The sequence below is a fragment of the Hyla sarda genome, chromosome 9 (genome assembly GCF_029499605.1).
Source record: "Hyla sarda isolate aHylSar1 chromosome 9, aHylSar1.hap1, whole genome shotgun sequence".
Classification (NCBI taxonomy): domain Eukaryota; kingdom Metazoa; phylum Chordata; class Amphibia; order Anura; family Hylidae; genus Hyla; species Hyla sarda.
This window is the reverse complement of record NC_079197.1, coordinates 68,077,021-68,365,378: the sequence shown is the minus strand read 5'-3', so window position 1 is coordinate 68,365,378 and position 288,358 is coordinate 68,077,021. Positions and strand designations below refer to the sequence as shown.

The following is a 288,358-nucleotide window of genomic DNA, read 5'->3' as shown; positions in this document are numbered from 1 at the left end:
GCAGGCCGCGCGGGCTGCCTGTCAGTGCTGAGAATGCTCCAGTCTCAGCATCATTCAGTCTGCAGCCATTACACTGTGCAGGGGCTGGGAAGAGATAAGCTCCTCCCCCTCTCACCCCTCTGTGTTTCCAGCAGGCCGGGCTCAGCTTACTGCCCTCCACCACAGGCCCGGACACCCACCCAATTCCTCCAGACTCCCCCTGCTCACCCTGATGCTGCCCTTCATGGTAAGTAACTTTGGGGGAGGAGGAGGAAGGGGGGGGGGTCAGGCTTGGGAAACAGGTAAAGGGGAACTCTTATCAGTGTTTCCCAGCAGAGGCCTCTAACTATAGTAAAACTACAACTCCCAGCATGTATTTGGCTTTGTGAGCATACTGGGAGTTGTAGTTTTACAACAGCTGGAGGCACCCTGGTTGGGGAACACTGATCTATCTGTCTTTCTATCTCCTATCTATCTCTCATATCTATGTATCTATCTATCTATGTATGTATCTATCTATATATCTATCTAGAAACAGTGTAGGGTCCGTCCCAATGAGGCCACCTTATCGCGGTGGGACGGTCCAAGCTATTTGACTGCCGGCAGAGACAAATTTGCGAGCTAAGTGCCTCACTATCTCATAGTTTCACATTTGCATCTATTACACCATAGCTGTATAGCTCTCCATGTTTTAACTGCATATTCATGTTTCATCTATATCTTTGTGCTGGCAGTGTGCTGCTGCATTCTTCTGTTGCTGTATATCTAGCCTAGTAGCGTGCACCTGCAGGCCAGGTCCATATAATAGTTTGGTATCAACTAAAGTGCTGGCTGACTTATTCTTTGTCTGTATTGCACATATGGGGAGTGGCTACCTCCATGTTGGCCTTGCACCCCACCCACCTCTATCAGGTGTGTATAGAAGCAGTCTTGGATGTTCCAGATCCTGCCATGCTTACTGAACTGTTCACACAGAGGCATATTCACAGTGTAGGGTCCATCCCAATGAGGCCACCTTATCGCGGTAGGACAGTCCAAGCTATTTGACCGCCGGCGGAGACAAATTTGCGAGCTAAGTGCCTCACTATCTCATAGTTTCACATTTGCATCTATTACACCATAGCTGTATAGCTCTCCATGTTTTATCTGCATGTTCATGTTTCACCTATATCCTTGTGCTGGCAGTGTGCTGCTGCATTCTTCTGTTGCTATATATCTATCAATCTATCTCATATCTATCTATCTATCTCTTATATATCTATCTCCTATCTATCTATCTATCTATCTATCTCCTATCTATCTATCTATCTCCTATCTATCTATCTATCTATCTATCTATCTATCTCCTATCTATCTATCTATCTATCTATCTCATATCTATCGCATTTCTATCTATATATCTATATCATATCTATTCCACTGCTGCCAGCATCTAGTTTTAATTTACTTACAGCCTATTTAGACGCCGAGACAGGGCATAAGTTATAGATTGTGGGGGATCCGAGCGCTAGGACCCCCTACAATCTCCCAAACAGGGCCCCTGCAGTCTGCTGGAAGGGGGTGCTGAACCCTGCATGGAGCTTCCTGCAAGGGACATTGGAACATTGGTCACTTCCGGAAGACTGACAGGGCCCCGTTATGTGCCCCTCACTTATAATGCCCCCCTGTCATGTGCCCCTCACATATAATGCCACCCTGTCATGTGCCCCTCACTTATAATGCCCCCCCTGTCATGTGCCCCTCACTTATAATGCCCCACTGTCATGTGCCCCTCACTTACAATGCCCCCGTCATATGCCCCTCACTTATAATGCCCCCCTGTCATGCGCCCCTCACTTATAATGCCCCCCTGTCATGCGCCCCTCACTTATAATGCTCCTGTCATGTGCCCCTCACTTATAATGCCCCCGTGTCATGCGCCCCTCACTTATAATGCCCCCCTGTCATGCGCCCCTGACTTATAATGCCCCCCTGTCATGTGCCCCTCACTTATAATGCCCCCCTGTCATGTGCCCCTCACTTATAATGCCCCCTGTCATGTGCCCCTCACTTATAATGCTCCCTGTCATGTGCCCCTCACTTATAATGCTCCCCTGTCATATGCCCCTCACTTATAATGCCCCCTGTCATGTGCCCCTTACTTAAAATGCCCCCTGAGGGTGCAGGACAGGGGGCATTATATATGAGGGGAACATGAAGGGGGCATTATAAGTTATGGGCACATAACAGGGGGAATTAAATGTGAGGGGCACATGACAGGAGGCATTAAATGTGAGGGGCACATGACAGGGGGCATTAAATGTGAGGGGCACATGACAGGGGGCATTAAATGTGAGGGGCACATGACAGGGGGGCATTATAAGTGAGGGGCACATAACAGGCCCTCATTAATAATGCCCCCCTGTCTTGGGCCCCTCACTTATAATGCCCCCCTGTCTTGGGCCCCTCACTTATAATGCCCCCCTGTCTTGGGCCGCTAACATATAATGTACTTCAACTTATAATGCCCCCTGTTATGTGCCCCTTACTTATAACACCAGAGAAGAAAAAGAAATACGCAATATAATGCACACACACAGTTGCTATAATCCAAAAAATATTGGCCCTCATTTACTTAGAAAATGGGGTTGTAAGTCTATCTTGCTTTCTTACCCGACTGCTTTTTTCCTCTGGTATTTATTATTATGTCGCATCCTGTTTGTCGCACGTGGGTTTTGTTGGTTTTGGTTTCCAACTCCTCTGAGTTGTCGGGAAAAAATCCACAACAATTCAACAAATTCGGATTGGAAACCTTTATAAATAAAGCTCAGAAATGTCGGGTTACGCCCCTTTTTCGGATTTGGGAGAATCCACATCGGGTCCGTCGGGAAAATTTTTTGCATCCTGTCGCAGACTGGCGCACGATGTCTGCGACATGTCGCAGACAAAGATGCGCCAAAAAAACCCGACAAAACAAGTCGGGTTTAGAATTGTAAATGAGGGCCATTATCTTAATTGCACATAAGTATTACAAAACGCAGACAATACAATTAAAACCAATTTAAAAAGGCCCAAATGGCCACTGCACAAACAAGGGGGGGACCCCCTAAAAAAAGGGGGAACCCCACCCAAGGCACCTGCCTCCACAAATAAATAGGTTGTGAGCCTATCATGTAACAAGAATGTTAAATCAATACAACCCCACGCGTTCCGTTGTCCGTCAGCAACTTCCTCAGGGGTGTTGTCCCCTGAGGAAGTTGCTGACGGGCAACGGAACGCGTGGGGTCTCTAGGGGGGCACCTGCCGTACTACTCCTCCATCTACTGTCCTCCACTGCTAGTCCCCTGTGCTATTTATGAAGGATATTCAGGTTGTATACATATTATCAGTGTTGTGGGGATAGGACTGTATCCTCAGTGTTGTGGGGATAGGACTATATTGATTTAACATTCTTGTTACATCATAGGCTCACAACCTATTTATTTGTGGAGGCAGGTGCCCTGGGTGGGGTTCCCCCTTTTTTTAGGGAGTCCCCCCCTTGTTTGTGCAGTGGCCATTTGGGCCTTTTTTAATTGGTTTTAATTGTATTGTCTGCGTTTTGTAATACTTATGTGCAATAAAGATAATATTTTTGGGATTATAGCAACTGTGGGTGTGCATTTTATTGCATATTTCTTTTTCTTCTCTGGTGTAGCAATTGTTGCTTGGTACGCTTAATAGCACCCCTTCCTATATGACGCTGAGCCCGCCTGTCTCTTATATACATACCCCTTACTTATAATGCACCCTGAAGGGGCAGGACAGGGGGCATTATATGTGAGGGGAACATTACAGGGGATTTATATTTGAGGGGCACATGATAGGGGGCATTATAAGTGAGGAACCCCCTGTTATGTTCCCCTCACTTATAATGCCCCCTGAGGGAGCAGGATTGGGGGGCATTATATGTGAGGGGAACATTGCAGGGGCATTATATGTGAGGGGCACAGCACAGGTGGCATTATATGGTAGGGGCACAGGACAGAGGACATTATTATTATGAGGGGGAACAGGACAGGTCATAGTTATATGTGGGGGCACAAGATGGGGCATTACCACTATATATGAGGGGCACAGAGTATAAGGAATTTCTGGGGTAGTACGGTTTTCATTAGCCATAATACATCACGGTATTGTATTCAGAGGGATATTTAGAGCGTACAGTGTGTGGTAGTATTATATTCAGAGGGTACAGTGTGTGGCAGTATTATATTCTGAGGATATAGTGTGTGGCAGTATTATATTCTGAGGATATAGTGTGTGGCAGTATTATATTCTGAGGGTACAGTGTGTGGCATTATTATATTCTGAGGGTACAGTGTGTGACAGTATTATATTCTGAGGTTACAGTGTGTGGCAGTATTATATTCAATGGGTACAGTGTGTGGCAGTATTATTCAGTGGGTACATTGTGTGGCAGTATTATATTCATTGGGTACAGTGTGTGGGCAGTATTATGTTCAGTGGGTACAGTGTGTGGCAGTATTATATTTAGTGGGTACAGTGTGTGGCAGTATTATATTCAGTGGGTACAGTGTGTGGCAGTATTATATTCAGTGGGTACAATGTGTGGCAGTATTATATTCAGTGGGTACAGTGTGTGGCAGCATTATATTCAGTGGGTACAGTGTGTGGCAGTATTATATTCAGAGGGTACAGTGTGTGGCAGTATTATATTCAGTGGGTACAGTGTGTGGCAGTATTATATTCAGTGGGTACAATGTGTGGCAGTATTATATTCAGTTGGTACAGTGTGTGGCAGTATTATATTCAGAGGGTACAGTGTGTGGCAGTATTATATTCTGAGGGTACAGTGTGTGGCAGTATTATATTCTGAGGTTACAGTGTGTGGCAGTATTATATTCTGAGGGTACAGTGTGTGACAGTATTATATTCTGAGGTTACAGTGTGTGGCAGTATTATATTCTGAGGGTACAGTGTGTAGCAGTATTATTCAGTGGGTACAGTGTGGCAGTGTTATATTCAGCTGGTACAATGTGTGGCAGTATTATATTCAGTGGGTACAGTGTGTGGCAGTATTATATTCAGTGGGTACAGTGTGTGGCAGTATTATATTCAAAGGGTACAGTGTGTGGCAGTATTATATTCAGTGGGTACAATGTATGGCAGTATTATATTCAGTTGGTACAGTGTGTGGCAGTATTGTATTCAAAAGGTAAAGTGAGTTGCAGTATATTCGGAGGGTACAGTGTGTCAGAATTATATTCAAAGTGTTTGGCAGTATTATAATAATACTTATTTCATATAGAGGATCAGAATCCGCTGACACAGTGAAGAGCCATCTGGACGTCAAGTTATGCAGCGAGAACATTAAGCTGGACCCGGTGGTATGTACCATCTGAATTAGATAAGGAAAGACTATAGAGAAGACGTCACCTGTAGTCACTGATATCATTGTGTATTGTCCTGACTGTCCCATCAGAGTTGTAGTCACTTGTAAGTTTTGCAGTAATGATGGGTGAAAGAACAACTCCCAGCATCCCCTCACCACTACTTAGGTCATACTGGGAGCTGTAGTTTTAAATGGCAAAAACTTCTTTAGCGCTTTCCCATTCTGTGGCAATTGGTATATTTGATTATTATACTGGATACATTTAATAATATTGTAAGTTCTTTAAGCAACACCTTATTTTCTGTCCGCCAACGCAAAATTCTCTAATAGTGCCCCTCCCGAGACTAGACTCTGGATCCGCCCCTGCCTCTGTCACCCATGTACACTCCTCTACACCCCTCTGTCACCCATGTACACTCCTCTACACCCTCTATCACCCATGTACACCCCTCTGTCACCCATGCACACTCCTCTACACCCCTCTTTCATCCATGTACACTCCTCTACACTCCTCTGTCACCCATGTACACTCCTCTACACCCCTCTGTCACCCATGTACAGTCCTCTATACCCCTCTGTCACCCATGTACACTCTTCTACACCCCTCTGTCACCCATGTACACTTCTCTACACTCCCTTTCATCCATGTACACTCCTCTATACCCCTCTGTCACCCATGTGCACTCCACTACACCCCTCTGTCACCCATGTACACTCTTCTACACCCTCTATCACCCATATACACTCCTCTACACCCCTCTGTCACCCATGTACACTCCTCTACACCCTCTATCACCCATGTACACCCCTCTGTCACCCATGCACACTCCTCTACACCCCTCTTTCATCCATGTACACTCTTCTACACCCCTCTGTCACCCATGTACACTCCTCTACACCCCTCTGTCACCCATGTACACTCCTCTACACCCCTCTGTCACCCATGTACACTCCTCTACACCTCTCTGTCACCCATGTACACTCCTCTACACCCCTGTCACCCATGGAAAAAAAAAATTGCAGAGCCTAATAGGTTTGTTTTGCAGGTTTAACAGTGAAGAATTGTGGGTGGAAGAAATTGTCATGATGGCCCGGACCAAATGGAGAAGAGAAGGCAACGAAGCAAATTAGAGAAGACATCATTGGTGAGTTGCTGTATAAAGCAGCACTTTAAACTACATACCCACTGATAAATAGATATACTGTTTGCGTTTTTTATTTTTTTTACCATTTCATCCTTTTTTTTTTTTGCTCATCAATCTCAGTAGGGGAGCCCCGTGTAAAAAAAAAATTTTAAACATTTTTTTTTTTTTTACTTTTTTTTTTTTTTCTTCTTTATCAGATATATTTTTGCCTAAGGCCTCAAAAAGTCTAGAGCCGCCTCTGCTTGTCACCTACCTACAAATCTGGCTTCCTGATCTACCTACCTAGTTAGCTATTTATCTGGCTACCTACCTACCTGCCCTTTTACTGTGCAGGACACCAAGGAGGGCATTATTACAGTTTGTGGGCCTATGGATTGAAAGATTTTGTAGAGGAGGGGAGGGCACTGGCAAAATGCCTGACATGTTTGTCCTGCAGATGTTAAGAGATCCACATGGCGGTCTTATCCGGATGGAGAAGAAAAGGAAAGAGGACGCCGCTGATCAGAAAAGACGTAATTGTGAGTCCCAAAATGTAACTGTAATCACTTATATGGTGTACAAATGCTGTGTACAGCTGTTATCTTCTGCCGTTTGGTCCTGTATAAATTCACTAATATTGTATACAGATCCTTTATAGTATACTGGTCTGTGTATAGTGGTGTGATTCAGTACAGTATGGTGGTATTATCCAGTTATTGTGTGGTGGTATTTATTTTCTCCTTGTATACCAGTATTATTGGTCATGGAAATTTACCTATGTTAAAGTGTTTCTTTCATATATAATATATAATAATTTTAGTTTATTGTGTGTGGAATTTGGCTGGAATAGGGGTGTGGTAGAAGATTGACGAGCTGCAGAGCCTAGCAGGAGCCCTTACCTTTTTTTGGTTTAGGGGCCCCGAGTGTTGTCAGTCTGCCCCTGCCCCCATCCACTGCTGCACCACGACTGCAATGCTTTTCTGCCCGGCGCCTGCATCTGTGGAGTCAGAGCAGCAGGGGTGTTGCGGCGACGCGCAACGAGACGTCACAATGCTGACGTCGCCTTCACGGATCTTTTAAAGGAACGGAAGGATCCATCACCAGCCGTCGGATGGAGGCATCATCTTGAAAATGTAAGTAAATAATTCTATGTGAAGAGAGGCGGATGTAATTAAGGGGGGGGGGGTGATGGGGTGTAATTAAGGGAGGGAGGGGTGTAATTAAGGGGGGAGGGAGGGGGTGTAATTATGGGGGAGGGAGTGTAATTGGGGGGAGTAAGGGATGGAGGAGGTGTAATTAAGGGGGGGTGCAGGATTTGTTCATTTTATTGATGGGGATTTGGATTTGTTTCTATTTGGTGCAGATGGAAAGTGATTTTTTAAAGGGGGTTCAGGGTTTTATTTTATTAAGGGCGGGGGTACAGGGTTTTATTAAGGGGGGTTAAGGGGTTTTATTAAGGGGTTTTATTAAGAGGGTGTGCATGGATTTTACTTTATTAACCCCTTAAGGACTCAGGGTTTTTCAGTTTTTGCACTTTCGTTTTTTCCTCCTTACCTTTTAAAAATCATAACCCTTTCAATTTTCCACCTAAAAATCCATATTATGGCTTATTTTTTGAATCACCAATTCTACTTTGCAGTGACATTAGTCATTTTACCCCAAAACTCACAGCGAACCGGAAAAAAAAATCATTGTGCGACAAAATCGAAGAAAAAACGCCATTTTGTAACTTTTGGGGGCTTCCATTTCTACGCAGTACATATTTCGGTAAAAATGACACCTTATAATTATTCTGTAGGTCCATACGGTAAAATGATACCCTACTTATATAGGTTTGATTTTGTCGTACTTCTGAAAAAAATCATAACTACATGCAGGAAAATTTATACGTGTTAGGATTCGGCAGGCTGGAGGTGGATCCTCTGTGTCAGCGAGGGATTGGCGTGGACCGGTTCTAAGTTGCTACTGGTTTTCACCAGAGCCCGCCGCAAAGCGGGATGGTCTTGCTGCGGCGGTAGCAACCAGGTCGTATCCACCGGCAACGGCTCAACCTCGCTGACTGCTGAGAAGGCGTGGGACAGAAGGACTAGGCAGAAGCAAGGTCAGACGTAGCAGAAGGTCGGGGCAGGCGGCAAGGTTCGAAGTCAATAGCAACGGCAAGAGGTCAGGAACACTGGAAATGGCAAACACAGTGATAGCTTTCTCAAGGCACAATGGCAACAAGATCCGGCAAGGAAGTGCAGAGGAAGTGAGGTTATATGGACAGGGAGCAGGTGGAAGCTAATCAGACTGATTGGGCCAGGCACCAATCATTGGTGCACTGGCCCTTTAAATCTTAAAGAGCCGGCGCGCGCGCGCCGAGACAGCACAGACGGGGAACGAGTCTGGTAAGCGGGCCGGGATGCGAATCGCGAGCGGGCGCGTCCCGCATTGCGGATCGCATCACGGCTAGGGACATTATTGCAGCGCTCCCGGTCAGCGGGTCTGACCGGGGCGCTGTGAACAGGAGAACGCTGCGAGCGCTCCGGGGAGGAGCGGGAACCCGGAGCGCTCGGCGTAACAATACTGTTACGCCGAGCGCTCCGGGTCCCTGCTCCTCCCCGGAGCGCTCGTGGCGTTCCTCTCTCTGCAGTGCCCCGGTCAGACCCGCTGACCGGGAGCGCTGCACTGACATTGCCGGCGGGGATGCGATTCGCATAGTGGGACGCGCCCGTTCGCGAATCGCATGCCAAGTCACTCACCTGTCCCAGTCCCCGGCTGTCACATCCTGGCGCGCGCGGCTCCGCTCCTTAGGGCGCGCGCGCCAACTCTCTAAGATTTAAAGGGCCAGTGATTGGTGCCTGGCCCAATCAGCCTAATTAGCTTCCACCTGCTCCCTGTCCATATTACCTCACTTCCCCTGCACTTCCTGTCCGGATCTTGTTGCCTTGTGCCAGTGAAAGCGTTTAGTGTTGTCCAAATGCTGTGTTCCAGATCTCCTGCTATCCTTATTGACTACGAACCTTGCCGCCTGCCCCGACCTTCTGCTACGTCTGACCTTGCCTCTGCCTAGTCCTTCTGTCCCACGCCTTCTCAGCAGTCAGCGAGGTTGAGCCGTTGCCGGTGGATACGACCTGGTTGCTACCGCCGCAGCAAGACCATCCCGCTTTGCGGTGGGCTCTGGTGAAAACCAGTAGCAACCCTAGAACCGGTCCACCGACACGGTCCACGCCAATCCCTCGCTGACACAGAGGATCCACATCCAGCCTGCCGAATCGTAACAAATACGTTTAAAAATATCATCTTCTGACCCCTATAACTTTTTAATTTTTCCACGTACAGGGCGGTATGAGGACTCATTTTTTGCACCGTGATCTGAAGTTTTTATCGGTATGATGTTTGTTTTGATCTGACTTTTTGATCACTTTTTATTCATTTTTTAATGGTATAAAAAGTGACCAAAAATACGCTTTTTTGGACTTTGGAATTTTTTTGCGCGTACGCCATTGACCGTGCGGTTTAATTAATGATATATGTTTATAGTTCGGACATTTACGCACGTGGCGATACCACATATGTTTTATTTTTATTTTTATTTACACTGTTTTATTTATTTTTTATGGAAAAAGGGGGGTGATTCAAACTTTTATTAGGGAAGGGGTTAAATGACCTTTATTAACACTTTTTTTTAACTCTTTTTTGCAGTGTTATAGGTCCCATAGGGACCTGTAACACTGCACACACTGATCTCTCATGCTGATCACTGGCGTGTATTAACATGCCTGTGATCAGTGTTATCGGTGCTTGACTGCTCCTGCCTGGATCTCAGGCATGGAGCAGTCATTCGTCGATCGGACACCGAGGAGGCAGGTAAGGGCCCTCCCGGTGTCCTGTAAGCTGTTCGGGACGCCGCGATTTCACCGCGGTGGTCCCGAACAACCCGACTGACTAGTCAGGATATTTTCACTTTCACTTTAGAAGCGGCAGTCAGTTTTGACCGCCGCTTCTAAAGGGTTAATACTGCACATTGCCGCGATCGGCGATGTGTGGTATTAGCCGCGGGTCCCGGCCGTTGATGAGCAACGGGACCGACGCGATGTGATGCTTCATATCGCAGGAGCCGGCGCAGGACGTAAATATACGTCCTGCATCGTTAAGGGGTTAAGGGGGTGCAGGGTTTTATTTTATTAAGGGGGTGTGCTGGGTTTATTAAGAGGGTGTTGGGGATTCCAATTAATGAGGGGGTTCAGCTGGTATTTTTTTTATTAAGGGGGTGTGCAGGTTTTTATGTGTAGAGGTGTAGGAACTTTATGTGATGGCAGTGCAGGGTGTTATATGGGGTATGGATTTGATGTGTAGGGTGGGTGCAGGGTTTTTATGTGTGGGGGGTGCTGGAGCTGTGTTTTATGGAATAGGGGTGCAGGGTTTTTGTATAAGGGGAAAGAAAGGGCAAGGGTTTTCTAGAAGGGGAAGACCAGGGATTTGCAGACAGGGGCAGGGCAGGAGTTTTCTAGAAGTTTTTCACCAGCCCCTTTGTAGAAAAAACCCTTGTCCTGAGCCCCCTTCTGCAAAAAAAAAAAAAAAACCCTGTCTTGCCCCCCTTCTGCAAAACTCCTGCATTTGTGCTATAAATATTATTGAAAACATTGAAAAAAGTTTTCTTACTTTCTTGGGTTGGGGGGAGGGGGGCAATCACAGGGTCCGCCCCGGGGGGTGGGGTGCCAAACAAAGGCTCCACCCCAGTTGCCAAATGCTCTAGGTACGCCCATGGGAAAAGTATAGACTTTTCTTAGGCAGCTTCCATGACGAGGTCCGGGGTGAAGCTGTGGATGTTGTATATCTGGACTTTTCTAAGGTATCTGATACTGTGCCACAAAAAGGTTAGTACATAAAATGGGGATGCTGGGACTAGGTAAGGATATAAGTAAATGGGTTAGCAAAAGGCTCAATAATATAAGGAGAAGCACTGAACTATAGCAGCTGCATTTTGCCTGGGAATAAGATTGCTTGAAATGCAACTTAGATAGCAAAGTTCCTGAGCGTGGGGTGTGCATTTGTAAAGGGAGGGGGTTAGAACAATAAATTACTGATAAGGGTTTGTTATAAGTCGCCAAGTATAAAAGAAGCAGCAAAAAACTACTAATAAGACAAATAGATGGGACAGCAAAGAAGGGTGAAGTCATAATTATATGGGACTTTAACTACCCTGATATAGAGTGGGAAGCTAAATCCTATAGGTCCAGCAAAGGAAACAAAGGGAAAGAGAAAAAGATAAAGAGACACACAAGCGGCCCTGGTGAAGTAAGACAAGAACTAGTTGAGTAATACAGGATGAGAACACTCACCCTGTGACGTTGCGCTGAGAGAACAACATCTATTTGAGCGTGTATTATAAATTGAGGTCCTGTGGCTTAGTTCCTCCCGATCCAGGTTGTGTTCTGGTTCAGTAATGGTAGACACAAGAAGAAAAAACTAAAATGGAACTTTTTTCAAGCACCAGAGCTCTCCTAGTAGTTGGTGCACAAGGCTTGGAAACCAGATTAATAAAATATGGTTTATTGGAAGCACATGTCAACATGTTTCTGGCCCTGAGTGATCCCTTTGTAGGACAAGGTGCTGATACAGAAGTTGTGAGGTACTGACAATATATACACACAGAGGTTCATTACAAACAGGAGTTACATCAATTAGGATTAGGATATTCATGGACAACTGTTAAGTGAGTGACATAACCACCCTGAAGTTGAGAGACAGATGGTTGTCACTGCACTTATTTAAAAAATATAAGAATTTTAGTGCTGGAGGTGTTAGTATACATATATAATAAGAGTGGTTGACATAGAATTTAAAAATATTAGACTTCCATAGAGGAGAACGTATTTAGTAGAGAAGCGCAAGTGCTGGTGAGTTCAAGTGTAGTGAGTGCTATATAATAAGAAGGTTGTTCAAAAGGGGCGAGGGAAAGGGCTGGTATTTAGCATAAGAAGAAAGTGTAATACTTGTAAATAACTTTGTTGTGTGACTTCAGGTGGTGTGCTTCTAACAGACACCGGGCGTTGACAGCGGTGGACACAAACGCTACAGTCAGCGCTGAAATCAGTGTTCACAATGGGAGCGCTACAGAACAGTGATGGAGATACCTTTTTTAATAAAATTTCGTAGGGTACCATTAGAAAAATAAAAACAGAAATAAAAACAAAAATTGTAACTAACGAAATGTATCTTTTTTATAACAAAATTTTTGTTAATTTTTAAAACAGGGATCAATTTATGTGGGCGGATGGGGACCTAAAAATGTAGCCGACAATAAAAAAAAATGTAGTGTGTGTGTTTTTCACTTTTTCCTTTATTTTTTAATTTTTTTTAGGTAGTACTACTACTCCCAGCATGGAACACATTGTTCCATGATGGGAGTAGTAGTACCTGTACTAATAGACAGATCGCCCGTTGCGATCCTCCTGTATATTGTATAGATGCGGCCGGCAGCTCTTCTCTGGTCCCCTGCACTGCTGTATATATACACCTATTCATATTTCTCGCAGAGAGCTGTGATTGGCCAGATGGTTCCAGCCAATCACAACCCTCTGTGGGAAATATGAATAGGTGTATATATATGTCAGTGCAGGGGACCATAGAAGAGCGGCCCGCCGCATCTATACATTATACAGGAGGATCACAGCGGGTGTCAGGAGTGACATCCACTGTGATCTTTCCTTAACTGCAAGTACTACTATTCCCAACATGGAGCACACTCTGCTCCATGCTGGGAGCTGTATTACCTGCATTAATAGACAGATCGCAGTGGGTGTCAGAAATTACATGCGCTGCGATCTGTCCATTAATGCAGATACTACAGATCCCAGCATTGAGCAGAGTCACAGTGGGTATCACTCCTGACATCCACTGTGATCGTCCTTTCTAATGCAGAGATACGGAGCAGCTTTTTCCTGCGCTTCGCATCTCTACACTATACTCCGGACAGTGATATGAATAGAACATCTATCATTCATTTCCCTCTGAGAGTGGTGACTGGCTGCAACCATCTGGCCAATCACCACTCTGGGCGGAAAATATGTTCTATTCAAATCACTGTCCGGCGGAGTATAGTGCAGAGATGTAAGTGCTGTATAGAGCCTCTCTGCATCTCTGCTATATTATGGACGATTGCACCCGAGGTGATATGTCTATTAGTACAGGTACCGTCTGTTCCATGCTGGGAGTAGTAATACTACCTTAAAAATGTAAAAATAGAGAAAAAAAGTGAAAAAACATATACACTTTATCCTGTTGTGGACCACGGGCGTATGGATACATCCTTGCGTCCTGGTGCTTAAGGACCAAGGGCGTGCCTGTACGCCTGTGGGAATTTCGATCCCCACCGCTAGCTGGATGGGGATCGGAATGGGATGCCTGCTGAAATCATTCAGCAGGCATCCCTTGCAAATGCCTGAGGGGGTCCTGAGATCAATTCAGATCGGCGATTTGCGGCTATTCCAGGCTGATCGGGTCTCTGATGACCCAATAGCCCGGAAAATAGGGATGATTGGAGCTGTCAGAGACGGCCACGATCATCCTAAAGGATAGGAGTGAGGTGGCAGGGTGCCACCTCCTCCTATCCCCTGCGAATGGCCAATCAGGACTCATGGCTAGTGTTGCGCGCGAATATTCGCAATTCGAATTTTAATCGCGAATATTGTGAATATAGCACTATATATTCATAATTACGAATATTAGAGTTTTTTCCACATATGCGAAAATGTATGCGCATTTGCACATATTGAGCCCTCCCTTCTTTAATGGTATAGGGAACTATGACTAGTGCATTACCTCTGTGATTTTTTGCCCATTGTGGTCTATGGGGATCTCACGGCATGTAAAACGGTAAGATAAGCAGGACCGTCTTGGCAGCACAGTGGAAGGGGAGACCATCACTAGTTCGAGTCCCGGGGTGGGACAGAGTGTTAGGGTGCATTCACACCACATTTTGTACATACGGGTGCCGGATCCGGCAGGGGGAGGGGCAAACCGGGCACTCCCGTACCCCGGCCGGATCAGCCCGTGACTCCATTTACTTTTAATGATCCGACCGGAATCAATCGATGACTCCGGTCAGCTCAGTTTTGACCCGTACGCGGTTTTGGACCGGGCCTAAAACCGTAGTATACAGTGTTGTGGTTTAACTTTACTTTCCTGGAAAAGCTGCTGAGTTGCCCATAGCAACCAATCAGATTGCTTCTTTCATTTTTGAATAGGCCTCTGAAAAATGAAAGAAGCAATCTGATTGGTTGCCATGGGCAACTCAGCAGCTTTTCCAGGAAAGTAAAGTTTAACCACAACACTGCAACACTGTAACACTCTGTCCCACCCCGGGACTCAAACCAGTGGTGGTCTTCCATTCCACTATATTGCCAAGACAATCCTGCTTATCTTACTGTTTTACATGCCGTGAGATCCCCATAGACCACAATGGTTTCAATGGGCAAAAAAATCACAGAGTTAATGCACTAGTCATAGTTCCCTATACCATTAAAGAAGGGAGGGCTCAATATTCGCGAATATGCGCATATGTTTTCGCATATGCGCAAAAAAAAATTAGCGAATATACCGAATATGCGAATTTCGTGAATATATGACGAATATTCGTCCATATATTTGCGAAATATCGCAAATTCGAATATGGCCTATGCTGCTCATCAATACTCATGGCCAATCGCAGGGGTGGGGGGGGGGATGTTAATCCCCCCCCCCTGTCGATGCGGCAGGGACCGCCGGTTACCTGGGTTACGGCGACCGAGGACCAGGGACCGGCGGCTGTAGGAGGCGCAGACAAGTGGAGGCAGCGGCAACGCTTTACTAGTTACAGCAGTAAAGATTGCCGTAAAGTGAACTTCACTGCTGTATCTAGGAGTTTCAAAACTACAACTCCCAGCATGCCCAGACAGCCTTTGGCTGTCTGGGCATGCTGGGAGTTGTAGTTTTGCACCATCTGGAGGGCCACAGTTTGGAGACCACTGTCCTTCCAGATGTTGCAAAACTACAACTCTCAGCATGCCCAGACTGTCCAGGCATGCTGGGAGTTGTAGTTCTGTAGCATCTGGCCCTTCAGATGTTGCAGAACTACAACTTCCAGCATGCTTGGACAGTCTCAGCATGCTGGGAGTTGTATTTTTGCAACATCTGGAAGGACAGTGGTGTCCAAACTGTAGGCTCCAGGTCAATTCAAAGCATGCTAAGACTGTCCAGGCATGCTGGGAGTTGTAGTTTGGCAACATCTTGCACTACACAGTGGTCTCCAAACTGTTCTCCTCCAGTTGTTGCATAACTACAACTCCCAACATGTCCTTCGGCTGTCTGGGCATGCTGGAAGTTGTATTATTACAAAAACTGCAATTATCCAAACCCTTAATATATATGTACCCCTAAAACTTGACTTTTATTGTAACATGTTAAAATTAGTGTTGCTCGCGAATATTCGCAATTCGAATATTATTCGCGAATATCGCATATTCGCGAATTTCGCGAATATAGCGCTATATATTCGTAATTACGAATTTTCTTTTTTTTTTTTAATTTATTTTTTTTTTTTCTTCACAGTACACATCACAGTGATCACCCCTCTCTGCTTCCAGCTTGTGTGGTGTAAAGAAGGCTCTAATACTACTGTATAAGACTGGCGTGCGAAAGTTCGCATATGCGAAAATTAGTATATGCTAATTTTCGTATACGCGAATTTTCGAGTATGCGAATTTCCTATATGCTAATTTTCACACATGTTTATTTTCGCATACGCGAAATTTCGCATATGCGAAAATAAAACGAGAATATAACGAATATGCGAATATTCGCGAATATATGACGAATAATCGTCCATATATTCGCGAATATTCGCGAATTCGAATATGGCCTATGCCGCTCAACACTAGTTAAAATCACTTTACCAACAAAGAAATTATTAAAACTGATGTCCTACTGTCCAGGCAGAAACACACACTGTATAGTGGGGAATTATCTCCCTCTGAGATGTATATGGTCCTGCAGTGACCACACAATTACTGGCCAGTTAGGTATCACTTAAAATGCAACTCTATTGCCAGCCTCTACATGTTTCGCCACTCCCACAGCGTTTTCAAGAGGCAATTGTGGCAATAGAGTCTTGTACAACAGTTTTTCCAAAACGGAGCCTCCAGCTGTTGCAAAATAACAACTCCCAGTATTGCCGAACAGCCATTGACTGTCCAGGCATTTTGGGAGTTTTGCAACAGCTGGAGGCACCGTGTTTGGGGAAAACTGATGTACAGTATTTTTGGTGGAGGAGGCAAGTGTAACGCTTGCATCCGAGTACACCCTTATGAAAATCCGTAATTTAGGCCTCAAATGCACATGGAGCTCTCTCTCTCTTCAGAGCCCTGTCGTATTTCAAGGCAACAGTTTAGGGTCACACATGGGGTATCTCCGTACTCGGGAGAAATTGCGCTAAAAATTTTGGGGGGCTTTTTCACCTTTTACCCCTTATGAAAAGATAAAGTTGGGGTCTACACCGGCATGTTAGTGTAAAAAAAATTTTTTTTTACTCTAACATGCTGGTGTTGCCCCATTCTTTTCATTTTCATAAGAGGTAAAAGGAAATAAAGACCCCCAAAATTTGTAACACACTTTCTCCCAAGTACCTAAATACCCCATATGTGGGTGTAAAATGCTCTGCGGGCGCACAACAAGGCTCAGGAGTGAGAGCGCACCATGTACATTTGAGGCCTAAACTGGTGATTTTCACAGGGGTGGCTGCTGGTTACAGCGGTTCAGACATAAACACAAAATAAATACCCACATGTGACCCCATTTTGGAAACTACACCCCTCAAGGAACTTAACAAGGGGTATTGTGAGCCTTAACACCCCACTAGCGTTTGACAGTTTTTTGAAACATTGGTTTGGGAAAATGAAGAATGTAATTTTTCCTTTGCACAGCCCACTGTTACAAAGATCTGTCAAATGCCAGTGAGGTGCTAAGGCTCACTGTACCCCTTGTTACATTCCTTGAGGGGTGTAGTTTCCCAAATAGTGTGCCATGTGGGGTGTTTTTCACTGTTCTGGCACCATGGGGGCTTCCTAAATGAGACATGCCCCCCAAAAACCATTTCACCGAAAATTCGCTTTCCAAAAGCCCAATGTCGCTCCTTCCCTTCTGAGTCCTCTAATGCATCCACAGATCACTTTACATCCACATATGAGGTATTTCCTTCCTCAAGAGAAATGGGATTTCAAATTTTGGGGGACATTTTCACAAATTACTCCTTGTGAAAATGAAAAATTTGGGGTAACATCAGCATTTTAGCAAAAAAAAAAAAAATTTTCATTTTCACATCAAACTTCAACGCAAAGCCGTCAAACACCTTTTGGGTGTTAATGCTCACTGTACCCCTTGTTATGTTTCTTGAGGGGTGTAGTTTCCTAAATAGTATGCCATGTGGGGTGTTTTTTGCTGTGATGGCACCATGGGGGCTTCCTAAATGAAACATGTCCCGCAAAAACCATTTCAGCAAATTTCGCTCTCCAAAATCCCATTGTCGCTCCTTCCCTTCTGAGCCCTCTACTGCGCCCGCAGATCACTTTACATCCACATATAATATATTTCCTTACTCGAGAGAAATGGTGTTTAAAATTTTGGGGGACATTTTTCACCTATGATCCCTTGTGAAAATGAAAAATTTGGGGTAACATCAGCATTTTAATGAAAAAAATGAAAATTTTCATTTTCACATTCAACTTTATTGAAAATGCGTCAAACACCTGTGAGGTGTTAATGCTCACTGTACCCCTTGTTACATTCCTTGAAGGGTGTAGTTTCCCAAATTGAATGCCATGTGGGGTGTTTTTCGCTGTACTGGCACCATAGGGGCTTCCTAAATGAGACATGCCCCCCAAAAACCATTTCAGCAAATTTCGCTCTCCAAAACTCATTGTCGCTCCTTCCCTTCTGAGCCCTCTACTTCTCCCACAGATCACTTTACATCCACACATGAGTTATTTCCTTACTCACGAGAAATTGGGTTACATATTTGGGGGCTTTTTCTCCTTTTACCCCTTGTAAAAAATAAAAAATATGGGTCTTCAAGAACATGTTAACCCCTTCATGACCCCCCAAAGTATTCAAAATGACATTCAGCAAGTTTTTTAACCCTTTAGGTGTTTCACAGGAATAGCAGCAAAGTGAAGGAGAAAATTCAAAATCTTCATTTTTTACACTCGCATTTTCTTGTAGACCCAATTTTTGAATTTTTGCAAGGGGTAAAAGGAGAGAAATCACCCTAAAATTTGTAACCCAATTTCTCTCGAGTAAGGAAATACCTCATATGCGTATGTAAAGTGTTCGGTGGGCGCATTAGAGGGCTCAGAAGGGAAGGAGCGACAATGGGATTTTGGAGAGTGAGTTTTTCTGAAAGGGTTTTTGGGGGGCATGTTCCATTTAGGAAGCCCCTATGGTGCCAGAACAGTGGACCCCCCACATGTGACCCCATTTTGGAAACTATACCCCTCATGGAATTTAATAAGGGGTGCAGTGAGCATTTACACCCCACTGGCGTTTGACAGATATTTGAAACAGTGGACTGTGCAAATCAAAAATTTTATTTTTCATTTTCACAGACCACTGTTCCAAAAAACTGTCATACACCAGTGCGGTGTAAATGCTCACTGCACCCCTTATTACATTCCGTGAGGGGTGAAGTTTCCAAAATGGGGTCACATATGGATATTTATTGTTTTGCGTTTGTCAGAACTGCTGTAACAATCAGCCACCCCTGTGCAAATCGCCTCAAATGTACATGGTGCACTCTCCCTTCTGGGCCTTGTTGTGCGCCCCCAGAGCACTTTGCGCCCACATATGGGGTATCTCCGTACTCGGGAGAAATTGCATTACAAATTTAGAGGGTCTTTTTTTCCTTTTACCTCTTGTGAAAATGAAAAATATAGGGCAACACCAAATTTATTTTTTTACACTAACATTCTGGTGTAGACCCCCAACTTCACCTTTTCATAAGGGGTTAAAGAAGAAAAAGCCCCCCAAAATTTGTAAGGCAATTTCTCCCGAGTAAGGCGATACCCCATATGTGTCCCAAAACTGTTGCCCTGAAATACGACAGGGCTCCAAAGTGAGAGAGCGCCATGCGCATTTGAGGCCTGAATTAGGGATTTGCATAGGGGTGGACATAGGGGTATTCTATGCCAATGATTCCCAAACAGGGTGCCTCCAGCTGTTGCAAAACTCCCAGCATCAATGGCTGTCCGGCAATACTGGGAGTTATTATTTTGCAATAGCTGGAGGCTCCGTTTTGGAAACAGTAGCGTACCAGACGTTTTTCATTTTTTTGGGGAGGGGGGCTGTGTAGGGATATGTGTATATGTAGTGTTTTTTACTTTTTATTTTAGGTTAGTGTTAGTGTAGTGTAGTGTTTTTAGGGTACAGTCACATGGGCAGAGGTTCACAGCAAGTTTGCCGCTGGAAGTTTGAGCTGCAGCGCAAAATTTGCGCCATCTCAAACTTGCAGCACTCACTGTAAACCTCCGCCCATGTGAGTGTACCCTGTACATTCACATTGGGGGAGGGCAAACATCCAGCTGTTGCAAACTCCGAGCATGCCCTTTGGCTGTCCGTGCATGCTGGGAGTTGTAGTTTTGCAACAGCTGGAGGAACACTGGTTTGGAAACACTAAGTTAAGTAAAAAAAACTTTCAAGTGTTTTGCAACCAAACTTAGTGTTTCCAAACCAGTGTGCCTCCAGCTGTTGCAAAACTACAACTCCCAGCATGCATGGTCTGTCAGTGCATGCTGGGAGTTATAGTTTTGCAACAATTGCAACAGCTGGAGGCACTGAGGTAGGAAACGGACAATGTTTCCCAACTACTGTGCCTCCAGTTGTTGCAAAACTACAACTCCCAGCATGCCCAGACTGCCCAGGCATGCTGGAAGTTGTAGTTTGGCAATATCTGAAGGATCAGATGTTGCCGAACTACAACTTCCAGCATGCTTGGGCAGTCTGGGCATGCTGGGAGTTGTAGTTTTGCAACATCTGGAGGTCCACAGTTTGGAGACCACTGTATAATGGTCTCCAATCTGTGCTCTTCCAGATGTTAGAGAACTACAACTCCCAGCATGCCTGGACAGACTGAGCATGCTGAGATTTGTAGTTTTGCAACATCTGGAACAGCACAGATTGGAGACCATTATACAGTGGTCTCCAAACTGAGGACCTCCAGATGTTGCAAAACTACAACTCCCAGCATGCCCAGAAAGCCAAAGGCTGTCTGGGCATGCTGGGAGTTGCAGTTTTGAAACTCCCAGAGGCAGCAGTGAGATCGCTTTACGGCGATCTCACTGCTGCCAAAGAAGATGCACTGCTGCCGGAAACTCACCGCCGGGACGCAGCGCCGCCAGGACCGCATGGAGGACGCCGCTCGCACCGGGACCGCTCGGGACACCGCTCGGACGGGTAAGTGACGCCGGGGGACAGGTCAGGGACACTTAGCAGAGCGGTAAGTGTCCCGATCCCCGTGATCCGAACTCACACACCGCGCTGCTAAGTATTCTGATAGCGAAACGCTGCTATCAGCTAGTCAGATTTGACCAGCTGATAGCAGCGATCGCTGGGGGGGGGGGGGGGGGGGATGAAACCCCCCGTGGTCGCATGGTAAGATGGCTGGCTATCAGTGATAGCCACCATCTTACCGGGCGCTGCGGGATGCCGCGAGTAGCGGCAAAAATGTTCATGACGTACCTGTATGTCATGGGTCGGGAACACCTTGCCACCCATGACATACAGGGGTTAAAGGGGTCCGGTGGAAAACTTTTTTTTTTTAAATCAACTGGTGCCAGAAAGTTAAACAGATTTGTAAATGACTTCTATTAAAAATCTTAATCCTTTTAGTACTTTTTAGCAGCTGTATGCTACAGGGGAAATTCTTTACTTTTTGAATTTCTTTTTTGTGTTGTCCACAGTGCTCTATGCTGACACCTCTGTCCGTGTCAGGAACTGTCATAGATTTGCTATGGGATTTGCTATGGGGATTTTCTCCTGCTCTGGACAGTAACTGATACGGGCATCAGGTGTAAGCAGAGAGCACTGTGGACAACACAAAAAAGAAATTAAGATTTTTTAATAGAAAAAATTTACAAATCTGTTTAACTTTCTGACACCAGTTCATTTAAAAAAAAAAATCCCACCGGAGTACCCCTTTAAATCTATGTTTGTTAACCCAACTTCTTGGTTTTTGTGTGGTCCGGCCTATATATTGAAGCACGCACTGACACTGGACTAGATATATAATGTATTCAGACTCGCAATTGAGATGAAACTTAATTGTAAAGGTTTCCTCTGTAGCCCTGGAGTTGAAAGATTTAAAGTTGTGTCTGATTTAATTACAGCAGAGACATCTATTTTTCTTACAGCGGAAACTGACACTTTTTTCATTCTTACGGGTTGCTGGTGTAAGTTGTTTCACTTAGCTAGGAGTCAGTATATTTTTTAGAGATGGAGCCCTGCGAAAAGTGAGTGAAGGATTTGTAGGTATGGTTTCTTTCAAAAAGTTGTCACTGGTAAAAATGTGCCAGTGATCTTTTAATATCTTTTTAACACTTGAAGCGAGGAACTATAGGTGGTTATGAAGTTAGTATCCCACTGTGTTTGGTTCTCAGATTTTTGTTTGTGCTTAATGCATTCCAATTGTGTGAGATTTTTGTTTTTTTCGTACGCATCTGTGATAATTTTTTACGGATATTTTTTTGCAATAAATAGTTTAAGGATCCCTGCTTGGATGGCCTTTAGTTTTAATTCACAAAAGATGTTGTGCTAGACACACTCCCTTTCTTTCCTTGGTGTTGATTAGTAGCATGTACCCTATTCCTGGCTCCCCCATCAGGGTTCAGATGTTTTGGACCATTTTTTGGACTGTGTGGGATGATACGCCAATTTATTTATGGGAGGGTTTGAACAGCAACATATATGAGAAAATACCACCCTCATGGAACACATAAAATATTACCGTTGATATATCGACGATCTGTTTTTTATATGGCATGGCCCCTCATCATCGGTAAATTTACTTCTCAGTTCTTCAAATAACAATGAGTGGGGCATAACTTTCACCATTAACAGCATTGAGTTTCTGGACCTCATCATTTCATTACAACAAAGACATCTAGTTTTCTTATAGCGAAAACTGACACTTTTTTCATTCATACGGATTTCTGGTGTATGTTGTTTCACTTGGCTAGGAGCCAGTATATTTTTAAAAGATGAAGCCCTGCGAAAAGTGAGTAAAGGATTCGCAGGTAAGGTTTCTTTCAAAAAGTTGTCACTGGCACATTCCAACCAGGGACAACTTTTTAACAGTCAAACCAAGACGCCTTTTATTGAGGAAAAAGATGGCATACAATATGGCTAAGCATCAAAGTGATAACAATAATGTCAATCCCCGTGGGGAAACACATAACAATAGAACATAATATTCAGTCAATATCACATACACCTTTACATTGAGAAGGGATAGGGTACACGATAATAGATAACAGGAACTCATGGTTATTGAGTGTCTAGAAAGATAAAAAAAGAGAGATGCACAATGTGGGTACCACTAGTGAGGCAATGGACGGCTACTCAATAAAGAGAAAAGCAATAAGAAATAGGGGGGCAATCGGGGGATGATAGCCAGGGATCCCAGATCGTCATAAACCTCTCAACCGAGTCCTCACGGATCGCTGAGAGCTTCTCATTAAGCATAATAACATTAATACGGGCTCTAACCGAAGGCAAATCTAAGGTAAGTTGTTTCCATTGTGATGCAATGTATATGCGTGCTGCCAGCAAAATAAGTTGTACCAAACGGTATATACGATTGGGCATTCTATTAGGTCCATGACCCAGGAGACAGAATACAGGAGTGGCAGGCACTGAGCATGGAAGTATATCAGTCAAAAGTGTTAACAGTTGTCGCCAAAATTAGGCCACCACCGGGCAGCTCCATTAGTTGTGGTGCATTGTACCCCTAGCTCCACAGGCCCTAAAGCAATAGGGAGATACTGTAGGATATATAGAATGTAACCTTGTCGGAACCATATAGGTCCTATGTAATACTTTAATAGAGGTTTCCGCTAAAGAAACCTGCCAACTGCCCCTGCTCACGGAATCATAACAGGCGTGCCACTGAGAAAGCGAGAGAGTGGAATGGAGATTCGCCTCCCAATCGGCCGTAAATCTAAGCTTCCTATCCCTAGGGGTAGGGGAGTTGATCTGTGCATAAATGGAGGATAGGAGGCCAGGAAGGCCTGGAGTGTATAGCGAGCGAGCCTCAAAGGGGGTTGAAGTGACCACAAATAGTCTAGGGCATAGGGATGCAAAAAAGGATAGAATTTGTAGGGCTCTAAAATGTTCTCGAGGTGGAACTGAGTACCTAGTAGTTAGGGTAGATAAGTGCATAAGGCGTTTTTGGATCAAGAACTTAGATAGACACTTCAAACCGGCATCTACCCACCACTGAAAGGCAGAAGGTTGAAGACCAGGTTCAAAGAGGGGGTTAGCTGGGAAAGGAAGGAGAGGTGAGAGTGGAGATTGAAGAGAAAATTTGAAGCGGACAGCTCGCCAAAGAGATAAAGCGTGGAGTGCTATCCAGGCAGAAGAGGGTAACAATGAAGCAAGAGGACAGGAAGACCAAAGTAGAGCAGAATAAGAATAAGGAGAAAGGAGATGAGTCTCAAAACTTACCCACCGGGGTGCACCCTGAGGGATCTGAACCAACTCTAATTGGGCAATTCTGGCAGCATAATAATATCGTATAAATGCGGGACAGATAGGCCCCCGACTCGCTTATGCATTATAGTCCGATTAATGCTATGACGGGGCCCCCCCAAACAAAACTAAAAGCATCACGTTGCAAAAGGCGTAAATCACAAAGCGGGACTGGTATGGGCAAGGTGCGAAAATAATATATATAATAGACGAGGTAAGATGACCATTTTGATAATATTCACCTGGCCAAGCCAGGAAATGTGTGGCAAATCCCATTTGCAGAGATCAGTGCGGATGGATCTATACAGGGGAGGATAACTAGCCCGATACAGTAGGGGTAGCGACTGGGTAAGTTTAACTCCCAAATAGGGAAGACCAGAGCTAGACTCTTTGAGACTAAAATTCTGAAGAATTAGTTGTTGTGTAGATGCAGTGGCATTACAAAATAAAACTTCCGATTTGGTAATATTAACCCGTAGCCCCGACTGCTCACCGAAATTGGCTAAAAGCTGAAAAAGATTAGGTAGGGATACTAAAGAATTAGTTAGGGTTAACAAAAGTCATCCGCGAAAAGATTAGACTTATATACGGAAGACCCCACCGCAACGCCTGCTATATGATGGTGGATCGTTGCTGCCAATGGCTCCATCACCAAAGCAAACAATGCAGGCGACAGGGGGCATCCTTGCCTCGTGCCCCGTCGAACAGATATAGGCTTAGGTGCAATTTCAAATAAGCAGTTGGGCTTGAGTACAAAAGGCTTAGTACATGGACAAAAGGTCCAGTTATCCCAAATTTAGATAAAACGGCAAATAAATAGGGCCAAGTAACACTCTCGAAAGCCTTTTCTATATCTAAGGCCAAGGCAATCATGGGAGTAGTGGACATATTAGATCTATGGATCAGGTTCAATATAGTGTGGACATTATCTGGGGCCTGTTGTCCGGGGACGAATACGACCTGGTCGGGGTGCAACTGAGTTGGAAGAACGCGGTTAAGACGAGTAGCTAGAATTGAGGTGAGAAGTTTAGAGTCAACATTAAGAAGAGATATAGACCTATAGTTAGCGGGGAATAGAAGATCTTTACGAGATTTAGGAAGAACAGTGATAAGGGCATCAAGAAAATCAGGGCATAGGGAAGAGAAGTTAAAGAGAGAGTTAAGAAAAGTAGTCAAAGAGGGAATGAGGAGGGAAGAGGAGCATTTGTAGTATGGTGCCGAAAGGCCGTCCGGGCCTGGTGACTTGCCCAATTTAAGACGGTCGATGGCGCTAGAAACCTCATCCTCGGTTATCGGTGCATCCTGAGGGGAGAGAGAAGATAGAGATACAGTGGAGAGAAAGTCTCTGAAGACAACTTCGCTAGTGGGGGAAGTAGGGGGGGGTATGTAGAGAAGAATAATAGGTATGGAATGCATCATAGATACGGTCCGGGTGGGAGGTGCGAAGACCAGTACGCTGCTGGACGCTGTGAACTCGGTTAAAGGAGGTAGTCTGTTTAAGCATGGACGCTAAGAGGCGATCAGGTTTGTTTGCAAATTTATAGTACGTCGCCCCCGTCCAATGGAGGGCTTTCTCAACCTAAACAGAGAGCAGAGCGTCCAGCTGGACCCTGGCGTCACTAAGAGCTTTATACAAATATAGGGAGGGTGCCTGTTGATGAGCCATAGTCAGTCTGGCTAAGTGAGTCTCCAATGCTTTTTGGACAGCGGTCCTATCCCGTTTTATACCCGAAGCCAAGGAAACAATCCAGCCACGGATATAAGCCTTATGCGCGAGCCAGACCCATTGTGATTCCGTAGTGGGGTCGTTATTAGAGGCAAAGCACCCCGCTAAATCGCTCTCTAATTGTGTCCTTACCCTGGGCATAGTCAATAGTGCCTCGTTTAGACACCAACGAAAGGGTGTAAAGGTCTTGGGGCCAAAATCAAATACCGCTAAGACAAGGTCAAGATCTGACCAGGATATTGGAACATGGGAAAATACAACAGGGAGGATAGCGAATGTGTAGTAGTCAGCACCCAGTCAATCCTCGTATAATGCTGATGAACTGGAGAATAAGAGGTATAACCCCTAGAAATGCCATTATGTTCCCGCCATGTATCCGCTAAGGCATAATCAGTAAATAATGACTGGATCAGACGATGCTGTGTCCCTGTTCTACGAAATGATACAGTGTTAGATCTATCTAGTTTACCGTTAACCACGAAGTTGAACTCTCCGGCCCAGAGTAAAGTATCGTAGGAGAGGGAACCCAACCTAGAACACATAGGATTATCAGTAGGAGCATACGTGTTTACAATGCACAGACATTTATCCATGTAGTCACCCAAAACAATTAAAAACCTACCCTCATGATCGATATGAGTCGAGGTCACATTAAATAAGAAAGAGTTGGGAAGCAGTATTAGTACACCTCTACTTTTGGTGGTAAAAGAGGACATATAAAATCTAGAGTATGCCCTATGAAAAAAGTTAGGTTTACTCTCTAGCGTAAAATGAGACTCCTGTATACACAAAATATCTGGTTGGTGATGAAAATAGTCTCTGAATGCTTTCCCCCATTTGCCAGGCGAGTTAAACCCCCTAACATTATGAGAGACGATCTTACACATGGTAGTGGGAAAGGAAAGCTATTGCTGTGACAAAAAGGGGGGGGAGCATTTCCAGAAGGGGGACATGACATAAAAGATGAGCAGTTTTCGTGAGACCAGTAAAAGAAAAGCGGTATTAAACAGACACTGACTGAATAAGCATACAAGAACAATACAAAAACAAACACTACAAATGGAACAAAAACAAAAAAACAAACCAAAAATCGGGAAAGATGGTATACTAAAAGCATACCATCGTGCTTCCACATGTCCACAGTTGGGTATCAGGACCCCGTAATCCGCTCCGTGTCCAGCCTAGTAATGGTGGTCTACAACCCAAAACCAAAAAGAAAAAGAAAGAAAAATTTCAGCAGGTACGGAAGACAAGTAGGGTCAAAGAACGAGGAAGATAATGGCGGTTGTACAGCGGTGAGAAAAAGGATAGAAAGTCAGCAGAGAAGGCAAAAAAGAGAGGGCAACAGAGGGGGACATAAAGAAATTCAGGAAATGAGGAAAGAACCCAGAGAGAAGAAAGAAGATGAAAAGAATGGGAGGAGTGAGAAATTGAGAGAAAGAAAGGGGAGACAAAGAAGCTGAGAAGATGGGGACAAAGGTAATGTGGAAAGAAAGAGGAATAAGCGGGAAGAGAAAAGAGAATAAGGAGAGAGAAAATGGATAGAGAGGTACAAGAAAGAGGAGGTATACCCCAGAGGGGTGAGAGGAATAAAAAAGACCAGTGTCAGCACCAGCAGGGTTAACAGGTGCTGACAAGGTGTTGTTGCAAGGTTGCCGGGTTACGCCATGCTGTCTGAGTGGCTAGCTACTGATTGACCACATGTGCATCTCCCTATATTACCAGGCATCAGACACTGGGAAGATGCCTGTGAAACTGGTCATTACCTGAGTAGAAAGCATTTCCTTATTCCCTTGTATACCCGGCAACTTGACTTCTGGCTTCCTATCTGACTTCTCTTTTGTTATAGCGATTCGGCACCTCTTCCCACTCCTGGCTAGACTCGGTTTGACTGACATTGACTTTATGTGTGTATGTTTAGTTTGTCTTTGTTAGTTGCTTGTTTCCCTGACAACGGACAGGATTGTATTTTATTGTGTTGACATTTGACTCCCCTCACTTATTTAGGAAGGGATTGTCAACCAGTTTCCGGCCTATCATTTAGGATAGGCGGACAAGTAGGCAGGGACAGGGGCGCGGGTGAGCGCCCCTGTCACTTCAAGGAGGTAAAGCTTTGTTTCGAGATAGTCGGGTAGCCCGGCTCTGTCGAGGCACAGGTGTCCAGGTGCGTTCCGGGCAGAGGTGGCTGGGAAATCATCACAATGTTTTCTTGCAGAAGGGCCTTCTTAGCATCCTTCAGATTGCGGACCACGTGGGAGCGTTCATTAATCTGGAACATTAACAAAAACGGGAAGCCCCATCGATACTTGACTTGTGCTTGCTGTAGGGCTAATGTAGCCGGGCGGAGCTCTCGCCTCCGGGCAAAGGTTGTGGGAGCAAGGTCCAAGTAGAGATGGACCGAGGGGGGCACCCCAGGCAGAGAAGGTAAGTTCCTGGCTGCCCCCAGTAAAAGATCATGTACCTCCGGGTAGTGTAGCTTTAATACAATGTCCCAAGGAAGATCAGGGTTCCGGGGTACCCCAAGGCCCGGTGAATGCTATCAAATCGCAGCAGTTCTGGTTTCAGTTGTGGAGTCAGCTCGCTGAAGAAGTCGGTGACAGTCTTGGTAAGGTCGGTGAAAGACTCCGACAGGCCCCAGACTCTTAAGTTCGCTCTACGAGACCTATTCTCCAAATCTTCAAGCTTCAGCTCTAGAGAGCTCAGCTGTATAGCATGGCTGTCGATATCACGTCTGTCTTCCTCCACCGCATCAGTTAGCTCATCCAGCTTGGCCTCAGTATCCGAGACTCGTTGAGCCAGCTCTTGAATTTGGGAGGTAAAATCCGAAACGGCCTTAGCCAAGGCTGTTTGAAACAGAGACTTGATGTTGTGGAACATGGCCACTGGCGACAAGTCAGCAGAGTACTGTGCGTCTTCCCCCCCGAGAGGCCTGCAGGCGAGGAGGAGCGGGACGTCTCCATCTTGGATATGGTCCCCACACGGAACAGCTCCAGAATGGAATGCGATAATGACTGCGTAGCCCGGTTCAAGCCCCGCCTGTGGGTTCGGGACATGTTCAGGTATAGATCTGGCTGCTCCAGGTATGGAGCCAGGAATGGTGCTTGAGTGGGAAAAATAGACACGAGCAGCGCGGAGCTCACAGCAGAGACTCTCTTTTAGCCAATCACATTCAGCCTATTGTATCACACATCCATACTACACCAATGGATGTGTGATGCAATAGGCTGAATGTGATTGGCTAAAATAGAGTATAAAAGAGGGGAGTGGACCCAGAGATAGCCACGCCCCCTGAGGAAGCTCCCGTGTTTGAGCGAAACATATGTTGGGGTTGGTGCACGAACTGGAAAGACTTACTTGCTTACTCTCCATAGACTCCGGGATATCTATCTACCAGATGTTTATATGCTAGCTAGTTTTCATGCACTAGGCACTTTATATATCTTATAACTATACATCCATTGGATTTACTAGCTGCTCTATAATTATTCATTATACTTCCTGTTAAGAGTCTTTATTTTTGATATATACTTACCTATCGTGCACTACCAACTGTGATCGTATGTATGTGCCCTTTTACTCTATATCATTTGTTTTTATCATTATATTTGTATTTAATAAAAATTTTGTACATTATTCTAGTAGTAGTGTTTAATTTGGGGGTATATTAATCATGGAACGCTACACCTATGGGTGTTGGTTGGTGAGGTGAGATTTGGTGTAATATATTCCCTGAGGGGTGTAGTTTCCAAAATAGTATGCCATGTGTTTGTTAGGATTCGGCTAGCTGGATGTGGATCCTCTGTGTCAGCGAGGGATTGGCGTGGACCGTGTCGGTGGACCGGTTCTAGGGTTGCTACTGGTTTTCACCAGAGCCCGCCGCAAAGCAGGATGGTCTTGCTGGGCGGTAGCAACCAGGTCGTATCCACCGGCAACGGCTCAACCTCGCTGACTGCTGAGAAGGCGTGGGACAGAAGGACTAGGCAGAGGCAAGGTCAGACGTAGCAGAAGGTCGGGGCAGGCGGCAAGGTTCGTAGTCAATGAGGATAGCAGGACATCTGGAACACAGGCTTTGGACAACACTAAACGCTTTCACTGGCACAAGGCAACAAGATCCGGCAAGGAAGTGCAGGGGAAGTGAGGTAATATGGACAGGGAGCAGGTGGAAGCTAATTAGACTGATTGGGCCAGGCACAAATCACTGGTGCACTGGCCCTTTAAATCTTAGAGAGCTGGCGCGCGAGCCCTCCGGGGAGGAGCAGGGACCCGGAGCTCTCGGCGTAAGAGTGTTTTTTTTTTTTTTTTCTTTTTGCTGTCCTGGCACCATAGGGGCTTTCTAAATGGGACATGCCCCCCCAAAAACCATTTCAGCAAAATTTGCTTTCCAAAAGCCAAATGTGACTCGTTCTCTTCAGAGTATTGTAGTGCGCCAGCAAAGCACTTGACGTCCACACATCGGGTATTTCCATACTCAGAAGAGATGGGGTTACAAATTTTGGGGGGCATTTTCTCCTAACCCCTTGTAAAAATGTAAAATTTGGGGGAAAACTAGTATTTTAGTGAAAAATAAATCATTTACACATCCAACTTTAACGAAAAGTTGTCAATCACCTGTGGGGTGTTAAGGCTCACTGTACCCCTTGTTACGTTCCTTGAGGGGTATAGTTTCCAAAATAGTATGCCATGTGGGTTTTTTATGCTGTCATGGCACCATAGGGGCTTCCTAAATGTGACATGCCCCCTCAAAAACCATTTCAGAAAAACTCACTCTCCAAAATCCCACTGTTGCTCCTTCCCTTCTAAGCCCTCTAGTGCACCCACAGAGCCCTGGACATACACATATGAGGTATTTCCTTACTCAAGAGAAATTGGGTTACACATTTTAGGCTGGGTTCACACTACGTTTTCTCCCATACGGGAGCACATACGGCAGGGGGGAGCTGAAACCTCGCACTCCCTTATGCTTTCGTATGTGCTCCCGTATGTCATTCATTTCAATGAGACTGCCGGAGGGAAACGTTCGGTCCGGTCGGCTCATTTTTGCGCTGTATGCGCTTTTTCCCTGGACCTGAAACCACAGTTTTAGGACCAGTTGTAAAAGTGCATACAGCGCAAAAATGAGCCGACCGGACCGAACGTTTCACTCCGGCTGACTCATTGAAATGAATGATATACGGGAGCGCATACGAAGGCATATGGGAGCGCGAGGTTTCAGCTCACCCTGCCGTATGCGCTCCCGTATAAGAGAAAACGTAGTGTGAACCCAGCCTTAGAAAGATTTTTCTCCTTTTACCCCTTGTAAAAATTCAAAAACTGGATCTACAAGAACATGCCAGTGTAAAAAACTTAAGATTTTGAATTTTCTCCTTCAATTTGCTGCTATTCCTGTGAAACACTTAAAGGGTTAACAAACCTTTTGAATGTCATTTTGAATACTTTGAGGGGTGCAGTTTTTTTTTATAATGGGGTCAATTATGGGGTATTTCTAATATGAAGGCCCTTCAAAACTGAACTGGTCCCTGAAAAATATAATTTGAAGCCCTCTGATGTCTTCCAAAAGTAAAAACATGTCAACTTTATGATGGCAACATAAAGTAGACATATTGTATATGTGAATCAATAAATATATCATTTATTTGGAATATCCATTTTCCTTACAAGCAGAGAGCTTCAAACTTGCTTCAAATTTACCAATTTTTTGCATTTTAACCCCTTAAGGACCCAGCCATTTTACACCTTAGGACCCGGCCATTTTTTGCACATCTGACCACTGTCACTTTAAACATTAATAACTCTGGAATGCTTTTAGTTATCATTCTGATTCCGAGAAAGTTTTTTCGTGACATATTCTACTTTAACTTAGTGGTAACATTTTGTGGTAACTTGCATCCTTTCTTGGTGAAAAATCCCAAAATTTGATGAAAAATTTGAAAATGTTGCATTTTTCCAACTTTGAAGCTCTCTGCTTGTAATGAAAATGGATATTCCAAATATTATTTTATTTTATTCACATATACAATATGTCTACTTTATATTTGCATCATAAAATTGACGAGTTTTTACTTTTGGAAGACATCAGAGGGCTTCAAAGTTCAGCAGCAATTTTCAAATTTTTCACAAAATTTCCAAAATCACAATTTTTCAGGGACCAGTTCAGGTTTGAAGTGGATTTGAAGGGTCTTCATCTTAGAAATACCCCACAAATGACCCCATTATAAAAACTGCACCCCCCAAAATATTCAAAATGACATTCAGTCAGCATTTTAACCCTTTAGGTGTTTCACAAGAATAGCAGCAAAGTGGAGAAAATTCACAATTTCCATTTTTTACACTCACATGTTCTTGTAGACCCAATTTTTGAATTTTTACAAGGGGTAAAAGGAGAAAATGTATACTTGTAGCCCAATTTCTCTCGACTAAGCACATACCTCATATGTCTATGTAAAGTGTTCGGCGGGCACAGTAGAGGGCTCAGAAGGGAAGGAGCGACAAAGGGATTGTGGAGCGTACGTTTTTCTGAAATGGTTTTTGGGGGGCATGTTGCATTTCGGAAGCCCCTATGGTGCCAGAACAGGAAAAAAAAAACCACATGGCATACCATTTTGGAAACTAGACCCCTTGAGGAACGTAACAAGGAATAAAGTGAGCCTTAATACCCCACAGGTGTTTCACGACTTTTGCATATGTAAAAAAAAATTTAAAAAATTTAAATAAAATGTGTGCTTCCCCCCAAATTTCAAATTTTTGCAAGGGTTAATAGCAGAAAATAGCCCCCCAAATTTGTAACCCCATCTCTTCTGAGTATGGAGGTACCCCATAAGTTGACATGAAGTGCACTATGGGCGAACTACAATGCTCAGAAGAGAAGGAGTCATATTTGGCTTTTTGAGAGCAAATTTTGCTCGGGGGCATGTCGCATTTAGGAAGCCCCTATGGTGCCAGGACAACAAAAAATACCCACATGCCATACCATTTTGGAAACTAGACCCCTTGAGGAACGTAACAAGGAATAAAGTGAGCCTTAATACCCCACAGGGGTTTCACGAATTTTGCATACGTAAAAAAAAAAAAATTCACTAAAATGTGTTTCCCCCCCAAATTTCACATTTTTGCAAGGGTTAATAGCAGAAAATACCCCCCAAAACTTGTAACCCCATCTCTTCCGAGTATGGAGGTACCCCATAAGTTGACCTGAAGCGCACTACGGGCGAACTACAATGCTCAGAAGAGAAGGAGTCATATTTGGCTTTTTGAGAGCAAATTTTGCTCGGGGGGCTTGTCGCATTTAGGAAGCCCTAATGGTGCCAGAACAGCAAAATAACCCCCACATGGCATACCATTTTGGAAACTAGACCCCTTGAGGAACGTAACAAGGGGTACAGTGAGCATTTACCCCCCACTGGTGTCTGTCAGATCTTTGGAACAGTGGGCTGTACAAAATTTTTAATTTGCGCAGCCCACTGTTCCAAAGATCCGTCAGACACCTGTGGGGGGTAAATTCTCACTGCACCCCTCATTACATTCCGTGAGGGGTGTAGTTTCCGAAATGGGGTCACATGTGGTTTTTTTTTTGTTTTTTTGCGTCTGTCAAAACCGCTGTAACAATCAGCCACCCCTGTGCAAATCACCTCAAATGTACATGGTGCACTCTCCCTTCTGAGCCTTGTTGTGCGCCCCCAGAGCACTTTGCGCCCACATATGGGGTATCTCCGTAGTCGGGAGAAGTTGCATTACAAATTGTGGGGGGATTTTTTCCCTTTTACCTCTTGTCAAAATGAAAAGTATAGGGCAACACCAGCATGTTAGTGTAAAAAATTTATTTTTTTACACTAACATGCTGGTGTAGACCCCAATTTCACCTTTTCATAAGGGGTGAAAGGAGAAAAAGCCCCCCAAAATTTGTAAGTCAATTTCTCCCGAGTACGGTGATACCCCATATGTGACCCTAAACTGTTGCCTTGAAATACGACAGGGCTCCGAAGTGAGAGCGCCATGCACATTTGAGGCCTGAATTAGGGATTTGCATTGGGGTGGACATAGGGGTATTCTACGCCAGTGATTCCCAAACAGGGTGCCTCCAGCTGTTGCAAAACTCCCAGCATGCTTGGACAGTCAACGGCTGTCCGGCAATACTGGGAGTTGTTGTTTTGCAACAGCTGGAGGCTCCATTTTGAAAACAGTGGCGTACCAGACGTTTTTCATTTTTATTGGGGAGGGGAGGGGGGCTGTGTAGGGGTATGTGTATATGTAGTGTTTTTTACTTTTTATTTTATTTTGTGTTAGTGTAGTGTAGTGTTTTTAGGGTACAGTCACACGGGCAGGGGGGGTTACAGCGATTTTCCCGCTGCGAGTTTGGGCTGCCGCGCAAAATTTGCTGCATCACAAACTTGCAGCCTGATACTCACTGTAAGCCCCCTGCCCATGTGAATACCCTGTACATTCACAAGGGGGGGACCTCCAGCTGTTGCAAAACTTTCACTCCCAGCATGCACAGTCTATCAGTGCATGCTGGTAGTTATAGTTTTGCAACAGCTGGAGGCACACGGGTTGGGAAACACTGAGTTAGGAAACAGACAATGTTTCCCAACCAGTGTTGCAAAACCACAACTCCCAAACATTCTAAGGCATGCTGGGAGTAGTAGTTCGGCAACATCTTTAGAGACAGATGTTGCCGAACTACAACTCCCAGCATGCTTGGAGTTGTAGTTTGCAACATCTGGAGGACTACAGTTTGCAGACCACTAATACAGTGGTTCCCAATCTGTGCCCTTCCAGATGTTGCAAAACTACAACTCCCAGTATGCCAAAACTGTCCAGGCATGCTGGGAGTTGTAGTTCTGCAACATCTGAAGGGCCAGATGTTACAGAACTACAACTCCCAGCATGCCTGGACAGTAAGGGCATGCTGAGAATGTGTAGTTTTGCAACATCTGGAAGGGCACAGTGGTCTCCAAACTGTGGACCTCCAGATGTTGCAAAACTGCAACTCCCAGCATGCCCAGACGCCAAGGGCTGTCTGGGCATGCTGGGAGTTGTAGTATATAGGGTCCCAATACAGCAATGCATGTCGCTTTACGGCGACGTGCATTGCTGTAAAGGGCCCGACCGCGGCTGAAGATCTACTCACCTGTCGCCGCCGCCGCCATCTTCCTCGCCGGGATCCGGGTCTTCAGGGACGAGGTAAGTACCGGGACCGGGTCCCAGCACTCCCCCGTCCCCCCCGCGTCCTCCGGTCTTCCTCCCGTCCTCTCCGGCTTCAAGGGGCCGGGCAGGACGGGAGGAAGTAACCGCCCCCCCTCCTGCGATTGGTCGGCTAACTAACCGAAGAATCGCAGGGGATCGGAGGAGGTGGCAGGCTTGACACCTCGCTCCTATAAGTTAGCATGGTCCTGGCTGTCTGTGAAAGCCGGGATCATGCGAAATTACCGGGCGGTCGGGTCCCAGAGACCCGATCAGCCCGGTATCGCCGCAGATCGCAAGGGCGATTTCCCTTGCGATTTGCGGCGATTGCCGACATGGGGGGCATACATGGCCCCCCTCGGCGTTTGCCCTGGATCCCTGCTGAAGGATTGCAGCAGGGATCCGCTTCCGATCTCCGCCGGGTGAGCAGCGGAGACCAGGAAAAGACATGACGTATGCATACGTCATGGGTCCTTAAGACCCAGGGTGTGATGACGTATGTATACGTCATGGGTCCTGAAGAGGTTAAAAAAAATGCAAAAAGGGCCGGGTCCTACAGTGAAAATTTGCTGGGTCCTTAAGAGGTTAAAAACAGCTATTTCTGGCCTACTGAGAGCCTCAATAAGGGTGTAGAGCACTTTGCCTTGTCTTAACACGCATAGAGAGTGTGCTGTGTTAGTGAAATATTAGTGTTATTCAGTATGACAAAGATTACAGGCATTGCTATTAGAATCACTGCTGCAGAGTGTCAAAGCGGCAGCAGGGAGACCATATGGTGTAAAAATTTAAGAAAATAAAGAGATTTTTTATGTCATTTTTATTTTATTTTAATTTTTATTTATTTATTTATTTATTGTAATGGTGAGCATCGAGCTGGCGGTCCTCCGCCAGGCGAGATACCACCTGTTCCAGACCCTGTCTCTCAGCGCTCCCCTGACTATGAAAGTGCAAATGTTTCATTTAATCAGTTATGGTTTATTATTATCGTTCCAAGCTGCTTCATTGGATTCTTGTGATAATTCCACAGGTAATATGATGTCGATGACCATTGATTTCTTTTAATTTGAATTTAAGATTTATATTAGATTCCCAAGTTTAATGTCCCAGTGTTTACTTTGAACTAATACAGTATGACCACAAAACCCAAACTAACAAGGAGTCACATGGCGCCACAATAACAGAGCCTAGAGGTGGCAGCAGCATGAGGAGACCATAATCTGTCAGAATGACACAGCCTGGAATTGGCAGCAGCACAACAAGACCATGTAGTGGCAGAACGACCCAGACTGGAGGTGGCAACAGCCTCATAAGACCATGGGGCCTTACAATAGAGAAGATTAAAGATATTTTAGAAAATTTAAATTGAAGATTTTTCGTAGCTAGTGCTACCATAACATTTTTAGGTAATGTACCAGGCCCTGCTGCATCAGTAAACCATATAGTGGCTGAATGGCACAGCCTGGAGCTTGCGAAAGCATGAGTAGACAACAGGGCTTCACAATCCCTAAGATTAAAAGATGAATTTCAAAATTTTAATTGAAGCTTTTTCGTAGCTAGTGCTACCATAACATTTTTATGTAATGTACCGTGCCCTGCTGCATCAGTAAACCATATAGTGGCTGAATGGCACAGCCTGGAGCTGGCGGCAGCATGAGTAGACAATAGGGCTTCACAATACCTAAGATTAAAAGATGAATTTCAAATTTTAAAATCAAAGATTTATCGTAGCTAATGCTACCATTAAATATTTTTACGCAATGGTCCAGGCCTCGAGGTGGCTGAAGCATGAGGAGACCATATAGTGGCTGAATGCCACACCCTGGAGGTGGCTGAAGCATGAGGAGACCATATAGTGGCTGAATGGCACAGCCTAGAGTTGGCTGAAGCATGAGGAGATCATATAGTGACTGAATGGCACAGCCTGGAGGTGGCAGCAGCAGAATCAGAAGTCCTGAAAGTGACCCGGTGACAGAGTGGTGCGGTGGGTGGCAATACCAGTACCTGGTGATGAAGGTGGGTGAAAAAGGTCTGATGGTGAGCATAGCCTTAAATCTGTTTGTCACTCTCCATATTTGTGAAGTGTTGGTGTGACTCCATGGTCAATCTACTCTGATGCATCAGGCATTGGTGGGTGGAAATACTGGCTGATCCATGCCTGATTCATCTTCACAAAAGGTCAGCCTCTCCACATTTTTTGTGGATAGAAAAATTCTTCTTGGGGTGACTATGGCCCCCGCCGCACTAAACACCTGCTCTGATGGCAACACTACTGGCCGGGCAGGACAGCTTTTCCAGGGCAAACTCTGCTAGTTGTGGCCACAAATCAAGTTTGGCTGCCAAGAAGTCCAGCAAATCTTCAAGGTGTGTTGGCATGGTCATGTCAATGTATGCCACCATCTACTGGTTCAGGTCCTGCTCCATGTCTACCTGCTGATGATGAGTTGCTTCACTATGCGGGTGAAGAAAGGTACTCATCAGCGACTGTAGACTCGGGCTGCTGCTGATGGAGCTGGTACTGCTCCTGCCACCCCTCCCAGCAGCCATGGCAGTGGAAGGTGCCCCCGAGTCAGACCTGATGGCATTTCTCTGTTCGTATTGTCGGTCCAACACATGGAGGGTGGAATTCAAATGTGTGGCAACATCACAAATCAGACTATGTTGGGAGATACTGTTCTGATGCTGCAGCTCAAGGAGGGTGTGTTTTGCGGTGTACGAGTGGCTGAAGTACATACAAAGTTTCCTTCCCATTGTTAGGATGTCTTGCAAATGGAGGAAACACTTCAGGAACTGCTTCACAACTAGATTGAACATGTGTGCCATGCAGGGCAAATGGCTCAGCCTTCCCTGTTGCATCGCAGACAAGATGTTCTTCCCGTTGTCAGTCACCATGGTTCCCATGGTGCGATTTCTTTATGAATGACTTAGCAGTTGCTTCCCTGTGTGACTCCGTTCGCCAAGGTAAACCATGTGAAGAACAGCGTGATACCGCCGTGCCCTGCAAACATGGTATGCTGAAGGGGCACTGAGATTTGTCTGGGCAGTGGAGGCTGAGGACACTGTGGTGGATGAGGAGGCGGAGTCGCACACTGTCAAAGGATCAACGGCCTGAGAGCGTGGAGGAGGAAGCGGCGTGACCTGTCCAAGTTGGTGTTGTGGCTGTGCAGGAACCACATTCACCCAGTGATGTCGTGCTAATTACACCCCAAAAATTAATCACTATGTTTAATATGCTTCATGGCATAAGAGCATGATGTCAGCCATTTTGCGTATAATCAAAGTAGGCCAATTTCTGACATTTCATCTTTACTGCATCTCTAAATGCCAGTTGGGGAGTAGAGATGTCTACTTAGTTTATTTATGGTGTTTAGACAAGAGACTGATAAGGGGTCTAGTTACATTCTCTAGACGACACTACTAAAATTCACTGAAAGTAAAGGGGGGGGGTGAATGGAGAGAAGAAGGGGTGAGATAATAAGCTGTGAAATAACTATGTCTCATCCGAAGGAACATTAGTTCTAGTATCTATTATCTTATATATGATTCACTTAGGAAACATTGCTCCATGTCTATAATCCTAGACCTGGAGAAATATTCCTAAGACTAACAATCAATTGCCAAGACTGGACAAACAGGGAGATTCACATGTGTTAAAGAGACCTACATCAAACTCTTATCTCTTCAATAAATTTAAATGTCTAATTGGAGACTCTATGTCTATGAGAATCCAGGGTTTGATTACTTATAGATGTCAAAAGTAATCCCTGTTTGATAATCTAGTGCTCCATATTTCAAGTGTGGAATTTGGGTTTAAGACCAATTATTGACAGTTAACCCTTAATGGTAATGATGCTAATTGCTTATGCAATAGCACCCCCTAGTGTATGGGGAGGTGACATTACAACACAGGAAAGGCATTATGGGTGATGTGTTCAATGCATTCTGGGTAGTATAGTGATGTCATAGTCATTACCATATGTACACGCCCAACCTATATTCATTGGGGGATTCCAATTTAGGAGGGTGTGTCTAACTAATTAAAAAGTCTGGTAAACCAGATGTTAGAGAGCTGATACTGAAGTCTGAACTGCTCTAACTGAACTGAAAACTGGAGACTCTGATCTCAACTGTAGGCTGAAGAGGACAGACAAAGAGGTCTAAAAGAGGTCCACAAGATGGAGTACCACGAAAGCCATGTGAGATCCCTGCAAGCCAGACTGATCAAACGGTACCTACCCAATGGCTGTCCCTGACGATGAGATGGACCGTTCAGTGTTCCTCAGAGCAGAAGTAAGGTTCTTACAAAGTTTTGGTAAGAGACACAAAAATGGTATTCCATTTAATTAAGACTAATTGGGATAATGTGGATGGTATTATACCATTTAGATTGGCGAATAAATTAATTAAGTAAAATAATAAATTATCTCCATATTGAGATAATAGTTTTAGGATATTGTGAGACTTCATTCTACCTGCAGAAGAATCAAGACTCATAATCTATCAAAGCATTAAATAATTGCTTATACATATTGATAAATTCCTCCTCGCCAAGCTAAGTGTTATAAATATATTTCCCACACAGGAAACTTGTTTCAAGTTCTTCCTCCTAAAATATAGAGCAAGATCATACATCTCTGCTAATTGTCTTAAAGGGGTACTCTGGTGGTTAATTTTTTTGACTATATGGCATCTTCTTTGTAAGTTTTGTTTTTGTGCAATATACATGTGTTATATGTTTTGGCAGCATGTGTGTGTTTTGCTTACCTGTAGTTGGGCAGGAAGTTCTGTAGTTCAGTGTGTTTTCTTTTACTGTTGTCCACAGTTCTGAGTCTGTTGTGGACAAGAGGTCACAGTTTTTATTTTTTTTTCTCTGTCTGCATGCGAAAAATAAGCCACGCCCCCTCATCTCATCCAGCTGAGTACACAGCTTCTCACCTCCCCTCCCCCTGCTCTGTCTTCTGAGGATGCAGGTCTGCACAAGAGAAGGACCTCACAGAGAAGATAAGTGTTATCTGAAGGGGAGGATGAGAAGGTGCACGGGCTGGGGATGTATGGACTGCAGGGGAATAAATCTCATACTGGGAATGATCTCTATATGTGAAGGGGGAGGGGGGGGACTCGTGAATGACACATGCCGGGAGTTGAAGTCCCTGTTGTGTGTGTGTATGCTAGTGTTTACAAACCAGTGTGCCTCCAGCTGTTGCAAAACTACAACTCCCAGCATGCCCTGACAGACTTTGGGCATGCTGGGAGTTGTAGATTTGCCACAGCTGGAGGCACACTGGTTGAGAAACATTGTTCTAGCCTATTCAGCATACACATCATGTTCCACCAGTGTTTCCCAACCAGTGTGCCTCCAGCTGTGGCAAAACTACAACTCCTAGCATGCCCAAACGCTGTCGGGGCATGCTGGGATTTGTAGTTTTGAAATACCCTGAGGCACCCTGGTTGGGAAACACTGGTGTATGCCCTACAGAGATGTGGTGAACTACAACCCCCAGGACACTACAGAGGCAGCATGCTGGTGTTATACCACAGACTGAAGACTCCTGAATGACACATGCTGGGAGTTGTAGTCCCTTTTGTGTTTGTATGTCAGTGTATCCCAACCAGGGCTAATTATATTAGTGTGCTGTGTATAAGGGGGGCCGACCTGGGAAATAGTAGGATGGGTAAAGGGCGGAACAAACAAACAAAAAAAAAAAAGGAGCCGCGCCAAACCAGCAAGGCATGTGGCATGCTGGGATTTGTAGTTTTCAGCACAGCAAGAAACAGGAAATAGAAGCAAAGATAGTAAAACAAAGTGGGGGATAAAAAGACAACAAGGAACGGAAATAGAGCAGGCTAAACAACAAGAATAGAAATGAAACAAAACAAATAGGGTAAGTCAAAAACGGAAAAACACGTTGACCACTGGAGTACCCCTTTAGGTCTTACCAAAGCCACATATAGAAAATAGTCCAGAATGGGGGGAAGTATATCATATTTGTTCCTTATTTATATCCTTAGATTTCCCCATTCATGGAATCATGTGATTTGTAGTTGGTTAGAAGGGGCGGAGTGAATTTAGCATTCCATATTGATGTCTAATGATTAGATATTGCCCATTTTAATATCATGAGGTTCTTCTGGATAGAGTGATATGTAACCTTTTTCTTATATGATATTTCTAACCTGGTAGCTTTTGTTTATTGTAACAAGTTACTTACTACTCACATGTATTGTTCTACTATATGTAGTCAATTAACAATCTTATACTGTTTACTAATATCTAATTGATATTCATTTGCATATATCATTGTGCTAATTACTCATTTATGTTTATAATCTTATAACCAATAAATCTGCATACTTTATAATACCTGTGTATTATTGTGTATTGCAATACAACTTCCTTAAGCGTTAATATCATCCCGTCATAAAAATAACTTGTTGGTATCTGAGGAAATAGTCGGACTCAGATGTGAATTGTATTGATTAGCTTTGTCTACAATTCACCAGGTCATAATTTTGATATTTTTTATAATTTTAGTAATTTTTAATTTGTCATAATTAATAGTTACAGCTCCAGACGTCGGCGCTGCCATGAACTTTGGTACACACAGACAGGTTCAAGGACTGGCCCACCTTCTCTTCCAAAAAATTGTGCAGGGCTGGTACTGCCTTCTTCGCAAAGAAATGACGGCTTGGCACTCTCCACCTCGGCTCTGCACAAGCCATCAGTTCTCTGAAAGGTGCAGAGTCCACCACTTGAAAAGAGAGTGACGGCAGCACCAGCAACTTGGACAGGAGCACATTCAGCTTCTGCGCCGTTGGATGAGTGGGCGCATACTGTTGTCTCTTGGACATGGCTTCGCTGATGAATTGTTGGCAGAATAACTGACTAAAAGTAGGAGGAGCAGGAGCATCTGGAGCGACAGAAGGAGGGTATGACACACCCTTCGGCTGAGGTGGTAGAGCCTTGGCTGGCTGAAAGCGGTGCGGTGCGGAGCGGTGTGTCACTGGGTGATGCAGCAGGCTAGACCACTACATCGGAGCCACGGTTCTTCCAGGCCGCTTTATGGTGGCACAGCATATGTTGACGCAGGGCCGTGGTGCCAACATTGGGACCCTGGCCATGCTTCACCTTCTGCTGACATATCCTGCATGTGGCTATGTTAACCTCCTCCGGATACTTGATGAAAAACTGCCACACTGCCAAGTAGCTGATTTTCCCACTAACAGTCTGCACTAATTGACTGCTACTGCTGCCGTCTCCAGGAACCCCTGTTCCACTACCTCCCGGGAAGGTAGGCTGCTGCGAAGCAGGTGGTCTCCCCCGGGCACGTTTGGCTCCAGAATTTCCACTTCTGCCAACATGCTGGCTGCCAACCATGCTACCACCTTGCTGGCTCAGCTGCTGCCTCACGGGTCACCTGCAATCCTCTTCTCCACATGATGACGAAGCCCCTTTTGCTCCCGGTTCCCAAGTGCGATTGGCTTCACAATCATCAACAAGTGTCTGCACGTCACTGATGTTCTCCTCAGGTTCCTCAAAAGTGTTTGCTTCAGGACCTTGAACGATGGCAACACCGCATCCCACGTCAGTGGAGGAAGCGGCGGATGTCTCCTCCACTTCTTGGCTGGGCATTAGCTGCTGACTGTCCTCTATTAGATTGGCCTCACTGAATAGTGGAGTTGAACCCACAGCATAAGATACTTCCTTAGGGGAGGGAACAGCATAGGACAAAGGCAATGGGAGGGCAGGGACTGCTCCCAGGCCATGCTAACTAAAGGTTGTGTCTGAGGAACCCGCCAACTGTTGACTGGGGGTATAAGATTTCACTTGTGATGAAGTGGATGACCATGTTAACCAATCTATGACGGCAGATGGGTTTCTGGTCGAGACACAATCGCCAGGGCCAGATTAAGACTGCCTGGAAGACGGAGCACTTCATTATGATGGACCCCCCCAGATAGTCCCCCTTCCCTTCCACTGAGACTTGTTGTGGGCCTGTCAAGTAAGGAACAGACTGAGACCAAAAAAAGGCCTGGGCATATTAGACTATGTCACCTTTTATTTTTGGTGGGTGTCACAGGAGTCAGGCCCCCGTTAAAATAAAATGGGCTGTATGGTCTAAAATCACTTCAGTTCAGGTCACTCTTTCCAGCTGTTGCAAAGCTACAACACCCATTATGTCTGGAGAGCTTCAGGCATTATAGGAGTTGTAGTTTTGTAACAGCTGGAGCCTCAAATTGGGGTAGAGATTCATCCATTATTACTGCAAAACTTAGAAGTGACGAGAAATCTAATGGGACAGTCCGGAGAATACACAGACATAAAATGACTCACAGGAGACGTCTTCTCTTTTCTTTTCTTCTTCATCTGGTCCAGACGCCATGTCTTCTTCCAGCTCCATCTTCCTCTGTAAAGTTTGACACTTGGACATCATTGATTCCTCACTCTGCCAACAGATCCTCATCCTCTGTATAAAGACAACAATCATTACAACCCTTCAAGAGACTGTGCTTCCTAAATATAATACTGCCAAACCCTGTGTACCCTGTATATTATACTGCCAAACATCATGCCCTCTAAAAATAATACTACCACACACTGTGTCTTCCGTAGTGTGCACAGAGCAGCAGCATCATCCCATTGAAAACAAGCAAAATTCTGCTGGCAGAAGTTCGTAGTGTGGACGAGCCCTAATTCTCCCAGACCCCTAAGTCCTCCTCCAGACTCCTGCTCCCAGAGACCCCGAAGGCTAGGTTTCCCCCTTTTTTTACCTGCAAAAACACAGAAAAACTGCTACTGCTTTTTCCTGTGTTATGGTAATTTTTGGCATTTTTTCTTGTGCTTTTGCCTTCTCTGGAAACTTAGCCTTAGTCCTCCCCTGGTCCTTAAAGGGGTACTCCACCCCTAGACATCTTATCCTCTATTCAAAGGATAGGGGATAAGATGTCTAGGGGTGGAGCACCCCATTAAGTCCCCCCCTTCAACACTCCTGGTCCTTCTCCACTATTCCACTTTTCAGCACCCCCTACCCCCCCCCCCCTCAGTCCCCTTCACACTCCTCTGCCCTCTTTACCAAACCCACACTTACCTTACCTCATCCCCCACCCCACCCCCCCCCACCCCCAAACAACCTCACTTCAGCCCCCCATGCCCTCTTGGTCCTTCTCCACTACACTTTTCTCCACCAACCCCACCCCCAGTTCCCCCACATTAGATTGTAGTTCCCCCACAGTAGGTTGTAGTTAGGTTGTAGTCCCCCCACATTACGTTGGCAGTGTCCCCCGCAGACATACAGCCTCTAGTCATATACAGTGTATGGCTGGAGAACTGTATGTCTGTGTACTGCCCCACTTCAGTGCTCCGACCACCGCTCCTCTGGTCCGGGGTCACAATCTACTCATATGGCCTACAGGCCATATCAGTAGGTCCCGGGACCGGAGGAGCGGTGGTCGGAGCACTAAAGATGACTTGTAGGTAACTTACCATGCATGCATCCTCGCTGCTCCGCTCCTATGGGCGCACGCACGGGAAGTCAGTGATGTCCCTGCGTGCACTACCTCCCTGCGTTTTTAAAGTTATTGCGGGGTCACAGAAAGGTAACCGGGACATCCTTGTGCCCCGAAAAGATCTTTCAGGACACAGGGATGTTCTGCTGAATGTGGGGGGGGGGGAGGGGGAATTACAGTATATATCTGCATATAACAAGCACTGGCATATAACACACACCCTCATTTTCACAGGAAAATTTGAGGGGGAAAAAATAAATGTAAAATAAATGACTATAGCTCTGAACTATATGCCTCATCATCCCCCCAACTTTGAATCCCCTTGATCCTCAGTCCCCCCCCCTCCTCCCCCTTTTATCAGCCTCTGTGCCATATTTACCCCCCGTCTCCTTTCCCATGTTTTCCCCTGCTCATCATTCTCCCCCCCTGCTCATCATTACCCCCCTGCTCATCATTATCCCCCTGCTCATCATTAGCCCCCCCTGCTCATCATTCTCCCCCCCTGCTCCCCCCCTTCTCATCATTCTCCCCCCTGCTCATCATTACCCCCCCTGCTCATCATTACCGCCCCTGCTCATCATTCCCCCCCCTGCTCATCATTACCCCCCTGCTCATCATTCTCCCCCCTTGCTCATCATTCCCCCCTGCTCATCATTGCCCCCCCCTGCTCATCATTACCACCCCTGCTCATCATTAACCCCCCTGCTCATCATTACACCCCCTGCTCATCATTAACCCCCCCTGCTCATCGTTTAACCCCCCCTGCTCATCATTAACCCCCTTGCTCATCATAAACCCCCCCCCCTGCTCATCATTCCCCCCTCCCAATCATTCCCCCGATCATTGCTCCCCCCTCTTCCTCCTTTTTCTATTTTTCATATTTCCTTACCCGTCCGCGCTCGGCAGGCTCAGGTGATGCGTCGGGTCTTGTGGGCTGTGAGAGTGACGTCTCCCGCGGCTCCTCTGCACAGCGTCAGCGACGTCACTCGTCATTTCCTGCAGCGCTGGGGTGTAGCTTTAAAGTAGCTGCGGCCTGGCTATCGGGGGGGGCCCCAATCCGCTACTGAGCAGCCCACAGGGATGTCCCGTATGTGACGGGGCCCCCTGCGGGCACGGGGCCCGGAGCAGGTGCTCCATGAGCGCCAATGATGATCCGGCCCTGACAACCGCTAGCCAATACTGGGAGCTCAGGCCTCTCGCTGCGACTCCTGCTGCCACTCCCCCTAGTCTGATATGACCTCTGCCTGCGCCGGATGAATTTAGTCCTCTGCCACTCCTCTGAGCACGTCCTGGAACTTCTCCTTTCCCATGATTTCTCCTGCTCATCATTCTCCCCCCCCTGCTCATCATTACCCCCCCTGCTCATCATTACCCCCCCTGCTCATTTTTACCACCCCCCTGCTCATCATTACCCCTCTGCTCATCATTACCCCCCCTGCTCATCATTACCCCCCCTGCTCATCATTACCCCCCCTGCTCATCATTACCACCCCTGCTCATCATTACCCCCCATGCTCATCATTACCCCCCTGCTCATTATTACTCCCCCTGCCCATCATTACCCCCCCCTGCTCATCATTCTCCCCCCTGCTGATCATTACTCCCCCTGCTCATCATTACCCCCCCTGCTCATCATTATCCCCCTGCTCATCATTACCCCCCTGCTCATCATTCTCCCCCCCTGCTCATCATTCCCCCCCTGCTCATCATCCCCCCCTGCTCATCATTCCCCCCCCTGCTCATCATTACCCCCCGTGCTCATCATTACTCCCCCTGCTCATCATTAACTCCCCCTGCTCATCATTAACCCCCGCTGCTCATCATTACCCCCCCCTGCTCATCATTAACCCCTCTGCTCACCTTAATCCCCCCCCCCGCCAATCATTCCCCCATCATCGCTCCCCCCTCAGTAGCGGAACGGTGCCCCCCGATAGCCCGGCCGCGGCCACTTTAAAACAGTGAACAGCGGCGACTCCTGTGGGCCCGCCCCGGACTCCTCCTCCTTTTTCTATTTTTCATATTTCCTTACCTGGCCGCGCTCAGCAGGCTCAGGTGATGCGTCGGGTCTTGTGGGCTGTGAGAGTGACGTCTCCTGTGGCTCCTCTGCACAGCGTCAGCGACGTCACTCGTCGTTTCCTGCAGCGCTGGGGTGTAATGAAGAAAACTGTGCCCTGCAGGAAATGATGAGTGACGCCCCTGACGCTGTGCAGAGGAGCTGCAGGAGACGTCATTCGTCACAGCCCACATGACCCGACGCATCACCTGAGCCTGCCGAGCGTGGCCAGGTAAGGAAATATGAAATATAGAAAAAGCAGGAGGAGTCCGGGGCGGGCCCACAGGAGCCGCCACTGGTCACTGTTTTAAAGTGGCCGCGGCCGGGCTATCAGGGGGCCCCGATCCGCTACTGAGCAGCCCGCAGGGATGTCCCGAATGTGACGGGGCCCCCTGCGGACACGGGGCCCGGAGCAGGTGCTCCATGAGTGCCAATGATGATCCGGCCCTGACAACCGCTAGCCAATACCGGGAGCTCAGGCCTCTCGCTGCGACTCCTGCTGCCACTCCCCCTAGTCTGATATGACCTCTGCCTGCGCCCGATGAATTTATTCCTCTGCCACTCCTCTGAGCACGTCCTGGAACTTCTCTGCCTGACATACTTAGTTTGTATATGAGGGGAGTACAATACGCTTCACTACGCTTAAAACAGTATTTGTCTAGAACAGCAGCAGGTGAGTACTTTTGCCTGGACTTTCACAGTATGTTGGCCCTTGACAGATTACAATGTTTTACACTACTTAGATGTAGGTATGTGGTATGCACTTATGAGGGCAGAAAAATGTGCTACAGTACACTTTAAAAAAAAACGTATTGGAGTATAACACCAGCAGGTGATTACTTTTGCCTGGACTTTCACAGTATGTAGGCCCTTGACAGATTAACAGGCAAAAAATAGTACACTATTTTGATGTAGGTATGTGGTATGCACTTATGGGGGCAGAAAAATGCACTACAGTACACTTAAAAAAAAAATTATTTTTGCACAACACCAGCAGTACACAGTTGCTGTGTACTAAACCCAAAATTGCACTCTCTCAAAGACTATTGGGAAAGATCTGCTGGGTATTATACTGTCTACAGACTAGTATAACCAGTAGACCATTTGTTGAGGGGAAAAAAGACATAGAATTGTGCTGAAAAATAATTCCTCCATACTCTTAAGATTCATCAAGATGAGCCAGCTTGTTGAAATGTATGAGGCAACACACAGCTCTCTGCCCTTCTCTGTAATACAATGCTGTAGAAAGTGACTGGGAGGTTAATGGCTGCAGTAAAAAATCTTTTCTGTGCAAAAACGCACTGCTCTCCATCCACCCGAACACTGATGTGATAAGGAGCTGAAATGCTGCTGGAAAAAGCTTTTCTGTGTGACACACACAAACACACAGGACGTCCGTCCTATCTCTCTCTGCAGTGAAAGGATGAAGTGACAATCCGGAATATGGCTACCGATTATATAGGGCTGTGACATCACAGGGGTGACTGGCTGCTGATTGGCTGCATCCTGCATGTGATTCAGGTTTACTACTCTACTAAATTCATGGTCTCACTCACTCTTGTCCGGTATTCTATTTTGGTGCGGCATAGTTCAGTAGTAACTGAGTTGTAGTCACTCTGATTTTTGTGGAGAATAATACTGGTGAGCCTGATGGCATGTTCATGATGTGCCTGTTCCCACTCCTGCATAAATTTGGGATCTTCAGTGAACTGCGATGGAAATTTATACATTCATAATCCTCTAGGAGCTCTGGCACTGCTTTCATATGCCTGCAATGAGTTAAAGGACCAAAAGAGATGGCATTCCTTGTCTGCCAAGTTGGTGATCCTTTATTTTAGGGCTCTGACGCCCAATATGGTCAATGGATCTTGAGTGTTGCAAGACAGGAAAAATTCCCCTGCCTCTGTCCTGCCCGCTTGTAATGTGGGTTCAGAAGTGGAAGGAGCTTGGTGGGTATCCATATCCATGATTTTGGGAAAAATGCACTGTACTTTTCTAGTGTGTGCTCTGGTGCAGAAGAATACAAGTACAAACCGTTCCAGTGAGATGCAAGAGCTCCAGATGAAGGAGGAGGTCGCTGGTATCTTTGATGTATGTTGGCGTAACCTGCAGCAGCAGTTTTAATAACCATTCGAGATATTGGGATAATAATTCGGTCGCACTATGGGACGTCCGGGGGGTCGGCTCTGCGACTTGTGAATTTTAGGCAAAAAGTACCACTTGGCAAATTTAGGTGAAGTAGGCAAACGTTTTTATGCCATTCGTCGTGTTATTAAACCTTGTTCACTTTTTGTTCTTAGAAATGTACGTAAGGCATTCAATGTTTTACTTGTTGGATTGGATGGGAGTGGCTCGTAAGTGGATCTATCTCCCAGTAATCTTTTTGTTTCTTCTGCATAATATGTAATTGTCATAATGACAGTGCCGCTGCATTTGTCAGCTCTAGCAATTTTTTAATCGGACCTGGAAGATAGCCACTTGAGAGCACGCTCCTTGCTAGGGGTGAGGTTACTTTTGGGTTGGGGGTACAGTGTAGCTTTTACTTCTTGACGGACAGCTCAACTGAATAAATCCAGGGAACTGCTGGCAGTGATATGAGGGGAATACCTAGAAGGATTGCCACCTTTAAATGGGGGAACCTCTACTTCGAATTTGTTCGAGCTAGTGGGTTCAGCTTCCGACATCTGGCACAAAAAATCCAGGCAAATACGCTCCTCTGTATTAAATGTGCTAACTGGGGAGAAACCCAAAGGACCTATGATGGCAGGTATTTCACCTTCTTTTAAAGCATCACATGTAGTAGATTTTTCTTGTTTGCCAAATATCTTATAACGGTATATTTTTCTGATCATTTTTTGCATGTCAATTTCAAACTGTGTAAAGTCAAAAGGTTCGCACAGTCCAAAATTGAGGCCTTTGCACAGTAAAGATATACACTCTTTAGATAAGACAACATCAGTGGTGTTTACAACAGTTTTGATTTCGGCTGGCGTAGTTAGTCCTTCCACGAGACTCCCTTTTCACTGCGGTGCTTCCTTCTCTTCCTTCCTCTGCCCCTCTGGGTTTTACGCCTAAAGGGATCAAACCGGAGGTGTTGGTGGAAACAACAGCAGACTGACGATTAGTGGCTTCGTCGGATTGAGTTGTATCTGAGTCCGTTGTCCAGAAATCAAATGACGGCCTTCTAGTATTATTAGATCTTCTCCTGTTGATGGGACCCTGTCTATTTCTTCTTAGCACTGATTTTTTAGAATTCCATGTAAAGACTTGACTTGAATCATAATCGGTTTTGTCCCTTACAAATTTTTCTTGTTTCTTTTCTTTGATTTCGGCTTGGGTGAGGGTGAGTTTTTTTTCCAATTCTTTCAGAAAAGTGGATAAAATGGTCTCACTCACTCTTGTCCGGTATTCTGTTTTGGTGCGGCATAGTTCAGCAGTAACTAAGTTGTATTTACTCTGATTTTTGTGGAGAATAATACTGGTGAGCCTGATGGCATGTTCGTGATGTGCCTGTTCCCACTCCTGCATAAATTCGTGATCTTCAGTGAACTGCGATGAAAATTTACACATTCGTAATCCTCTAGGAGCTCTGGCACTGCTTTCATATGCCTGCAATGAGCTAATTGACCAAAAAGAGACAGCATTACTTGTCTGCCAAGTTGGTGATCCTTTAGTCTAGGGCTCTGACGCCCAATATGGTCAATGGATCTTGAGTGTTGCAAGACAGGAAAAATTCCCCTGCCTCTGTCCTGCCCGCTTGCAATGTGCGTTCAGAAGTGGAAGGAGCTTGGTGGGTTCCATATCCATGATTTTGGAAAAAAATGCACTGTACTTTTCTAGTGTGTGCTCTGGTGCAGAAGAATACAAGTACAAACAGTTCCAGTGAGATGCCAGAGCATCGGCACATACACTACTATAAGTATACAAGGCAGTCCCAGTGTGTCGATCCACTTCAGGCACCTGTCCTGACAGCGGTGGTGCACATAGTCAAAAAGATGTACTGCATATTAAGCAACATGAAAGAAAGAACAGCGGACAGCACTCACCATTCAGGAGTATTTATTTTCTTGTACAGTGCATAAGTCGGGTTGCAGCGGGCAGGGGTCAGAGGCAGGGGTCTCGGGATAGTACTGTTTCATGCACGGAAGGCGCTTCCACAAGTCGATACACCGGCGTGGAATCACGCACCTGAATTAAGTACATGGGTCACGTTGGAAGTGTTATCATAGCAACCCTCAACCAAATAACAAAATCATGTTACAAGGTAAAAGGAATATGGGGATCAAAGCGGAGCAACTTAACAGTGAGTATCATTAAATGTAATTCAACATTCATAAAAAATGAAGCAGTTCAAAATGGTCACTTAGACCCAAAGGTCCATTGGCATTCAGTTTTATAATCCAGCGGGCTTTCAGAAGAAGGTTAATGCGATCTCCGCACTGCACAGGTTGGTTAACCCTTTCCAGACCCGCAAATTTCAGGTAGGTTGGGTCACCCCTCATGTGCATCGCGGACATGTGCAATTAACCTAGCTGCTCCAGAACCAGTTTTTATGGACCGAAAATGCTCACGGATCCGAACATACAGCGGCCGTATAGCTTTGTCCACGTAGTATTTTCCACATGGGCAGAACAGCGAATATACTACATGTGATGTTTCGACAGGTGATGAGGTTATTAACTACATGGGTATAACCTTCTAGTTTTATTTGTCTGTTGGAACAATTATATGAACAGAACGAACAACTACAGCACTGATAGTTACAGTTACATAGTTAGTACGGTCGAAAAAAGACATATGTCCATCAAGTTCAACCAGGGAATTAAGGGGTAGGGGTGTGGCGCGATATTGGGGAAGGGATGGGATTTTATATTTCTTCATAAGCATTAATGTTATTTTGTTCCCTCTTGGGGTGTTTTTAGTGAGCCAGTTAGAGTTTGTAAATTCCACTTCTGTTTTCTTTCTTGCCATATTGTATTTTAATTTGTCACCCAAGGTCCTATTTTTTCTGTATGTGATAAGAGGTTTTGAAGCGGCTACTTATTGTTAGTCAGTGTCCGCCTCCAATATATACCAATGTTTGTGAATAGCCTTAGCAACTATATGATTTAGGTTTGAGTTGCCAAGGGTAAACCTTTTTTCTTTTGTAAGGTGCCAGGTTTTTTTTCTTAACAAGTCACTTCTATCTACAGTATTTCTTTGACGCGGGAAAAGCTTTTCTCAATGACTGGTGAAGAATATTGATGTTCTAACAAACGTAGTTTTAATTCTAGCGCTTGTTTATCAAAAGATTCCGGGTCACTGTTTATTCTTTTAAGACGAATAAATTGCGAATAGGGGATACTGTTTTTTGTAAATAGGACCTTGGGTGACAAACTAAAATACAATATGGCAAGAAAGAAAACAGAGGTGGAATTTACAAACTCTGACTGGCTCACTAAACACACCCCAAGAGGGAACTATCGGTGCGGTAGTTGTTCGTTCTGTTCTTATAATTGTCCCAGCAGACAAATAAAACTAGGAGGTTATACCCATGTAGTTAATAACCTCATCACCTGTCAAACATCACATGTAGTATATTCGTTGTTCTGCCCATGTGGAAAATACTACGTGGGCAAAACTATATGCCCACTGTATGTTCAGATCCGTGAGCATTTTCGATCCATAAAAACTGGTTCTGGAGCACCTAGGTTAATTGCACATGTCCACGATGCACATGAGGGGTGACCCGACCTGCCTGAGATTTGCGGGTCTGGAAAGGGTTAACCAACCTGTTCAGGGCAGAGATCGCAATAAGCTTCTGGTGAAAAACCAAGCCCGCTGGATTATAAAACTGGATGCCGTTGGACCTTTGGGTCTAAATGACTGTTTTGAACTGCTTCCTTTTTTATGAATGTTTAATTACGTTTAATGATACTCACTGTTACGTTGCTCCACTTTGATCCCTGTATTCCTTTTACCTTGTCACATAATTTTGTTATTTGTTTGAGGGTTGCTATGACAACACTTCCAACGTGACCCACGTACTTAATCCAGGTGCGTGCGTCCACGCCGGTTTATCGACTTGTGGAAGCACCTTCTGTGTGCGAAACAGTACTGTGCCGAGACCCCTGCCCGCTGCAACCCGAATTATGCACCGTACAAAAAAATAAATACTCCTGAATGGTGAGTGCTGGCTGCTGTTCTTTCTTTCATTTTGCTTAACAGCTTAAAGTTATTTACAAGTATTACACTTTCTTGTTCTGCTAAATACCAGCCCATTCCCCAGCCCCTTTTGAACAACGTTATTATATAGCGCTCACTACACTTGAACTCATCGGCACTTGCGCTTCTCTACTAAATTCATGAGTTACGTTCTCCTCTATGGAAGTCTTTTAGCCCATATAATATTTTTTTATTCTATGTCAACCACTCTTATTATATATGTATACTAACATCTCCAGCACTAAAATTCTTATGTTTTTTTAAATATGTGCAGTGACAAACATCTGTCTCTCAACTTAAGGGTGGTTATCTCACTCACTTAACTGTTTTCCATGAATATCCTAATCCTAATTGATGTAACTCCTGTTTCCCTGTCGTCCTAACCAGCAGCACAAGTGGGGTGTTTCTGCCCCTGTGAAGCTGGCAGGACGGTGGAATTTTTAATTCCGCCCAAGCAATTAACATAATTGAACCCCCCATATAAGGCCTCCTCCCCAGGCCATAGTGCTTTTTTTCTGTCCTGTGCTGGACAGCAGGACGGGGCAGGCTCATTAAGCCTGCCTGGATTTATATATTTTTTGTTACATATGTTCTGCAGCGTGGCTGCTTATGTTTGGGCTTTTTAGCCCTTTCCTTTACAGGTCTGACCTGTGCTTATCTCCTCGCAGCGTTCGCTGCGCTTCTCCAGAGCGATGCTCTGTGTCAGTGCATTCCCCGTGCGGATATGCGCTGTTTGGGAGCTCCGTACCTGGTCAGTGATTCAGGTCGGAGCTTGGCTCTGAGATCGCTGTACCAGCTCCCCCCTTTTTTTGGCGCTAGCGGTGTCGCGTGCGCGGCCGGACGCCGGGACCGGACGCCGGGACCGGAAGTGCGTCACTTTCCACTTTTGGCCTGGCGTATTCTCTGGTATTCTCTGATATTCAGAGTTTTTCACTCCGAATATCTACAGGACCCTTTCTTTATTATATCTAAGCCTGTGGTAGGCTTATATTGGCTGTTATTATTAGATTTTTGTATAAGAGTGCTTGTGACCTGGGAACTAGTTTCCCTTCCTGTATCTCATTTCCGGGGGTGGAGCCTATTCAAAGTTGGCGCCATCCCCTTCCCTATATAAGGCAGCTCTTGCCTGGTTAGGGTCTCTGCTGTGCTCAGCTAGACCTGTGACTGCAAGACTGGTGTATTTTATTCAGCTTGTTTTTTCTCAACTAGGCTTCCTTGCATAGGTGCCGCCTATTTTTTCCTATCTTAGGGTGGGATTTAAAAAAATAATAATAATAATAATTTTTTTCCTTAACGGTTTTTCTCTCTCTATCTTTATAGAGGATGTCTACTCCACCCTCCAGTGACCAATACTCCGGACGTAAGGCGTCCTCTAAAAAACGTCACCTTACATGTGCCGACTGCGGCACTCCTCTTCCGGACACCTATGAATATAGTAAGTGTCCTGGATGTCGTCCTCCGGCAGATCCTGCGGAACCTACCATCCAGGACATGTTCATATGGATGAAAGAGTTCATGGGGAACTCAATAAATGAGATTAAAAGCTCCTTCTCTGCCAAGAGACCTAGGACATCTCCTAGTCCCTCCTCCATAGCAGAGTATACGGCTATGTCCGTGGGAGACTATTCAGAACAAACAGTGGAAGAAGTCATCTCTCCCTCCATCTTTCCCGTTGAGAAAACTCAGCGTTTACTAAGATCCATCCGGTCAAGGGACCAGGATGCGGATCAAGGGGAAGCCTCAACATCCACTCCTAAAGAACCGCTGGTTTTTAAAGTGGATGACTCCTTAAAAAAGTTAATGACCACTGAGTGGAAACATCCGGACAAACCCCCTGTCCTTACTCGGAGGTTTAAGCTCATGTACCCCCTGGCCAAGGCAGAGTCAGAAGCCTGGGTCCCATCCCCCAAGGTGGATATGGCTTTTACCAGGATAAACAAGCGCGTCCTTGTTCCCGCGGACGACGGTAGCAACCTCCAAGACCCCCTCGACAGGAAAGTGGACTCCCTGCTCAGGAGGAATTACTCTGCTGCCTTAGCCTCTGCTACGGTGGCCATTGCCTCTAATGAGGTGGCCAATTTCATCAAGGATCGTATCCTAAGGATCCAGTCCGACATCGATGGTAATGTCCCCAGAGAAGACATTCTGGACTTGTTCAGCACCTTGCTACTGGGTGCTGACTTTCTTTGCGAGGCCACTCAGCAGCATCTAAAATTGGCCGCAAAGTCTATGGGACTATCCTCTGCAAGCAGACTCCCTTCTGGTTACGCCCTTGGGTGGCAGATACCACCCCCAAGATAAACCTTTGTGCCATGCCTCTTGAACCCAATAGACTCTTCGGGTCCGAGCTGGACCGAATTATGGAGGGTTTTGCAGATAAAAAAGGCAAGTCCCTTCCTGTGCAGACCTTTCGTGACCACGGAAGAGGCCGAGGGGGCAGATCTCAGGGCTCCTCTGGGACCCAGAGGCGCCAAAGTCAAAGATCTAAGCGTGGTGGCGGACGCGGTCGGGCGGACCGCAAGTCTGAGCTATGACTCTCACCCAGATCCCACCAACGTCTCCCCTCTCCCTTCCCCTCCAGAGGTCCTGACAGAAGCTCTGTCTCCAGTTTTTTCTCCAGTAGGAGGCCGTTTGAGTTTATTTCTCTCCACTTGGATGAAGGAAATCCAAGACCCTTGGGTTCTAGAAGTAGTCCGGTCGGGCTACAAAATAGAATTTGTCCCCCCCCCCCCCCCACCAAGGAAATTTTTGTTAACAAAAAGACTCCCTCAACCAGAACAATCCATTCTGGAGGAGTCGGTACTATTGTACCTAGAGAAACGGGCCCTAGAGGAGGTTCCTCCAAACCAGAAAGGCCTGGGAGTATACTCCCCTATATTTTTGGTACCAAAGCCCTCGGGCACTTGGCGAATGATCATAGATCTTCGCTTTCTGAACTGTTTCATAAAGAAAAGAAAGTTCAGAATGGAGACTATTCAGTCAGTCACCAGCATTCTGAATCCTCTAGATCTGAGGGTCACCATCGACCTCAAGGACGCCTACCTGCACGTCCCCTTACATCCTGCTCACAGGAAATTTTTGAGGATTGCTGTCACCATAAAGGGTATGGTAAAGCATTATCAGTTTGCCGTGCTGCCCTTCGGGATCTCTTCTGCTCCCCACACCTTTACAAAGGTTGTGGCTCCGGTTGTGGCTGCCTTAAGATTAAAAGGCCTGGAAATCATCCCTTACCTAGACGACTGGCTTCTAAAAGCCGCATCTCTAGACGTAGTGCAGTCTCATCTTCAACTGGCTCTGGATTTTCTCCAGCATTTAGGCTGGATCATAAATTGGGACAAATCAGAGATCGTCCCCTCTACCTCCAGAAGGTTTCTGAGGTTCATAATCGACTCCTCTCACATGAAAGTCGTAAGAGCCGCCGAGTTCTTAATGATTCCCCAAAGGGTCTCCATCAGAACTCTGATGAAAATGCTAGGCCACATGTCAGCGTCTGCAGAGGCAGTACTTTGGGCCCTATGGCATCTCCGTCCACTTCAAGATCAGCTCTTGAGTGTCTGGAATCGCAACCCCAAATGGTTGGACAAAAGATGTTCCCTGTCTGTCGAAGTCCGTGCATCCCTCAGATGGTGGACAACTCTGTCAGATGGGAAGTCCTTGATTCAACCTCATTTGATCATTCTGACCACGGACGCCTCCTTTGTAGGCTGGGGAGCCCATCTGGACAAAACTCCGGCACAAGGTACCTGGACTTCTTAAGAGAGACTCCTCTCTTCCAACATGAGAGAGTTGAGAGCAGTACGTCTAGCTCTCTATCACTTCGCTCCCCTAGTTCTAGGGCAAGCGATAAAAGTCCATTCAGACAACACGACTGTAGTGTCTTACCTAAACAAACAGGGAGGCACAAGGTCCAAAGCTCTCCTCGAGGAGACCGGACTAATTCTCTCTTGGGCAGAGACCAATCTATCCCACCTCTCAGCAGTTCACATCAAGGGGGATCTCAATATAGTTGCAGACCGTCTGAGCCGCGGTCTTCCAGTCCAAGGGGAATGGTCCCTGAACGAGGATATCTTCCACAAGATAACCTGGAGGTGGGGTATGCCAGAGATAGATCTCATGGCAACTCGTCTGAATGCCAATGTGGCAGTAGACGCTCTGTCCATTCCATGGAGGGTCAGGCTGGCCTACATTTTCCCTCCACTTTCCATGATACCAAGGGTATTGATGAAAGTCAGGCAAGACCAAACCTCAGTAATCGCCATCATACCATTCTGGCCAAAGAGGTCCTGGTTCACCCAGCTCATGAGGATGAGTCAAGGGTGTTATTGGAGGCTTCCCCACGTGCAGAACCTTGTGTCTCACAACACAGGCTCCGGCCTAGATCTGAGGAGACTCAATCTGACAGCCTGGAGATTGACAGGACCCTACTAGGTAGTGGTCTCTCTTCGGAGGTCTTGAGAACCCTTGCTCACTCAAGAGCAGCATCTGCTAATAGAGCTTACTCCAGGATAAATCAGATTTTCCTACAATGGTGTGCTAAGAAAGAGGTAGTTGCCTCAGATCCTCCTCTTTCTGCTTTGCTTCAGTTCCTGCTGGATGGCCTTGACAAGAGTCTTAGCCCATCCACTCTAAAAGTGCAGGTTGCTGCACTCTCTGCCTCTCTAGGCAGATCTTTATCTCAAGATCTCCTAATCAAGAGGTTCCTCAAAGGAGCCGAAAGACTTAAGCCTACAGTCCTTAGGCCTATTCCTCAATGGGATTTGTCTGTCGTTCTCAAGGGATTGAGTTCTCCCCCCTTTTGAGCCTTTGGACCAAGTGGACTTTAGATACTTGTCCCTTAAAGTCACCTTTTTGTTGGCTATAACCTCAGCCAAGAGAATTGGCGAGCTTCAGGCCCTAGCGGCTTTTGAGCCTTATACTCTCTTTTTACAAGACAGAGTCTTGTTGAGATATCTACCGACCTTTGTTCCCAAGGTACCAACCTTTTCTAATATTAACCAAGTTATCTCCTTACCAGTTCGGTGCTCAGACCCTTCCTCTTCTGAGGAAGCTGCTAACCATTCCTTGGACATTTCAAGAAGTCTCAAGATATACATCTCAAGAACTGGTGAATTCAGAAGATCCGAAAACCTTTTAATTTCTTTGTCCGGACGGAACAAAGGTCTAAAGGCCTCCAAACCCTCTCTCAGTAGATGGGTCAAAGAGGCAATCAGGGAGGCATTTATAGCTCAGGAGCTAACTCCTCCTTCTTTTGTTACTGCCCACTCTACCCGGGCAGTTGCTACCTCCTTTGCTGAAAGAAGGTCTGTTCCACTAGAACAAATTTGTGCTGCTGCCTCCTGGAGCACACACAACACATTTATCAAACATTACCGGGTTAATGCCAAACGTATGGGAGAGCTGGCCTTTGGGCGTTCCATCCTAAGTGCCGCTCCTCCTTAGTCCCTCCCTATTTTTGATTGTTACTTGCTAAGTCCCCACTTGTGCTGCTGGTTAGGATGACAGGGAAGCGTTAATTTCTAATGCAAATTTGTTTTCCCTTAGTCCTAACAGCAGCACACAAATTTCCCGCCCTTGTAGTTTGTATAATTTTGCTTGTTATTAAAGCACTATGGCCTGGGGAGGAGGCCTTTTATGGGGGGTTCAATTATGTTAATTGCTTGGGCGGAATTAAAAATTCCACCGTCCTGCCAGCTTCACAGGGGCAGAAACACCCCACTTGTGCTGCTGTTAGGACTAAGGGAAAACAAATTTGCGTTAGAAATTAACGCTTGTAATGAACCTCTGTGTGTATATATTGTCAATACCTCACAACTTCTGTATCAGCACCTTGTCCTGACGAAGGGCCCACTCCGGGCCAGAAACATGTTGATATGTGCTTTCAATAAACCATATTTTATTAATCTGGTTTCCAAGCCTTGTGAACCAACTACTAGGAGAGGTCTGATGCTTAAAAAACAGTACACAATTTACATATAGAATAAAGGCAATATGCGAACCTGATCATAAGATTCCCAACAAATACTACTTGAAAAATAAGGTGGGGAACTGCCTAAAACTATTATTTATTGATATACATTAAAATTCACCAAAAGAAAATAAATGTGTTTCCCAAATGATAATAGAATCAATTTGCCACGTCTCACATATAATGACGTGATATGAGGTATCCACAGATTCTGGGGAACTCTGAAAGCAAAAATGCTATTGCGCAATATATATCAATTATGTAGAATGTTCTCCATGTGATAATTAGCACGTGGGGAAACCAGACCCGGAGACCTGCCATTGCAGGCTCAGCAGGAACGTGTATCATCATGGCGACATGTACACCTATCCATACAGTATTTAGGGGTGAGCGCTCCGGGCCGATGACTGTGAACTGTATGGTACTAGGGTGTTTTTATTATTAATAATTTTTGTTCATATGCTGGAACGTATTATGTCATGATAATGTGGCATATCATTGTGATTATGGTTATTGGTATACCCTATTCATGACATCTAGTCTGTTTATACATATTTTCTTGGATCCCCTGAGGACGTCCCCTGGGTGCAGGTACCGCACAGGTGGACAGAAACGCGCGTTGGGATATATTGATATTAGTGCAGTGTGAACATCGCCATACTGCTGGGTATACTTTTTGTACCAAATAAGAGGCACCATGTGATACTAATTATCACACGGAGAACATTCTACATAATTGATATATATAGCGCAATAGCATTTTTGCTGTGGGAGTTCCTCATATCACGTCATTATATGTGAGACGTGGCAACTTGATTCTATTACCATTTGGAAAACACATTTATTTTCTTTTGGTGAATTTTAATGTATATCAATAAATAATAGTTTTAGGCACTTCTCCACCTTATTTTTCAAGCTTAAAAAACTGTTCCATTTTCGTTTTTTCTCCTTGTGTCAGCAAAGGAAACAGGTTTTTGACAATAATAGACAACAATGGGGGAGATTTATCAAAACCTGTACAGAGGAAAATTTGCACAGTTACCCATAGCAACCAATCAGATTGTTTCTCTTATTTTGCAGAGGCCTTGTTATAAATGAAAGAAGCGCTCTGATTGGTTGCTATGGGTAACTGGGCAAATTTTCCTCTACATAGGCTTTGATAAATCTCCCCCAATTACCTTTTCCAACTAGTGCAGGCCCCAACAAGAGGGGAGTCACTTCTAGACCTTATCCTAACCAATAACCAATAGGCCAGAAATAAGTAGAGGTAGGGGGTCATCTTGGTAATAGTGATCACAGAATAATATGTTTCTCTCCTACCTACATGCCTAACTCTTAACCACCCTATAGTACTACTCTTCCTCCCATCCACATCCTATCACCCCAGGTCCTCCCTCCTGATCACACATCTTTCTCTGCTGCTAAAGCAGTGATTCCTCTGAAATGGTTACAGCGGTGGTTCTTAACCTTGTTGGAGATACTTAACTCCACCAGTTTCATATGCCCATTCACCGAACCCCTCTTAATTGGACAAATAAAATATAATTTTTTCAAATTCAAAACATAGGAGGTATATATTTAAGTATATATTTATACATAGGTGCACCAAATGAACAACACCATTAAAGGGGTTATCCAGGAAAAAACTTTTTCAACTGGCTAAAGAAAGTTAAACAGATTTGTAAATTACTTCTATTAAAAAATCTTAACCCTTTCAGTACTTATGAGCTTCTGAAGTTAAGGTTGTTCTTTTCTGTCTAAGTGCTCTCTGATGACACGTGTCTCAGGAACCGCCCAGTTTTGTAGAGGTTTGCTATGGGGATTTACTTCTTAACTGGGCGGTTCCCGAGACACATGTCATCAGAGATCACTTAGACAGAAAAGAACAACCTTAACTTCAGAAGCTCATAAGTACTGAAAGGATTAATATTTTTTAATAGAAGTAATTTACAAATCTGTTTAACTTTCTGGAGCCAGTTGATATATAAAAAAAAAGTTTTTTTTCCTGGATAACCCCTTTAAGAACAAAGAACAAACCCATGAAAACATGATTTTCACACAAAAACAAAAACATAATGAATATTTACTGCAAATCAGTGTGACTTCTGCTGTTGTCTTTCAGAGACCAGTTCAGAAATGCGTGGCTTTACCTTGGCAAGTGCCACTCTCATGTCATTTTCGCAACAAAGTCTATTCCTTTTCTCTGTTTTTATGTCCAGCATCCTGGAAAAAGATTGCTCGGTATGAAAATCTCCAGAGCTTTCTTAGCAATAATAGGGTATGTTACCATTTGTTGACACCTAAACGTTAGGCGCAGGCAGTGTTCACCCACACATTAGGCCCTAATGCAGGGGTCCTCAAACTTTTTAAACAGGGGGCCAGTTCACGGTACCTCAGACCGTTGGAGGGCCGGACTATAGTTTAAAAAAAAAAAAAAATATGAACAAATTCCTATGCACACTTATATCTTATTAGTGGACTACCCCTTTAAGAAAGCAGCACAGCTCCCCCACATTAGGTAGGCAGCACAGTTACCCCCACATTAGGTTGGCAGCATAGTTCCCCCCACATTAGGTTGGCAGTATAGATCCCCCACATTAGGTTGTAGTTCCCCCACATTAGGGTTAGCAGTATAGTTCCCCCACATTAAGCTGGCAGTATGTTCCCCCACATGAGGTGCAATATTTCCCCCACATTAGGTGCAATATAATCCCCCACATTAGGCTGGCAGTATGTTCCCCCACATTAGGTGTAATATAGTCCCCCACATTAGGCCGGCAGTATGTTCCCCCACCTTAGGTGCAATATAGTCCTCCCACATTAGGTGCAATATAGTCAGCACATTAAGCTGGCAGTATGTTCCCCCACATTAGGTGCAATATAGTCCCTCACATTAGGTGCAATATAGTCCCCCACATTAAGCTGGCAGTATGTTCCCCCACATTAGGTGCAATATAGTCCCCCACATTAGGCCGGCAGTATGTTCCCCCACATTAGGTGCAATATAGTCCCCCCACATTAGGTGCAATATAGTCCCCCACATTAAGGTGGCAGTATGTTCCCCCACATTAGGTGCAATATAGTCCCCCACATTAGGTGCAATATAGTCCCCCCACATTAGGTGCAATATAGTCAGCACATTAAGCTGGCAGTATGTTCCCCCACATTAGGTGCAATATAGTCCCCCCACATTAGGTGCAATATAGTCCCCCACATTAAGGTGGCAGTATGTTCCCCCACATTAGGTGCAATATAGTCCCCCACATTAGGTGCAATATAGTCCCCCACATTAGGTGCAATATAGTCCCTCACATTAAGCTGGCAGTATGTTCCCCCACATTAGGCCGGCAGTATGTTCCCACACATTAAGTGCCATATAGTCCCCCACATTAGATGCAATATAGTCCCCCACATTAGGCTGGCAGTATGTTCCCCCACATTAGGTTGGCAGTATAGTCCCCCACATTAGGCCGGCAGTATGTTCCCCCACATTAGGTGCAATATTGTCCCCCACATTACGTTGGCAGTATAGTCCCCCACATTTGGTGCAATATAGTCCCCCACATCACGTTGGCAGTATAGTTCCCCCCACATTTGGTGCAGTATATTCCCCCACAGACATACAGCCTCCAGCCATACAGTATGGCTGGAGGCTGTATGCCTGTGTACTGCCCCACTTCAGTGTTCCGATCACCTGCTATGGCCGGACCCGAGGATCGTTGGTCGGAACACCGAAGCTGACACGCCGCTGGTAAACACTTACTTCTTGCTTCTTCTTCGCGCTCCGTTGTCATGGGCACACGCATGGGACGTGATGTCCCTGCGTGCGCTAGTTCCCGGCGATCTCCACGTTTTTAAAGTAAACGCGGGGCCGCAGGGACTTAACAGAGGCATCCCTGTGTTCCAAAAACATCTTTCGGAACACAGGGATGTCCTGAGGCAAAAACACCCGGCGGGTCTTGAGCCCTGTGTTGGCCCCTTATGGTAATAATGTGGGTGTAATGGTGGAGGATAAGAAAAAAAGGCAAATCTACTAAATGCCTTTTTCTCGACTGTATTTACACAGGAAAATCTAATGACAGATAACAGGGGAAGGGACAAAGTAAATCATTAAGCAAATCTCACATTGTTTAACACAACAAGAAGTGCAATGCCACCATAGTATCATTAAAACACACAAATCACCGGCCCAGATGTCATCTATCCAAGGTTTTTGCAGGAGTTAAGTACAGTGCTAGACAGAAGCTTATTCTTTATATGTAAATATTCTATAATGACAAGGATTGTTCCAAAGGACTGGTGCTTAGCAAATAAGGTACCAATATTCAAAAAGGGGTCAAACTGGGATCCTGGAAACTATAGGGCTGTAAGTTTAGCATCTGTTGTGGGTAAGGTTTTTGAGAGTTTTCTAAAGGATGCAATTCTGGAATATGTTAAAGAAAATAAACCACTAACACAGCGTCAATATGAATTTATGCAGGATCAGTCTTTTTACATTTATCTTCTCAGCTTCTGTGAGGAGGTCTAGGGTGAAGCTGTTGATGCTGTATATCTCAACTATAGTAAGCTCAGTGCCAGGCAGCTGCTGCCAAGGCTAATAAAGTCATGGGATGCATCAAGAAAGACAAAGAGGCTTGTGACAAGGACATAGTTTTGCCTCTGCATAAATCACTAGTCAGACAGCACATAAAGTATCATGTTGAATTTTGGACCCCTGTATATAAGGACATCGCTGAACTAAAGAGGGTGCAGAGGAGGGCAACAAAGAATGGTATGGGAGGATTGCAGTACCAAGACAGGTTATCTTGAGGTTATTTGGTTTGGAGAAAAGACATCTTAGGGGCATTTTGATCACAATGTACAAATATATGAAGAGTAAGTACAGAGATCTTTCAAGTGATAATTTTATACCTAGGCCGGTAACCATGACAAGGGGGCATTCTGTAGTTCTAAAAGAAAGAAGGTTCCACCACAGACAGATATTCTTTACTGTAAGAGCAGTGAGACTTTAAAAGTCTTTGCAACATAATGTTGTGATGTCTGGCCCAATAAACAAGTTCAAGGGGGCCTGGATGGTTTTCTAGAAAAATATAGTTGTGCAATTTATGGATATAAAATTTATGTGGATAGAACATTGATTCAGGGATTTATTCTAATTGTCATATTGGAGTCGGGAAGGAATTTTTCCTGTCATGGGGCAATTGGCATCAGCCTTAGGGTGGGGCTTTTTCTGGATCAACACAGTAGATGTTTTAGGTTGATCTTGATGGACTTTTGTCTTTTTTCAACCTTACAAATTATGTAACTATAATTTATCATTAATGGCAAAGCAGTTTTGTTGTTTATATTAGGCGCATATTTTTCATAATGGCATTTTTGTGCAACACCTTTGCACCTTTCCACATGGCATAGTTGTTAGTGGATTTGTAGAAAGTGGCGTTGTAGTACGATTTTCCACTTTAGCTTTGCAATGGTAAAGGATTCATGAAATGTGGTTATTAAAGGGGTACTCCGGCAAAAAAAAGCTTAATGTTTTAAACAGCTTAAATGTTAAAGGGGTACTAAGGCAAAAAAATATCTTATCCCCTATACGAAGTATAGGGATTAAGATGTCTGATCGCGGGAGATCCCGCCGCTGGGGACCCCTGCGATCTCCGGCGTGGCACCCCTGTCATCCGCGCACGGAGCAAACTCCGCTCTGTTCTGGATGACTGGCGACTACAGCCGACATGCCCCCTCCATTCTAGCTGTCATGCCCCCTCCCATAGACATGAATGGAGGGGTGGAGGGGGCGTGGCGGGATGTCACGAACACGGAAGCTCTAAGCTTCCATGTTACGGACACTGCTGGGCCAGAGATTGCAGGGGTCCCCAGAGGCGTGACCCCCTGTGATCAGACATCTTATCCCCTATGCTTTGAATATTAGGTTATAGTTATAGGTCTTCAACATAGGGGGATTTTAAACGTACTAATTTGGTTAAAAAGTTTGCGATTTTTTTTAAGCGCAACAGTAATAGAAAAGTATGTTATCATGGGTATCATTTTAATCGTATTGACCCAAAGAATAGAGAACACATGTCATTTTTACCGTAAATTGTACGGCGTGAAAACAAAACCTTCCAAAATTAGCAAAATTGCAGTTTTCTTTTTAATTTCACCACACAAATAGTATTTTTTTGGTTGCTCCATACATCTAATGGTAAAGTGAGTGATGGCATTACAACGGACAACTGGTCGCGCAAAAAACAAGCCCTCATACTAGTCTGTGGATGAAAATATAATGAGTTATGATTTTTTGAAGGCGAGGAGGAAAAAATGAAAACATAAAAATTAAAGTGTCTGCGTTCTTAAGGCCCAAATGGGCTGCATCCTTAAGGGGTTAACTTTGTCCCAGCCTGTGCTTCAGCTTTGACAAAGATGATTCTGCAATGAGACAGGATTATGTTCTGGGTGGTATGGGGACCTCTAGTGGTCTTTTTTATAAGCCATGATTTTTATAAAAAGGAGATATAATTTTTATGATGTATATACAACATCTGACAGTTTCCAAAACTGACAGTTTTTAGGCTCTCAGATATTAGTGGCATGTCAATAAAATAGAATAGGCTACCAATATCAGATCAGTTTGGGTCCAAATCCCAGTACCACCCACTCATAAACTCCCTTTAGTTTTTTTCCATGTAGAGCCAACTTCTGTTGAAATTGTGCCTGCTACTGCATCTCATTTCCCTTTACAGCTGATCGTGGTGGAGCGAGGAGCTTCAATATAAACTAGACATAAACTGGAACATTAATAAAGAGTCCAAGCACTTCTACACAGAGTAGTATTTACCATGAACTGAAAAGTCATGTGACCTGCACGTTGGCACACAACGTCCCAACATGAACAAACAGAACTGCCTTGTCATATGAGAGCCAGGAACAATCCACAAACACTGGAAGTATGTAGACTGAAAGTATAGCTTTGTAGCAGAAGATTCCCATGCTGGGCTGCAAAGAGTTATGTATATTACAAGCTGAGTCTGCAGCTGGCCTGTGGCTATATTAGGAAATATATGTGAAGTGTCTGGGAAATAAGTCCTCAGAGAGTAAGTAGCAGTCAGTCAGTTAAAGGCAATAGTGAAACATAAACAGGCATATAACACACATATTATATACACATAATATTCACACAAATGAATAAAACCTAATTAATGTACAACCTAGTTCCGGGGCGGTATGACTGAAAATGCATATCATGGTATTTTTGTAAGTTATGGTGGTTCCACGGTATTTAATGGTATTTCCCCCCCCCCCCCCCCCACGCTGGGGAACTAATCATATGTTACCCACAGGCACTACTCCCCCAGTCCTCCTGTTAGCCACCGGCACTTTAAATGAATGAGTTGCGTGCCGTGGGGCTGGAAGTGATTAATAAAGGACATCTGTACCGACGAGTTTTACATATTCCTGTGCCCGGGAAGCAAAAGTAAACAAATTAAACTTTTACTCACCTTCCTACATTTCCCCGTTGCTCCAGTATCAGCCTCACTGCGATCTTCTTGCTGCTTCCTGTAACGTCACAGAGCTGTCAGTGTATGACCAACAGCAGCGATGTCCCGCCTTGGCCAGTGATAGGCTGAGCTCACTGTCATGTAAGGTGCCGGCCGGGGCGGGACATCGCTGCAATAGGTTATACGCTGACGGCTCTGTAACGTTACCGTCCCCAGGAAGCAGCATGAAGATCTTAGCGGAGAACAGTGAGGCCGATACCGGAGCAACGGGGGTACGTAGGAAGGTGGGTCAAAGTTTATTTTTGCAGCCCGGGCACAGGAATATGTAAAATTCATCCGTACAGATGTCCTTTATTAATCATTTCCAGTGCCGCGGCATGCAGGAGGATGGGGGGAGCAGCGCCCATTGGTCACATATGATTAGTTCCCTGATGTAGGGGACAGCGCAGCGCTGTGGATGATAATTAATTGGGGTGGGGGTTAGAGAAGCAAAGCAGCACCCGCGGGTCACTTATGATTAGTTCCCCGATGTGGGGGACAGCTCAGCACTGGGGATGATAATTCATTGGGGGGGGGGGGGGGGTTGGAGAAGCAGAGCAGCACCCGCAGGTCACTTATGATTAGTTCCCCGATGTGGGGACACCCGCAGCGGCTGATAATTCATTCATTTGAAAGGGGGAGGGGCCCAACCGGTATTGTGGTATCGGGAAGAATTCATATCATACAGAAAAAACAAAACGGTATTTGGTAGGAACTGGTATATCGCCCAGCACTAGTATAACCTTTGCACTATAAAAGGGAAGTAGAGTGATATAAAATGGACCCAAAAGGTTGTTACAAACAGTTGCAAAGGCTCAAGGGTAGACACAGGATTTACCTAATAAAATTTAAGTCAAATAGAAAATATTATTACTTCGATGAAGTTTGTTCAATGTGCAAAATAAAAGTATTGTGGTGTAAAGAGCAAAAACATTTGTAGTTTATGGCTTGCTGATATATATATGTTATAAGCTAGATGGTGAATTTTTTACATTACCATGAACACTCACACTGCTCAGAAATGGATGAAAATTAGTCACATCAGAGGTATCACATGAAAAGTGGTCTACCAGCCCTAGCCTAAATTCGCATATTACCAGACTTTTCAGAAGGACTGGTTACTTAAAAGAGATCTTTCAAGTCACTTAATTTCTAGGGTTAGTTCTACAATGTATATTACCCATAATAATACTCTATGGGGGAGATTTATTATTGCATTTACAACTTTTTTTGCTTACTCTGGGTGCACAAGATGTCGCATGTGTGCCTAAGCACTTTTTTTTGTGACTTTTGTGGGTAGGCAAACATAAAAAAAAGTAGCAAAACCTTCCAAAAAGTCAGACCTGGCTTACAAAACTGCCATTAGAGAGTACTTTTAAGTACTTTTTTGTGCAGAAAAGTCACAGAGGAGAAAAAGAATCGGTGTCCTGAAGTCATTCATTTTTTTTTTTGCTTATGTGCGCCTAATTTATCAACCCCCTTTGATAGTATGATAAATATATGTCACACATAAGCAAAGGCAAAGCAAAAAGAAAAAAAATTTCTTCAAAACTCACTTTCCAAAGACAACAGTCATGAATCTTCCCTTATATCCTCACAAAGTTGGAAGCATAACATTGTCCAAAATGTCTTCGTATGCTAAAGTATTAAGATTTTCCTTCACTGGAAGTAAAAATCTTGAAAACAACCCTATAAACATTTAGCATTAAAGGGGTTGTCTTGTGAAAATGATCTTATCCACTATCCACAGGATAGGGTATAAGTGGGTGATCACATGGGGCCTGACCGCGGGGACCCCCTGCGATCTCTGGAATGGGATCCCAGCTCTTAGAGAGAAATGCATACTGTAGATGGCGCTGCTGTACTCGGGTGTGTGGGTCTGTCCTGCTATCATAGTTACATAGTTAGTATGGTTGAAAAAAGACATACGTCCATCAAGTTCAACCAGGGAATTGAAGGGAAGGGTGTAAGGGGATAAGGGGAAGGGATGTTGTTTTATAATTCTGCATAAGCATTAATGTTATTTTGTTCCAGGAATGTATCTAACCCTGTTTTAAAGCTATTAATTGTTCCTGCTGTGACCAGTTTCTGAGGTAGACTGTTCCATAAATTCACAGTTCTTATGGTAAAGAAGGTGTGTCGCCCCTTTAGACTAAACCTTTTCTTCTCCAGACGGAGGGAGTGCCCCCTCGTCCTTTGGGGGGGGGGGGGGTTTAACCTGGAACAGTTTTTCTCCATATTTTTTGTATGGGCCATTTATATACTTATATACGTTTATCATATCCCCCCTTAAATGTCTGTTCTCAAGACTAAACAACTGTAACTCCTTTAATCGTTCCTCGTAGCTAAAATGTTCCATGCCCCATATTAGTTTAGTTGCACGTCTCTGCACCCTTTCCAGCTCCGCAGTATCCCTTTTATGGACAGGCGACCAAAACTGAACAGCATATTCCAGGTGTGGCCGTACCAATGCTTTATAAAGGGGGAGTATTATGTCCCTGTCCCTTGAGTCCATGCCTCTTTTTATACATGACAATATCCTGCTGGCTTTGGAAGCAGCAGCCTGACATTGCATGCTATTCTGAAGTCTTATCTACAAGTACACCCAGATCTTTCTCTACCAGTGACTCTGCCAGTTTTATCCCCCCTAAGACATATGACTCATGCATGTTATTTGTACCCAGATGCATAACTTTACATTTATCCACATTGAACCTCATTTGCCAAGTGGATGCCCAGACACTTAGTCTATCCAAGTCATCTTGTAACTTATGCACATCCTCTATAGACTGTACTGTGCTACAAAGCTTGGTGTCATCTGCAAAGATAGAAACAGAGCTGTTAATACCATCCTCTATATCATTGATAAATGAATTAAACAACAGCGGGCCCAGTACAGAACCTTGGGGTACACCACTAATAACCATGGACCAATCAGAGTACGAATTATTGACCACCACTCTCTGGGTACGATCCATGAGCCAGTGTTCAATCCAGTTAGAAACTAAAGTTTCCAAGCCCTTAACTTACCTGTCAGATGACTATGAGGGACAGTATCAAATGCTTTAGTAAAATCCAGAAACACTATATCCACAGCCATTCCTCTGTCAAGGCTTCTACTCACATCTTCATAAAAGCAAATTAGGTTGGTTTGACAACTTCTATCCTTAGTAAACCCATGCTGGTTATCACTTATAATACTATTATCCCCTATGTATTCCTGTATGTAATCCCTTATAAATCCTTCTAACAATTTACCCACAATGCACGTTAAACTTACTGGTCTATAATTGCCTGGCGAAGACCTAGAGCCCTTCTTGAAGATTGGTACCACTTTCGCCTTGCGCCAGTCCCTTGGCACAATACCAGACACCAGAGAATCTCTAAATATCATGAACAAGGGTACAGATATCACTGAACTTACCTCTCTAAGAACTCTTGGGTGTAGTCAGTCCTGTCCTGGAGATTTGCTTACATTTACTTTACTTAACTTACCTTGTACCATCTCTACATTAAGCCAGTTCAGTACATTACATGATGTGTTACCAGCACTGACCTGTCCAATGTCAGCTCCTCCTTCTTCCATAGTATATACAGAACTAAAGAACCCATTCAGTAGCTCCGCCTTCTTTTGATCGCCCGTGACAACCTCCCCATTATCATTATTAAGGGGTCCTACATGCTCTGTCCTTGGTTTTTTTGTATTTATATATCTAAAAAAATATTTAGGATTAGTTTTGCTTTCTTTGGCCAGTCTTCTCTCATTTTGAATTTTTGCCATTTTTATTACATTTTTACAAATTTTATTAAGTTCTTTGTACTGTTTAAATGTTATAGCTGACCCATCAGATTTGTATTTTTTAAAAGCCATTTTTTTGTTGTTTATTGCTCTTTTAACATCATTTGTCAGCCATGTAGGATTTAGTTTTAATCGTTTATATTTGTTCCCCTTTGGTATATATTTAGCTGTATAGTTATTTAGAGTTGATTTAAAGATGTCCCATTTACCTTCTGTATCAGTATTTGAGAAAACCTCCCCCCAGGCTATGTCGTGTAGTGCAGATCTCAGCCCAGGGAAATTTGCCTTTTTAAAGTTATATGTTTTTGCCTTCCCCGTCTGTCTTTGTTTTCTACATTTTAAATCAAAAGTAACTATATTGTGGTCGCTATTACCAAGGTTTCCCCGCACAGTTACATTACCAACCAGGTCTGCGTTGTTGGAAATGATCAGATCCAACAAGACATCACTTCTTGTTGGGTCCTCCACAAACTGGCCCATAAAATTATCCTGCAATAAATTTAGGAATTTTCTCCCCTTTGTAGTTTTAGCCAGGCCCCGACCCCAATCTATATCTGGATAGTTAAAATCTCCCATTATTACCACTGTACCTGCCGGGCAGCCCTCTCTATTTGTTTGTGCAGCTGACCTTCCATCTCCTCAGTGATGTTAGGGGGTCTATAGATTACACCAAATACTATTTTTTCAGTATTTCCCTCCTTTTGTAATTCTACCCACAATGATTCCACATCCTCAAAATCATCACACACTATGGCATCGTTCACACTGACTTTCATACCACTTCTAACATACAGACAGACTCCACCACCTTATCTGTTCACTCTGTCCTTGCGAAACAATGTAAACCCCTGTAGATTAACAGCCCAGTCATGCGAGGAGTCCAGCCATGTTTCAGTGACCCCAACTATAATCAATATGTTCCTCCAGTATCAAGGCCTCCAGCTCCCGCATTTTATTTGCTAGGCTTCTGGCATTTGTGAACATACACTTTACATTTCCATTAAGTTTTACACATATAGTCTCACTAATGGGATTTTCTGAGTTATTGGGGTTAATGTTATTATTTGAGTTATAAGGGCTAATTGTAATATTTAAGTTATTGGGGCTAATGGGATTTTTTGAGTTATTGGGTTTAACGTTATTATTTAAGTTATTGGGGCTAATGGGATTTTTGCGTTATTGGGTCTAACGTTATTATTTTAAGTTATTGGGGCTAATGGGATTTTTTGAGTTAATGGGGCTTATTGTAGTTATTGAGTTATTGGGGCTAATGGAATTTTTTTTTAACCTCCCCGCACAGGACTCCTCTCCACCCACCATTATGTCCTAACCCCTCTCTAACCTATCCATCCCACTGTCTGCTTTCTTTGCTTTATTATCCTCCCCCCACTCACCTAGTTTAAATACTCTGCCACCCCTTCCAGGATTCTCTCCCCCAGCACAGCGGACCCCCTTCCATTCAGGTGCAAATTATCCGTAGAATAGAGTTTGTACCCCAATGAAAAGTCAGCCCAGTGCTCTAAAAACCCAAACCCTTCCCCCTTACACCACGACTTAAACCATGCATTTAACTCCCTAAGCTCCCACTGTCTTTCCTGTGATGCGCATGGCACAGGAAGTATTCCAGAGAACACAACCTTAGAGGTCCTTCCCTTCAGCTTGGCACCTAGTTCCTTGTAATTATTCTTCAAGGACCTCCACCTACCATGTATTCTGTCGTTGGTTCCCACATGGACCACGACAGCTGGGTCATCCCCAGCCCCCCCTAGTAAATTGTCCATCCTTTCCACCACATGCCGAACCCTGGCACCAGGGAGACAGCAAACCATTCGGTTGAGGTGGTCTTGGTGACAAATTATTCTATCCGTCTTCCTGATTATAGAATCCCCTACCACAACTAACTGTCTTGGCCTACCTGCGTTACCATCCCCCACACTACTAGTTGAGCTGTTCCCCTGACTGTTAGGGAGACCAGTATCCACTAGGGTTGCCATCTCTAATACTGAGGCCCTCGCATCATCGCCCAACTTGGCAATTTTACTTGGGAGATCAGAAGCAGAAGTGGCCTTCCTTTTCCTTGCCCCCTTTCCAGTCCCTCTAACTACATTAACCCAGCTCCCTACTTGGGCCTCCTGGCTAGTTTCTCCAACCTCCATTTCTACCCCATTAACTGCTTTCTCTGTAAGCAGTATGCTCCTTTCAAGATTGTCAATCGGCCTCAATGTTGCATTTAGCTCCTCTAGATCTCTAATACGAGCTTCCAGGTGGGCAACATGCTCACATTTGTCACATTTGTCACATTCACCCTGAAGCTGCTGCTCCAGAGATGTATACATGTGGCACAATGTGCACTGAAGAAAACCTCCAATCCTGCTGTCCATGTCTTGGTGACAATTAGCTGTTATTAACTATTAAGAAAAACTACTTTTATCAAGGGAGTGTAATACTTACAGTTACAGTGGGTCCTGCTTACAACTCCTGCTTTTTAAACTTCTGCGTATAAAACTTCTCAGATGTATCAGATACTTATATCCTATCCTATGGATAGGGAAAAAGATATTTTTAACAAAAAAAAAACCTTTAAACCACTACCACCAAACCTTACAATTGGCACAATGCAGTTAGGCAGGTTAAATTCTGGCATTTGCCAACCACAGACTTTCATCAGACTGCCAGATAGAGAATTGTGATTCATCACTCCACATAAGACATTTCCACTGCTCCAGAGTACAGTGGCTTAACATCCATTCCCGCGCGCTCCGGGACTGAGCCGACGGAGGACAGGACGGGTAAGGAGACTGGGATGCGAACCACGAGCGGGCGCGTCCCGCTACGCGAGTCGCATCCCCGCTGGTGACATTAATGCAGCGCTCCCGCTCAGCGGGTCTGACCGGGGCGCTGCGACAAGGTGAACGCCGCGAGTAACAGTACCCCCCCCCCCCTTTGGGTCTCCCCCTCTTTTTGGAACCCAAAAACTTGTGAATGAGCTCCTTGTCGAGGATGTTACCCTCGGGTTCCCAAGACCTCTCTTCAGGTCCACAATTCTCCCAATCTACGAGAATTTTTTTTTTACCTCTGACTGTTTTGGACGCGAGAATTTCTTTAACAGCGAAGACATTGGAGGAGCCAGAGACAGAAGCTGGAGCGACAACCTTGGGAGAGAAGCGGTTAAGGACAAGAGGTTTGAGAAGAGAAACATGAAAAGAGTTAGGAATGCGGAGAGAAGGGGGAAGAAGAAGTTTGTAGGAGACAGGATTGATTTGACTCTTGATTTTAAAAGGTCCAAGATAACGTGGTCCCAGCTTATAGCTGGGGACATGGAAGCGGAAATACTTGGCAGAGAGCCACACTTTGTTCCCAGGAGCGAAGAAAGGAGGAGTTCTTCTCTTTTTATCGGCATGCTTCTTCATACGAGACGAGGCCCGTAGGAGCGACTCTAGAGTCTCCTTCCAGATGATAGAGAAGTCCCGGGTAACTTCTTCAACGGCAGGCAATCCAGAAGAAGTGGGAATGGGGAGGGGGGGCAGAGGGTGACAGCCGTACACCACAAAGAACGTGGATTTGGTGGAGGATTCAGAGTTTTTGAAATTGTACGAGAATTCGGCCCAGGGTAGAAGGTCGACCCAATCGTCTTGGCGGGAGGAAACAAAATGTCGCACATAGTCACCAAGGATCTGGTTAACTCTCTCTATTTGCCCATTGGATTGGGGATGATAGGAGGACGAGAAATTTAATTTGATTTTTAATTGATTACAGAGAGCTCTCCAAAATTTCGATACAAATTGAACACCTCTATCCGAGACGATATGCGTGGGAAGCCCGTAAAGGAGAAAAATGTGCATAAAAAATTGCTTCGCCAACTGTGGCGCCGAAGGAAGACCTGGAAGCGGAATGAAATGTGCCATCTTGGAGAAACGATCAACGACCACCCAGATGACTGAGTTGCCATGGGATAAAGGCAGATCCGTAATAAAATCCATGGCAATTTGAGACCATTGTAGCTCAGGAACAGGTAAAGGATGGAGGAGTCCAGCAGGCCTCTGGCGAGGAGTCTTGTCCCGGGCACAAACTGTACAGGCCTGAATGAAATCAGCGACATCAGCCTCCATGGTAGGCCACCAATATAAATGAGAAATGAGTTGGATGGACTTCTTGACGCCAGCGTGGCCAGCGAGGTGCGAGGAGTGTCCCCACTTGAGGATCTTGAGGCGCTGGCGTGGAGGGACAAAGGTCTTTCCAGGAGGAGTTTGTCTAATAGAAGTTGGAGCAGAGGAGACCAGACACTCAGGAGGTACAATGTGTTGCAGAGGGGCTTCAGATTCGGTAGCATCAGAGGAACGTGAAAGGGCGTCAGCCCTGACGTTTTTGTCAGCAGGACGAAAATGAATCTCGAAGTTAAAGCGGGCAAAAAACAACGACCACCTAGCCTGGCGAGGGTTCAGACGCTGGGCAGACTGGAGATACGAGAGATTCTTGTGATATGTGTAGATGACAATGGGGTGTTTGGAACCTTCCAGTAGATGCCTCCATTCTTCGAGAGCTAGTTTGATGGCCAGAAGTTCATGATCACCAATGGAGTAATTTTTTTCCGCCGGAGAGAAGGTTTTAGAAAAGAAACCACAAGTAATATGTCCGGTAGAGTTTTTTTGAAGCAGTACGGCTCCGGCTCCGACTGAAGAGGCGTCCACTTCCAGCAAGAAGGGTTTCGATGGATCAGGTCTGGACAGTACTGGAGCAGAAGCGAAGGCAGTTTTGAGGCAATTGAAGGCCTCATCCGCTTGGGGAGGCCAGGACTTAGGGTTGGCATTCTTCCTGGTTAGGGCCCCAAATCGGAGCCACAATGGTGGAAAAATGAGGAATAAACTGTCGGTAGTAATTGGCAAATCCTAAGAAGCGTTGGATAGCTCGGAGTCCAGAAGGGCGTGGCCAATCTAAAACGGCTGACCGTTTGTCTGGGTCCATTTGAAGTCCCTGGCCAGAGACTAGGTAACCTAGGAAGGGAAGAGATTGTCATTCAAAGAGACATTTCTCCATCTTGGCATATAGTTGATTTTCGCGGAGTCTCTGGAGCACTAGGCGGACATGACGACGGTGTTCCTCAAGACTAGAGGAAAAAATCAAGATGTCGTCCATGTAAACCACAACACAGGTATATAACAAGTCCCGAAATATTTCATTAACGAAGTCCTGGAAGACTGCAGGGGCGTTGCAGAGCCCAAAGGGCATAACGAGATATTCAAAATATCTGTCTCTGGTATTAAATGCGGTTTTCCACTCATCCCCTTTCCTGATGCGAATGAGATTATATGCGCCTCTTAAGTCCAATTTAGTGAAGAGGTTGGTGCCACAAAGGCGGTCAAAGAGTTCCGAGATAAGAGGCAGGGGATAGCGGTTTTTGATAGTGATTTTATTTAAACCGCTGTAGTCAATACACGGCCGTAGGGTACCGTCTTTTTTTTAAACAAAGAAGAACCCCGCTCCGGCAGGGGATGAATGAATGAATCCCCTCTTTAAATTTTCCTGGATGTAGTCCGACATGGCTTGAGTCTCAGGAGCGGACAGAGGATAGATCCTGCCCCGGGGTGGAGTAGTACCAGGAAGGAGGTCAATAGGGCAGTCATAAGGCCTATGAGGTGGCAAGGTCTCTGCTTGTTTTTTACAGAAAACATCGGCATGGTCCTGGTAGGCCTTGGGAAGACCTGGTATAGGTGGAGCCACAGGGGTTTGATTGACGGGAGCAGACGTGAGGCATTTTTTGAGACAAGAAGAATCCCAGCTCTTGATCTCCCCGGTGGTTCAGTCAAGGGTAGGAGAATGACGTTGGAGCCATGGCAAGCCGAGGAGAATTTAAGAAGTGCAGTTGGGTAGAACAAGAAATTCAATTTTTTCGTGATGCAGTCCAATGCACATTAACAGGGGTTCTGTGCGGTAACGCGCAGTGCAGTCCAGTTTTTCTCCATTAACTGAAGAGATGTAGAGTGGTCTGGCGAGACTGGTCACTGGGATGTTGAACCTATTAAAGAAAGAGGCCAAAATAAAATTTCCTGCAGAACCGGAATCCAAGAAGGCCACAGCTGAGAAGGAGGAGTTAGCAGGAGAAATCCACACAGGCACAGTAAGACGTGGAGAAGCAGAGTTCACACCTAGAGCTGTCTCACCTTTGTGCGGAATCGGAGTGCGTCTTTCCTGACGAGGAGGACGGATAGGACAATCCTTTAGGAAGTGTTCAGTACTAGCACAGTACAGGCATAGATTCTCGTTACGGCGGCGGGTCAGGCGGGACCGGTCCACTTGCATAGCCTCCATGGCAGAAGGCACAGGAACAGATTGCAGTGGACTTGAAAAGAGAGGAGCCGGGGAGAGAAATCGCCTGGTGCGAACAAAGTCCTTATCTTGACGGAGCTCCTGGCATCTTTCAGAAAAACGCATGTCAATGCGGGTGGCCAAATGGATAAGTTCATGCAGGTTAGCAGTAATTTCTCATGCGGTCAGTACATCCTTGATGTTGCTGGATAGGCCTTTCTTGAAGGTCGCGCAGAGGGCCTCATTGTTCCAGGATAATTCAGAAGCGAGAGTACGAAATTGGATGGCGTATTCGCCCACAGAAGAATTTCCTTGGACAAGGTTCAACAAAGCAGTCTTGGCAGAAGAGGCTCAGACTGGTTCCTCGAAGACACTATGAACCTCAGCGAAGAAGGACTGGACAGTGGCAGTGACAGGATCATTGCGGTCCCAGAGCGGTGTGGCCCATGACAAGGCCTTTCCAGACAGGAGACTAACCACGAAAGCCACCATAGACCGTTCTGTGGGAAATTGGTCCGACATCCTCTCCAAGTGTAGGGAACATTGAGACAGGAAACCACGGCATTGTTTAGAGTCCCCATCAAATTTGTCCAGCAGGGACAAGCCGAGGCTGGAAGTGGCCACTCGCTGCGGAAGAGGTGCAGGAGCTGGCGGAGGAGATGGTTGCTGAAGCTGAGGCAGGAGTTGTTGCAGCATGACAGTCAGTTGGGACAGCTGATGTCCTTGTTGCGCTATCTGTTGAGATTGCTGGGCGACCACCGTGGTAAGGTCAGCGACAACTGGCAGTGGGACCTCAGCGGGATCTACTGTCAGGATCCGGATACTGTGAGGATACTGGTGGTGGATCCTCTGTGTCAGTGGGGTGATGACGTGGGCCGTACCAGGGGAACGGAGTCTAAGGGGTTACTGGTTTTTACCAGAGCCCGCCGCAAAGCGGGATGGACTTGCAGCGGCAGGTAACCCCCAGGTCGTTCCACCCAATAGCGACTCAACCCCAACTGACGGCTGAGATAGGCGCGGTACATGGGATTAGGTAAGAGCAAGGTCGGACTTAGCAGAAGGTCAGGGCAGGCAGCAAGGATCGTAGTCCGGGGCAACGGCAGAGGGTCTGGAACACTGGCTCGGGACATACAAGGAACGCTTTCACTGGCACAAGGGCAACAAGATCCGGCAATGCTGGGAAGGGGAAGTGAGTTTATATAGAGAGGGTACATGTGTAATCACTAATTGGACCAGGCGCCAATCAGAGGCGCACTGGCCCTTTAAATCGCAGAGAGCCGACGCGCGCGCGCCCTAGGGAGTGGGGCCGCGCGCGCCGGGACTGAGCCGAAGGAGGACAGGACGGGTAAGGAGACTGGGATGCGAACCGCGAGCGGGCGCATCCCGCTATGCAGGTCGCATCCCCGTCGGTGACATTAATGCAGCGCTCCCGGTCAGCGGGCGCTGCGACAAGGTGAACGCCGCGAGCGCTCCAGGGAGGAGCGGGGACCCGGAGCGCTCGGCGTAACAGCTGAGTTCCTGTGTTACATAGTAACACATTTCATAAGATTGCAAAAAGACCAGAGTCCATCAAGTTAAATCAATATTCCTATTGTGTTCCTACAGTGTTGATTCTGAGGAAGGCAAAAAAAAACCTTAGGACATGTTACCCTTATACCAAGCTTTGTAGCATGATACAGTCTATAGAGGATGTGCATAAGGTACAAGATGACTTGGATAGACTAAGTGTCCGGGCATCCATTTGGCAAATGAGGTTCAATGTGGATAAATTTAAAGTTATGCATCTGGGTACTAAATACCTGCATGCATTGAATGTCTTGTGGGGGGGGGGGGGTTAAACTGAGAGAGTTACTTGTAGAGAAGGATCTGGGTGTACTTTTTGACCATAGATCACAGAATAGCAAGCAATAACAGGCAGCTTCTTCTAGGGCTAGCAGGATATTGTCATGTATCAAAAGAGGCATGGATTGAAGGGACAGGGACATAATACTAACCCTTTATAAAGCATTGGTACAGTCTTATCTGGAATATGCTGTTCAGTTTTGAGAATCAGTTCAGAACAGGGACGTTGTGAAGCTGGAAAGGGTGCAGAGACACACAAATAAACTACTAATGGGCATGGAAAGCTTAGCTATGAGGAAAGAGTAAACAAATTACATTTGTCTAGTCTTGAGAAGAGACGTTTAAGGGGAGATACGATCAACGTATATAAGTATATAAATGGCCCATACAAAAAATATGGGGAAAAACTGTTCTAGGTTAAACCCCCTCAAAGGACAAGGGGGCACTCCCTCCGTCTGAAGAAAAGGTTTAGTCTCAAGAGGCAACAAGCCTTATATACCGTAAGAACTGTGAATTTATGAAACAGTCTACCTCAGAAAATGGTCACAGCAGGAACAGCTGAAAGCTTCAAAACAGGGTTAGATACATTCCTAGAACAAAATGCTGGAACATTGAGAAATAGTGGGGGCGTGGCTAGCGCCGGACATGAGCGGCCGCACCGACCTGTAGTTCCTGCTCCAGCGCCCGTGCTTCTCAGCATCCTGACTTGATCCTGGCCCAGAACACAGCCCGGACCCGCTCTCAAGCATCAAACTGGATCCGTCCCACAATAAGGGCAGCGCGGCTGCCGAAAAGCTTAAAGAATTTGCCCAGGACGGGCCTCAAGATGGCGCCTGGACAGCGCAGACCTCGGCCAGAAACCAGGTGTGGTCCTCCCCTCGCAGCCCTGCAGCTACTGAGGTAGGGGAGTCGGCTCGGGAGCTCACACTGCGGGAGGTCTCGGCACAGTTGCTGGCAGCTATTACATCTTGCCAGACCTCCCTTACAGGCAAGATTGAGGAGGTGAAAATTGATGTGGGGCTCATGAGGCAGGACATGCAGGCCCTGAGGGAGAGAGTCACTCATACTGAGGGGCGGATATCTGCTGTGGAGGACACTTTGGCCCCTATCCCTGCCTCCATGACTGATCTAACATCCCAGTTGGAGCTGTGCAGGCAGAAGGCAGATGATTTAGAGAATAGACTGCCCAGAAACAATATACATATTATCAGCATGCCTGAGAGGTCTGAGGGCTCCACCCCTGGGGCATTTGTGGAGCAATGGCTGAAGGACTCTTTTGCTGATGCGACATTCTCTATTGCCTTTACTGTTGAGAGGGCACACTGTGTCCCTGCTAAACCGCCACCTCCTGGGGCACCACCATGGCCTCTGCTGGCCCGTATCCTGAACTGTAATGACCGTGACCTGGTTCTACGGATGGCAAGGAGAACCCCTGACCTTGCCTATGATAATGCCAAGATTTCCATATTTCCCGACTTCTCTGCTGACCTGCAGAGACGGAGAGCTACTTTTGTGGAAGTGAAGAGGCGACTGCACCCCGACTGAGTATTTCTGCCCCTGTGTATTTGTTACGCCGAGCGCTCCGGGTCCCCGCTCCTCCCCGGAGCGCTCGCTACACTTCCCTCACTGCAGCGCCCCGGTCGGTTCCACGGACCCGGGGCGCTGCGTTACCACCTCCGGCCGGGATGCGATTCGCGATGCGGGTAGCGCCCGCTCGCGATGCGCACCCCGGCTCCCGTACCTTACTCGCTCCCCGTCAGTTCTGTCCCGGCGCGCGCGGCCCCGCTCCCTAGGGCGCGCGCGCGCCGGGTCTTTGCGATTTAAAGGGCCACTGCACCGCTGATTGGTGCAGTGGTTCCAATTAGTGTTTACACCTGTGCACTTCCCTATATCACCTCACTTCCCCTTCACTCCCTCGCCGGATCTTGTTGCCCTAGTGCCAGTGAAAGCGTTCCTTGTGTGTTCCTTGCCTGTGATTCCAGACCTTCTGCCGTTGCCCCTGACTACGATCCTTGCTGCCTGCCCCGACCTTCTGCTACGTCCGACCTTGCTTCTGTCTACTCCCTTGTACCGCGCCTATCTTCAGCAGCCAGAGAGGTTGAGCCGTTGCTAGGGGATACGACCTGGTCACTACCGCCGCAGCAAGACCATCCCGCTTTGCGGCGGGCTCTGGTGAAAACCAGTAGTGACTTAGAACCGATCCTCTAGCACGGTCCACGCCAATCCCTCTCTGGCACAGAGGATCCACTACCTGCCAGCCGGCATCGTGACAGTAGATCCGGCCATGGATCCCGCTGAAGTTCCTCTGCCAGTTGTCGCTGACCTCACCACGGTGGTCGCCCAGCAGTCACAACAGATTGCGCAACAAGGCCAACAGCTGTCTCAACTGACTGTTATGCTACAACAGTTACTACCACAGCTCCAGCAATCATCTCCTCCGCCAGCTCCTGTACCTCCTCCGCAGCGAGTGGCCGCTTCTGGAATACGACTATCCTTGCCGGATAAATTTGATGGGGACTCTAAGTTTTGCCGTGGCTTTCTTTCCCAATGTTCATTACACTTGGAGATGATGTCGGACCAGTTCCCCACTGAAAGGTCTAAGGTGGCTTTCGTAGTCAGCCTGCTGTCTGGAAAAGCCCTGGCTTGGGCCACACCGCTCTGGGACCGCAATGACCCCGTCACTGCCTCTGTACACTCCTTCTTCTCGGAAATTCGAAGTGTCTTTGAGGAACCTGCCCGAGCCTCTTCTGCTGAGACTGCCCTGTTGAACCTGGTCCAGGGTAATTCTTCCGTTGGCGAGTATGCCGTACAGTTCCGTACCCTTGCTTCAGAATTATCCTGGAATAATGAGGCACTCTGCGCGACCTTTAAAAAAGGCCTATCCAGCAACATTAAAGATGTTCTGGCCGCACGAGAAATCCCTGCTAACCTACATGAACTCATCCATCTTGCCACTCGCATTGACATGCGTTTTTCCGAACGGCGTCAGGAGCTCCGCCAGGATATGGACTCTGTTCGCACGAGGCGTTTCTTCTCCCCGGCTCCTCTCTCCTCTGGTCCCCTGCAATCTGTTCCTGTGCCTCCCGCCGTGGAGGCTATGCAGGTCGACCGGTCTCGCCTGACACCCCAAGAGAGGACACGACGCCGCATGGAGAATCTCTGCCTGTACTGTGCTAGTACCGAACACTTCCTGAAGGATTGTCCTATCCGTCCTCCCCGCCTGGAAAGACGTCCGCTGACTCCGCACAAAGGTGAGACAGTCCTTGATGTCTACTCTGCTTCTCCACGTCTTACTGTGCCTGTGCGGATGTCTGCCTCTGCCTTCTCCTTCTCTGCTGTGGCCTTCTTGGACTCTGGATCTGCAGGAAATTTCATCTTAGCCTCTCTCGTCAACAGGTTCAACATCCCGGTGACCAGTCTCGCCAGACCCCTCTACATCAATTGTGTAAACAATGAAAGATTGGACTGTACTATACGTTTCCGCACGGAGCCCCTTCTAATGTGCATCGGATCTCATCACGAGAGGATTGAACTGTTGGTCCTCCCCAATTGCACTTCTGAAATCCTTCTTGGACTTCCCTGGCTTCAACTCCATTCCCCAATCCTGGATTGGTCCACTGGGGAGATCAAGAGTTGGGGGCCCTCTTGTTCCAAGGACTGCTTAAAACCGGTTCCCAGTAAACCTTGCCGTGTCCCTGTGCTTCCTCATGTAACCGGTCTCCCTAAGGCCTATATGGACTTTGCGGACGTTTTTTGCAAAAAACAAGCTGAGACTCTACCTCCTCACAGGCCTTATGATTGTCCCATTGACCTCCTCCCGGGCACTACTCCACCCCGGGGCAGAATCTATCCTCTGTCCGTCCCAGAGACTCTTGCCATGTCTGAATACGTCCAAGAAAATTTAAAAAAGGGCTTTATCCGTAAATCCTCCTCTCCTGCCGGAGCCGGATTTTTCTTTGTGTCCAAAAAAGATGGCTCTCTACGTCCTTGCATTGACTACCGCGGTCTTAATAAAATCACGGTTAAGAACCGCTACCCCCTACCCCTCATCTCTGAACTCTTTGATCGTCTCCAAGGTGCCCATATTTTTACCAAACTGGACTTAAGAGGTGCTTATAATCTCATCCGCATCAGAGAGGGGGATGAATGGAAAACGGCATTTAACACCAGAGATGGACACTTTGAGTATCTGGTCATGCCCTTTGGTCTATGCAACGCCCCTGCCGTCTTCCAAGACTTTGTTAATGAAATTTTTCGTGATCTACTATACTCCTGTGTTGTTGTATATCTGGACGATATCCTGATTTTTTCTGCCAATCTTGAAGAACACCGCCAGCATGTCCGTATGGTTCTTCAGAGACTTCGTGATAATCAACTCTATGCCAAAATAGAGAAATGTCTGTTTGAATGCCAATCTCTTCCTTTTCTAGGATACTTGGTCTCTGGCCAGGGACTACAAATGGACCCAGATAAACTCTCTGCCGTCTTAGATTGGCCACGCCCCTCCGGACTCCGTGCCATCCAACGTTTTTTGGGGTTCGCCAATTATTACAGGCAATTTATTCCACATTTTTCTACCATTGTGGCTCCTATTGTGGCTTTAACAAAAAAAAATGCCGATCCCAAGTCTTGGCCTCCTCAAGCGGAAGACGCCTTTAAACGACTCAAGTCTGCCTTTTCTTCGGCTCCCGTGCTCTCCAGACCTGACCCATCTAAACCCTTCCTATTGGAGGTTGATGCCTCCTCAGTGGGAGCTGGAGCTGTCCTTCTACAAAAAAACTCTTCCGGGCATGCTGTTACTTGTGGTTTTTTTTCCAGGACCTTCTCTCCGGCGGAGAGGAACTACTCCATCGGGGATCGAGAGCTTCTAGCCATTAAATTAGCACTTGAGGAATGGAGGCATCTGCTGGAGGGATCAAGATTTCCAGTTATTATTTACACCGATCACAAGAACCTCTCCTACCTCCAGTCTGCCCAACGGCTGAATCCTCGTCAGGCCAGGTGGTCTCTGTTCTTTGCCCGATTTAATTTTGAAATTCACTTTCGGCCTGCTGATAAAAACATTAGGGCCGATGCTCTCTCTCGTTCCTCAGATGCCTCTGAAATTGAACTCTCTCCTCAACACATCATTCCTCCTGACTGCCTGATTTCCACTTCTCCAGCCTCCATCAGGCAAACTCCTCCAGGAAAGACCTTTGTTTCTCCACGCCAACGCCTTGGGATCCTCAAATGGGGTCACTCCTCCCATCTCGCAGGTCATGCGGGCATCAAGAAATCTGTGCAACTCATCTCTCGCTTCTATTGGTGGCCGACTCTAGAGACTGATGTGGTGGACTTTGTGCGAGCCTGCACTATCTGTGCCCGGGATAAGACTCCTCGCCAGAAGCCCGCTGGTTTTCTTCATCCTCTACCTGTCCCCGAACAACCTTGGTCTCTGATTGGTATGGATTTTATTACTGACTTACCCCCATCCCATGGCAACACTGTTATTTGGGTGGTCGTTGATCGATTCTCCAAAATGGCACATTTCATCCCTCTTCCTGGTCTTCCTTCAGCGCCTCAGTTGGCTAAACAATTTTTTGTACACATTTTTCGTCTTCACGGGTTGCCTACACAGATCGTCTCGGATAGAGGCGTCCAATTTGTGTCTAAATTCTGGAGGGCTCTCTGTAAACAACTCAAGATTAAATTAAATTTTTCTTCTGCATACCATCCTCAATCCAATGGACAAGTAGAGAGAATTAACCAGATCTTGGGTGACTATTTACGACATTTTGTTTCCTCCCGCCAGGATGACTGGGCAGATCTTCTACCTTGGGCCGAATTCTCGTATAATTTCAGAATCTCTGAATCTTCCTCCAAATCTCCGTTTTTCGTGGTGTACGGCCGTCACCCTCTTCCCCCCCTCCCTACCCCCTTGCCCTCTGGTCTGCCCGCTGTGGATGAAATTTCTCGTGATCTTTCCACCATATGGAAAGAGACCCAAAATTCTCTCTTACAGGCTTCTTCTCGCATGAAGAGATTCGCAGATAAGAAAAGAAGAGCTCCTCCCATTTTTTCCCCTGGAGACAAGGTATGGCTCTCCGCTAAATATGTCCGTTTCCGTGTCCCGAGCTATAAGTTGGGACCACGCTATCTTGGTCCTTTTAAAGTTTTGTGTCAAATTAATCCTGTCTCTTACAAACTTCTTCTTCCTCCTTCTCTTCGTATCCCTAATGCCTTTCACGTCTCTCTTCTTAAACCTCTCATCCTCAACCGTTTTTCTCCTAAATCTGTTCCTCCCACTCCTGTTTCCGGCTCCTCGGACATCTTCTCTGTCAAAGAGATTTTGGCCTCTAAAAAGGTCAGGGGAAGAACTTTTTTTTTAGTGGATTGGGAGGGTTGTGGTCCAGAAGAGAGGTCCTGGGAACCTGAGGACAATATCCTGGACAAAAGTCTGATCCTCAGGTTCTCAGGCCCCAAGAAGAGGGGGAGACCCAAGGGGGGGGGTACTGTTACGCCGAGCGCTCCGGGTCCCCGCTCCTCCCCGGAGCGCTCGCTACACTTCCCTCACTGCAGCGCCCCGGTCGGTTCCACGGACCCGGGGCGCTGCGTTACCACCTCCGGCCGGGATGCGATTCGCGATGCGGGTAGCGCCCGCTCGCGATGCGCACCCCGGCTCCCGTACCTTACTCGCTCCCCGTCAGTTCTGTCCCGGCGCGCGCGGCCCCGCTCCCTAGGGCGCGCGCGCGCCGGGTCTTTGCGATTTAAAGGGCCACTGCACCGCTGATTGGTGCAGTGGTTCCAATTAGTGTTTACACCTGTGCACTTCCCTATATCACCTCACTTCCCCTTCACTCCCTCGCCGGATCTTGTTGCCCTAGTGCCAGTGAAAGCGTTCCTTGTGTGTTCCTTGCCTGTGATTCCAGACCTTCTGCCGTTGCCCCTGACTACGATCCTTGCTGCCTGCCCCGACCTTCTGCTACGTCCGACCTTGCTTCTGTCTACTCCCTTGTACCGCGCCTATCTTCAGCAGCCAGAGAGGTTGAGCCGTTGCTAGGGGATACGACCTGGTCACTACCGCCGCAGCAAGACCATCCCGCTTTGCGGCGGGCTCTGGTGAAAACCAGTAGTGACTTAGAACCGATCCTCTAGCACGGTCCACGCCAATCCCTCTCTGGCACAGAGGATCCACTACCTGCCAGCCGGCATCGTGACAGTATTACTTGTTTTCTCCTAGTCATGGCTGATATTCGGTTTCTGTCCTGGAATATTAGGGGGATGGGTTCAGTTAAAAAGAGGGTGTTGGTCTTTTCTCATATCCATAGACATAATCCACAAATAGTGTGCCTTCAAGAGACCCATTTGATTCCTGATAATTTGAGGATGTTTGGTAAATCGTGGATTCAATGGGCTGCTCATTCCTGCCACTCTACTTATTCTAGGGGTGTATCCTTATTGGTCCACAGGTCGTTGCGGTGGGAGGTGTATCAGTTGCGGGTAGATTCTTTGGGTCGCTATGTGTTTGTTCATGCTTTCATTAATAATGCTCCTTTTGTTTTACTAGGTATCTATAATCCCCCTCCGGCCACATTGAAGGTGCTACATCAGGCGGTCACCTTTGCTGCGGGATTTCCTCATGCTTGGGTGTTATGCTTGGGTGATTATAACTTGACTCCGGACCCCGCGATGGATCACCTTCATGTGTCACCCCCTCTGTCTCCGCCACCCTCCCCTACTCCTTTGACCTCCTTCCTGTCTGAGGTGGGTTGGCTTGATATTTTCAGATGTAAATTTCCCCGTCTCATGCAATTTTCCTGTTTTTCCGTTGGGAGTAATTCCCTTTCGCGCATTGATTTAGCATGTTGTAATCCCCTTTTTTATGCCTTGGTAGCACATGTCTCTCTTGAGACCCGTGCTATCTCCGACCATTCTCCTTTGCTGGTGGAGATATTGCTGTCCCAGGAGACCAATGTTTGGAGATGGAAGGTGCATCCCTTTTGGCTGCAACTTATTAGTCCTCATGATCGGATACCCGACCAGCTCCAAACATTCTTACTGCTTAATCAACCTGCAGGTACTGCTGCCTTATTGTGGGAGACACTTCAGGCCTACCTTCGGGGCTGTTTGAAATCCTCCATTTCCTTTATCAAAAGAGAGGCGACGCTTAGGGAGACGGAGTTGGCCCGCACCTGTTCTGACCTGGAGGCCGCGTATATTGCTGACCCCACAGAGGCTAACAATCATGCCTGGCTCACCACTGGTCGTCAGTATATGCTTCATCTTAATGAAAAAATTAACCACAAATTATTCTTTTCCAAACAATTCTATTTTGAACATGGCAATCAGTCCAGTAAATTATTGGCGCACTTGGTTAAACAGAACCAGGCTGCTCCTCCAATCCTTATAATTGCTTCTGCATCTGGACAGGTGTTGGTGGATAACGCGCTGATTGCTCAGCGTTTTTCCCACTTTTACTCCTCACTCTATGCTTCTCAGGTGCGGTACTCCCCTGAGGAGTTAACCGCCAATCTGGACTCCATCCAGTTCCCGATGCTGTCCTCTGACTCCGTCTCTCTGTTGGACTCTCCTATTACTGTGGAGGAAATATCTGATGCTTTGGGGGATATGCAGTGTGGGAAGGCTCCTGGCCCAGATGGCCTGCCTGTGGAGGTTTACTCTGGATATGCTACCCTGCTTCTAGATCCTTTGAAACGCATGTATAATGCCGCTTTTGAGACAGGTTATCTTCCGGATTCTCTATAGGACGCTAATATAGTTGTCCTTCTGAAACCCGACAAGGACCCTCTTGAATGTGGCTCTTATAGACCCATTTCTTTAGTTAATGAAGACTATAAGATTCTCACTAAAATACTTGCAAATAGGTTGAATAAGGTTATCTTATCTATTATTCACGGGGACCAAACTGGCTTTATAGAATCAACGAAAAACACTAAGACTTAACTTTTAATATATATCAAACTAAAAGGGAAACCAAAGTAGGTCCCAAACCATCAATCACAAAAATAAACAAAATTGTCCAGTAATTCGTCCCTGTATTTGCAATGCCTACCCCCAATCAGGGTCAAAAACAAAAACAAAAAACTTGATTCAAATGTATCTATACGACTGGTCCAAATAATAATGAAGATACAATACCAGATATATCAAATTTAGATACAGTCATCTGACTAAAGGTGGGTGTAAGGTCAAGGTTAGAGGGGGAAAGGAGCTAAGGGGGTATGTTAGGCCAAGATGTAGCAATAGGCCGCTAACCTAGCATCTCCCTATAATACCCTCTCACTAAGACCTAACCCTAGGCGGAGTTTGCGCCCTGATAAGGGCGGCCCCGCTCCCGAACCTAAACCTCTCCTGATCCTATTTACCCTAAATAGCTAAAGGGATGGGGTACCCTAAATAGCTAAAGGGATGGGGAGAGAGAACCCTTCTAATAAATAAACAAACACTAGTGTCAGACAAGCTGCTAGTGACCAAGGTCACTAGCAGCTTGTCACCATCCTGTACTGCTCTCCATCTGGCCATCCAAGGATTGTCTTGTTTTCTGCATCTAGCCCCCAGACTGTCCCCTGACGAGCAGGGGGTTGTGAAACGCGTTGGGACATGTATACATCAGTCCAACATGGGACTTTTTCTGGACATCCTTTGTTGAGACCGATCCTTTAGCTTTGATAAGTATATTTCTTTACAAAGATATTGAGTTCAGTCACCATCTTTTTGGAGCCATTTTTGTTTGACATATAGTCAGTTATTTTGACAACCTAACTGAATGTTACTGTTACGCCGAGCGCTCCGGGTCCCTGCTCCTCCCCGGAGCGCTCGCGGCATTCACCTTCTTGCAGCGCCCCGGTCAGACCCGCTGACCGGGAGCGCTGCATTAATGTTACCGGCGGGATTGCGACCCGCGTAGCGGGATGCACCCGCTCGCGGCTCGCATCCCGGTCTCCTCACCCGTCCTGCTCCCCGACGGCTCAGTCCCGGCGCGCGGCCCCGCTCCCTAGGGCGCTCGCGCCGGATCTCTGCGATTTAAAGGGCCAGTGCGCCACTGATTGGCGCCTGGCCCAATTAGTGCCCACACCTGTGCCCTCTCCATATAACCTCACTTCCCCTTCCCAGCATTGCCGGATCTTGTTGCCTTGTGCCAGTGAAAGCGTTTCCTTACATGTCCCAAGCCAGTGTTCCAGACCCTCTGCCGTTGCCCCTGACTACGATCCTTGCTGCCTGCCCTGACCTTCTGCTACGTCCAACCTTGCTCTTGCCTAATCCCTTGTACCGTGCCTGTCTCAGCCGTCAGTTGGGGTTGAGTCGCTATCGGGTGGAACGACCTGGGGGTTACCTGCCGCTGCAAGTCCATCCCGCTTTGCAGCGGGCTCTGGTGAAAACCAGTAACCCCTTAGACTCCGTTCCCCTGGTACAGCCCACGTCATCACCCCACTGACACAGAGGATCCGCCACCAGTATCCGGATCCTGACAGTTACAGTGTGTCTATATGTGTCAATATAGCCATCTGACACTAGTGTCAATATTATTATTCATCTTTTCTGCTACTTTATAATATATACAGTATTGCATAATGGCATTGTCATCTTGTTCTATTGAGTCATGTGCATACATTTGGGTGGTTCATATACAGCAATGTTCCAAGTCATAGGTGTTGATATCATCATTTGACACTATCTCTATTTTACATTAAGCTGTTATCAGTATAATTGGTACTACTGGATAATTATCTATATATACCGACTGGTGTACTTTTTGTTATATTTATAAACCAACAAGTGGCTCCATTTATGCAATAGGGTTATCTTTTGATATACCCACTCATTCTAACCTCTCTTACTTATACTTGGTGATAATAGTGGCCCTATAAAAAAAATTTTCTACAGGGTCACTCACCAAACTAATCCATTCCTTTATTTATTAGGAGGTTTCTCTCTCCCATCCCTTTAGCTATTTAGGGTACCCCAGTGAGGTAGAGAGCCCCCTTCCTTTATACCTCCTATTATAGGGTAAATAGGATCAGAAGAGGTTTAGGTTCTGGAGCAGGGCCGCCCTTATCAGGGCGCAAACTCCGCCTAGGGTTAGGTCTTAGTGAGAGGGTATTATCTTGGCCTAACATACCCCCTTAGCTCCTTTCTCCCTCTAACCTTGACCTTACACCCACCTTTAGTCAGGTGACTGTATCTAAATTTGATATATCTGGTATTGCATCTTCATTATCAACTGGACCAGTCGTATAGATACATTTGAATCAAGTTTTTTTTGTCTGTTTTTGACCCTGGTTGGAGGTAGGAATTGCAAATACAGGGACGAATTACTGGACAATTTTGTTTATTTTTGTGATTGATGGTTTGGGACCTACTTTGGTTTCCCTTTTAGTTTAATATATTAAAAGTTAAGTCTTAGTGTTTTTCGGTGATTCTATTTTGTTAGACATACTAAAATAAATTTTCAGTACGGTGATTTCAAACTGGCTTTATGCCTGGATAATCTACCTGGGAGAATAATCGGAGGGTACAGGTCGCAGTTCAAATTGGGGGGGCGCTGGGGATGAGGACTGGGCCTTGGCTTCGCTCGATGCGGCTAAGGCCTTTGATTATGTAGAATTGGCCTACCTTAGGGAAGTCCTAGTTCATTATGGTTTTGGCCCTCAATTAATTAAATGGATGTCTATTTTATATTCATCTCCCCGAGCTTGGGTGCTTGTTAATGGCCTCTCCTTTGACCAGTTCCTCTTGGGTAGGGGAACCCGTCAGGGGTGTTCTCTGTCGCCGCTTCTTTTTGCGGTGGCGGTGGAGCCCCTGGCCCTTCTCCTTCGCCAGGACCCTTTGTATTTTGGTATTACTATAGATGTATTTTGGTATTACTATAGATGGGAGAGAGGATCGCCTTGTTCTGTGTCACGATCACACCCTATCGGTCCAGCCAAGACGCTAGAGAGAGTGTGATGGTGCAAGGGTTAAAGCCGCCAGACCTCTGGGTATCCACTACTAGTCCCAGCAAGTCACCAAATTAACTCTTAAATAAACGTGTTTCACCTGAGCTGCCTTCAGAAAGGTGAGCTCATATATTTAGAGATCAAAGACCAGAGCTGATTAATTAAACATTTAATCTGATAAAAGGTATGACAGTGCTATGCATAAAAATAAACAAATGACATACTGTTATAAGAATATATATATAAGAGTTTAGCAAGACAAGTTCAGAAAGCAAAAATGAAGTTCTTACAGCATGATGATATTAGCAGACCATGAGAGAGAGAGTGAGGTTCCAGCTGTTCTTAGGATGGTCTTGTCAGCTTGTTCCACAGCATTGAACTCACAGAGTCTAGCTTTTTTAAATATTATATATCTGCCTTTTTTTGGAGGGAGACTCCATTCCCCCCTCCCCTCTGATCCCACCAGGGGGTCTTCTCTCTTCCTGGCCCTCTTATCTGGTTGATTATATGATGGGACCAAGGTGCATGACTTCAAAGGAGATGTAAACACACAGCCAGACCCCCCCCCCCAATAAAACGCAATACACAAAAGGACACACCGTCTGAATGACCTCTCACCCATGTCCTGGACAATCCATCACACACAGTTATAATTATAATACACATATAGGATTTTAATAATCAGGCCTTGGGCCTCACAGTCTGTATGCCGATTATATGGTCTTATTTATGTACCGTTTTGGGGACTTTTCAGGCCCTCGTATTAACTGGACGAAGTCCACCTATATGCCCCTCCGGCAACGACCTGGCCCCTCCACTCTCTGTGGCCTAGCTGTAGTTTCCCACTTTAAATAATTGATATATCAACGAGAAAAAACAATAGGAGGTGCGCCCCTAGTGAGGACAGTTTAAATAAAATGAAGGAGATAACGCAAAGATGGGTTCTTACACCTAGGGCACAACACCTACAGTAGCGTCTATGTGCAGGAAATCGAGTGAAACCGCTGCCACGAGGAACTTACCGGTGTGACGTCCGTCCGCTGTTATCCACTTTAAATAATTGGGTATAGTCATCAATAGGGACCCTCTCTTGGATCTTTCGGTTAACGTATTACCCCTTTTGTCTTATGTTAAAACTAAGTTCCATGTCTGGGGGGCTCTGCCCTTAGCGGTCCCTGGTAGGATTAACCTGGTAAAGATGATTGTCCTTCCCAAACTCCTTTATATACTTGAACACTCTTCCAATCCAGTCCCCGTGAGCTTCTTTAAATCCCTTGACTCTCTCCTCCCGACCTTTATCTGGCGGCCTGGCCGATCCAAATTGAAACTCTCTACCCTGCAGTGCCCTAAGGACTTGGGGTGGGGGCTGCCCTGCCTGACTTTAAGGGGTATTATCTAGCTGGTCAATTGCATTAACCTCCGACATTGGGTCCTCCCTGACACCCCACCTAATGCAGAACTCCACCTTGCCTCCTTTTTAGGGCTTACCTCTATGCGTGGCTTAGAAGGCGCTCCCCCCCATACAAGGAAACTTCTCCCTCTCCACAAACTAGCATTGCAGGTGTGGCATCAGTCACACCTGTATACCTCTTTACTGGCATTAAAGATGACCTTTCCCTCTGGCGCAATCCCCATTTCCCTCACCCGACGGATGCCTTAGACCCCCCCCCCCCCTTCTGGACGGCACATGGGGTTACCTGTATCAGTAGGATATTTTGAAATCGTTTGCGCAGCTCCAAGCTGACTATGGTGTCCCCCAGAAAGCATTTTATCGGTATTTACAGCTCCAACACGCTCTTTTGGCCCAATTCCCCTCCCCGAGATTGCCCATCTCCACATATCCTTTAATTGGGGTCCTCCAGTCCCAGGAACTGCGGGGTTTAATTTCCTTACTCTACAGTCACCTCAATAGAGCTAAAATTGCACATACCACTGACTTGGCGGAGGCTTATTGGAAGGCATGCAACCCTGCGCTTACCGCGGAGGATTGGTCGAAGATGCTGTCCTCTCACTTGACGGTCTCTCCGTGGCTAACAATAAACTAATTCAGTTATACATTACTCATCATTGCTACCTCACTCTGGTACGTCTTTATAGAATGGGGCGGGTGCCTTCCGTCACAGGTGTCATTCTCCTAGGGCTGATTTTTGGCATATGATATGGCAATGTCCTTCCCTTCAAACATATTGGCAAAGTATTGTAGATTTCTTGGCCTCTCTTATCTCCATCCCGATCCCACTAGATCCTCTGATTTGCCTATTTGGTCTGCTCTCTGAAGAATCCTGGCAGCATCACATGAGAATATTTCTACATGAGTCGTTATTTTTGGCTAGGAAAACGGTAGCCCTGCGCTGGATGGACCCCCGTCCGCCCTCTCTCTCACAGTGGCGGAAGTTAGTTAATGCCATTTTCCCCTATGAACAGTTAGTTTTTAAACATAGAAAATGCCCTGATAAATGTCAATGTGTGGGGTACTTGGTGTGGCTCTCCCCTCACCAGATACACGCCTTCAGCCTTTACTTCCTTAATGTCCTCTGGGCTCTCCCTTCTAATCCCTGCTGATCTTTCTTCTTTGCTGTGGTGTTCTTGTCTCCCTCTCTTTCTTCTCCTTTATCCCCATCGGCTTTGTATTTTTTCCTTTGTTTTTCTTTTCATTGCTTCCCTTTCCACTCTATTGTGGGGTAGCAGCTGATTTGTCCTCCGTTCCCACCCTGTGTTTTCCCGAATCGGATTTATAGTGTGGGGCTTCGCCCATGCAGTACTATGGTATGAGGATGTGCATTCCATTCTTTTCCTTTTAAGGTTGGGTTCTCCCTGATTGAACTGCTATACATGACTGGTATTGTGAGACACTTGTTTTTATATGTATCTGTATTCTCGATACTGTTATCCTGTCGTGCAAATGTCCACTCTGTGAGGCTGTTGTGTATGCTTTCATTCAATCTTCAATAAAACAAGTTTAAAAAACAAAATACTGTAACATTAATGCTTATGCAGAATCCCTTCCCCTTCATTAACCCATACCCCTTCCCTTCACCTCCTTGGTTGCACTTGATGGACGTATGTCTTTTTTTCTACCGTACTAACTACTACTAACGTACTATGGAACTATATTCACATGGTAAAATGTCTGCAAGGAAAATTTCCAATGTGGACATTCTATAGACTGCGGAGTGCTGGCAGAACATGATGGCACTAGGATCACTCAGAAACGTTTTATATGATGCTACTGTTGAAAATGTAAGACCTTTTGTAATATTGCGGTTTACAAAATAGATGATAGAAGCATAAAAATTTGATGAACGTCGTCAGGATTAGGTTACATAGTTACATAGTTAGTACGGTCGAAAAAAGACATATGTCCATCAAGTTCAACCAGGGAATTAAGGGGTAGGGGTGTGGCGCGATATTGGGGAAGGGATGAGATTTTATATTTCTTCATAAGCATTAATCTTATTTTGTTCCAGGAATGTATCTAATCCTGTTTTAAAGCTGTTAATTGTTCCTGCTGTGACCAGTTCCTGAGGTAGACCGTTCCATAAATTCACAGTCCTCACGGTAAAGAAGGTGTGTTGCCCCTTGAGACTAAACTTTTTCTTCTCCAGACGGAGGGAGTGCCCCCTCGTCCTTTGGGGGGGTTTAACCTGGAACAGTTTTTCTCCATATTTTTTGTATGGGCCATTAATATACTTATATACGTTTATCATATCCCCCCCTTAAACGTCTCTTCTCAAGACTAAACAATTGTAACTCCTTTAATCGCTCCTCATAGCTAAGATGTTCCATGCCCCATATTAGTTTAGTCGCGCGTCTCTGCACCCTTTCCAACTCCGCAGTGTCCCTTTTATGGACAGGTGCCCAAAACTGAACAGCATATTCCAGGTAAGGCCGTACCAATGCTTTATAAAGGGGGAGTATTATGTCCCTGTCCCTTGAGTCCATGCCTCTTTTGATACATGACAATATCCTGCCGGCTTTGGAAGCAGCAGCCTGACATTGCATGCTATTCTGTAGTCTGTGATCTACAAGTACACCCAGATCCTTCTCTACCAGCGACTCTGACAGTTTAATCCCCCCTAAGACATACGATGCATGCAGGTTATTAGTACCCAGATGCATAACTTTACATTTATCCACATTAAACCTCATTTGCCAAGTGAATGCCCAGACACTTAGTCTATCCAAGTCATCTTGTAACTTATGCACATCCTCTATAGACTGTACCGTGCTACAAAGCTTGGTGTCATCTGCAAAGATAGAAACAGAGCTGTTAATACCATCCTCTATATCATTGATAAATAAATTAAACAACAGCGGTCCCAGTACTGAACCTTGGGGTACACCACTAATAACCGGGGACCAATCAGAGTACGAATCATTGACCACCACTCTCTGGGTACGATCCATGAGCCAGTGTTCAATCCAGTTACAAACTAAAATTTCCAAACCCAAAGACCTTAACTTACCTGTCAGACGTCTATGAGGGACAGTATCAAACGCTTTAGCAAAATCCAGAAACACTATATCCACAGCCATTCCTCTGTCAAGGCTTCTACTCACCTCTTCATAAAAGCAAATTAGATAGGTTTGACAACTTCTATCCTTAGTAAACCCATGCTGGCTATCACTTATAATACAATTATCCCCTATGTATTCCTGTATGTAATCCCTTATAAGTCCTTCAAACAATTTACCCACAATGCACGTTAAACTTACCGGTCTATAGTTTCCTGGTGAAGACCTAGAGCCCTTTTTGAAGATTGGCACCACATTCGCCTTGCGCCAGTCCCTTGGCACAATACCAGACACCAGAGAATCTCTAAATATAATGAACAGGGGTACAGATATTACTGAACTTACCTCTCTAAGAACTCTTGGGTGTAGTCCATCCGGTCCTAGGGATTTGCTTACATTTATATCACTTAACTTACCTTGTACCATCTCTACATTAAGCCAGTTCAATACATTATATGATGTGTTACCAGCACTGACCTGGCCAATGTCAGCTCCTTCTTCCATAGTGTATACAGAACTAAAGAACCCATTCAGTAGCTCCGCCTTCTCTTGATCGCCTGTGACAACCTCCCCATTATCATTATTAAGGGGTCCTACATGCTCTGTCCTTGTTTTTTTTGCATTTATATATCTAAAAAAATATTTAGGATTAGTTTTGCTTTCTTTGGCCACCTGTCTCATTTTTAATTTTTGCTGTTTTTATTACATTTTTACAGATTTTATTAAGCTCCTTGTACTGTTTAAATGTTATAGCTGACTCATCAGATTTGTATTTTTTGAAGGCTATTTTTTTGTTGTTTATTGCTCTTTTAACATCATGTGTCAGCCATGTAGGATTTAGTTTTAATCGTTTATATTTGTTCCCCTTTGGTATATATTTAGCTGTATAGCTATTTAGAGTTGATTTAAAGATGTCCCATTTACCTTCTGTATCAGTATTTGACAACACCTCCCCCCAGTCTATGTCCTGTAGTGCAGCCCTCAGCCCAGTACTGAGTAACATACATTTTTAAGAAATTAGGTACGCTTTAAGGTACACAACACGTCCAGGCCCCTTTTAAACTGAGTTCACAATGATCACTTCTTCTGACAGAGAGTTCCATAGTCTCACTACTCTTACAGTAAAGAATCCCTGTCCATGATGGTGTAGAAACCTTTTTTTGTCTAGCTGTAGAGGATGCATAATAGCACCATATATTAAGAATCTATGTAATATCATATATATATATATATATATATATATATATATATATATATATATATATGATAAGTACCATAGATAGTAATCTTAAAGGAATATTTTATCAGACAATGTGCCAGTGTGTGAGGGGTAAGATAAGGAGATATCTTATATAGTATGGGTCCCAGGTAAAGATGGGAATTGAGTGAAAATTAACAGTTTGGACATAGCGTAAGGGTCACATATAAAATATGATCCAAATTTAAATCATATGGGGAGGATGTCAGCCAATGGAATCTCTAACAGGGTAGTGACTCAGATAAGTTGGTGCCTCGGGTACTATTACACCATAAATACCCTATTATGAAGCCCTAAACCCTACACGGCAGGGACACCCTAATAAGGGCGGTACCGTCTTGCAGGAACCTCCAATTGGGATCCTAGAAATCCCTATCTATGAGGGTATTCTAAATCATGGGCTGACTAAAGCCCTCCCCTGACTAGGTGGTATATACCCTCAGGCTGACTTCCCCCAATTTGATTAAAAAGCCCTAATAGTTGTAAGGTTTAACTAAATGGCAAAAAGGTGAGTTTTTCATTGAGACCAATGGGGGCCACGGTCTGCAATTCAGAAATCTATCTACTTTCTTTTTGTAATAAAATACGATTGTAATCCCTCCCTCCCCCCCCCCCCCCCCCACCCGTGGAGATCTTGATATCTTCTCAAAACCCATATGAAGGAAATCTGTGAGTCCCGGGCATGTGGACTGTGTATACGATTGGCCAGTGGTCTATCCCGATGATTTCTTATGTCCCCTAGGTGTTCTAGGACCCGAGTACGGAATTGACGGGTAGTCTTCCCTATGTAGCTCAAGCCCCATGTGCGCATGGCCAAATAAATGATCCCCATCATGCTACAGTTGATAAATTCCCTGATTGTATAATTTTTACCTGAGACATAATTCTGAAAAGTACTTCCCCTTCTCACATTGGCACAGGCCTTACAATGGCCACATGGATGAGAACCTGTAACTGAGCTACGAAGCCCAGTGTGTTGTGGAGTTGTTAGGTAACTGTGTACTAATGCATCACCCAAATTGCATCACCCTGTGTGTATGACGAATCGTAGGTACCAATAATCCTAATGGAGTTAGATGTAATCTCCCACTGTCTAGGTAACAACAGTTGTTCCCTCCTCTGTGACTTGGCGTGTTGATATGCCTTTCTGAGTGTATACTAAGGGTACCCTCTATTTAGGAATCAAGCTCTCAGATCCCTGGACTGTGTATCAAAATCTCTGATGTTTGAACAGAGATATTGCCCCTTGGGTATCCCCCTTTTTAAGGGGGTCCGGGTGGCAACTTTCCCATCTCAGGTGGCTGTTCGTCGCGGTCTTTTTTCGATAAACATAATTACTAAGGCCGCCCTTACCGTCCTTGGAGATATAGACGTCCAGGAACGCTATACCCTCTTGATAAATTTCAGAGGTTAAAAAAAAAAAGAGCAGATAGTATGGTCATTGAGGAGTTTGAGATAGTCATTAAAATCAGCTTCTGTTCATGTCCAAAGGATGAAAATGTCATCTATATACCTTGACCACATAACTGCCTGTTCTGAGAGAAATTCCCTCTCATCTGTAAAAGTGGTGGTCGCCTCCCATCAGGCCAGAAACAAGTTGGCATAGGTGGGGGCACAGGGGCTGCCCATAGCGGTGCCCCTGAGCTGGTGGAAGAACCGCCCATTGAACAGGAAGTAGTTATGGGTCAAGGCATATTGAAGAAGCTATAGAACAAACTGTGTGTGGGATTGTAGGTGTAAGCCTCTAGATGACAAATAATAGGCAACAGCATTTATCCCCGCAGTATGTGGAATAGAGGAATAAAGTGCCTCCACATCTATTGAGGCAAGCAGGGTGTCTGGTTCGATAGTAACCCCCTCTAATTTCTGTAGCAAATCTACAGTGTCACGGGTAAAAGATGGTAAAGCAGAGACAAACGTTCTGAGAATTTTATCAATATATATGTCGATATTTTGGCCCAAGCCTTCGATGCCATCCACTATAGGGCGGCCTTTAAGTGATCTATCGCTTTATGCACTTTCAGGGGGGCATAGAAGGTAGGGATAACAGGGTTCTTAGGAAAGAGGAAATCAAACTCATTTTGTGCAATAAGCGAGCTAGATTTCGCCCCAACCAAAATATCGATTAACTCAGATTTGAATCTTACTGTAGGGTCAGCAGACAGTACTTCGTAGGTGTCATGGTCGTCCAAAAGGCGATTACACAGAGACATAGTCCCTTCTATTCAGAAGGACTATGTTCTCGCCCTTATCTGAGGGCTTGATCACTAGGTCCTCATTGCTTTCCAAGTTCTTAATGGCTCATTTCTCCAATCTAGTAAGGTTGAGTGAAATTCCCTTCTCAGGGTGGGAACATGCTTGAGGTCCCTAGCGACCAGGTCCTCAAAGACCTCTATGCCAGAGACTTCTCCTGTAGGTGGAAGAGATGTGCTATGCAATTTGTAGTCTGTAAAGGGACAAATTCCCCACGGTTGCTCATTCTCCCCCAAAAGATCTGCCAGGTCTTGTATTGCTTGTAATTCGGTTACCGTCACCCCTTGGTTTAGTGCTTCTCTCCTCTCTCTCTGCTCGAAGAATTTGTGCCAACAAAGTTTTCTTGTAAAAAGACAAAAGATCTTTTGTCCAAATAAAGGGGTCAAATTGTACAGTAGGCACAAATGACAAACCTTTTGCAAGTACCTGATTTTGAACTTCATCAAGCTGGTGAGAGGCGAGATTAATAATATGTATATTGTCACCTGTGTTTATTTCGGGTATCTCACTGGTTCTTGTTGGCGGAATTGGTAACCATCCCATTGTCCCTCTCCTAAAAAAAAAGGTTGAAAGGAGGAGGGTACATATGAAGTACCTCTGCCACATGATTGCTGGTATGGATCTGGTCTATTATTAGGAAGAGAAGGTTGCTGATATGAATTAGGTCTACTGTTTGAGGGGGATCTATTTTGTCTACCCCATGGTCTATAGGGGCCTCTTGATCTGTACCCTATTGAATTCTCTGGGCCCCTCTCAGTCCAGGGATTAGTTCTCTCTGTATCTGACATATCTGTGTCAGAAGTGGAGGCCTCCGTGTCCTGTTCCCTAGATTGTCGGTTTCTAGACAAAACAGAATAGGCCTGATTCTTCCTAAACTCCAGGAGATCTCTCACGAATTGACTAGGTTTCTGTTCCTTTAGCAAAAATTGTAAACGTTCTGTGTTCTGTAAAGAGATCTCTTTAGGGACGAATTCGGGATCTGTTTTGAATCGAAGGACCAACTCCTTCTGTTCCTTTAATTTTGTCTCTGCTACTACCAAATTTTGTTTCTCTTCATCCAATAGAATTTTAAGAACAGGGAACAGTCACTGGCTGTCTCCTCCAAACGCTTGAGAACCGCAGATGTCTGCAAGCGTTTGGCAGGTAAAACAGGCACTCGTAACAATCTGGTGCTTCAGATAATTTTCAAAGCATTGCACTTCCCAGAAGGAGCTTATGAATTGCTTGTGACAGTTTGTCAATTCTCTAAAGGCCGATCTTAGTGAAGGAGTGGGTCTAGGTTGTGAAAATGCCTTTTCTGAAAGAATCTCTTGAGCCTCGCTCAGCCAATCATTAACGTTAAGGGCCCCAGTAGCAAACCCTGCCATACAAAATAAATTGTCAAATACAAGATTACATATAAAATATAGGTTATATGCCAACCAAATTAGGGGAATTGCTCCCAGCTATTCGAATCAGACTTAGAAAGGGAAGTGGCTAAAACTGGATTTTTATTGATATGCATTAAAATTACACCCAAATAGGCTTGGTAGACTTGGTCTGGACTTGGTAATATAGTTTTGGGTGAACGTCACCCTATATTTGTAGGGAATATACAGAGTATATAATTTGTACTATATGAATAGGCAGTGGCATGTGATTTAGTGATATTATTTTGCATGACTAATAAATACGATATAGCATCTGGCCATTGTTAGTATGATGCAACAGGAATCCAATATTGATTAGTATTTTTTGGCGTGCACCTTCTATCCCCTTTTTCTTGGGAATACACATTTCCATTGGGTTATTTTAATGCATATCAATAAAAATCCAGTTTTAGGCACTTTCCTTTCTAAGTCTGATTCGAATAGCTGGGAACAATTCTAATTCGGTTGGCATATAACCTATATTTTATATGTAATCTTGTGTTTTATATTTTAATATCTTTTATATTTTTTTGGAATAAAATGTTATAAAAAGCAGCTATTATGGACTTTTTCTTTTCCATTCACGCCGTTCACCGTACGGTATTATTAGCATTTTATTTTTATAGTTCGGATAGTTATGCACGCGGTAATACCAAATATGTATGAAATATATATATATATATATATAATATATTTATATATATATTTTACACTTTTTGGGGGTGAAATAGGGAAAATGGGCCAATTTACGTTTTTATTGGGGGAGGGGGCTTTTCAAATTTTTTTAACTTAAACTTTTTTTACTTTTATTTTTACACTTTAATAGTCCCCATAGGGGACTATTTATAGCAATCATTCGATTGCTAATACTGATCAGTATTATCGGTAATATTCTGCTCTGGTCTGCTCGATCGCAGACCAGAGCAGAAGACCCATGGAAGGCAGCGGAGGCAGGTGAGGGGACCTCTGTCTGCCATTCTGGATGATCGGATCGCCGTGGCGATCATCCATTTTAGTGACCGCAATGCTGCAGATCTGTATTGTTCACGGCATCTGAGGGATTAATGGCGGCCATCTGCGCGATTGCGGATGTCGGCCATTAACGGCGGGTCCCTGGCTGCTTTCAGCAGCCAGGTCCTGCCGTGCATGACTCGAGCATCACTTCGATGCTCGCGGTTATGTATAGGACGTAAATGTACGTCCTGGTGCATTAAGTACCAGCTCACCAGGACGTACATTTATGTCCGGCGTCGTTAAAGGAGATATCCAGTGGTGAAAAACGTATCCTCTATCCTAAGGATAGGGGATGTTTCAGATCGCGGGGGTCCGACCGCTTGGGCCCCCCGCAATCTCCTGTACGGGGCCCTCGACAGCCCGCGGGAAGGGGGCGTGTTGACCGCCGCACGAATCGGTGGCTGACACACCCCTCAATACAACTCTATGGCAGAGCCGGAGCGCTGCCTTCGGCAATCTCTGGCTCTGCCGTAGAGTTGTATTGAGGGGGCGTGTCGGCCACTGCTTTGTCTGTCCAGCGTGCCGGGGCCCCATACAGGAGATCGCGGGGGGCCCCAGCGGTCGGACCCCCCGCGATCTGAAACTTATCCCCTATCCTTGGGATAGGGGATACGTTTTTCACCACGGGACTACCCCTTTAAGGCTGCAAAAATTGAATAAGCTAATTTTTTAATCAGTTGTTATCAAAACCTGTGTAGAGGAAAAGTTGCTGAGTTGCCCATAGCAACCAATCAGATTGCTTCTTAAATTTTTCAGAGGCCTTTTAAAAAAAAATAAAATGAAAGAAGCAATCTGGTTGCTATGGGCAACTCAGCAACTTTTCCTCTGGACAGTTCTGGATAAATCTCCCCCATGGACATTTTTACACAATGGGGGAGATCAAAAACTTGTGCAGATGAAAAGTTGACAAGGTGCCCATAACAAATTAGATCGCTTATTTTATTTTTCTGAGGCCATGTTAAAAATGAAAGAAGCGCTGTGATCGGTTGCTATAGGCATATGGTCAACTTTTCCTCTGCAAGTAAATAGCTCGGTCTCTACCACCCACTGTATTGTAAACTTTCAGCAATTGAATATAATAACAATAAGGGACGTGCTTTTCCTGTTGGGAATGGAGGGCGTATGGATACATACTCGCGTCCCGTCACTTAAGGACTCGCCGGGCGGGGATAGGACTTGGATGACTGCTGAAATCATTCAGCAGGCATCCTGTGCCAATGCCCAGCCCCCCCCCCCCCCCCATGTCAGTGATCGACGCAAATCACCGGTGAATTCACACCGGCAATTTGCTGCTATTCTGGGTCATACGGCTCTACGGTGACCCGGTAAATAAGGGAGATCGGGGTTGTCCAAGACACCCACAATCCCCCTGAAGGGATAGGAGTGAGGTGGCAGGCGTGCCACCCCTCCTATCCCTGCTATTGGTCATCTAGAAGTGACAACCAATAGCAGATCGGGGGGGGGTTAACTTCGGACCGAGGCCGAAGATCCACTTACCCATCGGCGGCGCCGGAGGTGACGTTCGGTGGCAGAAGAAGAGGATGGCGATGCGGCTCCCTAGATCCTACGGAAGCCGGTGAGTTGCCTAGCAACATCTGGAGGGCTACAGTTTGAGACAACTATAAAGTGGTCTCTAAACTGTGGCCCTCTAGATCTTGCAAAACTACAACTCCCAGCATGCCCACACAGCTGTCTCAGCATGCTGGGAGTTGTAGTTGCATACCTCCAGCTGTTGCATAACTACATCTCCCAGCATGCCCTTTGGCGATCAGTACATGCTGGGAGTTGTAGTTTTGTAACAGCAGGAGGCACACTGGTTGGAAAATACTGAGTTAGGTAACAGAACCTAACTGAAGGTTTTCCAACCAGTGTGCCTCCAGCTGTTGCAAAAGTACAAATCCCAGCATGCACGATCTGTCAGTACATGCTGGGAGTTGTAGTTTTGAAACAGCTGGAGGTCCCCCCCATGTAAATGTACAGGGTACATTCACACGGGCGGGTTTACAGAGGGTTTCCCCTTCAAGATTGAGCTGCGGCAAGTCCTAGCGGGAAACTCACCGTAAACCGCTGCCAGTGCGAATGTACCATAAAAACACTACACTGACGCATAATAAAGGGTGAAACACTATATATAAACCCCCTTACACTGTCTCCCCCCCCAATTAAAATGAAAATGTATCGGTACGGCAGGGTTTCCAAAATGGAGCCTCCAGCTGTGGCAAAGCAACAACTCCCAGCATTTCCGGACAGCCACTGACTGTCCAAGCATGTTGGGAGTTTAGCAACAACTGAAGGCAACCTGTTTGGGAATCACTGGCGTAGAATACCCCTATGTCCACCCCTATGCAATCCCTAATTTAGTTCTCAAATGCACATGGCGCTCTCTCACTTCGGAGCCCTGTCATATTTCAAGGAAACCGTTTAGGGCCACATATGGGGTATTTCCGTGAGAAATTGCACTACAAATTTGGGAGGGCTTTTTCTCGTTTTACCCCTTATGAAAAATTGGGGTCTACAACATGCTGGTGTTGCCCCAAACACCAAATTAAGGCAAATTAAAAAAAGACCCCCAAAATTTGTAACACAATTTTTCCAGAGTACGGAAATGCCCCATATGTGGGCATAAAATGCTCTGCAGGCGCACAACAAGCTCAGGAGTGAGAGCGCACTATGTACAGTTGAGGTCTAAATTGGTGATATGCACAGGGGGGGCTGATTTTACAGCGATTCTGACAAAAACGCAAAAAAATTAATACCTCCGTGAGACCCCATTTTGGAAACTACACGGAACTTAAAAAGGGGTATAGTGCACCTTAACACAGGTGCACATTGTGTTCTGAAGGAGCGCCATTGGGATTTTGGAGAGAAAATTTGTCTGGAATTGAAGGCCACGTGTGTTTACAAAGCCCCCATAGTGCCAAAAAAATGGACCCCCCCCCACATGTGACCCCATTTTGGAAACTACACCCCTCATGTAATGTAATAAGGCATACAGTGAGAATTTACGCCCCACAGGTGTGACAGATTATTGGAACAGTGGTCCGTGAAAATGAAAAATTTAATTTTTCATTTGCACAGCCCACTGTTCCAAAGATCTGTCAAACACCACTTATTACATTCTGTGAGGGGTGTAGTTTCCAAAATGGGGTCATACTCAGAAGAAATGTGGTTACAAATTTTTGGGGGGCATTTTCTCCTATTACCCCTTGTAAAAATGTAAAATTTGGGGGAAAAAATGCATTTTAGTGAGAATTTTTTTTTCATTTACACATCCGACTTTAACAAAAAGTCATCAAACACCTGTGAGGTGTTATGGCTTGCTGTACCCCTTGTTACGTGCCTTGAGAGGTGTAGTTTCCAGAATAGTATGCCATGTGGGATTTTTTTTTTTTTTTTTTTTTTTTGCTGTTCTGGCACCATAGGGGATTCCTAAATGTGACATGGCTCTCAAAAACCATTTCAGAAAAACTCACTCTCCAAAATCCCATTGTTGCTCCTTCCCTTCTGAGCCCTCTACTGCGCTCGCCAAGCACTTCACATTACACATGAGGTATTTCCTTACTCAAGAGAAATTGTGTTAAAAATTTGTGGGGGGGGGGGGGGGGGGGCTTTTTCTCCTATTACACCTTGTAAAAATTCAAAAACAGTCTACAAGAACATACGAGTGTAAAAAATGAAGATTTTGAATTTTCTCCTTCACTTTGCTGCTATTCCTGTGAAACACCTAAAGGGTTAACAAACTTTCTGAATGTCATTTTGAATACTTTGAGGGGTGCAGTTTCTATAATGGGGTAATTTATGGGGTATTTCTAATATGGAGGCCCTACAAATCCACTTCAAAACTGAACTGGTCTCTGAAAAATTCCGATTTTGAAAAGTTTGTGAAAAATTAGAAAATTGCTGCTGAACTTTGAAGCTCTCTGATGGCTTTCAAAATTAAAAACATGTCAACTTTATGATGCAAACATAAAGTAGATATATTGTATAAGTGAATCAATATAACATTAATTTGGAATGTCTATTTTCCTTACAAGCAGAGAGCTTCAAAGTCAGAAAAATGCAAAATTTTAAATTTTCTCATAACATTTTGGAAGTTTTCACCAAGATATGATGCAAGTATTGACAAAAATTTACCACCAAGATAAAGTAGAATGTGTCACGAAAAAACAATCTCGGAATCAGAATAAAAAGTAAAAGCATGCCAGAGTTATTAATGCTTAAAGTGACAATGGTCGGGGGCGTGGTCTGGCTGCCTAGCTGAATGCACGTCTGCGCACTGAGCTCCGGCTCCTGCACCGCCAAAAAGCGACTTACACAGCACCCAGCATTTCGATTTCAGCACCCTCGGGTGTCCGAAGCTTCCCACAATGCCCACAAGGAAGAAGAGGGCCACAAGTCAGGCCAAATTAGCAAAATTTCACTTCACAAGAAGACCGGAGGATTCCCAAGATGGCCGCCGGAGATGCGGGGTGCGCGCACTGCCTGACAATGCACGTGACTCACCTGCTCCGAACCTCCGCAGATCTTCATCGATGCCTGCGCTGCTGTCGAACACAGAGGAGCCTCGTTTCCCCACCGACAACCGGAGCTCCAGTCGCTCCCCGGCACGTCGCGGCGGTGAGTGAAACTCTGCAACCCCTTGCTGCTGATGCGCGCTCTGCGGCCTCCTCTCCCTCACACAGCCCTCTTAAGCAGCGGCAGCGACTGGAAGCGCATGAATCCTCTCCCCTGTCCCTCACATCCCTGGCCTGCACTGTGACAGAATTTCCAGGGGAAGCCATCCTTAAAGCTCTGCCCGTCTCCAATGTCCCTCTTACTGATGCAGCTATGAAGGACATGTTGCTCCTCCAGAACCGCTCTATGCTCCAATCTATGCAGGCGCTGATTAACCCCTTACATACTGAGGTGGCAGAGTTAGGGGACAGAGTTCACCATATGGAGGAAAAGTTTGGGGACTTTGCTGAATCACACAACACCTTGATTGATGCCCATAATACCATGGAAGATGAGGTCACCTATTTGAAAGCCAAAATGGCCGACCTAGAGGACAGAGGCAGGCGCAACAATATAAAGCTCCGGGGGGTGCCAGAGTCTGTCCTGCCTCAAGATATTACCACATATGTACAAGCGCTAATTAAAGCGGCCTTACCTGATTGCACTACTTGGAAGTAGATCGGGCACATAGGGTGCCTCGCCCCAGACACCTCGCAGAGACCATCCCGAGGGACATATTGGCCAGAGTGCATTTTTTTTTTAGAGTGAAGGTGGCACTTATGTCTTTCGCTAGGAAAAATGGAGGACTTCCAGCACCTTACCATGGAGTACAATTGTACGCGGACCTCTCCGCAGTGACTTTGCAACTTCGGCGAGACTTAACCCCTATTACCACAGCCTTACGCCAAGCAAAGATCCCCTATAAGTGAGGCTTCCCCGTGCGCCTTGTGATCCATTTTAAAAATGAACTGCATATCATCCGGTCTGTTGAGGAGGGACGGAAGATACTGCAACAATGGAAAGTGTCTATCCCCACTCAAGCTACGCGATCTCCACCGAAGGTACACGAGGATTGGACCACTGTGCGTTGATGCTGGACTGCCACCTCATGTGCGGAGCCACCAGTGGCTCGGCTGTCTTATGGTGTGACCAGTTATAGACTGCAGTAGGGACTTTTACCCCAGAACCACGGATAGACCTAGGTCTATGTTGACCCAGTTTCATATCTCTTTTGTGCATTCCATTTGCATTTGTTTTTGTTGTGTATGTCTGTTCATCTGTTTGTTTGTCGGTGTTTGTCCTGACTATGCTAAAGTGTGCATTGCTGTTTACCCTGGGAGACTGTAGCCCTCGCTGGGAGGCGCTCGGTCTCAGAGTCATGATGATCTCTTTATCTTGATATTCATACTGTATTTACTATTATATAATGGTGTTATTATTTGCTAGTTTGAACGCTAATGGCCTTAACAGTCCGATGCGGAGGGCACACCTTTGGAAAGAAGCAAAAACTTTGCAATGTGATATTTTATGTGTCCAGGAGATGCATCTATTAGAGAGTGATGCTTTTAGATTGTCTCACAAATTGTTTCCTCATATTTACCAGTCACACTACACGTCTAAATCGCGTGGAGTTGCCGTAGCAATCAAGAACACAGTAGCCTTTACTTTGACTGACGCTCATTTAGATCCCATGGGAAGGTACGTCATCTTGATATGTTCTATCAACAACACTGTATACACTGTGGTGTCCCTATATGCCCCGAACACTGCACAGCTGCCATTTCTTAGGAAACTCCTACGCAAAATACAAGAAGTACGCAAGGGACAGCTGATCATTAGTGGGGATTACAATCTCACAGTGGATCCTTTGATAGATACCACCTCCCTCCCTATGAGACAGGTACACACATTGGCTGACACTTTGTGGAGGGAGGAGTTATACGATACATGGCGCGTACATCACGAAGGAGAGCGAGACTACACCTTTTACTCAGGGGTTCATAATGTTTATTCCCGACTGGACCTGTTCTTAGTGGACAGATCTCTACTCGCACAAATATTTAACACCACCATAGAGACCATTAAGTGGTCTGACCACGCCGCAATTACCCTATCCATACATGAACAATCTAACCCAAAACCGACATATATTTGGCGCAGCAACCCCTTTTTGTTGTCACACCCTCAACACAAATCGGCCATAGAGACTGATCTCATAGAATTCTCTAATTTCAACGCCACGCAACATATTGATCCTAGCTTGCTTTGGAACGCCCACAAAGCGAGCATCAGGGGCTCTTTTATAAAACAAGGGGCGATCTGTAAAAAACTTAGAGAAAAGAATATAACGGATGTCCTCCACCAGATACATATAGTGGAATCACAAAATAAAACAACTCCCTCAGAGACGCTAGCCCGCTCCCTCAGGGAACTTAGATCACAACTTAGAGGCCTACTTTTGACCTCCTATGAAAAAGCTCTACGGAAAACTAGAGCCACGTATTATTCTCAAAATAATAAGGCTGGCAAATTGCTGGCAGCCCGTCTAAAGTCACAACATATTAAAAGCAGAATCCCCCATCTGATCCACCCTGTCACCGACTCTAAAGTATACTCCCCCACAGCTATAGCTAATGGATTCAAAGACCATTACCCACATCTCTACAATCTTAGGGACACCATACCCACACCTCCAATGCTACAAGATAGCATTTCCTCTTTTCTAACTAAATTGACTTTACCTAAGCTACTACCGTCTCATTTGGAGACTTTAAACACACCTATCACTTTAGAAGAAGTAGAAAACACGATCGAATCACTCCCGAAAGACAAAGCACCTGGCCCTGATGGCTTTGCTAACCACTATTACAAACAGTTCAGACAGATCCTGGCCCTCCACTTAAAGAACTTCTTTCAATCTGTGCTGGAGTCTGGCTCCTTCCCGGACGAAAACTCACAGGCACTAATTATCACCCTCCCGAAACCTTGAAAGTCTCCAGATAAACCCCAGAACTTTAGGCCCATTTCGCTATTGAACCAAGATCTAAAAAATTTTGCAAAAATAATAGCCTCTAGAATAGCACAACTACTCCCTTACCTTATTGATGTGGACCAGGCAGGATTTGTTCCTAATAGACAAACTTTCTTTAATACTAGCAGGATGCTGGGGATGTTTCACCACGTTGCCCAAAAAAAGATGCCGGTGTTGGCTCTGGCGCTGGATGCAGAGAAGGCGTTTGACCGGTTTCGCTGGTCATTCGCCTTCTCTGTACTGGATCGCATGGGATTTGGGGGCCCCATAGTAACTGCTATTAAAGCCCTGTATAAAAACCCTACAGCCCGGACTTATGTAAATGGTGCCATGTCAGAGGATTTTGCTCTCACAAATGGCACACGGCAAGGATGCCCGCTGTCCCCTCTGATTTTTATACTGGCTATGGAACCTTTAGCACAGGCAATCAGAGAAGACAGCCGCATCACGGGGGTGGTAATCGGAGATACATCTCATCTCATATCCCTTTATGCAGACAATGTTTTTTTTAGCCCTGACGAACCCTGACACATCATTACCTGCCTTAATGGACCTTATAGACTTATATGGGACTCTATCATACTACCACCTAAACTCTGCAAAAACACAAGCTTTGCCACTGAATATGACTCCACAACAAACTCACCGCTTAAAATCTCTTTTCTCTTTTGACTGGCAGGAGGAGGGCATAAAATACTTGGGCACCACATTGGCAGGCACTCACACATCTTTATATAAGTTAAACTATGAAACACTACTCATGACCATCCAGGAGGACTGTCAGCGACTGTCAAAACATGAAATCTCATGGACTGGCAGAGTAGCGACATTTAAAATGTTTGTTCTGTCTATAATCTTATATTTTTTACACGAGCACATTCACTCCTTTCCAGCTTTGTTTGGGGGGGCAGAAACCCAAGGATTGCTCGCCATATTCTAGTCAGAGATAGGGGCACAGGAGGTCTGGCACTGCCGGATCTTAAACTATACTATATAGCCACCCTGGTATCCATGTTAAGATACTGGCAACAGACTGATCTTACACTGCCATGGGTCCATTTGGAACAAACATTAGCATGCCCATTTACGCTCAGGAACTTGCTATATCTACCCTTTTTGAACACTCCACCTAGCAGTGGCATGGGCCCTACGATTACGGCAGCCCTTAAGGCTTGGCAGTGCTTCCACACTATATCTGACTCAGATTCCCTATTCGACGTTCTAGACTTGCCCTTCACAGTAGTGCAAGCATTACTACCTCACACTGATCTAGCTGGATGGTTGAGCAATGGCATCACTACAGTAGGAGATATTTTTACCTCTGGCACCCTATCAACATACCATGACATAAGCAAGACTTACGCCCTGCCAGCCAGGGAATTTTACAAATACTTGCAAATTCGCCACTTATTGCAAACTCTCATGCCCTCGGGAATTAAAAGGAATAAATTGGCTATGGTGTACTTATCCGGCAAACAGAAGGGATTGAAAATCTTGTATAATTTGTTAAACCATGCTGCCCGATTTACTAAATCACACCCGCTTAGAAGCTGGGAAAAAGAACTCAAATTGACATTTACGCAGGAGGAGTGGCAGGGTTCTTTTAAGATGATCAGATTACACCTACACTGTTCACAACACTTAGAATCTGCAACCAAATCGATACTTAGGTGGTATTACACCCCTGACAGTCTGGCTAACATATATCCTTCGGCATCTCCGGAATGTTGGAGGAAATGCAGATGCAAGGGTACGTTACTACATGTTTTATGGACCTGCCCTAAAATACAGACTTATTGGCACACTTGCAAACAAATATGGACCAGGATCTTACCCTGGTCTATTGACTGGACGCCGCAGTTAGTATTGTTGCTGATTGGAATAGCTGACTGGCCGATGAAGGGTAGGGCACGGACATGCAAGATATGTGTGATAGCAAAGACAATTTTGCTTCGCAGATGGAAGTTAGAGGAAATACCTAACTCAGAAGAACTACCTACAGCTATTAATCTCACATGTGAGTTAGAAAAAATTATTTCCCTAGGTAACGGCACATACCAAGAGTTTAGATCTAAATGGTACTACTTGATGAACTCCGCCTATACGATAGGCCTTGACACCTTTAACCCCTTAAGGACGCAGGACGTAAATGTACGTCCTGGTGAGGTGGTACTTAACGCACCAGGACGTACATTTACGTCCTATGCATAACCGCGGGCATCGGAGCGATGCCCGTGTCATGCGCGGCTGATCCCGGCTGCTGATCGCAGCCAGGGACCCGCCGGCAATGGCCGACGCCCGCGATCTCGCGGGCGTCCGCCATTAACCCCTCAGGTGCCGGGATCAATACAGATCCCGGCATCTGCGGCAGTTCGCGATTTGAATGAATGATCGGATCGCCCGCAGCGCTGCTGCGGGGATCCGATCATTCATAGCGCCGCACGGAGGTCCCCTCACCTTCCTCCGTGCAGCTCCTGGCGTCTCCTGCTCTGGTCTGAGATCGAGCAGACCAGAGCAGGAGATGACCGATAATACTGATCTGTTCTATGTCCTATACATAGAACAGATCAGTATTAGCAATCATGGTATTGCTATGAATAGTCCCCTATGGGGACTATTCAAGTGTAAAAAAAAAATGTAAAAAAATGTAAAAGTAAAAAAAAAGTGAAAAATCCCCTCCCCCAATAAAAAAGTAAAACGTCCGTTTTTTCCTATTTTACCCCCAAAAAGCGTAAATTTTTTTTTTATAGACATATTTGGTATCGCCTCGTGCGTAAATGTCCGAACTATTAAAATAAAATGTTAATGATCCCGTACGGTGAACGGCGTGAACGAAAAAAAAAAAAAAGTCCAAAATTCCTACTTTTGTAATGCATTTTATTTAAAAAAAATTATAAAAAATTAATTAAAAGTTTTTCATATGCAAATGTCGTATCAAAAAAAAGTACAGATCATGGCGCAAAAAATGAGCCCCCATACCGCCGCTTTTACGGAAAAATAAAAAAGTTAGAGGTCATCAAAATAAAGGGATTATAAACGTACTAATTTGGTTAAAAAGTTTGTGATTTTTTTTTAAGCGCAACAATAATAGAAAAGTATGTAATAATGGGTATCATTTTAATCGTATTGACCCTCAGAATAAAGAACACATGTCATTTTTACCATAAATTGTACGGCGTGAAAACGAAACCTTCCAAAATTAGCAAAATTGCGTTTTTCTTTTTAATTTCCTCACAAAAATAGTGTTTTTTGGTTGCGCCATACATTTTATGATATAATGAGTGATGTCATTACAAAGGACAACTGGTCGCACAAAAAACAAGCCCTCATACTAGTCTGTGGATGAAAATATAAAAGAGTTATGATTTTTAGAAGGAGAGGAGGAAAAATCAACTGGTGGCAGAAAGTTAAACATATTTGTAAATTACTTCTATTAAACAATCTTAATCCTTCCAGTACTTTTTAGCTGCTGAATGCTACAGAGGAAATTCCTTTCTTTTTGGAACACTGATTACATCACGAGCACAGTGCTCTCTGCTGACATCTCTGTCCATTTTAGCAACCATGCATAGCAGATGTATGCTAAGGGCAGTATGGTGGCTCAGTGGTTAGCACTGCTGCCTTGCAGCGCTGGGGACTTTTAAAAGAAAAAAGGTTTTCACCGGAGTACCCCTTTAAACAGCTTTACACATGTATGTTACAGCAATGTACTGAAACATGATTTTGTGTTCACTACTATAGTCAGTTGAGATGTTAATCCACAGACCGACTTCTGTTTTTGTTTTTTTTATGTTATTGTTATTTCCTATGCTCTAACTCTACATGCCGGGTATGCCTGGCTTACTTGTAAACTGAAAACCTTTAATAAAAACGATTTGTTAAAAAAAAAAAAAAAAAAAAGTGACAAAGGTCAGAATTGCAAAAAATGCTGCCGTCCTTAGGGTTATAATGGGCTCCGTCCCCAAGGGGTTAAAATATAATTTTTAATAAACCATACTAAAATCCACAAAAACAGTTGTGAATGTAGTATATCACAGCAGGGCCCATGTTGGGACTACCTGCCTCAGGGATCAAACCAGAAATATTGCAACACATGGGGAAGATTTATCAAAACCTGTGCAGAGGAAAAGTTGCCCAGTTGCCCATAGCAACCAATCAGATAGCTTTTTTTCATTTTTAACAAGGCCTCTGCAAAAAGAAAGAAGGGATCTGATTGGTTGCAATGGGCAACTCAGCAACTTTTCGTCTGGACAGGTTTTGATAAATCTCCCCCCATACTGTTAAAGGGGTACTCCGCCCCATGACATCTTATCCTTTGGATAGGGGATAAGATGTCAGATCGCCGGGGTCCTGCTGCTGGGGACCCCCGGGATTTCCGCTGTGGCACCCCGCTATCATTACTGCACAGAGCACGCTCGCTCTGGGCGTAATGACCAGCGATACAGGGGCCGGAGCATCGCAACGTCACGGCCCCGCGATATCACGGTCCGCCCCCTTAATGCAAGTCTATGGGAGGGGGCTTGATGGCCGCCACGCCCCCTCCCATAGACTTGTATTGAGGGGGCGGCCGTGACGTCACAAGGGAGCGGAGCGGTGACGTCACGATGCTCCGGCCCCTGTATTGCCCGTAATTACGCACGGAGCGAGTTAGCTCTGTGCAGTAATGATAGCGGGGTGCTACAGCGGAGCTCCCGGGGGTCGACAGCAGCGGGACCCCGGCGATCTGACATTTGGATAGGGGATAATATGCTAGGGGCGAAGTACCCCTTTAAGTTGATACAGTATCAACTTGCAACTGATCTCTACACTTATTCCAGTAATGATAGCCTCCTCAGGGGAAACAAAGGAATATGCGGCGATAATAATAATAATTTCAAATGTAGGCCAGAGCAGTATAAGTTATTGTACACCTCCCATACATTTAGTTCATAGGATTACCAGGCAGGTACATATTACCCGATCCTAATCAACCAGGACCCATTGTTAATGCCGGGCACCGCCGATCGGACCCTTTAGACGCTGTGATCGGTAACATTGCAGATCAGCTGAGTGGATGACCGTGTAATAAAAAGTTGATAACAGTGAATTAACCCCTTCCCCAAAAAAAGTTTAAATCACTCCCCTTTTCCCATTTTTTAACAAAAAAAAGTAATAAAAAAAAAAATCATATGTGGTACCGCCGCATGTGTAAATGTCCGCACTATTAAAATATAAGGTTAGTTAAACCACGCGGTCGATGTCGTTAACATAAAAAAATACCAATGCCCAAAATTGTGCATTTTTGATCACTTATATATTAAAAAATAAATAATGGATCAAAAAGTCCCATCAAAACAAAAATTTTCCGATAAAAACTACAGACTACGGGGGAAAAATAATTTGCCCTCCTAGCATTGATCAGTGTCTGCAATCAGAAGATTGCATCTTATAGTCCCCTATGGGGGCTATAAATGTGTGTGTGTGTTAAAAAACAAACAAACAAAAAAAAAAAGTTAATAAATGTGATTTAACCCTTTCCCTAATAAGTTTGAATCACCCCACTTTTCCCATAAAAAATATGTAAACAAAAATATAAACATGTGGTATCGCCACGTACATAAATGTCTGAACTATTAAAATAGAATGCTAATTAAACCACACGGTCAATGGCGTATTCGTAAAAAAATTCCAAAGTACAAAATTGCTTATTTTTGGTCACTTTGTATACCCTAAAGAATGAATAAAAAAAAAGAGATCAAAAAGTCCCATCAAAAATGGTACCGATAAAAACTTCAGATCACGGCGCAAAAATGAGATCTCATACCGCCCCGTATATGGAAAAATAATAAAGTTATAGGGGTCAGAAGATGACAATTTTGGTGCATGTAGTTATAATTTTAAGATAAAAACTATATAAATTAGGTATCCTTGTAACTGTATGGACCTACAGAAAAAATATATGGTGTCAGTTTTACCGAAAAGTGCACTGCGTGGAAATGGAAGACCCCAAGTTACAAAATGGTGTTTGTTTTTTTCAATTTTGTCCCACATATAATTTTTTTTTTCTTGCTTTTGCTGTAGATTTTTTGGTAAAATGACTGATGTCATTACAAAGTAAAATTGGTAGCGCATAAAACAAGCCCTCATATGGGTCTGTAGGTAAAAAACTGAAAGCATTAGGATTTTTAAAATGTGGAGGAAGAAGAAAAAAAAAAAAAAAAAAAAAAACCTGACCCCTCGTTGGACTCCTGTTCACCCACACTATAACCAGTCTACAGTGATCCCTCAACTTACAATGGCCTCAACATAAAATAGTTTCAACATACATTGTTTTTTTCTGGACCATTGTACCTTGAAACCAGACTCAACATACAACGATGGGGACAGTCCAGATCTGTGAGACATGTCACAACTGGAGGAACTGACCAATCAGAATGGGCATTTTACTGGTAAATCACCTGTATTACTGAAGTGTATGCAGTGACTGGTGTCTGGTAGCGCCCCCTACAGTACAGGGAGGAACTACAAGTTCTGTACTACTCCTTACCTGTGCCAGGGTTAGCTGCTCCTTTGGACACCAAGTAAGGGTGGTCCGGGCATGCTGGGAGTTGTAGTTTTGCAACAGCTGGAGGCACCCTGGTTGGGAAACACTGCCCAGCAGATCTTTCTTACTTTTTTTATGTAAGGATTTTGTTTATCTGTATTAGTTATCTCTTATTTTTCTTTAATCTTCACCTTTTTCTATTTTTGGATGACATTTTGGGGCTTCAGAACCAATTACCAGGTTTCCATAGAGTTATGGTCTCAACATACAATGGTCTCAACATACAATGGTCATCCTGGAACCAATTAATAATTTGTAGCAAGAAAAAAAACTTTAGTATATACACATGTCGCTAGGCTACAGTTTGGTCAGAGCACATGACAGAAAGCAGCGCCTTGACATGTAAACATCAGTCCAGGCAGAGAACAGGGAGGGACCTAGGACCCAGTGGAGGGGGAGACACACCTGCTGCTACAGATCAGGCTAAACAAGGAAAGTAGACAACTGGTAACCGAAAGCGAGCCGAGTCCGTGTCGTACCGCAGGCGGCTTCAGGAGAGACCGATCACCGGGGAAACAGCGCGGCAGGTACGTGCAGGAACCGGGGAGGTCGGGCGGCGCGGGCTCATGTCTCACAGCATTCCATTGTCTTCTCCAGGCTCGGGTGTGGAGCGTTCTGTGCCCCGTGGGTGTCATGTGCCCGGCGGAGTCGCGGAGGTTGCTTAAGATTTTCTCGTTGAGGCACCGGGGACTCCCTGTGTTCACCGACTGAATTAGTGAAGAGTGCGGCTGGGGAGGAGGGGGCGAGGAGGTCCGGCCAGCATGGAGACTCTCGCCGAGGCTCCGCACTCTCCCAAACCTGCACAAGAAAATGGAGGCTACGTGTCGGTGCGGTCCCGCACTCACCCGCCATTCAGCATCCTGACATCCACCTTTCTTTTCTGTGCCGAGACGGTGGCCGCCTGTGTGATGATCGCGGAGTATAAACGCACAGAAGACGCGGTGTGGATGTCGCTGACCATCGTCTTCATGCTGATCCCGTCCATCATGGTCCAGCTCACCCTGACCTTCGTCCACAGGGACCTGGGCAGAGACCGACCTCTGGTACTTCTCATGCACCTGCTGCAACTGGGGCCCATTATAAGGTACGTGTCTCCCTGGTGCTGTACACGGTGGGCACTGTGGGAGGAGTGGCTGGGGGCACGAGCTGAGCTGCCAGGACCTGCCCTGCCCTGCCCAGCGCACACTGCCAACTCACCGCAACTAGCTGAGCTGTACTTCAGTAATGAGGCACAAACCACACGTGCACGTCAATTGATACAAACGCAGACTTGGGCTCATTCTACCTCCACTTTCTGGAACCACTCTTGTCTTCAGCTTACTGCATGTGTGTATCTGGCCTGATAGAAGTCCAGTGCTCACAGAATGTATATGGTCACTAGAGATGAGCAAACTTACAGTAAATTCGATTCGTCATAAACTTCTCTGCTCGGCAGTTGATGATTTTTCCTGCATAAATTAGTTCAGCTTTCAGGTGCTCCCGTGGGCTGGAAAAGGTGGATACAGTCCTAGGAGACTCTTTCCCATCTCTTCCAGCCCACCGGAACTCCTGAAAGCTGAACTAATTCATGCAGGATAAGTCATCAACAGCCGAGAAGTTTGTGACGAATCGAATTTACTGTAAGTTCGCTCATCTCTAATGGTTACACTGGGCTTGTAATACACTCCCATGATCTTTAGTTGCTGTATGTGCCATTCTTCACACTGGGAACTGCAGGGTAGGTGGTTTCAGGATGGACTTCAGATGCTTGTTCTGTTTAGGATAAATAACACTACTATTAAAACTAAACATCTTGTCCCCTATCCAAATGAGAGAGGATAAGGGTGCATGCACACCACATTTTCACTGTACGGGTTCCGGTTCCGGCTGGGGGAGGGGAAAACGGTGCACTCCCGTACCCCAGCCGGATCGGCGCTGAAATCCATTGACTTTAATGAGCCAACCGGAGTCCCCATTTATAGTAGTATACTACGTTTTGAGGTCCGGTCAAAAATGGGCCGACCGGAGTAAAAAAGGGACTCCGGTCGGCTCATTAAAATCAATGAATTTCAGCACCGATTCTGGGGTACGGGAGCACACTGTTTTCCCCTCCCCCAGCCGGATCCGGCACCCGTACAGTGAAAACGTGGTGTGCATGCACCCTAAGATGACTGATTGCAGGGGGTCTGGCCACTGGGCCACTTGGCACCCCAGTCATCCAGTGCAAAGAGAGATCTCCTTTTTGGGTCAGTGAAAAAGTTGTTTGCATTTGTGAAAAAAATTTGTAGGACATACATTTGGTACATTGTTTATGAAAAAGAGGAAATGCGCCCCATATTTTACCTCTCTGTTTGTCCAGTGTTTGGCAGTACCCACACTTAGGCCATATTTGGATGCCAGGCCATCTGGTAGGACCTAGGAGAGAAGCGACCTTTTCCTTTGAGGACATCATTATATACATTTTAGACCCTCACTTTATGCTTGCAAAGGATTTTGAGCTGGTAGAACAATACTGCACCCCCACTCTGACCCCATTTTGGAATCTACACCCCCAAAAGTATTAACCTAGGGTGGTAGTAAGTACAATGGGGGAGATTTATCAATACCTGTCCAGAGGGAAAGTTGCTGAGTTCCCCATAGCAACCAATCCGATCGCTTCTTTCATTTTGTTGCTATGAGTAACTTTTCCTCTAGACAGGTTTTGATAAATCTCCCCCAATGAGTCTTTATTGTGCGGCTCATACAAAGTCAGTGTATAAAATTATTTCCCCCCCACAAATGCATCATTTGTTGCACATAATGTTTGTACATTGCTCTTGCTTCAAAGCCGCTTAACCTCTTAAGGACCAAGCCAATTTTGGCCTTAACCCCCTAAGGAAATGCACCGTGAATGTACGGTGCTGCTAAGAAGTACTTTTACGGCGCAGTTCTTTTACTTTTACGGCGCAGTTCTCCCGGTGATTGGAACGGGATGACTGCTATCATCTATCAGCAGCCATCCCGGCATATCGTCCAGGGGGTCCTGAGAATACCCCCCCCCCCCCCACCATGACGGCGATCACGGCAAATTGCCGGTCAATTCAGACCGACTATTTGTTGCTATTCTGGGTCAATCAGGTGACCCGTTGACCGGGGAAAAAAAAAGGGGGAAAAAAAGCCCCACTCACCCTTACACAGCAGAAGTGATGTGGCACGGGTGCCGCCTCACGATCACATGATTAATCGGTCGGAACAACCTACCAATCACGAACCTGCTGGGGACGGCTTTCAGAGCGGACATCGGCGCCGGCGGGGGTCTCCTACCTTGCCCTGGTCCGGCGGGAGTCCCCTCGAGTGCGGTGGCTGCGACAGGAGCGGCATGATACAGCCGCGACAGTGGTCCCCGCGGCAGGATACAGCAGGAGGTGAGGCCTGTTCACCTCCTACTGTTGCTTAGCAACAACTCGCAGCATGCAAAGCAAAAGGGCATGCTGTGAGCTGTAGTTTTGCAACAGCTGGAGTTCCAACTACAACTCCCAGCATGCCCTTTGGTAGTCTGTGTATGCTGGGGGTTGTAGTTATGCAACAGCTGGAGGCACATTTTGTCTAGGAAAAAGTGTGCATTCAGCTGTTGCATAACAACTCCCAGCATCCACAGACTGCCCAAGGGCATGCTGGGAGTTGTAGCAGTGTGCCTCCATCTGTTGCAAAACTACAACTCTCAGCATGCATTGACAGTCGAAGGGCATGCTGATTGTTGTAGTTTTGCAACAGAACAGCTGGAGACACATTGGTTGTGAAACACTGAGCGTTTTGTTACTTTGTGCTTCGCAACCAGTGTGCCTCCATCTGTTGCAAAACTACAACTCCCAGCATGTACAGTCTCTCAGTGCAAGCGGGGAGTTGTATTTTTGCAACAGCTGGAGACACACTGGTTGCGAAACACCGAGTTAAGTAAGAAACGCTCAGTGTTTTGCAACCAATGTGCCTCCAGCTGTGCATAACTAACTACAACTCCCAGCATGTATGGTCTGTCAGTGCATGCTGGGAGTTGTAGTTTTGCAACAGCTGGATGTTTGCCTCCCCAATGTACAGGGTACATTCACACGGGTGGGTTTACAGCAAGTTTTCTGCTGCAAGTTTGAGATGTGGCAAATTTTCAGCCGCAGCTCAAACTCGCTGTAAACCCAACCGTGTGAATGTACCCTAAAAAACACTACACTACACCTACACAAAATAAAATGTAAAACACTACATATACACATACTCCTACACAGTCCCCCCCCCCCCAAATAAAAAAAATAAATAATAAAAAGTATTGTACGGCAGTGTTTCCGAAACAGAGCCTCCAGCTGTTGAAAAACAACAACTCCCAGTATTGCCGGACAGCCACTGACCGTCCAGGCATGCTGGCAGTTTTGCAACAGCTGGAGACACCCTGTTTGGGAAACACTGCCGTGGGGTATTTTTATGGCGGATTCAAATCCCCAATTTAGGCCTCAAATGCGCATGGCGCTCTCTCGCTTTGGAGCCCTGTCGTATTTCAAGGAAACAGTTTAGGGCCACATATGGGGTATCTCCGTACACCGGAGAAATTGCGTTACACATTTTGGGGGGGGGGGGGGTGCTTTTTCTCCTGTTACCCCTTATGAAAAGGGAAAAGTTTTTTATTTTATTATTATTATTTTTTTTTTTACTAACCTGCTGGTAACATACATAGTTCATAAGGGTATGTTCACACTGAGGAATTGGAGAGGAATTTCCACGAGTAATTCTGCTCGCTTTTTCCTCTCCAATTAATTCAGCAGTGAAAATCCCCATAGAGCTGTGCAGAATTTCTGCCCCTCAGTTCACACTGAGGAATTTCCTCAAGCAGAATTCTGACGAGGAAGTTTGTTCCGCTTGAAGAAAGAACATTTTCTTTCAGGCGGAATCAGTCGTTCTCCCATAGAGATCAATGTTTAATTTTTTTTTTTTTTTCAGTCAGAATCATTTCTGCTTGGAATTGGCACGGAATTTCCGCATGAAAAAAAGAGGAGTGTGTGTGTGTGTGTGTATATATATATATATATATATAGATATATAGATATAGATATATATATATAGATATATATACATACACACACTCCTCCTCCGCATGAAATTTTCATTCCGCGCGAAATCTCTGAGTTCTTGTGGAAAAGTAACAATATTTTCTGCTTGATTTCCTCCCCAATTTCTCAGTGTGAACATACCCTAAGGTTGAAAAAAGACCAGAGTCTTTTTGTCCCATAATTTTACCTCTTGTGAAAATAAAAAGGGGGGAAAAAAGACCCCCCCCCCCCCTCCCAAAAAATTTGTAACCCAATTTCTCCTGAGTACGGAAATAACCCATATGTGGGCGTAAAATGCTCTGCGGGCGCACAACAAGGCTCAGGAGTGAGAGCGCACCATGTACATTTGAGGCCTAAATTGGTGATTTGCACAGGGGTGGCTGATTTTACAGCGGTTCTGACATAAATGCAAGAATATAAATACCCACATGTGACTCCATTTTGGAAACTACACCCCTCACAGAATGTAACAACCCCCACAGGTGTTAGACGAATTTTCGTTAAAGTTGGATGGGAAAATGAAGAATTTTTTTTTTTTTTTTTTTACTGAAATGCTGGTGTTACCCTAAATTTTTCATTTTCACAAGGGAAAATAGGAAAAAAAAGCCCCCCAAAATGTGTTACCCCATTTCTTCTTAGTAAAAACATACCCCATATGTGGATGTAAAGTGCTCTGCGGGCAAAATACAATGCTTAGAAGAGAAGGAGCGCCATTGGGCTTTTTGGAGACAGAATTTGTTTGGAATGGAAGTATGTTGGAAACTACACCCCTCATGTAATGTAATTAGGGGTGCAGTGAGCATTTACGCCCCACAGGTGTCTGACAGATTTTTGGAGCAGTGTCCATGAAAATGAAAAATGTACAGCCCACTCTTCCAAAGATCTGTCAAACGCCAGTGGGGTGTAAATGCTCACTGCACCCCTTATTAAATTCTGTGAGATGTGAAGTTTCCAAAATGGGGTCACATGTGGGGGGGGGGGGGTTAACTGTTCTGGCACCAGGGGGGGCTTTGTAAATGCACATGGCCCCCGACTTCCATTCCAAACAAATTCTTTCTCCAAAAGCCCAATGGTGCTCCTTCTCTTCTGAGCATTGTAGTGCACCAGCAGAGCACCTGACGTCCACACATGGGGTATTTCCATACTCAGGAGAAAATGTCCCCCAAAATTTGTAACCCCATTTCTTCTATTAACCCTTGTAAAAATGTAAAATTTGGGGGGAAAAAACTGCATTTTAGTGAATAAATGTATAAAAAAATTTTTTTTTTCATTTACACCCGAATTTAACAAAAAGGTGTCAAACACCTGTGGGGTGTTAAGGCTCACTGTACACCTTGTTATGTTCCTTGAGTGGTGTAGTTTCCAAAATAGTAGGCCAGGTTTTTTTTTTTTTTTAATATAGCTGTTCTGGCATCATAGAGGCTTCCTAAATGCGACATGCCCCCCAAAAACCATTTCAGCAAAATCTGCTTTCCAAAAGCCAAATGTGACTCTTTCTCTTCCAAAATTTGAAAACCCCATTACCCTTTTGTAAAAACGGTACACTTGGGGGGAAAAAAACTGCACTTTAGTGAAAACATTTTTCATTTACACATCTGACTTTAACAAAAAGTCATCAAACACCTGTGGGGTGTTAAGGCTCATGGACCCCTTCTTACGTGGCTTGAGGGGTGTAGTTTCCAAAATGTGACATGCCCCTCAAAAACCATTTCAGAAAAACTCACTCTCCAAAATCCCATTGTTGCTCCTTCCCTTCTGAGCCCTCTACTGCGCCCGCCGAGCACTTGACATCCACATATGAGGTATTTCCTATCTCAAGAGAAATTGGGTTACAAATTTTGGGGGGGCTTTTTCTCCTATTACCCCTTGCAAAAATTCTAAAACTGGGTCTACAAGAACATGCCAGTGTAAAAAAAAATGAAGATTTTGAATTTTCTCCTTCACTTTGCTGCTATTCCTGTGAAACACCTAAAGGGTTAACACACTTACTGAATGTAATTTTGAATACTTTGAGGGGTGCAGGTTTTATAATGGGGTCATTTATGGGGTATTTCTAATATGAAGGCTCTTCAAATCAACTTCAAACCTGAACTGGTCCCTGAAAGATTCCGATTTAGAAAAATTGTAAAATTGCTCTGATGTCTTCCAAAAGTAAAAACATGTCAACCTTATGATGCAAACATAAAGTAGACATATTGTATATGTGAATCAATAAATCATTTATTTGGAATGTCTGTTTTCCTTACCAGCAGAGAGCTTCAAAGTTAGAAAAATGCAAAACTTTAAAAAATTTTTCATCAAATTTTGAAAGTTTTCACCAAGAAATGGTGCAAGTATGGTCAAAATTTACCACTAACATAAAGTACAATATGTCACGAAATCAGAATGAAAATAAAACATCCCAGAGTTATTAAAGGACAACTGCAGCGGTATGACACTTATCCCCTATCCACAGGATAGGGGATAAATGTTTGATTGCGGGGGGTCCGACCGCTGGGACCCTCCGCGATCTCCCTGACGGGGCGCCGCCATTAGTGCTCAGGGGTGTGGAAATAAAAAAAAAAAACTACTTGTCCAAGGGATTAAAGCGGAACACAATCTACTTGTACCTCAAGAAAATCCACTTGTCCTGGTAGATAAAATAATTTCAACCAAAATAGTACGATTTCCCCCCCTCCCCCCCCCCCCACTAGACCACCAGGGATGGTTATAAGATTCCTTTAGACACTACTGTCAACTTTGACAGGGGTGATCTAAGGCTAGGTTCAGACTACGGAACTTCCGCCTGCAATTTTGCTTTGAAATTGCAGGCGGAAATTCTGCTTTCTAAAATGTATAGTGTAGTGAATGATTTTCCTTTCACAAATTCACACTTCGGAATTTGTGAACGGACAATCTGCTTGGAAATTTCCGCCTGAAGAAAGGCGGTGCTCTTTCTTCAGGCGGAAATCCGCGCGGAACACATTGCAGTCTATTAGAGACTGCAGTGTCCGCGCGGTCCTAGTGCCGACTGATTCAGCCGGCGCTGGCCACACTCGGAATCTCGGGGCGGAAACTTTCTGCCTGGAGATTCCGTAGTCTGAACCTAGCCTAAGGGTTTAATAGCCGGCCATGGTGATCGCAGCATGCCAGGCTATTAGCAACGGGAGAGCGGTAGCTCCTTTTACGCCCGAGGCAAGCCCAGAAAAGTCTAGATGTAACTTTTTGAGCACCTTATAAAAAAATTCTCATATGAAGTGACCAAAAATGAGCAATTCTGGACTATTTTTTACATTTACACCGTTCACCGTACGGTTTAATTAACATTATATTTTAATAGCCTGGACATTTCCACATGCAGCAATACCACATGTTTATTTTTGTACATTTTGTGTCAGAAAATGCTGGAAGTTGCATTTAATTACTAGATTAACTACAACTCCCAGCATTCCCTGATACAGTCTATGGTTCTGTGGGTGTTGCACTGTATAGTAGTACAGTTAAGGTTATTGTGTAACATGCTGGGAGTTGTAGTTTTGGTTTGTGTCAGCTGCAGAGCCATAGGCTGTGTCAGGGTATACTGGGAATTGCAGTTAGTAACTACAACTCCCAGCATGCCCTGATGCAGCCTATGGCTCTGCAGCTGACCCGAACCAAAACTACAACTCCCAGCATGTTTCACTTTATAGTTCTACAGTTCAGGTTATGGTGCAGCAAGCTGGAAGTTGTAGTTTTGGTTCGGGCGTGTTTGTGTGCAACCGTGGGGCTCTTAGTCAGCGGGCGAGTATGAAGGGGGCGGGATTCTGGTGGTGCAATTTAGTGTGGGTGGCCAGAAGCCACTAAAAATGTAATTAGATGGCACAACTGGTGGTGACCCCCCCCTTGGGCACTGCCCTAATGCCGCCCCTATACACAACATACATACACATGTCATATATATACACCAGCCACTGTCCCCATATCACACATACACACACACACCCCCACCACTCCCCCCCCCCCCCCCCCCACATCATACATTACATACACACATCACAGATACATCATACACACATACTCGCACCATACATATAGACACATCATACATACACCCGCCGCTGCCCCCCAATCATACATTACATACACATCACACATAGACATCATACACACATCATATATTGCATTCACATCACACATACACTCACACCATACATATACAACCACCCTTCCTGCCGCCGCCGCCCGTATTCTCGGTCTCCACACCTGAGCTTGCCATGAGTGGAAATCAGAGCTGTAGTCACATTGGCTGGTGTGAGGTGAGATTTCTGTCCTCCCCCTCTCTCCCCCCCCCCCCCCCCCCTGCTCTGTGTTTTCCCCGTGCAAACTAGCAACCTCCCTGTGGTGGATTAGGTCCTGTGGAGACAGAACAGGGGGAGGGATAGAGCTGTGTGCGGGGGGGATGGAGCTGTGTATAGAGCCCCCCATACACTCTGAGCGCCGGTGTGAGGTGCAGACTTTCATCCGCTCCTGCGACTCACACCGGCATTAAAGAAAAATAAAGGGGAAGTCGGTCTGTCCCTGCTTGCCCGATACAGGGCTAAATCTATGACAAATTCATCTGCCCGGCGCCCAAAACTACTTGTCCCGGGCGTCGGGCGATAGGATTTCCACAACCCTGGCGCTCATGGTGAGCGCTAAGGCGCGTAGTGTCGACCTAGAGGTCGACGGTGATGCCCCGTCTCCTCCCCGTCCCCATACAGTTCTATAGGGGAGACAGGGAGGCACGAACGCTGCCTCCCCGCCTCTCCCATAGAGATGTATGGAGGAGGCGTGCCGGCTGCAATGTCATGCTGCAGCCGGCATGCCACCTGCACGGGACAGCCGCGGCCCCCTACAGGAGATCGCAGGGGGTCCCAGCGGTCGGACCCCCCACGATCAAACACTTATCCCCTATCCTGAGGATAGGGGATATGTGTTAATCACGCTGCAGATGTCCTTTTAATGCTTACAGTGACAGTGGTCTGAATTGCAAAAAATGATCCCGTCCTTAGGGTTATAATGGGCTCAGTCCCCAAGGGGTTAAGGACCAAGCCAATTTCATTTTTGCATTTTCGTTTTTTTTTTTTTTTTTCTCCTCAACTTCTAAGAGCTATACCTCTTTATTCTTTCATCCACATGCGTATATGAAGGCTTGTTTTCTGTGTGACCAATTGTACGGTACTTTGTAATGACTCCTTTTAAACTTTTCCCTAAAATGTATAAGGCAACCAAAAAAATATATATTTTGTGTAGAACTTGAAAAGAAAAACATAGGGGCAGATATATCAAAACCTGTACAGGGGGAAAGTTGCCCATAGCAACCAATCAAATCGCTTCTTTAATTTTGCACAGGCCCTTTTAGAAATGAAAGAAGTGATCTGATTGGTTGCTATGGGCAACTTGGCAAATTTACCTCTGCACAGGTTTTTATAAATCTCCCCCTCAATATTTTGCTAACTTTGGAGCGTTTTCTTTTCACGCCATGCACTTTATGGTAAAACTGACATGTTTCTTTAATCTGTGGGTTAATATGATTAAAATGATACCCATGTTTATACGCTCTTGTAGTATTTTACTATTTTGAAAAAAACTAAAACTTTATTTTAACAAAATTTGTATGTTTAAAATTGCCCTACGGAATCATTAAAGGGTACCTCTCATCAAAAAAACTTTTGATATATTATAGATTAATGTATGCAGAATAACTTTACATTTGCATGGTATTAAAAAATATGCTTCTTTCTATTTAATTTTCCACTTTGAAGAAATGACCACTAGGGGTCTCCCTACCAGTCCTGGCAGCAAGCATTTCAGACTCATGCTGGATTCCGAAACGCTATGAGCTGCCAGTCTGCTTTGTTCACAAAGGAGAACACTCAGAGCTGCCAGACTGCTTTGTTCACAGCCTGTTTGGCTGTGAACAAAGCAGGCTGGCAGCTCTGAGTGTTTAGGACTCCAGCATCAGTCAGAAATGCTTGCTGACAGGACTGATCGGGAAAAATACAATAGAAAGAAGCATATTTTTCATTTACATGCTATTGGAAAGTTATTCAACATTCATTAATCTAAAATATATCAAAAGTTAATTTGATGAGAGGTACCCTTTAACCACATAAAGACCCAGGGCGTACAGGTACACCTTTGGTCCCTGGTAATTAAAGACCCAGGGCGTACCTGCACGCACGCGGCGGGGACCGGACCGGGGTGTCTTCTGATATCGATCAGCAGGCACCCCGCGCAAATGTCGGCAATCGGCGCAAATCGCAACTGAATTCACAGCTGTGATTTGCGCCGATTCCGGGTCATATGGGTCTATGGTGACCCGGAATATAAGGGGGATCGCGGTTGTCCATGACACCCACGATCCCCCTGAAGGGATAGGAGTGAGGGGACAGGGGTGCCACCCCTCCTATCCCTGTTATTGGTCGTCAGAAGTGATGACCAATAGCAGATCGGGGGCGGGGGGGGGGTTAACTTTCGTTTTCCCCGTTCTGCCCACCCACAATAGGCGGAGCAGAACGGGGAAACCGGAGGGGACCGGGCGTTGAAGATCCACTTACCCATAGGTGACGGCTGCGGGCTGTGATCGGGACGGGGATCGGCGGAAGAAAAGCATAGCGATGCGACTCCATGAATCCTACGGAAGCCGGTGAGTTGCCTAGCAACATCCGGAGGGCTACAGTCTGAGACCACTATACAGTGCTCTCTATACTGTAGCCCTCCAGATGTTGCAACACTATAACTCCCAGCATGCCCTGGGCATGCTGGGATTAGCAGTTTTGCAACAGCTGGAGGGCTACAGTTTGAAGATCACTGTGCGGTGATACAACTGTGGCCCTTGAGATCTTGCAAAACTACAACTCCTAGCATGCCCACACAGCAAATAGCTGTCTGGGCATGCTGGGAGTTGTAGTTTTGCAACATCTGGAGGGCTACAGTATAGAGACCACTGTATAGTGGTCTCAGACTGTAGCCCTTCAGATGTTGCAAAACTGCAAATCCCAGCATGCCCAAACAGCAAACAGCTGTCTCGGCATGCTGGGAGTTGTAGTTGAGTACCTCCAGCTGTTGCATAACTACATCTCCCAGCATGCCCTTAGGCGATCAGTACATGCTGGGAGTTGTAGTTCTGCAACAGCTGGAGGCACACTGGTTGGAAAATACTGAGTTAGATAACAGTGTGCCTCCAGCTGTTGCAAAAGTACAACTCCCAGCATGCACGGTCTTTCAGTAATGCTGGAAGTCGTAGTTTTGAAACCGCTGGAGGTTTGCCCCCCCCCCCCCCCCCTCACACGGGCGGGTTTACAGTAAGTTTTCTGCTTAAACTTTGGGCTGCGGCAAATTTTTCGCCGCAGCGCAAACTACTAGCGGGAAACTTGCCGCAAACGCCCACCACTGTGAATGTACCCTAAAAATACTACAATAACACATAATAAAGGGTAAAACACTACATATACACCCCCTTACGCTGTTCCCCCCCCCCCCCCCAATAAAAATGAAAAACGTATCGTACTGCAGTGTTTCCAAAACAGAGCCTCCAGCTGTTGCAAAACAACTCCCCCCCCCCCCCCCCCCCAGCATTTCTGGACAACTACTGACTGTCCATGCATGCTGGGAGTTTAGCAACAGCTGGAGGCACCCTGTTAGGGGTATTCTACGCCAGTGATTCCCAATGGCCACCCCTATGCAATCCGTAATTCAGTCCTCAAATGCGCATGGCGCTCTCACTTCAGAGCCCTGTCGTATTTCAAGGAAACAGTTTAGGGCCACATATGGGGTATTTCCGTACTCGGGAGAAATTGCACTACAAATTTTGGGGATGCTTTTTCTCCTTTTACCCCTTATGAAAAGGAAAAGTTGGGGGCTACACCAGCCTGTTAGTGTAAAAGATAAATAAATAAATAAAAAATGTTTACACTAACATGCTGGTGTTGCCCCATACTTTTTATTTTCACAAGCAGTAAAAGGAAAAGTAGACCCCCAAAATTTGTAACGCAATTTCTCCTGAGTACGGAAATACCCCATATGTGGGCGTAAAATGCTCTGCGGGCGCACAACAAGGTTCAGGAGTGAGAGCGCACTATGTACATTTGAGGCCTAAATTTCAAAAAGCTCAATGGCGCGCCTCCTCTTCTGAGCATTGCAGTGCGCCAGCAGAGCACTTGACGTCCACACATGGGGTATTTTCATACTCAGAAGAAATGGGGTTACAAATTTTGGGGGTCATTTTCTCCGATTACCCCTTGTAAAAATATAAAATTTGGGGGAAAAAAACATTTTAGTGGAAATTATTATTTTTTTTTCATTTACACATCCAATTTTTACAAAAAGTCGTCAAACACCTGTGGGGTGTTAAGGCTCACTGTACCCCTTGTTACGTTCCTTGAGGGGTGTAGTTTCCAAAATAGTATGCCATGTGTTTTTTTTTTTTTTTTTTTTTGCTGTTATGGCACCACAGGGGCTTCCTAAATGCGACATGCCCCCAAAAAACTTTTCAGCTAAATTTGCTTTCCAAAAGCTAAATGTGACTCCTTCTTTTCTGAGCTTTGTAGTTCGCCCGCAGAGCACTTTACGTCCTAACATGGGGTATTTATATATTCAGAAGAGATGGGGTTACAAATTTTGGGAGGCATTTTCTCCCATTACCCTTTGTAAAAATGATAAATTTGGGGAAAAAACTGCACTTTAGTGAAAACATTTTTGTTTTTTCATTTACACATCCTACTTTAACGAAAAGTCGTCAAACACCTGTTAAGGCTCACTGGACTCCTTGTTACGTGCCGTGAGGGGTGTAGTTTCCAAAATGGTATGCCATGTGTGGGTTTTCTGCTTAAGCATTTTGCGCTGCCGGATAGCCCTTAACCCCTTAAGGACGCAGGACGTAAATGTACGTCCTGGTGCGGTGGTACTTAACGCACCAGGACGTACATTTACGTCCTGTGCCTAACCGCGGGCATCGGAGCGATGCCCGTGTCATGCGCGGCTGATCCCGGCTGCTGATCGCAGCCAGGGACCCGCCGGCAATGGGCGGGCGTCCGCCATTAACCCCTCAGGTGCCGGGATCAATACAGATCCCGGCATCTGCGGCAGTGCGCGATTTGAATGAATGATCGGATCGCCCAAAGCGCTGCTGCGGGGATCCGATCATTCAGAACGCCGCACGGAGGTCCCCTCACCTTCCTCCTTCCGGCTCCTGGCGTCTCCTGCTCTGGTCTGAGATTGAGCAGACCAGAGCAGAAGATCGCCGATAACACTGATCTGTTCTATGTCCTATACATAGAACAGATCAGTATTAGCAATCATGGTATTGCTATGAATAGTCCCCTATGGGGACTATTCAAGTCTAAAAAAAAAAAAAAAAAAAAAAGGGAAAAATCCCCTCCCCCAATAAAAAAGTAAAACGTCCGATTTTTCCTATTTTACCCCCAAAAAGCGTACATTTTTTTTATAGACATATTTGGTATCGCCGCGTGCGTAAATGTCCGAACTATTAAAATAAAATGTTAATGATCCCGTACGGTGAACGGCCTGAACGAAAAAAAAAAAAAAGTCCAAAATTCCTACTTTTTAAATACATTTTATTAAAAAAAAAATTATAAAAAATTTATTAAAAGTTTTTAATATGCAAATGTGGTATAAAAAAAAAAAAAGTACAGATCATGGAGCAAAAAATTAGCCCCCATACCGCCGCTTATACGGAAAAATAAAAAAGTTAGAGGTCATCAAAATAAAGGGATTATAAACGTACTAATTTGGTTAAAAAGTTTGTGATTTTTTTTTTAAGCGCAACAATAATAGAAAAGTATGTAATAATGGGTATAATTTTAATCGTATTGACCCCCAGAATAAAGAACACACATAATTTTTACCATAAATTGTACGGCGTGAAAACGAAACCTTCCAAAATTAGCAAAATTGCGTTTTTCGTTTTAATTTCCCCACAAAAATAGTGTTTTTTGGTTGCGCCATACATTTTATGATATAATGAGTGATGTCATTACAAAGGACAACTGGTCGCGCAAAAAACAAGCCCTCATACTAGTCTGTGGATGAAAATATAAAAGAGCTATGATTTTTAGAAGGCGAGGAGGGAAAAATGAAAACGTAAAAATTTAATTGTCTGAGTCCTTAATGCCAAAATGGGCTGAGTCCTTAAGGGGTTAATGCGATGTCCCCGACATAAAAAAGCATTGTATGTTGATGCTGACATCGACATGCGATGGCCTCTGAGAGGCCATCGTATGTCGATTTGATCATATGTCGGGGCCATCGTAGGTCGAAAACTGCTAAATTTAGAAAAATGCTAAATTTTCAGTTTTTTTTTTTTTTTTTAACAAATTTTTGAATTTTTCACCAAGAAATTATTCAAGTATCTTCGAAAATTTACCACTAACATACAGTAGAATATAAGTAGAGGTAGAAAAAAATGGGTGGGCACTGCTAGAGAACCACTATGCAGGTGCAGCAATCAGTGTTCGGTTGTATGGCTGGTATATGGTGCTGGACAATCACAGAGACAGTCTTTCATATATAGTAGAACGAAGATAGAAAAATGTCCGCACTCACCATATCAAATGATTCGCTTTATTGGATTATTCAGATTTCCATAAAAAAAGCATGAGACAGAAACACCTGAGTGCACGGAGGGGGAGCAGCTCCGGGCAAGGAGACTAGGAGCGGCTGTCTTGAACAACAGCACCGTTTCGCGTTATTCACGCATTTTCCGGTTCCTGGTTCTCTGGGATACCTCACAGGTATATATTGGAGAGGGGGAGGGGAATAGTGCACCCGTCACCAATATACTAAAATCTTCTAAAAGTAAAGATAATCTACTTAAGGTAAAATCAGAGATGATAGCATTATATCTTGTGTACAAAAAATACCTATAGTTTAAAGATATTAATTAATCTTATAAAAATGAACTCAAGTAATTTCGGTCGTTTAAACCCATTGGCCCTAGAGCTTTTAATTTGATTATCCACCTAGCTTCACTTTGAATGAGTTTTAGGTGTCTGTCTACACCCTGCGGTTGTATAGGAATGTGTTCTATGCCCGCAAATTTCATGCATTCTGATTTGCCTTCGTGTGCCTCTTCTATATGTGTAATTAGACGTGTTGCTCCTATTTTAGATTTAAGTGAACAGATATGTTCCCTGAATCTTGTATTTAAATTTCTTTTAGTCTGACCTATGTAATAGTGTCCACAGGGACACACTATACAGTAGACTATAAATTGTGATTTACAAGAAATGAACTGATTCACATTAATAATGTGCCCTCCTAGCTGAAAAGACTTCTTTTTTAACATAAATGTACAGAATTTGCAATGTCCACATGGAAAATTTCCATTAGATGCTTGTTTATTTAGCCAGTTTGACTTGTTTGTAGTAGTTTCCTTAATGTTTTTTTGATTGCATCTAATATTGTTTTATTTTTGCGAAAGGTAACAATCCGACTCAGGCAAGTCAAAAGATTTTATTGAATTCATAGCAGAATCCTTGAAATTTATATTGAGTAACAATACATATACGTTCAATGGAGAATGGTACAGACAGATACATGGAACCCCTATGGGGTCACCTGTATCATGTACACTAGCAAACATATATTTAGCAAACTTTGAGCAGACGTACGTCCACACTCTCAGAAACCCCTTCACTAAGTTTGTGAGGGGTTTTCTGAGATATGTGGACGATATTTTGATCATATGGGATGGCGATAGACAACAGTTCGAAGAATTTGTACAATATCTAAATCAGAATGATATGAATATGCTGTTTACCCACGAGTATGGGGGAAAAACTCTATTTTTAGATGTTACCCTTAATATTGAAAACAACACACTAAAAACAGAAGGATATAGGAAAATCACAGCTAGAAATTCTTTGCTAGACTATCAGAGTTCACATCCTCATTATGTTAAAAATAATATTCCATATTCCCAAATTATTAGACTAAAAAGAATAAATAATAGTTCTACAACATATTACCAACAAGCAGAAGAATTAAAAGAAAGACTAATAGAAAGAAATTATCCTGAAACTATAATTAATAAAGCATTTTTGAAAGCAGAAACAGGAAATAGAAAGGAATTATTGATTCCAAATAAATTAAAAAAGAAAAAATATGGTGATCCTAATTCAAAAATTTTTTATTTTTTCTTTTGAAAATAGTCCCATGAATATTGCAATTAAAAAATCAATATGGTCAAACTGGTATATGCTAGAACAAGATCCACTTGTAGCAGAAATAGCAAAAAATAAACCAATTGTTACCTTTTGCAAAAATAAAACAATATTAGATGCAATAAAAAAAAACATAAAGGAAACTACAAACAAGTCAAACTAGCTAAATAAACCAGCACCTAATGGAAATTTTCCATGTGGACATTGCAAATTCTGTACATTTATGTTAAAAAAGAAGTCTTTTCAGCTAGGAGGGCACATTATTAATGTGAATCAGTTCATTTCTTGTAAATCACAATTTATAGTCTACTGTATAGTGTGTCCCTGTGGACACTACTACATAGGTCAGACTAAAATAAATTTAAATACAAGATTCAGGGAACATATCTATTCACTTAAATCTAAAATAGGAGCAACACGTCTAATTACACATAAAGAAGAGGCACACGAAGGCAAATCAGAATGCATGAAATTTGCGGGCATAGAACACATTCCTATACAACCGCAGGGTGTAGACAGACACCTAAAACTCATTCAAAGTGAAGCTAGGTGGATAATCAAATTAAAAGCTCTAGGGCCAATGGGTTTAAATTACCAAAATGACTTAAGTTCATTTTTATAAAATTAATTCATATCTTTAAACTATAGGTATTTTTTGTACACAAGATATAATGCTGTCATCTCTGTTTTTACCTTAACCCCTTAAGGACAATGGACGTACTCCTACGCCCCCGTTTCCGAGTCCTTAAGGACCGAGGACGTAGGAGTACGTCCTGTCCATTCCCGGCCCCCCGCCGCTAGCCGGAGGGGAGCCGGTGCCCGATGCCTGCTGAAATCGTTCAGCAGGCATCGCGGCATATCGCCCAGGGGGGTCATTATGCCCCCCCATGTCTGCGATGGCCGCAGATCGCTGGACAATTCAGTCAAACGATCTGCGGCGATTCCGGGTCAATCGGGTCTCCAGTGACCCGGAATTACTGGCTGATCGGGGCCGTCAGAAACGGCCCCGAACAGCCAGAGCCTGCAGGGGTGAGGTGGCACTGGTGCCACCTCACGATCGCCCTGATTCGTCGGCCGGATTACCGGCCGACCAATCAGGGCGCCTGCTGCGGGTGTCACTCCCGCTCCGCCCCTCTTCCAGAGGACGTGAGCGGGTGTGGGAAGTGCACCCCTGGTGCTGGGGACCCCGATCCCCGGCGTTAATGTTGGGATCGGTGCCCCAGGAGTGACGGCGGCCGCGGCGGCGGGACTGACCTGTGTGGCGATCAAGCAGCAGCAGGAGGTGAGTGACAGCCTCCTGCTGTTGCTTAGCAACAGCTCCCAGCATACAAAAAGGGCATGCTGGGAGCTGTAGTTATGCAACAGGAGGAGGCAGACCACCACAACTCCCAGCATGCACTTATGGGCATGCTGGGACTTATGGTTTTGCAACAGCTGGAGGCACATTCTTTCTATGGAAAAGTGTACCTTCACCTGTTGTGTAACTACAACTCCCAGCTTGCACAAACAGCTAAAGTGCATGCTGGGAGTTGTAGTGGTGCATCTGCTGGTTGCATAACTACAACTCCCAGCATGCCCGTTGGCTGTCGGTGACTGCTGAGAGTTGTAGTTTTGCAACAGCTGAAGGCACACTGAGTTAAGTAGAAAACCAGTATGCCTCCCGCTGTTGCATAACTACAACACCCAGCATGCCCTTCCGCTGTCCGTACATGCTGGGAGTTTGTTACCAAACTCGGTGTTTCACAACCAGTGTGCCTCCAGCTGTTGCAAAACTGCAACTCCCAGCATGCACTGATAGACCGTACATGCTGGGAGTTGTAGTTTTGCAACAGCTGGATGTTCCCCCCCCCCCCCCCCAATGTGAATGTACAGGGTACACTCACATGGGCGGAGGATTACAGTAAGTATCCGGCTGCAAGTTTGAGCTGCAGCAAATTTTCTGCTGCAGCTCAAGCTGCCAGCGAGGAACTACTGTGAACCCCCCGCCCGTGTGACTGTACCCTAAAAACACTACACTAACACACAATAAAATAAAAAGTAAAAAAACACTACATATACACATACCCCTACACAGCCCCCCTCCCCAATAAAAATGAAAAACGTCTGGTATGCCACCGTTTCCAAAACGGAGCCTCCAGCTGTTGCAAAACAACTACTCCCAGTATTACCAGACAGCCACTGACTGTCCAGGCATGCTGGGAATTTTACAACAGCTGGAGGCACCCTATTTGTGAATCACTGGCGTAGAATACCCCTATGTCCACCCCTATGCAAGTCCCTAATTCAGGCCTCAAATGCGCATGGCGCTCTCACTTTGGAGCCCTGTCGTATTTCAAGGCAACAGTTTAGGGCCACATATGGGGTATCGCCGTACTCAGCAGAAAATACCCCCATAATTTGTAACACAATTTCTCCCATTACCCTTTTTAAAAATCAAACATTTTTGGGAAACCAACATTTTAGGTAAAAAATTATTTTTTATTTTACATATGCAAAAGTTGTGAATCACCTGTGGGGTATTAAGGTTCACATTACCCCTTGTTACGTTCCCCGAGGGGTCTAGTTTCCAAAATGGTATGCCATGTGTTTTTTTTTTTTTTTTTTTTTTTTTGCTGTTCTGGCACCATAGGGGCTTCCTAAATGCGGCATGCCCCCAGAGCAAAATTTGCTTTCAAAAAGCCAAATGTGACTCCTTCTCTTCTGAGACATGTAGTGCGCCAGCAGAGCACTTTTCACCCCCATATGGGGTGTTTTCTGAATCGGGAGAAATTGGGCTTCAAATTTTGGGGGGTATTTTCTGCTATTACCCTTTTTAAAAATGTAAAATTTTTGGGAAACCAAGCATTTTAGGTAAAACATTTTTTTTTTTTTCTTTACATATGCAAAAGTCGTGAATCACCTGTGGGGTATTAAGGTTCACTTTACCCCTTGTTACGTTCCCCGAGGGGTCTAGTTTCCAAAATGGTATGCCATGTCGTTTTTTTTTTTTTTTGCTGTCCTGGCACCATAGGGGCTTCCTAAAGGTGACATGCCCCCCAAAAACCATTTGTCGCTCCTTCCCTTCTGAGCCCTCTACTGCGCCCGCCGAACAATTAACATAGACATATGAGGTATGTGCTTACTCGAGAGAAATTGGGTTTCAAATAAAAGTAAAAATTTTCTCTTTTTACCCCTTGCAAAAATTCAAAAATTGGGTCTACAAGAACATGCGAGTGTAAAAAATGAAGATTGTGAATTTTCTCCTTCACTTTTCTGCTATTCCTGTGAAACACCTAAAGGGTTAATACACTTATTGAATGTCATTTTGAATACTTTGGGGGGTGTAGTTTTTATAATTGGGTCATTTATGGGGTATTTCTAATATGAAGACCCTTCAAATCCACTTCAAACCTGAACTGGTCCATGAAAAATAGCGAGTTTGAAAATTTAGTGAAAAATTTCCAAATTGCTGCTGAACTTTGAAGCCCTCTGGTGTCTTCCAAAAGTAAAAACTCATACATTTTATGATGCAAACATAAAGTAGACATATTGTATATGTGAACCCAAAAATGTTTTATTTTGAATATCCATTTTCCTTACAAGCAGAGAGCTTCAAAGTTAGAAAAATGCAAAATTTTCATTTTTTTCATCAAATTTTGGGATTTTTCACCAAGAAAGGATGCAAGTTACCATAAAATTTACCACCATGTTAAAGTAGAATATGTCACGAAAAAACAATCTCGGAATCAGAATGATAACTAAAAGCATTCCAGTGTTATTAATGTTTAAAGTGACAGTGGTCAGAATTGCCAACAACGCTCTGGTCCTTAAGGTGTAAAATGGCCTGGTCCTTAAGGGGTTAAGTAGATTATCTTCACTTTTATAAGATTTTAGTATATTGGTGACGGGTGCACTATTCCCCTCCCCCTCTCCAATATATACCTGTGAGGTATCCCAGAGAACCAGGAACCGGAAGATGCGTGAATAACGCGAAACGGTGCTGTTGTTCCCGACAGCCGCTCCTAGTGTCCTTGCCCGGAGCTGCTCCCCCTCCGTGCACTCAGGTGTTTCTGTCTCATGCTTTTTTATGGAAATCTGAAGAATCCAATGAAGCGAATCATTTGATATGGCATGGTGAGTGCGGACATTTTTCTATCTTCGTTCTACTATAAAGTAGAATACCGTATATACTCGAGTATAAGCCGACCCGAGTATAAGCCGAGACCCCTAATTTCAACCCAAAATCCCAGGAAAAGTTATTGACTCGAGTATAAGCCTAGGGTGGGAAATACCTCATCCCCCACTGTCATCATCCAGACCCGTCATTAACATCCTCATCATCATCCCCTTGTCATCATCCCACACATCCCCCCTTCATCATCCTCTTATCATCCCACACATCCCCCCTTCATCATCCCCTTATCATCCCACACATCCCCCCTTCATCATCCCCTTATCATCCCACACATCCCCCCCTTCATCATCCCCTTGTCATCATCCCACACATCCCCCCTTCATCATCCCCTTATCATCCCGCACATCCCCCCTTCATCATCCCCTTATCATCCCACACATCCCCCCCTTCATCATCCCCTTGTCATCATCCCACACATCCCCCCTTCATCATCCCCTTATCATCCCACACCCCCCCCTTCATCATCCCCACACCCCCCCTTCATCATCCTCTTCTCATCATTCGCCCTCAGTGGTCTTCAACCTGCGGACCTCCAGAGGTTTCAAAACTACAACTCCCAGCAAGCCCGGGCAGCCATCGGCTGTCCGGGCTTGCTGGAAGTTGTAGTTTTGAAACCTCCGGAGGTCCGCAGGTTGAAGACCACTGCGGCCTTCAACATCATCCAGCCCCCTCTCACCCCCTTTAGTTCTGAGTACTCACCTCCGCTCGGCGCTGGTCCGGTCCTGCAGGGCTGTCCGGTGAGGAGGTGGTCCGGTGAGGAGGTGGTCCGGGCTGCTATCTTCACCGGGGGCGCCTCTTCTCCGCGCTTCCGGCCCGGAATAGAGGCGTTGCCTTGACAATGACGCAGAATTACGTTGGCAATGAACGCACCTCTGTGTCGTTGTCACGGCAACGTGACTATTCTGAGGCCGGGCCCGAAGCGCATAGAAGAGGCCTCCCCGGTGAAGATAGCAGCCCGGAACACTATCCCACCGGACCACCTCCTCACCGGACAGTCCTGCAGGACCGGACCAGAGCCGAGCGGAGGTGAGTACTCAGAACTAAAGGGGGTGAGAGGGGGCTGGATGATGTTGAAGGCCGCAGTGGTCTTCAACCTGCGGACCTCCGGAGGTTTCAAAACTACAACTCCCAGCAAGCCCGGACAGCCGATGGCTGCCCGGGCTTGCTGGGAGTTGTAGTTTTGAAACCTCTGGAGGTCCGCAGGTTGAAGACCACTGCGGGTGGGGGAGTTCACTCGAGTATAAGCCGAGGGGGGTGTTTTCAGCACGAAAAATCGTGCTGAAAAACTCGGCCTATACTCGAGTATATACGGTATGTCAAGAAAAAACAATCTCTGAATCAGAATGAAAGATAAAAGCATCCCAGAGTTATTAAAGGGGTACTTCGATGAAAAACTTTAATTTTTTTTTTAAATCAACTGGTGCCAGAAAGTTACAGATTTGTAAATTACTTCTATTAAAAAATCTTAATCCTTCCTGTACTTATTAGCTGCTGAATACTACAGTGGAAATTATTTTCCATTTGAAACACAGAGCTGTCTGCTGACATCATGAGCACAGTGCTCTCTGCTGACATCTCTGTCCATTTTAGGAACTGTCCAGAGTAAAAGGAAATCCCCATAGCAAACATATGCTGTTCTGGACAGTTCCTAAAATGGACAGAGATGTCAGCAGAGAGCACTGTGTTTCAAAAAGAAAAGAATTTCCGCTCTAGTATTCAGCAGCTAATAAGTACAGGAAGGATTAAGATTTTTTTAATAGAAGTAATTTACAAATCTGTTTAACTTTCTGGCACCAGTTGATTTAAAAAAAAAAAAAGTTTTTCACCGGAGTACCCCTTTAACCCTTTTATGGACCAGGCCATTTTACACCTTAGGACCAGAGTGTTTTTTGAACATCTGACCACTGTCACTTTAAACATTAATAACTCTGGAATGGTTTTAGTTATCATTCTGATTCCGAGATTGTTTTTTTCGTGGCATATTCTACTTTAACATAGTGGTAAAATTTTGTGGTAACTTGCATCCTTTCTTGGTGAAAAATCCCCAAATTTGATGAAAAAATTGAAAATGTTGCATTTTTCTTACTTTGAAGCTCTCTGCTTGTAAGGAAAATGCATATTCCAAATAAATTTTTTTTTTATTCATATATACAATATGTCTACTTTATGTTTGCATCATAAAAGTGACGAGTTTTTACTTTTGGAAGACACCAGAGGGCTTCAAAGTTCAGCAGCAATTTTCCAATTTTTCACAAAATTTGCACTCACAATTTTTTAGGGACCAGTTCAGGTTTGAAGTGGATTTGAATGGTCTTCATATTAGAAATACCCCATTATAAAAACTGCACCCCCCCCCCCCAAAGTATTAAAAATGACATTGTCAGCGTTTTAACCCTTTAGGTGTTTCACAGGAATAGCAGCAAAGTGAAGGAGAAAATTCACAATCTTCATTTTTTACACGTGCATGTTCTTGTAGACACAATTTTTGAATTTTTGCAAGGGGTAAAAGGAGAAAATTTATACTTGTATTTGTTGCCCAATTTCTCTCGAGTAAGCACATACCTCATATGTCTATGTAAAGTGTTCGGTGGGTGCAGTAGAGGGCTCAGAAGGGAAGGAGCGACAAGGGGATTTTGGAGAGTACGTTTTTCTGAAATGGTTTTTGGGTGGCATGTTGCATTTAGGAAGCCCCTATGGTGCCAGAACAGCAAAGAACCCCCACATGGCATACCATTTTGGAAACTAGACCCCTTGAGGAACGTAACAAGGAATTATGTGAGCCTTAATACGTGGTGTTTCACGACTTTTGCATATGTAAAAAATAAATAAATAAATAAAAATGTTTCACTAAAATGTGTGTTTCCCCCCCCCCCCCCAAATTTCACATTTTTGCAAGGGTTAATAGCAGAAAATACCCCCCAAAATTTGTAACCCCATCTCTTCTGAGTATGGAGTTACCCCATAAGTTGACCTTGAAGTGCCCTACGGGCGAACTACAATGCTCAGAAGAGAAGGAGTCATATTTGGCTTTTTGAGAGCAAATTTTGCTCGGGGGGCATGTCGCATTTAGGAAGCCCCTATGGTGCCAGGAAAGCAAAAAAAAAAAAAAAACACATGGCATACTATTTTGGAAACTAGACCCCCTTAAGGAATTTAACAAGGGGTACAGTTTGCATTTACCCCCCACTGGTGTCTGTCAGATCTTTGGAACAGTGGGCTGTACCAAATTTTTGATTTGCGCAGCCCACTGTTCCAAAGATCTGTCAGACACCAGTGGGGTGTAAATTCTCACTGCACCTCTCATTACATTCCGTGAGGGGTGTAGTTTCCAAAATGGCGTCACATGGGTTTTTTTTTTTTGCGTTTGTCAAAACCGCTGTAACAATCAGCCACCCCTGTGCAAATCACCTCAAATGTACATGGTGCACTCTCCCTTCTTGGCCTTGTTGTGCGCCCCCAGAGCACTTTGCGCCCACATATGGGGTATCTCCGTAGTCGGGAGAAATTGCATTACAAATTTGAGGGGGCTTTTTTTCCCCTTTTACCTCTTGTCAAAATGAAAAATATAGGGCAAATGTAGCGTTTTACCCTTTATTATGTGTTAGTGTTGTGTAGTTTAGTGTTTTTAGGGTACATTCGCACTGGCGGAGGTTTACAGTGAGTTTCCCGCTGGGAGTTTGTGCTGCGGCGAAAAATTTGCCGCAGCTCAAACTTCAAGCAGGAAACTTACTGTAAATCCACCAGTGTGAATGTACCCTGTACTTCCAGCTGTTACAAAACTACAACTCCCTGCAGGTACTGACAGACCGTGCAGTGATCTCTAAACTGTGGCCATCTAGAGCTTGCAAAACTACAACTCCTAGCATGCTCACACAACAGTTTGCTGTCTGGGCATGCTGGTATGTAGTTTTGCAACATCTGGAGGGCCACAGTTTGGAGATCACTGTGCAGTAGTCTCTAAACTGTAGCCCTCCAGATGTTGCAAAACTGCAAATCCCAGCATGCCAAAACAGCAAACAGCTGTCTCGGCATGCTGGGATTTGTAGTTGCCTACCTCCAGCTGTTGCATAACTACATCTCCCAGCATGCACTTCGGCGATCAGTACATGCTGGGAGTTATAGTTTTAATTTAGCCAAACAACAAAAACGGCAAAGCAATACGTGCCGTATGTAGGTCCCAGGGGTTCCAAATATAGCCAAAAACAAAGAGACCCACAATACTAATATTATTTCAAAAAGTATAACAATCTTTATTAGACAATAAAAAACAATTTTAAAAAATAGTAAAAGGCAGAGGATGACCTTACGCAGGAGACAACAAGTGCCAGTGCAACTGGTATGGGTAATGTAGGCATTCAGTCAAGAGCATACATAGTGTAAGGCTGGCAAAGCTGCATGCTTATAATATCGTAACAATAGACATAATATCTAACATACATTGATGTAACATAGGAAGCAGCAATGCAGTATAGCAAACATAAATAGGGACTCAAGATGGGTAATACCTTAAAGGGGTACTCCGGTGGAAACTATTTATTTTAAATCAACTGGAGCCAGAAAGTTAAACAGATTTGTAAATTACTTCTATTAAAAAAATCTTAATCCTTGCAGGATTTTTCAACTGCTGTATGCTACAGAGGTAGTTCTTTGCTTTTTGAATTTCTTTTGTCTGACCACAGTGCTTTCTGCTGAGTCTTCTGGACAGTTCCTGACACAGAAAGAAGTGTCAGCAGAGAGCACTCTGGTAAGAAGGAATAGAAATTCAAAAAGAAAAGAACTTTCTCTGTAGTATATAGCAGCTGATAAGTACTGGAAGGATTAAGATTTTTAAATAGAAGTAATTTACAAATTTGTTAAACTTTTTGGCACCACTGTAGAAAAAAATAAATAATAGTTTTCCTCCGGAGTACCCACTTAACGACCACAGGTGTACGGGTACGCCCTGGTACTTAACCATGGGTGTACCTGTACCGGACCAGGAGGCCTGCTGAAATCATTCAGCAGGCACCCTGTGCAAACCCCTAGGGGGGTCCTGAGACCACCACATGTTGGTGATCGTCGTAAATCGACGATCAATTCAGATTGGAAATGTGCGGCGATTCCGGCTCAATCGTGGCCCTGGTGACCGGAAAAAGGGTGATAGAAGCAGTCCCTAACAGCACTGGAGTGGGGGCCCCGATCCCCGACATCAGGGCCCCTGAAGCGGAGACAGCAGCGGCAGGGGGATCCTGCAGAGCAGCAGCAGGAGGTAAGCCTGCTCTGCTGTTGCTTAGCAACAACTCCAAGCATGCACAAAATTGTATTTTAATTTTTTTGCATATTTGTATATATGTATATTTAATTTTTGCTATAAAAAAGTGTGCCTCCAGCAATTGCATAACTACAACCCCCAGCATGCACAAACTACCAAAGGGCATGCTGTGAGTTGCAGTAGTGTGCCTCCAGCTGTGGCATAACTAAAAGTCCCAGCATGCCCTTTAGCTGTAAGTGCATGCTGAGAGTTATAGTTTTGCAACAGCTGGAGGAACACTGGTTGGAAAATACTGAGTTAGGTAACCGAACCTAACTGAAGGTTTTCCAACTAGTGTGCCTCCAGCTGTTGCAAAACTATAACTCTATATAGCCAAAAACAAAGAGACCCACAACACTAATATTTCAAAAAGTATAACAATCTTTATTAGACAATAAAAAACAATTTTAAAAAATAGTAAAAGGCAGAGGATGACCTTACGCAGGAGACAACAAGTGCCAGTGCAACTGGTATGGGTAATGTAGGCATTCAGTCAAGAGCATACATAGTGTAAGGCTGGCAAAGCTGCATGCTTATAATATCGTAACAATAGACATAATATCTAACATACATTGATGTAACATAGGAAGCAGCAATGCAGTATAGCAAACATAAATAGGGACCCAAGATGGGTAATACCTAAAAGGACTACCTGTCATATACCCAAAGGCCAGGAGCACCAAGCACCAACACCCCAACGCACGTTTCGCATATGGGCTTCGTCAGGGGGCGTGTCCTGATTCCCAAAAGAGGCAAGTATATAAGGGCTAGCATGCCCAATCAGCATCCGCAGGTAATGGTGATGAACACTCGTCAAGGCCAATGAGATCCAGCCAATCGATAAGGGTCAGACCGGATAGGGTAAGTACAAACCACCCAATTGCCTGTAAGCCGGAAAGAAGGGACATCCCTCCTCATAAGCCGGAAGTCCGGCGTTAGAGAATGACGGCGCCTGTATTTCCGGCATCCCGTGGTGCCGTACGGAGCGTTATCCCTAATAAGCAAGCCACATAAGTATGGCGCCCGTCACTGCGGGCATGGCTACACAAAGATGGCCGTGCGATTAGTCACGCGCATGCGCCCAGAGGGGCGCACGCGCATAACGTGGGGGAGCCCATGCCATCGCGTACGCGTCGGGTATCGGCGCACGCGCGATAGGGATGGGCTCCACAAAGATGGCGCCGGTACGGTGAGCGGAGACAATAGTGCAATGAATGGCGACACTGGGAGGGGACGCTCAAAAGACCAGACAACCCATACAGAATAGCAGCATACGTCATGATATAGGGGGGAAGGTTTGAAAGGTTTAACATATAAATGAATACAAACAAATGAGTAAGAAATAGGGGAGATGAAGAGAAACCACCGCACGTGAGAAAGTGTGTGAAAATAGGAGAATAAGCAAAATACAATAAAGATACCTACCACCAGAGAATAAAATGAAGACCTATAAAAAATAAAAATAAATAAATAAACAAAACACAATTAGTCATATAAAAAAGGGAGTGAATATTAATAATTAAAAAAAAAATAAAAAAAAAAAATTAAAAAATAGAAAAATAAATAATATGGGTGAAGGTGAATTTAATGGACTACATGAAAGGGTGTGATAAAACGCACATGTACAGGTATATTAAAATGTGAATAAGACGCATCTTTCACACTTATATCACCTTCTAGTAGTGTGCTATCATGGTTGTCACACAGGGTTTTCATCCCCATTAGTTTGGATCACATTTACCATTTCATCCCTTGTTTGCTCCACATGTCACTTTTTTACATGCTTATTCACATTTTAATATACCTGTACATGTGCGTTTTATCACACCCTTTCATGTAGTCCATTAAATTCACCTTCACCCATATTATTTATTTTTCTATTTTTTAATTTTTATTTTTTTAAATTTTTTTGAATTATTAATATTCACTCCCTTTTTTATATGACTAATTGTGTTTTGTTTATTTATTTATTTTTATTTTTTATAGGTCTTCATTTTATTCTCTGGTGGTAGGTATCTTTATTTTATTTTGCTTATTCTCCTATTTTCACACACTTTCTCACGTGCGGTGGTTTCTCTTCATCTCCCCTATTTCTTACTCATTTGTTTGTATTCATTTATATGTTAAACCTTTCAAACCTTCCCCCCTATATCATGACGTATGCTGCTATTCTGTATGGGTTGTCTGGTCTTTTGAGCGTCCCCTCCCAGTGTCGCCATTCATTGCACTATTGTCTCCGCTCACCGTACCGGCGCCATCTTTGTGGAGCCCATCCCTATCGCGCGTGCGCCGATACCCGACGCGTGCGCGATGGCATGGGCTCCCCCACGTTGTGCGCGTGCGCCCCTCTGGGCGCATGCGCGTGACTAATCGCACGGCCATCTTTGTGTAGCCATGCCCGCAGTGACGGGCGCCATACTTATGTGGCTTGCTTATTAGGGATAACGCTCCGTACGTCACCACGGGATGCCGGAAATATAGGCGCCGTCATTCTCTAACGCCGGACTTCCGGCTTATGAGGAGGGATGTCCCTTCTTTCCGGCTTACAGGCAATTGGGTGGTTTGTACTTACCCTATCCGGTCTGACCCTTATCGATTGGCTGGATCTCATTGGCCTTGACGAGTGTCCATCACCATTACCTGCGGATGCTGATTGGGCATGCTAGCCCTTATATACTTGCCTCTTTTGGGAATCAGGACACGCCCCCTGACGAAGCCCATACGCGAAACGTGCGTTGGGGTGTTGGTGCTTGGTGCTCCTGGCCTTTGGGTATATGACAGGTAGTCCTTTTAGGGGTTATTCTCTATTAACTACTGTTATATTTCCACTTGTATTAGTTTTAATACATTTAGCTCTTTGTGTCTTTGTATAAAATTGTAGTCACATGGAGGGGCTATATGGACTTTTCACACTGTAAAGTGGTGAAAAATGTATATCAAAACAACATATATGGATGGCAAAACCAAAACACTATGGGGGACATTTATCATTGCTATTGGTATTATTTTTTTTATTTATTATTTTGCTTTAATTTTACTTAGGTGCTACATATTTATCATACTAACACAGGGGGTTAATACATTTGGAGCACATAAGCGCAATAAAAAAAAAAAATAAGTCGAACATGAGACTTTTTTTTTTGCGACTTTTTAACCCCTTAACGACGCAGGACATAAATGTACGTCCTGGTAAGCTGGGACTTAAAGGGGTACTCCGCCCCTAGACATCTTATAAGATGTCAGATCGTCACGCCCCTGCCATAGACTTGCATTAGAAGGGTGGGCCGTGATGTCACGAGGGGCGGAGCCATGATGTCACGCTGCTCTGTCCCCCGTATCGCCCGTCATTACGCACAGAGCGAACTCTCTCTGTGCAATAATGATAGTGAAGTGCTGCAGCGGCGATCCCGGGGGTCTCCCACAGTGGGACCGCGGCGATCTGACATCTTATCCCCTAACCTTTAACGCACCAGGACGTACATTTACGTCCTATACATAACCGCGGGCATCAGGACGATGCTCTGGTCATGCGTGTCAGGTCGCGGCTGCTGATAGCAGCCAGGGACCCGCCGGTAATGACCGACATCCCCAATCACTCGGATGTCCACCATTAACCCATCAGATGCCGTTATCAATACAGATCACGGCATCTGCAGCGCTGCGGTCACTAAAATGCTGCAGTGGCGATCCGATCATCCAGAATGGCAGGCGGAGGTTCCCTCCCGGCCTCCGCTGCCTTCCACGGGTCTTCTCCTCTGGTCTATTAGTAATCGAATGATTGCTATAAATAGTCCCCTATGGGGACTTTTAAACTGTAAAAATAAAAGTAATAAAGAAAAATTTTGAACCCCCCCCCAAATAACGTAAATTATCCCATTTTCCCTATTTCACCCCCAAAAAGTGTAAAAAAAAAAAAATAAAAAAATAATATATATATATATATGTGTGTGTGTGTGTAAATATACACATATTTGGTATAGCTGCGTGCGTAAATATCCAAACTATTAAAATATAATGTAAATGATACCGTATGGTGAATGGCGTGAACGTAATAAGTCCAAAATTGCTGATTTTTTTTATAACCTTTTATTCCCAAAAAAATTCATAAAAAAATGTATTAAAAGCTTTATATAAGCAAATATGGTATCAATAAAAAGACAGATGACAGCGCAAAAAATGAGCCCTCATACCGCCGCTTATACGGAAAAATAAAAAGTTATAGGTCCTCAAAATTGCTAAATTGCATTTTTCTTTAATTCCCCCACACAAATAGTATTTTTGGTTGCACCATGCATTTTATGGTAAAGTGAGTGATGGCATTACAACGGACAACTGGTCCCGCAAAAAACAAGCACTCATACTAATTTGTGGATGAAAATATAAAATAGTTATGATTTTTTGAAGGCGAGGAGGAAAAAACGAAAACTTAAAAATTAAATTGTCTGAGTCCTTAAGGCCCAAATGGGCTGAGTCCTTAAGGGGTTAAAGAGTAGCTCCCACCATCTGTATTTTTTTATATTTTTTTCTGTCCCTACCTATTGCTAATCTGTCCCCAACCCCCTGCCTGCCTTTTAAAAATTCTACCTTACAAATGGCTCATCCTCTGCTCGTATGTTTACCTCTGCCAGAAGCAGACTTCCCCAGCAGGTGCGACGTCACTGATGCCTGCTGGGCGCCGACTTCCGCCCTCACCTCATCTATGCTGCACTTCTGTGCGGCCAATAGCACGGCAGGCTGCCCTGGGGTCTCCTCCTCCCTGTTTAGCAGCGTAGTGTTATGCAGGGAGGAGGAGTATAGGAGCATCGCCCACCTGCCGTACTCACCACTGGGACACTGGGCCGAAACAAAGTACGGGTAAATGAAATAAAATCTCACTTACCCGTACAGGACATGTACAGTTCTGGAGCATCAGTGCAGCACTGAGATTCAGCGCAGCACAGCGCTGCGAAGCCAGCCAGCCAATGAGCGCAGCCCCGGCGTTCACAGCGCTCGCTCCCGCCTGTTTGATTGACAGGCAGGAAGCGAGCACAGGCTGACTGAATTAGGACCGATTAGAAGACCCCTAGTGGCTGGTTTTCAAATGTAAAATACGCTATTTTAATAAAAAGAAAAAAATAATAATAATAATATATGTTGTAGTAGATAAGTACTGCAACATATTAAACAAGGAAAAAAAAGAAAAGCTGGTGACTGCACTCATTTAAATTTGCTCACATACGGGAGTTTTGTACTCCAGGTCAGACATGGGGCAGACTTGTGACTTTTTGTAAGGGGGTTGCTTAGGTAAGGCTGTTTGTAACTTTTTTGATTTCCCACAAAAGTTGCTCAAAAAAGTGCTCCAGCGCACCTGACTTTAAACACCCGGAGTAAGCAAAAAAGGCCCTAAATACCTTGATAAATGTTCCCCAATGACTTGGCTGTAATTGCTGTTTTCTTAGCATGACCAATTGGGTGTGTCCTTATCTACTTTTTGTCACTGAATAAGTTGCAAAGAAAAAAGAAAGCTCATGAAGTTTGAACAGTTTCAGAAGAATAAAATATGCTAAAAGTTCAAATTTACCATAGAAAACTATTTCTGATCACAACAGTATGTAGCTGCAGTAAAAAAACACACTGACAACTGATATTTTATACCGTACTTGTTAACATAACATATTACTTGCTGTTTGCTCAGCTGTAATATGTTTACCAATGATGTTTGTTTTTATGGTTTTGCTATAGTAACCATTAGTGGTTTCAGGGCTTTGGGTATGTACTGCATGGTGCTTTCTTAAGATAGGCTTAACCCTTTGAAGGGGTAGTCCAGTGGTGAAAAACTTATCCCCTATCCTAAGGATAGGGGATAAGTTTGAGATCGCGGGGGGGGTCCGACCGCTGGGGCCCCCTACGATCTCTCTGTACAGGGCCCCGGCCCTCCGGCCAGATAGCGGGTGTCGACCCCCGCACTAAGTGGCGGCCGACACGCCCCCTCAATACATCTCAATGGCAGAGCCCGAGATTGCCGAAGGCAGCGCTTCGGCTCTGCCATAGAGTTGTATTGAGGGGGCGTGTCCGCTTCGTGCGGAGGTCGACACTCCCCCTTCCCGCTGGATGTAGGGGCTCCGTACAGGAGATTGCAGAGGGCCCCAGCAGTCGGACCCCCCCACGATCTGCAACTTATCCCCTATCCTTAAGATAGGGGATAAGTTGTCACCACCACTGGACTACTCCTTTAACCCCTTAAGGACTCAGGGTTTTTCCGTTTTTGCACTTTCGTTTTTTCCTCCTTACCTTTTAAAAATCATAACCCTTTCAATTTTCCACCTAAAAATCCATATTATGGCTTATTTTTTGCGTCGCCAATTCTACTTTGCAGTGACATTAGTCATTTTACCCAAAAATGCACGGCGAAACGGAAAAAAAAATCATTGTGCGACAAAATTGAAAAAAAAAACGCCATTTTGTAACTTTTGGGGGCTTTCGTTTCTACGCAGTGCATATTTCGGTAAAAATTACACCTTATCATTATTCTGTAGGTCCATACGGTTAAAATGATACCCTACTTATATAGGTTTGATTTTGTCGCACTTCTGGAAAAAATCATAACTACATGCAGGAAAATTTATACGTTTAAAAATGTCATCTTCTGACCCCTATAACTTTTTTATTTTTCCATGTATGGGGCGGTATGAGGACTCATTTTTTGCGCCGTGATCTGAAGTTTTTATCGGTATGATTTTTGTTTTGATCGGACTTTTTGATCACTTTTTATTCATTTTTTAATGATATAAAAAGTGACCAAAATACGCTTTTTTGGACTTTGGAATTTTTTTGCGCGTACGCCATTGACCGTACGGCTTAATTAATGATATATTTTTATAGTTCGGACATTTACGCACACGGCGATACCACATATGTTTATTTTTTTTTTTTTTACACTGTTTTATTTTTTTTATGGGAAAAGGGGGGTGATTCAAACTTTTATTAGGGAAGGGGTTAAATGACCTTTATTAACACTTTTTTTTTACATTTTTTTTGCAGTGTTATAGGTCCCATAGGGACCTATAACACTGCACACACTGATCTCTAATGCTGATCACTGGCGTGCATTAACACGCCTGTGATCAGCATTATCGGCGCTTGACTGCTCCTGCCTGGATCTCAGGCACGGAGCAGTCATTCGTCGATCGGACACCGGGGAGGCAGGTAAGAGCCCTCCCGGTGTCCGATCAGCTGTTCGGGACGCCGCGATTTCACCGCGGCGGTCCCGAACAGTCCGACTGAGCAGCCGGGTCACTTTCACTTTCACTTTAGAAGCGGCGGTCAGCTTTGACCGCCGCTTCTAAAGGGTTAATACCGCACATCGCCGCGATCAGCGATGTGTGGTATTAGCCGCGGGTCCCGGCCGTTGATTAGCGCCGGGACCGACGCGATATGATGCGGGATCGCGGCGCGATCCCGCTTCATATCGCGGGAGCCGGCGCAGGACGTAAATATACGTCCTGCGTCGTTAAGGGGTTAAGGACCAAGCCCATTTTCACTTTAAGGACCAGAGCATTTTTTTTGCATATCTGACCACTGTCACGTTAAGCTTTAATAACTCTGAGATGCTTTTACTTATGAATTTGATTTCGAGATTGTGTTTTTTTTTCTTTTCTTTTGTGACATATTCTACTTTAACATAGTGGTAAATTTTAATGAATACTTGCATCATTTCTTGGTGAAAAATTCTAAAATTTCATGAAAAATTAGAAAATTTAGCATTTTTCTAACTTTGAAGCTCTCTGCTTATAAGGAAAATGGACATCCCAAGTAAATTACATATTGATTCCAGGGGTGTGGAAATTTTATAAAAAAACTACTTGTCCACGGGACTAAAATGGAGCAAAATCTACTTGTCCCCCATGACGATCCACTTGTCCGGGCCAATTTTCGCTTTTACGCTCTCGTTTTTTCCTCCTCACCCGATAATAGCCGTAACTACCTACTATAATGATACCTTTTAATTTTTCAATAACATATTCTCTGAACCAAAAAAAAAAAAAAAAAAAAAAAAAAATATATATATATATATATATATGGAAGTGAAATTGAAATGGTAAAAGATAATTTTGCAGATTTGGTGGTTTTTCTTTTCTACACCATTTACCTTGTGGTTGAGGTAACATGTTAGTTTTATACTTTAGGCCGCCTGATTACAGCAATACCAGATTTGTATAGTTTACGTCATGTTTTACTAATTCTGAACTTTTTCAAATTTTTTTAATTGCCATTTTTTAACCCCTGTAGCTTTATTTTTTTCCGCATACCAGGCTGTATGAGGGCTCATTTTTTGCGCCATAATCTGTTTTTTGTATCTTTACCATTTTGGTATTGATCTGACTTTTTTTAATCGCTTTTTAACTTTTTTTTCTGGGATATTATAAAATTGCAAATCTGTGGTTTGGTATTTTTTAACATTTACCGTACGGGATACATAATGTTATATTTTAATAGGTTGTACAATTACGCACGAAGCGATACCAAATATGTTTATTTTTATTATGTTTGCATGTTTTTATATAGGAAAAGGGGGTGATTTGACCTTTTAACATGGAAGGGGTTAACGCAGCGGTCTTCAAACTGTGGCCCTCCAGATGTTGCAAAACTACAACTCCCAGCATGCCCGGACAGCCAACGGCTTTCCTGGCATGCTGGGGATTGTAGTTTTGTAACATCTGGAGGGGCACAGTTTGAAGACCACTGGGTTAATGTGTGTCTTTCAAACTTTTATTAAAACTTTATTTTATTTAATTTTTATTTTTTTTACTCTTTATTACACTTATATGAGGAATCATTAGATTCCTCAGACAGATGAATAGATTCTATTGAACTCTATTAATCTGAGTGCTCTGTGTGCTCTGTGATCGACATACGATGCTTTTATATGTTGGGGCCATCGCATTAACTGCTATCAGACAGCGCAAAATGCTTAAGCTGCTGTCAGATACCAGTTTAAGCATCCCGGGAAGGTTCACTTACCTATCCCCGCTGTTCTGGGTCCACTTCGCGATCCTCCGGCATCTTCTGCATCTTCTCCAGGGTCCGGGCCTCGCTTTCCGGCATCGTTATTACGTCGCTGCGCATGGCGTGCTGGCGTAGCAACGTAATAACATCACCAGAAAGCGAGGCCCAGACACCGGAAAAGATGCGGAAGCAGCTGGAGGATCCCGAAGAAGGCAGCGGGACCGCATCAGGAGCCCCTGGGACAGCATCAGGAGCGGGGAGGACGCGGTCCGGAGCGGCAGGGACAGGTGAGTATTAAATGCACTTTTTACATTGCACGAATCCCTCAACGTACGATGGATTCGACAAACGATGGGTCGTTTGGACAAATTACCATCGTATGTTGAGGGACCACTGTACAATATGTCTACTTTGTTTGCATCATAAAGTTGAAATGTTTTTACTTTTGGAAGACATCAGAGGGCTTCCAATTTTTATTTATTTTTTTTATTTTTTTTGTTTTTTTTGGTTTTTTTTTACTAAAGTGCAGTTTTTTCCCCAAATTTTCAATTTTTACGAAGGGTAATGGGAGAAAATGCCCCCAAAATTTGGAACCCCATGTATGGAAATACCCCATGTTAGGACGGCTCCTTACATGACAATGCGCTCAGCCTATCACCAGCCGAGGTGAGACATCGCTGCGGCCGGTGATACGCTGACGGCTCTGTGACATTCACATCCCCAGCGTAAGGACGGTACCGCAACAGCGGGGGAACGTGAGATAAAGTTTATTTTTTTTGTCTTTTGCAGCCCGGGCACAAGGATAGTACAGTACAGTACAGCGCAGTGGCTGATAATTATTTGGGGGGGGGGGAGAGAAGCAGCGCTCGCGGGTCACATATGATTAGTTCCCTGATGTGGGGACAGCACGCTGCGGCTGTTAAATTATTCATTCAAGGGGAGGGGCGAACCGGCATTGGTATGGGAAAAATTCATATCGTGCAGGAAAAAAAATTTGGTATTCGGTATGAACCGGTATATCGCCCAGCATTGTATAGTATTTTAGAAACTACACCACTCAAGGAACGTTATAAGGGGTACAGTGAGCCTTAACACCCCACAGGTGTTTGTGAAAGTCGGATGTGTAAATGAGAAAAACTAATAATTTCACTAAAATGAAAAGAAAATGCCCCCAAAATTTGTAACCCCATTTCTTTTAGTAAGGAAATATCCCATGTGTGGACGTCAAGTGCTCTGCTGGCGGACTACAATGCTCAGAAGAGGAGGAGCGCCATTGAGCTTTTGAAGAGAGAATTTGTTTCGAATGGAAGTCGGGGGCCATGTGCGTTTACAAAGCTCCCGTGGTGCCAGAACAGTGGACCACCCCACATGTGACCCCCATCACGGAATGTAATAAGGGGTGCAGTGAGCATTTACACCCCACTGGCATTTGACAGATCTTTGGAATAGTGGGCTGTGCAAATGAAAAATTACAACCTCCAGCTTTTGCAAAATTGCAACTCCCAGCATGTACTGATCGCCGAAGGGAGATGTAGCTATACCACAGCTGGAGATATGCAACTACAGCTCCCAGCATGGCAAGACAGCTGTTTGCTGTTCGTGCATGCTGGGAGTTGTAGTTTTGCAAGATTTAGAGGGCCACGGTTTAGAAACCACCGCACAGTGATCTCCAAACTGTGGCCCTCCAGATGTTGTAAAACTACAAATCCCAGCATGCCCAGACAGCAAACTGCGCTGTGGGCATGCTGGGAGTTGTAGTTTTGCAAGATCTAGAGGGCCACAGTTTAGAGACCACTGTATAGTGGTCTCCAAACTGTAGCCCTTCAGATGTTCCTAGGCAACAAATCACTGGAAAGAGACTGCTGCCGGTCACACCACAGTTACCCCGCTCTTCCCTGACTACCGTGGGTGGGCAGAATGGGGGAACCAAACTTTAACCCCCCCCCCCCCCCGCGCCCCGATCTGCTATTGGTCGGTTTCTTCTGACTGACCAATAGGTGGGGTGGCACCCCTGCCACCTCACTCCTATCCCTTCAGGGGTATCGGGGGTGTCTTTGACAGCCCCAATCCCCTTATTTTCCGTGTCACCGGAGACCCGTATGACCCGAAATCTCTGCAGATCGCCGGTCTGAATTGACATTGGGGGGGGGGGGGGGGAGGGGTCCCAGGGGTATGCCCATGGGTACCGGAATTCCCACGGGCATACAGGTATGCCCTGGGTCCTCAAGTACCTGGGATGCAGGGCGTACCTGTACGCCCTTGGTCCTTTAAAGTGTACCCGTCATATCCAAAAATAAATAATTTTTTAAAACATATCACTCAGTACCTAATCCTGACCATCTAATTTTTAGGTGTTTAGCACCTTTGTTTATTTTTTTATTACACTTTTAATATTGCTCACTAGTCTGAATTCCTCTCAAAGGGAGGGGGCGTGGCCTCACTGTGCAGGTCTCCGCCCCCTCCCTCAGTATGCTTTCTGCTCACATCTCCCTTAGCATTTGCAAAACTACAACTCCCAGCTTGTCCTCACTGACAGTAGCGGGACACAAGCTGACAGTGGGAGGATTTTTTCTCCAGCTGTGAGCCCTGCACTCACAGCTATCAATCAAGGAAGTGTGTCCATGACGTAGGTGATGACGCATGGACACAGCAGGACTAGTATGTGTCCAAGCACTTGCAAAACCATCGGTATTGCATGCTTTACGATATATCAAAAGTTTTTCTATCTGACTGTGCCCATTTAAGTGGTTAAAGGTGTGTAAAAATCTGTTTTCCCCAAGAAGTAACTCTATTTTAGAATCTACACCCCTCAAGGAATTTATTAACAGGTAGGGTGAGCATTTTAAACCCACAGGTGTTTTCCAGAATGTAACCACTTAAGGACCCACTGCATACCTGTACGTCCTGAGTCTGCTCCCATTCTAGAACGTGGGACCACGGTCAGGACCCGTAGCTAATAGCGCGCGGCACTGATCGTGGTGCCGCACGCTATTAACCCTTTAGACGCGGCGTTCAAAGTTTATCGCCGCGTCTAAAGTGAAACTAAACGAATACCGTTTAGATCAGGGGGCTATTCGGGACCGCCGTGGTGAAATCGCAGTGTCCCGAACAGCTCTAGGACACGTAGAGGGTCCCCTTACCTGCCTCCTGGTGTCCGATCGCCGAATGACTGCTTAGTGCCCGAGATGCGGGCATGAGCAGTCAAGTGGCTGAATCATTGATCAATGGTTTCCTGTGAGAAATCATTGATCAATGTGAAAGATCAGTGTGTGCAGCTGTAACATTGCAAAAAAAAAAAGTTAATAAAGATCATTTAACCCCTTCCCTAATAAAAGTTTGAATCATCCCCCTTTTCCCATTTTAAATAAAAAAAAAAAAACTGTGTAAAAAAAAAATAGACATATGTGGTATCTCCGGGTGTGGAAATGTCCAAAATATAAAAATATATTGTTAATTAAACCGCACAAATTTTTTTTTTACCGTTTTTGCTATAGATTTCTGCGTAAAATGACTGATGTCATTACAAAGATGAATTGGTGGCTCAAAAAATAAGCCTAAGGATTTTTAGGCTGCAAAATTCAAAGAATTATGATTTTTTTAAATCTCAAATACGCAGGAGCTCTCTCACTTTGGAGCCCTGTCGTATTTCAAGGCAACAGTATTTCTGTACTCGGGAGAAATTGCCTAAAAAAATTTTGGGGGGCTTTTTCTCCTTTTACCCTTAAAGTAAAGTTGGGGTCTACTCCAGCATGTTATTGTAAAAAAAGAAATAAAAAAATTTACACTAACTCGCTGGTGTTGCCCCATACTTTGACCCAAAATTTGTAACGCAATTTCTCCTGAGTACGGAAATACCCCATATGTGGATGTAAAGGGCTCAGAAGAGAGGGAAGCGCCATTGTGCTTTTGGAGAGAGAATTTGGCTGTAATTAAAGGCCATGTGCGTTGCCCTAATGTACAATGCCCTAATGGTGCCAGAACGGTGGAACCCCCCCCCCACTTGTGACCCCATTTTGGAAACTACACTCCTCACAGAATGTAATAAGGGGTGAAATGAGCATTTACACCCCAATAGGTGTCTGACAGATTTTTGGAATAGTGGTCCACGAAAATGAAAAAATTTAGGTTTGATTTGCACAGCCCACTGTTCCAAAAGTCTGTCAAATGCCAGTGGGGTGTAAATGCTCACTGCACCCTTTATTATATTCCATGAGGGATGTAGTTTCCGAAATGGGGTCACGTGTGTGTTGGGGGGGTCCTTTGTTCTGGTAGCATGGGGGCTTTAACGCACATGGCCCCCAACTTCCATTGAAAAAAAATTCTCTATCCAATGGCTCAATGGCGCTCCTTCTCTTCTGAGCATTGTAGTTCACCCGCAGAGCACTTTACAGCCACACATGGGGGAATTTCCATACTCAGAAGAAATGGAGTTACAAAATTTGGGGGGCATTTACTCCTATAACCTCTTGCAAAAATGGTAAAGTTGGGGGGGAAATGCATTTTAATGAGAGAAATTATTTTTACACATTCGACTTTAATGAAAAGTCAAACACGTGGGGTGTTAAGGCTCACCGCACCCCTTGTTACGTGCCTTGAGGGGTGTAGTTTCCAAAATAGTATACCATGATTTATTTATTCATTTATTTTTTAATGCTGTTATGGAACCATAGGGGCTTCCTAAATGCTACATGCCCCCTAAAAACCATTACAGCAAAAATTGCCTCTCCAAAATCCCATTGTCGCTCCTTCTCTTCTGAGCCCTCTAGTGCACCCACAGAGCACTTTACATTCACATATGAGGTATGTCTTCGAGAGAAATTGGGTTACACATTTTGGGGGGCTTTTTCTCCTTTTTACCCCTTGATAATTGAGATTTTGAATTTTCTCCTTCACTTTGCTGCTATTCCTGTGAAACACCTAAAGGGTTAACAAACATTCTGAATATCATTTTGCTTGCTTTGAGGAGTGCAGTTTTTATAATGGGGGTATTTTGTAATATGAAGGCCCTTCAAATCCACTTCAAAACTGAACTGGTCCCTGAAAAATTCCGATTTTTTAAAAATTGGAAAATTGCTGCTGAACTTTGAAACCCTCTGATGTCTTCCAAAAGTAAAAACATGTCTACTTTATGATGTCAACATAAAGTAGACATATTTTGTATATGTGAATCTATATATAATTTATTTGGAATGTCTATTTTCCTTATAAGCAGAAAGTTTGAAAGTTAGAAAAATGCAAAATTTTCTAATTTTCACCAAGAAATGATGCAAGTATCGACGAAAAAATTACCACAATGATAAAGTAGAATATGTCATGAAAAAACTATCTCTGAATCAAATTCATAAGTAAAAGCATCCTAGAGTTATTAATGCTTAAAGTGACAGTGGTCAGATGTGCAAAAAATTCTCTGGTCCTTAAGGTTAAAATGGGCTTAGTCCTTAACGACGCAGGACGTAAATGTACATCCTGGTGAGGTGGTACTTAACACACCAGGACGTACATTTATGTCCTATACATAACCGCGAGCATCGGAACGATGTCCGGATCATGCGCCGCAGGTCCTGGCAGCTGATAGCAGCCAGGACCCGCCGTAATGGCCTACATCCGCGATTGCGCGGATGTCCTCCATTAACCCCTCAGATGCCGTGATCAATACAGATAATGGCATCTGCAGCATTGCGGACACTAAAGTGGATGATCGGATCGCCCGCAGCGCTGCCGCGGCGATCTGATCATCCGGAACGGCTGAAGGAGATCCCCTCACCTGCCTCTGCTACCTTCCACGGGTCTTCTGGTCTGCGATCAAGCAGACCAGAGCCGAAGATTGCCGATAACACTGATCAGTGCTATGCCCTATGCATAAGCACTGAACAATCGAATGATTGCAATAAATAGTCCCCTATGGAGACTATTAAAGTGTAAAAATAAAGTAAAAGTAAATGTGAAAATCCCGTCCCCCAATAAAAACGTAAATTGTCTCATTTTCCCTATTTCACCCCCAAAAAGTGTAAAAAATAAATAAATGATTAAAAAATACAATTATAAAAAAAAAAAAAAAAATTATATATATATATATACACATATACATATTTGGTATCGCCGTGTGCGTAAATATCAGAACTATTAAAATATAATGTTAATGATACCGTACGGGGAACTTAAAAAAAAAGTCCAAAATAACTGCTTTTTTTTATAACATTTTATTCCCCAAAAAATTTATAAAAATTGTATTAAGTTTTATATACGCAAATATGGTATCAATAAAAAGCACAGATCATGGCACAAAAAACGAGCCCTCATACCACCAACTATACGGAAAGATGAAAAAGTTATAGGTCTTCAAAATAGGGGGATTTTAAACATACGCAATCTTTTTAACCAAATAAGTACCGTATTTATCGGCGTATAACACGCACTTTTTAGGCTAAAATTTTTAGCCTAAAGTCTGTGTGCGTGTTATATGCCGATACACCCCCAGGAAAGGCAGGGGGAGAGAGGCCGTCGCTGCCCGCTTCTCTCCCCCTGCCTTTCCTGGGGTCTAGAGCGCTGCTGTCGGCCCTTCTCACCCCCTGGCACCGCCGACAGCCAGGGGGAGAGAAGGGGCAGCGGCACCCATTGCCGGCGCCGCTGCCCCGTTGCCTCCCCCCATCCCCGGTGGCATAATTACCTGAGTCGGGTCCGCGCTGCTGCAGGCCTCCGGCGTGCGTCCCCGGCATCGTTGCTATGCACGGCGCGGCGCACTGACGTCAGTGCTCCGCGCCGTGCATAGCAACGACGCAGGGGACGCACGCCGGAGGCCTGCAGCAGCGCGGACCCGACTCAGGTAATTATGCCACCGGGGATGGGGGAGGCAACGGGGCAGCGGCGCCGGCAATGGGTGCCGCTGCCCCTTCTCTCCCCCTGGCTGTCGGCGCCGCTTCTCTCCCCCTGGCTATCGGCACCGGCAATGGGGCGCCGGCACCGATAGTCTGGGGACAGAACGGGCAGCGGCGCCGATAGCCAGGGGGTGAGAAGGGCCGACAGCAGCGCTCTAGACCCCAGGAAAGGCAGGGGGAGAGAAGAGGGCAGCGACGGCCTCTCTCCCCCTGCCTTTCCTGGGGGTATATCGGGGTATACACGCGCACACACGCACCCTCATTTTACCATGGATATTTGGGTAAAAAACTTTTTTTACCCAAATATCCTTGGTAAAATGAGGGTGCGTGTTATAGGCCGGTGCGTTGGTATACCCCGATAAATACGGTATTTTTTATTTTTTTTCCTTATTTGTTTAGTGCAACAGTAATAGAAAAGTATGTTATCATGGTTTATGGGTATCATTTTAATTGTATTGACCCAAAGAATAAAGAACACATTTCATTATTACCGTAAATTGTACGGCGTGAAAATGAAACCTTCCGGAATTAGCTAAATTGCGGTTTTCTTTTTAATTTCCCCACACAAATAGTATTTTTTTGGGTTGTGCCATACATTTTATGGTAAAGTGAGCGATGGCATTACAACTGACAACTGGTCGCGCAAAAAACAAGCCCTCATACTAGTCTGTGGATGAAAATATAAAATAGTTATGCTTTTTTGAAGGCAAGGAGGAAAAAATGAAAACGTAAAAATAAAATTGTCCGAGTCCTTAAGGCCCAAATAGGCTGAGTCCTAAAGGGGTTAAAAGAAAATGCATCCAGTGAAGGGCAGTTACATAGTTAGTACGGTCGAAAAAAGACATATGTCCATCAAGTTCAACCAGGGAATTAAGGGGTAGGGGTGTGGCGCGATATTGGGGAAGGGATGGGATTTTATATTTCTTCATAAGCATTAATGTTATTTTGTTCCATGAATGTATCTAATCCTGTTTTAAAGCTGTTAATTGTTCCTGTGACCAGTTCCTGAGGTAGACCGTTCCATAAATTCACAGTCCTCATGGTAAAGAAGGCGTGTCGCCCCTTGAGACTAAACTTTTTCTTCTCCAGACGGAGGGAGTGCCCCCTCATCCTTTGGGGGGGGTTTAACTTGGAACAGTTTTTCTCCATATTTTTTTTATGGGCCATTAATATACTTATATACGTTTATCATATCCCCCCTTAAACGTCTCTTCTCAAGACTAAACAATTGTAACTCCTTTAATCGCTCCTCATAGCTAAGATGTTCCATGCCCCATATTAGTTTAGTCGCGCGTCTCTGCACCCTTTCAAACTCTGCAGTGTCCCTTTTATGGACAGGTGCCCAAAACTGAACAGCATATTCCAGGTGAGGCCATACCAATTTGAAAAATGTAGGGGGGGGGGGGGGGAAGGGACTTTTATGCAGGTTCACAGATTGTCAGAACAGCTACAGGGCCATGTAATTGAACTTTTGTAGAGACTGGTTGTACAATGGCTCTGGCTTTTTGACCTAATCAATCCCTATATGAGGGACGAATGTGCCAAATAACATACCTTCTCGACAAGGTAGGAACCAAAGTGTTTTGAAAACAACCTGCAGAATATGTTAAGGGGCAGTAATACCGTATTTATCGGCGTATAACACGCACTTTTTAGGCAAAAATTTTTAGCCTAAAGTCTGTGTGCGTGTTATACGCCGATACACCCCCAGGAAAGGCAGGGGGAGAGAGGCCGTCGCTGCCCGCTTCTCTCCCCCTGCCTTTCCTGGGGTCTAGAGCGCTGCTGTCGGCCCTTTTCACCCCCTGGTTATCGGCGCCGCTGCCCGTTCTGTCCCCCTGACTATCGGTGCTCCAGGCCTCCGTCGTGCGTCCCCGGCGTCATTGCTATGCGCTGAACGGCGCGGCGCATGACGTCAGAGCGCCGCGCCGTGCAAAGCAACGACGCTGGGGACGCACGACGGAGGCCTGGAGCAGCGCAGACCCGACTCAGGTAATTATGCCACCGGGGATGGGGGGAGGCAACGGGGCAGCGGCGCCGGCAATGGGTGCCGCTGCCCCTTCTCTACCCCTGGCTGTCGGCGCAGCTTCTCTCCCCCTGGCTATCGGCGCCGGCACCGATAGTCAGGGGGACAGAACGGGCAGCGGCGCCGATAACCAGGGGGTGAAAAGGGCCGACAGCAGCGCTCTAGACCCCAGGAAAGGCAGGGGGAGAGAAGCGGGCAGCGACGGCCTCTCTCCCCCTGCCTTTCCTGGGGGTATATCGGGGTATACACGCGCACACACGCACCCTCATTTTATCATGGATATTTGGGTAAAAAACTGTTTTTTACCCAAATATCCTTGGTAAAATGAGGGTGCGTGTTATAGGCCGGTGCGTGGTATACCCCGATAAATACGGTAATTCCCATCTATTGAGATCATTAACACCCTTTAGGACATAGCCTATTTTGGCCCTAAAGAGTTTCACCAAGTGTGTATATGTGTTTTTTTTTTTTTTTTTTTTGAGGTGAAGTAATTTTTTCACATTTATTAAATATTTTAAAAAAAATGATTTTCTTGTCACAAAATATAAAAAAAAATTTGATAACTTGTCATATCTCCCACTGTTGACCAGCAGAAAGAGCTAACATGAGGAATCTGGTGAAAGCAAGCAAATTGTCTGACTGCTGCAAAATTTGTCCTCGCCCGCCTACCTTCCTCTTCTGTATGTGTGCAAAAGGAGGGGGGAGGTGATTTTGAATTTTTTTCAATTCCACTGTCACCGGTTTGTTGGTGTCTGAAGAGTGGTAAAGAGCAGACTACTAGATGTCTCTTGGCCACTGCCTGCCGCTGCCAGGTGTCTGGTACTATTAAATGTCTCTTGCCTACTGTGTCACACTGCCAGATGTATCATGTATGTCTATAGATACAGTTTAGAGAGGTTTATGTATGTCTCTATATACACACGGTATATAGGCCGACATTTATCATTGTCTTTAGACAGTTTTTTTGTGTCTAGAAAAGGTGCAAAAAAAGCGCAAGCAGGGTTTATTTGCACCTTTTGGTTTACACATTTCTGCAGATTTTGAGTTGCAATCCACTGATTTTTGGCAATACACACAATATGGAAGGATTTTATGAACTGCGCCTTTTTGTGAAAAGGCGCAAAAAAGCGCAAAGGCACTGAAAAGTCTCTAAAACTACACCAGCCCAGGTTTAGCTTAACTTTTTGGTGTATGTGAAGAGTGAAATTTCAGAAAGTGTGACCTGCACAATATTTATCAAATACTCTGTGACCATTTTTTATAAATTTTGTGCTCCTACACATTACCTGTACACAAAAAGTGTTGAAAAATGCTTCACTTACACCTACAATGATAAATGCCGGCCATAGTGTTCTGTATGTATATGTAGATGCAGTAACATAGAAGGTTGAAAAAAGACCAAAGTCCATCAAGTTCAACCTATATCCCTAATGAGTCCCTACTGAGTTGATCCAGAGGAAGGCAAAAAAAACCTCATACTAGAGGTAAAAATTCCTTCCCGACGCCAATATGGCAGTCAGAATAAATCCCTGGATCAACGTTCTATCCCTATAAATCTAAATCCATAACCTGTAATGTTATTACTCTCCAATAATGCATCCAGACCCCTTTTGAACTCTTTCACAGAGTTCCCCATGACCACCTCCTCAGGCAGAGAAGTCCAGTCTCACTGCTCTTACAGTAAAGAACCCCCATCTGCGCTGGTGTAGAAACCTTCTCACCTCTAAACGTAGAGGATGCCCCCTTGTTATAGATACAGTCCTGGGTATAAATAGATCATAGGAGAGATCTCTGTACTGCCCCCTGATATATTTATACATAGTTATTAGGTCTCCCCTAAGCCTTCTTTTTTCAAAACTAAATAACCCTAATTCTGATAATCTTACTATTAACTAAGACTCCTAAATCTTTTTCCATGTAAGTTGTCCCAAGCGTTCTCCCATTTAATACATAATCCCAGCCCGGATTTTTCTTCCCGATGTGCATTACCTTACATTTATTAGGGTTGAACCTCATCTGCCACTTCCCAGGCCAAACCTCCAACCTATCCAGATCAATTTGTAACAGTACATTGTCCTCTATAGTATTTACCGCTTTACAGAGTTTAGTATCATCTGCAAAGATTGCTACTTTACTATTCAACCCGTCTACAAAGGGTATGTAGAGGAATTTAGTATCATGTATGTTATATAACAGCAAAATAGTGAGTGCAGATTTGAAGATAAGGAAGTGATAAACGACAAGAGGAAAGCATTTAGACTACTAAAACAGGAAGTTAGTGGGCAAACATTTAAAGAATGAAAAGGAGAGAAATAAAATCTCTAAAAAAAAAAAATTAAAAAAAAATACATAAAACTAGCAAAAATTGCAGCAGAGAGAATTGCCGTATAAAGAACCTCAAAATATTCAACTTCATAAATAATAAAAAAAAATTAAAACTGAAAATGTTGTCCCCTTAAGGAATAATATGGGGGTAATGGTGGAGGAGGATGGGGAAAAGGCCAATCTACTAAATGACTTCTTCTCTACTGTATTTAAAAAGGAAAATCCAATGTCAGATAAAAGGAGAGGGAGCAAAGTAAATTCTACGGCAAATCTCCCCTTTTTAAATCAAGAAAACGTGCGGTGCTGCCTTAGTAACACAAAGGCGGAGGTCTCTTCACCTGTGTCCCGCTGTCATCCTGGTGTCTTCTGCTTCGGTCTGCAATCGAGCAGACCAGAACAGTAGATAGCCGATAATACTGATCAGTGCTTTGCCTATGCATAGCACTGAACAGTATTAGAAATCAAGCGATTGCTATTATTTATGTCCCCTATGGGGACTATATAAGTGTAATAAAAGTAGAAGAAAAAGTTAATAAAATGTGAATAAGCCCCTCCCCCAATAAAAATGTATTTTATTTATTTATTTATTTTTACGAAAGTGTAAAAAAAAAACAAGCAAACAAAAAAAAAAACTAAATAAGTATGTCTGGTATCGCCGCGTGCGTAAATGTCCGGTTTATTAAAACATTATGTCAATGATCCCGTATGGTGAAAGGCATAAACATTAACTGTCAGAAATTGCTTCATTTTGGTTACATCACATCCCAGAAAATGTTTATAGTGATCAAAAAAGTCACATGTGTATGACTGACTAAGGGCGGTGCACGCCTGATACGTGTCATCATGGTTGTCCTGTCCTGTGTTTCGGATTTTACACAAAGGGATTTTCTGCATTTTCCATGATGGCAATTTCTTCTCCAAAAAAGTCACATATACGCAAAAGGGGTACCAAGAAAAACTACAGATCATGGCGCAAAACATGAGCCCTCATACAGCCCCGTATATGAAAAAAATGAGAAAGCTATGGGGATCATAATAGGGCGACCTAAAACATGTAAAAAAAAATTAAGTTTACTATTAATGTACCAATTTTAAAAAATCTCAAAGCGTATTAACATGTGTATCATTTTAATCATATTGACCCACAGACTATATAGAACATGTCAATTTAACTGTAAAGTGCACTGCGTAAAAACTAAACCTTCAAAAATTAGCAAAATTGCGGATTTTTTTCTTTTTAATTTCCCCACAAAATAAGTTATTTTTGGTTGCACTGTACATTTTATGGTAAAATAAAAGATGTAATTACAAAGTATATAATTGGTCATGCAAAAAATAAGCCCTCATATTGGTCTGTGGATGGCAAAATAAAAAAATTATGAATTTTAGAAGTTGAGGAGCAATAAACAAAAACGCAAAAATGAACCTAGAGTCCTTAACCCCTTAAGGACCGACACTTTTTTTTACCTCTATGACCAGGCTCTTTATTTTTTTATTTGACATGTATCTCTTTAAATGGTAATAACTTTAGAACGCTTTTTCTGAGCAGAGCGATTCTGAGATTTTTTTCGTGACATATTGTACTTTTATTTAACTGGTGCATTTTTGTTGACACATGAAGCATTTTTTGTGAAAAACTTCAAAATATTGTGAAAAACTGGAAAATTTCTCTTTTTTTTTTATGGTGTACACTGTGAGGTAAAAGTGATGTTATATTTATTCTGTGGGTCAGTACGATTATGGCAATACCCATTTTATATAGCTTTCTATGTTTTTTCCTTTTCTGAGCAAAATTCTTTTTCTGCCATTCATTTTCCAACAGCCGTAATTTTTTTTTTTTTTAACGTCCGTCGCCATTTGAGTAAGGGCTTATTTTTTGCGGGATGAGCTGTACTTTTTATTGGTATCATTTTTGTGCTACGTGCTTCCTTTTTGATTTTTTATTCCGCTATTTGTACAAAAATTGGCGAATTTTGCGCTTTTTAAAAATGGTTTTTAAATGTTTTTTTAACTGTATTCACCGTGCGGGATAATTTACATAATGGGTATTGCCACGTTCGTAAAGACGTGTACTATAAAACTATAATGTATATATGTGTTTTTGATATCTTTTTGGTGATAATACTGGGCTTTTATTGGGAAAGGGGCATTTTTTTTTTTAACACTTTAGACTTTTATTGAAGAACTTTTTTTATTTTATTTTTTACACTTTTCACAGGTTATACTGGCTGGATCTCACAGGCTTCCGTAGCAGGCAGAGAGGAGGTCATTATCTGACCTCCTTCTGCCATAGCAACAAACAGTGAACCGCGATTGTATTGCGGCGCCGCCATTGGTGAACAGGGGGAGAGCGCTCCCCCTGTCAACACCATAGATGCCATGATCAGGATTGATCACGGCATCTATGGGGTTAATGCTGCCGGGATCGGCGCCCATCTCCTGCGCCGCCCGCGGCAGTGCCGGAGATTGCTATGACGTATGCATACGTCCAATTGCGTGAACGTGTCGGATGATTGGACGTATGCATACGTCCTATAGCGGGAAGGGGTTAAGGCCCAAATGGGCTAAGTCCTTAAAGGGGTTAAGCAATCAGTGCCAGGCAGCGGCTGCCAAGGCTAACAAAGTCATGGGATGTATCAAGAGAGGCATAGAGGCACGTGACAAGGACATAGTTTTGCTGCTGTATAAATTACTAATCAGACCCCATATGGAGTATTGTGTCCAGTGCACCTGTATATAAAAAGGACATGGCTGGACTGGAGAGGGTGCAGAGGAGGTTGACAAGGATAATTAATGGGATGGGATGGAAGGATTATAGTACCTAGACAGGTTATCAAGCTTGGAGGTATTTAGTTTAGAGAAAATATGTTTTAGTGGCGATCTGATTACAATGTACAAATATATGAATGGACATTTTAGAGATCTTTCTAGTGATCTATTTTTTTTTTGTTTTAACCTAGGCTGGTAACCATGACAAGGGAGCATCCTACATGTAGAGGAAAGAAGGTTTCACCATCATCAGACAGAGATTCTTTACTGTAAGAGCAGTGAAACTATGGAACTCTCTGCCACATGATGTTGTGATGTCTGACTCAATAAAAAAGTTCAAGGGGGCCTGGCTCTTTATCTAGAGAGTAATAACATAAGAGGTTATGGATAGTAGATTTATGGGGATAGAACATTGATCCAGGGATTTATTCTGATCGCCATATTGGGGTCAGGAAGGAATTTTTCTTCTGTCATGGAGAAATTGGCATCTGCCTCATGGACTGTTTTTGCCTTCCTCTGGATCAACACAGTAGGGTTTAAGGTTGAACTCTTCCCTGAGGAAGAGTCTAAACAGCGGCTGTAGGGTAGCGGTGGCGTTCGGAAGTACCTTATCATCGGTGAGGCACTTATTAAACGCCTTAACGACCACGGATGTATATTTACATCTGTGGCCGGCTCCCGATCTGTGAAGGGTGCTCAGAAGCGGAGTGCGCTTTGTATCTGCGGAGTACCAGTTGCTATCGGCAAACAGGACCCGCAGCTAATACCAAACATCGTTGATCGGGCTGATGTCCAGTATTAGCCCTTTACTCAAAGTTGTTTGCGGCGTCTAAAACAGGAGAATACACTGCCGGTTAGCTCAGTGAAGCTGTTCGGGACCACCGCCGTGAAGTCGAGGTGTCCCAAACAGCCGATCGACGTTTGATTGCTCCGAGCCTGAAATCCAGGCTTGAACAATCAAGCACAGAAAACACTGATCAATGCATTCCTTTGGCAATGCATTGAACAGTGCCTGCAATCTGTGTATACTGCATAAAAAAAGTAAAAAAAAAAAAGTTAATAAATGTGACTTAACCCCTTCCCTAATACAAATCAGAATCACCCCTCTTTTGCCATTTAAAAAGTGTGTAAATAAAAAAAAGGCCGATCAAAACAAAAAATGGTACCGATAAAAACTTCAGATCATGGCGCAAAAAATGAGCCCTCATACCGCCCCATTCGTGGAAAAATAAAAAACTTATATGGGTCAGAAGAGGACAATTTTAAACGTATTAATTTTCGTGCATGCAGTTAGATTTTTTTTTCCAGAAGTACGACAAAATCAAACCTATATAAGTAGGATATCATTTTAATTGTATGGACCTACAGAATAAAGAGAAGGTGTCATTTTTACTGAGAAATCTGTGTAGAAACGGAAGCCACCAAAAGTTAAAAAATTTCATTTTTTTTCAATTTTGTCGCACAATGATTTTTTTTCTGTTTCGCGGTAGATTTTTGGGTAAAATGACTGATGTCATTACAAAGTAGAATTGGAGGCGCAAAAAAAGCCATCATATGGATTTTTGGGTGCAAAATTGAAAGGGTTTTGATTTTCAAAATGTAAGGAGGAAAAAACAAAAGTGCAAAAACTGAAAAACGCTTGGCCCTAAAGGGGTTAATAGGTTGACTTTATTGTGTTTTGCTGCATGGAGACTGCTTGCCTCATTGTATGTTGAGAAGGGTTGTGGTGAGCCTTATTTTGCATTCTGCTCTGTATTGTGTTTACTAGAACAGCAAATAGTCCAGCAGTGACTGGTAGTCAGTTGACAATTGCCTGATATATATAGCTGTGCTGCAGAACAAACTGCAGAGGCTGCATTCACTTATCTCCTGGTTTATTTTATTATATGATATGACTTAAGTACATTCAGTGACTCATTCTTTTGGGACGCCCCGCGTTATCTAGATATCCTGTATTGAATCATCTCAACTAAATTTTTATATAATTATTATTAATAAATAGTGTTTCTGTAGAATTATGGGCATTATAATATAAAAATTATTATTTTCTGTGGTATGAATATATGTCTAAGGGGACTTTTGTTTATAGTCATGTAAAAGCAGAATAGTGAGTGCAGCTTTGGAAGTGACTGGAGGATAAGATGTTAAATTACAGCTGACTGGTGAGTGCAGCTTTGAAGGTGACTGGAGGATAGGAAGCCGGTTGGAAGCCACAATGTTCCCAGAGAAGAAGCAAAGCCTGCAAGAAAGCAGGTGTAATAAAGCCTCCAGCAGCACGGAAGGGCTCCTCCAAGGGCCAGATTGTGGAGCAGTGGGGCCACAGAAGACTCAAGGAGTCGATGGCAACATATGGCTCCAGGCTCGCTGCTAAGTTCGGTGAGTATGAATCTCCTGGGAAAAAGCTGAGAGAGTTAAGAGAGGAGTTGAAGTTTGCTAAATACCAGGCAAGCATGACATCCAAGTGGAGGAGACTGTGTACGCTGCAAGGGTTAAGTCCTTGAAGCTTAGAGATGGAGAAGGCTGAGATGAGGAGAATGGCCATTTCGGAGGGGAGCAATTTATTCAGAGAGAAACTTTTCAATTAGGATCGCTTCTTCAGGATGAAATCCCCAGTAAAAGAAGAGGATTGCTCAGCAGATGGTGAGAGTAGTGAGGATGAGGCACAAGATATGGAGGCTGAAGAAGCTGAGGTTTCTGTGCTGGCAAGTGAGGAGGAAGCTGTGGAAGACAAGTTGCAGCCAGTGCAAGGTGTGAACATGTCCCAATCAAGTTTAACTGCGGGATAAGTGGCATTACCACCTTTATTGGGCGAGAGTGCTGGTGAAGAGGAGGAAGGTGGTGGTGGCGCTCTGCTGGTGCAGATTGAGAAGTTGGAGTCCCTGATGCATTTTGATCATTTAAGTTTTGGTGAATCTGCGACAGGAACAATTGATAAAGAAGAAAAGATGCCAGAAGAAACCATCCGAGCGAGTAAGCCTGGTTTATGTTCCTTTTAAGCACCCTGAGCAAAGTCAGTTCAGTGTGCAGACCCCGGTAATCTGCCTGTCCCTCCTGCAAGTGTGGAGCGGAGCCAGAACACCGGGAAGAATACAGTAAAGATGTCAGAGAGCGCTGACCTTGCTTGTCAAAGTAGTGGGGCCAGTCCAGTAAAGACACGGCCAAGGGGCCGGACAATGTTGTGGGCGAGTTGGTATGTCCCCAGTCAGGGGGGATATGGCGCTGCGGGGCACTCCTCTGGGAGGGGGAGTATACGGGCCCCAGGGGCTGGTATGGAGCTTGGGTGGCCGGGCAGAAGTGTCTGGGTATCTGGAACCGGAGCGCCATTCTTGGTGCCTAGTCAGCGGTGTCCAGGCTCTTTTTGTGTTTTTGAGCTCATGGGGGCGGAGTTGTCGGTGGAGGACTGGTACCGCAGGTACATGGACACACACACACACATATATATATATATATATATATATATATATATATATATATATATATGCAAATTACATTAACCTCCCTAGCGGTACGATTCCGTCTGGAAATTTGTACCAAAAGCGGTACAATTTTTTGCATTGAAATTCCACATCTCCCCCCGTCACATTCCCCCTCCCTTGTCACATTTCCCCCCCCCCATATCACATTCCCCCCCCTGTCACATTCCCCCCCCTTGTTGCATTCTCCCCCCCCCCCTGTCACATTCATCCCCCCTGTCACATTCTCCCCCCTTGTTACACTCTCCCCCCGTCACATTCATCCCCCCTGTCACATTCCCCCCTTGTTACATTCTCCCCCCCCCCCCTTGTTACCTTCTCCCCTCTCCATGTTACATTCCACTCCCCCCCTGTCACATCCCCCCTTTGTCACATTCCTCCCCCCTGTCACATCCCCCCCCCTTGTCACATTCTCCCCTCTGTCACATTCCCCCCTATGTCACATTCCCCCCTATGTCACATTCCCCCCCCCTTGTCACATTCCCCCCCCCCCCTTGTTACATTCCCCCCTATGTCACATTCCCCCCCCCTCCTTGTCACATTCCCCCCCCCCTTGTTACATTCTCCCCTGTGTCACATTCCCCCCTTGTCACCTTGTCATCTTCTTGTCCTGCAGCAAATACACTAGGTTTGCCGGCAGATTTCAAACCTAGTGTATTTGCTGCAGAACAAGTCCTTTCCCCTTCAGCCAATCACAGGCTTTACACCACTGCGGCCTGTGATTGGCTGAAAAGGGAAAGGTCCTGTAAGATGAATAGAGCAGTGAACAGAGCGCACGGAGGGGAACGACATCTTCAGGGACCGGGACTAGGTGAGCAAAAGGTTTTTTTATTTTCTTCCTTCTTACTTTTACACTTAGTTCAGGGTTTTCTACCAGGGGGCCTCCAGCTGTTGTGAAACTACTGCTCCCAGCATGCCCGGACAGCCTTTGGCTGTCCGGGCATGCTGAGAGTTGTAGTTTTGCAACATCTGGAGGCCCCCTGGTAGGGAAACACTGACTTTTAGTATATGTCTTTACCTGCTCTGGCCGGCCCCCGCCACGGGAGCCGACCCGAGCAGATAATCACATATTTTCCCGGGGGCTGCATCACTACATCGCAAAAAGCAAAAATCGCGATTTGATTGCTTTTGCGATATACTGTGCAGCCCGCACAGCAACTCTGCAATTCTACCCCGAGCGTGACTCGGGGTTACCGATTCTAGCAGCGAAAATTAACCCCGAGTCACGCTCGGGAATACCGCTAGGCTGGTTAACCGAGAAATGTTACTGGCTGTTAAAGAAATTGAAGCTGGGGTATTGGCTGAGGGCAAAGTAAGCGGCAAAGCAGCCTCTACCCAAATTACTAAAGGGAAGACTGCTACAAGGTCAAGTGTGCCCAATGAAGCCAAGGACATCATAACTGGGAGTGACCTCATAAAGCCAGCCAGATTACAGCCCGGCCAGTCCAATACAGTTGGGCAGAAGGAAACTGGTGCTAAGGTTTGGCCAATGTTAATGCCTCTACTATTGTTTCTGGGGGAATGGGGTTGTCTGGCTGTCCCCCCCCCCCCCCCTCCCCCTTGGCAGCTGCTCTGATAGGGAATTATGCCGCTGCTGGGGCTCCTCGGGGGCCTTCTCTCTTATTCCAGGTTAATTTGCAACGGCTCCTCCTGGAGGTGTTAGAGAGGGGATAGAACATTCCAGGTAGAGGGCTGGGAGGTCTACTTGTCTTTTTGGATAGAAAGACTTGAGGACTTGAGCCATTCCGAGAGCATAGTGGGGAGGTGGTCTGGTCCCTTCCAACAGGTGGGCAGGAGAGTGGCTGGAGGAATGTGGCCCATCTGATGGCAATGGCAATGATGCCTTCCCTTCTATGGCAAAAGTTGTGGAACTTCTTTTCCAGATGGGTTTCAGGGCCAATGACCTCTTTGCTCTAATCCACCCCTTCGGTACCTCTGAGTTCGACATCTGTTTCATGAAGCCAGAAGGGCTCAAGCTCTGCTGGTCTAATCACGCACTGATGAAGGACGAGCCTGTCTGGTGGGATTTCGCTGTGGAGGTGGTATCCCGCCAGAGTTTTGTTAAGAAAGTGACTGTTCTGACTTGTAATGAGTCTTTCCTGCCAAGACATCATGACCTGGCTGAGCATGTATGTGGAGGTGTCAGACATCCCCAAGAAAAAACATGGATGAACATGGCATTTGGTCTGGGGCCTGGACGTTCTCCTTCCGTCTCAATCGTTCAGGCAACACTGTCACGCATATTCCATCAGCCGCCTTCCTCGGCCATGATAGGATCCAAGTCTTTTACCAGGTGGTGATCCCACTCACTTTAGCACAGACTGCACTAAGCGGATGTGCGCATTATGCAGTGCAGAGGGCCAGTTTCTGTGTAACCTGTGTGGTGACCTAAGTCACTAGTTTAGCCGGTGTCCCCTCTCATTCTCCAATGCTGTGACCGACCGCCCGGTATGTGGAGAGCCATGATGTTGCCTCATCTGGGGAGGGGACCAGCAGATAAGGGGATAAGTGATAAGATGTCTTATGGCCGGAGTACCCCTTTTAAGTTATGATAGTATGTGTTTATGTAATTATGTTGTGTGGTGAGCTTTTTGGTGGCATGGCTAAATAACCCTTGCCATTGATTTCTTGTAAATATGTATAAAGGGGGCTACAAAATATGGTTGGGTGGGAGAATGGGGGGGGGGGGGGTGTAAGGGCTTTATTGGGGACCAGAGGCAAGCTGGGTGGAGCCATTTATGAACAATGTTTGACTCCATGATGCCTGGCTCCTGGCATGGGTTATTTGAGTTTGGACTGGACTGGACACTTATACACTCTCATGACCAGAGGGTGGTTGAGGGGCTTTGGGACTAGATAGTGAAAGTTATGTTATTCACTTAACCCCTTAAGGACCGGAGGTTTTTCCGTTTTTGCATTTTCCTTTTTTTTGCTCCTTGCCTTTAAAAAATCATAACTTTCAATTTTGCACCTAAAAAGCCATATGATGGCTTATTTTTTGCGCCACCAATTACTTATTAATGATGTCAGTCATTTTGCCCAAAAATCTACGGTGAAACGGAAAAAAAATCATTGTGCGACAAAATTGAAAGAAAAAAACGCTGTTTTGTAATTTTTGGGGGCTTCCGTTTCTACGTAGTAAATTTTTTGGTAAAAATTACACCTTATCTTTATTCTGTAGGTCCATACGATTAAAATGATACCCTACTTATATAGGTTTGATTTTGTCGGACTTCTGGAAAAAATCATAACTACATGCAGGAAAATTAATACGTTTAAAATTGTCATCTTCTGACCCCTATAACTTTTTTTTATTTTTCCGTGTATGGGGCGGTATGAGGGCTAATTTTTTGCGCCGTGATCTGAAGTTTTTAACGGTACAATTTTTGCATTGATAGGACTTATTGATCTTATTTGGACTTTGGAATTTTTTTGCGCGCACGCCATTGACCGAGCGGTTTAATTAATGATATATTTTTATAATTCGGACATTTTTTTTATTGGAAAAGGGGGGTGATTCAAACTTTTAATAGGGGAGGAGTTAAATGATCTTTATTCAGTTTTTTTTTTCACTTTTTTTTTGCAGTGTTATAGGTCCCATAGGGACCTATAACACTGCACACACTGATCTTCATCATCGATCACTGGTTTCTCATAAGAAACCAGTGATCGACGATTCTGCCGCATGACTGCTCATGCCTGGATCTCAGGCACTGAGCAGTCATTCGGCGATCGGACAGCGAGGAGGCGGGTAGGGGCCCTCCCGCTGTCCTGTAAGCTGTTCGGGATGCTGCGATTAGCCGCGGCTATCCCGAACAGCCCGACTGAGCTAGCCGGCAACTTTCGCTTTTAGCCGCGCGGCTTAGCTCTGAGCGCGCGGCTAAAGGGTTAATAGCGCGCGGCACCGCGATCGGCGCTGCGCGCTATTAGAGGCGGGTCCCGGCTTCACTATGACGCCGGTCCCGCCGTGATATGATGCTGGGTTACTGTGTAACCCCGCGTTATATCAGGAGAGCAGGACCAAGGACGTATCGGTACGTCCTTGGTCCTTAAGGGGTTAAGGACCCATGAGGTATGCATACGTCATCACACCCTGGGTCTTAAGGACCCATGACGTATGCATAAGTCATGGTGTTTTCCTGGTCTCCGCCGCTCACCCCGGCGGAGATCGGAAGCGAATCCCTGCTGAAATCCTTCAGCAGGGATCCAGGGCAAACGCAGAGGGGGGCCATGTGCCGCAAATCGCTAGGGAAATCTGCGATCTGCGGTGATACCGAGCTGATCAGGTCTCTGGGACCCGACCGCCCAGTAATTTTGCATGATTCCGGCAAGCCTGCCACCTCCTCCTATCCCCTGCGATCCGTCGGTTAGCTGACCGACCAATCGCAGGGGGGGGTTACTTCCTCCCGCCCTGCCCGACCCTGGAAGTCCAGAGAGGATGGGAGGAAGACCGGAGGACATGACGGGGGAGTGCTGGGGCCCGGCCCCGGTACTTACCTCGTCCCTGAATACCCGAATCCCCGCGATGAAGGCGGCGGCGACAGGTGAGTGGATCTTCAGCCGCGGTCGGGCCATTTACAGCAATGCACGTCGCCGTAAAGCGACATGCATTGCTGTATTGGGACCCTGTATACTACAACTCCCAGCATGCCCAGACAGCCCTTGGCGTCTGGGCATGCTGGGAGTTGCAGTTTTGCAACATCTGGAGGTCCACAGTTTGGAGACCACTGTGCCCTTCCAGATGTTGCAAAACTACACATCCTCAGCATGCCCTTACTGTCCAGGCATGCTGAGAGTTGTAGTTCTGTAACATCTGGCCCTTCAGATGTTGCAGAACTACAACTCCCAGCATGCCTGGACAGTTTGGGTATACTGGGAGTTGTAGTTTTGCCACATCAGGAAAGGCACAGATTGGGAACCACTGTATTAGTGGTCTGCAAACTGTAGTCCTCCAGATGTTGCAAAACTACAACTCCAAGCATGCTGGCAGTTGTAGTTCGGCAACATCTGGCTCTAAAGATGTTGCCGAACTACTACTTCCAGTATGCCTGAGAATGTTTGGGAGTAGTGGTTTTGCAACAACTGAAGGCACACTGGTTGGGAAACATTGTCTGTTTCCTAACTCAGCGTTTCCCAACCCGTGTGCCTCCAGCTGTTGCAAAACTATAGCTACCAGCATGCACTGATAGACTGTGCATGCTGGGAGTTGTAGTTTTGCAACAGCTGGAGATTCCCCCCCCCCCCTTTGAATGTACAGGGTACATTCACATGGGCAGGGGGCTTACAGGGAGTATCAGGCTGCAAGTTTGCGATGCAGCAAATTTTGCGCGGCAGCTCAAACTCGCAGCGGGAAACTCGCTGTAATCCCCCGCCCGTGTGACTGTACCCTAAAAACACTACACTACACTAACACACAATAAAATAAAAAGTAAAAAACAATACATATACACATACCCCTACACAACGCCCCTACCCTCCCCTCCCCAATAAAAATGAAAAACATCTGGTACGCCACTGTTTTCAAAATGGAGCCTCCAGCTGTTGCAAAACAACAACTCCCAGTATTGCCGGACAGCCGTTGACTGTCCAAACATGCTGGGAGTTTTGCAACAGCTGGAGGCACCCTGTTTGGGAATCACTGGCGTAGAATACCCCTATGTCCACCCCAATGCAAATCCCTAATTCAGGCCTCAAATGCGCATGGCGCTCTCACTTTGGAGCCCTGTCGAATTTCAAGGCAACAGTTTAGAGCCACATATGGGGTATCGCCGTACTTGGGAGAAATTGCCTAACAAATTTTGGGGGGCTTTTTCTCCTTTCACCCCTTATGAAAAGGTGAAGTTGGGGTCTACACCAGCATGTTAGTGTAAAAAAATAAATTTTTTACACTAACATGCTGGTGTTGTCCTATACTTTTCATTTTGACAAGAGGTAAAAGGGGAAAAAAGCCCCCCAACATTTGCAATGCAATTTCTCCCGACTACGGAGATACCCCATATGTGGGCGCAAAGTGTTCTGGGGGCGCATAACAAGGCCCAGAAGGGAGAGTGCACCATGTACATTTGAGGTGATTTGCACAGGGGTGGCTGATTGTTACAGCTGTTTTGACAAACGCAAAAAAAAAAAAAAAAAAAAAAAAAGACGTGTGACCCCATTTTGGAAACTACACCCCTCACGGAATGTAATGAGGGGTGCAGTGAGAATTTACACCCCACTGGTGTCTGACAGATATTTGGAACAGTGGGCTGTGCAAATTAAAAATTTTGTGCAGCCCACTGTTCCAAAGATCTGACAGACACCAGTGGGGGGTAAATGATCACTGTACCCCTTGTTACATTCCTCAAGGGGTCTAGTTTCCAAAATGGTATGCCATGTGGGTATTTTTTGCTGTCCTTGCACCATAGGGGCTTCCTAAATGCGACATGCCCCCCGAGCAAAATTTGCTCTCAAAAAGCCAAATATGACTCCTTCTCTTCTGAGCATTGTAGTTTGCCCATAGTGCACTTCAGGTCAACTTATGGGGTAAATCCATACTCAGAAGAGATGGGGTTACAAATTTTGGGGGGTATTTTCTGCTATTAACCCTTGCAAAAATTTGAAATTTGGGGGGAAACACATTTTTGTGAAATTTAAAAAAAAAATTCTTACATATGCAAAAGTCGTGAAACACCTGTGGGGTATTAAGGCTCACTTTATTCCTTGTTACGTTCCTCAAGGGGTCTAGTTTCCAAAATGGTATGCCATGTGTTTTTTTTTTCCTGTTCTGGCACCATAGGGGCTTCCTAAATGCAACATGCCCCCCAAAAAACCATTTCAGAAAAAAGTACTCTCCAAAATCCCCTTGTCGCTTCTGAGCCCTCTACTGCGCCTGCCAAACAATTTACATAGACATATGAGGTATGTGCTTACTCGAGAGAAATTGGGCTACAAATATAAGTATACATTTTCTCCTTTTACCCCTTGTAAAAATTCAAAAATTGGGTCTACAAGAACATGCGAGTGTAAAAAATGAAGATTGTGAATTTTCTCCTTCACTTTGCTGCTATTCCTGTGAAACACCTAAAGGGTTAAAATGCTGACTGAATGTCATTTTGAATACTTTGGGGGATGCAGTTTTTATAATGGGGTCACTTGTGGGGTATTTCTAAGATGAAGACCCTTCAAATCCACTTCAAACCTGAACTGGTCCCTGAAAAATTGTGATTTTGGAGATTTTGTGAAAAATTGGAAAATTGCTGCTGAACTTTGAAGCCCTCTGATGTCTTCCAAAAGTAAAAACACGTAAATTTTATGATGCAAACATAAAGTAGACATATTGTATATGTGAATAAAAAAAAATTATTTGGAATATCCATTTTCCTTACAAGCAGAGAGCTTCAAAGTTAGAAAAATGCTACATTTTCAAATTTTTCATCAAATTTGGGGATTTTTCACCAAGAAAGGATGCAAGTTACCAAAAATTTTTACCACTATGTTAAAGTAGAATATGTCATGAAAAAACTTTCTGAATCAGAATGATAACTAAAAGCATTCCAGAGTTATTAACCCCTTCAGGACCAAGCCCATTTTGGCCTTAAGGACCAGAGCGTTTTTTGCACATCTGACCACTGTCACTTTAAACATTAATAACTCTGGAATGCTTTTACTTATCAATCTGATTCCGAGATAGTTTTTCCGTGACATATTCTACTTTAACCCCTTAAGGACGCAGGACGTAAATGTACGTCCTGGTGAGGTGGTACTTAACGCACCAGGACGTACATTTACGTCCTAAGCATAACCGCGGGCATCGGAGCGATGCCCGTGTCATGCGCGGCTGATCCCGGCTGCTGATCGCAGCCAGGGACCCGCCGGCAATGGCCGACGCCCGCGATCTCGCGGGCGTCCGCCATTAACCCCTCAGGTGCCGGGATCAATACAGATCCCGGCATCTGCGGGAGTTCGCGATTAAAATGAACGATCGGATCGCCCGCAGCGCTGCTGCGGGGATCCGATCATTCATAACGCCGCACGGAGGTCCCCTCACCTTCCTCCGTGCGGCTCCCGGCGTCTTCTGCTCTGGTCTGTGATCGAGCAGACCAGAGCAGGAGATGACCGATAATACTGATCTGTTCTATGTCCTATACATAGAACAGATCAGTATTAGCAATCATGGTATTGCTATGAATAGTCCCCTATGGGGACTATTCAAGTGTAAAAAAAAAATGTAAAAAAATGTAAAAGTAAAAGTAAAAAAAAAGTGAAAAATCCCCTCCCCCAATAAAAAAGTAAAACGTCCGTTTTTTCCTATTTTACCCCCAAAAAGCGTAAAAAACATTTTTTATAGACATATTTGGTATCGCCGCGTGAGTAAATGTCCGAACTATTAAAATAAAATGTTAATGATCCCGTACGGTGAACGGCGTGAACGAAAAAAAATTAAAAAAGTCCAAAATTCCTACTTTTTTAATACATTTTATTAAAAAAAAAATTATAAAAAATGTATTAAAAGTTTTTTATATACAAATGTGGTATCAAAAAAAAGTACAGATCATGGCGCAAAAAATGAGCCCCCATACCGCCGCTTATACGGAAAAATAAAAAAGTTATAGGTCATCAAAATAAAGGGATTATAAACGTACTAATTTGGTTAAAAAGTTTGTGATTTTTTTTAAGCGCAACAATAATATAAAAGTATATAATAATGGGTATCATTTTAATCGTATTGACCCTCAGAATAAAGAACACACGTCATTTTTACCATAAATTGTGCGGCGTGAAAACAAAACCTTCCAAAATTAGCAAAATTGCGTTTTTCGTTTTAATTTCCCCACAAAAATAGTGTTTTTTGGTTGCGCCATACATTTTATGGTATAATGAGTGATGTCATTACAAAGGACAACTGGTCGCGCAAAAAACAAGCCCTCATACTAGTCTGTGGATGAAAATATAAAAGAGTTATGATTTTTAGAAGGCGAGGAGGAAAAAATGAAAACGTAAAAATGAAATTGTCTGAGTCCTTAAGGCCAAAATGGGCTGAGTCCTTAAGGGGTTAACATGGTGGTAAATTTTTGTGGTAACTTGCATCCTTTCCTTGTGAAAAATCCTAAAATTTGATGAAAAATTTAAAAATTTTGCATTTCACATATACAATATGTCTACTTTATGTTTGCATCATAAAAGTGACGAGTTTTTACTTTTGGAAGACACCAGAGGGCTTCAAAGTTCAGCAGCAATCTTCCAATTTTTCACAAAATTTTCAAACTCACTATTTTTCAGGGACCAGTTCAGATTTGAAGTGGATTTGAAGGGTCTTCATATTAGAAATACCCCACAAAAGACCCCATTATAAAAACTGCACCCCCCAATGTATTCAAAATGACATTCAGTCATCATTTTAACCCTTTAGGTGTTTCACAGGAATAGAAGCAAAGTGAAGGAGAAAATTCACAATCTTCATTTTTTACACTCGCATGTTCTTGTAGACCCAATTTTTGAATTTTTACAAGGGGTAAAAGGAGAAAATGTATACTTATATTTGTAGCTCAATTTCTCTAGAGTAAGCACATACCTCATATGTCTATGTAAAGTGTTCAGCGGGCGCAGTAGAGGGCTCAGAAGGGAAAGAGCGACAAGGGGATTTTGGAGAGTACGTTTTTCTGAAATGGTTTTTGGGGGGTATGTTGCATTTAGGAAGCCCCTATGGTGCCAGAACAGCAAAAAACCCTCACATGGCATACCATTTTGGAAACTAGACCCCTTGAGGAACGTAACAAGGAATAAAGTGAGCCTTAATACCCCACAGGTGTTTCACGACTTTTGCATATGTAAAAAAAAAAAATGTTCCACTAAAATGTGTGTTTCCCCCCAAATTTCAAATTTTTGCAAGGGTTAATAGCAGAAAATACCCCCCAAAATTTGTAACCCCATCTCTTCTGAGTATGGAGGTTAGGGATCGACCGATTATCGGTATGGCCGATATCATCGGCCGATAATCACGATTTTGGGCATTATCGGTATCGGCAATTACCTTGCCGATAATGCCCCGCACCGCCCCCACCGCACCGCGACCGCCCCCCCCCCCCCCGACCCGCCGCACCGCACCCCCGACCCACCGCACCGCGTCGCATCCCCCACCGTGATGCTCGGCGGTATACCGGTATGGATTTTTGCCCATACCGCAATACCGGTCGGGCCCCTCCCCCACCCTCCGAGTCAATAAAAAAATTAAACTTACCCGTAATGGGAGTGGTCCGGGCCATCCATCCTTCCCTCCTGTAGTGTCCGGGGGCGTTCCGGGTGAAGAGTGAACCGGTCCGGGCTGTCCTTCTTCTCCGGCGGTCATCTTCTCCACTCCGGGCAGGCTCCGGCCTAGTACTCTAAATAGACACCGCTATGCCGTGACGTCGGGTGCGTCGCTGTGCACGGGCATCACTGCGCAGCGGCGTCTATGCAGCGTACTAGGCCGGAGCCTTCCCGGAGTGGAGAAGAGCACCCCCGGAGAAGGACAGCCCGGACTGGTTCACTCTTCACCCGGAATGCCCCCGGAAACTACAGGAGGGAAGGATGGATGGCCCGGACCACCCTGACAGGTAAGGAGAGAGAAGCGGGTGGCCTATGGCCCCACAAAAGCCACTACAGATCATTGATTTAAAGCACCCGCTTTAAATCAATGATCTGCAGCGGTGTCGCAGGGGGTTAAATAGCCCATAACTTATACCGGAATATCGGTATAAGTTATCGGCTATCGGCCCTAACCTGCACCGATTATCGGTATCGGCCCTAAAAAAACGATATCGGTCGATCCCTAATGGAGGTACCCCATAAGTTGACCTGAAGTGCACTATGGGCGAACTACAATGCTCAGAAGAGAAGGAGTCATATTTGGCTTTTTGAGAGCAAATTTTGCTCGGGGAGCATGTCGCATTTAGGAAGCCCCTAAGGTGCCAGAACAGCAAAAAAAAAACACATGGCATACCATTTTGGAAATTAGACCCCTTGAGGAACGTAACAAGGGGTACAGTGAGCATTTGCCCCCCACTGGTGTCTGACAGATCTTTGGAACAGTGGGCTGTACAAGTTTTAATTTTCACGGACCACTGTTCCAAAGATCCGTCAGACACCTGTAGGGTGTAAATTCTCACTGCACCCCTCGTTGCATTCAGTGAGGGGTGTCGTTTCCGAAATGGGGTCACATGTGGGGTTTTTTTTTTTTTGCGTTTGTCAAAACCGCTGTAACAATCAGCCACCCCTGTGCAAATCGCCTCAAATGTACATGGTGCACTCTCCCTTCTGGGCCTTGTTGTGCGCCCCCAGAGCACTTTGTGCCCACATATGGGGTATCTCCGTAGTCGGGAGAAATTGCGTTACAAATTTTGGGGGGCTTTTTTCCCTTTTACCTCTTGTGAAAATGTAAAGTATAGGGCAACATCAGCTTGTTAGTGTAAAAAATTAAATTTTTTTACATTAACATGCTGGTGTAGACCCCAACATTTCCTTTTTTTTCATGAAGGGTTAAAGAAGAAAAAGCCCCCCAAACCTTGTAACGCAATTTCTCCCGAGTACGGCGATACCCCATATGTGTCCCTAAACTGTTGCCTTGAAATACGACAGGGCTCCAAAGTGAGAGTGCCATGTGCATTTGAGGCCTAAATTAGGGATTTGCATAGGGGTGGACATAGGGGTATTCTACGCCAGTGATTCCCAAACAGGGTGCCTCCAGCTGTTGCAAAACTCCCAGCATGCGTGGACAGTCGACGGCTGTCCGGCAATACTGGGAGTTGTTGTTTTTCAACAGCTGGAGGCTCTGCTTTGGAAACAGTGGTGTACCGGACATTCTTATTGGGGGAGGGGGGCTGTGTAGGGGTATGTGTATATGTAGTGTTTTTAACTTTTTATTTTGTTTTGTGTTAGTGTAGTGTAGTGTTTTTAGGGTACAGTCACATGGGCGGGGGATTACAGCGATTTTCCCAGCGCAAAATTTACTGCATCTCAAACTTGCAGCGAGAAACCCACTGTAAAAGCCTCGCCCATGTGAATGTACCCTGTACATTCACAGGGGGGGGGGGGTGCACCAGCTGTTGCAAAACCACAACTCCCAGCATGCATGGTCTGTTAGTGCATGCTGGGAGTTATAGTTTTGCAACAGCTGGAGGCACACAGGTTAGGAAACACTGAGTTAGAAACAGACAATGTTTCCCAACCAGTGTGTCTCCAGTTGTTGCAAAACTAAAACTCCCAGCATGCCTGGACAGTCAGTGCATGCTGGGAGTTGTAGTTTTGCAACAGCTGGAAGAGCATTATACAATGGTCTCCAAACTGGGGCCCTCCAGATGTTGCAAAACTACAACTCCCAGCATGCCCAGACAGCCAAAGGCTGTCTAGGCATGCTGGGAGTTGTCGTTTTCAGACTCCTAGAGGCAGCTGTGAAGATCTTCACTGCTGCCTCTTAGGACCATATACTTACCTGCCGGTCCCGTCGCTGCTCGTCCACCTGGCCGGTCCCGCGCTGCTCCTCGGTCCCGCTGCTGGTTCGGGTAAGGCCGCCGGTCCCCGCGTGTTCCCCCACCTATGCCGCGAGCCAGCCATCGTCCCCCGTTCTGCCCGACTTCCAAGGCGGGCAGTGCGGGGGATCTGAACTTTCACCCCAGGTCACTGTGATTGGTCCACAGGGACCAATCACAGTGATCGCTGACCAGGACCATCAATGTATGGTCCTGGGGGGTGAAGCAGAAGTTGTCCCCTGCTGGAAACAGCGGGACTTCTGCTGGTTAACCCGTGCGATGCTGCGCATCGCCGAGTTAACTGAATGTCATTTATAAACGTCGGGATGCGCGAACGCACTGCACAACCCGGCGTTTATATATGACATTCTGCGGGAAGGGGTTAATGTTTCAAGTGACAGTGGTCAGATGTGCAAAAAATGGCTGGGTCCTAAGGTGTAAAATGGCTGGGTCCTTATGGGGTTAACTGTATTCTTGCAAGTTTATGCTTATTTATAATTTGTTTTAGTTAACACCTTAAGGACCCATGACGTACCCGTACGTCATGGAGAATTCTGGCGCGCGCCGGGCGGGGATCGGACAGGGATGACTGCTGAAATCATTCAGCAGGCATCCCGTGCATACGCCCAGGGGGGTCATCAGACCCCCCCCCCCCCATGTCGGCGATCGTGGCAAATCGCAAGTGAATTCACCCTTGCGATTTGCGCGATTCCAGGGTCATTATGTGTCTATGGTGATCCGAAATATAAGGGGGATCGCGGTTGCCTAAGACACCCACGTTCCCCCTGAGGGGATAGGAGTGAGGTGGCAGGAGTGAGAAGCGACGACCAATAGCAGATCGGGGGGCGGGGTTAACTTTCGTTTTCCCCCGTTCTGTCCACCCACAATAGGCGGGGCAGAAGGGGAAACAATAGAGGACCGGGCGCCGAAGATCCACCTGTCCGGAGGCAGAAGGCGACGGTGATCGGCGGGTGACTGTCATGCGGCTGGATGCCTAGCAACATCTGGAGGGTACAGTTTGAGAGCACTACACAGTGGTCTCTAAACTGTAGCCCTCCAGATGTTGCAAGACTACAACTCCCACATGCCCAGACAGCTGTTTGGGCATGCTGGAATATGTAGTTTTGCAACAGCTGGAGGGCTACAGTTTGAGACCACTATACAGGGGTCTCTAAACTGTATCCCTCCAGATCTTGCAAAACTACAACTCCTAGCATGCCCAAACAGCTGTTTGCTGTCTGGGCATGCTGGGATTTGTAGTTTTGCAACACCAGGAGGGCCACAGTTTGGAGATCACTGCGGCCCTCCAGATGTTGCATAACTACATCTCCCAGCATGCCCTTCGGTGATCAGTATATGCTGGGAGTTGTAGTACTTGTAGTTTTGCAACAGCTGGAGGCACACTGGTTGGAAAATACTGAGTTAGGTAACAGAACCTAACTGAAGGTTTTCCAACCAGTGTGCCTCTAGCTGTTGCAAAAGTACAACTCCCAGCATGCACGGTCTTTCAGTACATGCTGGGAGTTGTAGTTTTGAAACAGCTGGAGGTTTGCCCCGACCCCCCCCCCCCCCATGTGAACGTACAGGGTACATTCACACAGGCAGGTTTACAGTAAGTTTCCTGCTTCAAGTTTGGGGTGCAGCAAATTTTTAGCCGCATCGCAAACTCCCAGCGGGAAACTCGCCGTAACACGTGCGAATGTACCCCAAAAACACTACACTAACACGTAATAAAGGGTAAAACACTACATATCCACCTCCTTACACTGTCCCCCCCCCCCCCCCCCCCCCCAATAAAAATGAAAAACGTATTGTATGGCAGTGTTTCCAAAACGGAGCCTCCAGCTGTTGCAAAACAACAACTCCCAGCATTTCCGTACAGCCACTGACTGTCCAGGCATGCTGGGAATTTAGCAACAGCTGGAGGCACCCTGTTTGGGAATCACTGGCATAGAATACTCCTCTACAATCCCTAATTTAGTCCTCAAATGTGCATGGCGCTCTCCCACTTCGTAGCCATGTCGTATTTCAAGGAAACAGTTTAGGGCCACATATGGGGTATTTCCGTACTCGGGAGAAATTGCACTACAAATTTAGTTTTTTTTTTTCTACTTTTTACCCCTTATGAAGAGGAAAAGTTGGGGGCTACACCAGCTTGTTAGTGTAAAAAAAAATAAAAAATGTTACACTAACATGCTGGTGTTGCCCCCATACTTTTTATTTTCACAAGCAGTGAAAGGAAAAAAAGACCCCCAAAATTTGTAACGTAATTTCGCCTAAGTACGGAAATACCCCATATGTGGGTGTAAAATGGTCTGCGGTCACACAACAAGGCTCAGGAATGAGAGCGCTCTATGTACATTTGAGGCCTAAATTGCTGATTTGCACAGGGGTGGCTGATTTTACAGCAGTTCTGACATAAACGCAAAAAAAAATACCCCATTTTGGAAACTACACCCCTCAAGGAACGTAACAAGGGGTATAGTGCGCTTTAACACCCCAGAGGCGTTTAATGAAAATTCTTCAAAGTTGGATGGAAAAATGAAGAGAAAATTTTTTTTTCACTAAAATACTGGTGTTGCCCTAAATTTTTCATTTTCCCAAGTCAAAATAGGAAAAATGCCCCCCAAAATTTGTAACCCCATTTCTTCTGAGTAAAAACATATCCCATATGTGTATGTAAAGTGCTCTGCGAGCGAACTACAATGCTCAGAAGAGAAGGAGCGCCATTGGGCTTTTGAAGGGAAAAATTTGTCCAGAATTGAAGGCTACGTGTGTGTACAAAGCCCCCATAGTGCCAGAACAATAGACCCCCCCCACATGTGACCCCATTTTGGAAACTACACCCCTCACGTAATGTAATAAGGGGTGCAGTGAGCATTTATGCCCCACGGGTGTCTGACAGATTTTTTGAACAGTGCCTTGTGAAAATGAAAAATGTTTTTAATTTGCACACCCCACTGTTCCAAACATCTGTCAAATGCCAGTGGGTGTATATACTCGCTGCACCCCTTATTCAATTCTGTGAGGGGTGTAGTTTCTAAAATAGGGTAACATGTGGGGGGTCCCACTGTTCTGGTAGCACGGGGGACTTTGTAAACGCACATGGCCCCTGACTTCCATTCCAAACAATTTTTTTTTCTCAAAAGCTCAATGGCGCTCCTTCTCTTCTGAGCATTGTAGTGCAACAGCAGAGCACTTGACGTCCACACATGGGGTATTTCCATACTCAGAAGAGATGGGGTTACAAATTTTAGGGGGCATTTTGTCCTATTATCCCTTGTAAAAATGTAAAATTTGAGGGAAAACTAGCATTTTAGTGAAAAAAAAATAAAAAATTTACACATCCAACTTTAACGAAAAGTTGTCAAACACCTGTGAGGTGTTAAGGCTCACTGTACCCCTCGTTACGTTCCTTGAGGGGTGTAGTTTCCAAAATAGCATGCCTTTTTTTTTTTTTTTTTTTTTTTTTTTTTTTTTTGCTGTCCTGGCACCATAGGGGCTTCCTAAATGGGACATGCCCCCTAAAAACCATTTCAGCAAAATTTGATTTGCAAAAGCCAAATGTGACTCCTTCTCTTCTGTGCATTGTAGTGCGCCAGCAGTGCACTTGATGTCCACATATGTGGTGTTTCCATGCTCAGAAGAGATGGGGTTAAAAATTTTGGGGAGCATTTTCTCCTATTATCCCTTGTAAAAATTTAAAATTTGGGGGAAAACTACCATTTTAGTGAAAAAAATTAAATCATTTACACATCCAACTTTAAGAAAAAGTCATGAAACACCTGCGGGGTGTTAAGACCCCTTGTTACGTGCCTTGAGGGGTGTTTGACATGCCCCCCAAAAACTATTTCAGAAAAACTCACTCTCCAAAATCCACTCGCTCCTGCCCTTCTGCGCCCGCCGAACACTTGACATACACATATGAGGTATTTCCTTACTCGAGAGAAATTGGGTTACACATTTTGAGAGGATTTGTCTCCTTTCACCTCTACAAGAACATGCGAGTGTATAAAATTAAGATTTTGAATTTTCTCCTATATTTGCTGTTATTCCTGTGAAACACCTAAAGGGTTAACACACTTACTGAATGTCATTTTGAATACTTTGAGGGGTGCAGTTTTTATAATGTGGTCATTTGTGGGGTATTTCTTATAGGAAGACCCTTCAAATCCACTTCAAACCTGAACTGGTCTATGAAAAATTCCGATTTTGAAAACTTTGTGAAAAATTGGAAAATTGCTGCTATACTTTAAAGCCCTCTGATGTCTTCCAAAAGTAAAACATGTCAACTTTATGGTCCAAACATAAAATAGACATATTGGGGGACATTTACTAATCTAGTCTATTCTGGGTATGCTTATAGACCAGCGTATGTGGTAGTCTCCTGTCTATTGTGCTCCTAATTTATCAAAGGTCTCACAGCCCTTGATAAATTCTGTGCTCAGACTTCAGGGTCTACAGCTTAAACTGCATTTAGACCTGCTCCAACATGGTCTGACATTTCAGTGTATTTTGGGCAGATGCGACTTGTCGCACAAAAGTCGCACTTGATAAATTCAGCACCTATGCATTTTCCAATGCATTTCCGTCTAAAATAGACTTGCATGCATCATGTTCTAAAAATCCTCTACAGCAAAAGTTGCAGAAGAGTCGCACATATTTAGACTGAGACTTTCTGTGAGACAAATTTAGACAGGAAAAACCAGTCTAAATCCTTTGATAAATCTCCCCCATTGTATTTGTGAATCAAAATATAATTTATTTGGAATGTCTATTTTCCTTACAAGCAGAGAGCTTCAAAGTTAGAAAAATGCTAAATTTTCAATTTTTTTTCATCAAATTTTGGAATTTTTCACCAAGAAATTATGCAAGTATCGACAAAATTTTACCACTAACATAAAGTGGAATATGTCACGAAAAAACAATCTCTGAATTAGAATGAAAGGTAAAAGCATCCCAGAGTTATTAATGCTTAAATGGGCACTGTCACCAACTTTATTTTTTGATATGTTGTAGTACTTATGTACTACAACATATCTCTAATATACTTTTATTATTATTTTTTTATTTAAAAGGTTTAATTTACATTTAAAAACTGGCTACTGAAAAAGGACTGATTTTGGAGTGGCAATCAGTCCTTTTTCAGTTAGACTGCACTCGCTCCCTGCCTGTCAGTCAGACAGGCGGGAGCGAGCGCATTGGCTCCCCGGCCACTGGCTGGGAGGCCACTCCTCCCGCACATCACCGCCGTCGCCTCGTTGCCGCCGCTGTCCCGGCACGCCCGCTGCCGGACTCTGCAGTAACTGCAAGTGTAATGAGGGAACGGGGTATGTGGGGCAGGGGGGGGGGGGGAGGAGGGAACGGGCTAGTGCCGTAGTGGGGGGTGGGGAAACGGGCCTGGTCCTTAAAGGGTTAAAGGGCTTCAAAGTTCAGCAGCAAATTTCCAGTTTTTCATGAAAATTTCAAAATCTGAATTTTTCCGTTACCAGTTCAGTTTGAAGTGGATTTCAGAGACCTTTCTGTGAGAAATACCCCATAAATTACCCCATTATCCGTTTTAATGGTCTAACACCTCCATCAAATACTTAGGAGTACAGGTCCCTGCAGACCTCACAAACACATATTCACTAAACTTCCTGCCCATACTGACGGCTATAGAGAGGAATCTCACTAAATGGTCCAGGGGTACCTTTTCATGGTTGGGTAGGGCGAACATTCTCAAGATGAATGTGTTGCCCCGTTTATTGTATCTTTTCCTGGCTATTCCCCTGGCCTTACCCTTAGTCTTTTAAAAAAAATTGGACTCCCTGATCCCATCATTCGTTTGGGCGGGGCGACCATCGAGAATGGCCAAGAAGATTCTGACTAGACGGAAGCAAGCAGGGGGACTCGCAGTTCCTGACTGCAGAGCCTACTACACGGCTGCATCCTTGACACGATTTATGGACCTTTTTCCATGGTCGCTCCTCCAAGCGGTGGGTGGAGGTGGAATTGTCAGGGACAGACTTGGAGATAATATCCTTCCCGTGGTTGCCCCCGAACACGCTATCTGTCCGAGACATTGATGGGCTTCCCTGGGTGTCTCGGGAACTGTTAACAGTCTTCAACAGGTTCCTCCGCAACACATCTCTTTTTACCACAGATGGACCTCTAGTCCCATTGTTGAATAATCCCAGATTCCCCCCTGGAATGTCCTGTTCATCTTTCTTGGGCCTTTCACATCCGCCCTTGCAGAGACTACTAGAGGGTACCTTGCTTCGTCCTTACGAAGAGTTAGTTCCGCCATGTCTCCGCACCGCGACCAGGTACCTCCAGTATTTGCAGGTCAAACATTTTGTAGAGACTGAGGGTAGACAGTTGAGGTTGAACAGACCCCTACTCCCCTTTGAGAGGTTATGCACTCCCCCCTCGCCGCTTGGTATCCCAATTATACGGCCTCCTTTTGGAAGAGTCAGCTAGTGTTCTACCAGTCATACACCGGGGCCTGGGAGAGGGAACTGCATGCCTCTATTGCCCCTACAGACTGGTCCACTGCGTTCACACTATGCCACAAATTGTCCATCTCATGTAGATCACAGGTCACCAATTTTAAGATCCTCTCTCAATTGTATAGAGTACCGGTAGCCCTGCATAAGATGTTTCCCACAGCTTTGGACTTGTGCTGGCGTTGTGGGACGGACAGAGGTACCATGACCCATATTTGGTGGTCTTGCCCACGCCTAGCTTCCTTCTGGGAAGTGGTGGTGTCACGTATTGAGACGATCACAGGAGTTGTCTTCTCGAATGACCCAAAGGTGCTCCTTTTATCTATTATTCCAGTGACCCGTAAAAACCCCTCTAGACTTTTAGCTAACCTTCTACTGACGGCGGCACGCGCGATCATTCCCAGGAAATGGAAAACCACACACCCCCCTACACTCACGGACTGGTACACTGAGATACTTTTCATATGCCGTATGGAGGAGCTCATGGCGTACTCCTCGGGGCGTTATGATACATTTATCACCATATGGCAACCTTGGATGACCTTTGTAGAGTCTCCCCTACATAGGTCGGACCTACTCCCTTGCCCTCTCCCTCACACCCTCCACTTTCCTCGACGCCTGACTGACCCTTTCCTCACCCCTGACGAGTGACTATCGACTATCCGGTCACAGACGGTACGGACCCCGGAGGCGGATTGTGGACCGGCCGGGGACGGCAATCAGGGACCCTCAGGTTGGTGCAATTCTCCCTCTCTGTATCTCTTTCCCTCTGGACTCCTACTACCCCTAGATCCTACCCCTTCCTTCCCTCCCTATTACTTACTTTCTAGAGCTTTCCCCTCTACTTTTTACCCTTATTGGTTTCTCCTTTTTTGGAAAGACTATGTTTGATAGGATTAATCTTCGGATTTGTACTACTTTGTCACTGACTGATCAATGTGATCTATTACCTAAGTGACCTGAAGTATTAGACTGTTTCCCATGTTGCCTGTTCTGGTCAGATTACTGCACTTGACACATTTTATCTACTCATTCTGATTGTACTCTCAAAGTTTTTCTAATAAAAACCTGTTGAATGTTAAAAAAAAAAAAAAAAAAAATTACCCCATTATTTAAACTACACCCCTCAAGGTATTCAAAATGATATTCAGAAAGTTTAACCCTTTTTAGGTGTTTCACAGGAATAGCAGCAAAGTAAAGGAGAAAATTCAAATTTTAAATTTTTTTGAATTTTTACAAGGGGTAAAAGGAGAAAAAGACCCCCAAAATTTGTAACCCAATTTCTCTCGACAAAGGAACTACCTTATATGTGGATGTGAAGTGCTCTGTGGGTGTACTAGAGGGCTTGGAAAGGAAGGAGCGACAATGTGATTGTGGAGAGCAAATTTTGCTGAAGTGGTTTTGGGGACGTGTGTATGTTGCATTTAGGAAGCCCCTATGGTGCCAGGACAAGCAAAAAAAAAAAACACATGGCATACTATTTTGGAAACTACACCCCTCAAGGAATGTAACAAGGGGTATAGTGATGGTGGGAAAACAATGAATTAGGTAACAGACTTATTCAGTGTTTACCCACCAGTGTGCCTCCAGCTGTTGAAAAACTACAACTCTCAGCATGTACTGACATCCGCTTGTTGCAGGGCATGCTGGTAGTTTTGCAAGATCTGGAGGGCCACAGTTTAGAGACCGCTGCACAGTGATTTCCAAACTGTGGTCCTTTAGATCTTGCAAAACTTCAAATCCCAGTATGTCCAGACAGCAAATGGCTGTCTGGACATGCTGGGAGTTGTAGTTTTGCAACAGCTGGAGGCACACAACTACAACTCCCAGCATGGCCAGACAGCCGTTTGCAGCTGCGCATGCTGGAAGTTATGGTTTTGCAACATCTGGAGGACCACAGTTTAGGGACCACTACACAGTGGTCTCCAAACTGTAGTCCTCCAGATGTTGCAGGTTTGGAGACCACTGTGTAGTGTAGTTCCTAAACTGTGGACCTCCAGATGTTGCAAAACTACAACTCCCAGCATGCCCAGACTGTCTGACCATGCTGGGAGTTGTAGTTTTGGAACTTGTATGGTGGAGGGCACTTACCCCCGTCATCGGGGATGCCACCTCCGGATCTCCGCACACTCGACGATCCCGTCGCGCCCCTGCACACCCGATCGCTGTTTGGGTTAATTAATTGGGGTCCCGCCGGACACCCCAGGACTTTAGCTAACTAACCCGGTCAGCGCCGCGGGAGCGCTCATTTAATGAGCGAAGATATCGCGTCATCTGCCATATAAAGGCGGTGTTCTGCGCAAAGGGGTTAAGGACCACAGGTTTTTCAGTTTTTGCACTTTCATTTTTTCCACATGACCTTCTAGAAAATCCTAACTCTTTCAATTGTGCACCTACAGACTCATATGAAGGCTTATTTTTTGCGCCACCAATAATTTCACCACAAAATTTACAGCGAACCCAGAAAAAAATATTTTTGGAACAAAACTGGAAAAAAAAAAGCCATTTTGTAACTATTGAGGGCTTCCAATTCTACGCAGTGCACTTCTCGGTAAAAATGACACCATATATTTATTCTGTAGATGATATAAATGATACCAAATTTATATAGGTTTTCTTTATTTTACTACTTACAAATTTTGCTGCCTGTAGTTATTTTTTTTTTTTTTTATGTTTAAAATTGTCATCTTCTGACCCTTATAACTTTTTATTTTTAATTCAAGGAGTATTTTATTGAAAATACAGAACAGCAAGCATAATCAGTGCAAACAAGGGCCCACAATAAAATAAAGCCTAAAGATGAAAATGTACAGCTTATCTCATCGAGCTCCGTATAGTAAAAAAAAGAAACCAGCAAACTAAGAGAATAAGACCAAAAAGGATATAGGGAACCATGTGAGGGGACAGGGTGGGAGAGACCAAGGATAGCAAAAATATATGGAGAAAGTATTAGGGAGAAAGGGTGGAGTAACAGGAAGTGTGTGAGGTCTTGAAGACGAAAAGCCAAGAAGTAGGAAGGAGATCAGTGAGGGAGGTGATGAGGAGGAAAGGCCAAACTGCAAGAAACGAAGGGAGGCAGCAAAGACCATCCAGAGGTATCAGCGCCTAGTATATTGCTCCGAGGAGCCATGGAGGTCGGCTAAGCATTCTTCTAATCCCTGGAGATATAGAACTTCGCGGAGCCAGTCAGTAATGGTAGGAGGGGTCTGAGATTTCCAATGTCTAGGTATGACTCTTCTAGCTGCTGCAAGAAGCATGCCAGTGAGGCCTTTCCTCAAGGATTCAGGGGAGCCAGGCAACATAGAGGAGTAGTGCCTGTGGGGTGCTCGCCAGCTGGGCTCCAGTGATATCAGTTATGAGAGCTCTAACAGAGGACCAAAAGTCAGCTAGCAAGGGATAGGTCAACCACACATGAGTTAGAGTTCCCGTGCCTCTGTTACACCTCCAGCATACGTCCGGGACAGACTGGTAGAAACGATGGAGCAGGGCTGGAACCCTGTACCACCTAGAAAGCAATTTATTTATTTATTAGCAGTTTCCTGCAGAGCTACTGTCCTGGAGGCCTTGTGACAGAGCATAAATGAGGTCGCCCATTCCTCCTTGCTGGGGGTGTAGTAGAGTTCCCCAACCAAAGCTCATTGATAAGGTAGTAATGTCTGGGAGTCCCGATTACGAAGCAAAGCATAGAGCAAGGAAATCATGAGTCGGTCTATCAGAACTCAAACAGAGCCATTCAAATGGGAGGGTTTCCCTATGTAATTCACCCAGAACCCGCCACTTATCATAGAAATGGCGAAGTTGAAGGTACTGAAACATACATGGGGCAGAGGGAGTAGTGGAGCAAACAATGTCCGAGAGGGGTTTCAAGGAGGAGGAGTGGAAGACCCTGGTAATGGGGAGGGCAGACACTGGAGGGTGGCAAGAAAACCTCCCGGGAAAGAACGCAGAGTAAAGTCCGGGTTCCCCATCAGGGGGGGGGGTCAGGGGCCCTACTTTGGAAAGATGATGGAGGCAGGAGGACCTGGGAAACAAAGGGGAGTAGTTGTTTAGAGCCTACTGTCCAGTATGATGGGTGGATCCAGGATAATGAGGTGAGAGGGAAGGGTGAGAGCTCAGATTCCAACCGGACCCATAATTTAACAGAGGCTGAGTGGAAGCTGTCAAGTATACGGGCTGCTATGGCAAGCCAGGTAATAGGTGTATGGGTCAGGGAATGCTAGACCACCATCTGCTTTAGGCCAGGGTATCTTTAGAGATCCGACCATACAGACTTTGTGAAAAGTGCGGTTAAGGGTCGGAAGAAGGCCCAAGAGAGCATCACTGGCAAAGTCTGAAACAGATAACGCAGTCGGGGAAGCAAGTTCATCTTCAGTATATTAATACGCCCTATCCACAAAAAATCTTTACAATCCTACTTAGCAAGATCCCGTTTAAATTGGGCTAGCAACGGGGTGAGATTTAAATCCACTATACGGGTAAGGTCTATGGGTATAAGGACCCCAAACTAACTGAAAGTAGTAGTATGCCAGGAAAAAGGGAAGCTCCCGCAGAGCCTGAGGGCCCGGGCAGAGTCCAAGGAAACATTCATTGCAACACTTTTAGATAGATTGATCTTATAGTTGCTTACCGCAGTAAACTCTCTATAGCCGAGAGGAGCGCTGGGAAGCGAGGTCTCGGGGGAGGAGATATAGAGGAGGTCATCTTCAAAAGCAGAGCACTTAAAGTCGAGATCTCGTACCTCTATGCCTCGAATGTCCTCATTAAGGTGAATTGCCTGTAGCAAATGTTCCAATACCAGGACATAGAGCAGGGGGGACAGGGGGCAACCCTGTCTGGTGCCATTACGGATAGAGGGATGGAGAGGGACCCATTAATGCGTATCCTAGCAGTAGGGTGACAATACAGGGCAAGAATGCGGTGGAGAGCTAAAGGACCCAGACCTAGATGCTCCAGCACACCCCAACTCACACGGTCAAAAGCCTTTTCAGCGTCAAGGGATAAGACCATACAAGGAAACTTAATCACCTGAGCATGATGAATAAGTGAGAATGTTTTAAGGGTATTATCACGGGCCTCCCTACCAGGGACAAAGCCCACTTGGTCTAGGTGGATCAGGGACTTCAAGAGGGGATAGACACATCACTATAAGCTTCACATAAAGCTTGGCGTCTACATTCAGGAGTGAAATAGGTCGGTAACTTTGGCAGAGATTGGGATCTTTGCCATCTTTAGGGATCACCGCAAGAAACGCAGTTAGGAAGGATTCAGGGAAGTGGGAGATACAACATTAAAGGCTTTCAGGAGGCTAGGGGACAAGTCTGCTTGGTGCGTTTTATAGAAGCAACTGGAATAGCCATCAGGGCCTGGGGATTTACCGGAAGGAGATAAGAAAGTAGGTTGCTCCTCTCTGCTCTCAGCTCTGGATTTGTATGGATGCACAAACCGTCAAGACTGGCCCGCACCATATTGATATGAAGGAAAAGAGAGGGGGGTTTGGCGATGCCTGACCCCCTCTCATATTACCTGGCTGCAGTCATCTCCTGCGTACTAGATTGCTTTCACCATTATACAGACAAACAATGGGTACAATTTGAGGGTACTATATTGAATCAAAACCCCAAATTCTTACTTTGGCTCCCGCAATACATCTCTTCCACTAAAGATGTGGCCAGTCTCCCAGGCTGTCCTTAACTCAATCGTTCACACTCACAATACATATCTTAGTCATCTTTCGCTCTTCTCCCCAGACGGCCCCCTTACCCCATTATTTGACAACCTGGCTTTTCCCCCGGCCTTATCTACGAGCCCCTTCCTCACCTTCCAAAGGGGAGATGGCACTTGTTTTTCCAAATTAATATCTCAGACATCGTTGAAGAGCCTACCTGATCTCTTACAGGAGACCGAGGTGACTATCCACTTACTCTTTCAATACGCACAACTCAGTCACTTTTTACCTGTCTAACAAAAGGAAGCTATCCCTTCATCGTCCACTCACCAACTTTGAAAACCTCTGTGTTTCCTCGCATAAAATCAACCATAAAATCCGTGTCCTTTACTCTCTCCTCCTACATGCATTTACAAGCGATCCGCTCCCATTCCGGTTAGGCTGGGAAAAAGAAATAGGACATCAATTCACGGAGGAAGATTGGACCAGGGCTCTGAATCAATGCCACCGCACCTCCATCTCTTGTAAAGCACAATAAATCAACTATAAAGTTCTAACGAGATGGTACAGAGTGCCATCCCTACTCGCCAAATTCTATCCAGATGTTCCAGATACGAGCTGAAGATGTGGAGGTGTAGGTGGCACTATGCTTCATGTTTGGCTGACCTGCCCCCACTTATCTACATACTGGGCTCAAGTTATAGATATAATACATCGTATCACATTGACCTAGCTCCCCCCCACGCCAGAAGTCATCCTACTCACCATCCTTCCTGCTCACATACCCAAGCATACGTCCAAACTAATATCGTTTCTGTTGCTTGCGGCCCCCATCCATTACCTCTTCCCCCATCCAAGAATCCTCCCATCTACACAGGATGGAAGAATTGCTAGCTGACTCCAAAAATCAGATAGACAAATACAACACCGTCTGGCACCCTTGGACACATTTTACATCCTCTAGGGACTATAAGTCCATGTATCTTTCACTCGGAAACATACGTCCCCCAAGCCCTACAGCACGCCCGATTTCCGGTGCTCCCTCTACCTAAACAGCCCATTTTTCACAAATAGCCACCATGCCTCATTGCTTTGGCATGTTGTTCTGAAGCCCTCCTGACCCGCTGGGTAAGTCTTACAACCTCTTTCTTACGAACCTAGTAGTCTTCCTCGTTCCTATTCCCTTCTGTCCCTTTGGAACCCTTTCCTGTCTCTTCTTCCTCCTTCTTTCTGTCCTCATCTCCTCTTCTTCCCATATGTTGCTTACACCAACCACATTGTTGATTGTACCTACCCTGATCACATAGAAGCTCGGACCATGTACCTTGAGTTGACTAATTGATGTTTGAATTGTCATGTCTTTAACTATTCACTTTAATGTATTCAACATCCTGTCTTGTTACTGAATACCTGACTTTATTTAGTGATGGTACGCATCATATGTGTGTACCCTATCGACAACCACGTTTCTTACGATGCCTGTTTATTGATGGTGTTTTTGTACTTTACTTGAACTTTGTACTTTGAATAAAATTAATAAAACGTTAATATTAAAAAAAATTAAAAAAAAGTAGGTAGCTCCAACTCTTCCACCGTGAACGGACGTTCTAGGTCCGCAAGGGTGAATGGTGACAATGAGGGCTGGGCAGTACGATTTAGGTAAGAAAGAACCTCTTGTGAGGAGGTGGGAGGCACCCCCCCCCCCCCTTACCCATCAGGTCATAGAGGCCCGAGTAGTAGGAGTGGAAAGCATAGAGAATGTTGCCCGTGAGATGCTCTAGATGACCTGAAGTTTTTTTTTAATTGACGGGACAAATAAGAGCAGCTCTTTTATCTCTTAAAGCCCGTAACCAGCCTTGTTACCCCACTCGTAGTGAGAGGCTGAGCACATGAGGCGGAAGCACATGAGGGGTGCACGGCTACAGAGGGTGCCATTCCCCCTAAGTTGCACAAAAAAAACCACAAATAGCCAGCACAACTACCTGATACACGGGTGCACGCTGTTGTGGCACATACAGAGTATACAAAAAAGGAAGGTTGCAGCAGCATACTTGGTAAAAAAAAAAATGGAGGCTCTTAGCGCACTAATTGATCAAAACGTGTCCCCCCCCATCCACCATGCGGAGGTGGCCTCATTTTGGATGGGTCCCTAACATACATTATGGGGGACATTTATCATTCAATATAGACGTTTTTTTCCGTCTATCCTTGGTGCTGGAATGTCGCAGTCATGTAAATTTAGCGACTTATATGCGACTTTTTGAATAGAAGTTTCCTAGCGTTTTGCGTAGCAGTACACAGTTTTCTGATTTAGACAGCTCTGCACCCTTATTTATCACATGCGACCTTTGTAATAGACAGGCACGTCTGGAACACCATCAGTTCCAGGCACATAGCAGTGTAGGGACGGTATCACAGAGAGCGTTGAGAACCCCTCCTGGAACAGGAAAAACTTCTGGGGCATCTTCGGGACCTCTGCGGGCATGGAGTGGCCGGATTCAGGGAAGAGACTATCCCCGGCCGCGGGTCAGATTGGAACGGCAGATGTGGGTTTCGCAAAAATTCGTCCAAGTGCGGCAAGTCCATTGTGGGCAAACCTAGCATTTGTAGGAACATGGGCAAGTCCGCAGGACGCCGAAGCGTCACCAATTTATCATCCAGTTGGACAGAGAGGGCAAAGGGGAAGCCCCGGCAATAGGGAATGTTCCGGTTTAGTTGAAGAGTCAGGAGAGGTTTCAGAGCAGCCCGTTGTCTCAAGGTGTAACGGGAAAGATCAGAAAAGATTTGAAGTAGGGTCCCCTCAAAGACCAAATCCGGGAGCTGTCGGGCTTTTTGCATGATAGTCTCTTTGGGAGTATAGTAGTGTAGGCGACAGATCACATCTCGTGGTTTAAGGGGTTCAGCACTTTGCGGGCGCAAGGCTCTGTGCGCTTTGTCCATTTCAATAGCAAAGTAGGAGGAGTAAAAATGGGGGGGTATTTTGAGAGCGCTACTGTCAGATGGCGATAGTTGAAGTCAAGAAACGGTATGAGCCAGCACTTATGCAGGACTAACTTTTATTGAAAAAAGAAGTCAAGAAGTAAAAACAGAACGCGTTTCGGCGCTCGCTGGCGCCTTCCTCAGGTCCACAATCATATCTACAGAAGAAAAATATACATAGAATATCAAAATACATCAATGGAAAATCAAACCATCTGGATGAAAGAGTACAAAGCAAATGGACAATAAATAAGAATAGTGGTGATCAGGATGATTGTGGTCTAAAAACAGTAAGATGATAAGTAAGACAGCAGGTAGAACCACTTGTAATATGTAATAAAATCTATTATAATACAAAATAAAAAGAACACACATAAATAAAAAGGGGAGCCTATGAGAGAGGAATTTCGATCTGTCCCCTAGCATGTAAATATGGACATAGAACATTGGCCGTCATTCATAGCAGTAAATGTAGACCGCCGATGGCAGTCTAGAGGGTGGGTGGCAGAGTGTTAGAGGTTTGGAGTGGGAGCCACATTATGGTGGTATAATCAGAAGGGCAGGTGGCCCCACTGTGTGTAAAGTAGCCAGCTTGAGAGTTTTTTTTTTTTTTAGGGACTTCAGTGGCTATCCAATGAACAGGCAGGGCCAGAGCTGCTGAGGCCGGGTGTATAGTATGATATGCCTGTGACTGCTTGCGGGCATATGGCCGGGGAACAAAGTTCCCCAGATCGCCGCAGGTTGGTGGGTGGGAGAGAGATAGATGTGTCCTGGTCAGGCAAAGTCCGGTGTCTCCAGGGAGTCGCAGGGTGGCCCTGAGAGCCGGGGCCCAGAGCTGGGGGGGCCACTGCATCCTCCATGGAGAGAAAGAGAAGGGGAACCCTTTTGGGAGGCCCCTGAGCAGGAGGGAGGCTGTCTGAGAGGGGGACTTGGTGCCACTGCAGCCATTTCAGTGGCTTCCTCCATGTCCCCAGTGTCCCAGGTCATCAGGGAGTAGGCTGGGGTCACACTGTAGGGCTGGGCAGCAGGGTTCAGGGGCACTGGAGACTGTGGCAGCCCGCTCTCTGCATGCTTTGGTGCAGGGGGCTGTGGTTATGGCAGCCAGTCATGAGAACAGCCAGGGGGTGGGGCCAAGAAGTCGTCAGCCGGCACAGTAGGTGGCAGTCTGCTGGAGGGAGTCGGCGCCGGGCCAGGGGTGCTGCGGTCCGGAGCCAATAACTCCTCTTGTATTGAAAAGTAGCTTGTGATGGGAACCCCCGAGGCAGCAGGAGTTCCTCCAGATTTAGGTATCTTCTTATTGCGTTTGGCCCCCATAAGAACACTGAAATCCCCGGGTACAAGGCGGTCAGGGACGGAGCTCAAGTACAGGAAGTCTTCATAGATGCATGGCTAGACATGCCCCCCCCCCCTATAACTTTTTTATTTTTCCGTATACGGGGTGGTATAAGGGCTCTTTTCTGGGCTGTGATCTGAAGTTTTTATCGGTACCATAATTGTTTTGATCAGACTTTTAGGGTAAACAAAATAACCAAAAATACGCAATTTTGGGCTTTGGAATTTTATTACTTGTACGCCATTAACCGTGCGGTTTAATTAACCTTTTATTTTTATTTTATTTATTTTTTTAGTTCTGACATTTACGCATGCTACGTTACTACGTTTATTATGTTAAATATATATATTTTTTAATATGGGATTTGGTAAAAGGGGGTGATTTCAACTTTTAATAAGGAAGGGGTTAATGTGTGTTTTTTTTTTTTTCTCAGACATGGATCGTCCCCCTGCGATCGTGCTGTGGGGGGTGGGGTGGGGGCCTTCGCGATCAACAGTGTGCCTCCAGTTGTTGCAAAACTACAACTCCCAGCATACTCAGACAGACAAGGGCTGTAGGGCATGCTGGGAGTTGTAGTTTTGTAACAGCTGGAGACACACAGATGTAATTTTTTAATTCTAGATACTGATCAATGCTATGCTATAGGAGCCTATAGCACAGCACTGATCAGTGTTATCGGTGCTCCATTACCACAGGATGCTAAGACCTGCATTATTGGAGCACCAGTCAGACAGGATAGACGATCAGCTCCACTGAGCTTCGGCAGATTGCCATTTTAGACGCTGCTATCAATTTTGATTGCCGCATCAAAAGGGTTAATGCCAGACATTACATGGATCAGCAATGTCTGGCATTAGCCAGTGAAGCTAGATAGATATAGACACACAGATACACACACATATATATATATATATATATATATATATATATATATATATATATATATAATAGACACACAGATACATACACACACACACACACACACACACACACACATATATATATATACACACACACACACTGGATTTTCTGCTGCAGATTTTCTAATGGTAAGGATATAATGATCTAATGATAAGCCACAGCAGAAAATCAGCAGCAGTAAATTTGCTAATAGATGTGTGAGAATGTACCTTTAGGGATGTTCTAGTAGTAAAATACATTTTTGTTTTATTGTTGATCTTCCTGTAGCAGGGATTGACTTGTCACCCAAGTTACAAGAGTAAAAGCCCATTTACACAGGTGAATTATTGGGCAAATGAAAGATCCTAGAAATGAAAATTTTGGTCCGAAAATGACTTGCCCTCCCAACTTTTTTTTATTTATTTTATTTTTTTAGTTTCTGTATAAATGCATTAGCTGACCCTAAACTACAAATCCTAGCATCCCCTAACACAGCCTACGACTCTGCAGCTGACCCAAAACAAAACTACAACTCCCAGCATGTTGCGCTATATAGAGCAGTGCTTTGCATTTCTAGCTGGCGCAGAACTACTACAACTCTCAGCAGTCAATGACAACTACCAAACAGCACATGCATAAGGGAATAAGACCATAAATTAAAGTGCTCTACAGCAGTACATAAAGCTTATTCATTTGTTACCCCTTATGCATTGCTAGTATTTGTCATTGCCTGCACTGGATGCCATTGGTACACAGGGGAGGGGGACACTCTGGCTGTCACTGGTTCAAATTGGGGGACACTGGCAGTCACTAGTACAGATGGGGGGTACTGTGGCGTTCTACAGCTCTTATCATGACCAGACAGCTGAAGGCTGTAAGAGATGGGAGTTGTAGTTCTGCATCAGACCTAGCAGACACAAAGTATTGGACAGTGTGTATTGGTGTTCCCTAACCTGTGGATCTCCAACCGTTGCAAAACTACAACTCCCATCATGCCTTAACAACTGAAGGCTGTAAGGGTACAATGGGAATTGTAGTTTTACAACCTTTGGTCTATATAACCCACAGTTTGACATTCCCATAGTGACCCATAGCACAAGCTTTAGAAAGCCATTGAGGAGGCACATAACATGATGGTATAGGTATGTGATATAGCACAGTAATAAGGATTACACATCATCACATTAGATATAGTAATCACATGGAGAAGCTACAGATCCCATATAACAGCCAGAGACCAGTGACCCATTGTAAGGACATCTGTACACTAAACACCTGTAGGAACATAATTCGAGTGCTCCCCCCTTCTGGGTTGCTATGATTTTTGTTGTATCACACACACCTTGGTGTCATGCGCAGGGTGTACACAGGTAATGGCTCACATACAGCAGTGACTGCAATACACCCTCAGACACAGAATGTTTGATGTCACAATCAAGCGATCAGTCGTGTATGGAAGCGGTTGGCGGCCGAACATCGCTCTGAGTAATCGGGATATGCGACTGGCTGTGATAAATTTAATGGTCTACACAATTGATTGATTAAGCCTTGTAAAGGCTCTGTAAATGAGCACAGATCTTGCTTACCAGCACTCATTTGTTGCCCCCCAGCCCCCCCCCCGTCGATCTGTGTAAATGGGCCATTATAGAGATTTCCAACATTCTCAGCAGACCCAGATCATCTCTGCAAAGACCCAGCAGCTGATTGCAGCTACCGGACACCCAGCCATTATATGATTGCAAAAAGAGTAAGTAGGAAGCCTTATGGTGTGCACTCAGCACTCATTCATTGCTATGAATACAGTGATTGGGCAGGCAGGGACAGATTCTCACTGAAGAGCCTGGTTGTCACGGATAGCCATATCTTCTCTCCTGCAGTTGCACAACTGTTATCCACTTTGCAAACTCTGCAAGAACATTTAGAAACAACCTTGCAGAGTAAAAATTTTATTTTCTGATTGTAGATTTTGTATCTATTTTTTGTACATGCTTATGGGGACAGCCATCTTAACTGAGTTGCTTTTAACAGCATTCAGAAATATACTTTACAGTAGCCATATGGACAATAGGAACATCTAACCTGGAAAAAAGGTTTGTGGGAAAGCCTTCTAAGCTATGGGACCCATGCAGAAGTTCACTGCAGGGATGGGAAGGAGGAAAGCTGTAACTATGACATGTTGTGAATGGCATATCCTCTGTTATCCATATATAGAGGATGCCTGTCATTGTAGTTCTGTGAAGGGATTTCTACAGAACAGGAAGTGAACTTATTATTATAAGGTTTGATAGCCTGAATGAAAGCTGCAGGATTTCACAGTTTTTTTTAGAGAGTACCTGACATTGTCTTTTTTTAATTTTTTATTCTTTTCTCCTCAGCGATTTCCCCCTTAATGCTAACCCCCCTGCTTTTTATCTTTTTTATTTATTTTCTTCACCATTATTTTCCCCTGTATCTTCGGCTCACTGATAGTGAGCTCCAGCACTCCTAAGGGGGCGATCCCCTGGAAGCGCAATGTCATCTGAAGACCTGCCGGGAGAACATCCACCCTCACTCTTCTATGCTGCGTCCCTAGTGCGAGCACAGCATAGAAGAATCACCCAATCATGGCACTGCTTTTCCATCCCCTCCTCTCTGTATGTGTAACACAGAGAGGAGGGGGATAGGAGTGGGGCAGCGATGACCCAGTCTGTTCGTACCGGCACTTGGGTCCTCATATGCGGTAATGTACACAGTGCTCACTCTCTGCCTGTTTGATTGACAGGGCAAAAAGCGAGTGCGGTGCTGAGACCAGGTTCCACTTGCACTTTCTGAGTTTAAACAGGCCAGCAGGAGACCGAACTGCGGCAGTGAGACCAGCAGTGAGGCGGGACCTGAGATGGAGCCCCCTGGCGGCCAGAACTTTTTAAACAAAAAAACGTAACTTTTTTTTTATATTGAAAAGTTCATTTGTAAAAAGCTACAACGTATAAAAAAAAAACTTTATTTAAACTACAGGTGATTTTCTAAAGACACATCATCTTAAAGGGGTTACGTGTGTGTGTGTATAATATATTTAACCCCTAAGGATAATGGACGGAAATGTACATCCTTGTTCCCTGACACTTACTACACCAGTACGTACATTTCAAGTCCTAAGCCATGACTGCTTCATACTCTGCGGGTCCCAGCTATGAGCATCCCGCCAGTAATGGCGGACATCAGGGATCATGCTGATGCCTGCCATTAAACCTTCAGATTCTGTGATTTATACTAATCACGGCATCTGAAATATTATCGGTGCTTAGTCAGACTCATCAGACCACCTGCTGCATAACCGTGGGGGTCCAATGAGTCAAAATGGCAATCCTCTTCTATGGTGTAAAAAACAAAACCCTCCAAAAGTTGCCAAAATGCAAATTTTTCTTTTCTTTTTATTTTTTTTTTATTTATTTTTTTTAGTTTTCCACAAAATATTTTTGGGTTTGCCATGAGGTGTCATTAAAAAGCACAAAAAACAAGCTCTGGCAAAACAAGTTATGGCTCTTATGACAAGTAGGAAAAAAATGAAAATACAAAAATGAAACTGGCTGTGTCTTCACAAGTCTGTTCACATGTACAGTATCCTGCGCATATTTGTTACGCAGGATTGGAAGGGGCAGATATAATGTAAACTAATTAAACACCCCACTAAATCTGCAGCTTCAAAACCTGCACATTAAATATGCACAGGATACGGTTTGTGTGAATAGGCCCTAAGGTGTTAAATTTGGCGAGTAATTGTTTTTTAGGTCCCTAGGTAGTTACATAAGCCTGGAAAGATGTGCATAGACTATGGAAATTGCAAGTTGTAACAAACTTGTGTTTCCATAAGTAGTAATTGTTGTGCTTGCATGTTTGACCTGTCCTTGTCAAAATAACATTTTGTGTGTTAGGTGCTACTCAAAGTATACCTTTTTGTGCTAGCGACCAAGACAATCGCATAGACTTACTTTGTAAGCTTGTCTTGGTCATGTAGCACAACTGGGAGAGAAGATGCTTAGCGTACTCTTCTCAGAGCTCCTTCTAGCAATCTGTAGGGGTCTGAACACTAAGACATGTCCCAACATGTCAAAACAGTACCAATTTAAGCAAAACAGGTTTTTATTTATTTATGTATGTATTTTCTTTTTAGATGTCCATACATACAAACATGAAATACTATGCCTATCTGAGAATTGATCACAGTAAGACAACACAGTGCCGTTGGGTGAGCAAAGAGGGACTCCCAAGGCCGGGATCTCACTGGATCCTGTATATATGGAGATTCACAGAAGAGTTTAGCGCCTTTTAGGACTATAAAACTGAATTTTATTAATTAACGTAATACCTCAAAAGACTATCACACAAAAAAATATTAATAAAGGTAAATGTGCAAAAAAGTTTAATAACCACAACTGCGCTGTGTATGCTATAGGAGATAGTATAATGAGCAAAAATGGATGTAATGTATGCTGATACAGAAATGGAAGCAATAAACGTGTATCTGTGGGGGGAAATAAAGATCTGGATTGATGGATGTGATGCTACTGAGGAGGGAATGTGCCCACCCTAGTAAGCTGAACCTCCCTTAACTGGCCCTGCCTTTTGAGGGACCCATTTCCTTAACAGGATGGCCTCAACCACGGTGACGTTCCCTTCCTGTGGCTAAGTGCTCAGGAGAAAAAAATAAACATAGTTATTTAAAGGGTACCTCTCATCAAAAAAACTTTTGATATATTATAGATTAATGTATGCAGAATAACTTTACAATTGCATGTTATTAAAAAATATGCTTCTTTCTATTACATTTTCCACTTTGAAGAAATTACCACTAGGGGTCTCCCTACCAGTCCTGGCAGCAAGCATTTCAGACTCATGCTGGAGTCCTAAACATTACAAGCTGCCAGTCTGCTTTGTTCACAAAGGAGAACACTCAGAACTGCCAGCCTTCTTTGTTCACAGCCTGTTTGGCTGTGAACAAAGCAGGCTGGCAGCTCTGAGTGTTTAGGACTCCAGCATGAGTCAGAAAGGCTTGCTGACGGGACTGATCAGGAAAATACAATAGAAAGAAGCATATTTTTCATTAACATGCTATTGGAAAGTTATTCAACATTCATTTAATCTAAAATATATCAAAAGTTTATTTGATGAGAGTTACCCTTTAACCCCTTAAGGACCAGGCCATTTTACACCTTAAGGACCGGAGCGTTTTTTGCAATTCTGACCACTGTCACTTTAAACATTAATAACTCTGGAATGCTTTTAGTTATCATTCTGATTCCGAGATTGTTTTTTCGTGACATATTCTACTTTAACTTAGTGGTAAAATTTTATGGTAACTTGCATCCTTTCTTGGTGAAAAATCCCAAAATTTGATGAAAAAAATGAAAATTTTGCATTTTTCTAACTTTGAAGCTCTCTGCTTGTAAGGAAAATTGATATTCAAAATATATTTTTTTTGGGTTCACATATACAATATGTCTACTTTATGTTTGCATCATAAAATTTATGAGTTTTTACTTTTGGAAGACACCAGAGGGCTTCAAAGTTCAGCAGCAATTTTGAAATTTTTCACAACATTTTCAAACTCACTATTTTTCAGGGACCAGTTCAGTTTTGAAGTGGATTTGAAGGGTCTTCATATTAGAAATACCCCATAAAAGACCCCATTATAAAAACTACACCCCCCAAAGTATTCAAAATGACATTCAGTAAGTGTATTAACCCTTTAGGTGTTTCACAGGAATAGCAGCAAAGTGAAGGAGAAAATTCAAAATCTTCATTTTTTACACTCGCATGTTCTTGTAGACCCAATTTTTGAATTTTTGCAAGGGGTAAAAAGGAGAAAATTTGTACTTGTATTTGTAGCCCAATTTCTCTCGAGTAAGCATATACCTCATATGTCTATGTTAATTGTTCGGCGGGCGCAGTAGAGGGCTCAGAAGGGAAGGAGCGACAAATGGTTTTTGGGGGGCATGCCGCATTTAGGAAGCCCCTATGGTGCCAGGACAGCAAAAAAAAAAAAAAACACATGGCATACCATTTTGGAAACTAGACCCCTCGGGGAACATAACAAGGGGTGAAGTGAACCTTAATACCCTACAGGTGATTCACGACTTTTGCATATGTAAAAAAAATATATATATTTTTTACCTAAAATGCTTGGTTTCCCAAAAATTTTACATTTTTAAAAAGGGTAATAGCAGAAAATACCCCCCAAAATTTGAAGCCCAATTTCTCCCGATACAGAAAACACCTCGCATGGGGGTGAAAAGTGCTCTGCTGGCGCACTACAGGTCTCAGAAGAGAAGGAGTAACATTTGGCTTTTTGAAAGCAAATTTTGCTCTGGGGGCATGCCGCATTTAGAAAGCCCCTATGGTGCCAGAACAGCAAAAAAAAACAAACACATGGCATACCATTTTGGAAACTAGACCCCTCGGGGAACGTAACAAGGGGTAATGTGAACCTTAATACGTAGGGTATTAAGGTTCACATTACCCCTTGTTACGTTCCCCGAGGGGTCTAGTTTCCAAAATGGTATGCCATGTGTTTGTTTTTTTTTGCAGTTTTTTTTTGTTGTTTTTTTTTTGCTGTTTTTTGCTGTTTCCCAGGTGTTTCACGACTTTTGCATATGTAAAAAAATATATATTTTTTTTACCTAAAATGCTTGGTTTCCCAAAATTTTTACAATTTTAAAAAGGGTAATAGCAGAAAATACCCCCCAAAATTTGAAGCCCAATTTCTCCCGATTCAGAAAACACCCCATATGGGGGTGAAAAGTGCTCTGCTGGCGCACTACAGGTCTCAGAAGAGGAGGAGTCACATTTGGCTTTTTGAAAGCGAATTTTGCTCTGGGGGCATGCCGCATTTAGGAAGCCCCTATGGTGCCAGGACAGCAAAAAAAAAACACATGGCATACCATTTTGGAAACTAGACCCCTCGGGGAACGTAACAAGGGGTAATTTGAACCTTAATACCCTACAGGTGTTTCACGACTTTTGCATATGTAAAAAAATATATATTTTTTTTACCTAAAATGCTTGTTTTCCCAAAAATTTTACATTTTTTAAAAGGGTAATAGCAGAAAATACCCCCCAAAATTTGTTAGGCAATTTCTCCCGAGTACGGCGATACCCCAAATGTGGCCCTAAACTGTTGCCTTGAAAGACGACAGGGCTCCAAAGTGAGAGCGCCATGCGCATTTGAGGCCTAAATTAGGGACTTGCATAGGGGTGGACATAGGGGTATTCTACGCCAGTGATTCCCAAACAGGGTGCCTCCAGCTGTTGTAAAACTTCCAGCATGCCTAGACAGTCAACGGCTATCTGGCAATACTGGGAGTAGTTGTTTTGCAACAGCTGGAGGCTCCGTTTTGGAAACAGTGGCGTACCAGACGTTTTTCATTTTTATTGGGGAGCGGGGCTGTGTAGGGGTATGTGTATATGTAGTGTTTTTTACTTTTTATTTTATTTTGTGTTAGTGTAGTGTAGTGTTTTTAGGGTACAGTCGCACGGGCGGGGGTTCACAGTAGTTTCTCGCTGGCAGTTTGAGCTGCGGCAGAAAATTTGATGCAGCTCAAACTTGCAGCCGGATACTTACTGTAATCCTCCGCCCATGTGAGTGTACCCTGTACATTCACATTGGGGGGGGGGGGGGGGGGGGGTGACATCCAGCTGTTGCAAAACTACAACTCCCAGCATGTATGGTCTATCAGTGCATGCTGGGAGTTGTAGTTTTGCAACCGCTGGAGGCTCCGTTTTGGAAACAGTGGCGTACCAGACGTTTTTCATTTTTATTGGGGAGCGGGGCTGTGTAGGGGTATGTGTATATGTAGTGTTTTTTACTTTTTATTTTATTGTGTGTTAGTGTAGTGTAGTGTTTTTAGGGTACAGTCGCACGGGCGGGGGTTCACAGTAGTTTCTCGCTGACAGTTTGAGCTGCGGCAGAAATTATGCCGCACCTCAAACTTGCAGCCGGATACTTACTGTAATCCTCCGCCCATGTGAGTGTACCCTGTACATTCACATTGGGGGGGGGGGGAACATCCAGCTGTTGCAAAACTACAACTCTCAGCACGTACGGTCTATCAGTGCATGCTGGGAGTTGTAGTTTTGCAACAGCTGGAGGCACACTGGTTGTGAAACACCGAGTTTGGAAACAAACTCAGTGTTTTGCAACCAGTGTGCCTTCAGCTGTTGCAAAAGCTACAACCCCCAGCATGTACGGACAGCGGAAGGGCATGCTGGGTGTTGTAGTTATGCAACAGCTGGAGGCATACTACTTTGGCTGGGGATGCTGGGGATTGTAGTTATGCAACAGCTGGAGACACACTGGTTTGCTACTTAACTCAGTGTGCCTTCAGCTGTTGCAAAACTACAACTCTCAGCAGTCACCGACAGCCAACGGGCATGCTGGGAGTTGTAGTTATGCAACCACCAGATGCACCACTACAACTCCCAGCATGCACTTTAGCTGATTGTGCAAGCTGGGAGTTGTAGTTATACAACAGCTGAAGGTACACTTTTCCATAGAAAGAATGTGCCTCCAGCTGTTGCAAAACTACAAGTCCCAGCATGCCCATAAGGGAATGCTGGGAGTTGTGGTGGTCTGCCTCCTGCTGTTGCATAACTACAGCTCCCAGCATGCCCTTTTTGCATGCTGGGAGCTGTTGCTAAGCAACAGCAGGAGGCTGTCACTCACCTCCAACGATCCTCGCCGCACATGTCAATCCCTCGTCTTCGCCGCCGCCGCTGCTCCTGGGGCCCCGATCCCAACAGGGACGCCGGGGATCGGGGTCCCCAGCACCCGGGGTGCACGTCCCGCACCCGCTCACGTCCTCCGGAAGAGGGGCGGAGCGGATTGCGGGAGTGACACCCGCAGCAGGCGCCCTGATTGGTCGGCCGGTAATCCGGCCGACGAATCAGGGCGATCGTGAGGTGGCACCAGTGCCACCTCACCCCTGCTGGCTCTGGCTGTTCGGGGCCGTCTCTGACGATATGGATAGCGGATGCGTGATATACCCTGAGCTTAACCCAAGGGTTGTGTTTTTTTTCACCTTTAATTTCTGCCCCTGTGTATTGCTGTAGGAGATTACGATAATTAATACATCTACCTTCATCACTACCTAGTATTTAAATAACTATGTTTATTTTTTTCTCCTGAGCACTTAGCCACAGGAAGGGAACGTCACCGTGGTTGAGGCCATCCTGTTAAAGTGTACCTCTCATCAAATAAACTTTTGATATATTTTTGATTAATGAATGTTGAATAACTTTCCAATAGCATGTTAATGAAAAATATGCTTCTTTCTATTGTATTTTTCCCGATCAGTCCTGTCAGCAAGCATTTCTTACTCATGCTGGAGTCCTAAACACTCAGAGCTGCCAGCCTGCTTTGTTCACAGCCAAACAGGCTGTGAACAAAGCAGTCTGGCAGCTCTGAGTGTTCTCCTTTGTGAACAAAGCAGACTGGCAGCTCATAGTGTTTAGGACTCCAGCATGAGTCTGAAATGCTTGCTGCCAGGACTGGTAGGGAGACCCCTAGTGGTAATTTCTTCAAAGTGGAAAATTAAATAGAAAAAAGCATATTTTTTAATAACATGCAATTGTAAAGTTATTCTGCATACATTAATCTATAATATATCAAAAGTTTTTTTTAATGAGAGGTACCCATTAAGTAGATGGGTCCCTCAAAAGGCAGGGCCAGTTAAGGGGGGTTCATCTTACTAGGGTGGGCACATTCCCTCCTCAGTAGCATCATATCCATCAATCCAGATCTTCTTTTTTTTCCCCCGCCGATACACGTTTATTGCTTCCATTTCCGTATCAGCATACATTACATCCATTTTTGCTCATTATCCTATCTCCTATAGCATACACAGCGCAGTTGTGGTTCTTATACTTTTTTGCACATTTACCTTTATTTATATTTTTTTGTGTGATAGTCTTTTGAGGTATTAAGTTAATTAATAAAATTCCGTTTTATGGTCCTAAAAGGCTCTAAACTCTACTGTGAATCTCTATCTGAGAATTGACTCCAGATGTGTGGACAATAGTTTGGGTTTGTCAGATTGTTAACCACCTAGTTATGCAAACAAAATGCTACCCAGTGCAACAGTTCATCTAGATTCCTCTTGTGTAAATGGAAGGCCTTTAAAGGGGTACTCCGGTGAAAAACTATTTTTTTTCTAATCGAATGTTGCCAGAAAGTTAAACAGATATGTTAATTACTTATGTTTAAAAATACAGAGGAAGTTGTATACAGTGGTCACTCAACATACGATGGTAATTCGTTCCAAACGACCCATCGTTTGTCGAATCTATCGTATGTTGAGGGATTCGTGCAATGTAAAAAGTGCATTTAATACTCACCTGTCCCCGCCGCTCCAGACCGCGTCCTCACCACTCCCGATGCTGTCCCAGGGGCTCCCGATGCTGTCCCGCTGCTCCGGCGTCGTCTTCAGGATCCTCCGGTGTCTTCCGCATCTTCTCCGGTGTCCAGGCCTCGCTTTCTGGTGACGTTATTACGCACGGCGTGCGCAGCGACGTAATAACAACGCCGGAAAGCGAGGCCCGGACCCCGGAGAAGATGCAGAAGAAATCGGAGGATCGCGAAGTGGACCCGGAGCAGCGGGAATAGGTAAGTGAACCTGTCCGGGATGCTTAAACTGCTATCTGACAGCAGCTTAAGCATTTTGCGCTGTCGGATAGCAGTTAATGCGATGGCCCCGACATATAAAAGCATTGTATGTCGATGCTGACATCGACATGCGATGGCCTCTGAGAGGCCATGGTATGTCAATTTGATCATATGTCGGGGCCATCGCATGTCGGGGGGTTACTGCAGTTCTTTTCTGTCTGACCACAGTGTTCTCTGCTGACTCCTCTGTCCATGTCAAGAACTGCCCATAGCAGGAGAGATTTGCTATGGGGAAATGCGCCTTCTCTGGACATTTCCACACACGGACAGAGGTGTCAGCAGAGAGCACTGTAAGAACTATAAAACTTCCTCTGTAGTATAAAACAACTGATGAGTACTGGAAGGATTAAGGTTTTTAAATAGAAGTAATTTACAAATCTGTTTAAACTTTCTGGCAGCAGTTGATAAGAAAAAAAAAAATTTCCACCAGCATACCCCTTTAAACTCTTAAGGACTCAGGGTGTACGTGTACGCCCTGAGCCCGGTCCCAGTGTGAAAAACGGGTTCACGCCGTGACCCCACATCACACCGGGACATTAGCCGGGACCCTGGGCTAACAGCGTGCGGCACCGATCGTTGTGCCGCGCGCTGTTAACCCTTCAGACGCGGCGATCAAAGTTGACCGCCGCGTCTGAAAACGAAATTAAACGCTTCCCGGCAACTCAGTCGGGCTGATCGGGACATCACGATAAAATCGCGATGTTCCAATCAGCTGGGACGCAGGCGGAAGTCCCCTTACCTCTCTCCGTGACGTCCGATCGTCGATTGATTGCTCTAAGCCTGAGCTACAGGCTTGAGCAATCAAGCCCCTATCACGCTGATCCCTGCAAACCTATGGCTTTGCAGGGATCAGCATAGGAGATCAGTGTGTGCAGTGCTTTAGCTCCCTATGGGAGCTATAGCACTGCAAAAAAAAGTGAAAAAAAAAAGTTAACAAAGGTCATTTAACCCCTTCCCTAATAAAAGTTTGAATCACCCCCCTTTTCCCATAAAAAAAACCTGCGTAAATAAAAATTAACATATGTGGTATTGCCGCGTGCGTAAATGTCCGAACTATAAAATGATATCATTAATTAAACTGCACGGTCAATGTCGTACGCGCAAAAAAATTCCAAAGTCCGTATTTTTGGTCACTTTTTATATAATAAAAAAATGAATAAAAAGCGATCAAAAAGTCCGATCAACACAAAAATGGTACCAATAAAACCTTCAGAACACGGCGCAAAAAATGAGCCCTCATACCGGCCCATACGCGAAAAAATAAAAGTTACAGGGGTCAGAAGATGACAATTTTTAACATATACATTTTCCTGCATGTAGCTATGATTTTTTTCAGAAGTGCGACAAAATTAAACCTATATAAGTAGGGTACCATTTTAACCGTACGGACCTACAGAATAAAGATAAGGTGTAATTTTGACCAAAAAATGCACTGCGTAGAAACGGAAGCCCCCAAAAGTTCCAAAATGAAATTTTTTCTTCAATTTTGTCGCACAATGAATTTTTTTTTTCCCGTTTCGCCGTGGATTTTTAGGTAAAATGACTAATGTCACTGCAAAGTAGAATTGGTGGCGCAAAAAAAATAAGCCATCATATGGATTTTTAGGTGCAAAATTGAAAGCGTTATGATTTTTAGAAGGTGATGAGGAAAAAATGAAAATGCAAAAACGGAAAAGTCCTTAAGGGGTTAACTAATTCTGCCCACCAGGTTCAATGCATGCAGCTTCCAGTTCTCATAGAAAAAGGTAAATTATCCAGGGACGATTTGTGGTGGTCGAGGGCTCCTTGGGTGGTAAACCCCTCCTTCTGTGTAATGTGTATGCTCCGAACACGACCCAGATCCTCTTTTTGCGTCGGGTTCTCGCGCGGTTACACAAATACTCGCCCTCCGTCTGACTTTTTGGTGGCGATTTCAATCAGTTTTTTTCCCCCTCCATGGACCGTCACTCTGCCCTGGGTAGCCCTGTACCTTCCTGTCAATTGCGGCTTGCTTCATTGTTCCTTTGTCTGATTCGGTCCGCTTCACTCTATGACCTGTGGCGGATCATTCACCCTACTGATAAGTCGTACTCATTTTACTCTCATCCACATAAACTGCTCACACGCATAGACTATTTTTTCGGTAACTTACCCATGGTGCGCATACTCTCTACTGCTTCCCTAGATCCTATTTCTTGGTCGGACCATAGTCCGGTGATTCTTTCATTTTCCCCTTTCTCCTCTTTCCCCCGGCGCTGCCATTGGCGCCTCAATGACTCATTGCTCTAGTCTCTTCCCTCCCAGGACTCGATCCAGGCCTCTATAGTTGAATACTTTTCCCTTAACCAGGGTTCTGTCTCCTCTCAGGCGGTCCTTTGGGAAGCTCATAAATCCTGTCATTAGGGGGCATTGCATTGCCCTAGGCTCCCGTTAGAAACGCTCTGGCTTGGCCCGAGCCCGGGAGTTGCAGACTCAAATCCACGCACTGGAAGCGGATTTGCTGACTACTCACTCTCTCTCGGTTCTGAGGCGTCTGGTCGCGGCGTGTGCCCAGCTGGGAGAACTCGCTCTTCATAAAGTGGAGCGTCAGCTTCTTTATGCCAAGCAACGCTTCTATGAAAAGGGCAATAAGGCCCACTCATTACTTGCCAGACGATTGAGAGACCGTGCCGCTGCCCAGACTCCCTCGGCTCTGAGAGATCCCTCGGGAACTCTTCACTACCACCCTGACACTATCTCTAGACTGTTTACTGACTATTACTCTAAACTTTACTCTCTTCCTTCTCAACTTCCCTCTGACCCCGGGGAGCGAGATACCCTACTGAACTCCTTTCTTGCAAATTGCCACCTCCCCTCTCTCACTCCCACTGACCTGGCGGCTCTTAATGCTCCGATCACGTTGGAGGAGTTGGCGGAGGTCCTTAAATCACTGCCTTCAGGATGCTCCCCGGGACCTGACGGCTTTACTTATCTGTATTATAAGACTTTTTCTGCTCTGCTTCTACCTCATCTGGTTTCTCTCTTCAATTCCTTCCTGGGGGGAGAGAGGATAACGCAGTCTTTATTACACTCGTTGCTCACCCTTATTCCTAAACCAGGGAAGGACCCTCACGATTGTTCTAGCTATAGGCCTATTGCCTTGCTGAACACTGATCTCAAATTGTTCTCTAAGGTCCTAGCTGCCCATCTCGGTTGCCTCCTCCCATCTCTCATTCACAAGGACCAGGTGGGTTTTATACCCTGCAGACAGTGGGGGACAACACGAGGCGGGTGATTGATTTGATAGATCTGATTAATAAACTGTCTGAGCAGGCCGTTGTCCTTAGTTTGGATGTGGAAAAGGCCTTTGATAGACTGGGCTGGCCTTTTCTTTTTGCCACTCTGCCAAGTTTGGGTTTTCGGGTGCCTTTCTTACAGCGCTGCGGGGTCTTTACTCCTCACCCACGGCTTCCCTGAAGCTTCCTCATGCTTCTTCCACCCCCCTTCCCCTGTATAACGGCACCAGACAGGGGTGTCCGCTCTCCCCTTTGATTTTTGCTTTATGTATTGAGCCCCTTGCTGCTATGATTAGGGGGAGTGCGGACATCACGGGTGTCACTCTACGTGATGGGGAATTCAAAATCTCTTTTTGCTGACGATATCCTTCTCACTCTTACCAAACCTGTTCTTTCTCTACCTAACCTTCATAAAGTTTTACACATTTTTGGCACTGTCTCTGGCTATAAGGTTAACCTTTCTAAATCTGAAGTTCTCCCCTTTAACCTTCCGTCCCCCCTTTCTGCTCGACTCAGGGATGCTTATTCATTCCGATGGTCTCCCTCTGCTATCACTTATCTTGGTATCCGACTTACTTCCAGCTACTCTACCCTTTATTCCACTAACTACACCCCCCTGTTCCAACAGCTGCGCGTACTCATGGATAACTGGCATTCTAAATATATCTTTTTATTTACTTTTTATTTTTTTATAGCGGTGGTTAAGATGACTATACTTCCCAAGCTGCTCTACTTTCTTGAGACTCTCCCGGTCAGGGTGCCTTTGGTGGCGCTGAAGGCCTTCCAGTCCTCTGTCTTCCGGTTTATCTGGGGTGGTAAATGGCATCTGCTTCCTATGTCGGTAATGTTTGGCTGCGTGGACATCCTACCCCGCGTATAGCCGCTGGATGGAGCTGGAGAAGCTGTGGCTGGCTCCGATTCATCCCAATACCTTCCTTTTGAGTCGCGCCCTTCCTTGCCCCCACCTAGCCCCTTGTTGGGCCCCATGTCCTTTTCCCGTTATGTTTGGGGGTACTGCTCTAGGAAGTTTCAACTGTTCTCTCGTGCATCTCCCTTGCTTTCATTTCTCTATCAGCCTGCTTTCCCACTGGGTCTAACTTCCCCTATGGTGAGGGAATGGGGGGGGGGGGGAGAGAGAGTAGAGGACTTTTCTGTTGGGCCGAACTGGTTCGAGAGATGCGATCCCTGGAATCCCTCACTGCCTCTCTTAACAATACTGTGCCTGTATTTCTCTCTGTCTGGGAACCCTGGGATAGATTTGTGGACCGGCAGCCTCCTTAGCTTTCCCCCTCCCTGTTTCCCGCCCCTCCTCCCCCCCCTTTGTTTCTTCCCCCCCCCCCCTCTTTTCTCTGTTGTACCCCGTCTTTGTTGTCCTCTGTTTCTTTGTGTCTTCTGGTGTTTAGTTATCCCGAGGTCTGGTTTTGAATGACTCTACTAATGAATCCTACTGGACTGTCCTAGAGATTTATACCATTTATATTCATGTTCTCCTTATTGCTTACCGATGTCTGGGATTGGTTTTGGATTCTTGCTGTTATTTGCATGTACTCTGTGTCCCCTTATTTCTGTATTCTAAAACTTTAATAAAAATTTACAGTTTAAAAAAATAAAAAGGTAGATTAAACATTGACAATTTTCACCGAAAATGATTTGCACTACTTTTTGTGTGTTTTTTAGATACTTTTTAGATCCTTTCTAGATACCTTTACATGAGGGATGAGACTTGTCAGGAAAAGGGAGTAGGGCTTAAATGCATCTGTGCACCATAAATAATTCTAGAATTTTGACATAAAGTAAGCCAACAAATAGGGGACCTAAACTTAGACTATACCTTTTTAAAAGTGCTGAATTGATTGAACCACTTGAGCCACTTTAATAAATCTGGCACACTGTTAAAGAAGATATCCTGCACGGGGCCCCGATTCTGCTCAAGGAAGTGCTGTTTCGCAGCCAGCAAGTCAGCTGGTGGAAACAAGCCCCCTCCATTTATCTTTATGGGAGAGGTGGAGACATAGCGTTCACATGTCTCCGTCTCTCCCATAGAGATGCATGGAGGGGGCGTGCTTCAACCAGCTGTAGCATTTGGTACGAAACATGCTCTAGCAGAGCCAGGGCCCCATACAGGAGATAGCGATCAGACATTTACTGATGGACATCTTTAAAGCTTTCTTGTGTTAAGACAGCATTACTAAATCTGCCAGAGTGAGCTTTTTTGATCTTTTTTATTGATAATTTCACTTTTCACTCTCACACATAAATCCTATAGCATGTGTATTTTGTATTATGCAAAACTATAAAAGATCTTAACAAAAATGTTAAAATATCCTATCCCCCAGATGCGTTGAAGCCCTAATAGTATACTGTCAGATGGGTCGTGAGGAAGAGCCATACGTGAGCATTTCCCGCAAAAAGCATTTACGTGGTTGGGGAGTGTCTGAAGAAGAAGAACGAGAAGTTGGACATTCATTGAGAAGACTAGCTACTCACCGTAATGCCTTTAAGCGCACGGCTGTTATTCAGGCCTTCCTTGGTTCAACGCCTCAACTTACCCTTCAACTGTACATCTGTGTGTTGCAACGATATGTCCCAGCAGCTCGAGGTGAGGTCATGTATAAGCCTTAAAGGGGTAGTCCCATCTCAACTAATGTAGTTAACGTTTTGGAGCATGTCAGGTTAAATATTTATGCAAATACATTTATTAAATGAAATCTGTCGCTTGCACTAACCTGTCTGTACCGACAGCTAGTACAGGTGACACTGATAACAGTATTTACCTTGTGCCGTTCCATGGCGGGGATCTCCTGTAATCTTCTTCTCTGTTAAGCTGCAGCTCCTTCCCTGCTTGGGGCACTGGCAGAGCTTACTGACATCGCCACTGCTGTTCTCTTGCAGCGGGACCCAGCAGGGAGCAGCAGCGGGGACGTCACTAAGCTCTGCTCATGCCTCAAGCCGGGCCGGAGCTGCAGCTTAAAGGAGATGATTACTGGAGATCCCAGCCACGGAACGGGAAAAGGTAAGTACCATTGTCATCCAGTACCGACAGGTTAGTGCAGGTGACAATTTCCTTTAAGCTATCTTTCCCCCTCTTAATATTCCTGCTCCTTTCCTCCCCTTGTTGCCCCACAGGTTTTACTATGTTAATTGAGATGGGAATACCGTTTTAATTTATGATTGCTTTATAGCAGAAATCTCCAACCCAAGACTCATTTACAATCTCCAGCATGCCTGGGAAATGAAAACAAGAGGTTCTTCTGAATAGTGTTTATTTCCCTGTGTTCCTTTTTAGGTCACTTTTGTTTAATTTTCTATATATTTTATTATTTGTACCTGGCCTGTTCCTAGATCCTGTCTCTGCCTGTTCACATTGCTTCTGTAACTGGTCATTTGTTATTCTTAAACCTTGTTTGACCTAGTTTTTGACACTTATTACAGGAGTCCTTTGCGACTGTTTAAGGCTACAAAAACAACTTGCATGATTACCAAACATTAGATTCTAAAGAAAAAAGACTATAGGGTAGATTTCTTAATCCTTGTGCAGAGGAGTAGTTACCCATAGGAGCAATAGAACAGAAGCAGCTGGAAAAATTTTAAGAGCCTACGAGAATAAACTTGTTCGAGATAGGAAAAAACTATTTAGCTAACTAAAACAGTTAATGGCGAGGTAAAAAGGGGAAAGTGTTCATACTACTTAACCCCTTAAGGACCAGGCCTATTTTCACTGTTGGACCAGAGCGTTTTTTTGCACATCTGACCACTGTCACTTTAAGCATTAATAACTCTGGGATGCTTTTACCTTTCATTCTAATTCCAAGACTGTCTTTTCGTGACATATTCTACTTTATGTTAGTGGTAAAATGTTGTCGATACTTGCATCATTTCTTGGTGAAAAATTCCATGAAAAATTTGATGAAAAAATTTAAAATTTTGCATTTTTCTAACTTTGAAGCTCTCTGCTTGTAAGGAAAATAGACATTCCAAATAAATTATATTTTGATTCACAAATACAATATGTCTACTTTATGTTTGCATCATAAAGTTGACATGTTTTTACTTTTGGAAGACACCAGAGGGCTTCAAAGTTCAGCAGCAATTTTCCAATTTTTCACTAAATTTTCAAAATCAGAATTTTTCACGGACCAGTTCAGGTTTGAAGTGGATTTGAAGGGCCTTCCTATTAGAAATACCCCACAAATGACCCAATTATAAAAACTGCACCCCTCAAAGTATTCAGTAAGTGTATTAACCCTTTAGGTGTTTCACAGGAATAACAGCAAAATAAAGGAGAACATTCAAATTCTTCATTTTATACACTCGCATGTTCTTGTAGACCCAGTTTTTGAATTTTTACAAGAGGTAAAAGGAGACAAATCCTCTCAAAATTTGTAACCCAATTTCTCTCGAGTAAGGAAATTCCTCATATGCGTATGTCAAGTGTTCGGCGGGTGCAGTAGAGGGCTCAGAGTGGGAAGGAGCAACAATGGGATTTTGGAGAGTGAGTTTTTCTGAAATGGTTTTTGGGGGGCATGTCACATTTAGGAAGCCCCTCATGGTGCCAGAACAGCAGAAAAAAAAACACATGGCATACCATTTTGGAAACTACACCCCTCAAGGCACATAACAAGGAGTCCAGTGAGCCTTAACACCCCACAGGTGTTTGATGTGTTTGATGACTTTTTGTTAAAGTCGGATGTGTAAATGAAAAAGAAAATGTTTTCACTAAAGTGCAGTTTTTTCCCCCAAATGTACCATTTTTATAAAGGGTAATGGGAGAAAATGCCCTCCAAAATTTGTAACCTCATCTCTTCTGAGTATGGAAACATCCCATGTTAGGAAGTAAAATGCTCTGCGGGCGAACTACAATGCTCAGAAGAGAAGGAGTCACATTTGGCTTTTTGAAAGCAAATTTTGCTGAAATGGTTTTTGGGAGGCATGTCGCATTTAGGAAGCCCCTATGGTGCCAGAACAGCAAAAAAAAACAACACATGGCATACTATTTTGGAAACTACACCCCTCAAGGAGCGTAACAAGGGGTACAGTGAGCCTTAACGCTTCACAGGTATTTCACGACTTTTTGTTAAAGTTGAATGTATAAATGAAGAAAAAAACTTGTTTTCACTAAAATGCAGTTTTTTCCCCAAATTTTACATTTTTACAAGGGGTAATGGGAGAAAATTACCCCCAAAATGTGTAACCCCATTTCTTCTGAGTATGGAAATACCCCATGTGTGGACGTCAAGTGCTCTGCTGTCGCACTACAATGCTCAGAAGAGGAGGAGCACCATTGAGCTTTTGGAAAGGGAATTTGTTTGTAATGGAATTCGAGGGCCAAGTGAGCCCCCGTGGTGCCAGAACAGTGCCCCCCCCCAACATGTGACCCCATTTTGGAAACTACACCCCTCACAGAATTTAATAAGGGGTGCAGTGAGTATTTACACTCCACTGGTGTTTGACAGATCTTTGGAACAGTGGACTGAGCAAATGCAAAATTACATTTTTCATTTTCACGGACCACTGTTCCAGAAAACTGTCAGACACCTGTGGGCCGTAAATTCTCACTGTACCCCTTATAACATTACGTGAGGGGTGTAGTTTCCAAAAGAGGGGTCACATGTGGGAGGGGTCCATTGTTCTGGCACTATGGGGGCTTTGTAAACACACATGGCCTTTAATTCCGGACAAATTTTCTCTTCAAAATCCCAATGGCGCTCTTTCTCTTCTGAGCATTGTAGTTCGCCCGCAGAGCACTTTACATCCACATATGGGGTATGTTCTTACTCAGAAGAAATGGGGTTACAAATTTGTGGGGCTTTTTATTCCTATTTTCCCTTGTGAAAATGAAAAATTTAGGGTAACACCAGCATTTTAGTGACGTTTTTTTATTTATTTTTTTATTTTCCCATCCAACTTTAATGAAAATTCGTCAAACACCTGTTGAGTGTTAAGGCTCACTATACACCTTGTTACATTCTGTGAGGGGTGTAGTTTCCAAAATGGGGTCACATGTGGGTATTTATTTTTTTGCGTTTATGTCAGAACCGCTGTAAAATCAGCCACCCCTGTGCAAATCACCAATTTAGGCCTCAAATGTACATAGTGCACTCTCACTCCTAAGCCTTATTATGCGCCCGCAGAGCATTTTACGCCCACATATGGGGTATTTCAGTTCTGACCATTGGCAGGGGATAGGAGGAGATCGCAGCACTGCGACCTAGCTCCTATCCCTCAGGATGATCAGGGCTGTCCCTGACCTCTCCGATCAGCCCGGAATAGCAGAATATCGCGTGCCTGAATTGACATGTGATTTTCTGCGATCGCCAACATGGGGGTGGTTACAGGAACTGTCCAGAGCAGGATAGGTTTGCTATGGGGATTTGCTCCTGCTCTGGACAGTTCCTGACATGGACAGAGGTGTCAGCAGAGAGCACTGTGGTCAGAAAGAAAAGAGATTCAAAACGAAAAGAACTTACTGTTGGGCATACAGCAGCTGATAAATGCTGGAAGGATAAAGATTTTTAAATAATACCCTTTTAACTAGTAAAATTGCAACAGAGAGAACAGTTGCCATAGAAAGTAAAAAGAGACCAAAAATTTTCTTCACCTACATTAATAATAAGAAACTTAAAACTGAAAATGTTGGCCCCTTAAGAAATAATTTAGATGTAATGGTTGAGGAGGAGGCGGAAAAAGCCAATCCACTGAATGCCTTTTTCTCTACTGTATTACACAGGAAAATTTAATGTCAGATAAAAGGGGAGGGAGAACGTAAATTCTCCTGCAAGTCTCGCCTGCTTAACTCAACACGAAGTGCGGTGCTGCCTTAGTAACATAAAAACACACATATCACTGTGCCCGGATGGCATCCATCCCAGGGTTTTGCAGGAATTAAGGAAATAATATATAACAGGTTATGGATACCAGATATTACAGGTTATGGATACATTGATCCAGGGATTTATTCTGATTGCCATATTGGAGTCAGAAAGAAATTCTTTCTCTGTCATAGGGCAATCAGCCTCGTGGTGTTTTTTTGCCTTTCTCTTGATCAAACAGTAGTTTTTTTTTTTTTTACTGCAAAATCTAATGGATATGGACAGCTCAACAACAAAAATTGTATGAGGTTAACTGGGCACACCTGTACCTGCAGGTGTGAAAAAGACTAAAAGAAAACAATAGGATCCCAGTCCTCAAATACACAATGGATACTTGGCAGGATATAATAAGAGGTATTTAAAGGGTATCTCCCTCCATCCATTTTTTTTCTGTCCCTGCCTATTGCCCATCTATCCCTAACCCCCTCTCTGCCTTTACATTTTTTTTTTTTTTACTATATTAAAATGGCTTTTTGTCTGCCTAGCAGTGTGCTCACTACTAGGCAGACTTCCCCAGCAGGCGTGACATCACTGATGCCTGCTGGGGCCGACACTTCCGCCCTTAGTTCACTATACAGGGTGCCTCCAGCTGTTTCATCACTACAACTCCCAGCTTGCCCTGACATCTACTGGCTGTCAGGGCATTCTGGGAGTTGTAGTGGTGAAACAGCTGGAGGCACCCTGTGGTGAAAACAATAACTTTGTTAGCACAGCAGTGCTACTCCACTCCCGGAGCAGCGGCGGCGCTCTCCCGAACCCTGCTCCCTCCCCCTCCCACCATGCCTCTAGTGCTGAGCGCTCCTGCTGAGCAGCGGCGGCGCTCTCCCGAACCCCGCTCCCCCCCACCATGCCTCTAGTGCTGAGCCCTCCTGCTGAGCAGCGGCGCTCCCCCGAACCCCGCTTCCCCCACCCCATTCCTCTAGTGCAGATTTACCCATCCGGAAGCTCAGCGCAGCAATGAGTGCAGGCCCTGCCTCCGGACAGGGTAAGGGGGCGGGGCCACGTGCGAGGCCAGTGGAGATCTTTAAAAATCTATTAGATTTTTTAATAGAAGTTATTTACAAATCTGTTTAACTTTCTGGAATCAGTTCATTTAAAAAAAAGTTTTCCACTGGAGTAACTCTTAAACATCTTAAGGACCAAGGACGTACCGGTACGTCCTGAGTCCACTCTTGTTCTATAACGCAGGGCCACGGTGCTATTAACCCTTTAGACGCGGCATTCAAAGTTGATGATCGCAGTGTCTAAAGTGAAACTAAACTACCCCCGGCTAGCTCGGCGGGCTGTTCGGGACCATCGCGGCATCCTAAACAGCCCCTTACCTCGCCGCATGCGGAAATGTCCGAATTATAAAAATATATTGTTAAACAGCATGGTCAATGGCGTACGCGCAAAAAAATTCCAATGTCCGAAATTGTGTATTTTTGGTCACTTTTTATATCATGAAAAAGTTCATAAAAAGCGATCAAAAAGTCCAATCAATACAAAAATGGTACCGCTAAAAAATTTAGATCACGGCGCAAAAAATGAGCGCTCACATTGCCCCATACGCAGAAAAATGTAAGTTATAGGGGTCAGAATATGACAATGTTAAACTTATAAATTTTCCTACACAATACAGGAATATGGGTGCACTACTGTGGTAGATGTATACAATGACATTGGCTATCCCTCAACACTGATGTTAAAATTGAGACATTCGCCAGTGTATCCTTATATGAAGGACACACCAGAGCCCGCACACCAACGCCAAGGTTTCTCAAGATGGTGCACCAAAATTAATGCGCCTTGAATACCTTCAAGGCAGCATTAAGGTAGCACCTGTGAGGCCAGGCACCCATATTAGCCAACTCAGATGGGGCTTGCAGCTTGCCTCCCTCCTCCCATTGCATGTGTGCTCAGTCACGCTGGAGGGTATCTGGGAGGAAGTTGTGAGTCGACCGAATGCTGCCGTAATTGCCCACTGGCCCCTGTTTTGCTTATCAAGCACAGGTAGGATTAGCGTTAGGTCTCGCACCATCTTGAGAAACCTTGGCGTTGGTGTGCGGGCTCTGGTGTGTCCTTCATATAAGGATACACTGGCGAATGTCTCAATTTTAACATCAGTGTTGAGGGATAGCCAATGTCATTGTATACATCTACCACAGTAGTGCACCCATATTCCTGTACTGTATTCTAATTGTTACACATCCACACCGTTTATCTGGTGTAGGATTCTATTGTGGCACTTGTAGTCCGCTGCAGGCATCCTCCATTGTATGCACATTTATGCTGGGGATCGCCCTTAGCAACGGACTACAAGGGCAGGATCTGCTCCCCCAGTATAAATGCACAACCGCATTTGGGGTTGAGCACCTCCAGCCATTTGAGACCACGTTTTTTGTTGTTTGTTATAAATTTTCCTGCATGTAGTTTATGATTATATTCAGAAGTACGACAAAATCAAACCTATATAAGTAGGGTATAATTTTAATCGTATGGACTTACAGAATAAAGAGAAGGTGTATGTTTTTAACGAAAAATGTACTGCGTAGAAACTGATGCCCCCAAAATTTACAAAATGGTGTTTTTTCTTCAATTTTGTAGCGCAATGATTTTTTCTTTCCGTTTTGTCGTAGATTTTTGGGTAAAATGACTGTCATTGCAAAGCAGAATTTGTGGTGCAAAAAATAAACCATCATATGGATTTTTAGGTGCAAATTTTTAAGTTATGATTTTTTTAAGGTAGGAAGGAAAAATGAAAGTGCAAAAACAGAAAAACCCCTGGTCCTTAAGGGGTTAACGTAATATTTGGTTGCACACCCTTTGAAAAAAATTACTGAAATCAGTCTCTTCCTATAACCATCAATAAGCTTCTTGCACCACTCAGCCGAAGGTAGGACCACTCTAACTTTGCAAACTGCTCCAGGTCTTGGAAGGGCGCCTTTTCCCAACAGCAATTATAAGATCTCTCCACAGGTGTTCAATGAGATTTAGATCTGGACTCATTGCTGGCCACTTCAGAACTTTCCAGCGCTTTATTGCCATCCATTCCTGGGTGCTTTTTGACGTATGTTTGGGGTCATTGTCCTGCTGGAAGACCCAAGATCTCAGACTCAAATCCAGGCTTCTGACACTGGGCTGTACAGTGCGACCCAAAATCCGTTGGTAATCACCCAGTGCCAGAGGCAGCAAAACTACCCCAAAACATCATTGAACCTCCACCATATTTCACTGTAGGTTCTGTGTTCTTTTTTATTTTTTTATTTTTTTGTAGGCCTCATTCCATTTTCAGTAAACAGTAGAATTATGTGCTTTACCAAAAAGCTTTATCTTGGTCTCATCTGTCCACAAGACATTTTCCCAGAAGGATTTTGCCAAAATGCAGTCTTGCTTTTATATGTCAGTGTCAGCATTGGGGTCCTCCTTGGACTCTTGCCATAGCGTTTTGTTTCATTTAAATGTCGACAGATGAAACTGATACTCCCTGAGCCTGCATGACAGCTTGAATATCTTTTGGAACTTGTTTGGGGCTGCTTAGTCACCATCTGGACTATCCTAAGTTTACACCTTTAATCAATTTTTCTCTTCCATCTACGCCCTGAGAGATTAGCTACAGTGTCATGGGTTGCAAACTTCTTGATAATGTTGCACACTGTGGACAAAGGCAAATCTAGATCTCTGGAGATAGACTTGTACCCTTGAGATTGTTGTTATTTTCCCACAATTTTGGTTCTCAAGTCTTCAGACAGTTCTCTTCTCCTCTTTCTGTTGCCCATGCTTAGTGTGGCACACACAGACACACAATGCAAAGACTAAGTGAACTGCTCTCCTTTTTATCTGCTTTCAGGTGTTCCTTTTATATTGCCCACACCTGTTACTTACCCCGAGTGAGTTTAGAGGAGCATCACATGCTTGAAACAATCTTATTTTTCTACAATTTTGAAAGGGTGCCAATAGTTTTGTCCTATTCTCAATTGCTCCAAGGTACAAAGACCGGAGCACTAAGGTCCCATAAGGGACTGACTACCTAAAACTAAAATGTTATTGTTAGTAAAATTAAGACCTGGTGATTAGTGCTATTTTAACAGCACTAATCACCAGGTCTTAATTTTACTAACAATAACAATAACATTTTAGTTTTAGGTAGTCAGTCCCTTATGGGACCTTAGTGCTCCGGTCTTTTTACCTTGGAGCAATTGTGAATTGGATATAATTTGGTCCCATACTTACCAGGGTATTCTTGTGTTTAGTTCATTACAGGATTCAATTCTCGGAATAGCTACGCACAGGATATGTGCACCACAGTATGGCGGGCTTCCTTAACAAAAAGTGAATCTCGAGGGTTTAGCGCCAGAAGCCATACATGTTTTCTCGACTGAAAACCTACCTCTAAATCAAGTGGACATCCAGTTAGCCTTCAAAAATCAGATTAAATCATACAAGCAATACATTAGATCTTGGTGGGAGGTCACGAGGCTAGGGACATATTTTGCAACAAAGAATAGTGTATAGGGGACTTAGGATCCTCATTATTCCAAACTCACATAGAGAAGACAGTAATTTCATCCAAGAGTGGGAACAAGTACTAACGGAGAATTCCTTACAGATCATTGAGTATCTAGTGGGATACGAGAGGCAATACCTGGTGTCAATCAATATCCAACTAGAGAGACAACTCCAAGATATATAGTAATTTGCGGGTCATCCAGAATATACGATCGTGGAAAGTAAACAACTGAAACATATTCATCAGTTCAAAAATGAGATCAGGGAGAAAAAACACTGCAAATATATACAAGACGTGACCGATTTTTCAACCGGCCAAGTGTATACATACAGTGGGGATCAAAAGTTTGGGCACCCCAGGTAAAAATTAGTATTAATGTGCATAAAGAAGGAAAGATGGAAAAATCTCCAAAAGGCATCAAATTACAGATTAGACATTCTTATAATATATGTCAACAAAAGTTAGATTTTATTTCCATCATTTACACTTTCAATATAACAGAAAACAAAAAAATTGTGTCTGCAAAAGTTTGGGCACCCTGCAGAGTTAATATCTTGTACTTCCCCTTTTGGAAAGTATCACAGCTTGTAAACGCTTTTTGTAGCCAGCCAAGAGTCTTTCAATTCTTGTTTGAGGTATCTTGGCCCATTCTTCCTTACAAAAGTCTTCCAGTTCTTTGAGATTTCTGGGGTGTCTGTCATGCACTGCTCTTTTAAGGTCTATCCATAGATTTTGAATTATGTTGAGGTCAGGAGATTGTGAAGTCCATGGCAAAACCTTCAGTTTATGCCTTTTGATGTAATCCCCCGTGGATTTCGAGGTGTGTTTAGTATCATTATCCATTTTTAGATGCCATCCTCTCTTTAACTTCAGCTTTTTCACAGATGGCATCAAGTTAGCATCCAAAATTTGCTGACATTTTATTGAATCCATTTTTCCTTCTACTCGTGAGATGTTCCCTGTGCCACTGGCTGCAATACAACCCCAAAGCATGATTGATCCACCCCCATGCTTAACAGCTGGATAGAGGTTCTTTTCATTAAATTCTGTTCCCCTTCTTCTCCAAACGTACCTTTGCTCATTCCGGCCAAAAAGTTCAATTTTAACCTAATCTGTCCACAGAACTTGTTTCCAAAATGCATCAGGCTTGTCTATATGTTCATTTGCAAAGTTCAAACGCTGATTTTTGTGGTGAGGACGTAGAAGAGGTTTTCTTCTGATGACCCTTCCATGAAGACCATATTTGTACAAGTATCTCTTTAAAGTGCAATAGTGTACCGCAGCTCCAGTGTCTGCCCGATCTTTCTGGAGGGATTGTGCAGTCAAACGTGTATTTTTAATTTTTTTTTCTCACAATCCTGCAAGCTGTTCTGTCTCTATTTTTCTTGGTCTTCCAGTTCTTGCTTTAACTTTCACTGTTCCTGATGACTGCCATTTCTTAATTACATTCCAAACAGAGGATATTGACAGCTGAAAACATTTTGCGATCTTCTTATAGCCTTCTCCAGCTTTGTGAGCGTCAACTATTTTCAGTTTCAGATTTCTAGACAACTGCTTAGAAGAACCCATGGTGCTGATTGTTGGGGCAAGGTCAGATGAGTTTAGGCATTTAAAACCTTTGAGATTGACATCACCTGGTCTTCCCAGATGATGATTGAGAACAATCCACGACACTGGCAGGTCTCAGCTTTGCAAAGGGGGCAGTGCATGCTATAAATCCTGCAGGATGCCCAAACTTTTGCAGACACCATTTTTTTTCCTGTTATTTTGAAAGTGTGAGTAATGGAAATAAAATCTAACTTTTGTTGACATATTATAAGAATGTCTAATCTGTAATTTGATGCCTTTTGGAGATTTTTAAAATTTTTCCTTGGCTTTTTTATGCACATTAATACAAATTTTTACCTGGGGTTCCCAAACTTTTGATCGCTACTGTACAGGGGCCAACCAAGCGAGAACACACAGGCAAGTTTCAAACCACTTGAAATAGAAATATCAGAGTCTGATACATCATGTACAGAAGGAGGAGCATCTGATACTAACAATCAATGTCCCTCATACAAGAGAAAAAATAAAATGTATAGACCCCACCAACAACAAGCCAAGCGAGCTCCCCTTTTACCCGAGAGGAGCCATGCAGGTCTATGGACAACAATCATGTCAAAACATCAGGAGTCCAACTCCACAATGATACTCTGGTGGTATGTCATCTGCCTCTCAATTTACTCCATCTCAACCCAATGTCATGACAAATATCCCACAAAACAATGAGACAAAATATGGGTCAGACTACCTTACAAGTCCCACCAGGCAATACACTATCTCATGCCTCAAGCTACAATATGACAACAGGGTCAGCCCCCATACCACCTCAGGGACTCAATGCCAACACCCAGTTTTTTAGGACCAAGACTTCCTCCCCTTCCTGGTCTGACTTGAATGAAAGAAATATGTTCCCCACGAATATATACACAGATGGAAAATGTGGAAGTGTCATCACATTCTTTGGGTAATTATGTGGAAGATACATCTGGTGTCTCCCAAGAAACTAATAATGAAGACCAAATGCAGATTTTCAATTTATCCGCAATTATCTTAAATGAAGGTGAACGATCATTATTTAGTAAGGGTTTATCCTTTTACTCCGGTCCCAAAATTTGATGGCTTTAACTGGATTAAGGATAATAATTTATTCCCGAGAAAACTGGTGCTATACAAATGACACCAACAGCTACAGCAGTGCAGTGCTACAATGCAGCTACAGCATGAAGAAAGGGCCAGACATGCGCTTCACGAGTTAATGTTAGCGTGTGAAGGAGGAGAAATAGCATTTGAAGCACCATTCACAGGCTTTAAACCCAAGTCTCAGATGACACCCCCATTCTCCCAATACAACAATATAGAGACATTTGTCCAACATGTCATTTCAGAAATTGAAAAAACTAAATCGGATAGTCATCTGATTAATTCAAACTTGTCTGTAGAGGAGCAAGGAGCCTTGGAGACATTGAGGTCTGACTGGTCAATCATCATTAAGCCATCAGACAAAGGTGGCAATGTATAAACAATCAATGTGTGCAGCTCACAGTCAGGGATCCGAAGTAACCAAGTATGTGGTTAAAGGGCCGATCCCCACTGACCAAAAATATGGGGTATATAGTAAAAAATATTATTAACCACACCTCTAGGATCTCACCATACCAGATGGTACACTGATATTAAAGGGGTACTTCAGTGGAAAACTTTTTTTTTTAAATTAACTGGTGCCAGAAAGTTTAACAGACTTGTCAATTACTTCTATTAAAAAATCTTAATCCTTTCAGTACTTAGTAGCTGCTGAATACTACAGAGGAAATACTTTTCTTTTTGAAACACAGTGCTCTTTGCTGACATCACGAGCACAGTGCTCTCTGCTGACATCTCTGTCCATTTTAGGAACTAAAATGAAACCAACTAAAACACTGCTATTAATTATTAAAGCGCTATTTCTGATTGTTATCTGTTAGTTCGGCAATTTTAATAGTCCGGCAATTTTGGTAATCCGGCATATGATGTTAAATAAAAAAATAGTTGTTAAGATAAATGTTAAATAGTCTCTGTGAAATAGTCTCTGAGATTATCCACCTAGAACAGTTTGTTGTATTATCTCACCAATCCTCCGGCTGCTAGTCTTGTGCTGCGACGGACCAAATGTAAAGTCCTGCGGCTGTTGTAATAGTGCGGGCACCGGAGTCGCTAGTGTGGACAGTTGTGTATACTGTGTGGGACGGTTAATCACAAGGCTTAACCTCTTCAGGACGCAGGGCGTATCCATACGCCCGTGGGAAATCTGGTCCGCACCGCTAGCCTGTGGGGACCGGAGCCGGATGCCTGCTGAAATCGTTCAGCAGGCATCGCGGCATATCGCCCAGGGGGGTCATTATGCCCCCCCATGTCGGCGATGGCCGCAGATCGCTGGACAATTCAGTCCAGCGATCTGCGGCGATTCCGGGTCAATCGGGTCTCCAGTGACCCGGTGACCCAGAATTACAGGCTGTTCGGGGCCGTCTCTGACTTAATTTGACCCCTTCCTCAGTAGACAAAATTATGTGGAGGATAACTAAAGTCCTGCTTAACCTGTCGGGGACGATGAGCGTATGCATACGCCCTTGCGTCCTGATACTTAAGTACGAAGGGCGTATGTATACGCCCGTGGGAATTTCGGTCCCCGGACCGGGGTGACTGCTGATATCGATCAGCAGGCACCCCGCGCAAATGCCCAGGGGGGTCATCAGACCCCCCCCATTTTGGTGATCGACGCAAATCGCAAGTGAATTCACACTTGCTATTTGCGCCGATTTCAGGTCATTACCGGTCTATGGTGACCCGGAATATAAAGGGGATCGCGGTTGTCTAAGACTCCTACAATCCCCCTGAAGGGATAGGAGTGTGGTGGCAGGGGTGCCACCCCTCCTATCCCTGCTATTGCTCGTCAGAAGCGAAGACCAATAGCAGATCGGGGGCGGGTGGGTTAACTTTTGTTTTCCCCGTCCTGCCCACCCACAATAGGGGGGGCAGGACGGGGAAACGACAGAGGACCGGGGACGAAGATCCACCCGGAGGCAGCGGGCGATGGTGACGATGTCATGCAGAAGAAGACGACTGCTCCCTGGATCTTACGGAAGCCGGTAAGTTGCCTAGCAACATCTGGAGGGCTACAGTCTGAGACCACAATACAGTGGTCTCTAACCTGTAGCCCTCCAGATGTTGCAAAACTACAACTCCCGGCATGCCCAGACAGCTGTTTGCTGTCTGGGTATGCTGGGATTTGTAGTTTTGCAACATCTGGAGGGTCACAGTTTGGAGATCACTGTGCAGTGATCTATAAACTGTAGCCCTCCAGATGTTGCAAAACTGCAAATCCCAGCATGCCCAAACAGCAAACAGCTGTCTCGGCATGCTGGGAGTTGTAGTTGCGTACCTTCAGCTGTTGCAACTCATGCTGGGAGTTGTAGTTTTGCAACAGCTGGAGTCACACTGGTTGGAAAATACTGAGTTAGGTAACAGAACCTAACTGAAGGTTTTCTAACCAGTATGCCTCCAGCTGTTGCAAAAGTACAACTCCCAGCATGCACGGTCTGTTTACCCCTTACGAAAAGGAAAAGTTGGGGGCTACACAAGCCTGTTAGTGTAAATTTTTTTTATTTTTTTTACACTAACATGCTGGTGTTGCCCCATACTTTATATTTTCACAAGCGGTAAAAGGAAAAAAAGACCCCCAAAATTTGTTACGCAATTTCTCCTGAGTACGGAAATACCCCATATGTGGGCGTAAAATGCTCTGTGGGCGCACAACAAGGCTTAGGAGTGAGAGCGCACCATGTACATTTAAGGCCTAAATTGGTGATATGCACAGGGGTGGCTGATTTTACAGCATTTCTGACATAAACGCAAAAACATAAATTCCGACATGTGACCCCATTTTGGAAACTACACCCCTCATGGAACGTGACAAGGGGTATAGTGAGCCTTAACACACCACAGGTGTTAGAGGAATTTTCATTACATTTGGATGGGAAAATTTAAATTTTTTTCAGTAACATGCTGGTGTTACCCTAACTTTTTCATTTTCACAAGGGAAAATAGGAAAAAAGCCACCCAAAATGTGTAGCCCCATTTCTCCTGAGTAAGAAAATACCCCATGTGTGGATGTAAAGTGCTCTGCGGGCGAACTACAATGCTCAGAAGAGAAGGAGCGCCATCGAGATTTTGAAGACAAAATTTGTCCGTAATTGAAGGCCATGTGTGTTTACAAAAGCCCCCATAGTGCCAGAACAATGGACCCCCCCCCACATGTGACCGCATTTTGGAAACTACACCCCTCATGTAATGTATTAAGGGGTGCAGTGAGCATTTATGCCCCACAGGTGTCTGACAGATTTTTGGAACAGTGGTCCGTGAAAATGAAAAATTAAATTTTTCATTTGCACAGCCCACTGTTCCAAAGATCTTTCAAACACCAGTGGGGTCTAAATGTGACATGCTCCCCAAAAACCATTTCAGCAAAATTCACTCTCCAAAATCCAATTGTTGGTTCTTCCCTTCTGAGCCCTCTACTGCGTCCGCTGAACACTTGACATACACATGAGGTATTTCCTAACTCGAGAGAAATTGGTTTACAATTTTTGCTGGGCTTTTTCTCCTATTACCACTTGTAAAAATTCAAAAACTGGGTCTACAAGAACATGCGAGTGTAAAAAATGAAGATTTAGAATTTTCTCCTTCACTTTGCTGCTATTCCTGTGCAACACCTAAAGGGTTAACACACTTACTGAATGTCATTTTGGATACTTTGAGGGGTGCAGTTTTTATAATTGGGTCATTTGTAGGGTATTTCTAATATGAATGCCCTTCAAATCCACTTCAAAACTGAACTGGTCCCTGAAAAATTCTGATTTTGAAAATTTTGTGAAAAATTGGAAAATTGCTGCTGAACTTTGAAGCCCTCTGATGTCTTCCAAAAGTAAAAACATGTCAACTTTATGATGCAAATATAAAGTAGACATATTTTATATGTGAATCAATATATAATTTATTTGGAATGTCTATTTTCCTTACAAGCAGAGAGCTTCAAAGTTAGAAAAATGCTACATTTTCTAATTTTTCTTAAAATTTTTGAATTTTTCACCAAGAAATGATGCAAGTATCGACGAAAATTTACCACTACCATAAAGAATATGTCACGAAAAAACTATCTCGGAATCAAATTTAAACGTGAAAGCATCCCAGAGTTATTAATGCTTAAAGTGACAGTGGTCATTTGCAAAAAATGCTCATGTTCTTAGGGTTATAATGGGCTCCGTCCCCAAGGGGTTAAATTGGTCTTCATTAGGATAGAATGAACTCAACCTATGAAATGGACTCGAAAGAATGGATTTTTCAACTTGTAGAGCACTATATAAAACCTGGATTTCTTGGTGTATGTGGCATAAATAAAAAATAAATCTAATTCACATTAATGCAGCAATGAAAAACGGAAATAAATAGACATACATTGTTTTGAGAAGGGAGGTATTCATATATATTTCCTTCCCACAACGTAATAGTGGTAATAGTCCTGATAAAACATAAAATATATAAATGAACAAAATACAGACATATACCCAAGTGGAGATCAACCCTTATTCACACTAGTAAATTATAGATATCTGTAAAAGGTCCAGGGTCCTCATACATACTCTGCACAAGTCAAATGACATACGACAACCCGATGTGCTCTTTTATAATCTTAGACACTCGTATATATATATCCCAATGCATGTAAATTAATTATGAAAAATATGAAATAAAAATTAAACATAAGAGATGGGTAAAATAAAGAGAAAAATAAATATAAATGAAAATAAAGATTAAGAATAAAGAAAAAAATAGAAATAAAAGTAAATATTTACTTTTATTTCTTTTTTAATATATTTTTTTCTTTATTTTTATTTTTCATCTTTTATTTTCATTTATATTTTTATTTTTTATGTATGTTTTTAGTTTCATATTATTTTTATCTTTATTTTAACTATTTATACATCTCATGTTTTATTTTTATTTCATATTTTTCATAATTCATTTACATGCATTGGGATATATATATATTTGAGTGTCTAAGATTATGGAAGTGCACATTGGGTTGTCGTATGTCATTTGACTTGTGCAGACTATGTACAAGGACCCTGGACCTTTTACAGATATCTATAATTTACTAGTGTGAATAAGGGTTAATCTCCACTTGGGTATATGTCTGTATTTTGTTCATTTATTTGTTTTTTATATTATTATCAGGACTATTACCACTATTAAGTTGTGGGTATGAAATATCTATGAAAACCTCCCCTCTCAAAACAATCTATGTCTATTTTCATTTTTCATTGCTGCATTAATGTGAATTAGATTCTATATATTTATGCCACAAACACCAAGAAATCCAGGTTTTATATAGTGCTCTACAAGTTGAAAAATCCATTCTTTCCGAGTCCATTTCATAGGTTGAGTTAATTCTATCCTAATGAAGACCAAATGTGGACTGACTATTTAAAGAGGACTTTGGTTATCCTCCACATAATTCTGTCTACTGAGGAAGGGGTCGGATTAAGTCCCCTGAAACGCGTCTAGGGCTTTGCATAATCTGAGTATAGCACTAAAAAGACCCACTGCTATTCGGCTACAATTCGCATCAATACCGGCTTTATTCATTACAAAAGACCCGCCTACTACACCTGATCCTCCGTTCCATGTAACGGGAATGCGGTCTGCCTGAGCCACGAGTCATCCACACCTAAACCTCTGATCTGTGTTTGGGAACGCTGTCTGCCAAGCCACGAGTTTCCCTGCTGGAGCCTCCTGCCAAAATAACATATTAACCTGCCTTGTGAGTAATCGTCCCACACAGTATACACAGAGCTTGCAACTGTCCACACTAGAGAGAGCAACTCCAGCGCCCGCACTATAACAACAGGCGCAGGACTTTACATTCAGTCCATCGCAGCATGAGACTAGCGGCCGGAGGATCGGTGAGATAATACAACAAACTGTTCTAGGTGGATAATCTCAGAGACTATTTCACAGAGACTATTTAACATCTATCTTAAAAATTGTTTTTTTATTTAACATCATATGTCGGATTACCAAAATTGCCGGACTATTAAAATTGTCGAACTAACAGACAACATTATAATCAGAAATAGCGCTTTAATAATTAATAGCTGTGTTTTATTTTACCATTAGGGCACAATGGTAAATAAGTATACAATTAGTGCAATATTCAATTAATTTTAACATTATTGTCATTTAAAAAAAAAAATGTCATGCATGTTTTATTTATACATTGATTATTCATTAATATTCATTAATTAATATTGTAATCAATCTATCTCTTTTAATATCATTGTGTACCATCTGGTATGGGGAGATCCTAGAGGTGTTGTTAGTCAAATTTTTTACTATAAAGGTGGCAATGTGGTGGTGATGGACTGGTCTGACTATCTCTATGGTATCCAATTTATTAATGGATACGGAGAAATACGTAAAACTTCCCTTTGACTCCACTGGTCAATATCTAGGGGAGCTGGAGGACTTAAATAACGCAAAAGAAAAACAACTAATTTATACCAATGAATTTAAATATATGTATAATGCACATCCCGCACTGGCAGCTTTTTATGCCCTTCCAAAACGCACAAATCCACTAATCCCATATGAGGATGACCGATTGTCTCGGGTAATAATTGTTTGACGGAGGGGGCCAGTATATATGTAGATCAAACATTGGCGGCATTCGTGACATCTTTACCGTCATACTTACACAACACAAAAGACACTTTGCTCAAGATATCACAGTCACAGGAACAACTTCACCGTCATCTTTTAGATGTTGAGTCACTTTACAGCAACCATTAGGCACTCACTGGGTATCACAGCAGTCTCACATTTTCTTAACACTAGGAACACATTCTTTTCGGAACACAACCTCTTCATTATTGATCTCCTCACATTTGTCCTTACACGCAATAATTTTTTGTTTCATGTCACTTTTTATCACCAGACACAGGGCACCGCTATGGAGTCGTCTTGTGCACCAAATTAAGCTAATTTATTTTTAGGGTGGTGGGAAGACACTAATGTTTTTGGTGAATCATCACAAGAGTTTACTAGTCACATTATTTTTTGGGGTAGGTATATCGACAATGTTTTTTCTTGCGACTGAGATAAGGCACTTTTTGGATGATTTCGTTAGCTTTCCAAACACAAGTCACATTGGTATGTTCTTCACCTCGGAGTTTGGTGGCAAGTTAATCAGCTTCTTGGACCTGAACATTTCCATTGACAAATCAGGAGCCATCCAAACTAAGATCTACAGAAAACCAACCTGTACAAATGCTCTGTTACACTGGCAAAGTTGGCATCCACATACTTTTATGAGCAGTATCCCAGTGGGGTAGTATTTACGTGCACAACGCAATCGCTCTAAAGATGGACAGTTCAAAATAGAATGTAAAGATCTATACATTTTAACAACGTGACTATCCATGGAAACATTTTAAAAACAGCCTATTATAGAGCAAAAAGGAGTGGCAGAGTATTGATCTCAAATATTAGAGAACCAGAAGAATCCAATATTATTTGTTGTATAGGGACCTACAATGGATATACTCGCCAAGTCACAGGAATCTTACTTAGATACTGGCACCTACTTACCATGGATAAAGATCTGGCTAAAGTATTGAGGACCAAACCGAACATCACCTATCGGTGAGGGCACAATTTGAGGGACTATTTAGTCCATAGCCACTTAGACTAGGAAGAATCTGAGGTTTTGGGTGGAACATCATGGTTACCCAATAGACCCATTGGCTCATGTCCATGTGGACATTGCTCCTTTTGCGCCATGATTATGAAAACCAAATCATTTACGAATCCAATTGATGCCCATGTGTATGAAATTCGTCAGTTTATAAATTGCAGTACCAAACATATCATATCTTATTGCTATATGTGACTGTCCAAAAGTCTATGTGGGGAAAACCACCCAACCCTTTAAACGAGGAATATCACAACATCTGAGCACAATCAGAACAGGAACTGATACTTTAGTATCACGTCATATGCACCTGACGCATAATGGTAATCTCCAAGCTCTCCATTTTAACCATCAAACTGTGAAGCTTTTTTGAATATGCATAGATAAGCTTGTTACAGAAATGAATAACAATAGGTCCGTAGACCCGCAACTGAACCAAACAATCAGGTACATCTAACATTTGTATAGCTTACTGACAGATAAGGACTATAGAACAAATACAGTAGTAAGTACAGTGTGCGCAACATTATACTCAAGCACATATACGTGGTCAAGTGGGCCAATGAACCAACAAAACTATCCCCTCAAGCTAACAATGTGACCCCCGCAACCTTAGTCTAGAGTAGATCAATATAAGGAGAAAGTGTGGTTCATATCAGGACTATACAAGGAAGAGGTCCAGGGTTCCCAGACCTTATCAAACAGATCCACCCTGTCTTCCCTAATGGCAGACAACTTCTCGTTTAACATAATGGAATTGACTCTATTAATTACCGCCACAGTCTGAAGAGACGGTTTCCTCCACTGTGAAGCTATGTATACTCGCTTCGCTAAGAGTATATGTTGCATTAGTTTAAACGTACGAAAAGGCATTCTAGAAGGTTTGTGTCCCAGAAGACAGTATATCTGCTCTCTAGGGACCCTGTTAGGAAGAATAGAGGATAGGATATCCAGAACATCTGACCATAACGCTGCCACCACAGGACAGCTCCACCAAGTATGCTAAAGAGTGCCCCTAACCTTGCATCCTCTAAAACACAATGGGGAAATTTCAGGATAGATAGTGTTAAGCACTGTAGGACCTTTATATGTGCAGTGCATAATCTTAATGGAAGTCTCACCTAGTGAAACCTGCCAACTCCCCTTGCTGATCGTGGAGCAACATTCCCTCCATTGAGTCAATGTAAGCGTAGACTGTTGATCCGCCTCCCAATTAGACATAAATTTCAGTTTAGATTCTGCTGGTGGTGAGTTAATGTATGCATACAACAAGGAAAGAAGGCCTGGCACACCAGGTGAGTATAGCATGTGTCGCTCAAAGGATGACAGTTCGAACAGCGTAGTGGGGGCAACCTGAGTACTGTAAAAGGACATTATCTGTCTAGCTCTATAATGTTCAGCCAGTGGTATGTTAAAGTGTTGGCACAACAATCGCAATGTAGGGAGGGTACGACCCACCAGAAAATTATGGAGACAATGAAAGTTATTAGCAGTCCACCATCTGAAATCAGTAGGAGAGAGACCAGGTAGAAAAAGCGGGTGACGAAGAAAGGGAAGAAGAGGAGACGGAACAGTCTGAAGAGAAAACTTAAATCAAACTTGACGCCAGAGGGACAGTGCGTGTAGAGTGACAAGTGCGGAGGAAGGGAGCAAGGAGGTAACCAAGGGGCCTGACCACATCAAGGCCCTCACGGAGTAGGGTGCAGCCAGGGTCTCCTCCAAGCCAACCCATTTGGGAGCCCCAGCCGACATATTAATCTGTGCAAGCTGGGCTAGTCGTGCTGCATAGTAGTATTTAAGTAGGTTGGGAACAGACAGGCCCCCCCATTCGTTTGTGGTAGCGCATTACCGCCCTCTTGATCCTAGGTCTTTTATTGGACCACACATAGGCCATTATATCTTTCTGCAGGGAGAGCAAATCCTTTTTAGGGACAGGGATTGGCAGGGTACAAAATAGATAAAGTATGCGGGCAATATAACCATTCTAATCACATTGATCCTACCCACCCAGGAGATATACGGGAATTCCCATTTTTTAAAATCAGCCCTTAATGAGCTATACATCGGGACATAGTTCGCTTCATACAAGTTGGAAAAGTGGTCAGTTAATCTAACACCAAGGTATTGCAACCCATTAGCGGAGTCCCGAAAACCAAAATTCAAAGCAATGAGATGTCTGGTGTGTGAAGGGACGTTACAGTATAAAGCCTCTGATTTAGTGGCATTAATGCGAAGTCCAGAGACGGAAGCAAACGTCTCTAAGGTTTTAAGGAGGTTGGGCAGGGATGTTAATGGTTTTGTGACAGTGAGCAAAAAATTATCTGCAAAAAGACTACATTTATAATCTCTGTCTCCCAGTCTCACTCCTCCAACGTCCACATTATTGCGAATCTGAGCCGTCAAGGGTTCCATCATAAGGGCGAATAGGGCTGGAGATAGGGGACAACCCTGGCGTGTTCCTCTATGTATATGCAAGGGGGTCGGATCAGTGGAAGGCAGCTTATGGTAAGCCTTCGGGGCGGAATAGATATGCCGAAGAATGTCAATAAACGGCCCACGAAAACCATATTTATGTAATACAGCAAATATATACGGCCATGCTATACTATCAAATGCCTTTTCTATGTCTAATGATAAGGCCATCAATGGCGTATGTGTGGTATTAGACCAATGTATCAAGTTAACAATTTTGCGAACATTTTTCAGGGCCTGCCTGGGACAAATCCCACCTGGTCAGCCTGTACAAGCATGGAGAGATAACGGTTCAATCGCTGAGCCAAGATGTATGTAAGCAATTTGGTATCTAAATTCAATAGCGTGATAGGCCTATAGTTAGCCTTGAGCATACGATCCCTGTTGGGCTTGGGGATGACCATAATGTAGGCGTCCAGAAAATCTGGCGAGATAGGGGCTGATGAATGAAGAGAATTAAATAAGGTGACAAGATGTGGAGCCAGAAGTGTTGAGAATTTTTTATAATAGGCTGCTGAGAAACCGTCTGGTCCCGGTGATTTGCCGTTTTTAAGATTATCTATGGCATCCGTCACCTCTTCCAGGGTGAAGGTGGCGTTAAGAATCTCCAAGGCGTCAGGTTCCAGAGTAGGAAGGACAAGACGAGAAGGAGCAGGAGGCAGGATCAAGAGCAGGAGAGGAGGGGGAAGAAGGCTTAGAGTAAAGTTGAGAATAGAAGGAATAAATAGCAGAATATACCTTATTGGGGTTAGATGTGCGGACACCCGGGCGCAACTGTAGAGTATGGACTCTATTAAAAGATGCCGTGTTGCGTAACAATGAGGCCAACAAGTGGTCTGGTTTGTTTGCAAAGCGGTAGTAGGTAGAGTTCGTCCAACAAACCGCCCTCTCAACCCTACAAGATAGCAATGCGTCCAATTGTACCCGGGTGTCATTCAATGTACTGTAAAGATATGGTGAAGGAGACTGCTGGTGGGCGTATGACAGCCTAGCCAGTTTAGCTTCCAAGGCCACTACATCTGGAACATCATTTTGTCTGAAAAAGGAGGAAATGTCCTCCTCCAACTGTGTCTTGATGCGGGGTATAATGAGGAGCGACTCGTTTAGTCTCCACCTAAAAGGTATCGTGGAGCCATCCGCTAAGCGAAAAGCAGCAAATACAACATCATGGTCTGACCAGACACAGGGAATGTGTCTAGCATAGAGGAGTTTAGGTAACAATAAAGTGTTGGCTAAGACCCAATCTATCCTGGTATATGTGTGTTGAGAGGGGGAGTAATTGGTGTAACCTCTGTTCCCACCATTATGTTCCCTCCAAACGTCTGCTAAATTGTGGCTGATGAATAAGTCTTGTATGCGCCGCTGCTGGGTCCCCGATCTGCGTAGCGGGACCGAGTGAGAGCAATCCAATGTGCTATGTAACACAAAATTTAAGTCTCCAGTCCATATAAGCCAATCGCAGACCAGAGAGCCATACAGTGAGCACATAGAACTAAAGAAGTCGACAGGCGCATCAGTAAGAGTTAATGATGCACAATCTCCTGTCATGCAGTGTGCCCATGATGATAACATAACGACTATCCTGATAAACTATAACATCCTCAACATCCAGAGGGAATGAGTCATGCAGCAGTACAATAACCCCTCCACGTTTAGTGGCATATTTAGACATATAAAATCTTTTATACATTCTATGAAAAAAGAAGTGTGTTTCCTGAATACATATGATGTCAGGACGATGCTTCATGTAGCCTTCCCTCTCTTGTACGGGGAATTAAACCCCCGAACATTGTGTGATATTACATTACACATGAGGAAACATAAGAAACTCTAATGATCGGCACCAAGTACGTATAGCGGAGCCAAGAAAACATGAAGCGCAACACTGTACCAGTCCAATAGGAGACAGTCCAGATCAGGTGAATTCTGGTGTGAGTGGTACCTCTTAGGATAGGGAAACAAAACAGAAAAGGGACAAACAAGACTAACCAACAAAAAACAACAGTATACGAGGAAAGTCGGGCAGATGATCTCCATAGCCCGTCTTACTTCCCCATTCCGAAGCCATCAGGACGGCACACTAGTCCAGACTGAGGTCTGCCACTTCCAAGAAGACAGGGAGTCCAACCAGAGTGCACAGCAAAAATCCCTGAATAACAGGATAGCGTCCAAATAGGGCAACACAAGCCACAGATAGGGGGGGTAGCAGCCAAACAAGTACAGGGGTGTGGAAATTTAAAAAAAAAACTACTTGTCCAAGGGACTAAAGCAGAACACAATCTACTTGTCCCTCAAGAAAATCCACTTGTCCTGGCAGATAAAATAATTTCCACCAAAATAGTCTGATCCCCCCCACTAGACCACCAGGGATAGATATAAGATCCTTTAGACACTGCTGACAGCGGAGATCTAATGGGTTAATAGGTGATCGCAGTATGCCAGGGTATTAGAGGTGGGAGAGCTGTAGCTCCTCTTACACCCGAGCCAAGCCCAGAAAAGTCTAGATGTAACTTTTTGATCACCTTATAAAAAATTTCTCATATGAAGTGACCAAAAATGAGCAATTCTGGACTATTCTTTACATGTACACCGTTCACCGTACGGTTTAATTAACATCATATTTTAATAGTCTGGACATTTCCACATGCAGCGATACCACTTCTTTATTTTTGCACATTATTTTTATTTAAAGAAAATTGGAAACTTTTATTAGGAAAGGGGCTTATTCACATATATACGCACCTTTTAAAATATTTTAATCACTATTTTTCAGTCTTCATAGGGACTTATGTTACTGGGGGGGGTTCTGTTTCTCCAGTTTATATGGTGCATTTTGTGTCAGAAAATGCTGGAAGTTGCATTTAGTTACTAGATAACTACAACTCCCAGCATGCCCTGATACAGCCTATGGTTGTGTGGGTGTTGCAGCATGTTGCACTGTATAGTAGTATAGTTAAGGTTATTGTGTAACATGCTGGGAGTTGTAGTTTTGGTCCGTGTCAGCTGCAGAGCCATAGTCTGTGTCAGGGAATTCTGGGAATTGCAGTTAGTAACTACAACACCCAGCATGCCCTGATGCAGCCTATAGCTCTGCAGCTGACCCGAACCAAAACTACAACTCCCAGCATGTGGCACTTTATAGTTCTACAGTTTAGGTTATGGTCCAACATGCTGGGAGTTGTAGTTTTGGTTCGGGCGTGTTTGTGTGCATCCGTGGGGCTCTTGGTCGTCGGGTGAGTATGAAGGGGGCGGGATTCTGGGGGTGCAATTCAGTGCGGGTGCCACTAAAAATAAATAAAATTAGATGGCACAACTGCCCTAATGCCCGTCTGCTCCTATACAAAACAGTTATGCATACACATATCATACATGCACCAGCCACTGCCCCCATATCATACACACACCCCCGCCACATCATACATTACATACACACATACACTCACACCATACATATACACCATACATATGCACACATCATACATACACCTGCCGCTGCCCACCCCACATCATACATCACATACATACACATCACACTTAGACATCATACACACAACATACATTACATACACATCACACATAGACATCATACACACATACACCCACACCATACATATGCACACATCATACATACACCTGCCGCTGCCCACCCCACATCATACATCACATACATACACATCACACTTAGACATTATACACACATACACTCACACCATACACTCACACCATACATATACACACATCATACATACACCTGCCGCTGCCCACCCCACATCATACATCACATACATACACATCACACTTAGACATCATACACACAACATACATTACATACACATCACACATAGACATTATACACACATACACTCACACCATACATATCCACCAGTGTTTCCCAACCAGGGTGCCTCCAGCTGTTGCAAAACTACAACTCCCAGCATGCCCAGGGCATGCTGGGAGTTGTAGTTTTGCAACAGCTGGAGGCACCCTGGTTGGGAAACACTGATATACACCATACATATGCACACATCATACATACACCTGCTGCTTCCCCTCCCCCCCCCTATCATACATTACATACACATCACACATACACTCACACCATACATATACAACCACCCTTCCTGCCGCCGCCTGTATTCTCGGCCTCCTCACCTGAGCCGCCATGAGTGGACATCAGAGCTGTAGTCACCGCCGGTGTGAGGTGAGATTTCCGTCCTCTCCTCTCTCCCCGCTCTGTGTTTTCCCCGTGAAACCGCCCCGTGGTGGATTAGGTCCTGTGGAGACAGGGGAGGGGGAGGGATAGAGCTGTGTGTGGGGGATGGAGCTGTGCACGGAGCTGTCTACATCCTTTCTCTCACCCTGCTGTGTCTTCTGAGCTCCGTCCATCCTCTGGGAGGGAAGATAAGGGGGCTCTGCAGTCAGCTGGAGGCCGCCGCCCCCTCCATACACTCTGAGTGCTGGTGTGAGGTGTAGACTTCCATCGGCTCCTGCGCCTCACACCGACATTTAAGAAAAATAAGGGGGAAGTCTGTCTGTCCCTGCCCGATACAGGGCTAAATCTATAAACAATTCACCTGCCCGGTGCCCAAAATTACTTGTCCCGGGCGTCGGGCTATAGGATTTCCACATCTCATGGAGCCTTGTTTTTCTTGCGGTTCCGACCCACCGTATTCCAGAGTCGGGACGGACGGGCAGGTCGCTGCGGCAGAGGAGGTAAGTCCACCGGATTCAGATTTTCTGCAGCGAGGGCTTCAAGAGCTTCCTTCAGGGTACGCAGGATGTAGGATCGTCCATTCAGTTGAAATGACAATGTGAACGGAAAGCCCCATCGGTACTTCACGTTTTTCTGGATTAAGGCCAAAGTGACAGGGCGAAATTCTCTGCGGCGGGCCAGTGTGGAGGGGACAGGGTCAGAGTACAGCTTGGCTGTCGGGGGTAGACCAGGCAGGGCCTGACGGTCACGGGCTGCTGATAATAGTACATCCCGAACTTCAGGGTAATGTAATTTAAGTATAACATCCCGGGGAAGGTCAGCGTTTTTAGGCCTAGCTAGCGCCCTGTGGATGCGATCAAAGTGCAACATTTCAGGCTCCAGCTGCGGAGCGAGTTCATAGAAAAGATCGGTGAGTACCTTAGTCAGGTCAGACACTGATTCCGGCAGGCCCCGCAGTCTCAGGTTTGCTCTCCGTGACCGATTTTCCAGGTCCTCCAGTTTATATTCAATTTCCAGCAGCTACTGTGAGTGATCATCAATGTCCTGGTGATCCGCCTCCACCGCGTCGACCAGGCCATCCACCTTGGACTCAGTATCTGCTACCCTTTGGGTAAGGTCCTGTATCTATTCTGTAAAGGATGAAACTGCTTGTGCTAGTTCCTTTCTGAACATTGCCCGTATGGAGCGGAACATGGCCGCAGGTGTAAGATCATCCGCCGGTGGTATTTGTTCATCTTCCGAGTTCTCAGACATGAGGGAGCTCGCGGCGGCCATCTTAGATTTAGCACTAGCTTTAAAAATGTCCGGAATAGACTGTGAAAGTCCTTGAGAAAGAGGTTTCAGCTAAGGAGCTGATTACAGCGCTGAATGGGGCTTAGAACCGTCATCCGGCACGGAACTCACATGAGCTGCGACCAACCCGGTGAGCCGCACGCATGCGCCCTCTCTCAAAGCTCTCCATTTTATTGGACTGTGCCAATTAAAACTGGGTCCCAGAAAAGGCAACATAGACACTCTCCTTCTAAAAGAAGAAGCACGGTGGGGTTCATAGTATTAACTGTATGGCTCCCTCAGGTCTAAATGAGTGTTTGTTTCTCGTTCGCCGCTTTCGTTTGAGTAGTTAATTATAAAATATTTACTTAGGATATCCACTCCACGTGTCTAAGATAGGCTAGTCAAAATGGAACAATTCCCGTTTATGTTACTCATAGAAGATTAGAGTATTACCGATCCATGCCCTACATACATTGGAGGCGAATCAGGCAGCATCCAAACATCTGAACTAACACACTGGCAATTCTCATTACTATCATCAGATATAACAAAAATACACACGCTAAGATTTATTAATAATTTTGAATATATTAGATGTATATAGAGGGAATGGTAGCCCCTATTAAACATAATATCACACTGTTATAGAAATATAGATCTACATTTATACTAATATTTTTATAATATCATTTTCATAATTCTTATACTATATTACCTAGACAAATCTGCTAGGAATCATCCTATATGTGCAAATAATCAAAGAACAACCATACAGAATAAATGTAATAAGAACATTGGGTAAGAGAGCTATAATGGCTCCCAATTGGCAATATGCAGAGATGCACACAGAAATAAATGCTGCCAAAGGAAAACATCTGCCCAAAATTTATAAAACAAATGTAACAAAGTATTGATGAAAAAATATGCCTTCATTAAACAAGAAAATTTGAGTAACATTCAATTGGTAATCCCATCCTCCCCATATAAAAACATACACATAAGACAACGTTAAAATAATGGATGGGGGAACATCCTGGACAAACTATGTAATAATGGTTCTCAATCCGCACTCTCAAAGATTTGTGTGTGTGTGTATGTATATATATATATATATATATATATATATATATATATATATATATATATATATATATATATATAATATACCTCATGGGAAAATGCTGTCTCAATATTGCACTCAGCCCACAGTAAAGATATGATGGATCACTCTAATAAATATCATTAATAATCTAGATTATTCTGCTCCTATGTTCAAACAAATCAATAATCAAGTGACCACTAAATAATAAAGTGGCTAGTGCATGAAAGAAGTTGCAGCATAATTATAGAGCATAGTGCAGAGCAGGGTATAACAATAATACATGGTGCAAATATAGACAAATGAGATATACCATACCAATCAATATGATGTGCACAGGGTATGCTCCAGGATGTCCCCCCACCTCACACTCCGACGCGTTTCGCCAAGCTTCCTCTAGGAGTAATGAGGTGGGGGACATGTGGCGGTATATATAGTACCACTCAATAAGATGCGGCCAATGTCTAACCTTCAGGGTGGCGCCTTAAGTCTATGGCACTTCCGTCACCATGCAGCCACTGCGCACGCCGCCAGGACCCGCCCGTCGACTTACGCATTCAGTCGCTGTAAGCGACGTCATGCGCAAGTCGAGTGGGTGATGTCCCGACAGCGCGAGCCGGGCGCATACGCACGCAAGCGCTCAGCGTCGGCCAGTACTCAGTAATAGGTGGAAGAATCTGTAGGCCCCACCAGCAATAAAAATTAATAGGACAGTGGCATACATTAGCCCTAATATAGGGAGAAGAATAAGTCGTCTGACACCTTTCCACATATGATAATAGTAGTGCTGCTGTCTCAACGATAAAACAATGTATCAGGTATAGGGACGTCAATTTTAGCAGCACTAATCACCAGGTCTTAATTTTATTATAACAAAAGTTAAGTTTTAGGTAGTCTGTCCCTAATGGGACCTTAATGCTCCGGTCTTTGTACCTTGGAGCAATTGTAAATGGGATATAATTTGGTCCCAGGCTTACCTAGGTATTCTTGTGTTTAAATAGTAAATAACAAGAAAGAGAAAACGGAGTCACTTATAAAACATATATCATTTTATTAATTCCGTAGAATGTAAGTACATAAAAAATATTGATGAAAAGTACTATTTTTCAAAGAGGAATGAGGCTAAAAGGTGGTGTCACCGGCTCTGCAGTAAAAGCTGGGGTATATATAGTGTATATATTACTGGGTCCACCACAATCTTGCACACAAATTTGCACAAAGTGTTTAGCAGCATGTAAAAAAACATGTATATAAATCTCACAGTGAGAGCAAAAATATTGCATGCCAAATAAAGTGCAGTGTGCATGTAAACAGACATAACATTGCAGGGATACAAATCAGTATAAAGATATACCAGAGTACAGCAGCAATTAGCAGAGACCGGGACAGCACCACTTTTTCGAAATATTGCCTGTACCATGAGCCACACCAGACAGGCAGTGGGAGATTAGGGAAGTAAACAAGTGGCTCAGAAGCTGGTGTAGGAAGGAGGGGTTTGGGTTCATGGAGAACTGAGACGACTTTGCTGTCGGATACCGGCTGTACCGTAGGGACGGGCTGCACCTCAATGGGGAGGGTGCAGCTGTGCTTGGGGAGAAGATGGCTAGAAGGGTAGAGGAGTGTTTAAACTAGGGACTAGGGGGGAGGGAACCTACAATGAAGAGGGGGAAGATAGTGTAGATGGAGAGGGGGGGACTTATTAATATACCTGGGGGTGGAGCGGAGGGAAGGGTTAGAATAGTTAATAGGGATAGGCTTCATAGGAAGAAAAAACATACACCTTTAAATTGTATGTTGACTAATGCCAGAAGTCTGTCGAATAAAACGGAGGAACTGGAGTGGTTGATGTCTGAGGAGAATTAGGATATAGTGGGTATAACAGAGACTTGGTTGGACATTGGCTGTGACTGGGTGGTCAACATACAGGGTTATAGTCTATTCAGGAAGGATTGGACAAAATGGAAAGGGGGAGGAGTTTGTCTTCATGTGAAATAGAGTCTGAAGGCCACACTGCTGGAGGATATTTGGAAGGGAAACGATAATATGGAGTCATTATTGGTAGAAATATATGGAGATGAAAATAAAAAAAATTCTGATAGGGGTTTGCAATAAGCCACCAAACATAATGGAAGAGGTAGAAGATCAATTACTGAGGCAAATAAGCAAGGCAGCAAATCAGAATGATGTGATAATAATGGGGGGCTTTTAAAGGGGTATTCCAGGCCCAAACTTTTTTATATATATATCAACTGGCTCCGCAAAGTTAAACAGATTTGTAAATTACTTTGATTAAAAAATCTCAATCCTTGCAATAGTTATTAGCTTCTGAAGTTACATAGTTACATAGTTAGTACGGTCGAAAAAAGACATATGTCCATCAAGTTCAACCAGGGAATTAAGGGGTAGGGGTGTGGCGCGATATTGGGGAAGGGATGGGATTTTATATTTCTTCATAAGGATTAATGTTATTTTGTTCCATGAATGTATCTAATCCTGTTTTAAAGCTGTTAATTGTTCCTGCTGTGACCAGTTCCTGAGGTAGACCATTCCATAAATTCACAGTCCTCACGGTAAAGAAGGCGTGTCGCCCCTTGAGACTAAACTTTTTCTTCTCCAGACGGAGGGAGTGCCCCCTCGTCCTTTGGGGGGGTTTAACCTGGAACTGTTTTTCTCCATATTTTTTGTATGGGCCATTAATATACTTATATACGTTTATCATATCCCCCCTTAAACGTCTCTTCTCAAGACTAAACAATTGTAACTCCTTTAATCGCTCCTCATAGCTAAGATGTTCCATGCCCCATATTAGTTTAGTCGCGCGTCTCTGCACCCTTTCCAACTCCGCAGTGTCCGTTTTATAGACAGGTGCCCAAAACTGAACAGCATATTCCAGGTGAGGCCGTACCAATGCTTTATAAAGGGGGAGTATTATGTCCCTGTCCCTCGAGTCCATGCCTCTTTTGATACATGACAATATCCTGCCGGCTTTGGAAGCAGCAGCCTGACATTGCATGCTATTCTGTAGTCTGTGATCTACAAGTACACCCAGATCCTTCTCTACCAGTGACTCTGACAGTTTAATCCCCCCTAAGACATACGATGCATGCAGGTTATTAGTACCCAGATGCATAACTTTACATTTATCCACATTGAACCTCATTTGCCAAGTGGATGCCCAGACACTTAGTCTATCCAAGTCATCTTGTAACTTATGCACATCCTCTATAGACTGTACCGTGCTACAAAGCTTGGTGTCATCTGCAAAGATAGAAACAGAGCTGTTAATACCATCCTCTATATCATTGATAAATAAATTAAACAACAGCGGGCCACGTACTGAACCTTGGGGTACACCACTAATAACCGGGGACCAATCAGAGTACGAATCATTGACCACCACTCTCTGGGTACGATCCATGAGCCAGTGTTCAATACATTTACAAACTAAAATTTCCAAACCCAAAGACCTTAACTTACCTGTCAGACGTCTATGAGGGACACTATCAAACGCTTTAGCAAAATCCAGAAACACTATATCCACAGCCATTCCTCTGTCAAGGCTTCTACTCACCTCTTCATAAAAGCAAATTAGATTGGTTTGACAACTTCTATCCTTAGTAAACCCATGCTGGCTATCACTTATAATACAATTATCCCCTATGTATTCCTGTATGTAATCCCTTATAAGTCCTTCAAACAATTTACCCACAATGCACGTTAAACTTACCGGTATATAGTATCCTGGGGAAGACCTAGAGCCCTTTTTGAAGATTGGCACCACATTCGCCTTGCGCCAGTCCCTTGGCACAATACCAGACACCAGAGAATCTCTAAATATCATGAACAGGGGTACAGATATTACTGAACCTACCTCTCTAAGAACTCTTGGGTGTAGTCCATCCGGCCCTGGGGATTTGCTTACATTTATATCACTTAACTTACCTTGTACCATCTCTACATTAAGCCAGTTCAGTACATTACATGATGTGTTACCAGCACTGACCTGGCCAATGTCAGCTCCTTTTTCCATAGTGTATACAGAACTAAAGAACCCATTCAGTAGCTCCGCTTTCTCTTGATCGCCTGTGACAACCTCCCCATTATCATTATTAAGGGGTCCTACATGCTCTGTCCTTGGTTTTTTTGCATTTATATATCTAAAAAAATATTTAGGATTAGTTTTGCTTTCTTTGGCCACCCGTCTCTCGTTTTGAATTTTTGCTGTTTTTTTTTACATTTTTACAGATTTTATTAAGCTCTTTGTACTGTTTAAATGTTATCGCTGACCCATCAGATTTGTATTTTTTGAAGGCTATTTTTCTGTTGTTTATTGCACTTTTAACATCATGTGTCAGCCATGTAGGATTTAGTTTTAATCGTTTATATTTGTTCCCCTTTGGTATATATTTAGATGTATAGTTATTTAGAGTTGATTTAAAGATGTCCCATTTACCTTCTGTATCAGTATTTGACAACACCTCCCCCCAGTCTATGTCCTGTAGTGCAGCCCTCAGCCCAGGGAAGTTTGCCTTTTTAAAGTTATATGTTTTTGCCTTCCCCGCCTGTCTTTGTTTTCTACATTTTAAGTCAAAAGTAACTATATTGTGGTCGCTATTACCAAGGTTTTCCCGCACAGTTACATTACCAACCAGCTCTGCGTTGTTGGAAATTATCAGATCCAAAAAGGCATCACTTCTTGTTGGGTCCTCCACAAACTGGCCCATAAAATTATCCTGCATTAAATTTAGGAATTGTCGCCCCTTTGTAGTTTTAGCCAACCCCAATCTATATCTGGATAGTTAAAATCTCCCATTATTACCACTGTACCTGCCCGGGCGGCCCTCTCTATTTGTTTATGAAGCTGAACTTCTATCTCTTCAGTGATATTAGGGGGTCTGTAGATTACCCCAAATATTATTTTTTCAGTATTTCCCTCCTTTTGTAATTCTACCCACAGTGATTCCACCTCCTCAAAATCATCACACACTATGGCATCGTTTACACTGACTTTCATACCACTTCTTACATACAGACAGACTCCACCACCTTTTCTGTTCATTCTATCCTTGCGAAACAATGTAAACCCCTGCAGATTAACAGCCCAGTCATGCGAGGAGTCCAGCCATGTCTCAGTGACCCCAACTATATCAATATGTTCCTCCAGTATCAAGGCCTCAAGCTCCCCCATTTTATTTGCTAGGCTTCTGGCATTTGTGAACATACACTTTACATTTCCATCCTTTATGTTATTGGGGTTAATGGGATTCAAGGGTGTAAGTTGTATTTTCCTATGAAGCCTATTCCTATTAACTATTCTAACCCCTCCCTCCGCTCCACCCCCAGGTACATTTATAATTCCCACCTCTCTATCTACACTATCTTCCCCCTCTTTGCTGTAGGTTCCCTCCCCCCAAGTCCCTAGTTTAAACACTCCTCCACCCTTCTAGCCATCTTCTCCCCAAGCAAAGCTGCACCCTCCCCATTGAGGTGCAGCCCGTCCCTACGGTAGAGCCGGTAACCGACAGCGAAGTCAGCCCAGTTCTCCATGAACCCAAACCCTTCCTTCCTACACCAGCTTCTGAGCCACTTGTTTACCTCCCTGATCTCCCGCTGCCTCTCTGGTGTGGCTCGTGGTACTGGTAGTATTTCAGAAAATACTACCTTGGAGGTCCTTGCCTTAAGCTTGCGGCCTAAGTCCCTGAAATCATTTTTAAGGACACTCCACCTACCTCTTACTTTGTCATTGGTGCCAATATGTACCATGACTGCTGGGTCCTCTCCAGCCCCGCCCAGCAACCTGTCAACCCGATCCGCGATGTGCGGAACTCGTGCGCCAGGCAGAAAACACACTGTTCGGCGATCCCGGTCTTTGTGACAGATTGCCCTGTCTGTCCCCCTAATAATTGAGTCCCCCACCACTAGTACCTGTCTGGCCTGCCCTGTACTCCTCCCTCCCTCCTTACTGGAGCAGACACCCCCCCTGGCGGTCAGAGGCGGTATCTTGCTGCAGTTATGCTAGCTCTGTAATGGCATCCCCCTCATCTGCCAAGCGGGAAAACTTGTTGGGGTGTGCCAGTTCAGGACTAGCCTCCCTGGCACTTTTTCCCCTACCCCTCTTTCTAACTGTAACCCAGCTAACTGCCTGACTGTCCTGCAACTCCGTCCCACTGTCCTCCCCCACCTCTATTCCCTAGAGTGCCTGCTCAGTGAGCACGAGTCTCCTCTCCATGTTGTTAATGCTTCTCATTGTTGCCAGTCGCCCCTCTAGATGCAGGATCTGGGCTTCCAAACGGACAACTAGCACACATCTCGCACAACAATATGCACCCTCAAACTGTTGTTCAAGGATTGCATACATTGAACAGGATGTACATTGGACTGCATTTTCCAACATGGAGGCCATCTAGTTATGGGGATTTCACAAATGTATAGGAAAAAACAGACAGTCAAAATTACACTTAAAATTTTTTGTAGACCTTGTGGGTTCAGAAATTAACACTCACAGCGATCTCAACCTCCTGCTTTCAAACTCCTGTTTTTGTAACTCCTCTTTCACGCCCCCTCTTACACAGCAACACTCAGAAGAGCAAGCTGAGTAGTTTTTTTCTGTCTAACTGCTTTCTGATGACTCACGTCCCGGGAGCTGTGCAGTTCCTATGGGGATATTCTCCCAGCATGCACAGCTCCCGGGACGTGACATTATCATTGGGCAGTTAGACAGAATACTTCAGAAGCTAATAACGATTGAAAGGATTAAGATTTTTTAATAGAAGTAAACTACAAATCTGTCTTTCCGGAGCCAGTTGATATATATTAAAAAAAAGGTTTTGCCTGGAATACCCCTTTAACTATCCTGATATAAACTGGGAGACTGAGACCTGTGACTCTCATAAAGGAAACAGGTTTCTGACTATAGGTAAAGACAATTATCTGTCCCAAATGGCACAGAGCCCGACTAGAGGGGGCGCCCTACTAGACTTAATATTAAACTACAGACCTGACAGAGTTACTAATATGCAAGTAGGATACCTGAGAAATGGTTATCATAATATAATATATTCTAGCTTGTTCTTCAATAAGGGAATCTCTCGAGGGGCCACAAAAACATTGAACTTTAGGAAGGCAAGGTTTGATCAAATTTTCAGTATTTCATACAGAAAAAGCCAGTCAAGCAACTGCCCCCCGTGCCTGCTTGAACACATACTAGTCCTGCTGTGTCCATGCATCATCAACTTCATCATGGACACACTTCCTTGATTGACAGCTGTGAGTGCAGGGCTCACAGCCAGAGGAAAAATCCTCCCACTGTCAGCTTGTGTCCCGCTACTGTCAGTGAGGACAAGCTGGGAGTTGTAGTTTTGTTAATGCTAGGGGAGATGTGAGCAGACAGCATACTGAGGGAGGGGGCGGAGACCATCAGTGAGGCCACGCCCCCTCCCTTTTAGAGGAATTCAGACTAGTGAGCTAAATTAAAAGTGTAATAAAAAATAAAGGTGTAAAAAATTACATGTACATGGTCAGGATTAGGTACTGAGTGATATATTAAAAAACATGTTTTTTTTGTTGGATCTGACGGGTACGGTTTAAGGGGGCAATAAATGACAAAAATTAAGCATTTAAACTACTAAAACAGAAGCATTAAAAAGCTGTAGAGAAAAATGGAAAATATGTAAAAAAAAAAAAAAAAAAAAAGATAAAAGGCGCAAAAGTAGAGACAGAAAAGACTCATTTGCTAAAGAGAGTAAAACTACAAAATGTTTAACTATATAAATAGCAAAAAGGTTAAAAATGAAAGTGTTGGCCCTTTAAAAAACATGAGGAAGAAATTATTAACTGGGATCGGAAAAAGGCAAATATATTAAACAAATTCTTCTCCACTGTATTCGTCGAGAAATTGAAATGCCAGGCGAAATACAGCGAGATAAGGTAAACTCCCCAGTACAGGTCACCTGTCTAACCCAGGAAGAAGTACAGTGCCACCTACAAAAAATCTAAATAGATAAATCGCATTGGCATTCACCCCTGAGTTCTAAAGGAATTAAGTAATGTAATAGACAGACCCCTATTTTTAATATTCAGGGAGTCTATAATAACAGGGACTGTTCCCCAGGACTGGCACACGGCAAATGTGGTGCCAATATTTAAAAAGGGGTCAAAAGGTGACCCTGGGAATTATAGACCTGTTAGTTTAACCTCGGTTGTATGTAAATTGTTTGAGGGTTTTCTAAGAGATGCTATTTTGGAGTATTTTGATAAAAATAAATGTATGATTCCATATGAGCATGGCTTTATGAGGGATCGGTCCTTTCAATCTAACCTGAGTAGCTTTTATGAGGAAATGAACTCCAGACTGGACCAGGGGCAATCGCTGGATGTCATATATCTCGATTTTTCCAAAGCATTTGATACGGTTCCACATAAAAGGTTGGTGCATAAAATGAGAATTCTTGGACTGGGGGAAAATGTGTGTAAGTGGGTAAGTAACTGGCTCAGTGATAGGAAACAGAGGGTGGTTATTAATGGTACTTATTCTGATTGGATGACTGTTACTAGTGGGGTACCACAGGGGTCAGTCTTGGGTCCTGTTCTATTTAATATATTTATTAATGACCTTGTAGAGGGGTTGAATAGTAAAGTAGCAATCTTTGCAGATGACACTAAACTCTGTAAAGCGGTAAACACTATAGACGTCAGTGCACTGTTACAAATGGATATGGATAGGTTGGTAGAGTGGCAGATGAGGTTCAACACTGATAAATGTAAGGTAATGCACATGGGGAAGAAAAATCCGCCTGGGATTATGTATTAAATGGGAGAACATTTGGGACAACTGACGTGGAAAAGGACTTGGGAGTCTTAGTTAATAGTAAATTTAGCTGTAGTGACCAGTGTCGGGCAGCTGCTGCCAAGGCTAATAAAATCATGGGGTGCATCAATAGGGGCACAGATGCCCACGACAAGGAAATTATTCTACCTCTACAAATCACTAGTCAGACCACACATGGAATACTGTGTACAGTACTGGGCACCAGTGTACAAGAAAGATATAGTGGAGCTGGAGAGGGTTCAAAAATGGGCAACCAGAGTAATACGGGGAATGGGAGAACTACAGTACCCAGAAAGATTATCAGAATTAGGGTTATTTAGTTTAGAAAAAAGAAGGCTTGGGGAGACCTAATAACTATGTATAAATATATCAGGAGGCCGTACAGAGATCTCTCCCATGATCTATTTATACCCAGGACTGTATCTATAACAAGGGGGCATCCTCTGCGTTTAGAGGAAAGAAGGTTTCTACACCAGCACGGACGAGGTTCTTTACTGTAAGAGCAGCGAGACTGGAATTCTCTGCCAGAGGAGGTGGTCATGGTGAACTCTGTAAAATAATTTTAAAAGCGACTGGATGCATTTTTGGAAAACAATAACATTATAGGTTATGTATTCTAGATCTATATCAACTCAGTAGGGACTCATTAGGGTTATAGGTTGAACTTGATGGACTCCGGTCTTTTTTTCGACCTTATGAACTATGTTACTATGTATCTTTGACCCTTCCTGTATCAGGAATATTTTGTTATTTGTACTCCATGACAGACATTTATCAAGGGGTTTAGTCAGGTTTTCTTTACTATAATTGTCGCAAAATTGTCGCAAATGCGACTACGTGTATTTTCGAGCGACAATTTGCGTGAAGAACAAGAAAAGCAAGAAAATTCAAACTTGCTTACGGAGTTAATTTTTCAAAATGGATTTGCTTTAGTCAGGTATTTATTAACTGCGACAGTCGCAGCTGCGCAATAAAATGTTGCACCGGCCGTAAAAATTGACTATATTTACTCCAGCTCCAACATGGAGCAGGAAAAGCTACTGCCGTCCGGGCTCCAACATACTTTCTCCCCGCTACCCTCACTTCGCTACAGGGACACTGCAGTGATTTACAACCCACCCCTCTCACCTGCCAGCGCCACACAACTCCCATCTGTCTGCAAACTGTTGCAAGACTACAAGTCCCAGCATTCCCTTACAGGGAGGACACGTTGGGAGTTGTAGTCTTGTAGCAGTGGGAGCTGAGCGGCACGGGCGGGAGACGAGGAGGGGATGTATATCAGTGTCCCCATCATTATTAAGTGGGGGTAGCGGGGAGGCAGTATGAGGAGCTCGGGCGGCTGCACTGTAATGTCAGCCCGGGCTCCTTATAACATGTACTGGCGCCGGAGACTCCTAAATCCCCTGCTGTCATTTCACATTTCCTGCTGGGTCCTGTGATTGGCCAGGACAAGCAGCCAATCACAGGACCCGACCAGAACAGTGACATGATTAGGGGATATAGGAGTCTGTCAGGGGGGGTCCGTCAGCATACACCCCCCCCCCCCCCCCCCACTGGCCTCCACCTGCGCTGTGCCCGGCCGTAACCCCCCCCCCCCCCCGGCCTTCACCTTCACTGTTCCCCGGCCTCTGTCCCCACCAGCACCCCTCTACTCCCCCCCCCCCCCCCCCCCCAGCCCAAAGAGTAAGTACATTTAGGGAGAAAAATAGTGTTAAAAAAATGTAATAAGCACACACACACACACACACACACACACACATATATATATATATATATTGCACATTTTTTTTCAAAGCTGCATAGTGGTGTTCTGTAGTCATTATGTGGTTTTTGCTTATGTGTGCTAAAAAAAAATGGTATTTAAAAGGGATTTCTTGGTTTTTGCTCATGTACGCCAAATTTATATCAACCCCCTGTGATAGTATGATAAATGTCATACATAAGCAAAAAAATAGCAAGAAAAAAATGACTGCAGAACTTGCTTACCAAAGCAACGATGATAAATGTCCCCGCATGTCTGTAATCCCTTAATATCTTATTCGCTATATAATGACTTATACAATATGTCTATATGTCTTCAGATATGCATTTTCTATGAAGCAATATAAAATACTTACCTTACAGATGTTGAAATCTCTGTTTACTTAACGTTTTGTTTGTTAAAACCAATCAAAATAATTTGAAATGGAAATACTCGTCCGAATCAATGGTTAGAAAAATCAGATTGTTGCACCTTGCGTTTTTTTTTTTTTTTTTTTTTACAAAGGTTTTACGTCCGTGTGAGATTTTCATTTGGCAATTCCATGTAAAGATGACATCTTGCTCAAAATCTTCTTTTTTTTATCAACAGCTTTTTTTCAAGATTTTGTATGCCGTTAGTAAACTGGGTTTCAGGTACTCGGGTACGTAACTCCAGCTTTGCTTTAGAGTTCCTCTGCAACCTTAGCATAGTCCTTTTGATTTTTTTCTATAACTAGCTGCTGTAGTTTCAATGAATGTTGTAGGTGAGCTTGGTCCCAAGCCGCGACAAATTCAGCGTCTTGTGCAAATTGTGCTGGAGACTTGTACACTAGCACCACCGATCAAAGAAGATTAATGCACAGGACCATAGTAAAGTACAAAAAGTATACATTTTATTGAATTATATTTGAGAGAACAACATAAAAACATATATCTTAAGAAATAGAAGAAAAAGACAAGCAGTCAGGCTCCAGAATATAGCAGAGAACTAGGTGGATACAAGGGTCTGACAAAGCAAAGTAAAATATATATACCCGTGTGGCAGTGTGGATGAGCAGCAAATAACAATGAAGACTACCAGTAAACCATAGAACACCACACTGCTAAATAGGACATAAAGACATGATAATACACAGATGGATGCCAGACCTCACGCCCCCTGAGGAAGCACATTGTGAGCGAAAAGATCGTTGGGGTTTGGTGTTTATGGTCTGGCATCCATCTGTGTATTATCAAGTCTTTATGTCCTATTTAGCAGTGTGGTGTTCTATGGTTTACTGGTAGTCTTCGTTGTTGTTTGCTGCTCATCCACACTGCCACAGGGGTATATATATATACTTTGCTTTGTCAGACTTTGTATCCACCTAGTTATCTGCTATATTTTGGCACCTGACTACTTGTCTTTTTCTTCTACTATTTCTTAAGATATATGTTTTTATGTTGTTCTCTCAAATATAATTCAATAAAATGTATACTTTTTGTACTTTACTATGGTCCTGTGCATTAATCTTCTTTGATCGGTGGTGCTAGTTCTATTGCAGAGTAACCTACTTAGTTGTAGGGTTTTTTCCTTTTGTTTGGTGTTCAGACCCCTTGGCGTCCGGTCAAACTCAGCATACGCCTGCAGGGACTGTATGGTCCAAAAAAGTTGCGTCTCTTTATCCACTAGTGACATGATTCAGTATTCCAGCGTTTTGGTGCTTACTACCTGTAACTCTTCCTTCAGTTCACAGGACAAAAAAAAAAAAAAACGCTCCCGCCTGCGCTCTGCTCCTACTAATAACCGCTTCTGCAGTATCATTACTGCTATCCATTTCCATGCTGAGACCTTAATGGACGTGCTCCAGGTAAACAAAAGAGCAGGTAATCCACTATGTGAGTAGAAGCAACCGGGCAATGTCCGGCCTCTGGGGTGTAGCGTGGCTAAGTCTGCGGCTATCACTAAGTCACTAGCAATAATAAAGACGTAGAAAGATCGGTACACTCACCCTCCGGGTTACCATCAGTGACCCACTACCTTCAGTAATACACTACGCTGCCATGACCTCAAATCATGCAGTGCTAGACTTGTCCCCCTGCTTGAACCAGTACATGTCTGGGCCCATTTGAGTATTGGGAGAATTTCATATGGTCCGATGAAACCATCTTTTTGGTTAAAAAAACTCAACGCGTCGTGTTTGGAGGAGAAGAGAATGCTGAGTTGCATCCAAAGAACACCATACCTACTGTGAAGCATGGGGGTGAAAAAATCATGCTTTGGGGCTGTTTTTCTGCAAAGGGACCAGGACGACTGGTCCGTGTAAAGGAAAGAATGAATGGGGCATTGTATCATGAGGTTTTGAGTGAAAACCTCCTCCTATCAGCAAGGGCATTGAAGATGAAACGTGGCTGCGTCTTTCAGCATGACAATGATCCCAAAAACACTGCCCGGGCAATGAAGGAGTGGCCTCATAAGAAGCATGTCAAGGTCCTGGAGTGGCATAGCCAGTCTCCATATCTCAACCCCATAGAAAACCTTTGAAAGGTATTGAAAGTCTTTGTTGCCCAGCATCAGCCCCAAAACAGCACTGCTCTAGAGGAGATCTGCATGGAGGAAAGGGCCAAATACCAGCAACTGTGTGTGAAAACCTTGTGAAGACTTAAGCTAAGTTTACACTTGGTTTTTTTCTGGCAGTTTTTGGAATACTGCCACTGCAGTTTTTGAGCTAAAGTCAGAAGTGGATCCATAAGGGAGGAGAAGTGTAAGTCCTTCTATTATATGTCCTATTCCTTTTGAATACACTTCTGGCTTTGGCTCAAAAACTGCAGTGATAGTATTCCAAAAACTGCCAGAGAAAAAACCAAGTGGAAACTTAGCCTTACAGAAAATGTTTGACCTCTGTTATTGCCAACAAAGGGTATATAACAGTGTTGAGATGAACTTTAGTTATTGACCAAATACTTTTTTTCCACCATAATTTGTAAATGCTTCAAAAATCAGACAATGTGATTTTATGGATTTTTTTTTTCTCATTGTCTCTCATAGTTGAGGTATACCTATGGTGAAAATTACATGCCTATGTCATCTTTTTAAGTGCCATTGGTGGTACTTTTTTGCCCCACTGTAGGAGAATTGTGAGGAATCAGCCCAAAACTACACATGAGGATTCTGTCAATGACCTCAAGGCAGCTGGGACCATAGACAGCAAGAAAACAATTGGTAACACATTATGCTGTAAAGGACTGAAATCCTGCAGTGCTCACAAGGTTAAGAAACAGGAAAAAGCAAGACATTAGGACAGTGCCTTTTGTAATCCTGTGGGTGGATATTCCATCTGGCTAGACCCCCAAAAAGTGAGTGGGTGCTCACCTTGTATTGTATTTTGTGTTCATGCATGCACAAGAAGTATAGAGAAGAATAACATGGTAACAGAGTTCATAAGGTTGAAAAAAGACCAGAGTCCATCAAGTTCAACCTATACACCTAATAAGTCCTCACTGAGGTAAGTTGATCCATAGGAAGGCAAAAAACCCTCATACTAGAGGTAAAAATTCCTTCCTGACTCCAACGTGCACTGGAAATGGCGCTGCTTGAATGGATACATTTTTAGGACTCCTTGGTATTTTGTTCAAGCATGAGTACTTTTTATTGAGACATAAAATGCTAAATGTTAAACCCAGTGGTCGGCAAGCTGCGGCTCGCGAGCCACATGCGGCTCTTCACACACTTTTATGCGGCTCTTGCAGTGCGGCGGCCGCCCATGCACACTGGTAACATACAAGGGCCTGATACTAGTATCAGGCCCTTGTATGCAGAGCAGCAGCGGCCGCATAGTGCCGACCACTGCTGTATACTAAAAACCAGGGTGCCTCCAGCTGTTGTGAAGCTACAACTCCCAGCATGCCCAGACCGGCAAAGGCTGTCCGGGCATCCTGGTAGTTGTAGTTTCACAACAGCTGGAGGCCCCCTGGTTTTTAGTATACAGTATTAGTTTTTACCTGCTCTGGCCGTCCCCCGCCTGCAGCCGCACACGGGAGCCGGCCCGGGCAGATAATCATAGGTTTTCATAAGGATGTCCGCCGGTCACTTACCATTCCCCGGCCTGCGCATGTCCTCCTCCGGTCCTCCTGCAGTCTTCCTGCGATCCTCCGCCTCTCTATGGTTGTACAACCATAGAGGCGCAGGAGTACCAGGAGGACCGGAGGAAGACGCGCGCCGTCCGGAGCCTGGTGAGTGACCGGCGGCGCGTCATCTTCAGTGTTCCGGTCACCGCTCCTCTGGTCCCGGCACCTACTGCTATGGTCCATAGGCCAGTAGATGGTGACCCAGGCCGGAGGAGCGGTGACCGGAACACTGTGGGGGGGCAGTATACAGACATACAGCCTCCAGCCATACACTGTATATGGCTGGAAGCTGTATGTCTGTGGGGGGGAGCTGCCTACCATTGTGGGGGGACTATACTGCCAACTATTGTGGGGGGGGAGCTGCCTACCATTGTGGGGGAACTATACTGCCTACTATTGTGGGGGAACTATACTGCCAACTATTGTGGGGGGGGGAGCTGCCTACCATTGTGGGGGAACTATACTGCCAACTTTTGTGGGGGGGAGCTGCCTACCATTGTGGGGGAACTATACTGCCAACTATTGTGGGGGGGGAGCTGCCTACCATTGTGGGGGAACTATACTGCCAACTATTGTGGGGGGAGATGCCTACTATTGTGGGGGGGGGAGCTGCCTACTATTGTGGGGGAACTTCCTAATATTGTGGGGGGGGGACTTGATAATATTGTGGGGGGGGGGAACTGCCTACTATTGTGGGGGAGCTGTCTACTATTGTGGGGGAACTGCTGACCTAATGTGGGGGAGCAGCCTACTATTGTGGGGGAGCTGTTGACCTAATGTGGATGAACTGTTGACCTATTGTGGGGGAGCTGTCTACTATTGTGGGGTAACATGCTGCCTACCTAATGTGTGGGGAACTATACTGCCTACCTAGTGGGGGGGGACTACAAGGTACCGTACATCACGGTAGGAGGGGTAGTCTTATACTGCAAGTATATCCCAAACTCTATATTTAAACTGTGAAAGTTGGGAGTCGTCTTATACGCCGGCATATACGGTATATGTGAGGGGCACATGTCAGGGGGCATTATATGTGGGGGCACATGACAGGGGGCATTATAAGTGAGGGGCACATGTTAGGGGGGCATTATATTGTGAGGGGCACAGGACATGGGGTATTTATATATAAGGGGCACATATCAGGGGGGCATTATATGTGAGGGGTACATGTCAGGGGGGCATTATATGTGAGGGGCACATGTCAGGGGACATTATATGTGGGGGCACATGACAGGATGCATGACAAGTGAGGGGCACATGTCAGGGGGGCATTATATTGTGAGGGGCACAGGACATGGGGTATTATATATATATAAGGGGCACATGTCAAGGGGCATTATATATGATGGGCACATGGCAGGGGGTATTATATGTGGGGGCAAATGACAATACCCCCCCCCCTGTCAAGTGCCCATATAATGCCCCCCTGTCATGTGCCCCTTATATATAATGGCCCCCTGACAAGTGCCCCTCACTTATAATGCCCCCTCATGTGCCCCTCAATAAAAACGTATTAAAAACAGTGTACCATCCTATGTATTTTCGGTTTTAAAAATGTGGCTCTCAAAATAAATTTCAATCGTGGTTTTGGCGAGATTTGGCTCAGTTGAAAAAAAAGGTTGCCCACCACTGTGTTAAACCTAATAGATACGTAGCAATGAGAAAACAGTCAGTAGAACCACCACATATAACCTCCAATGTTTATACCATTAGGAGTATAGCCAGAAGATGAAACTTTTTGGTGGTGCTCCGTTAACGTAACATAGTCTTTCAAGATCCACAAATAGAAGAAAAAAGGTGGATACTTGCCATATGTTGTTCTTGGCGTTTATTCATAAAGCTGCAGGAAAAGCTAAAACACAGACCTTCCTCTGCTCGCCATGGGCTGGGATGCTGCAGTTAAGTGTGCACAGGTGATAGCTGTTTCGCTCCTTCTGCAGACCTGCTCACCTCTTAGGAGGCGGTTATAAAAATACATGGATATACAGAACTGTCAATATAATCATACAAAATTTGTAATAAGATGTTTACACATATGGTAAAAACAACATATGAATACGTTAGGTAAACGCATTGTATATTAAGAATGTGCCCCTGAGGCTCTGTCTGTCTCTGGGTGGTTCAGTCGGAGTGAGACTCTGTCTGAAATGGGTAAACAGTAACACGTACGTTGCCATTCATTTATCTATTACCATGTCACAGCTTGTCAATATATTTTATTTGAATGTTTGATTTCAACCAAAAACTGGAGTGATTTTTCCCATAGCAACCAATCGTAGCACTGCAGTCGCATCTTAACAAGCTGTGGTAAAGTTAAAGCTGAGCTGTAATTGGTTGCTGTGGTTAAGATCTCTCCATTTTTCTTTCTCACAAAGTGATAAATCAGGGCCAATATTTTTACATTACAGGTTGTATTCATACGTTTTTACCATTATGTATATACATCTTAATACATATTTTGTATGATTTTACTAATATTGACAATTTCTGTATCTTCTTGTTTTTATTTTGTGCTTTTGGTGCCATTTTATGTACTTAAAACACTCTGCATAGTTCTAGACATACATCTTGCAATTTGAGGAAGGGAGATTGACCTTCCAATATGACTCATTGTCTGTTATGTGTAACTTTGTTATATTATATTTGTCAACAAATGTATCGATTTATTATATTTAACCCCTTAAGGACCAGGCCATTTTACACCTTAGGACCAGAGCGTGTTTTGCACATCTGACCACTGTCACTTTAAACATTAATAACTCTGGAATGCTTTTAGTTATCATTCTGATTCCGAGACAGTTTTTTCGTGACATATTCTACTTTAACATAGTGGTAAAATTTTGTGGTAACTTTCATCCTTTCTTGGTGAAAAATCCCAAAGTTGGATGAAAAATTTGAAAATTTTGCATTTTTCTAACTTTGAAGCTCTCTGCTTGTAAGGAAAATGGATATTCCCCCCCAAAAAAAATTTTATTCACATTTCCAATATGTCTACTTTATGTTTGAATCATAAAATTGACGTGTTTTTACTTTTGGAAGACATCAGAGGGCTTCAAAGTTCAGCATCAATTTTCCCATTTTTCACAAAATTTTCAAACTCACTATTTTTCAGGGACCAGTTCAGGTTTGAAGTGGATTTGAAGGGTCTTCATATTAGAAATTCCCCACAAATGACCCCATTATAAAAACTGCACCCCACAAAGTATTCAAAATGACATTTAGTAAGTGTTTTAACCCTTTAGGTGTTTCACAGGAAGAGCAGCAAAGTGAAGGAGAAAATTCACAATCTTCATTTTTTACACTCACATGTTCTTGTAGACCCAATTTTTGAATTTTTACAAGGGGTCAAAGGAGAAAATGTATAGTTATTTGTAGCCCAATTTCTCTCGAGTAAGGACATACCTCATATGTCTATGTAAATTGTTCGGCGGGCACAGTAGAGGGCTCAGAAGCGAAGGAGCGACAAGGGGATTTTGGAGAGTACATTTTTCAGAAATGGTTTTTGGGGGGAATGTTGCATTTAGGAAGCCCCTATGGTGCCAGAACAGCAAAAAAAACACATGGCATACCATTTTGGAAACTAGACCCCTTGAGGAACGTAAAGAAGAATAAAGTGAGCCTAATACCCCACAGGTGTTTCACGACTTTTGCATATGTAAAAAAAAATTATTTTTTCACTAAAATGTGTTTCCCCCCCAAATTTCACATTTTTGCAAGGGTTAATAGAAGAAAATACCCCCCAAAATTTTCAACCCCATCTCTTCTGAGTATGGCGGTACCCCATAAGTTGGCCCGAAGTGCACTAGGGGCGAACTACAATGCTCAGAAGAGAAGGAGTGATATTTGGCTTTTTGAGAGCAAATTTTGCTCGGGGAGCATGTCGCATTTAGGAAGCCCCTATGGTGCCAGAACAGCAAAAAAAAAAACACATGGTATACCAGTTTGGAAACTAGAACCCTTGAGGAACGTAACAAGGAATAAAGTGAGCCTTAATACCCCACAGGGGTTTCACGACTTTTGCATATGTAAAAAAAATATATATTTTTTTTCACTAAAATGTGTGTTTCCCCTCAAATTTCACATTTTTGCAAGGGTTAATAGCAGAAAATACCCCCCAAAATTTGTAACCCCATCTCTTCTGAGTATGGAGGTACCCCATAAGTTGACCTGAAGTGCACTACAGGCGAACTACAATGCTCAGAAGAGGAGGAGCACCATTGAGCTTTTGGAAAGAGAATTTGTTTGGAATGGTAGTCAGGGGCCATGTGCATTTACAAAGCCCCCCCGTGGACCCCCCCCCCCCCCACATGTGACCCTATTTTGGAAACTACACCCCTCGCAGAATTGAATAAAGGGTGCAGTGAGCATTTACACCCCACTGGCGTTTGACAGATCTTTGGAACAGTGGGCTGTGCAAATGGAAAATAAAATTTTTCATTTTCACGGATCACTGTTCCAAAAATCTGTCAGACACCTGTGGGGCGTAAATGCTCACTGCACCCCTTATTACATTACATGAGGGGTGTAGTTTCCAAAATGGGGTCACATGTGGGTGGGTCCATTGTTCTGGTACCATAGGGCTTTGTAAACACAAGTGGCCTTCAATTCCGGACAAATTTTCTCTTCAAAATCCCAATGGCGCTCCTTCTCTTCTGAGCATTGTAGTGCACCCATAGAGCACTTTACATCCACATATGGGGTATGTTCTTACTCAGAGGAAATGGGGTTACACATGTTGGGGGGCTTTTTTCCTATTTTCCCTTGTGAAAATGAAACATTTAGGGTGACACCAGCATTTTAGTGAAAACATTATTTTTTTTCATTTTCCAATCCAACTTTAATGAAAATTGGTCAAACACCTGTGGGGTGTTAAGGCTCTCTATACCCCTTGTTACGTTCCATGAGGGGTGTCATTTCCAAAATGGTGTCACATGTGGGTATTTATTTTTTTGGGTTTATGTCAGAACCGCTGTAAAATCAGCCACCCCTGTGCAAATCACCAATTTAGGCCTCAAATGTACATGGTGCACTCTCACTCATGAGCGTTGTTGTGCGTCCGCAGAACATTTTACGCCCACATATGGGGTATTTCTGTACTCAGAAGAAATTGCATTACAAATTTTGGGGGTCTTTTTTTCCTTTTACCTCTCGTGAAAATAAAAAGTAAAGGACAACACCAGCATGTTAGTGTAAAAAAAAAAATTTTTTTACACTAACAGGCTGGTGTAGACCCCAACTTTTCTTTTTCATAAGGGGTAAAAGGAAAAAAAGCCCCCAAAATTAGTAGTGCAATTTCTCCCAAGTACGGAGATACCCCATATGTGGCACTAAACTGTTTCCTGAAGTGAGAGAGCGCCATGCGCATTTGAGGACTAAATTAGGGATTGCACAGGGGTGGACATGGGGGTATTCTACGCCAGTGATTCCCAAACAGGGTGGCTCCAGCTATTGCTAAACTCCCAGCATGCCTGGACAGTCAGTGGCTGTCTGGAAATGCTGTGAGTTGTTTTGCAACAGCTGGAGGCTCTGTTTTGGAAACACTGCCGTACAATACGTTTTTTATTTTTATTGGGGGGACAGTGTAAGGGAGTGTATATGTAGTGTTTTACCCTTTATTATGTGTTAGTGTAGTGTAGTGTTTTTAGGGTACGTTCACACTGGCGGAGGTTTACAGTGAATTTACCGGTAGGAGTTTGCGCTGCGGCGAAAAATTTGCCGCAGCTCATACTTGAAGTAGTAAACTTACTGTAAACCCGCCAGTGTGAATGTACCCTGTACGTTCACGTGGGGGGTGGACCTCCAGCTGTTTCAAAACTACAACTCCCAGCATGTACTGACAGACCGTGCATGCTGGGAGTTGTACTTTTGCAACAGCTGGAGGCACACTGGTTGGAAAACCTTCAGTTAGGTTCTGTTACCTAACTCAGTATTTTCCAACCAGTGTGCCTCCAGCTGTTGCAAAACTACAACTCCCAGCATGTACTGATCGCCGAAGGGCATGCTGGGAGATGTAGTTATGCAACAGCTGGAGGGATCGCAACTACAACTCCCAGCATGCAGAGACAGCTGTTTGCTGTTTAGGCATGCTGGGAGTTGCAGTTTTGCAACATCTGGAGAGCTATGGTTTAGAGACCACTGCACAGTGGTCTCCAAACTGTGGACCTCCAGATGTTGCAAAACTACAACTCCCAGCATGCCCAGACAGCAAACTGCTGTGTGGGCATGCTATCAATTGTAGTTTTGCAAGATCTGGAGGTGCACAGTATAGAGATCACTGTGCAGTGGTCTCAAACTGTAGACCTCCAGCTGTTGCAAAACTGCAACTCCCAGCATGCCTAAACAGCTCTCTGGGCATGCTGGGAGTTGTAGTTTTGCAACATCTGGAGAGTTACAGTTTAGAGACCACTATAGTGGTCTCAGACTGTAGCCCTCCAGATGTTGCTAAGTAACTTACCGGCTTCCGTCGGATGCAGGGAGCTGCGTCGCCTTCCTCTTCTTCTGCCGATCGTCGCCCGCTGCCGCCGCTGATCGTCGCCGGCTGCCGTCGCCGATGGGTAAGTGGATCATTCGGCGCCGGTCCCTGTCTGTTTCCCCTTCCTGCCCCGCCTATTGTGGGTGGGCAGAATGGGGAAACCGAAAGTAACGCCCCCCGCCCCGATCTGCTATTGGTGGTCGCGTCTAGACCACCAATAGCAGAGATAGGAGGGGTGGCACCCCTGCCACCTCACTCCTATTGCTCCAAGGGGATCGTGGGTGTCTAGGACATCCGTGATCCCCTTTATTGTCCTCGTCACTATAGACCCGTATGACCCGGAATAGCCGCAAATCGCAAGTGTGAATTCACTTGTGATTTGCGGTGATCGCTGACATGGGGGGGGGGGTCTGATGACCCCCCTGGGCATTTGCGAAGGGTGCCTGCTGATAGATATCAGCAGTCACCCCAGTCCGGTCCCCGCGCGGTGGGGACCGAAATTCCCACGGGCGTACAGGTATGCCCTTGGTCCTTAAGTACCAGGGAGCAAAGGCATACCTGTACGCCCTTGGTCCTTAAATCAACTGGTGCCAGAAAGTTAAACAGATTTGGAAATTACTTCTATTAAAAAATCTTAATCCTTCCAGTACTTATTAGCTGTTGAATACTACAGAGGAAATTCTTTTCTTTTTGGAACACAGAGCTCTCTGCTGAATCACGAGCACAGTGCTCTCTGCCGACATCTCTGTCCATTTTTAGAACTGTCCAGAGAAGGAGAAAATCCCCAAAGAGAACATATGCTGCTCTGGACAGTTCCTAAAATGGACAGAGATGTCTGCTGACATCACAAGCACAGTGCTCTCTGCTGAGAGCATTGTCTTCCAAAAATAAAATAATTTCCTCTGTAGTATTCAGCAGCTAATAAGGAAGGATTAAGATTTTTTTAATAGAAGTAATTTCCAAATCTGTTTAACTTTCTGGCACCAGTTGATTTAAAAAAAAAAAAAAAAAAAGTTTTCCACCGGAGTACCCCTTTAACTTCTTAAGGACCCATGACATACTACATCATGAGTCCGCTCCCGTTCTATAACGCAGGGCCCAGCCTCGAACAACGGCTGGGACCCATGGTTAATAGCGCGCAGCACTGATCGCGGTGCCATGCTAATAACCCTTTAGACGTGACGTTCAAAGTTGAACGCCGCGTCTAAAGTGAAAGTAAAACCATGCCGGTTAGCTCAGGGAGCTGTTTGGAATCGCCGCTGATAAATGTAAAAGATCAGTGTGTGCAGTGTTATAGGTCCCTATGGGAGCTATAACATTGCCAAAAAAAAAGTGAATAAAGATCATTTAACCCCTTCCCTAATAAAAGTTTGAATCACCCCCCTTTTCCCATTTAAAAAAAAAAAAAGTGTAAATAATTATAACAATGTATCATTAATTAAATGGCACGGTCAATGGCGTGCAAAAAAATTCCAAAGTCCAAAATAGTGTATTTTTGGTCACTTTTTAGATCATGAAAAAATTTATAAAAAGCGATCAAAAAGTCCGATCAATACAAAAATGGTACCGCTAAAAACTTCAGATTACGGCGCAAAAAATTAGCCCTCATACCGCCCCATATGCGGAAAAATTAAAAAGTTATAGGGGTCAGAAGATGACAATTTTAAACGTATACGTTTTCCTGCATATAGTTATGATTTTTTCCAGAAGTACGACAAAATCAAACCTACATAAGTAGGGTATCATTTTAATCGTATGGACCTACAGAATAAAGAGAAGGTGTAATTTTTACCGAAAAATGTACTGTGTAGAAACGGAAGCCCCCAAAATTTACAAAATGGCTTTTTTGTTTTCAATTTTGTCTCATAATGAATTTTTTTCCGTTTCGCCATAGATTTTTGGGTAACATGACTGACGTCATTACAAAGTAGAATTAGTGGCGCAAAAAAGAAGCCATCATATGGATTTTTAGGTGAAAAATTTAAAGAGTTATGATCTTTTAACCCCTTAAGGACTCAGCCCATTTTGGCCTTAAAGGAGTAGTCCAGTGGTGATTCAGTGGTGAGCAACTTATCCCCTATCCTAAGGATAGGGGATACGTTGCAGATCGCGGGGGGTCCGACCCCTGGGGCCCCCTGCGATCTCCTGTACGGAGCCCCGACAGCCCGCTGGAAGGGGGCGTGTCGACCTCCGCACGAGGCGGCGGCCGACACGCCCCCTCAATACAACTCTATGGCAGAGCCGAAGCGCTGCCTTCGGCAATCTCCGGCTCTGCCATTGAGATGTATTGAGGGGGCGTGTCGGCCGCCGCCTCGTGCGGAGGTCGACACCCGCTATCTCGGCGGAGAGCCGGGGCCCCGTACAGAGAGATCGCAGGGGGCCCCAGCGGTCGGACCCCCCGCGATCTCAAACTTATCCCCTATCCTTAGGATAGGGGATAAGTTTTTCACCACTGGACTACCCCTTTAAGGACTCAGACAATTTAATTTTTACGTTTTCATTTTTTCCTCCTCGCCTTCTAAAAATCATAACTCTTTTATATTTTCATCCACAGACTAGTATGAGGGCTTGTTTTTTGCGCGACCAGTTGTCCTTTGTAATGACATTACTCATTATATCATAAAATGTATGGCGCAACCAAAAAACACTATTTTTGTGGGGAAATTAAAACGAAAAACGCAATTTTGCTAATTTTGGAAGGTTTTGTTTTCACGCCGTACAATTTCTGGTAAAAATGACATGTGTTCTTTATTCTGAGGGTCAATACGATTAAAATGATACCCATTATTATATACTTTTATATTATTGTTGCGCTTAAAAAAAATCACAAACTTTTTAACCAAATTAGTACGTTTATAATCCCTTTATTTTGATGACCTATAACTTTTTTATTTTTCAGTATAAGCGGCGGTATGGGGGCTCATTTTATGCGCCATGATCTGTACTTTTTTTTGATACCACATTTGTATATAAAAAACTTTTAATACATTTTTTATAATTTTTTTTTTAATAAAATGTATTAAAAAAGTAGGAATTTTGGACTTTTTAAAATTTTTTTCGTTCACGCCGTTCACCGTACGGGATCATTAACATTTTATTTTAATAGTTCGGACATTTACGCACGCGGCGATACCAAATATGTCTATAAAAAATGTTTTTTACGCTTTTTGGGGGTAAAATAGGAAAAAACGGACGTTTTACTTTTTTATTGGGGGAGGGGATTTTTCACTTTTTTTTTACTTTTACTTTTACATTTTTTTACATTTTTTTTTACACTTGAATAGTCCCCATAGGGGACTATTCATAGCAATACCATGATTGCTAATACTGATCTGTTCTATGTATAGGACATAGAACAGATCAGTATTATCGGTCATCTCCTGCTCTGGTCTGCTCGATCACAGACCAGAGCAGGAGACGCCGGGAGCCGCACGGAGGAAGGTGAGGGGACCTCCGTGCGGCGTTATGAATGATCGGATCCCCGCAGCAGCGCTGCGGGCGATCCGATCGTTCATTTTAATCGCGAACTCCCGCAGATGCCGGGATCTGTATTGATCCCGGCACCTGAGGGGTTAATGGCGGACGCCCGCGAGATCGCGGGCGTCGGCCATTGCCGGCGGGTCCCTGGCTGCGATCAGCAGCCGGGATCAGCCGCGCATGACACGGGCATCGCTCCGATGCCCGCGGTTATGCTTAGGACGTAAATGTACGTCCTGGTGCGTTAAGTACCACCTCACCAGGACGTACATTTACGTCCTGCGTCCTTAAGGGGTTAAAGGTAAGGTGGAAAAAACTAAAATGCTAAAACGGAAAAACCCCAGGTCCTTAAGGGGTTAATTTCAACAAATTAGTTGTCCAATGAGTCCTGCGGATTTATCTAATCAAGCAGCTCCATTCCCAGTGCACATTTTTCTGGCTCATCTGAGGTTTACCAATGACCTGGCAATCCCTGACATCCTTGGACAACTCTTTGAACAGGTGCTGCTTCTGTTGACAGGTGTCTTTTATACAGGTAACAAGCTGAGTTTAAGAGGACTCCCTTTAATGCTGTGACCAGAAAAAATGTCACAGCATTTTCCTTTATTTGGTGTGTTTTTTTTTTTTTCTTGTGTTTTTGCCTTTGCGTGGAAATAGAATTTTTGGCCCCTCTTGGCGTTTTGTTTTGTTTTTTCAAAATTTATTGGTAACAAAAAATTTTTTATAAACAAAAAGGATGCAGTAGGATTGGAAAAAATTTATTTAACAAAATGTATGTATTTTTTTATAACAAAACTGTAATGGCAGAGTAGTGAATCTACTGTACCAATGGAGAAAGCCGTACCAGGGAGCGGAGTCTAAGGAGCCGCTGGTTTTCACCAGAGCCTGCCGCAAAGCGGGATAGACTTGCTGCGGCTGGCGAACTCCCAGGTCGCTACCCCTGGCACAACTAACTCATGACAGAAACTATAATCAATTTTTAAACAGGGACCAATTTATGTTCACGGGCAGGGACCTAAAGATGTAACCGACAATAATAATAAAAATGTAGAACGGGGCCATTTAAATGTAAATAATATATATTTTTTATTATTAATTTTAATTTTTTTGTTAGTAATGTATTTTAATAATGTGTTTTAAAGTGTGTGTGTGTGTGTGTGTTTGTGTGTTTAACTTTTTTCACTTTTTTTTCTTCATTTTTTAGGTAGTACTACTACTCCCAGCATGGAACAGACTGTTCCATGCTGGGAGTAGTAGTACCTGTACTAATAGACAGATTGCCCTTGGTGTCACTTCTGACACCTGATGCGATCATCCTTTATATTGCATTGATGCGAATAGTCTTTCTCCTTTGCTCGCATCTCTGCTCTCTACTCCGGGCCAGACAGTGATGTGAATAGAAATTCACATCACTGATTCATATTTTGCTGCCCAGAGTGGTGATTGGCCAGATGGTGGCAGCCAATCCCCACTCTCAACGAGAAATATTAATCAGTGATGTCAATTTATATTCACATCACTGGCCGGCCGGAGTATAGTGCAGTGATAGGGAAGGCAGGAGAAAGTAACTCCGGATTTTAGAAGGATTAAGGACGATCACAGCGTGTGTCAGGAGTGACACCCCTTGAGATCTGTCCTTAACTGCAGGTACTACTGCTCCCAACATAATGCACACTCTGCTCCATACTGGGAGCTGTAGTACCTGCATTAATAGACAGATCGCGGCAGGTGTCACTTCTGACACCTGTTGCAATCTGTCTATTAATACAGGTACTACAGCTCCCAGCATGGAGCAGAGTGTGCATTATGTTGGGAGCAGTAGTACCTGCAGTTAAGGACAGATTACAGCGGGTGTCACTCCTCACAATCGCTGCGATCATCCTATATAATGTATAGATGCGGGTGGCAAGGCCTCATTTCTCTGGTCCCCTGCACTGTAGTTTATGCTGTGTATATACCATTTTGTATATGCCGCTGAGATTTGTGGTTGGCTGGAACCATCTAGCCAATCACAGCTCTCTGCGGGAAATATTAAAGGGGTATTCCAGGCAAAAACTTTTTTTTATATGTCAACTGGCTCCGTAAAGTTAAACATATTTGTAAATTACTTCTATTAAAACATCTTAATCCTTCCAATAGTTATTAGCTTCTGAAGTTGAGTTGCTGTTTTCTGTCTAACTGCTTTCTGATGACTCCACATCGTAGAAAACAGTGCAGGGTGCTTCTATAGATTATATTGGAGGATCGCATCAATCTGTCTATTAGTAAAGGTACTACTACTCCCACCATGGAACAGTCTGTTCCATGCTGGTAGTAGTAGTAGCTAAAAAAAAAAAAAAAAATTCTGAAAGAAAGTTACGCACTTTAATAAACACATTATTAAAATACATTATTAATAAAATTATAAAAAAATATATTTTTACATTTAAATGGCCCCTTTCTACATTTTTAATATTGCTGGCTACATTTTTAGTTCTCTGCCCGCTCACATAAATTGATCCCTGTTGAACCCCTTAAGGATCAAGTCCATTTTGACCTTACATGGGGCACTTTCATCAACTTTTTTTTAAATATGTTATAGTACTTATGTACTACAACATATCTCTAATATACTTCTATTATTTTTTTTGTGGTTAAATTATTTTATTTTGCTCTTGAAATCCGTTCATTAGGGGTCTCCCTCCTTGTAGCGGGCTGCAGCCTGCTGTGATGTCACAGCTGAATTCAGACCCATCACGGCCGGGCATTCGGTCCGAATTCAGTCAGCCTGCGATCGCTCCCTGCCTTTCAATCCGACAGGCGGGAGCGAGCGCTGTGTAACGCCTGGGCTGTGCTCATTGGCTCGCATTGGCCATGCGCACCAGCTGTCCCCGCCCCGACATGTACAGTCTGGAGGCAGCACGCGCACTGAATCTTAGTGCCGCGCTGATGCTCCAGGACTGTTCATGTCCTGTATGAGTAAGTCTGATCTGAGGTCTTATTTCACATATTATATTTAGTTTTGGTCCCGGGTCTCGGCAGTGTAGAAAAGCACGGCAGGTGGGTGATGCTCCTATACTCCTCCTCCCTGGATAACACTACACTGCTAAACAGAGAGGAGGGGACCCCGGAGCAGCCTGCTGTGCTATTGGCCGCTCATCTATGAGTGCAGCATAGATGAGCTAAGGGCGGAAGTCGTCCCCCAGCAGGCATCAGTGACATTGCGCCTACTGGGGAAGTCTGCCTGGTAAGTGAGCACAATACCAGGTTGACAAAAGGACATTTCTGAGGTAGTAAAAAAAAAATGTAAAGGCTGGGAGGAGGTTAGGGTTAGATGGGCAATAGGCAGGGACAGAATTCTTTATTTTTTATTTTTATTTTTTTTTTACATGGTGGGAGCTACTTTTTGAACTTTTGTTTTTTTCCTTCTCCCCTTCTAAAAACACATATAAAGGAATGTTTTTTCACCACCATTTATACTTTGTCATAACATCAATCATTTAATAACGAAATCTGCTGCAAAACCCCAAAAAAAAAAAAAAAAATATATATATATATATATATATATATATATATGTGCAGTGAGAAAAAAAGGCAATTTTGTAACTTTTGGGGGCTTCCGTTTCAACACAGTGCAATTTTCGGTAAAAATGACACCATATCTTTATTTTGTAGGTCTATACGGTCACAAGAATACCAAACTTATGTAGGTTTTGTTTTAATTTACTACAAACTATAACTACATGCACCAAAATGAGTATGTTTAACCTCTTCAGGACCCATGACGTATGCATACGTCATCACACCCTGGGTCTTAAGGACCCATGACGTATGCATACGTCATGTCTTTTCCTGGTCTCCGCCGCTCACCCGGCGGAGATCGGAAGCGGATCCCTGCTGAAATCCTTCAGCAGGGATCCAGGGCAAACGCCGAGGGGGGCCATGTATGCCCCCCATGTCGGCGATCGCCGCAAATCGCAAGGGAAATCGCCCTTGCGATCTGCGGCGATACCGGGCTGATCGGGTCTCTGGGACCCGACCGCCCGGTAATTTCGCATGATCCCGGCTGTCACAGACAGCCAGGACCATGCTAAAGAATAGGAGCGAGGTGGCAAGCCTGCCACCTCCTCCTATTCCCTGCGATCCGTCGGTTAGTTAACCGACCAATCGCAGGAGGGGGGGCGGTTACTTCCTCCCGTCCTGCCCGGCCCCTTGAAGTCCGGAGAGGACGGGAGGAAGACCGGAGGACGCGACGGGGGAGTGCTGGGGACCGGCCCCGGTACTTACCTCGTCCCTGAAGACCCGGATGCCGGCGAGGAAGATGGCGGCGGCGGCGACAGGTGAGTAGATCTTCAGCCGCGGTCGGGCCCTTTACAGCAATGCACGTCGCCATTAAGCGACATGCATTGCTATATTGGGACCCTATATACTACAACTCCCAGCATGCCCAGACAGCCCTTGGCGTCTGGGCATGCTGGGAGTTGCAGTTTTGCAACATCTGGAGGTCCACAGTTTGGAGACCACTGTGCCCTTCCAGATGTTGCAAAACTAAACATTCTCAGCATGCCCTTACTGTCCAGGCATGCTAGGAGTTGTAGTTCTGTAACATCTGGCCCTTCAGATGTTGCAGAACTACAACTCCCAGCATGCCTGGACAGTTTTGGCGCACTGGGAGTTGTAGTTTTGCAACATCTGGAAGGGCACAGATTGGGAACCACTGTATTAGTGGTCTGCAAACTGTAGTCATCCAGATGTTGCAAACTACAACTCCAAGCATGCTGGGAGTTGTAGTTCGGCAACATCTGGCTCTAAAGATGTTGCAGAACTACTACTCCCAGCATGCCTGAGAATGTTTGGGAGTTGTGGTTTTGCAACAACAGGAGGCACACTGGTTGGGAAACATTGTCTGTTTCCTAACTCAGTGTTTCCCAACCCGTGTGCCTCCAGCTGTTGCAAAACTATAACTACCAGCATGCACTGATAGACTGTGCATGCTGGGAGTTGTAGACAGCTGGAGGTCCCCCCTGTGAATGTACAGGGTACATTCACATGGGCAGGGGGCTTACAGTGAGAATCAGGCTGCAAGTTTTCGATGGAGCAAATTTTGCGCGGCAGCTCAAACTCGCAGCGGGAAAATCGCTGTAACCCCCCCTGCCCGTGTGACTGTACCCTAAAAACACTACACTACACTAACACAAAATAAAATAAAAAGTAAAAAACACTACATATACACATACCCCTACACAGCCCCCCTCCCCAATAAAAATGAAAAACGTCTGGTACGCCACTGTTTTCAAAATGGAGCCTCCAGCTGTTGCAAAACAACAACTCCCAGTATTGCCGGACAGCCGTTGACTGTCCAAGCATGCTGGGAGTTTTGCAACAGCTGGAGGCACCCTGTTTGGGAATCACTGGCGTAGAATACCCCTATGTCCACCCCAATGCAAATCCCTAATTCAGGCCTCAAATGTGCATGGCGCTCTCACTTCGGAGCCCTGTCGTATTTCAAGGCAGCAGTTTAGGGCCACATATGGGGTATCGCCGTACTCGGGAGAAATTGCCTTACAAATTTTGGGGGGCTTTTTCTCCTTTCACCCCTTATGAAAAGGTGAAATTGGGGTCTACACCAGCATGTTAGTGTAAAAAAATAAATGTTTTACACTAACATGCTGGTGTTGCCCTATACTTTTCAATTTGACAAGAGGTAAAAGGGGAAAAAAGCCCCCCACAATTTGTAATGCAACTTCTCCCGACTACGGAGATACCCCATATGTGGGCGCAAAGTGCTCTGGGGGAGCACAACAAGGCTCAGAAGGGAGAGTGCGCCCTGTACATTTGAGGTGATTTGCACAGGGGTGGCTGATTGTTACAGCGGTTTTGACAAACGCAAAAAAAAAAAAAAACACATGTGACCCCATTTCGGAAACTACACCCCTCACGGAATGTAATGAGGGGTGCAGTGAGAATTTACACCCCACTGGTGTCTGACAGATCTTTGGAACAGTGGGCTGCGCAAATTAAAAATTTTGTACAGCCCACTGTTCCAAAGATCTGACAGACACCAGTGGGGGGTAAATGCTCACTGTACCCCTTGTTACGTTCCTCAAGGGGTCTAGTTTCCAAAATGGTATGCCATGTGGGGGTTATTTTGCTGTTCTGGCACCATTGGGGCTTCCGAAATGCGACAAGCCCCCCGAGCAAAATTTGCTCTCAAAAAGCCAAATATGACTCCTTCTCTTCTGAGCATTGTAGTTCGCCCGAAGTGCGCTTCAGGTTAACTTATGGGGTACCTCCAGACTCGGAAGAGATGGGGTTACAAATTTTGGGGGGTATTTTCTGCTATTAACCCTTGCAAAAATGTGAAATTTGGGGGGGAAACACATTTTATTGCAATTTTTTAAAATTTTGTTTACATATGCAAAAGTCGTGAAACACCTGTGGGGTATTAAGGCTCACTTTATTCCTTGTTACGTTCCTCAAGGGGTCTAGTTTCCAAAATGGTATGCCATGTGTTTTTTTTTTCCTGTTCTGGCACCATAGGGGCTTCCTAAATGCAACATGCCCTCCAAAAACCATTTCAGAAAAAACGTACGCTCCAAAATCCCCTTGTCGCTCCTTCCCTTCTGAGCCCTCTACTGCGCCCGCCGAACACTTTACATAGACATATGAGGTATGTGCTTAGTCGAGAGAAATTGGGCTACAAATAGAAGTATACATTTTCTCCTTTTACCCCTTGTAAAAATTCAAAAATTGGGTCTACAACAACATGCGAGTGTAAAAAATGGAAATTGTGAATTTTCTCCTTCACTTTGCTGCTATTCCTGTGAAACACCTAAAGGGTTAAAATGCTGACTGAATGTAATTTTGAATATTTTGGGGGGTGCAGTTTTTATAATGGGGTCATTTGTGGGGTATTTCTAAGATGAAGACCCTTAAAATCCACTTCAAACCTGAACTGGTCCCTGAAAAATTGTGATTTTGGAAATTTTGTGAAAAATTGGAAAATTGCTGCTGAACTTTGAAGCCCTCTGATGTCTTCCAAAAGTTAAAACTCGTAAATTTTATGATGCAAATATAAAGTAGACATATTGTATATGTGAATAAAATAAAATAATATTTGGAATATCCATTTTCATTACAAGCAGAGAGCTTCAAAGTTAGAAAAATGCAAAGTTTTCAAATTACCAAAAAATGTTACCACTAAGTTAAAGTAGAATATGTCACGAAAAAACAATCTCGGAATCAGAATGATAACTAAATGCATTCCAGAGTTATTAATGTTTAAAGTGACAGTGGTCAGATGTGCAAAAAATGGCCGGGTCCTAAGGTGTCAATTTCCCTCCCCTTTGGCATCTCATTAAAACGGACCTGGCTAGATGGGAGTGGAAAGATTTCTCCTGGCTTGGGAGGATCAATATAATAAAAATGAATGTGCTGCCGAGACTTCTCTACCTCTTCTCCTGCACGCCGATATGTCCCCCAGGTCATTTTTCGGAGGGATTGCTTCGCTCCTTTCTAGCTTTGTATGGGCTCGCAAACGCCCGAGAATATCCCGGCGAGTCCTGACTAGACATAAAGACCACGGGGGCCTGGGTATGCCGGATTGTCTGTATTATTTTCTAGCGGCTGTCCTGACAAGAGTTCTCGACTGCAACACTGACCAGACCACTAAGCAATGGGTCTCCCTGGAAAGACATGTCTCTCCACTTGACCCCAAAACTGTACTCTGGCTGCCCTTGCGAGCGGTCACGGCTGGCCTGGCCCCCGTGGTCCCCCCAGTAACTCTCTCCATTGTGAATGTCAAACGCCTGCTCCCAGTCGGTAATATTCTATTCTCTCCTAATGGACCTCTTGCCCCAGTTTTCAATAACCAGTCGTTCCCGCCTGCCCTGTCTTCCTCCTCCTTCCTGGGTCACCATAGCTCTGAGGGCATTTCACTCTCCACCTTCCTAGATGCCACGGACTTGAAACCACTATGCGACATTGTTGCTCTGCCGTCTCTCACGCCGATATATGCTCTTCTATTAGAGGCTCATTATAATGAGCCCCTGCCCTACCTGAAAGGCTGGGAAAAAGAGACTGATAGTTCATTCTCGGATGGGGACTGGAATGCAGCGCTTTGACACTGGCATAAAACGTCCTTCTTGTGCAAAGCTCTTGAGACGAACTACAAGGTATTATCGAGGTGGTACAGAGTGCCAACTGTGTTGTCCCGCATTTACCCGAATGTGGAAGACTCCTGCTGGCGATGTGGCGGTGGTGGCGGCACAATGTCGCATATCTGGGTACAATGCCCCCTATTGACGCCCTTTGGGAATAGTGTCATTGATGTGATACATAAACTGACTACAATATGCCTTACACTGACCCCGGCCCCCCTGCTCTTCTCCATCTTACCCCCATCGGTCCCAAAATGGAACGCCCGTCTAATTAGATTTGTGCTCCTAGCAGCCAGGTCGGTAATACCGCGCTTATGGAAAACCACCTCGCCCCCCTCCTTCTCCTCATGGGCTCAATAACTTTCCCATATCCACCGCATGGAGGAATTTATGGCTGACTCCAAACGTCAATTCGTGAAACACCGTTTGATCTGGAAGCCTTGGACTTCCTTTGTTTCCTCTTCTGAATTCAGATCTCTACACCTCTCACCATAAATTACTCACTGATCCACTCATTTGCTTCTCGGGCGTGTTGGCCGCCATGTGTCATCTTTGATGCCCTCCCCCTGGGGGGCCCGCCGGTGCCTGCCGCCCTGAGAGGTATGTCCAGTACTATTCCGTCTATTCTTCCTCTACCCCCCCACTTACTCCATCTGCTAGTCCTCTCTTTCTCCCTTCTCCTCCCCCCTCCTCTCCTCTACTCTTTCTATGCCTTTTCTCCTATACTAGTCTGTACACCGTAACATGGAAAGTGCATTCCCTAGTTTCTCCAGATTTGTGGGATTGTTTTACGTTGATCGCCTGAATTGGTTTTCATGTTTATTCCCCTCTGAGGGGAGGCTTCATTGTTGCTCCCTCACAGCAAGCCCTATGACAGCCACCGAGACCTGACATGCATGCTCTTACTGCATTATTTGGCCTTCCTGGCTGTGTATTGAAATATGCCTCTCCATCCTTATTTCTATGTTACCTTTTGACATGATGTTATATATTGACCATTGTTTGGTAAAACTAAAACTTTAATAAAAATGTATTATGGAAAAATTTTCATCTTCTGACCCCTATAACTTTTTATCGATACCATTTTTGTTTCAATGGGACTTTTTGATCGCTTTTTATTAGTTTTTTATGGTATATGAGGGTGCGTTTACACGGGCGTATTTGTCAGCGGATCCGCAGCTGCGGATCCGCTGACAAGGCCCCTAAAGTGCTGCCCTCTTTGTGCCTGCTAATAGCGGCAATCCGCCACTACCAGCAGCGGACACACTGTGAAGTGCGAGTCGCAGTGTATCCGCACATCGCAGTCGTTCCTCCGGCTCCCAGAGCTACACAAAGAGCGGCCGCGATGTGTGCAAGTACACTGCAGCTCGCACATCGCAGTGTGTCTGCTGGTAGCGGCGGATTGCCGCTATTAGCAGGCACAAAGAGGGCAGCACTTTAGGGCCCTTGTCAGCGGATCCGCAGGAGCGGATCCGCTGACAAATATGCCCATGTGAACGCATCCTGAAGTGACCAAAAATGCACAATTTTTTTACGTGTACGACATCGACCGTGCGGTTTAGCTAACCTTATAATTTAACCCCTTAAGGATCCGGGGTTTTTTCATTTTTGCATTTTCGTTTTTTCCTCCTTACCTTCAAAAAATCATAACTCTTTCAATTTTTCACCTAAAAATCCATATGATGGTTTATTTTGTGCACCACCACTTCTTCTTTGTAATGACGTCAGTCATTTTACCCACAAATCTACAGCGAAACGGCAAAAAAAATTATTGTGAGACAAAATTGAAAAAAAAAAACGCCATTTTGTAATTTTGGGGGCTTCCGTTTCTACATAGTACGTTTTTCGGTAAAAATTACACCTTTTCTTTATTCTGTAGGTCCATACGATTAAAATGATGCACTACTTATGTAGGTTTGATTTTGTCGTACTTCTGGGAAAAATCATAACAACAGGCAGGAAAATTTATACATTCAAAATTGTCATATTCTAAACCCCTATAACTTTTTTAATTTTTCCGCGTATGGGCGGTATGAGGGCTCATTTTTTGCGCCGTGATCTGAAGTTTTTAGCGGTACCATTTTTGCATTGTAGGACTTATTGATAGGACTTATTGATGTTTTTATTCATTTTTTTATGATATAAAAAGTGACCAAAAATGCACTATTTTGGACTTTGGAAATTTTTTGCGCGTACGCCATTGACCTTGCGGTTTAATTAATGATATATTTTTATAATTCGGACATTTCCGCACACGGCGATACCACATATGTTTGTTTTTATTTTTATTTACACTTTTTTTTTATGGGAAAATGGGGGTGATTCAAACTTTTATTAGGGGAGGTGTTAAATCAAGGGTCCTCAAACTACGGCCCGCGGGCCACATGCGGCCCACGGAACGCATTTACCCGGCCCGCCGGGTGTTTTTGCCTTAGGACATCCCTGTGTTCCAAAAGATACTTTCGGAACACAAGGATGCCTCTGTGAAGTCCCTGCGGCCCACGTTTATTTTAAAAACGCGGGGACCTCCGGGAGCAGGCGCACGCAGCGACGTCACTGACGTCCCATGCGTGCGCCCATGGCAACCGAGCGCGGAGCAGAAGCAAGGACACGCGCGCTGGTAGTAGGTAAGTGTTTACCAGTGGCGCGTCCCTTCGGTGTTATGACCACCGATCCTCCGGTCCTGCTATGGCCGGACCCGAGGAGCGGTGATCGGAACACTGAAATGGGGCAGTACACAGGCATACAGCCTCCAGCCATACTTTATGGCTGGAGGCTGTATGCCTGTGGGGGAACATACTGCCAACGTAATTTGGGGGACTATACTGCCAGCCTAATGTGGAGGAACATACTGCACCTAATGTGGGGGAACTATACTGCCAACCTAATGTGGGGGAACTATACTGCACCTAATGTGGGGGAACATACTGCACCTAATGTGGGGAACTATACTGCACCTAATGTGGGGAACTATACTGCACCTAATTGCGGGGAAAATACTGCACCTAATGTGGGGGAACATACTGCCAGCCTAGTGTGGGGGACTATACTGCACCTAATGTGGGGGAACATACTGCCAGCCTAGTGTGAGGGACTATACTGCACCTAATGTGGGGGAACATACTGCACCTAATGTGGGGGAACATACTGCCAGCCTAGTGTGGGGGACTATACTGCACCTAATGTGGGGGAACTATACTGCACCTAATGTAATTTGGGGGACTATACTGCCAGCCTAGTGTGGGGGAACATACTGCACCTAATGTGGGGGAACAGACTGCACCTAATATGGGGGAACATACTGCACCTAATGTGTGGGAACTATACTGCCAATGTAATTTGGGGGACTATACTGCCAGCCTAATGTGGGGGACTATATTACACCTAATGTGGGCCAACATACTGCCAACGTAATGTGGGGGACTATATTGCACATAATGTGGGGGAACTATACTGCCAGCCTAATGTGGGGGACTATATTGCACCTAATGTGGGGGAACTATACTGCCAGCCTAATGTGGGGGACTATATTGCACCTAATGTGGGGGAACTATACTGCCAACGTAATGTGGGGGACTATATTGCACCTAATGTGGGGGAACATACTGCCAGCCTAATGTGGGGGACTATATTGCACCTAATGTGGGGGAACTATACTGCCAGCCTAATGTGGGGGACTATATTGCACCTAATGTGGGGGAACATACTGCCAACGTAATGTGGGGGACTATATTGCACCTAATGTGGGGGAACTATACTGCCAGCCTAATGTGGGGGACTATATTGCACCTAATGTGGGGGAACTACAACCTAATGTGGGTGAATTATACTGCACCTAATGTGGGGGGGAACTACTACCTAATGTGGGGGACTATACTGCACCTAATGTGGGGGACCTATACTGCCAACCTAATGTGGGGGAATTGTACTGCACCTAATGTGGGGGAACTGTACTGCCAACCCTAATGTTGAGGAACTGTACTGCCAACCCTAATGTGGGGGAACTGTATTGCCAACCCTAATGTGGGGGAACTACAACCTAATGTGGGGATCTATACTGCCAACCTAATGTGGGGGAACTGTGCTGTGTACTTAAAGTGGTAGTCCACTAATAAGATATATAAGTGTGCATAGGAATTTATTCATGTTTTGTTATCTATAGTCCGGCCCTCCAACGGTCTGAGAGACCGTGAACTGGCCCCCCGTTTAAAAAGTTTGAGGACCCCTGTGTTAAATGATCTTTTATTCACTTTTTTTTCCCTTTTTTTTGCAATGTTATAGCTCCCATAGGGACCTATAACACTGCACACACTGATCTTTTACATTTATCAGTGGTTTCTCATAAGAAACCACTGATCGATGATTCTGCCACTTGACTGCTCATGCCTGGATCTCAGGCACTGAGCAGTCATTCGGCGATTGGACAGCATGGAGGCAGGTAGGGATCCTCCGGCTGTCATGTAAGCTGTTTGGGATGCCGCGATTTCGCCGTGACGATCCCGAACGGCTCCCTGAGCTAACCGACATGGTTTTACTTTCACTTTAGACGCGGCGTCCCGATCAGCTCCTCTAAGCTGCGGGGACATTTTACTTTCGTTTTTAGACACCACGATCAATTTAGTTGTAAAAAATATAAATTTTTTTTAACCCCTTAAGGACCCAGCCCAAATATACCTTAAGGACCCGGCCATTTTTTTTTACATCTGACCACTGTCACTTCAAGCATTAATAACTCTGGGATGCTTTTATCTTTCATTCTGATTCCGAGATTGTTTTTTCGTGACATATTCTACTTTATGTTAGCGGTAAAATTTTGTCGATACTTGTATCATTTCTTGGTGAAAATTTCCAAAATTTTATGAAAAAATTGAAAATTTAGCATTTTTTTTAACTTTGAAGCTCTCTGCTTATAAGGAAAATGAATATTCCAAATAAATTATATATTGATTCACATATACAATATGTCTATTTTATGTTTGCATCATAAAGTTGACATGTTTTTACTTTTGAAAGACATCAGAGGGCTTCAGAGTTCAGCAGCAATTTTCCAATTTTTCACAAAATTTTCTAAATCTGATTTTTTTCAGGGACCAGTTCTGTTTAGAAGTGGATTTGAGGGGCCTTCTTATTAGAAATACCCCATAAATGGCACCATTATGAAAACTGCACCCCTCAAAGTATTCAAAATGACATTCAAAAGGTTTGTTAACCCTTTTGGTGTTTCACAGGAATAGCCGCAAGTTGAAGGAGAAAATTCAAAATCTTCATTTTTCGCATGTTCTTGTAAACCCAGTTTTGCATTTTTACAAGGGGTAAAAAGAGAGAAATTTTCTTAAAATGTGTAACCCAATTTCTCTCAAGTAAGGAAATACCTCATATGTGTATGTCAAGTGTTCGACGGGCACAGTAGAGGGCTCATAAGGGAAGGAGCGACAGTGGGATTTTGGAGAGTTAGTTTTTCTGAAATGGTTTTTGGGGGGCATGTCACATTTAGGAAGCCCCTATGGTGCCAGAACAGCAAAAAAAAACACATGGCATACCATTTTGGAAACTAGACCCCTTGAGGAACGTAACAAGGAATAAAGTGAGCCTTAATACCCCACAGGGGTTTTACGACTTTTGCATATGTAAAAAAAAAATTTATTTTTTCAATAAAATGTGTTTCCCCCCAAATTTCACATTTTTGAAAGGGTTAATAGCAGAAAATACCCCCCAAAATTTGTAAACCCCATCTATTCTGAGTATGGATGTACCCCATAAGTTGACCTGAAGTGCACTACAGGCGAACTACAATGCTCAGAAGAGAAGGAGTCATATTTGGCTTTTTGAGAGCAAATTTTGCTCGGGGGGCATGTCGCATTTAGGAAGCCCCTATGGTGCCAGAACAGCAAAAAAAAAACACATGGCATACCATTTTGGAAACTAGACCCCTTGAGGAACGTAACAAGGAATAAAGTGAGCCTTAATACCCCACAGGGGTTTCACGACTTTTGCATATGTAAAAATAATATATATTTTTTTCACTAAAATGTGTGTTTCCCCCCAAATGTCACATTTTTGCAAAGGTTAATAGCAGAAAATACCCCCCAAAATTTGTAACCCCATCTCTTCTGAGTATGGAGGTACCCCATAAGTGGACGTGAAATGCACTGCAGGAGCGCTACAATGCTCAGAAGAGACTGAGTCACATTTGCTAATTTTGCTGAAATGGGGGGGGGGGGCATGTCGCATTTACTGCCAGAAAAGCAAAAAAAATTTAAATTTGTAAATACATTTCTTTGGAAAAAGGACATACCTCATATCTGGGCGTAAAACGGATCTCCGGGTGCACACTGGTCACGGAGGAACAGGGGGGCAGTCAGGGGCCTTGAGCTTCTGCCTATGGAGCCAGAACAGTGGGACCCCCCCTCAAGGGGCATTATAAGGGGTACACTAATAACTAACAAGGGGTACAGGGGTACAGTGGGACATAAAAGGATAAAACAGGTTATGTTCTCAGAATGATGACCCAGAGCATAGCCAAAACTAAAAAATATGCTCACCCCAAACCCTATGCTCTGAATCATCATTCTGAGAATGTGATGTGTGTGGCCGTCCCTAACCTGTTGCCTCAAATGCGCACCCCGCTCAGGTGGAGAGAGAGCGCTGCGCATTTGAGGCAACATAAAAAGTCCCCGATGATAGTGACTTAGTGACCCATGACCCAGAGAAAAAAATACCCCCAGAGGTCTTATCAGTTTTTTTTTTTTTATGAGCGTTTTTTGGGCAATTTATTGGTTTTATGGGGTTAAAACTTGGAATGTACTCTGGACTTGGTACATTGGGGTCAAATTATGGAAAATTTCAATGAAAAGGGAAAATATAGTACTGCATGGAAGTGTGATACTCCCTGAAGCAGTTTTTAATGCAGAGGCCCGGATGATCAGGGCAAATGTCACATTGATAGGTGGTGTCCTTCCTAATCCCCCTCCTCTTACACACTCTGCATTTTTTCTGGGATCGTCCCTTCTTTCCAGTGTGGGGGACCTCACCTGGAAAGTGTTGGCCTGGGACGATCCTGGCACCTATAACTTCAGTTCCTTGGAAAGTCCGGCCTGCTCGTTCCCGGTCAGCAAAGATCAGGACCTTTAGGACTTCTTCTTGGAACTGGAGGTATGTCCCTGTGTTGCCAGCGTTCTGGTACAGTACAAAAGAGTTGTACATGGCAACCTGTACCAAGTAGACCGCAACTTTCTTGTACCATACACGTGTTTTCCGCATGGCGTTATATGGCTTCAGGATTTGATCAGAAAGATCAACTCCCCCCATATACCGATTGTAGTCCAGTATACAATCGGGCTTGAGGACCGTTGTTGTGGTACCTCGCACAGGGACAGGTGAGCTGCCGTTACCATGAATAGTGGTCAGCATAAGGACATCCCTCTTATCCTTATACTTGACCAGCAACAGGTTTTCATGGGTAAGGGCACGGGACTCACCCTTGGGCATAGGTGTCTGAACAAAATTTAGAGGGAGGCCTCTCTGATTCTTCCGCACGGTCCCACAAGTGGACGTCGATCTGGCGGCAAGGGATGTGAACAGAGGGATGCTGGTATAAAAGTTGTCCACGTATACGTGGTAACCCTTATCCAGCAATGGGTACATAAGGTTCCAAACGATTTTCCCGCTAACACCCAGAGTGGGGGAACAATCTGGGGGTTCAATACGGGAATCTCGTCCCTCATACACCCGGAGGTACTCTCACAAAGTTTATATAGCTTCACGCCATATCACACCCGCTTCGAGGGAATATACTGGCGGAAGATGAGTCTCCCCTTAAAACTGATGAGAGACTCATCTACAGAGAGCTCCCTAAGTGGTACATAGGCCTCCAAAAATTTGGCCCCAAAGTGATCGATGACCGGCCTCACTTTGTAAAGCCGGTCATAGGTGGGATCACTTTGGGTGGACATGCCTCATTATCTGCATAATGCAGGCATTTCCGAATGGCCTCGAACCGCTTCCGTGCCATGGCCATGCTGTACAGCGGGGTCTGGCATAGGACTTCCCCGCTCCAGTACTGCCTGACGCTTGTCTTTTGGACCAGGCCCATGTGCAGCACGAGGCCCCAAAATGTCCTCATTTCGGCTGCACTGACAGCGTACTGTTCATTGGACCTGGCCAAAAAAGAATCAGGGTGGTGGGCGATGAACTGCCTGGCGTACAGATTCGTCTGCTCCACCATGTGATTGACCAGGCTGTCACTGAAAAAATAACGGATTCCGGAGTCGCCAACAAACTCCGGAATCCGTGGCTGATAACCCTCTGGGGGTCTCCAGACAGGTTCACCGGAAGGGAGCTCCGGTAAAATCGCCTGGGGGGTCGGACTCCTAGTACGAGCGGCATCACCACTCGCACTAGTGCCAGCCACTGGGGCACTTTCATGGGGGGTGCGTGGCCTCGCCTGGCGGCGTCTCCGCCGCCGTGCAGGGGGCTCATCATCAGTACCATGAAGAACACAGGAATGTTGGACCTTCAGCGTCCTCACTGACCGATTCGGAGGCAAGAAAAGTGTATGCCTCCGCTACCGAAAATTCCCGGCAAGCCATCGCCTTTTTCTACGGTGGGAGGGGGGAAGGTGTGTGTGTGGGGGGGGGGGGGGTGGGGATGTATGTAGCGTGTGTGCTTGGTGTATACTATATATAACGGTGATATGAACAAAAATAAAAAGCTGCGGCCAAAAAAAAATGGGGGGCCAAATGCAGCGCCCTGAACCCCTAATAGGGCCCAGGTCAAGCTAAAAAATCTCAGGCAGACCCTTGGGGACCTATTAGGGGGTCAGGGGGGGGGGGAAGAAGATGCAGTTAACCCCTCCCCTGCCGGCTGCTATTGGCTCGCTCCTGGGGGGGGGTGACAAAATCGCCACCTCCCCATAGATACAGTGGGTGATAGGGGGTGTATTGTACACCCCCGATCACCTTGTATCTTCGGGTCAGCCGGTCACACGTGACCCGTATGACCCGAATCGCGGCAGATCGTTAGTGTGAATTCACCAACGATCTGCCGCGATCGCCGACATGGGGGGGGTCTGATGACCCCCCTGGGCATTTGCGCGGGATGCCTGCTGAACGATATCAGCAGGCATCCCGGTCCCTGCCCGGCACGCGGCGGGGACCGAAATTCCCACGGGCGTATGGATACGCCCTGGGTCCTTAAGTACCAGGACGTCATGGCGTATCCATACGCCCTAGGTCCTTAAGTGGTTAATAAAATTTTCTCCATCCTTACTGTATCTTTTATAAAAAAAAATTTTTTTTTAATGGTACCCTACGAAATTTTATAAAAAAAAAAGGTATCTCTATCCTTTTTTTTAATTGCTTAAGTCCAAAAAAGAATAAAAACTGCCTGCAAAAACGCCAAAGTTAAAACCCACTTGGTGTTTTTCTTGGCTTTTTTTTTTTTTACTCCCATAGACTTCTGATTTCAGTAAAAAAAAAAAAAAACATAATTTTAGTGAAAAAAACGCCATAGGCTCAACATGCTGCGATTTTGAAAAACTGCCAAGGAGCTTAAGAACGCCAAAAGGATATTTTGCATTTTTCTATCTACTTGCAGCTAACATCTGTCCACAGCATTTTTTCACTGAGGTAATTTTTGAGTTTTTTTGGGCAAAACGCCGCAAAAAAAAAATAGTGGAAACTTAGCTTGAGAGTGCTCCTAATCTCAGCTTGTTACCTATATAAAAAAAACACCTGGGAATTAGAAGTCTTGCTGTTTGATAGTGGATCAAATACTTATTTCACTCAGTATTTGAAATTTTAATTTTTTTTTGTCTTTTACTGTTAAAATAAACCTACCTTTTAGACACTTGGACTGCACTTTTAATTGTGGTCACTGGCACCAACTAGTCTTATTGCTTTTAGGCTAATCGGTGTCCTGCCACAAGTTCTCTTTAAGTGGCACCGAAATATAACACTATGCAGTGATCCCTCAACTTACAATGGCCTCAACATACAATAGCTTCAACATAAAATTGTCTTTTCTGGGCCATTGTAACTTGAAACCACACTCAACATACAATGATACAGACAGTCCAGATCTGTGAAACGTGTCAATGGCAGGAAGAACCGACCAATCAGCATTTCACTGGTAAAACACCTGTATTATTGAAGTGCATGCACTGAATTCCTGTCTGGTTGTGCCCTCTACAGTACAGGGAGGTATTACATGTTCTGTACTACTCTTTATCTGTGCCAGGGACAGCTGCTCTTTTGGACTCTAGGTGGGGGCGGCTCCATTTTACTTTTTTTTTTTTTTATAGTGCATTGCGTGTACTGTACAGGACCCCGAAGAAGCTCCTGTTCTCTACATAGACAGTGATTTACAACTCCCAACAGCTCTTTTTTACTTTTATATATGTAAGGACTTTCTTTATCTGTATAAGTTATCTACTTATTGTTCTTTAATCTTCACTCTTTTCTATTTTTGGATGACATTTTGGTGGCTTCAGAACCAATTAACAGGTTTCCATAGAGTTATGGTCTCAACATACAATGGTTTCAACTTGAGGTACCACTGTATAGTAATTGTCACCAAGCTCTATGATACTTGTTCTCATTCGGCTCACAGTTGAATTTCCTTATCCCAGACATTCATGTTCTGAAGCCTATGAATACCTATACTATGAGCATAGCCCCTTTTTACACTGAATGTGCTGCAAGGCAACAATGCTAACCACTACGCCATTGTGCCTCCAAACTAAGCCACCAATTCTCCCACTCTCCCAGTCATTCCGTTAAATTGTTATATTGCCGCTTTTGCGGATGGGAAGGTGGTTGTTTATTTAGTACACTTATTTTATTGTGTTGCACTACATAAATAGTATTGTTGTAACTTTGTGTGTGAATTGCATTAAGACGTAACCTTCTTGTTTTTCTTCTTTTTTTGTTCAGTGGTCCTCATGGTGATGTCTCTGGCTTCAACTACTTACGGTGCTTTGGTTCTAAATGTTTTGGCCATTCAAATCAAATATGATGACTACAAGGTGCGTCTGACTGTACCAGCCTTCATCTGCATCATTGTGTGGAGGTGTCTGGAAATCGCCACCCGTGTCACTGTTCTGGTGTTGTTCTGTTCAGCACTTAAGGCCTGGGTGGCAGTTGTGGCATTGGTGAACTTAATTGCCCTTTTCCTTTTACCATGGATCTACTTTTGGAAGAGTGGATCCAGCCTTCCGGAGAATGTGGAAAAGAATTTTAGTTGGTTTGGCACAGTGACTGTTTTGGGAACAATCACCTTACTATACTCTGCTATCAACATGTTTTGCTGGTCAGCAGTTCAGCTCAACTTAAGTGAAAGGGATTTAATTGATCAGTCTCAGAACTGGGGAAGATTGAGTCTACATTATACTTTTAGACTGCTTGAAAATGCAGCCCTTATTTTACTATGGTATTTTTACAAAGAGGATGGGTTTGAGTATTTTTGTTCCCCATTACTTGTGGTACAGTTGTTGGTTGGATACTGTGCTGCTATTTCATTCATGCTCCTCTTCTATCAGTATTTTCATCCTTGTCGATCTCTATTTAGCCACAATGTTTCAGACTTTATATTGTGTGTATGTATAAGAAAAAAGCCAGCTCCTGCATATGTTAGTGGAAGAGAGACTGATGTGTAGAGAGCATGCATGATATTAAACTGATTATAAGAAGAATGAGAGGCTTGCATTCTCATGTGGTGTTATGGCGAATTTTGATTATCACTGTGAATCTTAATACATTCAAAGCTGTCACATTTGCTATGTAACTCCTGTGCTTCTTGTGGTCACATACAGTATTTATATGTTATAGCTAAAATTTGTTGGCTGGTTCATATAATAGATGTTTGGTCTTATTTAGAAAAACCTAAGAAAACTATCGCTCCTCCTCCTTCAGGAAAAAAACAATCTTTTTAATTCCAACTATAGGTAGCGACCCTGCTAGTCTGTGTGTGACTCATTAAAGGTCACATTTCTGAGAACAGAGGAAAATTGTTCCCCTAATAAATAGAGCATGGCGTCCAGTACTCCATTTATTTGGGGGACTGTTTTTTTTTCATTTCATTTTCTGCGTCAGTGGGGGGGAGGTGTCACAGAAACATAGAATGTATCGGCAGATAAAAACCATTTGGCCCATCTAGTCTGCCCAATATTCTGACTATCTTTAACCCCTTAAGGACTGAGCGTTTTTCCGTTTTTGCACTTTAGTTTTTTCCTCCTTTTAAAAAAAATCATAACCCTTTGTAATGACGTCAGTCATTTTACCCAAAAATCTACCCGAAATGGTAAAAAAAAAAAAATCATTGTGTGACAAAATTATTAAGAAAAAAAAATTACATTTAGTAAATTTTGGGGGCTTCCGTTTCTACGTAGTACATTTTTCGGTAAAAATGATACCTTCTCTTTATTCTGTAGGTCCATACGATTAAAATGATACCCTAATTAGATAGGTTTGATTTTGTGGTACTTCTGCAGGAAAATGTATACGTTTAAAACTGTCATCTTCTGACCCCTATAACTTTATTTTTCTGCATACGGAAAAATAAAAAACTTTTTAGCGGTTACATTTTTGTATTGATCGTTTATTTATTCATTTTTTCAGGATATAAAAAGTCACAAAAAATACGCTATTTTGCACGTACGCCATTGACCGTGCAGATTAATTAATGATATATTTTTATAATTCGGGCATTTCCACACGCTGCAATACCACATATGTTTATTTTTATTTACACAGTTGTTGTTTTTTTTTTTTTTAAAGGGGTTGTGCGCTGCCCTAATTTTCTGAGCTCCGCTCACAGCGTCCGGAAGTTCATTACTCCGAACGCTGTGTGCGGGCTTCCGTGTTTGCGGCCGCCGGTTGTGACGTCACGCCCGGCCCCTCGCCCGCCCCCTCGTGTTGTCTCGCCCGCCCCCTCTACCAAAGTCTATGTGAAGGGGGCGTGACAGCGGTTGCACCCCTTCCCATAGACTTTCGTTGAGGGGGCGGGCGAGACGTCACGAGGGGGCGGGCGAGACGTCGCGAGGGGGCGGGTGTTACGTCACGCCTGGCGGCTGCGAACACGGAGGCCCGCACA

At 44.4% G+C, this 288,358-nt stretch overlaps 1 protein-coding gene across 2 annotated transcripts; it reads left to right on the top strand.

Moving 5' to 3' along the window:
- The first annotated feature begins 114,965 nt into the window (after positions 1–114,965).
- Positions 114,966–288,039, top strand: XKRX (XK related X-linked). 2 transcript variants are annotated; one of them, XM_056541287.1, is made up of 5 exons: positions 114,966–115,350; positions 115,421–115,907; positions 164,689–164,766; positions 214,104–214,366; positions 286,201–288,039. In XM_056541287.1, the coding sequence occupies exons 2-5, from the start codon at positions 115,585–115,587 to the stop codon at positions 286,920–286,922; spliced, it is 1,386 nt and encodes a 461-aa protein (XP_056397262.1). In that variant the 5' UTR covers positions 114,966–115,350; positions 115,421–115,584; the 3' UTR covers positions 286,923–288,039. The 2 variants fall into 2 exon arrangements, with proteins under 2 accessions (XP_056397262.1, XP_056397263.1); XM_056541288.1 differs by lacking the exon at positions 164,689–164,766 and having other exon boundaries at positions 114,973–115,350; positions 286,201–288,037.
- The last annotated feature ends 319 nt before the right edge of the window (positions 288,040–288,358 follow it).

Coding starts and splice junctions, on each gene's coding strand:
- XKRX (XM_056541287.1), top strand. CDS start 115,585: ATGGAGACTCTCGCCGAGGCTCCGCACTCTCCCAAACCTGCACAAGAA. Junction 115,908..164,688: donor CAACTGGGGCCCATTATAAG/GTACGTGTCTCC, acceptor GTTTTAACCTAG/GCTGGTAACCATGACAAGGG. Junction 214,367..286,200: donor ATATGTCCCAGCAGCTCGAG/GTGAGGTCATGT, acceptor TTTTTTGTTCAG/TGGTCCTCATGGTGATGTCT.